The 288358-nt window shown below is 39.7% G+C and overlaps 2 protein-coding genes across 2 annotated transcripts; both read right to left on the reverse strand.

The window, feature by feature from the left end:
* Window positions 1-41364: 41364 nt before the first annotated feature.
* LOC109143860 (protein cordon-bleu-like) lies at window positions 41365-70520 on the reverse strand (the record flags this gene model as incomplete). Its single annotated transcript, XM_019282576.3, has 7 exons — window positions 41365-42675; window positions 47875-48126; window positions 50401-50520; window positions 51137-53154; window positions 54399-54502; window positions 66613-66925; window positions 70424-70520. Coding segments are annotated over 7 exons (2922 nt in total), but the record flags the coding sequence as incomplete, so codon positions are not given.
* A 9291-nt stretch (window positions 70521-79811) lies between these two features.
* On the reverse strand, window positions 79812-201897 carry LOC104685860 (protein cordon-bleu). Its single transcript, XM_039548899.1, has 12 exons — window positions 201096-201897; window positions 198899-198961; window positions 169664-169774; window positions 156410-156616; window positions 147253-147463; window positions 146315-146543; window positions 144149-144193; window positions 141710-141804; window positions 138236-138319; window positions 114141-114335; window positions 93183-93321; window positions 79812-86252 (listed from the first exon to the last, which is right to left on the reverse strand). The coding sequence occupies exons 1-12, from the start codon at window positions 201143-201145 to the stop codon at window positions 86209-86211; spliced, it is 1473 nt and encodes a 490-aa protein (XP_039404833.1). The 5' UTR covers window positions 201146-201897; the 3' UTR covers window positions 79812-86208.
* Between the last annotated feature and the right edge of the window lie 86461 nt (window positions 201898-288358).

A 288358-nucleotide genomic window follows, 5' to 3' on the forward strand; every position in this document is an offset into this window, starting at 1 on the left:
ACCCCTGCTAGGGGCTTCCCTGGGAACACTGTCATCTTTTGAGTAGTCATTTCAGTCTTTTAAAGTCACCTTAAATAACTAACTAGTGTGACCTTAGCATTTGCTCATCACCCAGCAATTTTCTAGGCTTAGACAGGCTGCATGTGTTGCAGAGACATCCAGTTCTTTAGAACAGGGCTGTATCTTACGTAAGTGGTCATATAATTTTAAAACTATAGCACAAATCTGGACATTCATTTAAAAAGTGGATGTGCTAAACATTAAAAATAAATACCCAGCAAGTTTATATTTTATAGTAATGATGCATTTATAAATTTTATAGGGTTAAAAGAATGTTACAGGCTTGACATGATGGTCCTATAAATGTGCGGTATAAGTACTTTATGAGAGAATGCTAAAATTGGTCATGAACTGTGGGAATAAGCAACATACTGACTTGATGAACTTTGTAACAATTGATTAAGTATTAATAAACCTTCACAAATAACAAGTTCAGCCTTATTTGAAAATGCAATTTTACTTAGAAGATTTTTATGAGTAACTGAATACCACAGACTACAATGTAAAATGAAAATCTATGAAAATGAATGTCTCTTCAGGAATTCTGAAAGACCAGTCCTCCTGAATATTTAGTTTAATCATTTGATGTTGACTTGTTCAAGTGCCAAAACCCATTCAGTGAGGTTCAATAGACTGCCTCCCAAACTCCTGTATTTCTAATAGCCACAAACCTCAGATTTTGGAGTCAATTTGATCACATTTCACATTCCATCCAAGCAAGGCCTGTGAACTAACCTGCCTCAGCAATGTTACCCTTTTCTATTAAGTAATAGTGAAAAATATCCATTTCATTCAGATTTTCCATATCCTTCATCACAAATCTAAGCAACCCCCTGACCCCTAAACCCCAAGAATTTATAATAGAGTTCATTTGCAGAGGTCCCAGTTCTGGCCACCCATACCTTACCAGATGAAATTATATTTATGTTTTGTTGTTCCTATGTCATCAGTTCTTTCAGTTACTGAATGAACCAGATCTTCTGTTCTTAGTACGTACAAATAACAAACATAAAGATCTTGTGCGAAATAGGGGACAGAAGCGCAGTAAGAAGGAAGCATACATTGAATATTATGCCCAGCTACTGACTGATCTTGGCGAGAGAAAGATCTGCTGAAGAATGAGGGGAGCTGATCCTTAGAGCTAATACTGCATTTTAGTACACTGTCACTGATCACATCCACATACATTCCCTGTTGGGACAGACTAGCACCTAATGTGTCTCCATTTAAATATTTCTAGCTTGATAAAAACAGAACAAAAGCCTCAAGCAGACAGTCTGAAGTACAGGTACTGACAGAGGTGATGTTTCCTTATTTGCACGTGTGAGTTTGAAAGAGGATTTGTTCTGATGTTCACTTTTCCTGTTCCCACATCCATCATTGCCTTTTTTTCCCAAATGAAGGCTGCATTGTGACCAAGCTCTGTGTGCTCATCAAACTCCTTCTAGCAATTCTAGTAATGGGCTGAGCAGAAATGGCACAGGAACAAAAGACAGAGTCAAAAAGCAGGAGATACTACCCAAAAGCCAGGAGTTGGGCATTTCTCTACTGTTTCTGTGACTCATTATTCTTTCTGTACACTACATTTATTGCCATGGTGTTTAGGAATTTCAGCCTTGGATTCCCATAATGAGCTATTTCTATGAAGTGCTGTATAGAGGCAGAACAAAGAGATGGTACTTCCTTTAAGATCTTACCGTGGACAACAGCAGATGGTGATGAGCAGACAGAGGGGGAGTACAGGAAAACAACAAGACAACTGTGAAACTAATTAGGATTGTAAAACTCTGGACAAGTCTGGTCACAATAGAAATATTAGTGGGTTTGGAGGGTACATTATTTCAGCTTTACTATCAAAGAAGCAGCAACCAGAATAAATCTACAGGCAATATTTTATATGTCCTTGCTTCTGAGAAGGGAAAATCTAGTAGAAAACATCTCGAGTCAGTATGGATGCACGCAAAATATGGATGCAACCTTTGTATAAAATGAGACCTTTTATTTCCCTCTTTTTGTTACCCTTGCATTATTGCAGACAAGCCAAGATACAACCCTGTTTTATTCTACACTTAAGGACAGTTAACTATCCTTTTCATGAGTTCAGATATTCTGCAAGGGACAAAGGAATGCCCCGATTTTTCCTTTTCTGCTATGTGTTAGTTGTGCTCTTTTTGTAGGGACGCTGCTCACATATAACACCAATTTTTACCATTCCCAGGAGAGTATTTTCTTCTTAAAATCTGCAATGTCCCTATGATAATGATTCTTAATTTAAAAAAAAGGAAACAGACACTACTATTTTTCAGTTTAGAAATTACAAACACTGCTTCCCTTCCCAGCACCATTTTATTTCTCCCTGAGACATCCACATACTGTCATTGTCTCCATATTAGTCACGTCTCAGAGATGGCAGAATCAGCTGAGAATTTATAAACTGCCTTTATATCTTTGACTGTTTGGGCTCCAGATTCCTCCCTGGTTCTCCTATGTTGCATATTTTGCTGGTGCTATCTGTCACTCGTGCTCCTTGCTGTTATCTTTGACAGAGAACTTTTCATTAGAAACATCCTTTCCTACAGCTTTCTTTGCATTCCTAACTTGGTTCAGGATATTAGTCTATATAAAGCAATGCAGTGCTTTTCTGTGATTTATCTCAGCAGACCTTGGAACCATGCTAATCGCCAAGTTATGACTGTCTGTGTGTCGGGCAAAGGAATGTGTGGGTAGCATTTGTCTCTGTGAGGAGGGAGTCCAAGAGCCAGCCACTAGGATATTATTAACTTTGTGTCTTAGGTTGAAATATTAACATGTCTCTTCAGTGCACTGAAAAACGTGCCTGAGGATTTTGCCTAATATTCCAGTCTCCAACAGCAAAAATACCCCACAACCCAGATTCCAGCTTGATTCTACAGTGCCCAAAGCAATCACTGACATGACAAAGCCACCATGACGTGAAAATGTTTCTGAGGTAAAATATTCACAGAGCACATCACGACAAGAGTGTTTACTCCCAGATGCTCTTCCCCTTGGAGCTGATGTCCCAGCCATGGTGAGCAGAAGTCTGTGTAACAGAGGTTAAAGTGCCACCTTCCCCACACTGGGGAGTGGGAGACAGTGACTGCCCTGCCTGGGAAACATGCTTAAGGTCTCTGCAGCCCTTGGCAAAGCCAGTTAGCACCAGTTACCCTTTATTTCTTCTTTTAATTCTAGTTACCAGGGAACTTTCTTCAGATCAAAAGAAGAGTCAGGAAAAAAAATGTGGAACGCCATTAAATGTGTGTTAAAAGTTTTGCCAGGTATGTTGTATTTGCAGCAATAAGCTACAGGGAAAATGGCCTGTTATATGGATTTCAGTAAATGCTGAAACATATGTATATAAGATTTATATAATACAAGTTTGTTAATACTTACGTAATATGAGACATATATATATATGTATGTATATATAAATAAAACCACTAGAAATATATATGTATACCCACACACACACATATATATATATTTATACATATATACATATGCATATACCAGCTTTGGCCACCCAAACATTAGGCATCTAATTCAAAATTATTGCCTAAATTGCCTCTATAGTCGATGAGCCTGGGTGACCTCCCCAATAGACTAGACAGGAATAGATTACTTTTAGACAGCATGGTGCATGTTCAAGTAGCACTATTTGATAAGCTCAAACAAAATGTATAAAATAGAAGATTCCAGAGGAATTCATAGGTTAATGTACCTTCTCACATAGGGTCCTAAAATTTTTATACAGGACCAGATCTTTTCAGGTCAGCTGCACTGATCCACATTGTACTGTACATCCTCACCAAAATTAGTGATACGTGTAAATGGATTAAGGTGCTGCCTGGCATTGGTCCACAGTGTTGGCACAGAATAAAGCCCCATACTGAGGGTTTGAGCACTTGCTGTAACTTCTGTAATATATATTGTGATCCTGGCATCCTCCAGTCCTGTTGGGTATCTTTGTACACAGTCAGCGTGAGAAAGTCTGGCAGCACACTCTCCAGGTGTCATATTTACAGCAAGGACTGAAAGAGCTTTCTTAAGCAAAGGAACATGCGAGAAACACTTTGTGTTATCATCTGTTGTAAAAAGTTGTAAAAAGAGAAGATGCTCTGGGCAGAGCCAGATGCCTTTCACTGGACCTGAATATCATCGCTTCAGTGGAATGAATCAGATGGCTGTTCATGAATCCTCACGTTGACCACCTTTGGGTTCTTCAAAATCCAGTCCGCATTTCTGTCAGAAAAGATCAAACCCAAATTAGATAACTGTTCAAAGCTCCACCAGGGAACATTCAGTCTGGACATCAGGAAACATTTCTTTACTGAGAGAGTAGTCAAACACTGGAACAGGCTTCCTAGAGAGGTGGTTGATGTTCAAAGCCTGTCAGTGTTTTAGAATTGTTTGGACAGGGCCCTTAACAATGAGCTTTAACTTGGTCAGCCCTGAATTGGTCAGGCAATTGGACTGGATGGGTGCTGCAGATCCCTTCCGAATAGTCTGTTCTATTCTATTCTATTCTATTCTATTCTATTCTATTCTATTCTATTCTATTCTATTCTATTCTATTCTATAAAATCTTAGCTTAAGAGGGATGCCATTCACCCTGCCATTTCCTCCAGTACTCTCTGTTTCCTGAAGAATGAGTCAGCCTGCTCAGTATTTCTGAAAATGTGCCTCCTGCGTGAGGCTTGGTTGGGAAGGAAATATTTTTTTCATGAGTGAGCATATACTGGGGACTTTTATCCCACCTGCCTGTAGAAATATATTATTTTGTAGTCAAAAACCTGAACAAAAGTTGTCTGCAATGGAACTTACAGGAAACTATTGGGAATTTCATCTTGTAATATCTTTAAAACTACCTTTGGATACACCAGGTGGGGTAGTAAATACAGCCTGGTGTGCAACTGCCTTCCTTTTACATGGATATTTTTCATGTATATTTGCAACAGTCAGTTGCAAATTTTCAATAAACAGTAATGCTGTGGATTACTTCCTGAATATTTTGGTAAATGATTTTCTGGCCTTGAAGAACCTGAAGGGGAAATGTTTTTAGTGGTGACTAAAAGGAAGTACTGTGCTCCCATTTTTTCTTTTCAGGGGAGGGGGATTTCCCCCACTCTTTTTACAAGATACTGTTTTTATGGGTAATTACTTGCCTTAGTGCTGCATATAACACTACTGTATACAAAGCATTACTGTCTGACCTCCTCGTTAATTATGCTAAGCAGTACAGCTGCTTTCCTCTAACTGATGAAATACAACAAAATGGCTTGCCTGCCTGAGGATATTGGCTTTCTGAGTCAAGAAAAAGGCAGAAGCACAGTTTGACCTTTAATCTAAAGTTTAGATGCGTGCTGAGGGTTGCTGAAGACAGGGCTTCCACACATGCTCTGGCACTGCTGTCTCCAGCATCAGTGTGGCTGCACAGCACATCAGTAGCCAGGGCTGAAGTCCTCCTTTCTCCTTCACCAAAATAGAAAGTGCATGTGATGTTAGGAAGTGAAAATATGGCTTGAGCATTAATGACAGCTCCCAATAAGATTGATAAGCTGCTTTATTCTGAACGCTGCTTCCAAGGCACTTGAGGAATTTGCGGAGGGAACATAAATTTATAGGTGATGCCCTATGGAAAAAAATTTCATCGCAGCCCGAAATAAGCATTTTTGAAGAATGGATAAGTAAAGCTAAAAAAGGCAGCTCCTTTGATACCATCTGGTGCTGCCCATTAATCAGACAACTATTCTCTTTTAATTAAGGACTAGCCCTGGTACGCCTTGTTATATCAGTATCACCACAGGCACAGATACAGAGAGCTCTCTATGTTCTTAATTTCCACTTTGTCCTCTGCTACACAATAATTTTAAAAAGAATTAGTTTTCCACCAGAGGTGTTAAGTGATTTCAAACCTTTGTTGTTTTTATCCTTATCCCAGGTAGACTTCAGTAAAATAAAATGCTTCTCTGTAGCAGTAAGCTTGACACTGGACATTATAGCTACAAGGACACATTACAAATGAGTGTGCAGATTTACTTTCTCTGTTTACAAGTGATGGACCTGAGATGCAGAGGAGTTGTGCTCCCTAAATTCATAATGATTGGAAAATGTTGGAAAATGAGTACCTCGAGTTTTGCTTTTTCATCTCTGAAAATGTGTTGTTGGACAACATACCTGACTCTGGTGGGAAATGGGGACAAGTCTTTCTTTCCCTCATAGCTTAAAAAAGAAAAAAATCCATCTAGAACCAAAATCATTGTGGTCCTGATGATTACCTAGGAGTATTCCATCACCTAGAAACAATAACACCTCTCTTATTTTGTGGGCTTTTCTTTGTCGTTGTGGTGTCAGAGAACTTCCAGCAGACTGAGGGAAAGACCCTCTCTGGGTCCATTTTCCAGATGACTCTCAGATGAAGAAGATGATTTTCCTTCTTGGCCCTTTGCCACTCTGTTAGCTGGGCTGCAGTGAGCCATGTTTATAGTTCACATGGCTGAAGATAATCCCAACAATACACACAGTATGAGGAGAGTACAGCTGGACTGCTGGGAAAATAAAACATCGGAGGATGAAAAAGCAGAGGAGGTGGGGGTTTGGGAGCTTCAAGCTTTTTCCCCTGCAGCCAGGGTAATCAACACAGTCATAAATTAAAAATTTATTCCAAGACAACACATAAGTTACTCAGAAGTCATCACCATCACAGGGCTCTTGTTCACAGAGTCCACATAGATTTGGAGAGGAAAAAGATAGTCTGCAAAGGGAATTGTTATTTTTATCAGTAGTTAGTCATTATTTGTGGTCTTTCCAGATAAGAAGGCAGAACATATTACAGTACTTATCACCAACATTATCTGCCATTAGACACAACTGAGCTGTATTATTGCTTCTATTTTTCTATTTGTTTACATTTTTCAGTCTCAGAGCCGTTACACAGAACTCAGCTCCATAGCCTCCCTTTTTTGTCTTTCTAACTATGTATAAATAATTTTCTAAGCAACAGCTTTTTCAGAAATTAAAGTTCATTTTTGACAAGTGTGTGAGGTCTTTGTGGCATTAAATGTAACACTGGTCTTGTATAGAAAGAAAATCCTTTAAAATTTGTTTATTCCAGTATAAAATAGTATTGATACATGCTCTTTATTAATCCAGAATTGAACTTTATGATCTAAAACACTGTTGTATCCATTAATAATATTTTTTAGTGACAGAATATAAATTCGATAGAGGTAAAGAATGTACTTGATGGGTTCTTGTTCTACTTTAAAACCAAGTTCAATAAATAGTGTATAAATAACATACATTGGAAGAAAAGTATCATTGAAGATCACTGAAGCCAGCATTGCATACATTTCTGTGACATTCTGTCTTTTCTCTGGACTGCTCACCAGTCATGAAATCCTTCCTACTTTTGCCTGTAAATATCATTTGTTGAAAAAATTTGCTGGCTGGTTTGGGTAAGTGGTATGTCTGCCTGTAGTTATTTTGCAAGTTGTTTGCTCTGGCTTTTTATCATGCTGTGCTATACTGCATAACTGTAGCACCTGGACTAGATGGCTGAAAATGTTTAACAGAATAACGTTGAAGAGCAGTTAGGAAAAAAAAAAGAGGAAACAAAAGCCAGCAAACCAACCACCTCTTGCAATTTCAGATCAGATAGATATTTTAAAGGAACAAATACCGTGACGCTACAAACAGCTCAGATAACAAAAACTGTTGCACTATAAGCAGCTGTAAGGTTATTTATTCACACTTACATTTGTAAATCTTCTTGTCATCATTCACCTGGCTCCTGGGATAGTCCAAAGCAGTGTTTATCAGGTCCCTATAATTGTAATAATCCCTGAGAGTCTGTCCTGGAACTGAGTCAAACAAGTCCCTGATCAGCTTCAGACACCAAGTCTTGTTAACTTCCCCCTCCAAATCTCTACAAAACTGGTACAAAACTTCCAACAGTGGAAGTCCCTCTTTCCCGTCTATTCCCACAAACTGTCTGGGACCACACCCAGGTATAAATTTAATCAAGGCAAAAATTAGACACTAGACAGGTACATGTTCTTTCTCATATTCCTTCAATTTAAGGATTGTTAGAATGTATGGAAAACCTACTGCAGCTTTTGTCTATTCAGAACTTACCCACCACAATTTTTCTTGGCTGTCTCAAGGCCTGTATGGTAGATGTATGATATGGCAAAGTCTGAATTTATCACAGACTAATTCATTCATGTGACAAATATAACTTATATAAAATATACATTTCTGAATTATTTCTAAAAAGAAGCTCGCTCTTTCCTTCCTTCCTTCCTTCCTTCCTTCCTTCCTTCCTTCCTTCCTTCCTTCCTTCCTTCCTTCCTTCCTTCCTTCCTTCCTTCCTTCCTTCCTTCCTTCCTTCCTTCCTTCCTTCCTTCCCTCCTTCCTTCCTTCCTTTTTTTTTTTCAAAATAACACTCAGAGAATGTGTGGAGGTACTGTATAGCTAAGATTCTATTGCTAATAATTGGCCTAATTCGTAATTTTTTTCTGGCTTATGACCTTACAAATTTTAATCAAAATCTCAGTTTCCCAGCTCCATCTTTACTATGTTCCAGGCCACATCATTTGGATACCACTGGTGAGAACAAAGCACATTAAGGATGATTTAATCTGAAAACTTTGCTTTTGGGAATTTTGGAAAACATGAAGAAACATCAAAAATGAGTCTTCATTGGTTTTCTGCCTTTCATGTCTACAGCACTAGTTACCGATTTGGGTCCCCAAAAGTATAATAAACCATTTATTTGCTTGAGTGTTTTAAATAAATTGCTGTACAAAGGACTAAACCTGGGCAAAAAGGCAGTGGCTGGCTTTTGAGCATGAAGTGGCTGAGTCTCAGAACAGGCCCACGAGCTAGAAAAGCACAGGAGTTGTGATGGGAGTCAAATCTGACCTTTTTACTCGTTCCAGGAAAATCTTATGCATCTGCAACACCGAAAATGTTCCCTGTGCCACTTTTGTTTCAGCAGGGCTGGGAAGCACGAATACAGCAGCGGCAGGACAAAAGCCATTCTTGCAGATTTCCCAGCTCAGCTAAACCTGGGACGAACAGGAATGCCCCCAAGAAAGCCTGGAGACTCCCAGCACAACCCGGAGGCTTCAGGACGCTTGTCCACAGGGAACAGGAATGGGAAGTCAGGCTTGGAAAGCAGCAGGAACAGCCTTTGGTGTGGTATTTCTGTACTGCAGCTTCCTGCCTGGGCTGAAGCGGGGAAGAGTGAAGTACGTGACTTTTTTAAGCAGGGTTCTCAGAGCCCTGGTTTGGTGTACTCTGCCCACAAAGGTCAGGAGCCAGGCAGCAGAGCTAAGGAGATTGTGTGGGATGTAAGTTGCTGGTAAACATGGCAGACTGTCCCTTATATAGCAAGCACCGCTAAGTGGATAAGAGAGGGTGCCAGGGAGCAGCATCAGGGTGCCGGCCCTGTTTCTGCAGTGCGTGTCTTGCAGCTCATGCAACTGGCTCCAGGTGGTTGTACCTGGCTTTCCTCTGCTACAGAAGCACCCTGCAAAGGCCATTTGCAGTCCCAAGCAAAGGCTTTGCTATCTACTGATAACAAAGATACTTCACAAGTGATAAGCATTACCAGTTCTATAGTGCAGCACTGAAGGATGAAGAAGTACTCGGTACTGTTACCTGTGCCAAAAGGATGCTGTGGTGTCTAAATCACATCAATCTGCATTTTTTCATATATTTTTCTTACTTTCTTGCTGTTTGTTGACATCCACAGTACACTTTAATAAGATTTACCCAGAGCATTACTATAATAACACTATTACCGTTCATTTCTATAGTGCTGCTGTTAATATTTAACGGAAAATGAGACAGGTGCCCCATTTTATGAGGCAATAATATGTTTCCTGACTGGATAAACGATGAATGCTGAAGGACTGAATAGTTTTGCCCCTACGTGGGAAGGAGATTATTGCTAAGGGAAATAGAATGTCTACTGTATTCTCCTATTCTCCAGTGTTGTCCCAGTTTAAGAACGGACAACATCTCCCAAGCTGCCTGCCAATCCAGTTTGCTGTGATCAGCTACCATCTTCTGTGTCTCAGAAACTATCTATGGGACTTCAGCTGCTTAGCAAATAAGCAAAGGGTGGCTAGCAGATCTAGAGCGAGAATGAAATAGTGTTATTTACTTTTTCCCACTTCAAAATTTATCTTTCCTAAAAGTACACCAGGGAGAAAAAAAAGGTTGTGTGCAGTTTTGTTCAGTGTGAAGGAGGCTGCTGCACTGCAGGGTCAGAGCATCATCTGCATCTGACACAAGTCAGTAGAGCTCTAGTGCTGGGATATGTTGGGTAAGAGTTTGCCTAATTGCATGGTGCACTCAAAGCCTCCTGAAATGAAGCCAAAAGGAGCATCTGTGCTAGAAATTCAACCCCATGATCAGGGTCTTCTTTGTTCTGCCTCTTGCAGAATATGAGCTTTCATTTTAGGTTTTAACCCAAAGGTTTTTGCCTTTTTTCTAGGATTTTGCAGATGGTCTAAGAGAAAATGAATAATCTTCGGGCATTTTGGAGCTGAACATCTATGACATACAAATGCAGAGAAACTCAATTACCCTTGTTGTCCTGGGTACTCATATCTATATCTGTCAGAGCTATAAAAAAAAAAGCCATCATAGTTTATGGTGATATGATCTTGTGTCACATGTAAACATAAGACTCACAGCATGCCCTCCCTATTGTGTGCATTTCAGCCCAGATGGAACGTCATACACTCACCATGGGACCCTCTTGTTTCTGCCTCCGTGTCAGACAGAGCTGTTCAGCCTGACTTGTTTCCCTCAGGTGCTAAGATGCGTAAGTGAATGAGTCCCTCACGGAGAAACCTCATTACAAGCCCTGTTTGTGAGATCAGCAGGAGAAGCTGTGCATCCTCCAAGCAAACCCAGAGGTACAAGAGGCCAGCCTTTTTTTGTGGTCATCCTTTCTTTCACCAAGTAGGTTTCTATCTTCCTGTTATGATGATGGTCATGATAAGTCTAAGACTCTTAACATTCCAACAAAAACCCAAATGAGTAGCCAGACTTCAGCAAGTTCACTTGGTTCTATCTGAAATGAGGCCTGCAGAAAAAGACAAACTATGGATGTGGAGACTGACTTAGTCACACTAGTACAGGCAACATGGCTGAGCACCAACCAGTCCTTTATCAGGGGATGGTAAAATGACAATGGCTCTGCCAGAACTTTCCTTCTCAGGGTAATTTTCTTATTATTTTGAGGAATCCTTGAGGATGATTGTCTCGGTGGAGAAGGCAGCCAGGTCTCAGCACCCTCTGCTGTTATTTTGAATGGCTCAATTTTTCCTGGTCTAAATTTGATTCCCAAATATATCAGCAAGTCTGAACATTACATCTTAAGTGACACAGGTCTTTGGTACATGGAATACTAGGATGTGTAGCTTCCCACTTGAAAATATTTTAAACTTTACTTCTGCAGTTAAAAGTCATGTTTTAAACGATGGGATCAAATAGATGCAGTGAACTTAAATTCTTCTCTCAGGATCCCCAGTTATGCTTAATTGTTTTTATGCCATTTGAAAATGCAGGTTTGTGTTATCTTCTCAGGAAGTTTTTACTGATTGCTCATTATTCAGGCTAGGTATGGGGGGAAAAAACAACCACATACTCTGTGTGGTTTGATAATGGGCTTGGGAGAAGTCAGACAAAAGGACACATGTGAAAGGGGGCACATCAACAGGCACTGCCTTTAGATTTCAGGAAATTCGTAATCTGACTAATTACGCCTTCGATGTTCTCTATCCAACATTTTGACCATGTCTTTTTTTTTATGAGCAGCAAGTTACTGCCTGTGTCAGCATTTTGAAGTCTGTCCTGTGATTTTCTTTACTTTATAGGGAGATGGAGTTTCCTGTGGTCTTGTCTGTGTAACTCTCCCAGCTCTGAAAGGTGAATGCTGAGTATTGTGGAGCTATTAATTATTTCATGACTGATAGGAAGAGGGAAGTTGCTGTGTGATGTCTTCTCTTAAATATCCTGGCCTCATTTCTTTCCTGTTTCCTCTCAAAACAGAGCTGTCTTCCACCCAAAATGAAAATTAAAAAGAATAGCCACAAACTGCAGCTCCAAAAATCACAGTAGCAATGATAGAAGAATGAGCAGCATCAGTTTATAATTAAACCATTTGTCTTTCACAAAAGGTGTCTAGGCTATTCTTGTAGGATAAAATTTTTTTTATACACTTTATTTTTTTCAGGTTTCTTTTCTGTTGGAGAACCGAGAATTTAAACACAGTCAACAGCATCAAATAATCTCCTTTTACTATCACTTTTAGCTGATGCATTTGGGACTTTGGCAGACTGCACCGTTCTTTCAGCTAATGGTTAAAATCGTCACTGCATGCAAACGCTCCTCATAAATAGCTCCAGGATCTGTCTCTGCAAGGTGCTCAGCAGCCTCACCCCTTACCAGCATAAAATGGGAGTCTGGCAATCATCTCATCTCTTGGGATCAAAGGGCAGAAAAGGCTGAATGCTGAGCTTTGGGCAAGATTTATTTTTCCTGCAGTTGAAGTATTCTTCAAGTTACAAATCAGTTCATAGTTTGAGTGGTGTCAATCTGACATTGCTGTTCATCAGGTCTTAATTTTTCCTAAGATCCAGTGACTCAGCAATCAAAGTTCACCATATTAGAGGTGATGGGACCCTCCAGTGAGGATCTTATCTGGCCCTTTGCCTGGCTTCAGCAGGGTGCCACTCTCCCATTCTTCTCTCGGCTCTCATAAGGACTAAGAAATTATCACACATAAGCTCTCTTTCCACCTGACCCCATGGGTCAGAGCTTCTGAGTGGTGTACTTCAGCATAGTCCCGTCAAAGCCACCCAGAGAAGACACGGGCAATGGCTTTGAGATAAATCAATGCGTCAGTGCTTTCTGCCCTCCAAAGCCATTTCATTCTGTCCACCTCAGACCTTGCCCTGTCTTAGCTTTGTATCTCTTGTCTCTCTGGCTCCTCACAAGTTATGAAAAGCGTTTTGTCATGTTCTCTTACCTTCTATAGCCAGCACTTCCTAATCATCCAAGTGCCTTCCATTTTCCACAGCTGGCCTCTAGGACAGTTGCAGCCTCAGGCGTAGGGCTGGGTATATCGGCTATGGTCATGATTTATTTTTGGGATGCAGGAGTATGCCCACATCTCAGCAGCTGTGAATGCTGGCATGTGCTGGGGACAGGAAAGGTTTACATTGCCTGGATTCCAGGCGACTGATTTAGAGCGACTCATTTTGAGGCAGTTGGCCAGATAAAAGCCATGCCGACGCGCCCTGGAAAGCTACCATCTAAAACCAATATGGTCTTATCTTCAGCTCTTGGGCAGTGCCCTCAAGAAAACCAGGCTTCTTTTTGGTTCTTCTTTCCATTGCACCCCCACTCCCTGGTGGGCAGAGGACAATGGGCATATGCAGGGATTGTGTGTTTATCTTTTGTGTATGTCTAAGTTGTGTATGTCTTTTCTTAGGAATGCCGGGGTGCCAAGTCCACCTCTCCCACCGGCATATGGGGAATCAGAGCTGTACAGTTCAGCAGCCACCTCTGTTGAGGGAAAGGTGATTTGGGGTTTGTTTTCCTTTGAGTCAGCATCCCTGGACCACAATGAGACAGCAGGTGATTAATTTCTGTCACTTTTTGGAACAGTGACCAGCCTGTAAAACATTTTGCCCTAACACAAACAAGATATGATGCAATGACTAAGAGAACAATTAAAACTCTGAAAAACTTCTATTTAACATCCGTAGTAATGACAGTAATGGCAGGACAGTTCACCCTCTTTGAGCAGGCATTCCTTAGCAACGCAATACATTTCAAGCTTTAAAGCACCCCTGTGTGTGTGATAAATGAAATGATTCAATAAATTAAACATGGTTCAGAGAGAGAGAGAGTTGGTGAGTGCTGGATGATACTTGTCATGTAAAAAAAAAGCCAGCAATCCTGAAGCTTTGCTTTGTGCAAAGCTCTGCTTCTGGTTAGGCTTGCTCATGTGCAGTGTGAGGTGCTGTAACCTGTTTAAGCTGCCTTGCAGGAATCAGCTCTGTCTCATCTGCTCCTGATTCACTGCATGACAAATGCTATCTCCCTTGCACAGCTGGGAATAGAGACATGTCCTGAGATCACAGCTCATGAAAAATCTGGGTGGGACAGCATATATTTTAGAAATGCCTGATGCAAGTAAATTGCTAAAGCAACCCCTTTTTATATGATGATTTAATTAACAACCATCATATTACTGCATTTAATGTGATTCACAGTGCTTAACAGAAGACTCCTTTCCCGGGGCAGGGACCAATCCTTCCCTTTATGATTTACCAGGTTTTTCCTCACTGGTGTAAGGAGCAGAGAAAGTCCCTTGTCTTTTACCTGAGCTGGCAAACTCCAGCACTCCAAGGTGTGAGAACTGGAAACAAGTGAAATCACAACCAAAATCACTTTTGTCCAGATCTGGAGCCCATCAGCAACAGGCTGAGGATGCCTGAGGATTCTAGACAGAGTGGAAGGTAACCCCGTGTAACACTGCCAGCCACAACAGAGAGCACTTTGAGCAAAACGTGCACAGTCAGCTTGCTACTATTGAAGGAAATTTCTGGAAAATATTGGGATCCTTCACATTTTGAAAGGATGTTTGTGTCCTGAGTTTTTAAACTGTGAGGGAATTGGACCATGCCTCTCTCTCTAGATTGTAAATAATTTGCAGTGAGAGCTGTTTTTATCACTGTGCTTCAAACAACACTCAGCATATTGCTGGAACCAATTATATAAATAAATTATATAATATGTCTTTGGGTAACTTAAATACCATGCTGAGCAGTCAGTAGTTGAAAACTGAAAGATGCCCAAGCCAAATTTGAAAATAATGAGATAAAACATTAGATAATTCAGTCATATTTAGTACAGTTTTTATTATCTGTAGCAGCCTGGTAATATAGAAAGATATTTGCATTAAAATACCAGTGTTCCTTAGAACAGATGTTTTTATATTACTTTCTTTATTGTGTTTAATAACGTATTATAAGACATGCTGTAGTCATAACACATTGTTAAAAATTTTCTGTAGTTACAACATTTACTTTTGATTAAACAAATGTGCAGGGAGTTTAGGGTATCCCAGTGTAATTTAATGTTATTACTCTGCTATTTTGGTGCCATTCATTGAATTGCAGAATGGGCTACTTCAAGAAAATATGAAGAATATCTTTCTTTGTTTCTAAAACTTCAGGTAAAAAAATTTACTCCTGCATGATTTAGTGATGAATATCTCATACTGTTGGAGTTCAAAATAAGTCATATTTCCCTACTTAACCATAGTTTCTTGATAGTGGCAAAATGCTAGTTCTCAAAATACAGATTACAAAGCAAAGACCCAGATGAGCAAAGTCAGCAGATAGCAGATATATTGTGCTGGACAGACCACGAGTATAAACAGATTAAAATCCATGGAGGTGGAGAAATGGAAGGTCAAGCTTTTTAATCCTTTCTTATTCAAAAATTCTCTCATGAACATAAAAGAGAGGTAAGTTTCTCTGTACTAGAAAACTGTGTGTACAAAAAAAATTAAAAAAAAAAAAAAAGAGTAACAGCAAGATCAACTGGTTTCAAAGAAAATGATGCCAGTGAAGGATGAAAGTGGGAGAGCAGCAAACATGAAATTATCATGGGCAAAGAAGGGAAGGCAATAGCTCTCATGACAAAAGGTCATCAGTGGCTGGGAAATGCACCCCTTCCTTCTTACCTTTGATTTTCGAACATGTTGATGCCTCTGTATAGAAGCGATTACAGAGGTTAGTCTCTGCTGCATTTTGTTGGGACACTGACTTTTTATGCACATTCTGGATACTTTGAATCTTGATATCCAGAAGGCATTTGACTGATAGAGCAGTGGGAAATAACCAAGATCGTGCTGCAGGAGATGAGGGAAAAATAGAAATCTCTGGGCAAAACACTGCTTTAAAGTTATTAGTCACCATCACACAAGCACAGCCCTTTGCATCTGCCCACAGTAAAAGGGAAGCTGTCTCTGTTCAGGTTACCAGGTCAAGGTGTCCTTGACGTAGATAACTGGATCATTAGCTTCTTAGCACGAAGTTTGAGCTTTAATATGTATTACTTAGCTGCATATCATACAACTTCAGTGAGTCTGTGTTGCAGACTATCCTTATCTAAATGATTAACATTAGATCATGAGTGGTGGCTAAAAAAAGGTGCAGGAAAGATCAAAACAGTGTTCTAATTAAGCAGCATCCCCTTAAACACATTTACAGTCTCAAGGTGACTCCTCAGTCTGTGCTCCTCAGCCCAGCAACAGGGTTGTTTGCCAAAGCTTAGAGGAGAGCAGTCGAAAGACAGCAATCTGCTCAGCGCCTGATTCCTGGAGCAGGGAAGAGAGGAAATTCTCACTTGCAAAAACTGGCATGCAGAGGAGCTGAGCCTGAAGTGAAACCAGGGTTCAGTTCACCAGAGAAGGGCTGCTTGAATTATGCACCCCCAAAGCACGCATTTAATTTCAGAGGAGGTCCCACAGCATCTAAAGGGCATCGTGCTCAGCTGGCATGAATGTATGGCCTGCAGATTGAAGTAAGGAGACATTAGTTCATTACACCAAGAAAGAAGTGAAGGGACCTGACTACTTCTTGGAAAAGGTGCCCTTAGGGAGCCGGGAGAGGTCTCAGGAGAGGCGAAATAGGTGACAGCTGGGGTCAGGGAATTGTGAACTGCATCTACAGCTCATTCGAGGAACATAAGGTCACATTTATAGTATTTGCTGATGAATGGCAAGGTTTTACTGTACATCCTGGACAGTCTATCCTGTGCTGTTAGGAATCATAAAGTAATTCAATATGTGATAAAGGAGTAGCTTGATACTCATCAAGTATGAAATCTCAGTTTCTGCAAAGAGTCGCGCCCTTCTGCTTCGATGAACTATTGAATAATAAAAGCCTTTGGACTTGGCATCCAATGAAATGTGAAATCGAGGTTAAATGCCAGTTATTCAGTCCAAACACTTGGGGCTGGTTGAGGTGAGGCAATCAGTCAGTGCAAGGACGTAGTGACGCCTCACAGAACCAGCCATGTCTTCCCTATTTTTTGAACCAACTTTAAGGATTTTCAGGCAGACTAAAAGCTAAATGCTCCCACTTGGGTAGAAATTTCTCTCCCCTATTTTGTTTACCTCACTCAAAAACCTTGAATTGCACTTTAAAATAGTTGACAATGTGTAACCTTAGGAAACCACATTCCCAGTGTTCGAACATATTTTGGGACTTTGTTAATATGATATTAAAGTGTATGAGACACACTGGCTACCATTTGGTCTGAAGGAAACAACAGATGCCAGGTAAAATAAGAATCCAGTGCTGCCAGTTGCAGGGCTTGGAGGAAATACCAGAGATGTCGATGGAGTAGAGGATGGTGATAATTCTAGGCTATGTCTACACAGCTTGTCAAGCACAAATAGGGAAACTCTGGTGCACCCCCTGACCTCATGCTCTGCATTCGTGCCACCAACTCTACACTATTTCTCAGTCAGCCTGTTGGTATGAACATTGCATAAGAATCTCTGAGCTATAAACTGTGTTTGCTTCTAGGTGAAGCAACATCAGGAACCATGTAAGAAGGATTGCTTAGATGTAATTTTTGTCAGATAGGGTATATGGTAGTTGCCAAGGCAGTAAAATTTCATCTGCCCTGTCTGCACAACAAAACATCTTTCTCACATCTGACTTCACCCACCTGCCTGCATATCCCTCCACTCTTCAAGTCTCACCTGAGCACAAGTGTCAGAAGGTTGTTTGTGCCTGCACTGCTTTTGACAGCACTGTGCTTCTGGAGCACTCTACACAGATGGTATTTGTTCTCAAAAGTACTCTTTCCTGTGAGACTTTGCATGGAGAAACTGAGCCTCAGGTCAGACTTCTCCCCTGGCCCTGCTAGGAAGCAATTTCCAGTGATGTCCTCCATCAGCAGAAGAGCACACACTAGAAAGTTTTACATGTTTTCTCCATCTCCAGGATGCATCTCTGCTGCATTTTAGTTTTTGGTCTCTCCTCTTTAGTTTCCTGCTAGTTATTTCTTGCAGAGGAGGGCTTTTATCTCTCCTTCTCCACACTTTCCTCACTGTGCCTTTTGTAAATTCTTAATTTCAAAGGTGTTCTTCAAAAACCTTTTGTTCCCTCCTGTACCTAGGTGAAGCTTAATTGTCCTCAGATAAAGGTCTTTACTGTTTCACCAGAGGAGAATGAAACAGAAGCTTCTGTGGTCTTAAATGCAAGATACACATGAATACAAAACTATGGATGAACCATTTCAGATGCTAGAACAGGAAGGCTGTTCAGAACTCTGGCTTTATGGAAAAAATAGCCAGAACCAGGGTAGCTATAGCAACGTGCATATAGCCACGTTTGAGGGAAATCTAGCCCTCATAATGAGTAATCCAATGAAGCAAACAAAGCAGATACCTAAGTAAATCTAATAAAACTATTAAAATTAATTTAGGATTAATATAACAATATAAAAATCCTTTGCACAGCATGCAACAGTTTTAACTCTTCAGCCTCAGCAAGCAGTCAGGCTTATCACATCCCCAAACTGTGTTAGAAACAAACTGTTTCTTAGAAACCAACTTCAGTTGTCAATCTGATGCGTTATGCACACGTGTGCACGCACATGCACCCACATTACCTTGGCATTCCATCACAGCTGCTACCTGTATGCAGGGTGCTTGTGTACATGTACGTATTCTGCAATTCTTTTTAAGAGCTGTGCTCTTCCTTGATCTCCACGATAATATCAGCAGTGAAATCCTTGCAGGTCATGCTGGTGCAGAATTCGTGCCCTTCTCCTCACGCAGCAAAGGCCCTTGGCCTTGCACTGGAGCCTATCCTTGGCCTGTCAGCAACCTGGGGCCTTGGGCACAACCGTAATTCAGCAATGACAAGGCAGCACATGCTGGGGTTGGAGCTGTTTCTTTATGATATCCATCATCTTCCCATCAAAGTCACAACCTCCCCTTCTCCCAGAGCTGGAGACAAGCTTCTCAATGAGTGGAGGATAAGCGTCTCCCTTTGTCTGAAAAGTAGTGAACAATTCCTAAAAGCACAAATTTACATTTTATGGTTTTGGCCCTTTTTCTGCAGTTTCTCATTCTTGGAACTCCTTCCCTCTTTTATGATCCAAGCAGCCGCCCATTTTCATTTAAATCATTCCTTGAAACACACTTTCTCTGCAAAGCCTCTGGCTACAGATGACTGGATATGGCAGAAATAGCATTTGAATTCAGAACAAGGGTTTTGTTTGAGCAAATTGTTTGGGGGATAGCCACTTTTTATGCCACACCTGATATTCCACAGAATATTAACATGCAAACAAAGATTTTTTTATTCGCTAGTCATTATTTCATTATTCTTCTGTTTAAAAGAGATCCACTCATCTAATCACAGCACCAAGGGAATAGAAACATATCACGTCATTTAGTGTATCAATTACAGGCCTTAAATGAGGATGAGCAAATAGTCATGGTGAGTGGTTTGCCATTTTACCTGGTCTCTAGGGTGAATAATGAGGTTCTGTCTGCAAGCAAACAAACAAGTGAGCATTTTTGGGTAATTGTTTGCAATCAATAGTTGAGGTGAGTCTTTTTTCCAGCAGAACTCCATCATGAAGAAAATCTCATTTTAAAATAGTTCCGGGGGGGGGGGAGGGGGGGAAGTTCTTAACTTTATTATTTTGAATCATCTCCTTTACTTGATTTTTGGAGGGTCTTTTTTATCTATGTGTTCTCCAAGTTAGTTTGCAGTGCCATAGAGGAAGGGCTCCTTTTCACAGTGATTGTCAATGTTAATATTCCTAATAACTTTCAGCCAACAGTGCAAAAGGTTTTCTTGAGCTGTAGTGAAATGCAGTGGCAGAGGAGGAAAGAGTCTCCAGGAAGCATTTGGGACAGAACCCCTCTATTCACTCCTTCTCCCATGCGCCTGTGCACGCTTGCACACACAGGCCTGTGTGCACACCATGGTGCCAAGTGCTTTGCCAGTGCCACCAAAAGCTGAGCACCTCAGAGGAGGAGGAGCAGGCCAGGAAAACGACCACCACAAGCCCTTTTGGTCCTGTGAGTTTTGGTCCTGGGATTCCTTGCACAGAATACCAGCAGCAGATTTATGTGCTACACGCAGCAGGCCAGATACAGTCGTGGGAGGAATGCCCAGTTGTCTGTGTGGGTGCAGAGTCTCATCTCTGAGTACCATAAATTCTTTCTTAGCCAAAATTGTATCGATTCAATCCAAGACATCATTAACCTCAATAATTGTCTTGTCCCTTTGGTCTCAAGGCTCTATGGCTTTTCATCTACTTTCTCTCTATCTGGAGGCCCAGAAAATAAGCTGGATCTTGCTGACTTAACTGCTCCATCAAGGACTCAGTGGATGGGAACAGCCGTCCTTCCCTGAGAAGAACCCAGCTGAATAAAGTTAGCAGAACCATTTGACACTAAATAATCAGGTAAATGATGATAAGTGCCCTGTGGTGAGACAGAAATATGACGTAAAACAAACCAAAGGCTCTTTCTAAACATTTGTGTTCACAGGTAAATATCATGGGGCCACAGGCCGTCCATTCATAAGGTGGCACCAGGAGGTTACTGTGCTGAGTGTGGCCATTCCCCTTGGTGTCCCCTTCCCACTGAGACCACAGGGGCAAGCTGCTGACCTTGGCCAGGGCTGTTTTAGGGGAGTACTGTCCCACACTGGCCCCAATCACAAAAAGTTGTTAAAGAATTAACAAAAATATCCCAATTTTTCCAAACGGTAAATATGTGTGTGTATGTGTGTGTGTGTGTGTGTTTGTGTAGGCGAAATAGGACAGGTGTGAAAAATCCTACGGAAAACCTGAAAATCATGTTCTCAGTACAGAGTTAAGATGTAGGCTGCCTTTAGTGCAAATAACATCTTTTCTAGTTTCCTTGCCCTCCAGCATGTTGTTCCCTTGCTTCCCTCTGAGGAGATGAATGTTGCCACCGCTTTTGCTTGTGCAGTAGGAGTGATGCCTGTGCTCCATTGAGCATTGCCTTATTAGCACATCCTGCAAAGTGATAACCGTGGTGTAAAGTCCTTGCCTAACATTTATAAACACTTCCTCAGAAGAAACGCCAGGCACTCCATTGCATTTAATTTTAGGGAAGCAGCTGGTCCAAAACAGTGGAGACTGTATTATTAGTCTCTCTCTCTGGGGCAGGACTGATCATGCTTTCCCATGGAGAGAAGGGGCAGACGTGGGTTAGGAGCAGCTTTGGTGTCATCCGGGAGTCTAGTTTTCACTGTACCAACAATGGGACTGCCCAGAGAAGGGGAGATGACCAAACTTGGTTTCAGCCAGCCACATCCTGCTGTGGCGGCAAACTGAGCTTGAGAAAAGGGTTAGGGGTACTCAGAAGGGTGAGATGTTGCATTTCAGGGGGTGCTGTGGTGAGGGGCGACAGAAAAGTAATGCAGTTGCCTTTTCTTCAAAAATGAAGGCAATTCAATTTTCCTGAATTGTTACAGGGAAAAAACCCTATTAGAATAAAGGACTCTGTCAGTTGAAAGCCCACAGGGATGCCCAGCAGAGCTGAGTGGTACCAGAATATCCACTGGTCTGTACAGACAGACCTAAGCTACAAAACCTCTTACCCAAGCACAAGTTCCTCATCCCAAGGGCAGTGAGGTGGTGCTGCCTGAGCCCTGCTTAATTACTGAGTAAGGAAAAAACATATGGAAAACCTCAGGATGGGGAAGCAGCACAAAATGTCTTTGTAGAGTGCCTATGCCAGTAACACTGCCCTTCATCCTGCTAGGAAGCAAGCCAGGGAGCAATGCCTCAGTGAGAGGAGCTCTGAAAGCCTTGATTCAATTTGTACCCAGCTCAGCTCCACGACTGTCTCTTAGCTGCTTCAAATTACTTTCTTTTTGGCAGCTCAGAAATTAAATGTTAACTCAGAGAACTGTATTAATCTCTATTAGGAAGGAGCTGGAGTCTAAATAGCTCGAACCTAGGCTTTCTGGTGTGTCAACTGAAGCAACATGCATTTACCCAATCTATAAGTCAGTTTGTCTGGCAGACCAGCCAAAAGTAGGTGCCACAAAAATACAATAGTCTAAGCAAAATGTTTATCCTGAAATTTTTTTATGACCTCCTTAAAAAAGCCCAAAACAAGTCAGCAAACAAAACTATGACAAAACCTAAGAACTAGTCTGGGAAAGCTAAAAATACTAAAATAATTTAAAATTTATTTATTTTAAGCTCTTTTCCCAACAGTGCAGAATACAATGGCATACTGCAGGTTTTCTGCTGCTATTGTACTGTTTACATAAGGGAAACTCCCTTTTAAGTAATTCTTATTTAAGAGAAGAAGTTGAAATTCTTCAGTATAATACGCTATGCAGAGAAAATGTCCGCTTGCCATCTAAACTCATTTCTCTTGTTGAGGCAGTGGCCAGCACCACACGTTCAGAGAAAAAAAAGGGCAAGAAGTGTTAAAATGAGCAATTACCAAGGAACCTGCCCCTAGCAAAAGTTGCCTTCTAATCACTGGGCAATTTATTGTTATTTAAGATCTAAAGCATGGTGATTTATATCCCTTGTAATTTGTTATTCTACTGAGTGCAACGGTTGGTGTTTTTTATTATTCATGGGCCTTTTTAAATCTTATTTCTATGCTGACCTCAATAATAGCAGCTGGGGCAGTAAGTTTCACAAGTTAATTATTGGTTGTGTATAAAGGCCCTTCCTTAAGAGCATTGTATTTTACTTACTTTTGCCTCCTAATTTGCTTGATCCTCTCCTGTTCCTGCACTCTGACTATGAAAACTTCCTCCATAAGGTTCATTTTTCTGCTTTAAATACATCCTCAAAAAATCATTGCTCATTTCTCTTCTTTGTCAGCTCCAAGCCTGTGCATCCCTTTCTGCACTGACAGAACCTTTGTGTGACCATTCGTATGAATACTTTCTCCATCTGTCATCCTCTGGCAGGTTTTGCCAGAGATCTCCAGGCTTCAGAATTGCTTTGTCCTAGCTAGGTGACCACCAGGATGTTGGTAAACAACAGCAAAAATTCAGGAACTCTTCCTAAATTCTCTTCCTAATTAGGAAGTGAGCCCCTGAGCAGAGCTTTGGACCAGCCACACTTGCACCGTCTGCCAGAGCTGTCACAATGGGGAAATATATTGTCCCTGAACAAATCCTGCCTGCCAGTACAGACTGAAAATAGTGCTTTGCTGGGGCTTGCCTCCTTCCATGACCCTCGCTGGAGTCCCTCCCCTTCCACCACCTCTCCTGGCCTTCCCACTGCCCCCTTGGGCCAGGGCTCCTGTCTGCTTCCCCCTAAGACACAGCTGTCAGGGCCAGAGGGCTGGTGTCACACAGACCCAGTGCCAAAACTGCCTGTCCATTTCCTGCCCTCTCCCTGCATTTCCCCAGGGGAGAAAGGGGAGGTCACTCAGGGCTGAGGCACAATCAGTGACTTCCCAGTCTTGCCCTGTCCCAGTATCACTCTGCTCTTCCTCAGTTCACGTGGCAGTTTAATTTGTTGCTTAACTGTCTTAGGAGGTGAAAAACCTTAGCCCCTGTGCCTGAGCCCAAGCCCTCTCCCACACTGCATGCCCAGCCCCTGCCCATGCCTCCAACCTCCTCCCAGTGCAGAAATGCCTCACCTACCCCAGAGCATCTCCCTCCTTTTTGTGGTCTTGAAGAAGGAGCAGTAGAGCAGAGCTGGGATGCCACAGAGCACTGTGTTTCTTGAGCAGTGACTTCTTCCACTGCTGCTTGTAAACTGTATGGTCCTGCCACGAGGAGTAAGTCTGGGCAGATGCTCCATGTAACAGAACTCCAAAGCAACCACAATTTCTTGTCCCAATGCACAAGCAACAGCACCAAGACCCACCCAAACTGCTTTAGCTGCAAAACGTGGTTGTCTGGATACCAAAGATGTGAGAAGTGCTGGTGAAAGATAATGGGAACAAGATGTCCTGACTCTCATTGTGTTTCCTGGTGCTTTCTCTCTTGGAAGTCAACAAAGAGAAGGATTTCCCATCCTCATCCCCATCCCCAGAACAACAGTATCTCCACCTGCTGTTGCTACTGTCTCTACCTGAGTATGTATTTGTGGTGGTATGCAGTAAATCAAATATCCATTTGGGCAAGTCATGTCTGGTCTTCTAATTATCTTGAAGTATTTGATGTTGACAGCTCAGTATCTCATCACAAGTTTTGCATTATGTTAATTTTCTTTTCCTTTTTCTGTTCTCAGCCTGTTGCCTGGATGTAGTGGTATCGTTTGAAGGCTGATAGTCATTTTTGAAACGAAATAGTAGTTCTGAGCCTTCCCAATTGCACTGAAAGGACTCTAAAATGAGAAAAGAGACAGAGAATCCAAAGTACATGTTTTTACAGAGGTTTAAATTAATCTTATTAACTTGGTAGAAAAAAATCCCCATGTACTTTTTATTTACTTGGGCTGGTGAGATGATGTGTACATCTCAATCTCACTGCAGAAGATCAGGTATTTTCCTGATGAGACTGAATCATGCAAGAAATACGAGTATTCATCCAGCACTACTCACTGGAAACCCTGTTCCAGCAGTCCTGGAGGAAGTGAGATACTAGGAGTCAGGGCACATTGGTGGGATGAGAGGTGACTCAGCCACCAGGGCAGCCATGGGCAGAAGATGTGAGTGGACTCAAGGGCAGACTCCTGTGACAGGCCCTGGAGCCGCTCTGGAGAGGGAAGGACAGTGAGCAGAGGATGGCTGTGCAGGGGCACGAGATGTGTGTTTGCATGCGTGTGTGCGTGTGTGTGTGCATGTGTGTGTGGCAGGAACTGTGACCTTGCATGGGAACATGCCCCTGAGTGCAGGACGACACAGGGAGAAGAACTTTTTCTTCAGTATGGGGGGAAGGAAAAATGGCAAAAGCCCCTTTTATTGCAGCTAAGTGCCAGAGACTCCAGGAAAAAGCCAGGAGATTTTGGTGTCCTTCTTTAATCAGGGAGGTTTTGTTACTCCATGGGGCAGGCATCCCTGTTGGTTTGGGTAGCAGGGGAGGACTGGTGCAGGGTTTTACAGAAGGAGTAGATAGGTTGCTGAGGTGGGAAGGGTGGGAGAGTGGGGGACACTGTCTGAAGGAAGTGGCAGAGAGAGTCAATATACCCAAGGCTAAAGACTGACATGGCTGTAAGAAGTGATGGGGCATCTGAGGGCAGCTTGGAAGGACCAGACAAGAGACACAGAGCCATGCAGCTCTTCCCTCATTGGGCCACATCTCCTAAACTGAAAATTTGTGCTGGGCTGGGCAAATCCCTGTTTGGACCATGTGATCTCCCCAGAGCCATAGGATTTATAGGTTGTCCCATGGTGCTGGTTCAGGCTGGAAAGGGCACAGCAGACCATGGCAGTCCTGACAGCCCTGCCCATCTCAGCCTTGTCAGCAGCATCTGCTGGCCTTCAGGCATCTTATAGCTCCCTTGAACAAACACCTGACAGTCACCTGGGGTGCATCTAACCTGCTGTGGAGATGGACATGAGAACACCTGGCTCTAGTTTCTGCCTCTTCCTCAAGCTCTCTTGAGAAACAGCCCTCTCTCTCCACCTTTCTAAACCACAGCTATAGCTGTACTTCCAACAACATATCCCTGTAAGGGGGTCCAGCAAGGCAGCTACGGACACTGGCACTTTGCAGGAGGCCAAGCTCTGTTTGCAGAGCTGCTTCATGGAGCAATGGGCAGTGCTGCACCACCAGGCCCACCTGGGTGAGAGAGAGAGCTGCCAGGGCTTTGCCGACATGGCCCAAGAGCTTGGGGGAAAATCCCATCATGCTCCAAGAAGTCCTGTCCTGTAACCAGCATGGCCATGGATGGGGGCATGCTGAATATATGTTAAAAGGCCTGACTTGGAGATATGAGTTATAAAGTAGTGTAAAGGATACCCAGGGAAAATCCAGGAAAGCTCTGGTCCTATCATGCTGCAGGGAAACAGCGAGTTTGGGGATGTCACAGTTTTCCTTCTCCTGATGCAATTCCTTGTTCGGTGTTAGAAGGAAAGGACCCCACCACTCCCTCCACCTAGCAGGAGCTCTGACTTAAGCTTAGCTGGTGTCACATGTATAACTGAGGAGTATATCAGAGAGAAGCTCAGGCCATTGCATTTGGTCTCAGGACAGGAGAACTCTGATCGCAGACTCACAGGGGCTGCTTTTACTCCAGAAGAAGAGGATTTGCCCACAACCAGCAATTAAGATATCATCTCTATTTGATACAGAAATCACCCCTGCAAATGCTCTACAGAGTAATTTTTCCCTACAAATGCACCTCAGTTCTGTTAATGAAATTGTGAGAAGTTTTTTGCAATATTCAGTGCAAGACAGGACCTGTATAGCATGGAGGGTGACAGCACCCAGACTTTTCCTATCTAAGAAAATACCCAGAAATTCTGTACAATGACAGCAAGCCTGACCTTTTTCCAGACAGCAGCATCAAATTATCAAGCTGAAAAAAAAGAGAAGCAGTCCCTCTAAGAAGGAAAGTGAGCAAAGAGAAGCAGTCCTTCTAAGAAGGAAAGTGAGCTCTGGAAACCAAGTAATTTAATGTCCTTTAATGTCTCCAGCCAAGCTGCATATCACTTAGAGCAGTAAGGAAAAAAAAAGTGGCAAAAAAATCAAACCACCTTTCATTCCCATGAGGAGGTCACAGAGTTTATCATGTCCAAAGGCTTACAGCCTGGCCCAGGGGCTACAAAAACCAGCAGGAAGCATTCCCTCAGAAAATGATACATCTTTACCCCTTCTGTCAGGATCTTGCTTCTCTAATCAGATAAAACCACGTATTATATTCAGTATCCTCAGAAAAGAAAGATATGAGATTGTGCCTTTTATTCAACTCCTTTAAGGCCTTAAAGAGAACCATAACAAAAAGTCCAGTCTACCTGCCTGACCGCTTCTCTCATCTCATAAAAGATAGGAAAGCTGTTTATGTATTTTCTTTAAACTTTAGCTCAGAAATTCAGGTTCTTGCTCTCTTTTTCTTCTTCCAGCTCAGACTTTCAGGCATGCCTCTTGCTATCATACTTGATGTGAGCACTGAGGACTTGGAGAAAGCCATCCACCTGTGCCTTGTAGCAGGAGAGCCTGTGGAGTACCACTACCACTAGCAAAGCAAACGTGCAGGTGAACCCAAATGTTCTCAGCTCTTTGCTTCTACCCATTGAACTCCCAACAGTAGAGAGACAGTTTATCAAAAATCATATGACGGTGTCTCTTCAGCAAATGGTTGAGAAATGTCACAATCCACTTCATTAGTCCTCTCAACAGGCGCGAACAAGGCTATCAGAAAACTACCTTACAGGTCAAAAAAATTAAGCAAACAGTCTAGGACTTCTTCATGCACTTTTAGAGTAATAACAGAGAAAAAAACTTGTCTTAAACAGAAGTTGCTATTGCAGAGACATCAAAGCTTTTAAGCTCGGGCTATTTTAAAGCAAGATGATCCTAAATATTGCCCCAAAACAACAGCTTGTTAAGCAGGCAGGTACTTACCTGTAAGGCTGAGCAGGCTACAGAGCCCATTTCTACCACAATAGCTACCAGCTATTCTGCTGTGCAAATACACTCTTCAGCTACATGGCTGCAAGCAAGCTCATATCTCAGCAGAAGGGAGAAAACACCCCTTTGGTCCTTCTACAGCAGCTGCCTAACACAGGGATGTGGTTTGAACTTGCAGAGGAGAGAGAGGCAGGGCTGTACCTAAGAGCTTGCTGGTTGAGAATGAAGTCAATGAAAGTCAATGTTTATCCCCTTTTCTCAACTCACAAGATGTACAGCATTTCTCCAACATTTCCAAGGGGAGAAGAACTACGAACTGCCCAGGAACACATGTTGACTAGGCTTAAATAAGGGACAGAAGGACTGCAACTGCCTTTCAGCTGCTATTAAGGCTCCCAACCCTAGTGCTGGAAAAGTGATCATCTGTGAAGGGAAAAGTGTAGCCTGCAGCAGCAGAACAAAAAGACCACTTCCAGCTCTATACCCCCATGGGAAATTTTTCTTTAGGAAGTTCACAAGCTAATTACAATCACATAGACATGACCTGGCAAAAGGGAGTTACAGCTCATAACCATCCATAGAGCTGGAGCAAAATTTGAGCTGTGTCACTGACGAACTTTTGATCATGATCTGAGGGCATGATTGGGGGAGCAGGTTTGTGAGACAAACCAGACAAACCACCAAACTCATGGTGGAGTTTTAACTCAATAGCCTGTGGTGGGGTAGGAAAAGGGAGGCCCCAGGACATGGACAGCACTTAGGGTTGTTCCTTCAATAACGCCCAGCTACTGGGACTGTGCTTAAATGAAACCAAGTATGAGCAGGTTCTTGCTGTGCACCTTTGACTGTCTTCAGTCAAATGACCCCATAGGATAATAATTACTCCAGAAATTGGCCCAGATCCTATCTCTAGGACTGCATGTGTTAAAAAAGCTTAAGGCCATCACCAGTGAATTAATTTGCCACACTCCGAGAGGCACATTGCACTGGGCTGCTTTTGAGAGGTGGCTCCCTTCCCCTGCCCTCTTTGTGGCTTCTTCTTCCCTTCATAAGATTTGGTTGAGCATCAGAAAAATCTGTCTAGGTAGCCTGAGCCATCCCACAGCTGGAAAGACCTGTGCCCTGTGGGAGGAAGAAAGCCAAGCTCATTCAGCTGTTTTTCAGAAGGAGCCAGGGTTATCCTAGCAGTTGAGCTGGTTGCTTGCCAGGAGGAGCAAGGGAAGCTAGGAAGGGAGTTTCTAAGGAAAACCTCAGTCTTTGGCTTAAAATGTGTGGCACAGGACCCAGGGATGAAGTTGGGCTGTGAGTCAGGACCTGAAGAAAAAATATTTATTGATGCTTGAGCAGCATTTGCAGAGGAGAGAGGGGAGCTGTGGACTCTTACCAGTTATGCCTGGAAGTGATGAGGCACAGAGATGCAACACACCATGTTTTTTCAGACATCACTAATGTTTCTGCATGAGCCTGGGGTCTCTGTGGGCAGCAGGGTTTCAGTCCACATGGGGCTGGGTGCATGTTCTGGAGATTTTCAGATGAAGTTTTAATAGGTCTGTCATGCTTATCAGCATCTCTAAGAGCTCCAGGTTTAGATAAGCATTGCAGAGGATGCATATTTAAACTGACATAGGGAGAACTCTTATTTTTTCATCCATCACTTCACAGGTTTCTTTCTTAACCTCCTCAGGAGGTAAGACACCTGCTTGTGTGCATATGTGTGTGTGTGTGTGTGTGTGTAAAATCTTTCTCATTCCATCTGTGTTGTGATTAATTTAAGTACAAGGCAGTCAATATAATGCATTGTATATATTTTAATTTCTAGACATGTCATGTACAAAGGGTTGTTCAGGAACATGTGTATCAGCCCCTCTCCTTTCAGCAGCTTAGAGAAGAGAGGAAAATCTTTAGGAAAGAATATGTTTTGAATAGTCAGAATTCTTCATTTTGTCCTGTGTGGACATTTTCTTTCTTAAGCCTGCTGGTTTATCCTGAACGTTGGACTTGGAAAAAAACCCATATAATTAAAGGATTTTTGTTTTTGTTGTTGTTGATGTTGTTCTGTTTTGGTTTTGTTTTTTTTTCTTTCAGCAGTAAAAAGAAAATTGAAGGGGGAAACAATCTATTCCTCTCATGAATAATCTTCAGCTTGGGTCTATGACTGCTCTGTGGTCAGCGGTTTGTTGACCACTATGGTCTGGCTGTGCTGGCTGTGAGGAGACTCTGGATTCTGAAAATCTCTGACCTCTTTGCCAAGCAGTGATGCCATGAGCTCCATGCCAGCTGCCAAGGTCTGCTCTTGCCCCCAGCACCACAGCTGAAAATAGGGCCTGGGAGATGGTGGGAGCAAAGCATGTTATCCCAGAGCTCAGCACTGCAGTGGGAGCCTGGGACAGATGACCTGGTGGGAGAAGCAACCTGCCAAAAGAGCACAATTAGCCCAGACTGGACGATTACTGAATGAGATTACTTGTATTAAAGTTGTCATGTGGTTGCACTTGCTGGACCACTACTGCAGCTTGGTTAAAACTCCCTGTAAAGGTCCTTTGTGATCTCCTTGCTTCTTACTGAAAGGACCTGTAAGGGGCAGCACAGAAGAGGGAGAGCAGCTTTGAGCATCATAGAAGACTTAATTAGCTGGACAAAATTCACCATGGGTATAACTAGGGGCAAGGCATGACACTTCTGCAAGTGTTACTCATTCAACTCTACATTTAATCATGCACTTCTGTAGCTATTCTGTGCCTAAACTGTCACTGCTGAGAGTGATCCTGGTATTGCCCAGGTTATTGTGGTCCAGGATAACACATAAGCATGTGGGCTTTGGAAACCTGTTTTATAAACTAGCTTTGGAGTTCAATCGTCTATCACTATCTGGATTTATAGGTGAAATGGTTATTTAAAGATGACATGAGATGGTTATTTAAAGATGCCAAATTTTTGTCTCGCTCTTTCTTGGATTGTGATTGAGGTCCTACTTCTGCTTGTGCTAAGACTAATCAGAGTTATAGCATTTACTTTAATCCTTCTGCGACCAATGCATTTATGTGAGCACTTGCTGGGACCTGGCAGTAAAGACAACTCAGCACCTTTACTCTAAGCAGTGCTTCACAAACATTACCCACACCACCCTTCTGAGGCAGCAACCCACCATAAACCTTTGCCGTTCGACAGCCAGGGAAGCTAGATGGGTTAAATAATCACATTATTATATTGTTCATATGCCACCCAAGATTTGTACCTCCCCAGTGCTTAACTAATGCACACCAATCCAGCCCCCTCCTCGTCCTCTGGCAGGTTTCCTTTGAAGCAGACAGGACAGGGGAGGCCAGCAGAGAGGATATCCTGTATTAACACAGGCCTGGAAACCAGGACATGCAAGAATAGAGTGACTTGCCCAGGGTCACGGAGGAAGTCTGTGAGGAGGCAAAAATGTAACCCAGGCTTATTGGGTCTCAGGACCACCCTCTGTTCCAAACAGGGAATCATGGCCAGAAACTGCACAGAAACCAGGAAGTTTTAGCTACTGGATACATTCTGATATTGTGAAATTTTGTTTTGTTTGGGTGACTGTTCCAGATTCCCTAAAATTGCCACATGTATTTTGGAAGTCGGACTGCTACCCTTTCAGCAAAACACACTGAAGCCTGGGAAAGGGCTGAGAGAGGAGCTGAGGGCTCATTATGGCAGGACACTGTACCACAGGGAAGGTGCATCTCACCATAGTCTGAAACCACTGATATACAGCTCCCTTACAAATCCCCAGCAAGCCTTTACCCTCTATGGGTCCCCTATTTCCTCTTCACCCTGAATCAGTTTTTTGTTCTGCTGATAAAGTCATTATCTTTCTTTCTTTCTTTGACCACATTGGGCACCCTGACCTTGCAAAAATGAGACAAAATACCACACACGGACCTAATGATTTAAATATGAGACTGCACATTTCATCTTGAAATTCAGACGATCTTATTCAAGTGTGGAGGGAAAACAGACAGAAGTACAGCCTTTTGTGTTTGGTTGGGTACATGTATTATTTATGATGTAGAATGAATGACTGATTACCTTGAATCTTGATATGTGAGGCAAATGAAGAAACGTTACCTCTTTATATGCAATGCTACAGGAAAGTGGTTTCTTCAAGCCTCAGATGTGGGAAAAGCTGGATTATGGCACATTTCATGTGTTTAATCTGCAGCTGAAAGGTAAACAGGCAGAGTTGATTTAACAACAAGGACCTACAGTCATCTGTGGGGCAAATTCCATTGTATTTAACAGTATGGTACCGGAGCTGTATCTGCCCAGTATTTGCTGATTAAAACTTCATGTAATGGCAATGTGATTACTGGCAGAACAGTGACCTTCACCCCTGCAACTCGGCTTCAAGGGCCACAGAGCTCTGCAGCTGAATAAAAGACTCATGTCTGCAGAAGACTTTGGTCATAAAAATCAAGGCACTTCTCTGACTTTGTGATTTTCCCATAATGGCCATCAGGATAGCAGGTGGATTAATCCATTTTTCACCCTGCCAAAACGACCTCTAAATTATTACAGACAGAGAGAGGAAGACTGAATTTGTATTTAGTAGGAAAAGACTTGGGTCACCAACTTGCCTACTCTATCTATAATGCCATAAGTAATCATACTGTCAGCAGGCATTTAAAAATCATTTCCCCCCCATTCTTTAAGTTACTTTTCTTATCACCTAAATGGAGAGGCCGACTCCATTTCTGAGCACAACTAGAGGCTGCGAGAAACAAAGTCCTGCCCTTCCCTTCCCTCCCCTCCCCTCCCACAGGAGTCCCAAGAGCAGGAGCTCGACCGTTTCCCAACCACTGCTATGCACAGTTCCCTCATTTTCCTGTTACATACACTGACCTGTGAGTGTTGCCTATCTTCCTGGTATGTTTACAAAGAGCATAGAAAAAAGGACAGAGCACCCACACAGACTCGCAGAGGCGTATTCCAGTGATATGAGTTTAAATATAACTAGAGCTTGCAAGGCATTCTAAGGTGAAAAGCTTCACATAATTGCTGACTACCCTTAAAAGTTGTATTTCTTCTTTTTTTTTGCTTAACATACACTGTCTGTAAGCGATGACAACTGAATAGGCTATTATCTCACAGGATAATGGCTTTCTGCTTCTACATCGTGCTGAGTTAAATTGGAGATACCCAGGTGTGAGCAAGGGAAAGATGTTCATTTCCAAAGCAGAGAGCCACACAGTGACAGGCTTCTGCTACCAAAGCTTTATTTCTCTCCTGTGAAATGAACTTAAGAAGGCATTGTAAAAGTAACTCTTCTTGTTGCAATGTGTTACAAAAAACTGACTCTCATTTCTGTTGTCTGCTGCCTCTAGATACAGCAAAACCATTGCCAGTCCATGCCAGATACATGGACTATTTTAGCAGACAACCAAAGTAAATGAAAGCAATCCTCCTCCTCCTCCACCAGGTTTTGATATCCTGATCCAGTGAAATAACTAATACCTGAATACTCTCATTGACTTTCTGCAGCTTTTGGCACAGCAAGGCACTGGTCATCATGAGGGCTTTTCTACCCAGAAGGTGTCCTACTGCAAAGGCTTGGCTACACAAAATTGTAACTACTCTGGTGTAGTAAAAATGGTTTAATTTTCATAGGGTAGAAACAGTTATACCAGTACAAAGAAGCTTATTTATGCTTAAATTTCTATTTCCATACAAGCAGGTGAATAAGCTGTACCAGCATAAAGCACCGTTGTGCCAGTACAAGTGTCCCCAACTAGTGGTTCTATTGGTTTATCTACTTCAGTAAAAAATATCACACCTCAAATGGAAATAGCTGTACCAGTACAAAACCTGAGTCAAACAGGCCTGAGCAAAAACTTAAAAGACAGTCTCCTTTTTTTCCCATCAATACTATAAAAACTGTCTTAATAAGTAATCTGGCTGGATGTATTTTGAGCACTGGCTTGAACTACCTTTCAGTACTCGCTGGCAAATGTGGGTCAAATATTCAGTAGTCTGATAGCATGAATGACAGTGCTTGCAGGGAATATTGTATTTTAATCCTTCTTATTCTCATTCTTTTCCTTTTCAAGCAGCAATTAATGCCCTGTGTAGAGATACTGGTGTGGACAAGGGCTGAGTGAGAAGCTGTGCTCATCAGGGCTGCCCAAGCACTGTGCTGACTCAACATCCCTTCTCCTGGAACTGCTCATTGCCTTTAGGGCCAGTTTGTGTTTCCCTGCCTGACCCCGCAGCACAGCTGGGGGGACAAGGCGGGAGAGGACGGTGCTGACAGCTGTATCCACACCCCACAGACAGACAAAGGAGTTTCAGAAATCAGGCAGACCAAACCACACGGCAGAACCTGTTCCCTTAAAAACAGAAAAATGCAACCCTCATCATACTGGATACTAGTCTCATGATTTTGTGGGTCTGACTCATCATTCTTCATCTCTGAAAATTCTGCCTCACAATCTGAAAAATAAAATCTGCTTCTAGGCACAGGTCAGGTAGAGCTGGGTTGTGTTTTTCATAAAACCAGGTTTATGTCTTCCATTTGGTATTTCACTGGCAGACTTCAGTGCTGGACTGATTTGCTGCTATGGAGAATAATGCTACCTGCTCTTGGAAGAAACCTCCCTTGGCAAGTTAAACTTTTTCTAATGCTACCTTTTGGTGACAATTTACTGTCCTAGACATATGTGGCAAAAGGGCATTTTTGCCATTTTTGGTAACAGTGGAAAGCTTTCTTCTGGTTAAAGGTATGCAAAGGGAACTGGTTGAAATTAGTTTTGAAATCTCATTTGCATCACATCTTTAGACATGTAACATGAGATCTGTATTCCAAGGAAAACAAGAAGTCCTCACCTTTTGTTCCCAGTTTTGGGAACATGCAGCACGTTATTGCCCTGGGTTGGGCTCAACACTGTCAGTTAGCACCAGGAAAAACACTCTGGAAATATACTGCATCTTGCCATAGACCACGCAAGCCTAAGAACAGCTCTTCTGAACCAATGGCAAGAAAAAAGGGGGGATGGAGGGAAGTACAGGGTGTCCCCAACCCCTTTTTTTTTGTCTATGCTATTACTGTGCTCACCAAGTTCTGACTTGTTTTAGAATTGGGATTAAAATCCTCAGTCTTTCCACTGTGAAAAGAAGGGCAAGTTGTGAGCCTGTGCTGATGTAAGGCTTTTCCTTGAGAACAGGACTTCTCCTGTGCTGGGTCATTTGTTGTGAATTTTATTAGCTGGGAATAGTCTCCATTGCCTCCGAAGTGCAGTGTGTAACACAAGATCCACTCTTTGCAGATCGTGCCCGGTGATTTAGAACGTGCCAATGATTTAAAACGATCTGTGCTCCCTCCACCCAGAGTTGCCTGCCTGGGCTGCCATCCTGTGTTTATACAGGGGCTAATAGAAAGATCCTTGTTAAAGCTCTCGGGCGCTGCTGAAGCAGTAGTATCAGGAACCTTTTCCTCTTGGACCTTCCCTTGGGGATAGTGGGCAGCACAGCTACAGGTGGGCAGGAAGCTCTAATGGAGATACTGGCTATTTAACTATCAGGGAACTTCTACCACGCAGAAAATCTGTTTTAAATTTAGCAGCTGGATTCCAAATCCCTCTTGTATTATGTGTTTGTTGGAGATGTGTCTCATTATAGACACGAGTACCCAGGAGCACTATCTAATATTTCATATTTAATGCATTTGGGAGAACAGGTAAAAACACAAGGGCATGTTAAGGTGTCTGGTATGAAAGCCAGGGGAACAGCAGTTTTCTTTGCCTCTCTGAAACTTGAACGATACCAAGAGAGGTTGAGTCTGTTTCTTATTTGATCCCTACTTACTGTATTTAGTATATAGACCAGGAAGCTGTATGACTTGGAAAACAGGGCTAAAGAACAGCACAGGGATCCGGGGCTCCAGTTCTGCCTCTGCCACTAACAACTTGGGTGACTTTGCGCAAGTCACACGACTGCTTTGCTCCCATCCCCCTCTTCTGACTTTTCTAGTTTGTAAAGGTCTTTGGGGCAGGGACAGTCACTTATGTGGTGTCTGCACAGTACCAAACACAGCAGGACTCAGGAGCTCAATTAAGGCTTGTATTTACAAATATAAGTAAATAGTAATATAAATAGAAGGCATTCTGCCTGCTCAGCATACTGCTGCTGCAGAGGATTAACCCATTCCAGAAGTCCAATGTCTTCTTGACCGCTTTGATGCCAGGACAAGATGAATAAAACATGCTACTCATTACTTTTAAAAAGCATTTGCATAAAATATATTGCTATATTTTACTACATTTTCCTGTTGTGCAAGCCCACCTTTATGTGGTAAGATTTATTGCATGCTAAGATTTATTGACTTATTTCAGCATGGAAATGACTATTAAGATTGACCTGTCAGCAGTTTTTAATTTAATTGCTCTTTGATCCTTCAGCCTTGAACATATTTGCATTTGCAACTAAGCATCTCTTGGCAACACTTGTAGAATATGGCAGAAGCAGTCACTGAGATGCAGAGTCCTAAGGAAGCCTGCAAGTTTCTCCATTTCTGGATGTGGACCATGTTGAGTTACTGCAGGTTTTCAATCTCACTTTACCCTTACAAGCGTGTTTTTGGGTGGCAAAAATACTCCTTTCTTTCCTTAACCTTTTAATTCTACTCTGAGTATAGAAAAGGCGGAATCTCAAAGGCACAATTTCCAACCTGAAACCAAAACCAGATATATCTACATCTGCCCATATTCCATGTTCCCTGCCCACATTAAGTGCACAGGCTTCATCCACAAGGGTAGGGGGATGAAACCTGTGGCCACTCTGCATGAAAATGCGTCCTAGGTTGCTCTGTGATATAAAGCAAAGGTCTGGAGGATTGATGATTTCCATGGCTTTTATATGGAAATGTATTACATAGCATCCTCCTCTGCGGGGAAAACCAGTGCTACTGCACAACCTAGTGCAAAACTGACTATTTGGAAATAGGTAGGATGATCAGGACTATAAAGGAGAATGAGGATGTGGAACTTCCCTCTCCTGGAATGAAAGACCTGCTCTGCTTCCCAGTTTGAACCTGGAAAAATTATCTATAATGACAGATGCATAGGATAAAACTAGCAAGCTTTAACTTGTATAACTGGGCTTAGAACACTTTGTACGAACATTGGCCCCAGTAGCAGTAAAGCAGTAATTTTACATAACACAGAATTGTTGCTAAATTATTCATCAACACATAAAAATATAACTCTTTGCAGTTCTGAAGCACTGGCTGTCAGCAAATTGCCTCTAACAGTTCCTTCCATAAGTTGGGAAGTTTGGAACATTAGCAGCAAGGCTAATGAATGAGGAAGCATGCACTGTGCAGGCAGCCAAACCACTGCTCTGTGTTTGGTGCTGCTGGTTGGGAACATGCCAGGTACACCCACCTCCTGGGCTGACTGAAGGACTGAGGGCTGGATTTTATCAGCAAAGGGTCTATACTGGGGAGAGGTGGAGTCTGGTCCTGAGCATGTTAACCCACCAAGTAGCTGTATCAGCAGAGATATGTGCAGTCTCAGAATCTTGTTGGTAAAATTCAGATCTATCAGTAGTTTTGGTGGACCTGCTGCTTCCTGAGGCACCTCCTGCACGTCCTTTGCATTCTTAGATGCGGCTGGGGCAGGAAGGGCTGCAGCTCTTTGAAGTACATGTGCCTCACTCCTAGGTTCTGTCAGAGGGCAGATGCATCCATTTCCCTCTCCCTTCAACATTATCATTACCTCTGGCTTAAGAAGATGAGATTACACTGGCTACTGGCATCTGGGTGCTGTAGTTGGCAAACACTGGATCATGGATCATTCTCCACCCCAGCTGCAGTCCACATGTGGAGCCTTTGCTCATCGCCGCAGGACAAGCACTTGGTTTGCAGTCTTGAGTACTGGCTAAATCAAACCACATTTTGGCTTATCACAAGGCAAAAAAAGCCCAAACCAGAGACACAATCCAGCAGTACTGCCACCCCAAATCAGTACCCTCAAGCTGTGACCCACTCACCCGTGCCAAGCACTACTAGGGACAGATGCCAGTGCTTCTGACAGAAACCCCTCTGTTGAATGCATGGAACAAGACAAAGGCAGCCCACGCCTATTTGCACTATGTTTGCTTTGTTCCTGTTACAGTAAACACAGGTTCTGATGTAGAAGACAATGATGTTCCACAGTCTTGCTCTTTCAATAAGGTTTCCTCTTCCAGCTCCTGACTTGCAAACTGGACAGTGGTGTTTGTGTATGAATAAATGTCCTCTTTCAGCCTGGTGTTCAACTGCAACACCACTATGCTTTGTTCAGGGGAAAACCTTTTAGGGTTTCAGGCAAAATAGTGACCCCAGAAAAGAGACATGGCATGTACATGTTTTTATCAGTTCACAGACAAAAAAGCAAAGAAGAAAAAAAAACAAAAACAAAGGAAAAGAAATTGGCTGAAGATAGCATTATTTGGAGCTGGATTTGACATTGCCTCCAGCAGGGACTGCGTATAGCTGCTGTGATTGCGCCAAAACCTAGTCCCTGACTTTCTGGAAGTTCCTATTTTACAGGACAAAAAAAGCTACTGTTAAAAATGGAAAAGGATCCCGTGGTAAAGATACTTTTTTAACTATTCCTGACCTTCTCAAATGACGAAGGAGACTCTGCGTGCGCGCGTGCTCCTGTACATATGGAATGAGTGATGGGAGGGAACAGACTATGGAAGCGAGCTTGTTCCTAAACTCCTTAAGTGTGAAAAACACAATATTCCTGTTAAGTAGTTCTATTTTCTCTCTCTTTTTGAAGTCTTCAATACTGCAATAAATCAGAAACTGTTTAAACAAGAACAAAAAGTTGGTAGACAAACACAGGATAGTGGGATTTTGATACCTGGCGCAGCATCATGTAACCTGCTAGTACTTAAGCAAATTATATTTATTTAACAAATACTTTATAATATTTGGTAACAATAATAAAAAAAAGTACCTTTTTGCTCTCAGAAAGGGTCATCCATCTTACCATACTTTGATGAACAGCCCTGAGAATGCAGCTACACAGAAAAACTTTCTCCAGCCAAAGGAAGACATCAGCTATGAATCAAACTCCATGCCCTACTCAGCAACAAAAAAGAAAAGCAGACCAAAACAGTGATGCACAAAATCCAGGTGAACATTACTAAAACATCAGGAATTTGTTTCATTTTATGCTTAAAAAGAACTTTATTATTGCAAAAGTAATTTTCTGCAAGCAAGGAAATGCAACCATTATGGCAGCTAAAGCTATAGCAGGGGAATGGCGTATTTTATTGTGTGTGCTCAGCAGCAACAAATGGAGTAACAATGGGAATAGTCTAATAAATCTTGACAGAAGTGTCACAGGCAAAGCACGTTGGTACACATAATGCATATGTAACCCAACAGAGAATTAGAGATGAGAAACAATGCACACAAATAAATACTTTAAATATGTAAAAGTTGCTAATTAATGGTTGCAGAAGACAACTATTTTTCATATTGCACCAACAAAGAACCAATTTATAAACATTCCATTCAGACTAACTGATTCAAATCAAGATTTGTGCAAATCTTAGGATTCAAATTAAACCTTGTGCTTAAAGCTAAGCAGCACTCAACAATAGAACTACTTCTTTCTTTTCTGGAGAGGTTAGAGGGAAAACTATCTCGGGGTGTCATTTTCCATTGTTTCATAAATGAATCTCTTGTTCTCTTTCTTTCTCCTTCACACTGATGAAGTGCCAATTTTTGGCTGTGGCAAATGTAGCATAAATAGTGCAAATCACTTGTATGAGCTATGGAAGTTGAACCCTGCCATGTTTGGAACTCCGCAGATTGATGTGCATGTCAAGAAGTCTTTTGGTCCAATACTTTGCATGACTAACAGGCTGTCTCTACCAAAAAAAAAAAAAATCTATAATGAAGTCCTGTAAGTCAAATAGCTCACGCAGACAACCAGTATTATTTAAAATTAAATATCTAATCAGAGAGATTTAATGCTGACTTAATGGTTGAATAATGGTCTGAACTAAAAAAAAAAGTTAATAAAAACTTAAAAAAAGGGGAGAGAAGAAGCAGAAGCAGAAATTTTTATTTCAGACGTGAGATTAGATTTTTCTAAGCCCTAAACATTGAATTATACCTGTACAAAAAATAAAGATACCAAATCCAAACTCTCCATTCAGTTTCCGTGGTGATGCCATTTTTCCACTTAATTTCAATCTCTTACTAAAAAAGAAAATATAAAGGGCTGGATGAATCAGGCATATATCTGAGTCTTTCCTCTGGTTGAACTGAGGCAAGAGCATGTGGGGACAATCTAGGGTGAAGGACACTAAAGAAAAGGGGAGCTCCCTGTCCTTCTTGCAGTCTTTCAAAAAAGACAGGAGCTTGCAGACTGTGCTATGACAGGACATGTCAGGGTGTAACCTGGGCGACATGTACATCTCTAGACACAGGCTGTGTCTGCACTAGCAGTGTGGGACAGCAAGAGCAGCCATAAAGGTGAAAATACTTGGTACTGAGAACACCATGTCTTTACCAGACATGTTTCAGGGTTTCTCTTTTAACTCAGGATGAGCTAACCAATACTACTACTAAAAGCATGAACAGAAAGTTACTATATGGAAGGGTCATACCTGTAACTAGGTTTCACCATAAATGGGTTTACAGTAAAATCTGCATTTATCTGGGGTTTAATTGAGCTCCTACCAAGAGTTCAACAGCACCTGGATGACAGTTTAAGAGTAGACATAACTCCCATTAACATGAGAAAGGAATGAACACCCAGCCTAGGCTTCCTCCTGTAGGTAGCTGAACTCCCCCTCCATTTTTAGTTTGAGGTGTGACTGAGCCATCAGGATTTTTCGTAATATTTTTGCTGTCAAAGTCAAGATGACATCTCATCTTGTAGCTGTTTTTATAGCTTTTGAAAGCTTCCACTCAGAAATTTATCCATGAATAAAACTTAGAAACTTTAGTTCTATATAGTGCCAGCACCCAGAACCAGAACCTTTGCATTGTGAAACCCAGAGGATGTTATTGTCCAAAAATCCAGTTTTGGATCCCTTACATTGAAAAGTAAGTACTTATATAACTTATTACACTAAAAGGCTGTTAGTGTGGAAGGGCTACATACCCAGGGCCTCCAGGCAACACTAAGAACAAGAAGAAGGAGAGATGCACTGAATTTTGTCTTGCAGCAGCCAGCCAAGGAAGCAGTATTTGCTGCTGGTGGGAGTATCTTACAGCATCAAACCTATGAGTGACTGAATCCTTTCCTGTGACAGCATTTTCAACATGCTGTTGTTTCTGATCTTCAGCATACTGAGAAGACTTTGAAGGTAAAAGAAGCATAATCACAATCAAAAAAGGTGATCTTATTTATCCTAGGGTGCGACAGAGCACCTTAATTCAGAATACATAAGCTCCCCTAATGAGGAAATGGAACATTATCAGTACTCCATTATTGTTGAAATGTATATAACTCACATATCGATCCCAGCTGGTGATTTCTACTGCATTTCTAAACTGTTAGCTGTGAGCACTTTCCTGGCTTGAGGTATTTTACGTTAGACTTGAGATACTGAGCACAGAATACTGGTTTGCTTAAGTCTATCTCTAGCTCTAATTTCTCTGAGTAAATAGAAAATATCTGGCAAAAAAAGAGCCTTTAAAGTCATGTCAGGTTTTGATTTTGTTTTTATTCGTGGCACTAACAGACATCAGTATTTTACAATATATAATATATAGTCACATTAAATGCAGATGGCTAAATAGTCTCGTGCTTCAACAGTCCATAGCTATACATTTTAAATTCCAGCTAAAAAAAAAAAAAAAAGAAAAAGGAATCTGCCACCACTCTAGTCTGTGATTATAAAAATGTAAATGTACAAACTTCCTCTTCTTCAGTTTCACTACAATATAGGAAACGTGAAAAAGCATTTTCATTTGTCCTTTTTAAGTTAATCAATTTAACGAAATATTTTCAAAATATGTACAACAACAACTACCAAAGTAGTTAGCATTTGAAAAAGATGCTGCTATAAATACTTGTGAGACAACATACAACAGCCATACGAATTAGAAACCAAGGGCCAACTTATGCATGACCTGAACAACAGACCACAAAAGTCCTGGATACTGATAGAAAGCAGCTTCACTTCATTTTGCAATGCAGAACGAATTCTGCATCTTGGACCTCCATATTCTGACTCTTGTTTATAACCTTCACAGTCTGTTGCAAATAGAGATCCTTTAAGGTGGCTCAATATTTTTGAAGTGCCATGAATGTTACCAGGGTTCAGCATATCTCTGCACATTAGCATTCTATACGTCATATCCCATAAGTAACTTTTCAATAGACACTGTCTCACATTCATTATTGATTGCCTGCTTTCTCAGAGCTCCAGCAGAGACGCAAAGTTCATTTAATTTTAAAAACTGATGACCCCAGCATATGACAACTTAGGTATCATAACTTTTTTCTTGTGATTGTTTTTTATAGACCTTTATTCTGGTTTCACCCAAATCACTTACAGCCCTTTTTGAAATCAAAAAAGAAGCAAGTAAATAGTTTGAAATACTTACATACTTTTAACAGCTTGAAATGAGTATTACTTTTCAGATAGCTAGCAAAGTTTTTAATTTTGCCCATAAACACAATTAAGTATTAACACAGGACTGCACAGTGTTTATATTCTTATTAATCTGCCAACAAGAATAGTTTATTGGCAACCTTAAATATTCAGAGGCAAAACACAATTCCTTGGCACAGAAGCTTTACAGCAGAGCAACATATTTTCCCCTTAGAACCATTATGCAGGAACACACAGAAAATTAACTACAACTTATTTTGGCTTGTAGTCAAGAGAATAAACTAAACTTCTTGATGTTTTTTGCCACTTCAGACTCTGAATGATGATTATGGGTGCATATGGGGTTAGATTTTCCAGTTACCTATTCTTTTTACATTGTTCAAACGAGCAGAGGGACCTGTAACAAAGAAAAGCACATGATCATTCAAGATATTTTTAAACCTCCAACTGCTGACATTGTTAACCAAACATTCTCCCATGGGGCCGACTTCAAGTTTGGTCTGTTCATCTGCTCCTTGAGACTATTTAAGCTTATCTGCTTTTTTTCTAGCTATATCACTTGGTCTAATGAAAAGTGCTGTCCTTCCCTAAAAACCCACCTAAAAGTCCTAAGGAAGTATGGTCGCAATTGTGTTGTTTCTGGAGCATAGGTGATGCATTTTTCTGAGATATTCCTTCATTTTGTGGAATGAACAGAAGCCCAGGCTGGAAGTATGCAACATCTGACAGTCAAAATCTGTTCTGTATTGGTTAGCTGTCACTGGCCATAAAAATCAATCGATGAGTACTTTGCTTCCTGATTGGATGAAGGAAACTCCCAATGGCTTTGATTCAGGAAAACATTTAAGCAAATGCTTATCCTCCTTCCCAGTCCTCAGGTCATCTAAACATATGCTTAATTTTAAATACATATGCTAAGGTGCCCTTCCAAATTCAAAGTTACTGAGCTTTGGTTCTATCAGAGAGATATACATTAAGGTCACTGCAAAAGCTAAACAGGAATAATCCATTTAATCAAGTCTAAATTTTCCATTTTGGCCTTTATTCTTGAGAAAAAAATAGGTCATGGTATTAATTATTAGCAAGGTGAAGAGTTCAAATTAAGTTTTATCTTCCAATTCAAACAGAGTAACAGCATGCAAATGCCTGCCTCTCACTCTGCATGGGAACTGGAATCACTTTATAGGCTCATTATAACCTGTATATCAAGCTTGGCCAACCTTATCATGGGGCCTCCTGCCCTGTTTCCAGCATACCAAAGCCTGCATCAGCTGTGGCTTTGAGTCTGTAATTTCTGTCATTGACCCACAGATACTGATGATAACAAACTGTATTTGCTCATTCACAATTATGCTTCTCTGTTTATGTGAGAAGAATAGTCCACTGCTTGACCTAAAGGTATGGAACTAGGCCATGCTTCCTAGAAGACACTCAACAGGCCATAATTCCGATCGATGCGTTACTTGTTGACAACCAACTCCAAATTATTCCACAGAACACCAGGGACTCATTGCAGTTGGTGCAGTAATTACCTTATCTGGCTCCTTTGATTGACAACAGAATGATACACTGCACATATCAAGAGCTGACGTGACCTAACACGGACGCCAAACATCGCCATGAATGCTTGTGTGAACTGTGATGGAGCCAAATTCATTTTTAAAACCTCAGTGAACAAACAGAAAAGGCTACTTCAGTGCAACTCCAATCTTTATTGGAAAATACACGGAATCTGCAGAATCTCCCTTACACATACCATTTAAAAGTGGTCTAAAACAATGATTTTACTAAGAGCAACAGCCTGTTCTTTAGAGATATAACTTGTTTTCTCCACCATGTGCAGACACCTTCCGCTGCAATATTTCTACCAAATCCCTGGGTACAACTCTACCTAAAGTGAGTGGATGGTGTATAAGCTAAAGCAACTGTTATAGCTTCTCTTTGTTGAGTAAGATTTTTAATCCTGCATGGACTTGTGCTGCAACTATACCTACAGCTAGACATCTAACAGGTTATTTGCATGTGTAGTTACGGTTTTTTTCACAGATAATCATGGTAAATCCCAAGGCAAGTTACACAAACACAAAAATACTCAAGCATTGATATACAGAATTTCAGAAATCTAGCTATGTTATTTTGCATTTTCTGAGATGGCAAATAGGAAGTTAAAAACTGGACATATAGATCTTAACTATATGACACTTTGACACAATTTAAGAAAAACACTAGTTCACTTCTAAAATCAGAACGTCAAATGGTACAGCTCTATGGCCTGAGTCTTGCCCACCAGAATTAGCCAAAATTTGGTCTCAGATGAACTTCCTAAATCAACTGATTCTCCTTTGCCCATGCAGCAGGCCCCATGGCTGGGACGCAGCCTCCTCGCTAGTGAGATATGTTCATTTCTCGAGACAAGAAACCACCAAAGGCACCAGGGCCGCCATCATGGCTGGTGGCTTTACTTGACACCACAGTTGAGCAGGCTCAACTGGGCTTAGCACCTGCAAGGATTTTTCTTCAGGAGTCTGTGAACAGCAACAGTGTGCAATAAAACAGAAGCCATTTCTTCAACACAAAGAGAGATTTATTTCCTAAAACAGGCACAGTACTCGAAAAAATGGATTAAGGAAGAGTCAGGAGAGCTGTGCATATACTATCTTACCTATACTTGGCATTTCCCTGAAGCATCTATTTCTGCTCTGGTTTGTTTTGGCTGACCCAATTAGAGACTGTGCTGTGCAGACCCTGACTCTCAGCTAGGCAAGGTCAGCCTGCAGCAACTTCTCTCCTCACTTCCTGCACAGTGAATCTTTTAACCTTAAAGTTCATGACTTTAGCAAACAGCTGTGTAATCAGCGGAGGAGTGGAGGAGTTGCCTTTTCACAGATATTACTTGAGCTCAAATGTTTGTTGGGATGCTCCTTATCTAGGCAATTGGTTGCTTTTTACATTTGCTTCCCCTGACAGCTCCGTTTGATCTACTTCCATTGCAACTAACCCCACATAAATAAGCATCGAGTCACACATAACTGTGCAACACAGATTCTTCCCAGTTTTCTAAAATATTAGCTAAATAAATGCTCTGTTGTCAGCAACACAGATTTTTCCCAGTTCTCTACAATATCAGCTAAAAAAATGACTTTGCTGTCAGAAGCCCTTGTCCCAGAAGACTTTGAGAAGACAATGGAAGAGAAACAGATGCCATTACTGAACTGAACTACCTACTCCGCTGTCTAGTTTGCTGCAACCAAAATCTTCCAGAAAGCAAAGCCAAAACCAGCCCTGTGCTCACATCTCCAAATCACAACATCATAGAACTTTGACAGAGGAGGCAAAACAAAGAAAAAAGTTTGCATCAGCCTTGGCATAAAGCAACCTGTCAGACACGGCCTACAAAAAACTTAAGTGTTCCTTAGACACGAGTAAAGGAAGAAAACCCTGATATTCAGCTATCATGTACTCTCTCCTCTGTGGATTCAACTTTTGCTGCCACAACTTGTCTAACTGCAGGGAAGAATCAGAATTTGGCTCTCAATATAATGCAGAAAACTAGAAGAGATATTAAAACAGACTGGATAGAAAGTCTTTTCAGAAATCTGACAACATTTTTACTTTAATCAGTTATCAAGGACATGAGATCTCAGATGTCAAAGTGTCATGATGACTTTGGCGTATACAAGACTAGCTTGCATATCCAATATCTGGAAGGACAGCAGAGTAATAAGAAAATCATACTCTGTCTTGGACAAAACACTGCTCTCTTGTATTTTCATAAGAGACCTATATAATGAGATGTACTCTTCTGCTGTTCCAACGTCGAAACTAGCTAAAATTACTCTGTCTTGGAAATGAGACAAGACAGGCATAGTATTTAGCAGAATACATCAGTATATCTGGTGTACTTTCATGACCTGCACTGGTTATCCAAGTGTTTTGAAATAAATCCCCCAAAGATATGATAAAGACTTGTTTTCATGAGTAGTGCTATGGATCCCCTCAGAGCAATGCAGTTGGAAGAATAAGAAATCTGAAGTATCTAGAAAACAACTGCATGAAGTACCCTTGAATGTCCAAGTCCCATTTTTTCTGTCAACTGGTGAAGTGGGGAAATAAAGGCCTGACTTCTTCATAATTTGTAGTCTTAGAATCATAGAATTTCTCAGATTGGAAGGGACCCATAAAGATCACTGAGTCCAATTCCCTGCTCCTCCCAGGACTGCCTAAAACTAAACCATATGACTAAGAGCATTGTCCAGCTGCTCCTTGAACTCTGTCAGGCTTGGTGCTGTGACCACTTCCCTGGGGAGCTGTTCCAGTGCACAACCACCCTCTGGGTGAAGAACTTTTTCCTACTGAACAGGAAAGTCATATGAACTTCCCCTGACACAGCTGCATTCCATTCCCTTGGGATCTATTGCTGGCTGCCACAGAAAGGAAACCATGCCCGTCCCTCAGCTGCCCTCCTCAAGGAAGGCACTGACTGCGATGAGGTTGCTCCTCAGCCTTGTCCAAGCTGAGCAAACCAAGTGTGAACTCATCGTATGCATTACACAGACGTAATTTTTCACATGAAAAATTAACTGCACACCCAGATTCCTCATGTAATCAGAACATGTTGATGTAAATTTCCATGAAACACTGATTTGTATGTGCCATTTGTATGATTCTGTGGAATTTCTGGTTCATCAGAAACCAGATTTTTTTGACAATTTTTGAATGTTAAAATTTGAGTGCATTTTAAAATTTAAAAGAGGACAAGTGAGCAAGGTTAAAGTCTATTTACACACGGTTGGCATCAGCTAAATCATGCGTTAGGAAAACTACATCTGCTTTTCTACATTCCCTTAAGTCCTTGGATCAAAATCTATTCTTGGATACTGCAGTATAATTGGGATGCCTCCACTAAGGACAATTGATCTGCTTCTCTTTACCAAGAAATACAGTGTAACTTGAGATTAGGAACAACAAACTTTGATCAAAGAGATAAGTGAAGTTACTCCAAAAATCACACACAGACAACTGAGCATTTTGCCATCTGGGAGCTGACCGATTCACATCTAACCAGAAAAGTGAAACACACATCATTCAATTAATGAAGTTCAGGCAGACATTAAATTGACCTCACAGTTTTACTGACAGCTCTCAGCACATGTGACCAAGGTTTAAGTGTTGGGAATCAAGGTCTAGGACACAATACTGAAATTAGGAGAGAATATTTATTTATAAATCCGCTTCAGGGTCTCATATCTGATCTTTCTTAGGCTCACCTTGTCTAAAGGACATCTAGTATTATCTTGGGTAACAGAGAACGAAAAGGTCATGAAAATGCTTTCTGAAATTATAGTCATGCTCTTGATGGTCTCTTTAATAAAAAGCATTGTCTGTTCACATGGTTGCATAGTCACACAGGTGTGTTTCATTAGCTGTTCAAAGGTTTCAAATCTATTCCTGATCTTTGATTCAGTTAGAGGAAATAGTGCATGTAGCTTCTTCTGATGGAAGGAAGAAATGTGTGCCTAGAACAGCTTAAAAATGGCTCTGAAAACACAGCAGGCATAAGTCGTGTCATCCCAGTAAAACATAAAAGTACATTTACCTTTCTTAACTTTGCTGCTCCAGCACCAGAGCGAATGGCCTCCATTAGGGCTTGCCTTGCCTCTGCTGGGTTACCTGTAGCTGTGGCAGAGGATTTAGGAGCTGCTGCTGACAGCTGAATGGGAGGTGGTGGTGGTGGCTGGGCAGGGGCAGGTGGGATATACAGCTGCTCTTCCTGAAGGTCTTCTGCCTTCTGCAAGGACAGTTCTGCATCCCTAAAACGCTGAAGCTCTTCAGAGGCCAATGAGGAGATCTGCTCATCATGCAATTGAAAGAAGGTGGTTAATATCAAGCATGGCTAAGCTGTAATTATTTGACATTTGATGCACTTTCAGTATGCCGATTTCACTTTTCTTGGACGATGTAAAACACATAAAACTTTTGGTTGCTCATGGGATTGAACATCTGTTACTACTCACTCACATCACTCAGCTGGGCTGATTACCAGCATCGAGGACTTGGCATTAAGTCTGTCTCAGAAACTCAATCTTTATTTACTGTGAGCTTCAGCATCCTGTAACTCTTCTTGGCATGTAAGGTAAGAGAGAAAGTTGGACTTGGTATTAATTTGGAAACAACCACAAGGGTTTTGGAATCAGGAAGATATATTAAGTCTGCAGTAGCCACCCAGGAATATGATTACATTTTGCAGTCTGGGCTGCACAGAAATAATCTCAGATGACAGGGAAGCTCTTCCAGATCTGAGCTCTCAGACATAGCTTCACTGAAAAAAAAGCCATTAAACCTAAAGTTTCCAGCCATAGGTAAGGGGAAAAAAAAAAAAAAAAGACCAGAGAGAACTATGTGAAAGCATTGAGAACAAAATCAATTGATTATTCTTCCAAGTGTGTTTCTGTGGAATTTCTGAAACTAAAATTTCTGCACCAATTACCAGCTTGGAAACTCATCCTACTTTAAATACATGCAGGAGAAGAAGACAGCCTTTCAGATTAAGCCAGCTTTTCCATCAACTATGTCAAGAGATACTTTTGCCATTAATACCATCACTAGTTATAATCATGATGAATTGTTAGTAATTACAATGATTCAGCAATTATTAGGAAATTCAGTATTATGGGCCAAATAGGAGGTTTCCAAGCAGACACATTATAATTAATTTCTCAGACAAACTGAGGCACAGAGCTTCTGTGGTGAAAAATTAAACTATTCATCTCCCATCAAACAATCCACAGAGAGCTCCTGTATTATATTCTTTCCCTATATATATATATATATATATATATATATACACACAGTATATATGAGCATCATGTCATGATAGATAAAAGGTGAACATTTGAGACAACATGAAAGGGACAGTTCTTTCATCACAGCACATCTGTATTGGGCTCTGTACACACAAACTGATTTAACTAGCACAGGTGACACAGAATGAAAAAGCATATGGTTTCTAGGCAACTTCCTTTAAAATCATGGCATAAACTTCTCTGCCAGAGGAAAGTATTCCAAAAAGTCTCTGTGATGACTTCATTGTTAGAGCCTCTTTTACACAAATTGCTATTTATTCCTAATGAATGCAGAATGCAGTTAAGTACATGTAAAGATTGTTTCTGCTTAGCACATCCTGCTCACAGGCTCAGAGGAAGCTGTGCCCTACCTGCAGCAAGGGCAGTAGGATATTTGAGGGGTGAAGTAATTCCCTAACACAAGAATTTTTCTATCTAATGCCAGCTATCTGGATATGTGCTAATGAACTGAGTCATTGCACGAGGGAAACGGGAACCTCCTTGCCAAGGACACATCTTTGGCTGGATTAGTCAAATGAGTGAAAACTAAGGCTAGAACAATGCAGGTTTTGGCTATTAGGAATAAGAGATACTTTAATGATTAGATAAATCTTTCAGAGAGAAGGAATCATCCTGCAGTGGTGAATGTTGAAGAAACATCAACATTGATTACTCGCATACAACTTGCACCATGTTAGCAGATAACCAGGATGTATGAATAACCCCTAGTGCGTATTCAGGAAGCTGGGATTGGATATGTATGGTAGGTAATGCAAATATATTAATCTAACTGCAAACTCCTAAAGTATAGCTTCTCTGTGCTGAGAAGCTGTGGACGCCCCATCCCTGTTGGTGTTCAAGGCCTGGTTGGATGGGGCTGTGAGCAACCTGGTCTAATGGGAGCTGTCCCTGCCCAAGGCAGAGGGGTTGGAACTAGATAATGCTAAAGTACTTTCCAACCAAAACCATTCTACAGAAAGACCCCACTTAAAAGTGAAAATGATTAACATTTGATATCTTCGATGTAAACTCCCTGTAATTGGTTTGGATTTCTATGTGCTTCTTTCTAAGCTAAAAGTTTAGAAATTTTTATGGCAGAGAATAGGACTGAACCTGCTATGCTCTCTGCCTAAGTCAGATCTGGTCTTCTGTCATATGGTTACTTCCCTCAGCTTCTCTCTTCACAGCACAGCGTTTCGTTTGTGGGATATTTGGGTTTATTCAAAACATCCAGTAGGATCAGACAACTTCAAAGATCACTTACCATCTTGATTTCTTACCTTTTTTAGCTTTGAGGTGCCACTGTGGCCTCTAATTGCTGCTAGTAGGGCTGAACGCTCATTCTCTGGGTCAGCATATGAGGGTTTCCTGTGATTGCCATTTAGTGCACTGTTTGAAACCTAGAATAAAAAGCGAATAAACCTCACGTTGTTATTAGATATTTACTTAGAGATAACTTGGAAACACTTTTTGGCACTTGTACCAGAATGCAAACTATGAAGACTAATCAGTTCGTCTTTTTTGGGGCCTGCTTGTAAAACCTCATTCACACTGAACAGTGAGGGTATGTGCAGATAGTAATGCTGTACTTAGAGATGCAGTCCATATCCCCTGAGCATGAAGTAAGTGGCATACTATTATCCCCTAGTGATACAAAATGCAATTTTCTTTCACTGCCGGTATTTACAAGTTTTCTCCATACTGCGTGTTCCTCTTTTTACACAACACACTGAAATGAAGGTTTGGCTCTTAGACTAACCTCCATTACCTCTCCTTTACCTGTGTCTGTGCACCCTCTGCCTCTTCCAGCTAGTGCAGTAGCCATAATGTTGCATAATATACGGAATGTTCAGAATAAGCAGCAGCTTGGTCTGAATTTTGCCATTATAAATTTTTTCAAATACCTTGTGTTCTCCAGCTCACCAGCAACTGAACAAGTTACCAAACCTCTGGTGTCTGACAGAATGAATACAGGGCTCTACAATTTGAACAGGTTAGAAAAAGTTTCCCCTTTACCTTTCTGAGTTTCTCCTTTCCCCCTCCTGTTTGAATGGCTTCCATTAGGGCACTGTGCAAAGATGTGTCTTTTGGAACTGGCTTTTGGACGACAGGCTTGAACTTCTTCTTTGGTCCGAAGATATTGGTCTGCACGTTAACATCCAGTTCACTGACAGTATTAATATCTGAATCATCAGGTTTCTCCTCCTGCTCTGACTCCGCATTTGCTGCTGCACCATTTAGTTCAGGTGAAGCTTTCAGTGAACTAACTTGTACACCATTAGAAGGACGCCATTTAGTGACTCGCAAAGATGAGCTGGAAGAGGATGGGACTCCTTGGAGATCAGGAGACTTGAGGGATGAGGCTGAATTAGTGTGGGTCAAAGTCTCACATTTCTGGTCAAACACAAGACGTGTCTTTTTCTCTGCTATACTTTGTTTGCTGTTTAAACCATGATCATCTTCTGCACTGTTGTTATCCTTTGAAGAGGATTTAGTAAGTGCGACACTGGCATTCTTTTTATAGAAACTCAAAGGAGTTGCTTGATTTGGTGCCCTGATATTAACTACTTTGTTTTCCATGCCAGAATTATCACCTGGTGTAAATCTGTGGGATGCTTTCTGACTGGAAGCAAAAATACTTGAAAGTGTTTCTCTTGTTTCTGCTGATTCTGTTTCCACAGGGCTATATTTGGCCACAATAATACATCTTTTTGGTGAAACTTCTGCTTCATTCTTAATCTCTCCTGCCCCTTGCTTGTTTTCATCTTTCTCATGATATTCCATAGTGTCAGATTTAAAGGTAGTTGCACTGATATGTCTTGCAATGGCAGAGGCAACATACTGACTTGAAGTTCTCCTGTGTGGCTTTACAAATGGGAGTTCCAGCTTGTCCTTACTAATGGTTGGGGCTGCTAATGGTGTTACCTGAGACTGTGTAACTGAAAGAGCTGGTTTGGTCCTTTCATTCTCAGATTGTCTTTCAGCTACCTGGGCAGTAACAGTTTGTTGTGCTGCAGGTTTTGGAGCTGCAAGACAGACAGGTTTGTGTTCGTGTTTTATAGTAAAGGGCTTAGAGTTTGTGGTGACTGCTGACTTTTTAGGAAAATGCTCAGCGGGGTCATCACTTTGCTTTTCCATAGAACTTGACCTCCAGAATGCCTTCACCTTCCCAATATGAATTTCCTCACTTTCAGCAGAAGAAGAGCCTTGTACTTGCTTACTGACACTGGTATTTGGGCCTATAAGATTGCCTAATTCATCTATCTTAATGGCACCAGTGGAGAGTGAAACTCCTCTATCAAAATGTCTTACTTCAGGTTTGGGAGGGACAACTTTAAAGGTTGTCAAACCCATTTTAGGTTCATAGCTTGATCCTGAATTCTGGGCACGATGACACCATGTGGGTGTTGATGGGACTTCTTCTACTTCCATTTTTTTTGCTGGTGGCCATTTGATTTCTAATTCTGATTTACTTTTTTTCAGAGATCTTTCCCTGCTACTACATTCATTAAATGGATTTAGCTTCTCTTTTGCTGTACTGATTTCAGTCGTGGCCTTAGAGTGAGACGGACTCAGCTTAGATTTACATTCCTCAGACTTCACACCGTGTTTAGGAGAGAGTTCCAGTCTTAAGTTCTTTTCACTTCTTTTTTCAAAGGAGGATGTGAGAGATTCAAACATATCTCTCCTCTGTTCCACAGGCAAGTGACTGAATTCATTTTCAGATGGTTGCTGATATATTAGGTCCTTGCATACAGCTCCACCATCTGTGTGTCCCTTATCAAAGGAACCTGCATTGTTGTTTTTATTTGTGAAGTTTCTTGCATTAACAGAGTCATCTGAGATATTCTGTGAAATCCTAATCTCCACCTCTTGATTTTCATCTGAGTTAGAGGTGCTAACTTCTGGAGCATCATCTATGATTGTTACTGGAACAGAAATGGAAACATCTTGGGTGGCCTCAACTTTTCTTATATGTAGGTTCAAGGCTTCACTGGTGTAGTTGGAGTCAGAGTTACTGACACCATCCACTGCTGCAAAATACACATACAATGTTACATATAGGCAGTATTTAGGCAACATGACTATAAATTACACAAACAGCCAGTACAAGCATAAGCAAACCAGCCATTTTAGTTACACTAAAAGTAACAGGCATTTTTTAATGCCTTTATTACAAAAAAAAGGAGATTTCTCAGTCCTTCTTATTGTCTGGTTGCTGATTAGGATCGGCAAAATATTCCTGCAGTCCTCCTGCTTCAGCCAGTGGGAAACACACAAATGCAGCTGAAAGCAGGATTTCATCTATTGTTCATACCTTATCTTTGACTAACTTATCTCAGTGATAAACATTTCACCACATGACTCCAAAGGAGAAATATTTCTGAGAAACAGCAAGCAGCTCCAAATTATGTTTCCCAGACCTGGTTAGTAATAACAGCCCAGCTGAAGGATTTCCTTGAGCAAGCAAACAAAGAAACAGTACTTTTATTTTTTCTCCATTCTTCTCACCCTTTATTACCAGTGACTCCAGAAGCCTCATTGTGCAACAGGGCTATATATCCTCTCAAATTTGCTGGTATAAATCAAAGGTTACAACACAGAAGCTAAGGAATGGCTGTGTCTGAGAACTCACAAGAAATCAAATCAGACTCAAGTCCACTGCAGAAGTATTAAAATGAAGATGGGAAGTAAAAAAAAAAGTATTCAATGTCACTTGTTGACAAACCAATAATAGAGAAGTATTTTTAATTCACAGTAGGAAAAAGAGGAACACAATATGGCATTTTATCTCTTCCCACTCTTTCATGTTTTCCCATTTTTAACTTTTAAATATGCCTTTTAACACAGAGGAGGCACTGGATACAAAAATGTTCCATCCTTTTCCACTTCATTATGATAAAATAAAACCAGAGAGATTCTTCATTAAACACAGAGCTAAATTCACAACTGATTTAACGTCACTGAAGTCAATGAAATTATACTAAATTTGGCCTATAAAATATGTCCATTGAGTGCTGTTATCTGTTTTTGGTAAAAGACACTGAAATATAATGACAGTCTGATATGCAGTTTGAAAAATATTCAGTGTGAGCCTATAAAGGGTGTCTGCTCCTGAAGCAAAGGAGCCACTTTGGGGGGACCACATTCTACCATGAGCTGTCCCCAGTGATCTTAGTGAGAAACATACAGGTGGTCTCAAGAGTACGGTTTGATTCTGCATCTACTGGCTGTGTCTCTGTCTTTTGTACTTCAGAGGTAACACACGCTTTCCCACCTTCTAAATCTTCATCAAGGTCAGCCAAAGTCTGCTGGAGCTGTGCTGCAATGAATGGATCTTCATTCTCATGCTTAGCCAAAGCCATTGCTTCATCTTGCCTGCTAAAGGAAAGAGGAGAAAATCACTGGGTCTGTCCCCTTTCTTTCACTTTGCACTGCTGCTCTGAAACACACTACAATTTCAGCCCCTTTGCTTCCACTGGGGTTCTGAAACCCATTCTCCAAAGCATGAAAAATGTGTAGCCTTAGAGATACACACCACCACACTGACACATCCACATCTAGGAAGGATCTTGGTGGTGCCTGAGCATACTCAGTGTGCTGGCAATCAAAAGATTAAGATTAATAAAGCCTGCAAAGAAATGGTCTGGCTTCAGTGTGAAGTACACACTTCAGCTGGACTGCAGAAACACAGCATATGCCAGGACAAAGGTTTTGCATATCCATACAATTTTAAGGCAGACCACTAACCATCCTGTGCATGCACTGTAACAATACATATGCACCTTAATTAAATAAAAATTGCATGATAATGAAAAATAAATACAGTCAAAGTACTGTTAGACAATCACTCTGCATCTAGAGGTGTGGGAGGGAATGAGAGCAGTTTCTAATGAAACATATCTAGGGACCTGATTTTGGCAGAAAACTGATGAAGCTGTACAATGACCTAAGACAAGTCTGAAATCAGAATGACTGCCAAGCGTTGCTTTGGCCTATTAAAAGAAGAAAAGAAGAAGAAAATGAAACAAACTAAAATCCTAACAAAAATTACTAAAACTTAAAAAAACTGAAAAACAACCTGTATGGCAACCTTGTACAAAACAGTCCTCCTTTTTCTTAGAGAGAAAAATCTTGATCAAAACATTTTTATCTAAATCATTGAAATGAGAATTTCACATTGGACAATTTATTTCTTTCAGTTACCTCACCCGAATTTAAGATGTTGTGGTCTATGACACTGTATCTAAGTTCCGCCCCTGTGATTAGCCTGTTGAAAAAGTAGCTTTCCATTCTAGCCACACTTACAACTATCACTGGCTGGGTGAAGCAGATTTGCCCTTTTCAAGATCATACCCTTAATCTCATAGATACAATAACAGATGACAGATCTTTTTGTTATTTCACAAAAAATTACCTGGAAAACGCCATTTTTATTCTCCCCTTTAAGATAGCAATCTGAATAAAAATTCAGGGACATCTCCTGACATTGATTTAAATTGTGTCCAGCAATGTAGCTTCATTTTTTGCTATTTTATTGTTTGATTTCCCTCTTGCTCATACCAGGAGCAACTGAAAGCACTTGTTGAAGCATCAGGTATTTTATTTTATTTTAGTGCATTATTTATTTAGCATTCAACTCTCCTTTATGTTTTTCGTAGTAGTTCTGCAGCCTGATCCTTCTACTTTTACCTAAACTGCCTTGCACTTACAAAGCTGAGTTCATGTATGTGGTATCGATGAAAACAAAAAAGTACACCGCCAAGGAAGCCTTCCAAAACTGCCATACACACGTTCTTGTGTATCTGAATACACAGATGGGATTAATTCAAGACAACAAGGCTTGATATATGACTAAGAGGTTTCCTAAACTGGAATCTAAGACAGAAATCAGAACGGGTTGTTTTTAAATACAGAGGAAGAGACAGGGTGCTCTGTGACTGGAATAAAATTTTTTCCAATACCTGCCACTGACCTGAGCTTTGACAGGCCCTGAACACGCCTACAAGCCAATGTGACCTAATGATGCTCAGGCTCAACATCCACACTGCAAGATTCATGGTGAACTGAATTTCCCCCCTGATGGATTATGAGGATGGTGGTGCAAATCAGTTACAGTCTCCAGTGCAGGCACCTGGCGCTGTAGGACTGCAGTCCCTCTGTACCCTGAGGTACACACACACACACACACACACACACACACACACACATCAATGAGATTACTCATCTGAGCCATCTGACAAAAAGATTTACGCTTACTGCAACATTTAAATTGGGAGAGAAGACTGGCAAACAAAACCCTCAATGTGAAGATGTCAGAAAGAATGAACTAATTGAATTTCATATTGTTCTTGCAGTGGAAAGTTTCATAAAATTATTAAAAAACACTCTCCTCTGAGTGCATTTTAAAACAATTTATTTGCAAACTCAGAGAGAGCATTTTGAATAGGAGAATCATTCAAACTGTGCACCAGCTAAGCAACAGGTCTATGCATCATGGAAAGCAAATAGCACTTTCTTCCTTACAAAGCTGGTCCTTCAGAATAGTTGTACACAGATGGAGGCAAGTAAGTGACACTGAGACTCTGACCTATTGTGGATAAGTTGTTTCCAAAGCCTTGAAAGGAAAATTTGTAAACTCACAAGACCTAATTTCATGGAGGCGATGACAGCTCACCACCTTTTTGGTACCTGATTTTATTGTGCTGTCTAGTGCCGGACTGTTCTACAATATAACCAAAATCTGTACTACTAAGGTTGTCTGTGCTGGAATTTCGACAGGAAATAATAGGGTTGAGAATTGTATGGGAAATTTATCTAGAAAAACATATTTGGGATGGGAACAAGCATTCCTGGGCTTCAAACACAGAGTGTAGGTCCACTGCACTGCACTGAACCGTTCTTTTCTCACGTCTATCAGTGGGAATCTTTCAATGACTCCTCATAGCAAAATTATCCTCTCCTTGCTGGGCACAACAGTCAGCAGTGGTCTCTTTCATTATCCCCTGTGCACTTATGCAGCGACTATACATAATTTGCCTCTCAATCTTTGCTTCAATCTCCTTACTTAGACAACTGGGATAATATTATCCAATTCACAAAATTCTTCTGAAGGAAAGAGAACAATGCAGTGCAAATGAAAGGATTCTTATTTGCTGCTACAGAGGGAGCTTCAGAAAAAGCAGATCTTTTCTTTTGCATTTCTAAATCTCTGAAAGAGCTACTGTTCAATGCATCTCCAAACTCACCTACAAAAGCAAGCCAGAAGGTATAGATTAATCATAAAGGCCTTTCTTAAAATTCTTACCACTGGGAATTTAGAACGGGCTATGTGTTTTGTGAGGTGAAGGTCTGGTAGTTTCCAGTAGCTCACATGACTTAAAAATATATCTAAGAAGACTCTTTCTCACAGGAAAAGGAAAACGAAAGGGCCTCAAATTTTTTTTTCCATAGTCTTCTTACCTTCTAAGCCCATACACTTTTCTTTTGTTGACAGCTGTTCTGGCCAGAAGCCAAGAAAAATATGGCTTATTCTGATACCATGTTTTACATTCTGGATAAACATTACCAGTGGTATTTTCTCATACATGCCTTTTTTTTTTTTTTTTTTTTTTTGACTTAGGGAAGAACCTGATAACCTTTACGCTGCCTTCCTGGTTAAAACATGAGGTGCTAAAAATACAGCTCTGGTGAGCATTTAGCCCAAGCCCAAAATGGCAAATGTGCACAGTTCCTGGAAGCCTGCACACATATTACTTATGTAGATTAGCAGAGATTTGTGCAAGAGCACAGAACGAAGCAAAGTGACTACTAAACTACAGCATTTAATGTTCCACTGAGCTCAGGCTACAACGCCTAAATTACTCCTTGGCAGTCATTTGCGCAGTTGGAGACAAAATGAAACTTACAGCAGCATTTTACCAAATTAGTGCCATGGGAGACATACATTTATGAGAAGGTTTACATTCTAAGAAAGAGAGAAATGTCTCTGATAAAACTCGCTGGAAACACTGCATTAAAAGAAACCCAAACTAGTGGTAAGACAAGGGATTTTCAATGAGAGAAGCTGCCATTTTGTTATAGTCAGAGCAGCTTTACCCACGGGTCCATAAATGATAAAACTGACCCAAGTCCCTCTGAGCACTTCTTAGGAGTTCTGGTGCAGAAGGACACGCAGGGATGTAGTGACAACTGTGAGGCACAGTGAGAGCATTCAGCTTCTCTCATGTGCCTTGGGCAGCTAAGAGGGACTGACCAACATGGAAAACTGACATGATTACTCCAGTTCCAAGGACTGGGCTTTGAAGGATTCAGGCTCCCCTCCCAGCTCTAACAGTTGTCCCAGTTGTCCCAGTCTGGTACTGGGGAATTACATTAACCCATCTTTATGTATTCAAATTTGTCCTCTTTAAAATGAATCCATGATATTCACCTCACACACAAATGCTGCAAAGAGAAATGCTTCTACCTTGTGTATATAGCAAGGTGGGTGTTAAAGAAGAGACTGATACTGAAGGATTTTAAGTCGTAGAAAGTATGGCTAAAAAGTTAAATGGCTAAATGCTATGGCTATGGCTAAAAGAAGCTTTTTGAAAACAACTTGCTACTCAATCAGGCCAGAAACACGGCACTAAGTAAACTCAGGGTGTTTATATATTCATTTTTGTGAGCGATGCGGTGAAGTACTCTTCAAAAGTGGAGGTAACTGTTTTCTGGAGTAACCAATGGTTTCTACAATCTTAGAGACCATTTTTCTGTTCTTTCCATTTCTTAGGCTAGGTAACTTTTTTTTCATTTCTTTTCAAGGAAGTAATATAACTGCAGCAGGAGAGCAGCTAGTGTAAATGCTGGACTTTCTAGTCACCTAAGCCATGACCTGACCGGTGATATTTTCCATTTCTACTGCCTCCTGTGAACTTGAGAATGAATTTTTAACCAAAGCCTGTTAAAATTCAAAAGTTGTAGACTGAGCAACCAATATAGTTAGATAGCAAAGTCATCACTTGTATTAGAAGCATGAGTTCTGAAAGTGGCTGGCAACTAGGAAAGGGAAAAAGCACATGGTCGTATTCTGTTGAATACCAGATAACCATCTTTTTTATGTTCTTAGATAGGCAGTAAGAAAAGGCTGCACCTATTTTTGAGAGCAAGGTACAGGCATCATTTCCATTCCATTTTTACTTTGTGTTCTGTTTCTAGGTCTGTGGGACTACATCAAACAAAGGTCTTTATGCTGCATTTATATCTGTGCTGAATAAAAGTCATCAGATATTGAATTTAACGATTTTTCAGTCCTGTAATACACAGGTCCAGTAGTAGCTTCAGATATACTGCCACCCAATTAACAACAAGAACTTGCAAATAGAGGCAAGGAGGAAAACAAAGCAATTTTTCAACAGCAGCTGGGTTTATGGTCCTTTTACAATTTTCCTCCATGGTTACTGGTCAGGAATCTAAACAGAAAGCAAACGAATATGCTTTTGTATAGTATCATTTTGTGTTTTAATGCTAGAAATCTCTAAGCTTGTTACATACCAGGGTGATTTTAGCTTCCAGAGTGCCCCGACATATGTCAGTGCCAGGGTCCTGCTGCATAAGCAGCAGCTTGTAGTTGCTATACAGCTGGATGCATGCCCCCACTCCCCCTCCTCTGGCAACAGCTTCTCAACAGGAAAGCCCGCAGGCAGACAGCACTGCCAGAAATAGGCAGGAAAGTGGACTAGCATGATTTAGACCTTAATACAGCCACATTACCTGTGCAATGTAACATTGCAAGTTAAAAGATAGCACAGTTAAATAACTTCTCTTGATTTACATGGAAAAATAGAAACAGAAAAGGACCAGAGCCTTTCTCTCCTGGAAACCAGTATCAGGCCTTCAGCAACCCAAGCTGCTCTCTAATATTTAAAATACTCTACAGCTCCAAAGCATACAGTATTTTTCCAGTGGGTGAGTTTAACAGAAAGGCTAATCAGTATTCTTGCCCTAAAACGACTGTGAGTATCCATTACTTAACCATAAAATCCACAATATCTTTCCTTCATGAAGATCTGCCAGCAAAAAAGTGCACAAAAGTATCCAAATTTAAAGAGTTTTCTGGAACAAGGGGAAACGGAAAGCCAGAGATAAGGAAGGAAAACTATTTAAGAAGCAGAGGCTTGCAAATCTGTCAGACATCTGGGTCTTAATTAAATAATTTTTCATCCCTGAGGTTCTCCCTGTCACTTTAACCCTTTCTCTACCTTCCTACCCCTTGAAACTGTTTTCAAAAAAGTAAAACATGCCTACCCAGTTAAAATAAAACCTATCCTATAGAGAAATAACAGAACTGAACTTTCTCCTGTTTCTCAGAGACAGTTAAAAGTGATAAGTAATTATACATAACGTGTTTTTTGCACAGAGGTATATATAATATATACACACACTGCTATTTTTCACTGCAGTTTTTCTCTTTCCTTCCTGCCTTCTGCCATTCACTATTTTTATTTCCTCTGACCAGCTCCCATGCTGAATTCTCTCCAGCTGCTGACTTCTCCTTCTGTCCTGTCCTTCCTAAGTGGAATACAAAACCCTGTAACATTTGAATTTGAATGGACTGAAAATTAAGCAGAACAGGTTCACCCACCCCTATCGTTTCAAGCTTTTGTTTTAAACTAACTTCTCAAAACCTGAAGAGTTTAGTAGCAAACAGCAAGTATCTCTCAGGTTGGTAACTAAGAGGACTGTCCTCCCAGTAGCTTCAGCTACCCTGACCAGAGCCAAAGGTAACAAATTCTTCCAAGAGAAAGGGAGGAAATGGGATTATCTCTGGCCAGACCCACAGCATGAACTGATCTCTGGAAGGTTCCCCCACCCCCACCCTACGTCCTCTGCTAGCTGTACGTGAAAAAATATTCCTCTCTCATGGCTACTGAAGCAGACACTCAAGGGAGGGGAAAATCCCTTTCAGACATTTAGAAGGTATTTTGTCTTTTCTCCTCACACAAGCCTGTATTCATTTCTATCTTTATAACTACAAAGTTCCCTTCACATTTTAAGATACTTTTATTTCTTAAACATATCAATAAATTTAAAATCTTTTCAGAATTTAGAAAAAAAGTCCGGTATTTTAAAGTGTTTTTCCTTGTCCGAGACAGGCCAGCAGAACCACTCTTAAGAGTGACCCCCTTTAAAACACTGATTTCAGTTGCTTGTAAATTTGAGAAACTACACACCTCTGTGAGGTGACAGTCCACTTTATAACATGCCCATAATCGTACTATTATTTTATTCCAACCAAAATGTTTAAATTTCTTCCAAGAACAGAGCTTGGAGGAAAAGGAGAGCTGCATTCTGATACATGAAATTCTATTTAATGCTCAGTCCTCTGAAAAAAAGGTGGTCCTTCATGCTCTAACTGTTCACTACTCTGCCTTGACTCTGCCCATCAGCTCTCCTTCCCTAAAACAGGAAAATGCCACCTCTTCATATCACATGAGCACTGTGCAGAGAAATGAACGAAAGTCTGCATGGCACGTGAATACTACTGCAATGAGTAAGATAAAAAGAGCCAAAGGAAATTAAGTCTCCAGATGAGAATTTGAACTGAGTGAACATTGGTATGTCTGTTTTATTAATTGAGCTCTGAAACTTAGAAAGAAAATAAAATTGAGTTCCATCACTTTAACCGAAGACGTTATCATACTGTACAAAAGGGGGGAGCTGAGGTTAAAAGGGGGGAATCTAAGATTACACACAGAGCCTTAATATTGAAGTTACCTAACTTCGAGCACATGACCTAGCATCCCTAATAATATTAACATAATTTTTAATGTGTAATTATTTGTAAAGCTCCAGACAGTAGGTGTGCACAATGTTGTACAGGCGTATAAAACTGTCTGATCCCTGCCCCTAGGAGCTTGCGTGATGACACCACACAAGGGATGGGAAAAGAGGGGGTATGGGAGGACAGGGTTGCAACACTGTGAGATCATGAGATGCACTTACTGCTACATAAGCAACATTTCAGCTTCTCTGTGGTTTTCTTGTTACTCATTTAACACTATATATTAAAATTTGGTGAACAGATACATAATACAAAGACATCAACTGTAAGAAAGGATATGAATAAAGAGAACTATGTAGTACAATGTTCAGACTCAGCAGTTAATATTAAAACATTCACAGCCGAACGTTGCATGTAGTCAATTATTTATATGGGTTTAGCCCCTGGCACCTCCAGCTGAGGTCTGGATTTTGCTCCACCAGGCACTGTACAAATGTATTGTGAGATATGATAGCTGTGTTATGGTTTTTACTGTAAAAAACCAGTCAGTGGCAGAAGGGGATCTCACAGGAGGAGAGACCAAGATGGTTTAACAGGTTAAAGGCAGAGCTAAGAGTAGAACTAGAGTGTTTTGGTATTTGTTTTGATATTCTAATTGCTAAGTAGTATGTGTATTTAGATTATGATTGCTCGAACAAGAATCCCCAAACCAAACCAAACAAAAAAGAGTGCATTTGCAAGTTGCTCCCATGTACAGGAAAACAAAACCATGGAGGAAAGACCTGAGCTTGGAAACCCAGGAATACATGTACCTTCTTTTAGAAATTTCTGTTTCTGTGCTCTGGGAGCTGAAGGAGATTTGAGCTCTGCTGTGCTCTCATATTTGTTTGTGCAAAGCCTGTGGTTGGTGTAATTTCTGACCTGGCCATGCTCTTACCCTGCAATGTGCTGACAAACATATCCCATGTCAGAGACTGTACCCTTAAACGCTCACAAGTTTCCTTGACTTCAGCAGCAGATGAAGACCCTGCTGTGATATTCTAATGCTATCAGGCATTACAGCCACACAGAGACCACCCAGGACATCCAGAAAACAACTCCAGAAATGCTAAGAAAAATTAATTTAAAACTAAACATACAACTAATTAAAGGAAGCAACATGGAAAAATATTCTTGATCTGGAGCACAGGCTAACCCTTTGGAGCAAACCTAGGTAAGAACTGTGGACTTGATTCTGCTCTTCTTCGCAGTTCTCCACAATGAATGGGCAAAATACTGCCTGGACTTTTTTCACAGCCCTTCACACTCCAAATATAATTTGCTTCCACTTTAAGGGTAGTTTTCACAATCCACAGAGTAGAAAATTATTTTAGTACAGTGCATTATTAATTCCTAGGAATTAGTTATTTCACTGGGTGAAAAGCCCAATTTTTAGTCAGTTTTACAATTCAAAATGACAACCTAAATGTTTCCATTATTCTTATTAACCTTTTTTTCCCAAGCCTTAGCCAAATTAGTCACTAAATAAAATTTCTGGCTTCAGTGGAGCTCAGATTCAAGGAGAACTCAGTCTCACTGCTGCTAACCCCTACTACTTTACAGTAGCAGCATGTTCTTCCAATTTCTTTGCTCTTACCTTCCTTTTAGAATTGAGTTTAGATCACTAGTGTACCAAGTAGAAGATAGAAAGGAATGAGTAAACTTTGTGTAAAATTTTCCTTTAAATTTTGTAGCTTATGAAATGTACTTAAAACTCTGTATAGCTTGGTATTGGTTGTTCACATGAAGTGCATTTGGACTTGTCTGGGAATTTAAGAGGCTGGTTTGGTCCTGAAATAGTCCATTCATCAAAGAACTATGTAAAATTTCTGAGTTCCCAACACATTTTACTAGCAGGGTGGCAGTTGTTCTGACAGTGAAAATGAAAATTGAAGTTCTCCAAATTTGCCTGTACTCAAAACTGTACTAAGAATTTATTTATATCTGATTAAAACAAGAATTTCATGCAAATAGTTTTAAAAACCTACTTTTTTTCCCTTTTCTAAACACTTAGGAAGTGGCTTTTAAAAAGTTAGCAGCTTGACCTCAAAAGGATTTAGGGTAGCACAGTTTTCAAAGCTGTTTTGTTTACAAAGATATGTTAGGAGTGGAACTGGATTTACCTTCAAATATTACTGGAACATTCAGAGCATAAAATTTTAAAAGATATTGCTCCCAGCAACACTATAGTGTCAATGTAAGTGGCTGTTGACACAAGATTAAAATACATCACAAATGTTAAGTGTTTTGTATATCCTTAAGCTGATCTGGAGCAATTTTGCTGTCCCAGAACCTAAAAAATAAATAGTATTTATGAAAAGTAACTGCATTCCCCAAACAACAACAACTGTCTCCTATTTCAGTCCCAAACACATTTTTAAAATTATAGATATATTAGCTAAATAGAGAATATTTAGCATGATAAAATCACAGAAAAAAAGCAAGTAGGAAGCCTAGCCCAACCTCCTGCTCCAAGCAGGGCTAATTTCAAAGCCAGAACAGGCTGCCCAACGTTTTGCCTGGCTGAGTTCTGAGAATCTCCAGACATGGAGATTCCTTGACTTCTCTGGGAGGCCTCTTCCACTGCTTAGCCATTCCCATTTTGAGGATTTTCCTCATATTTAATTTTTATTTCCTTTAGAGCAGCTGGTGACAATTGCTTCTTGTCCTTTCACAGTGTATGCCTGAGAAACCTCCTAGTCCTCCTTTTGTTAGGGAAAGACTGCAACCAGGTCCCTCCTTACCAACGTTGCTTTCCCAAGGTGAACAATCCAGCTGCCTCCCATCCCCCTCATACCTTGCATGCTCCAGTGTCCCAGCTCCCTCAGTGGCTCTCCTCTGGACCCTCTCCAGTTTTCCAGTCTCTCTCTTGAACTGGGGGCCCATGACAGGACACTACAGCACTGGCCTCTCAGCACCTCCCTGACTGCAATGGGCAGTGCATCACACTATCCTTCCAGCTTGCACTCCTTTGGCTCAGCAAGACGCCTGGACAGCAGTCCTGCTGGACAGTTTATGACACATCCTGCTGTCTCTTCTCTGTGCACTCTTTTCAACTAAGAAAAATTTTGTGTGTGTGGCAAAGGTAAATCTGAATGCCATGGACATAATATATATCTTTGGCTGAAGTGAAAGATGGAGGGAATACTGCCTTTCAAGAGGAAGTGCATCACAGTGACCTGTGGTCAGTCTTTTATTTGATTTGAAAACCAGAAGAAGTTCCCCCCAAATGGTAGCTGATTAGTATTGTTATTACAGGGCTTTGCTTTGATGTCTTTGGTCAACAAAATGCTAACTTCTTCCTTCCCCACCAAATGTACATGTGTGTTTTTCAAACCACTTTAGATCCCGCATTTTGAGGAAAGTTGGGACAGCCTATTTAACTCAAAAGGACCAATCTAAGCCTACTGAAATTAATGGGTTGCTTTTTTGGATCAGGTCTGGAATGTTAATTGCAGTTACGATAGCAGCCTATCTAATCCTTCCAATAGAAACTGCATCAGGACCTAAGACACTGCAAAAGAAAAAATCACAAGAAAAATGTGTTGTGGAGCAAGTATCTAAGGGAGGCTTGACCTTGTCCCCATTGATACTGATGGATAAAGAAAAACCCCAAGATCATTCCAGTAGGTTAAATACTGACTTTGGTCCAATTTATCCCTAAGTTATCACCCACTGCATGATCCAAGATGAAGTTCACACTCAGAAATGTGTGGATGGAAATAACTAGGTCATGATACACACTTTTATGAAGGGGCTACAGATTAGCAGCTGAATGGAGAGAGACCAGAAAGCACAGACTTCATGTCAACTGAGAATTCAGAGGAATTTCTGGCCCCTGTCCCATGACTCTGCAGCATCACACAGAGCGGATCCCTGTCAGTATTACCAGGCCACCCTCCTTGCTGGAGGCACAGCTTCCTATTTGGCCAGTTTGTATTTGCAAAGTCCTATAAATTTTGGGTTCCCTTTGCAGCCCTGCCACCAACTATGTGAGTTTTGGCAAACAAACAGTGTCAGAGTCATTTGTGCTTGAAGGCAGTTTCTAGGTAAATTCCAGGTTCTCGTATTTTCTTGCAAAAACTGCAGAAAAATGTTTGTTTATGCTAAAAAAAAGAAGGGGGAAAAAAAGGAAATATGCTGAAAAAACCGCCAGCCCAAAGTACAACACCAGTGGAGGTTAGCATTAGGTGAACAGATATATAAACATACATATATATATATATGCATGCAAACATTTCCAAACCAATCTCCAAAGGTCACTGCATACAGTCCTTTTCCACCTGGCTTTTGGTGGCTTGAATTTTCCATTATATGGCCTGCATGTCATTTTTCTGGATCAATAAATAGTAATATTTTAAACACTTCAGGTGCTATCACAAGTACAAAATAAACCAAACTGCAACAAAATTATTTCAGACTCCTTGAAGAAATCAACTCTGGAGGGCAGTGGTATTTTGCAAGAAATGTAACTACAAGTTCAAACAAAAAAGTGACCTTTGCCTGTTGCTACAAGTGTGTCGCTGGAGGGGATTTGACAGTGAGCTTTTCACTGGGAGGAGTCACTTGGCATTGGTACTGCTTTATGAAAGAGCAGAAGAAAGTGTAAGTTGGTTTTCTTAAACGAGTCCCTACCAGGAGGACATGCAAGATGTTTTCCAAGTGCTGGTGGCAAGTAAATACTTACCTCAGAGGAGCACTGTCAGGTCCCACGCTGCCGCAGTAGGCGTTCCGTACAGGGCAAATCTCTGTGCCACACATTGCACCTGCCTCAGCTGGCTCCATGTAGCCATTGACCAGCTTGATGTCTCTCAACTTCATACTGTCATTTTGGGAATCCAGAGATACAATGTCAGACGGGGAGCTCACAACACCCGAGTCCTCTGTGGTGTCCTCTGATGCAAAACAGCTGCTTTCTGACGCCGTTTCTTCCACCTCCGATAGCTCCAGAACCGTGTCATCCACTACATAAACATTATCATGTGCAGACAGCAGGCTCTCTAAATGAAATATAACAAGGAAAGTTAGCTGGAAGTCATCAGTACATAAATCAGAGAGCCGTCCCTTTGTAATTGGAAAAACCCACATGAAATACATTAGAAATGGTGGGAGGCTGCTCAGTATTTGTATATAAGATAAAGATGATTTGAAAAGTGACAAAAATTATGTCCTTTGCTTTTAGGGAAGTGGTTTGCTATGCTGGTCCTGTGGAGCTTGGGTCTTACAAATTTCATAGCAAATCAGTTTCCTAAATTCTCTGAAGAAACAATTTTCCAGGGACAGTTTTTTGAGGAATTAGACTCAAGTTTAAATGACGTGGTTCAAGAAATCACTACTGTTATTCCTTATGGCAACATAGTCTTTTTATTTCTCTTCTATTCTGCCAAACAGATGAAATTTCCAATAAGAAGTCTATAAACAGGTAAAAACAGGCAGCATTTCCCAGTCAGGACACTTAACTGGTAAACTAGATCTACTGCTGGCCCAGTGGGTGTCACTGATTTTATCACCCTTCAATTTCGATTTTGCGTTAAGTGGGAGAATAACAATTTTCTATTCTTCAAAGCATACAAAATCTGCTAATAAGTGTACAGAAAAGTCAACAGTACCATGCTTAAAGCAGAAACTTTTCCGATGTTTAGTTATTTATAAAGGAGATCAAGGGAGATGCCCTTTGCATGTTTAATTCTATTAAAAGCTGCAAATTTTGAGAGGAGAGTAGATGCAGTACAGTTTCTTGTACCCTGTTTTAGTTTGGTTCCTATAAGCTAGCCCCTTTTGTGTTTTTTGATAAAAAATACAATTTTATTTTCCCTTAAGAAATGTACTCAACTTCATCCTGCCAATTATGCCATAAAGGAGAGCTCCCAACCAGGTCAATAATTTCAATGACTGAAATTACTCAGTGACGAAACATAGAATCAAGTCTAAACACACTTCTCCTGATCAAAAGGAATCAATAAAGACTAATCTAAATGTTTAATTTGGAATTACAAGTGTGCTCCATTCTCTTTGTGAACCTCCGTAAGCAACAAGGAAGATTAAACAACAGTTTATGGTCTGATCTTCCAGACACTTGTGGTGGATGTTAATTACATGAGAAGTCCCAGGTCTGCAAGTGCGACTAAGATTAAACATACACTTCACTGTATTTTAGGCTCAGAATCTACAACTTTTTGAAGCATACATGAAATTATAGCTCAATAAAATGATCAACAGAGAGAAATACTTCTGAATTATGTTGTATAGACGAAAGTATTTTCTTTAAGTCAGAGAACTGAAAACAACTTTGTCAAAGAATGTCACTGAAATAATTTTGTCAGGATATAGCTTAGCAGTGAAGCTTTGAGTAAAACTAGAATAAAAATCCAGCCAACATTCTCCTTGACTGAGGTTACAAGATGCCATTAAGTACTGAAATTGATTTCTGACAGCAGAAGCAATAAAATTCAGAGGGTTACAAATCATGATTAAACTTTTAAGTGCTGTCAAGCGTTGATATTAATGATGGAAGATGATCCAAAGACTCTATTGCAACTTTGGAAGCAATGTTATTTGATTTCTTTGACCTTATTTTCTGTAACATTTGTTCTAGATTCTGAATATAGTCTCAGAGATTGTTCCATTTAAAAATGGCAATTACAGGAACTAAGGATGTGCCACTGAATGGATTTGAGTATGCTTATGACAGAACTACAGTTAGGAAAACACCAACATGAAGGATAAATATGAATAATTTGACATTGAACATCAAATAGTAAAACCCCACAAAAACAGACAGTGAACAAACAGGTATGAGTATATGGCTTCTTGGCTTTTAGAGGAACAAAAAAAGCCCAGTAACAAACGTTAATAAAAGCTACAATATGTTAAAACCAGGACAAAGTAGGATAACAAAGAAATCAATTTAAAGAGTGGAAATTGAAGAGTGAAAGCACATGGAAAGATTCTGAAGTAATGCACAATGCAGTATATATACCTCGATGCAAAGAGACCTCTCTGTAACACATGACAAATCTATTGTCACATGGATGCCATAAATGACCTCCACCCTATAGCTGGCATAGCAATTTATCACCGAGTACCTACTCCCACATCCTGACACAAGGGGAGCAGCCTTTTCCTCCCTCGCTGTCTCTTGCATTTCCTCATCCTCTTCTTGCCTGCCTGCAACTATTTCCTGCATCTTTCTGCTCAGGGATTTAGATCCTTTTGGTCACAGAGACCTACTTGCCTACTGCAGTTACAACAACACTCAAGTCTCTCCCTGCTCTGCAGCAGGATCCCCACTCCCAGCCCACTGTCCCCACATGCTGATGAACAAAATGAAAACCAATCTCTTATTATCAGAGTCCACGGGTGAATTGATCCCTGTTACATCTGGATCTTGGCAGATGAATCACCCAGTCCAGAATAAGAACCTCATTTAAAAAGCAGTTTTATCCCAAAGCATGGATATACAAATAGTCATCTTTCTACTCAATGATTAAATTCCCAATGCTCAAGCAAAACCAAAATGTCTCCCTTTCTTCAAGCCTATCAGTTTGAAAAAGTGCTTCCCTATCTTTTATCTTCACCAAGACGATTCATGAATTTTTAACACAGCTAACGCATGGCACTGAACAGAGTTACTGGCTGAGACAAACCATTTTGATTGCTACTACTGCTCGTCTGAATGTGCAAGCACACATATAAAACACGACTGTGATGGTTCTGTGTCATGTTAACAACCTTGTTTCAGCTAAGAGCAGCACTAAAACAACCATTTCAAATTTGAGCCATTCTCGGATGGATTAAGTAAGAACTATTCTTCCTCCTACATGCTTGATTAAGCCTTCACTGGTGCGAACTGAAGATGGGATGGGCATTACCGGGTAATGATACATGACATGAAAAAAACCTGCCTCAACATTACTGAGTGGTCTTGTCTCCAGGAGTCAGAAAATACTTTATAAAACTTTCTCATTCTACATGGAGAACAGGGTAACATTTAGTAGTAGATACACAATTTTTGCTTTTTATTTTCTCTAAGGGATGCACATGCAGAAAACCACCCCACACTAACACAGTGTGACCACAATGATGGTGCTACTGAGGTTTTTTGTTGGTTGAATGAAGAAAAATCTCAACATTTTCTTCTCTTTCCTCTGTCATAACACTAAGACAAATTCAGGCTCTGATCCTCAGGACCTCATGGAGACATACCCAGGTTAAGAAAGAGTATTCAGCAAGTACTTCAGGATTGAACAAATAACAACTGCCACAGACAACATATTACTGAAACATTTCTATACAGAAGACTGAGTTTTCAAATTTATAACAATGCCAAGATCATTTTTTCAGTAACGTGACCCCATTCACTGGCATCAGGTGGGGTATGATATTGAAAAGTATGCAGAAGTAGGTCCATGGTCACGGCTATTCTAAAGTCTCCATGGGACATCTCAACCCCACGTGAAACTGGAGAGAGTCCTTCAAAGCCTTGCATTGCCGCTTACCTATATCCTGCTTCAGGTTGCAGACACTGCTAAGCCCACATGAGTGCTGTACCGGGGATCTCCCCAGATTCGCAGCAGCAGTGCTGTCGCTGCACAATTAGGTCAACCACAAGTTACAAAGGCTTTCTTACAGAGGGGGATGGACTGGGACGTCTGCTTGCAAGAATGTTGCCTGTGATCATCAAGAGGGAAAGAGGAGAGTAGCTCATGAGTAAAGAATGTGAGCTTCTTGTTTAACACAAAAGAGATCTTGTTGCTTTAATCTCAATAGCCTGTAAGTAATTAGGAAAACACTGAACTCCGAGTTTAGAGGAGTCATATCTGCACTTGTGCAGTTTGATATCGCATATATGTACACATTACTCATACAGAATGCCAATGATGAGGAGACAGATAAACCTCACCTGGTTTAAATGCAAATCAGCACTTTCAGAAATGAACATTTCATTCAATGCGTGAAGACTTCCACGGGTAAAATACTTTGATTACTACTATGAAAATAACCACCATCAAATTTGAATGAGATTAGAATTGGACGTAAGTGTTCAAAAGATGCCTATCCCACCTGGGCTTACAAAATCAGTCACCAAAGCCCAAGTCATCACTTCTGAGTCCAATGGGCACAGGTTGTAAATCCTAACTGTTCAGGAAGTGCTGCTAGCTTCTGGTTTTACAGCACTGCTGATGTTTTGTTATTACATTCAATAAGAACAGACAGAAGATGTAACAGTTGATTCAACCCCTACGTGATGAGTAACCTGAAGTTCACAATCGTTTTAGAGATGCAGAGTTTCCCTAAGTCATCTAACTCTTACTAAGAAGTTGGTAATTGTTTTACAATTTCTTTCATCGTTTGTTCCACTGCCAAAGAACTTTCTTTTCATGGACTAAAATTGCTTTGCTGTAGTTCAAGTGGTCTATTATAATGAAGTTGTAAAAAATTACCACAAACCTCGTGATGTTAAAGAATATTAATTCTTATAATGATCCCCAAATTAGAAAATAATTCTTTCACTGACAGTACTTAAAACTTCTAGCAGGATAAGGAAATACTGCTGTAATTATTTGTCCTGGAAGTAAAAAGTTAAGACCATCACAAAAGACCAGTATTAAGAAACTGCACATTTTTATTCATACACTTGGAAAAGAAGGCTGATGGAAGAGATGGGAAAAGAAAACATTTGTTATGGCAATTATTTACAGAGATTATGAAAATGGAGAACACAGGATTAGCTTAAGAGTTTTCACGCAGGTACAATATGTTTTGCTCATGGATCAAAAACCTGTATGTAGAGGTAAGTGTTAAAGACTACTCAGTAAGCAGATAAAGTACTAGACAGAATGGGTGGCCTTCTCCCTATCACAATTAAAATTATTTTAATTCAGTGGGCTTCTTAGCATATTTGAGCCTACATGCATCCTTTCTTCTTTTTTAAAAAATTAAAAGAAACTAAGAGAAAACAAATGACCACTGTTATACCTTAACAATAGTATTAGAGGAGTGGGGGAATGGATCAATTCCAAAGCACTCCTCTCCCAACTCCTGGAACTGCCTTGCAGAAACTGAAAAAGAGGTCAGGAAATACTGAGCTGAGGTCCCATGTTCTGCAGCTCCAGCCCTCCTCCAAAATGAGGATGTAGAGCAGCTTAATGTTGGCCCAGTTTATTTAGGTCACAGAATCACAGAACAGTTTCGTTCGGAAAGAACCTCTGGAGGTCACCTAGTTCAATGTCCTGCTCAAAGCAAGGTTATCTTCCAGCTTTGACAAAGTAGCTCAGGGCCCTGAATAGCTTAGCTTTGAAAATCTCCAAGCATGAAGACTCAACAGCTTCTCTGGAAAAACCCATGAATCACTCCCTGGGCAATGTCTAATGCTTCTCCCACTTAAGAATATTATTTTAATGTCAAACGAAAAAATTTCTAGCTGCAACTTGTCACTGTTGCAGTCTTATCTTTTTGCAATGAATCTCAGAGAAGAGTCTGTCTCAGTCTTTCCTCTTGGTTTAGATGCAAGACAGCGTTCAAATTCTCCTTACCCTTCCCTTCTGCAGGGGAGGGCTGAACAACCCCTGTTGCCTCAGCACCTTCATGTACATCTTTGACACTTCCTGCCAGACTGTTGCCTCTGCTCTGGTGTGTCAGTATCTTGTTACACAGAACTCAAAACTGGACTCACTTCTGGACAATGGACTCACACGTGGCTTCATGGCAGCCAAGTAAAGGGGAATAATCATTTCCTATGATCTGCTGGTTGTGCTCTTGGTAGTGCAACCCAGCCTGTGGTTAGTGCTTCATCACTGCAAGGGCACGTTGCTGACTCACACAGCCCTGCATGCAACTTCCAGCCTCACGTTATGAGATATTTTCAGTCTCCTTCCTAGTCTTATGCCCCATCCTCATGTTTTCCAATAGGCTCTTTAATTGAAGTTATTCTCACTGCAAACTCTGCAAACAGAACTAAATCCATTCCTTTACATGCTCACCAATAACAAAAATTAAAAGACTCACAAAGGACATGTCTCACCAGACACATCATCAGAAAGGTACAAATGGAGTGTTATTAGTTACACCCTGTGAATCTTCAGCATTTCCATAGTCAATCCCAAACTAATGACAGTTACCTTAGCTAGGTATACTCTCCTATGGTTGAAAAATAAATGCAATGTGGACTCATTTAACCTTCCTTATGAATTTGAGGTAGTTAAGCACTTCCCTTGAGGTTAAACTTGACTGTTGTTAGTTGATATCACAACAGAAGAGTATTGTAACTTTCGCAAAAGCTTTTTTGGCAATGGAGTTTCCTACACCAAAGGCAATACAAGATAGGATCAAGCCAGGGAATGAGAACTGAAGAGTGTTCCAGTCCCTCCATTGTTTTTCCCATGTACAAGCAGCTGTGAAGATCTGTGCACTGTTTGCTTTTCCTTTCATACATACACTGCAAACGATTGTGAAGTCTCTCTCTCTCAAAACAACACTACCTAAAATGTCTGCTGGCTCTTGAAAGACTCAGAGAAAACTACCCCTGCAGGTAAAGGTCTGCTACCCTCTCCCATTTCAGACCTTTATTTTTACCACCTGCCAAACAAGCAAAGAAAAATTTCTGAACTAATGCAGCACAGGTTTTCAGACAGGGGAAGATCAGCATATTGGACTTTATTATTCCTATTTCTTTCCCACAATCCTTTCTTCAGTGACTGAAAAAGACTCTCTGACCTCTGCAAAGCCCATTTGACCTAGAATGCTACTGCTATTGCTGAACTGCTTTTCATCCTCTCCTTTTTGGCACCCTCTTGAACCCACGAGCTTCTTGCTTTTATAAAAGCCTTGTTTGGACTCTCTAACAACTCTACATCGTAGCCAGTAACTAGCCTTCCTTATTCAAAGGGATCAGATGTCATAAAGTGACACAAAGAGTAAAATGCTCTTTGACAGAAAAAGGATCATGTGTCAAAGTAGATCCTTCCCTGATTAACTGGAGAACATTGTCACTTGGCTTTGCGAAGGACAGACTTTAGAAAATTGATCAGTAGTGTGCGTTTTTAATTTCCTTTTATACACAATAAAGTATGATGGGGAGAGTTTCACAACAGTTCCTGGTGTTCACTATCTGAGGTTAACAGCAAGCTAGAATGATTCACAAGGGGATTTCAGGGCTCTAGATGGTCCCTTACTTCAGGTGAGGAGAGGGGCAGGGTGCCTAATCTGTGAAGTTCAAAAAGACTGCCAACAAGCAGACAACGTAGGTTAGAGGAGGAAGATAACACAGAAATGTATTTAAGAGCAATTATAGATAGCTTCAAACTTGCACTTCATAAATCACCACGTGTAACACTGGTAACATGCTGTGTTAAATAACAGGGCTCTTTGGGGGTGTTTGCAGGACAGGAAAATCGAGATCTAAACCCAATATAATGAGCCTGGTGAAGAAATAACTCACTCTCCCTGTTTTGCTGGGAATTATTAGTCTTAAGTGATAGATTTGGCCAATCTGCATCCTTTTCAGAGGTGGTCAGCTTCCACCAAGCATGCTGCAGCATCTAAACAAATGGACTGTGAAGGTGATTTTCATGAGCCACCTTAGAGAACACACTCTATAAAATTGCTTGAAAAGTATATGCAGTGTAATGATTAAAACCAGAAATGATTAGTGTACCTATGCAATAAAACAATGTTTTATTAGGTGATTTTTAAGACCACAGAAAAAAGGCCATTTGCTCAACTTTTCTTTTTAAACTTTGCCATCTTTTTCCTCTTGTGCACTCTGTATCAATTCATTCTCTTCCTTAGTTTGTTAACAATTCCATAAAATCTCTACTGCAGTTTCGTATTTATAGCATAATCCCCAGCAGAAAACTATAAAACACTTTTGCATTGTAATTATCCTTTCCTTCCCCAGCAACTGGCTGCCAGCAAGCTCAGCAAAGAAGAGACACAAAAACCCAACCCTAAACCGAGCACACATACACATATGTACAGGCACCCTTGTGGGATTTAAGGGCTCTTTCCATAGTACAGAGATACCACTCTACTCACAGTTGTACATTTATTTCTAATTAAAAGTGATTGGAAGGGTGGAAGAGAATCAGGTCAACCTGTAATAATCTATTAGTGAAACCATTAGGTATTACACACATACAAATAAAAAATTTTGAACAGTTGCCTTCTATTTTTGGGGACAAAGTATACTTGTTTTGGGCACAGAAGCAATTCTACTGAGAACTGCTGCACAAATGAGAAAAAAACCCTTCCTATCAATGCAGACTTACTAGGCAGTAATGGCAACAAATACTGGTTTTGTGTAATACCTAAAGCTAATAGTGAACTACAGGCTGTAGTGATGGTTAACAAAATGGGATTTCATCACTCTTGCAGAACCCTCCAGTTCCCCCATCAGTGCATCCATCGTTTTCCCTTACATCTCTTTCTCTTTTTATAGAATAGTACCTACAGTATAATCTGAAGTCAGACAGAGCCCTGAGAAAATTTTGTGAACAAACCACCTCTCTAACTTACAATTAAATTGGCACAAAACAACTCCATTTAATTGGCCAAAACATACTTCAGCCAAACCACCAATAATGTAAATACCTACACAGAAGATTTTCAGCAGCTAGCTCCAGATTTAGATATGAAAACATTTTCATACACCTCTACAGTATAAAGACACAAAGATTTACTCTGACCTTTTTAGATGTATATTAACTGACTCTTCTTGGACCTCCTGATCAGTGAAATACTTGCTTTCTTCTCCAAGAGGCTTTTTCAATAAACTTGGGCCGGTGGTTTACTTTGGCAATTATATTTCCAGAAATATTTTAACCTAGAAGAGCATGTTTCTTTTCTGAGTTTAGTTATTACACATTTTACTGCACATACACACTGGATTACTCTGCTATCATATTTCTCAGGGCTGTAAGACATCCAATTATGTCAATAAAAGCATATACCTGGTGAGAGACTAATTTGAGTACGTGAACACTTCTTGTCACTAAAACAGTGTGCCTTCTGAACAGTCTGCCCAGTAAAGAAAAAATTATTCTTGCAGGGAAGAAAACTGAGGGCTGGAGTACCTAAATTATCTCCCTGGAGTTCTTGTGTGATACCCTCCGCAAGGGCATTGTACCATTTTTAAAGGATGTTTCCTAGGCCCTTTGAAGACCAGACTCCCGTGCTTGGACGAGGGCAAACCAAGAGCAGTGAGGCCAGGAGAGTGCAAGCCAATCACACTCAGCACCTAAAACACTGCCACGCACCCCTGGGTCTCCACTAGCAGGAAACAGGCACACACATGCTGCAGAGGCCCATAAGGGCAATTGGTTTTACGGAATTATAGCAAGAGATGGACTTCTTCAGTGACACAGACATAGCCAAGCAACCACAGCATGGGACAAGAATCAAATGCAGGGAGGGTATCATGACTGCAGAGGAGGGCCATGAAGATGATCCGAGGGCTGGAGCACCTCTCCAGTGGAGACAGGCTGAAAGAGCTGGGTTTGTTCAGCCTGAAGCGGAGAAGGCTCTGGGGAGACCTCGTAGCACCTTTCAGCTCCTTGAAAAGGGGCCTAAGAAGAGAGCTGGAGAGGGACTTTTTACAAGGGCATGCAGTGATAGGACAAGGTGGAATGACTTTAAGCTGGAAGAGGGTGGGTTTAGATTAGACATTGGGAAGAAATTCTTCATTTTGACACTGCAACAGGTTGTCCAGAGAAGCTATGGATGCCCCATCCCTAGAAGCATTCAACATCAGGTTGGATGGGGCTTTGAGCAACATGGTCTAATGGAATGTATCCCTGCCCAGAGCAGGGGTGTTAGATGATCTTTAAGGTCCCTTCCAATCCAAACCATCGTATGGTTCTTTGATTCTATGAACTCCACACTCCATACATGAAGTTACCTTTTCTGGCAATGCACACTGAAGCTCTCCCTGGGAGCCTAGTAAGAAGAGGAATATCAGACAAGTAGAGAACAAAGTGCTCACAGAAGAGCACTGCTCTCATGCCACCACTCCTCTTTGACAGAAGATGGACTACATCAGATTATTTCAGACATAAGCAGAGATAGAAAAACTTAAGTCAGAGCTGAATTTGGCCTGCTCTTCCACAGTCCTCTTGTGAAGTCAATTATCTCATCAATCATGCTTTGCCCTGGGGCTCTCTTTCCCTATTAACTTCAAAAAATGCAAACATGCAAGAGCAGTAACTGGATGTTACGCTTTGTACTGATTTGTGGATAGTAAAATGTTAATGGCAGTGCCATCTCTGGTGCTCTGGTGAACAATAGCCTGATGCAAGAAATGGGTCATCATCTGAACGCCCACTCGGAAAAAATTTCCCCCTTTCATTTTATGTGCTGTTAGTATCAGATCCTGCTTCCTCTGCAGCAGTTAGGTTTTGCCCCTGACTTCAATGGCAGCAGGATCAGACCGTTCACTGATTAAAATGCAAAGCTGCAGATATCTCCTGCATGGGATGAATCCCCACAGGGAAAATTTGTCTGCATTTTTATTCATGTGAAGCATTTTAAGGCTTTCATTTACACAGTTCATTCAATAATAATGTGCATGCTGTATAATGGGGTACCTGATTAAGCATGCTTAAGTGCTTTGCTGGAGCAGGGCCATTTCTAGAATTTGAAGATTTGCTATGATCACACCCTCAAAACAGGCAAGCTAGTTTGGGGAATTTTTCACCTGAGCTAATGGGCTTAAATAGGAGCAGCATAAAAGGGGGAAATTTGGAATGTCTTTGAGTTTCTTTCTTTTTAGCCTCAGTTCCTCCTCAGTTCAGGCTGAGAAGGTCACCCTGGTTTAGGTTTTAAGTTTGTCTATGAAACCCTCCAGTAACTTTTAAACTGGCCACCAGCTTCTCCTGAATGAGTCAGGAAGAATAACAGTCTGATGTTCAGTTCCAGATGTTTATAATAAAGAGGTAGGACAGAGCACAGAGACTTTCTTCATGTGTTGACATAAAAGCTCATTCTCTATAATTTACCAGGGATACTGAGGGAAGGATGTTATGAACAATAGCAAAACTGCAACTCCAAGCATGGTGGGGTTTAGATATCAGAGAACTCAGTCATTAATGCAGAAGTTCAAAAGAAATGCTTAAGGAATTGATGGGGTCTGGAGGAAGAAAATAAGAAAACAAAGAAGAAAGAAAGAAAGAAAAAAAAGGGAAAAGTTCTCGAATCCTAACATCCATTTTGGTTTTGAAAAGCAAGAACCTCAAGCTCCTGTGATTTTCATCTTCATCTACTTTTTCCATTTTTTATTCATTATTGCCCTCTCTCTTTCCTGTTCTTATCCCTAATTAAAAAACCAAAATGGCAATTAAAAAAAAAAAAGGCACCTTCTCTTTTAAACTCCAAAAACCCAGTTAATTTCTTTTCCTAAAACCACTACACAAGGAGTGTGTTTGGAAAATTTTTTAGCAGGTGTGACTGGCCACTGCTCTACTTTGTACAGTACAGTTTGTACAGTAATGCTCAAACATTACCTTAATTCTCCTGATTGCTCATAATTTCAGCATGGTATTATAAAAGTCTCCACTCACCTTAGAGTGGCCCCTATCAAACCAGCACAGAATCAAGCTGGTGGTTTGTTATTACTCTTCCCATTACAGCATGCAAGTCTAAAGATTTCTGTCTCAATTGCTTTCAGCCTGCTAATTTTCTCACAGGCACTAATTTAAGTCTGTGGAAAAAACCGCAAGGAGTTTCCCTGTGCAAGGACTTTTTTGTGTAAAAGAATGCAATCGATACATTGCCAAAGCCTTGTATTATGAACATGTATTTAATGTACTCTGAAAGTGAAGAAAAGCCTTTTTAGTACAGTCTGTGTCCTTTGTAAGAGCAGGCTGAAGACAAATGATTTTATTTCAGGAACATCTGAATCCCATTGATTAGCATGATGAATACAGAACAGGAAAGCTGCCAGGTACAGAGGAAGCTGGGCATGTCCACAAGGCAGTGGAGCAAACAAGCAAATTACAGTATATGCATGCTTTTTTTTTTTTTTTTTACCCAAATGTTTTCATTTGGAAAACTTGGAGACTTAAACCTCTAAGTTTCTTTAACTGACTGGTCAGTTAATCAGCATATTGCTCTAATTCTCTGAAGGCAAGCAGAGAAGAGTTTTAGAAGTGAAAAAATACCATTTTAAACTGTAAGTAATCAATAAAATAGTCACATACATTACATTTAATTGGGATAAGATCTCTTCTGGGAAAAAAAAAAAAAAAGATGTTGCTTATTTTAGGGGAGAACGGTGGCATAAGTTTTACTTAGCAAAAAATAATTATGTCACTCCTAAGCATTGATTTAACACGTCTGAGACTGGTAGTACCCAAAAAAGGTTTCAGAACAAAACCAAGATACCAATACATTCATGCAGTAGACCCCAAAGTGTCATCTACTTCCAACACCACCAGTAAGTTATATAGGGTGGCCCTTTATAGTCTTTGGCAGTCCACTGTGAGGTTTTCTGGAGAACAAGTCCCGTAACAGTTTGTTTGCCTTCCAAAATGCTCCATCTTTTACAAGTAAAAGTTAAGTAAACAAAGCTCTTATCTTGAACTTGAAGCCAGTAATTATTTTTTTCATACAATCTTTACAATTCTTATATATTTCATCATAATTTTTATGTTTTAAGAAGTATATTCATTCAGGTCTGTTGAATGAAACATGAAACATGACTGTTTCATCCATAGACACACCTTAAAAATAGAGCTGTTGCATGTTTCCATAAGTTTAGAAAAAAAAGTTGAAACTATTTCTGCATGAAGTTTTATGCTTTTACAAACTGTAAAAATATTTCCCTTTTAGTTTTTAACTTTCTGTCAAGTGAAAAAACTGAGAAAAAAAACAAACATGGAGGAGAAAAGAAAAACGCTTACCAACATGTTTTAAAAATCAGAAATCAATAACAATTTTTATTAGATGTTTGAAGTAGAAATATTAGTTGTTTCGTTTGCTCTAACAAGTAAGCAGATAATCCCCTACCAGTCTTTCGCTGTTTACGGGAGGGCACCATATATTTAGAAACTTTATTTTCACCTTTCAATCACAACAGTCTTAGAAGAAAAAAATTGTATTTGTCTGTTATAGTGCTCCTTTCTCGTTCTTTCCTCCATCTTCTTTTGTTTTAGGTCATTGTCCTCCATTACACCCCACCTTTGCTTATGGTTAGAAAGTAATTATTTTATCCATGCCAGGAACCAATTATGGAATCCACAAAACGAGCTGACAAAAGAAACGCTCTCTCTGCTCTCAGCCTTTTGTTCCCTCATGCCCGAAAACCCAGAAGTGAATGTCCATGGCCAGAATTCTCAGTTTCTTAGAAGAAAGTAGGCAGGCATTTTAGTTAGTGTTTACTGACTTAGAAGTGGTAATAGGAAAAACTGAGTATGAGCATCTCTAAGGATGGAAAAGCACTTTGGTATGAGAATCATCACCTACCTGGAACAGAGAAAAATTTTCAACAGTTTGTTTACTGTAACTCCTTGAGCATTGCCTGTGTTTGAATCAGTATGATCTGGCACTACAAATGCCACTTCAAATACCAACCTTCCAGTTTGATTTGGCCCATACCTTATGTGTAAACCTGGCATAACTTCAAATTCACACCCAGGATGAACACTGTCACACACACACACTTGTACCACATGCATGTATTTGGTTGAACACAGATGTTTAGACCTGCTTGTTGCGGATAAAGTGTGAGCTGCTCTATGTGTATGGGCATGATGACTTCCTCACATTCCACCATACAAGGGCAGCAGAGTGTGTCCAAGATGCCACTCAAGTATTAACAGTACAGTTCTGGTAGTTAAAAATGCTCTTATTTTGACTAAGGAAGAAGAAAAAAGGGAATTTTGTTTCACTTGGAAGAAACATTCACAGCTTATCCACAGACCACTTGCATTGCAAAGCTGGTCTGCAAGGGAATTAGAGGAGAAATGCCTTGACATTCAGTCAGGATGGGAAAAGGGAAGACCAGGTTTATTCCACACTACAGGAAATAGGTAAATAGCTAGTTAAAAATCTAAATACCAGGAAATGAGGCTAGAAAGACTATTTCATTTACTGGGGTCCAGTCCCATACTTATGTAACCAGGAAACATTTTCTTTGATTATTCAAAGTGAGTGTGCTCCCTTACAGTCAGACTGACTTCTCTGCCTCAAAGTCTGCAAAATAACAACTTTTATTTCCAATACAGGCAGGCAGCATAGTGTAAGGGAATGTAAGGGGATACAAAATACCCCCACTTTCCAATCAGTGTTTCCTGTACCCAGGACTCAGACTCCTTCCTTAGAACTTTCTCAAGGCATGACAAAATGAAGCAGATCTGGTGACCCAAATTTACAATTTTCTTATTAGAACTGAACAGAAAAAAAAATTTTTTCATGTTCAGGGTACATTTAAGGAATAGAAAGGACTCAGTGGTTGATACCCGTTCTGTATGTTACCAGCTTCTGGAGTCACTTCATTCTTTCTTTTGCCTTGGTGCTTTCAACAGTCATTTACTACTTGGAGCCAGAGCACTACAGAAGAATATGCAATAAGAAAGGAACAAAATAGGGGATTCTTGCAGAGAAATATACAAGATCACCTTTCACCTCATCCACCTCAGCAAAAATCAGCATTTATTACCTGTAAGCTCTTCTGGATAAACAAAGAACTAATTATGTCACTTTTCGTTTTGTCAACTTCTTATGAATTTTAGCAGTGGACTTCTCTACCCATGGAGCTGCTACAGCAGAAGCTTGTGAACAAGAAGTGTGTAAACAGAGACAGCAATTTTGTTTCATTGTCGTTGAGGGGGGAGTCCATAGTTTTGCAATGACATCAGAAAACAACATAGCTGTAATTTTCGAGGGATGGAATAAGTTCCATTCTGTCTTCTAAAATAACATGTATTTTTGTATGGAACGTTAAATGGTGCCTACTGCATGTACTAAATATATATTGAGAGTCATGGTAGTGACTGGAAGCCAAGCTCAGAAGACAGAACTGCTGTCATACATACACACACAGAGCCCAGCTCTCAAAAAAAGGCACTTTTATACTGGAACAGAACAATAGAGAGGGCTTAAACTGGCTGTAAACATAAATGATGAGGGTATGAGAATCACGACCACAGATTTTACTTTAAAAAAGCATAATAAAGGGACAGATGATGGGCATGTGATAGATTGGATGGCAATACATTTAATAAACAAATGCATCATAAGTCTTTGCAATTTATCATACAATTTGAACTGGATGATTTCTCTACCCATCATTCTCCCTTGGCACTTACTGGAGCACTCTACATGCCATGGACAGCTTTAAATAATTCCAGTTGAAAAACAACAAGAAGAGAAATATTTCCTTTTTCCATTCATATATTTAGAATATTTTTTTCCATATTTTACCTGCCCAGAATAATTTTCAGTGCTGGACCAGTAGCACATTTTCTGAAGACAAAAATGGAATGAGTTCAAAGTTTAGTATTATTCTACAGCCTTGTCATTAGAAAAGGGGAAAAAATCCATCTGCCCAGTAAGAAAGATAACATTCATTTCAATCCTCAAAGATTCCAACTGTAAGAAAAAAAATGAAAGCATTATACGTAGAAAAGATATTTAAGGATGTTTTGAGAATCAGGGATTTTAGTCTCTGAGTGACTGGATTGCTGAAAATGAAGTAATTTGTCTGTGAAAGAAGACGGGTACTAAACTGATCTGGTCATGATTTTAAAATTCTAAGACTCAAGCTGATTAAATCCACCAGGCAGAACACAGTCTTTCTACACTGGTACTAAACCTGACCTGCTCCTATGCACTTACGCATAGTTTCAAGCACGTATACCAACCACATGCACTAACTACCATTTGCACAGCTGCCATAGATACAGAGGAAATATCCATGCAATATAATAGGCAACCCAATATGCCACCATCCTCTGAGAAAGCTTGGAGAAGAGATTTGAGCTTGCATCTGGAAGACGCCATTGCAGTGGCATCACCTGAAAATGTAATTTTATCTTAATTTTCTTATTTGTGATGAAACTGATTTTAAAAAAATTTAAAAACAAAACGTATTTTTTCTTTTTAGTTGCAGAAAAAAAACGACTCCAAAAAACTAAAAACTGAAAAACTTTTTGTAAGTGTGAGATCTATCAGGTTAAAATTCACTTTTAGCGTTATTCTTGCTTGCTCTCTACTGTGAATCTGGGACAACACCGGCTCCCTCTGGTGACCAATGTACAAAAGGATTTCAGTAAAATCTTGTGCACTGCGAAGCTTAATCAGTTTCTAGTTCACTGGATTTCGTACGAGTTGAGAAAATTCATCAGAATAGGTTTAATCACAAATTATACCTCTGTCCTTATTCCCGAAGAGCACTGAATGTCACTGACATTGGAGCTGTATGACAGGAATTCGTTTTGATTTATAAGTTACCCCTCCATTTATTTGTCCTCCAGAAATGGCTCAATGGTATTTTCCATTTTTTTGGATTGCTTATTTGATTTTCACCCCAGATATCTTAACTTGAAGGACAGCATTTGAATAAGGCAGTTTGGCAATACAGAAAAATCCTGATTATATTAAATGTGTTGCTTACTAACTCTGGTAATAGCATTCTGGTGAAAAACTGTATTCTAGTAGTCTATTTGTTATCAACTTCTCCATGTCACTCTCACTACCCTTCCAATGTCTCCAAGATTAAAATAAAAGGAGTAAAACCAAGCCAATGTCCTTTCATATCACTGCTAACCTAAGACTCCATCAAACAGATGGAGACCTAAACTGATACTTCTTCCTGTTATTGCACATGACAGAAAAACTCATTCTCTTTCAGAAGCCAGGTTGAGGAGCCCTTACAAATCCTGAGCTGAAGCTTGGAACAAACAGGAATTCCCCAACTGTACCTCAGGGCTGAGCTGTTGCTCATGAACCAACTCCCAGTGAGTTCCCAGTCCTGCAATCGTGCTTTGCTTAAGCCCTTTACCTCCTTGCACACATGGTATTATGAATTAACAGTTCTGAGACTGAGTACTGACTCAGATACACTGAGTATCTGTGCCATTCCACTCCACAGATTTGGATTTCATGAGTGCCACTGAAAGTTTTTTCTGACACCATGTACAGTACTGCGAGGTTTCAAACTATGCTAATGTCACAGTATAATTTCTTACAACTAGGATGATTTCTTGTAAAGATGCAAAAAAATTTTCTTCTATTTTTTTTGTAAGTTCTGTTTAATAGTATATACGTACCTGTAACTTATGAAATCATAATAAACAAAGGATATGAGTGAACATAAGCAATGATTTTTTTTAAAATCCTGAAAGGCAGAGCTGGCTAGCTTAAGCTGGTCTTTAAAATATTTTATCTAGGATTTCACAAAAAGTGTTAATTCCCACAAACATATTTTAGAGGTAAATTTTGCATTTTAATAAAAGAAAAGGTAAATTAAGTATAAATAATGAACTTTTTGAGTTTTCACCTACAGCTTTTAAGAGCTTAAGGAGGCTACCTGAAGAGACTGCTTTTCATAGGAAACATGCCAGCAATGTGGAGAAGAGCCATAGCTGTATCCTTTCAAAGCAAGGAAATTTTTTCTTTAAAAATGTGATTTTCTTGAAAACTTGTGCCACCTTTCAGCGAAAATGGTGTCAATGGAAAGAACTGCTTTGACACTACACAGTATGTTGTACTCAATATAAAACACTTTGTTTCACCACTTCATTACTTTTACCCTAGTCTGAACTCCATGGGCCAGGTAACTCTAGAGTTACAAATAGGATGTAATAGAGTAATGAGAATGGGTAAATTAGGTTCTTAATCTTCACATTGTGAACACCTACTTGTTTTTTTTTTTTTTAAGAGAAGACTTACAATTAAACTATTGTCCTGTCTTAAGAAGGTATTACAAAGTACCTGGCAGTTCAGAGAGTTCAAATCTACTCCACTTTTATTAGAAGACCCTTAGGGTACTAAGTATACTTTCTAAAGCATCACTTAAAACTTATTAACTACATGTCATATTTGTATTAAAAACTGTCAAACCCCATTTTAGTCATATTTCGTATTATTTGTAGTAATGCTTTGCTTTCTTATTCTCCATTTTGCCTACCTGGAAAGGATTCAAGATTAACATGATTATTTGCTTGAGGGTAAAACAATAATTTTTCATCATTTAAATCAGAGTTATGTATTGCAAGTCACTCATTTAAATAACATGAATGTCTTAAAGCACAGTATATGCGAGGTCAGAATAGTTCTGGGTGTGTGCACCATTACATTGCAACTCATAAAGCCTATGTTTGTAGTTCAGGATTATTAAAAATATATGTCTTATGGGCCGTTCTCATGAAGAACTTCCTTCAGTACAAAGAAGATTTTGCTAAGTACAAACTTATATATGATATTTTAATTAAAACTCACTGACTGTTCCTAGTACAAGTGCAAAAAGGAGACTTGTGGAACAAGATTTCTGTTGAGCAAACAGTGTTTGCATTTTTTGTTACAGAAATAGAACACACACCTTGATTTCCACAGGATGTCTCCAGCATCAAGATAAAATTACTCATATTAAGCATCAGGATGAAAGCAGAAGTAAAGAATATGAATCAGTGCATTTGGTATTGGTTCTTGGTATTCCTTTTAAGCCCCTTATAGATGCAACAGATCTTCCTGTTTCTTTTTTTCTTGACAGCTTGATTGATAGCCAAGATATAGAAAGAATCTTGCACTTCAACTTGACTAGGCCATGCCCAGTTCTAGTTTTGTTTCAAAGGAACAAAATAGATGCAATAAGAGGAAGATAGAACAATAGAGAATACAAAATTTTATACTTAGAGTAATAGAAAGAAAAAACAATGTTTTTAGAAACTTTTCATTAAAATTTTTAACAATATGAAAAGTAAGACACCCTGTCCCAAACCTACACTCTTTTGCAACATCCAATCAAATTGAACCATGGCTCAAAATAAAGAGAATCTTTTGGAAAAGAATGACAGATAATTTTTCTGAGGCTGGTATACAGATTTATATAACACACCATTCAGTTCTGGAGCATACATCTCACAAATGAGTATGAACCACAGCCAAAAATAATCAATAGTAATTAAAAGAGAATGTGCGAGTTTAAAAAGAAAAGAAGCCAAAATCTCAGTCAGAAAAAGAGGGGGTTTTTTTCCAGCTGGGGAGGAAGGAAGGCAACAGAAGAATCAGGGTAGCAGAGGCAACAGGAGGTTCAGAAGTATGAAGGTCATAGGAGGAGAGGCAAGGTCTGTCAGACACGCTTGGAGTATGAAGGGAATGATGCACAACAGTAAACTGTTGGGGGAAAAGAGTAAAAGAATAAAATTGTAAGTATTGTGTAGGTCAGTGAGAAGAATGGCTAGCATGCTCAGTAACATTAAAATATCAGATGCCCAAAGGAGGTGTAGGTGCATGGGTACGTGTGTTAAAATTTGGAATCCCACAGATGCTCTGAGACTGACTCCCCGGATTCATGTGTAAGCTAACTCAATCCTAACAGCACAAGACCTACTGATATGCAGTATGTCTATGAATTCTGCTTTACCTGACCTGAATTTTAATTCTCCAGAAGGTGCAAGATAGATGAGACTGGAGATTCAACTTCATTCTTTAGCCTCAGATTGCCTGAATGAGTAAAAATAGTGAGGGCAATGAAAGCCTCCTAAGCCACACCTGCAAGTGTTCTTGCTTTAAAGACCACCTCTAAGGAAGAAAAGGCTGGGTCACTTGACACGTGCCTTATGAAGCAGTGTACCATGACAAGCCAGCAAAACTCCCTGCATAGCAGCCCTCAGCTCTCAACTGATTTAGAGTCACATGTAAGAGAGTGAAGTTTCCTCTGTTCCTCTTGAACCCATTTTTGGTTCAAGCTAACAAAACCCAAGTCTTAGAATCTAGCCCTGTGAAAGACTAGATATATATCTAAGGTGACTGAAGAAATACGACTGAACTTCTTGTGAAACTGTCATTGCCTTTGTCAGCTGGCTTGTATTATCTGTTCACTCATCAGTGATATAATGAAAAAAAAATTAAAAAATAGATATAAGGCTCTTCTCTGTTCTCCTGGTTCCTTAAAATTAACCTGGTTTTATTCAACTGGTAGTATGTATGTCATTTACAGAAAATAACATGCTTGTACCCACTCCTTCACCCCTTAAAAACCATCCAATTAAGTGATGATTGACTATTTTGAACTATAGTTACAAACAAGGACAGGTTCAAATCAAGATTTCATTTCTTCAAAGACAGAGCACTTTCTGAAATTTACAAATCAATCAGTTGTCAAGCCCTTACCCAGTGTGAACCCTGAGAGCACTACTACTTATCCAGTGCCAGAGTAAAAATTTTAACTTCGGGATCTCACTCTACAGGGAGGTGAACTGTGTATTCTTTTTCATAGAGCTTTTCTTACTGCATATCATAATGATAGCTCGTAACTAGCCAAACAAAGAGCTGATCGTGGAGTTTCACAGGAATACTGAATTTACTCTAACGAGCTGGCTGACATTTCAAGGCAGCACGTTTCAGTTGTTTGTCTAGGTGCAGTAGCCTTTCACTATGTGCATTCTTTACCTCAGGTAAGTAGCACAGAGCTCACTGTCAACTCACGTATTGGGAACTCCACAGGCAATGTGACATAACCAAACACCATGCAACAATCTCCATCTCTGCATTCCCAAAGTACACTCAATCTTAGAATCAGGCTGTGAACAATCTGATTAGTAAGATAAGGAAGGAGAAAGGATGCCATAAACACATCGATTTAAACCTGCACACAACATGCAGCTAAGGTTCTACCAGACCAAATGTTAGTGAAACAGTCCGGTAATTAGAATAAAAAGATTTAAGAGCAAAAACTGTGAGGAACTTTTGTACTCTTGTTTATGGAAGAGATTCTTACCATTTGATACAGAAAAGCTGAAGTATCTTATTCATACTCATGAATTACTTACACTCCACATAAGTTTGGGAAACTCAGTGAAGAGTGATGGCCACCACTCTCTATGAAATGAAAATCCCTCAACATGTGTTTCCCAGAGCACAAGGAGACAACTGTGAGGGAGGGAGGGAGGAAGGACGGAAGAACAGAAGGAAGGAAGGAAGGGTGAAGGACAGTCCCTTCACAGATGGTGGCAGATCAAAAGGAGTGAGAATTTCAACTCCACATATCACAGAATTTCTAAATGGGAATTTTTTCTCGTGGAAGACATACTGCTGTTGACAGTCACCCACACAGCAAAGGAAGACCACAATCCTCATCACAGAAAGCTGTTTTGAGAATGACTTCAGAACATCCTCCTCCCCACCTTGTTCGATGAGAAAACACGTTTACTGAGGTTAGAGTTGGGAAGATCAAAAATTTTGTTGTTCTTTGAATCTACCACCCAAATCTTATTTGCACTGCTTGAGGCATTCTCAGGCAATAAAAGACATCATTGCAAAACCTGGTTCTTACACAGCTCAATCGCTACGGTATCTAAGCACCTTTCAGAGTGGCATTAGGCAATGTAATTAGCATCTGTCCTACATGCTGCTGTCTCTCATGGGTACATCTATACACACTTCTCTTGTGTAAATCTACACACTTATCTTTATCTAGCTAGGACATAGCATAATTACAGAGCTAAAACTTGTCGCTCTCCAACACTGATGCTTTAAGTCTAAAATCAGTACCCACTAAGCTCTTGCTCTCAGTAAATTGAGGATAATAAAAATGCATGTTTTGTTTCTATGTACAAGCTTCATTAAATCCTTTTGGCTGAGATACTATGTTTGTTTAAGAGCAAATTATCTCACTGATTAAATCAGGGCTGCATTGATTAAAGGGTATTTGATCAGCAAGGTAGATCAGGAAAGCATTGCAAAATTAACAGTGATAGAAAATCAAATGAAGCAGAAATATTAATGCAAAGAAGGCCACAATAGATTTTTAATAAAGAAAACATTGTAGGCAAGCTGATGGTATCTAGAACAAAAAGAAGATTTTAAGTATGATATGATTTCTGTGCATAAGCTGGTAAAGATGTCTTAGGGTTAATCCTCAGTAAGATTCATGTTTTCTGTTAGTATGATCTCCTTAATTTCCATCACTAGCTCCAATAAAACTTACCAATTGTATTTCCACAGCACAGATTTGAAAAATATTGCTTTAGATTTAGCTGGTAATCAACAGCAAACACACCCACAATAATGTATCAGAGTAGCTGCAACCTGCAGAGTACTTTTGGCAAACATAAGGTCTTGGAAAGAGACCTTCTGTCAGATTAGCAGCTAATGGAGACATTTCTCTATCCCATGGTTAGGAGACACCCTCCTAGTCTTCAAAGGAAGTGCATCCATGAGATGTCATAACGTGCAGAGCTCTGCTGCTTTTATTGGCTCTACATGGGTGTGCAGGGCAATCCCACAGGGAACATAATACATGATCAAAGACTTGGATTGTGTACAAAGATTTAAAGGCAGTCAATGGATAAGCACGAAAAAGTAGCATGAAAACATGCTTTTCACAAGTACATGGGGACGTGGAAAATATTGTACTTCTTTGTCTGATAACTGTTATGCCCCAGGGTGAAGAGCACACAAAGGACTACCAAGAGATGCCAAGAAAGATGTACCCATTAGGACAGGATGGCCTTTAACAATATACAGCTCCTGTAAATGGTTTAATTTTCCTAAGGAGGATACTGTAGTTTTCAACCTAGACTGACAGACCCATTGACTCTCAGTGGGACTTGTCTCTGGAGACAAAAAAATTGTTAGTACAGAAAAACAAACTTGGGGAATTAATACAAGACAACAGATTTTTTTTTTTTTTTCAGTTGAACAAAGCAAAAAAGCTTGATGGTTATTTTTAAATGCTTCTGTACAATGGCCAGGTATCACATGCAAAACTCTCTCGAAACAAGTGTTGATATTAGTTAGTTACAACTTGATATTAGTTAGTTACACTGCATTGGACATTTTGAAAGACAACAGGCTGGAAAAAGGGGGAAAAACAGACACAGATGTCTAGAGAGCAGAGAGGAAAGTCTGGAAAAGCTACCCCTGAGAGTAATCATCAAAAGAGTGGAAATGCAAATACAGATACTTTCAAACATACGTTTAGGTACCAGCTCTGTTGGTGCTGTAACATCTGCTTCTCTGTAACACACTGATGGATCCACAATGTCACTGCCAGGAGGAGGGTAAGGTGGGGGTGGGGGGATCGCTAACTGGGGGGGACCACGAGTGGTGCCCCTAGGAGGCTTTTGTGGCACCTGCCGTCCATCACCTACAGGGGGATCAATTAACTTGTTACTTCATTGCAAGATAATGATTGCTCTGTTTATTGTTATTTTTTTTAAATTACACATTGATTTTCCCTTACCCACATCCAAGGTCTCTCTGGATCTACTTCCGCTCTTATTTACATACAAATAATTAAGGCAGAAGGAAAAGGTGGGTCTTAAACCAACAGCAGTGGGACCAGAATTGAGCCCAGTACACACATGTACATTATAACTAACAGTTAAAATCACCGGTTTTGGCAGACATAAGGAAGGAGAAAAGTAGTTGAGTTAAATAAAAAAATTGAAAAAAAGCAGTGTAAGAAAATGTGAAAAATATGTTTTATTTTTATCTTCTGAAGTGTCAAACTGCCTGAGTTTGCTGACCTCTCAGATACTTTATATGACTATTTTCCTGACTCTTCCTGAGAAAAAGAGGAAGATGCCTTAGGTCAGTATTTTGAAGTAGGTATCTTACAGGTTTTTCTGTTCTTTTTTTTTTGAGTTGGTTTTCATTATTTTGACATTGTAGAGAAGCAGATGATTAAGTTGTTTTATGCAAAACAGTGTTTGAAGCTATCAAAGGAAATGCCCATAACTTTGTCTGGGGGATTATTTCAACACTGTGTGCAATAACTAAACAAATACATGTGTCTTTCACTGTACTCTGTGAACCACTTGCAAAGTTAAAGAGCTGCTGCCAGTTTGTAGGGTACAGAACTTGAGCTACTGCTATTTGGAAAGCCCTTAGAGGCTGAAAGTACACTGAGGAACCACAACTACCTGCTCGTCCTGCTCTCATACCCTGCCTCAAGCATGTGGTCATTGCTGAACATGGATGCTGGCAGGGACAGATCTTTGGTCTGATCCATTCCTACACTCTCGGGCTTGTGCTTTGGGGCTGCTGAGAAGGGAAGCAGCACCAAGGGGGAAGATAAAAGATTAAACCATTATGCTTTTCTACTTAGGAGTCACTAGCTTCCAGGGGAGTATCTTCCAGAGACACATTTTAACGCTGGCAAATGTGCAAGCCCTTTTTTTACTGCTTTGAGGAAATTTGGCACAATACTTTGGTATCACAATAAATGATTCAGTATTGAATACTACAGTGAATTTCCCAGTTTGAGAATATTTTTGATAGGATCTTCTGCTTTGATTCACATGGCTAACTTGAGAGCTACATAGGTACCTTTAATACTTTTTCAATCATGTGGCTGACTATTTCTTGCAGCACGTTTTTCCCCTCACTGGAGTCTTGCTTTTTTCGCAGCTTTTCTCTCATGCTTTCAGAGCCATCTGTGCTTTCTCATTGTTTTCTTGCAAGGGCCCCGAAGAGAGGCTGTTTTACCAACCCTCTCTGGCTGTAACATTTTTTCTTTTTAATGAACACATTCATTCAAGAAAGTAGCAGAAAACGAAAAGCACTGAAGACAGGGCTACTGTGGGACAAGTTCTTTGTCAGTGTAAAATAATAAGTCTCCATTAAAGCAAACGATACTACAGAATCCCACATGAGCAGAGTCTGGCCAGCAGGCACTTACGTACACAGTATTGAACAGACTAGAAGTACCTCTGCTATATCTCATCTGTAACATTTGAGCACCAATACAAAAAAAAAGAACACTTATAAAAAGTTAAAGCAACAAATGTCAGCAAAAAGTGACCAGCAGTAGGGCAAAGCATGAGAAGCGGTAGAGTGTGACATCTTTAGTGGCTAAAAGTAAGCCAATTTGCTGAAAACTTCTGTGTTATATGGCCCAGCAATAACATTGCCCTTAGAGAGTTTAAATAAGAGATGTCAATGGAGTCGAATATGTCACATGATAATGGACTCCTGCTGCTACATACATGCTGAGGCATTAAATGTGAAGCATTTACTGAAAATAAATGTTGGAACAAAGCCAAGAGGTTTCTTTCTAAACTGTAAGGCATCTGTAATGTAAGCAATTATGTATGACAGAATGTCATATCTGTATGTCTTAGGCATTTTGATGAAACATGAGGTCAAAGGCATGAACTGAAGTGCACTGAGTGCATTATGGCACTTGAAGAATGATTCTCTTAATGTACTGAAAAATGAGTTCCAATATGTGGGGTCATTATCTCATATCTTTATCCATTATAAAATCACTTTGCTTGCTAGAAGCATAATCCTGGTGTCCTCACTCAGGCAAGGCTCTCACCAATCTGAACAAGCTACCAGGCAGATAATAACAGAGTTCTGGGAGAATGTTTTTCAGTTTTCCTGTAGGAGTAGACGTGGTGCCACATGCAACTGAAACTACAGTCTCTTTTATTGTCTCTAGGTATGTATGGCATTCCTTTGAGAGCATCAGTTCTTTTCTTCTACTGATTAGCTAAAGACTCAGCAGATATTTATTTATAATGAAAGTGAGGATGAAATTTAAAAAACCAACTTTACTCTGTATGGGCAGTTGATGTCAAATTGTTGGAGGACTATATGAAAATCAAATGCCTTCAGGTTTTAGAAACATGAGGAGACACTGAACCAGCCTGACTGTACTTGGGTTCTAGCAGAACTTCATGGCTTGAGATGCATTCAGTATTGCCTGGCCAATCTCTATTTATTATTTATTAGCATTTCTATTTACTATTTCTGTATTTCCATTTACTAGCAAACCAATCATGACCTTCAAGGTGCAGAATAGGCCCAGGGCTAGTGCTTTTGTATGTAAAGTTGGTGCCAAATATTCAAATGATCTGATGAGTGTTATCTACATTTTTACTACCCTGTGGTACTCTGTATGGTGGCATTAAAAAAACCAAGAGGTAATATACAAACACTTATTTCCAGACTTTCATTCTGCAGAGAAATGTAGGGTTTTTTCCCCAAGTTACAAAAGTTTCCAATCTCACAGCATAACAGAATTAAGGCAACTTCAAACAGTGAGCAGTGAAAGCACATGAATAGGATTATTCAGGAGAAAACGCCTCTCACCCATTGTGCTCTTCCTCTTGTCTTCCCTGTCTTCTGTCCTGTTTGGCATGGCAGGAGTGGGGGGAGCAGATGCAGCTGGTGGAAGAGGGGCACGCCTCTTCTTTTTCCTTAAATCACTGAGGGATGCTCCTTGTGATATCTAGCAAAGTTGAAAAATAAGCACAATAAAGGATGTATTTTGTTGATGTTGCAAATTGTCAACAAGCAAAAGAAAAGTGTTTTCCATATGACCTAATTTCTCAGCACAGTTTATTTATAATGAGCATTTATAGCGACAACAGGTGATTAAAGAAGTACAGTAATATTGCACTCAGAAAAGGAAAGAGACAAGAACTGCAGATGAGTGTCACAGCAGAAATACCAGTCTGGTAGGCATTTGATGGTTTTGGAAAAAGTGAACTAGGGAGCCCAACACTCATCAAAGCAGAGTATGATACGATGTGTGTTGTTAATCTTAAGCCATAACATGATCTTCTTTTTCCATTGGTTTCTTCAAGCCTTAAATTATGGTTAAATACTCCAGTTGGCATGTGTAGTGCATAAACTCTCTCTCATTTCTTTTATTTTTTTCTCAAATTCTTGTCTAAGGACTTCTGAGAGAAGAATCAGAATTTACAGTTTGCTTGCATGATGATATGAGATCATACTGTACTCTATTCATGCCTACTGGACTTCACAGACATACTTTTGAATATCTGTAACACCTTGGCTTCCAATAATTGCAACATGCTGGTTGATATGCCAGGACTTCATTACTGTTTATGCCGCTTTTAAAAATATGAAAAATGTTATTACAAATGACTTGGGTTTCACTGGGTTGCATAATATTTTCCGTAGCTTGTTGGAACTTAGCTCTATTTCCTTTTTCCAGAAAAATAAAAATAATAATAAAAAAACCATGTAGGAAAGTCTGTGGAATTTTTATATTTGAAAGGTACTGACAACAGCAGTCAGTACCAGGCTTTGCTGAGGAAGAGAGTAATGGTGGCTGCCCACATATGACATGCTGCTGGCATTCCTCCAAAGAAGCCTTCACTTCTTTGACCTAACTGCTCTGTCTGTCCCAATACTCCTGTATCTAATATAGAAAACCGCTGGGTGGTTTTCTACTATCTCAAAGACCCAGCTAATAAAAATAAAAATAAACCCAATCATATTCGTAATATTTCCTTTAATCCAGAGGATTAACGGACCCTTAAAAGACAATTGTTGCGGGAGATTTCATTGAACAAATAGTAGCTTCACACTGCTTAAATCTACCATCAGAGTTCAGAGGAAAGGCACTGATTTACAGGTTTCCTTTCCTGCGCTGAGTAAAAAGTCTGAGAATAAATGAATTTTACTAAGATTAGGATATGAATAGTGTCTCATACACTTAGCCTTCCTTTTCAAAAGCACTCAGGAGTGCCTTACATTATAAAAAAGAACCTTTTTGTTCCCACCTTTCAAGGATGATGCTTTAACCACCATGCCACATGGCAATTGGACACTCTCCACCCCTTGGTGAACCTGCATCCTGCATGGGAGAAACTTGGCAGTAACTGCACTGGACATAGAGCACAGCAACCAGGACGAGTTGCAGCTTTGCACCAAACAAGAGTGGAAAAGAAAGGTGTCCTGGTCCTACTTCCTACTATTACGGATTATTTCAGCATTTTATATTAAATTTCCACCAGATGCAATGCATGACTAAAGCCAGTGAGGCCAATCTAGACAAAGTCAGGCATAGTAAATGGGCAATAATGTTAAGAATTTGTAAACTTAAATTTTGATCATCAAATTTCACAGAATTTAAAAAACATTGGACTCACACCCAGAAAAGAACACCACACCAAATGCTCAGGAATGGATACTGCAAAATTATAGAGCTCCACTGAAAAACTTTTGCCCAATGTTATAGTGTTGCTCTGTATTAAGATGGGACACATCCCCTGACAAAGGAACTGCCTGCAGTGATTAGGAACTGAAGTTTAAACAGAATGCCCAATATTGAGCTGAACATGGGAAACCCTGTTCAGTGAAACAGACCCATCAGGCTTTAGTTTAAAGGGGAATTACACAGAGGACAGCTACCTAATGCCTCATTCTTCTCTACTGAAGAAATGGGCAAATACACACTTCGGAAAAAAAAAAAACCAACCCCATTCTTCTGCACTGCATTTTAAATAACTAAAAACATGTAGGCACTTAATACTGCATCTCGATTCTTCAGGATACCACCTTACAGAAAAAAAAAAAGAAAATCATCGAAGTGGAGATTTTGATTACTACAGAGACTGCAAAATTCAGTAGCTATGAAGAACTTGAATCATCTGGGAGACAGGCAGCATCTGAACTTTCCCGATACTTCACAAGTACAAGCTTGACTTTTGCAGTTGTTTAATGGCATTTTGCAGCTTCCATGTTCACTCCTCCCTCTCCAGACAGAAAGGTCATTTTATTTTAGGACAAAAAATGGTTGGACTGCTGATTTAAAGGATAAAGCTAGGAAATCTTGAGAATCAAGGCAGAAAGTAAGGAAAAGTCTTCCCACTTAAAATGATAGAGATTACTGATCACCCTTGCCCAAGGACCAGATGAGTGAAGGATGTTAGCTTGGTGTAGTCAAATTCCTCAAAGACACGTAAGTGCTTTCCTATGAAGAAAGGATCCTTTTTAGAAGTCAGCTTATCTTTTTCAGCTTTATGTATTCTTATTTAGGTCGAATCTCCTGAGGAACATTAGATAGATGTATGGATGGACACACTGCTACAGTTAAAGAATAAGCTAGGAAATAGCTAGTGCACGACTGCAATAATGCAAGTTTGGTGAAGTACACACACAAAAATGCTTTTATTATACTGTCAGCTAAGTGCAGTACTCTTCACAAACACCATAAAGAAGATGAAATGCTTGTTTAAAGCCAGTCATGCTACAATGTATATAAGAAGTGTCTAGTTCAAGAATAGGTCATAAAATTGCAAAAAGTAACTTTCCTTTAATCCCAATTCCGGTAAAACTGTGAGGCTAAACATAAATGGAAAAAGCACAAAGAACATTCTGTTTCTTTCTTCCAATTGCATATACAAAACCAATAGAACTTGAAAATAATTTGTTATGGCTGGCTGCTTCTTTTATAAAGAAATCAAGCCTTAACAACATTATTTAGAGTAATTTCCCATTGAAACTTTGTTACAGGAGCCCCTCTCTGAGTCTAACAGAATATTTCCTTGTCTTAGCACTTGCGCTTCACCTGTATTTATAAACAAGAAATTATTAAATCAGCTCCTGTTACAACAAATACATAATTTTAAAAGATGTTCATTAAGTGTTCTCTGACTATAATTAATGCCATGAACTGAGCTAGAGATGAATAAAAAAGGTCAAAAGGACCTAAGTCTGAAAAATAGTGTAATTTCTCTTCCCATATTGATAAAACCACACACAATTAAAAAAAAAAAAATTCCTTTATATTCAGGGCTCACATGCTTTTTGAAAAATTCTTCCAATACTGTAGACAAAATATCTGAGCAATGTGCTGAACGTGTTCTCCTTCTGTGAAAGCTCAACGTACTTATCAAATTTGGAGGGCTCTAGATAAGATTTTAGAATATATTTAGAGCATAAAAACAACATCATGGGGAGGTTATTTGTCAGAATTGTGTGGAAAAGGATCCTACAAGGCCAATGCTTGATATTTTCAATCAGCAGCATTTCACAGTCACCTTACTTGCAAACAATCTGTGGATACTGTAAGAGTGGATGTGTAAACTGAGTTTAAGTTTCCTCATGTGTAAAAGTCTAGTATTTTCTTTGGGTCAGACTGCACTGAATATGAAGTAATGAAAAATATTAAATGAGGCCCAAGGAAACAAGTCACCACTACTGAAAATTCATCAAGCCTTCAAAAACAAGGAGGTTCTCAGATAAATTTCCAGTGTGAGCTCCACTCCTTTGCCTTGCCTGTCCTCTACATACAGGCCAGACACTGATGTTGCATTTGTCAGCCATTCCCTTTTAAATTTTCTAACAGAAATATTTATCTATAAAAGTACCAAGTCATCTGGCAAATGCCAACTTTCTTTTATCCACAGACCCAACTAGGCCCAAATTCACTGCAGGTTTATGGCTCCCAAAACTGAGCCTCCTTCTGTAAGCCAGAAACTGTACCATTAATTTGCATCGTTTGTGCTTCAAAATCCAAACCAGTCTTTCCAGTATTTTTATAAACATTACAAGAAACATTTGTCTTATGGCAACAAATTTTTCCTTTTACTATCACTCCTATCATTTTGCCACAGAAAAGGAAAAATATTGAAAACCTAAGAATTTTCCAGTCTCGATATTTAACAAAATTCTCCTTAAAGCAATTTTCTTCCTGCTCAAACAACATAGCTACAGATGATACAGATGTATCAGCAATAGAATCATGTCTGGAATAAAAGATTGCTTTTAAGGGATGCCACATGACTGTTGAGCATATGCAAATAAAATATTGAAGCATATGATATAAAATGTGTGAAGAAAGCCCTTATACTCTCTTGCTTCTTTCTCCTTTTTATGCAATGCTATACATCAGGACCTTTAATTGTTTTATAGAGGAATTAGCTAATTTGTCTCATTCGTGAAAACAGTGACTGACTGTAGAAATTATTTTTAGAATTAAAGAAAAAGGACTGGAAAAAGGACACATGGATTCAATCACCTGCATGCCCTCATTACAAACTTGCTCCATCATCCCACACTGACTAGACACACACTCTGATTTAAGCGAGCCAGATTCTGATACACCTGCTGGTGATGATAACGTGTGGGGTCAGAATGCCTACTGAATTATAAAAATGTTTAAATGCAATCGAAAGGAAAAAAAACCCAGAGCTGACCTGTAACTGAACAAACAACAGTATCATCCCAAACTATGTGTGGGACCATCCCAACCCTCTTCCCACAAAGAATTTTAGGAAATCTTGAAATTATTAAGAGCCATTTCACAAGAAGTTCTAAAAGAAAAAAAGACACATGCTTTATTAATAGGCTTTAAACTCTTGATATAACCATAACTGCATTAATCCCTTATAATATTCTATGAAAGACAAGTGGTAGATTGGTATGTAAGTAAGATTTATGGGTTTAGATTTAAAGATATTTTCCTAGGACATAACTTAAAGCAGTTGAGAAGTAAATATTTTGATCCAAGAGGAGTCGTTCTAGGAAAATCAGAGAGATAAATCTTTCAGCTACAGAATGGAGACATAAATCTGTCAGCTAAACTTGATGATATAAAAGCTATTCAGCCCAGCTGATTCTGCATTTTCACAAAGCAACAGATGCTTCAACATGTCTAGCACTAGAAACCACAAGAAGTCCCAACTGACCATTAATGCGCCTTAAACAACATTTACTCATATGTCTAATATTCCCTGGACAGGTCATACGTTATTAGTCTTTTCACTGGCATATACTGACAAAGGAAAATTCAGTGAACACTTAAAACCCTGTGTATGTACAACTCATGAGGTGACTACTGTAAGCTACATGAATAAAATTGTCTATTCAGCACTGAACTTCTCTACCTTCTTTCTTTACTGGGTGGTATCCTGCTTCATTTGATCAAAAAATGAATGTTTAATCCATAAGTACACAAATGCACTAAGACACAAGTATATTAGAATCTGAGTTCAAAAGCAGTAGCCTGATGTCTCCCAGAAATGTGTCCTTACATTGCAGAATGCATTTGTGTGGGTTATTTAAAATACTTACTAGGATCCCATGCAATACAACAACATATTACCAAAAAAAAAAAAAAGAAACAGAGATACTAAAAAATCTAGCACAAGGAGTCACTTGTAAAAAGGGTATTATTTGGAAAACTTGTCATTTTAATAAAATGCATAGAAATAACTACACTTCAGAAATTAGCAAGCAGTTTCTCTGCATTGATCATTTTACTTCTGTACATGTTAATTTTTCAGTCTTGGACCTCACAAGCCTGAAAATAAAATAAATAATAATAGGTTTAGTTTTAAGTAAGCCATATGAGTAAGTATGTTGGGGTAGCAAGACTGATATTCAGACCAACCAGACACGATAGCTTGTGTAACTCTGGACACATCACTCTCCTGGAGAACAAATTTAGATGGGAGTTTAAGTCCACAATAATAGCAAGCAGCTCTTGGAACAGGATAGCCATGTTTCAGCCGTTGACAACACCACTCTCTATTAGGGGGCTTCCTCCTGACTTTGAAACTCAGCCCTGTGCGTCCTTGTACTGTGCAGGTGTCTGTCTCACCTGATGGCTGCATCCCAGCTGTACTCCCTGCCTCAGCTTCCGAGCTGCTTTGCTGCTGGAGGTGCTCAGGCACTGTGGGAAACTAGAGTGCAAACTGCATCCATCTTCTGAAAATCCCCTATCATTATTATTTTAACCAGATATCACAATATTTTGCATCATTTTGCCTAAGATGCCTAATTTCAGAATAATTTTTTCTTATTTTATTGGTGTTAAACAGAATTTTTAAACAAAATTTAGTATTGGGTATCAAAAATCAAGTCCTGACTGCAAAAACACCTTGGTCCCAATAACAGGTAAGAGCTTAGCATTACTGGATTTTAGAGAAATATCTATGTTCTTGTGCTATTTTATTCATAAAATGAAGAAGACAAAATGTCCTTGAATACTTGGCTGATTGGTGACAGAAAGCTAAATCAGTTAACACAAGAAAGCCAGTACAAGGTGAAGGGGCAAGCTCATTTTTCCGTCTGTTTTTATAGAACACACCCTTTGTGAAATGTCACAGTCAAGGGCAGTTAAAAATTAATGTCATTCTAATCTTTAAACACTTTAACTTGTTCAGTTAAATGTGTCAGACAGGAAACTATCCATAAACAAATCTGAGATGTTAAATTACTAAGATAGCTGTGATTTCCTTCTTTGCAAAATCTCATTTCTAGCTGCAGTATTATTTCCACTCAAGGAAATCACTCTACAACACCAAATATTTTCACATGCATTGAAACATGTAGACTACACAAGTCTGCGGATGTTTGCTTTGGCAAAGAATTGAATTTCCTCTCTTTCTCTGAATACAATGTAATCCTCCTTATTTATGTCTTCATGGGGGGGGGGGGGAAGGAGAACCAACAAAAAAACCCTCAATCACTTAAAAATCACATTTTAAAACCACCACAAATTAATTTGTTACCAAGATTCATTTCTCCTCTAGAGAAGTTAAACAAAAAAGGCAAAATCAACCCCCAGATTTTAATCTCATACTTGTGCTCATCTTTTTAGTTAGAACTATACAATTAACAGAACAAATGAACATTAGTAAGAATGTAAGATGCACAGTAGCAGTGCAGTTCATATTTATTCTGACACCTTTGTTAATGAATTTGATATGATGTCATCTTTTTAGAGACTTCCTTTTGGGAAGGCACTAGACTAAGGATTTTATACATTGTCTTTTCTTTCACAGTCTCACACCCTGGATTGTAGGCTGGATGATTGGCTGCTTGTCTGTCCTTAAAAATCTCAGAGATTATCACGAAGATTTGCAGAAATTATTTTGCATCTTTGTCCAATTTTCTGCCAAAAGGATGGGCTGTAGCCTAAAATCTGCTATGGCTAGAAAGTGGAAGGGAATTCACACAAACATGACAAGGATCAAGGAGAACACTATCCTTTTTACTTCCGATAAACTACATACTTCCCTGGAGCTTAGGTTTCCCTCTAGACTTAACATTTTCTTCTGTAGAGATAGCCAAGTTGTATTTCTAGAGCTTAGCACTAAGTCCTAGGCAATCACTTTGGCAGTCTTCTCAATTTAGAGAAAAATATATCTGATTATTTCCAGTGTTCTACCCACTTTGATCAGCCTTCTCCTTCCGCAGGCACACAGAATGTCTGGGAAACGTGGTTTAGGCAGTAAGGCAAGTGATAGATTCTGTTTCCTTTCCAACTTGATAGGACCACAGAACGGTTTGGGTTAGAAGGGACCCTTAACAATCACCTAGTTTGTGCCACACCTTCCCACTGTCCCCTTCAAATTCCCACTCAAGTCTAGTTCTGGCCTGCACTTATGAATGCCAGCCAAAAGCCCCTGTATTTCCACACTCTTCTGAAAGCAAGAAGAGAGGAGAATAGCAGAGTGGTACCACAGTGTCAGTTAGATATATTACTAGGACAGTAGCATAACATGGCTCTACATCAAGCTATCCCCCACAAGTGTAAGATTCTATTATCCAAAATTATAAATACACTCTGCTAGGAAGACTTGTTTGAGGAACCCATCATGGCACACTGCTTGTTATCCACACCTGGAAGTGTCAGCAACATAGAGCTGAGCAGGACTCAGGGGTTGTCTGCTGGTTCTCAGGAGCTGAAAAATTATATTCTCATTAAGACTGGCACATTGAAAATGAAATGAGGTGTCTATTTCTCTGTGACCTATGCCAACTTTAGAGAGGATGGTGCCAGACTCTTTTTTTATTGTGCCCAGCGACAAGATGAGGAGCAATGGACATAAACTAAAACACAAGTTGCACCTCAACATGAGGAAGAATTTCTTTTCCTTGAGAACAGGCTGCCCAGGGAGGTCATGGAGTCTCCCTGTCTGGGACAAAACCCACCTGGATGTGTTCCTGTGTAACTTGCTCTAGGTGACCCTGCCTTCGCAGGGGGGTTCGACTGGATGATCTCCAGAGGTCCCTTCTAACCCTAACAACGAAGTAGCAGAAAACAACTTTTCTTTTTTTATTATACTTGTGATGTTTTCCCTTGGTTTTTTATTTGGCTAAATGTTGACTATGCTATTAAGCCAGAAAATGAAACCTGATTTACACAGCACATATTTACTTTGTTAATTTATCTATTCTGTAATTTTTTACCTTTTTAATTTAGGAACTGTGTCAGGTGGAGTTAGAAGCAAAGTCTGAAAAGTGATGCAAACCCAGTTTCTAAATTAAGCACAGTGTTAGAGTCATTTTTCATCGCTCACTGAATGCCAGCTCTTCAGAAGTCTTGCTGCTCAAAATGATCTTTGTCTATTAACTTCCCCTAAATACTGTGCCCAACAAAGCCTCATAATTACTTGACACATACTTTCTTCTTTAATGAGAGTTAAAGCTTACGATGACATCAGCCTGTTCTATTTGTCTGAGACTCGCAAGCCAGATGAAGTTTACTTACTGAGCGTTGCAACCCTGCCAAAATTCAGGCTGCATAGAACAGTATGTTCCGGCCCTAATGTCTTGCCAGTTTTCAATGAAGTGCTTGACAGAGACCACATGTGGAGGTCAAGTGATACTATCATGATCTCACCAGATGGTAAGTTGTGGTATCATTCCCAAGGCAGGTAGTATAGTCTGTTCAGAAACAGTTGGCAGGTGAACCATGAACTCACAGCCAGAAGCAACTGGATTATTGCAAAAGATCAAGAACGCTATTGATGCTGGAAAAAAGACTGTTCCAAGAATTTTTCTTGCACATAATTCAAGGATTCAACTCTCAAGACATATGTTTTCTTGCAAAAAAATAGAAGTCCTCCTGCCAAACAAATCTTGCATTTTCGCATGGTTATTATGTTATGCACGTTAAATTGTAATATAAAGACACTGTAAGCTCACCTTGCTTGTGTTCTTGCATATATGTTAACCATCACCAGGTCACTCCAACTTTGATGTCAATTCAGAGATTATATCTACACAGGTTAGAGTGCAGGACTGGACTATTTTCCAGAAAACAATAGGAAAGTAGACCATGGAGGAATCTTACAAAATTTTGTAATTACATTCTCCACCCCTCTAAAGTAACAGCCTATCCAAGTCAAACAGTGAAATACTCAGCATTTCACAAATTCCAGCCTTCAGTTAAAGCAGGTAAGCAATTTAAACCACCACTGAACTGACACTGCTACTATTTCCTGGGCAAAGATTCAGAAACCGTATTTCTAAAACTGCAAGAAAGCCACACAATGGATTCCTCTTACATTGTAAAAAGACAGTTTTACAGCAGACCTCAAAATTTTAAATTCTTCTGGTGCAAAACCTATTGACTGTGAACATTATCTGAGTAAAGACAGACTCTCAAAGGGATGCTCCAAAATGAGTCTTACCTCCAACTGCACTTCTGAGAGGCTGTACCTTGCTAACATGAAAACCTCCACTGAAAATCTGAACTAACATCCTAGTTCATACTGGCCAAGCTTCAGGAAAAAATATGACCAACTGTAGTTAATGACTTCTTGACTGAGAAAGCTTAGATTCCTTTTAAATAATTCATCACACTGCGACACCTTACTCTATTTAAAATTACAGGAAAAAACAGTTGGAAGATAAGGAGGGACAAAAAAGCTGCTGGAAAATAAGTTGGCTGCTTAAAAAACGTGTTGCCTAAAGTTATTAAAATGCTTTCTGCCTTTTTTTTTTTAATGAGACATATGCTGTTAGTAAATAAAAGTGCAGCAAAATGAAGTTGAGCATTAGGAGCAGTAAGGAGGATGGGTGGCAATTTGGACTGAAACAACAGTTTCTTTAGTGGTGTGGAGAAGAAAATTCTGTAATACAGTACTAAAATATAACATACCCTTAACTGATACTCTTTGGAGATGTTGAGAAAGTAGTCACTACACTGCATGCATCATTTAGCTGTAGTTTTTAATAACTACTTTAAAAGAATTAATGTGTTTAAGTGCGCATACACCAGAATTAATTTTTGGAGCTGTTTCTATCATAAAAAGAAGTACAAATTACTCCCTTTCTCTAGCAGCTTTTTTTAGCCTTCCTAAATTTCATGCTTTACATGACAGCAAGATAAGCCTTCAGCCATCATTGCACTTTACTCTTTTAATTTGGGCCTGCATCATTTATCCAAACCAAAGTGCAGCTGTTAGTTAAATTAAGCATCCAAACTGCACAGCAAACATTATCTGATGTGCTGTCAGCTGGCTTCATGTTTGCCATCTCATTATTGTTTTGTAAGACATGAACAAGTCTGGATATTTCTCATTCAGATAACTGAATATCATGTTTAAAAGCTCTTTAAAAGCTCTTTAAAAAATGAACAAACCACCTTCAAATTGGAAATTAATTGTTGAGTTTTAATTTCTTAGTCATTTACCATGGTATAGGGCATTTTAAAGACCAGAGATTTCTTTTACTACTCACTCTTGTTTCTACTAATTGGTTCTGGTACACCTTGATAATGGTCTTTACAATCGGATAGCACTAGCCAGGTTCAGCTCCAGTAGAAGTATGAAATATATAAAAATTTCCAGGTTTATGACTGATTACAGGGACTATCGTTTCTATAAAACTTAATGTATGTCATCACAGAATTTTATGTCTGTGAACGGCAACAGTTTGTACATGGCTTTTTCAACAAAGCAATTAAATGAAAGTCATTAAGAAAAGCTCCACACTTACACACTCTTAAAAAAATATTGTCTGGTCCTTCAAGCAAAAGTGGATAGAGGGAGGAAACACCCAAAAAGATTGACTTTCTTTCTCCTGGAAGGTAGAAATATCACCATATTCCAAGTAAAACAATAGCCCTGTCACCGCACAAGACAGAAGTGTCCCAACAGTTCCTTCCTCAGAGGACCTGCAACCCAGAGAATATATCTGGCATGCAACTGGAGCCGATACTGATTTCAAATGCAAAGGGACCACATCTTTCACGCTGCTTTTTATGTTGTCAGTGAAAGGCACATGTCCTGTAGAGTACACTGAACATCACCCAGACAGCTCCCAGCCACCTGTAGTATGAGCTACATAAGTACATCTCAGTATTTTGAGATGCAGCTCAAGGGACCTGCAAATATGACCCTTAGAGCTCTGCGGGGCTCTTTGATACTGCAGTTACACCATCAAGTTGTAAAATGTATACCAGGCAAGTTGCTTTAGGGTTCATGGTGCAAAATTCTTATTGGTCCTATGATTTATTGGCAAAACTTCCAGTTTCATTCTGCAAATGCAGTTTTGCACTTAGGAGTACAAAACAAAGAGATTGATGACTGGGAATAGTAATCAAAGGCAGCTCTTTCTGTATTTAATGAGAAACATGTTTTTCTGGTCATCAAATTACCACAGATAAGAAGACCTAGTGAAGTCATTGTGAATGCTGCCTGTGACTTTTCTGGAGTGATATCAGATCATATTAGACAATTATTTGAGTACAACTCTCTTCAGTATTCTCCAAAAATAGACGCATGGGTTAGATCAAGGATTCTGCTCAGGCTTCTTTATTAGACTGTAGCAGGTACCTACAAGATAGCAGCAGAAGAGGAAAGGTACATTCAGTACTACCTTCTCCCAAATACTTTTGCAGCCACCAGCCGCCTTCATTTCAGGGACTTCCTGGTGTGATTTATCTTTCAAAATTCGTAACGGATTTGTCATCCATGCAGCATTTGTTCAATCTCCTCTTAAGCCCATGTAAACTTTTAGTGTCATACTCAGCCTTGGTCCTTGCTATCCAGATAACTCAAGCAGGAGCAACAAACTTCTTCACTTTACTGTTTCTTTTTCGCCTCACTTCTTAATATGATCAACATGGATGCTCAAATACTCCAAGGCTGCTGCAACATTTCACCACAGATGAGGAGATCATTTAGTCCTAACCTGCAACTTTTCTTTACTGTCTGTTATTTAAGAGTAAGATGATCTTCCTTATTATGGAACTGAGACTTGGTTTCCTTATGAAATCCTTGATGAGGGAACTTGGAAGCTTTGTGGAAACCCAGACAGACTGTATCAACCAGATCACACCCATCTGTTTGCTGAATGCAAAAGCACTGTAAAGGAGTTGTAAAGCAGGGCTTCTTTTTTACTAAAGCTACATTTACCCTATTCATTATCTTCACAAAGATGCCAACTGGTTAAATTCTCTATTATATTTCTAGTAATTTTTCCAGTATATAAGCCAGATAAGGAGGCTTGGGGTTTTTTTTTATATCTCTTATGCTTTCCAAACACCAACTCTACCTTTCACCTATCTTCTCTGAATTTCTTCATGACAACCTAGAATGTGGCATTGGCAGTATTTAACAGTATTATTGAGTAATTTTTTTCTCTATTTCTTTGCTCCACATAGTAGAAAGAGACTTAATACAGACGCAGTTATTTTATACAATCTTTCCTGCTTCAGATAGCACTGCAGTCTCTGGTGCACCATCTTGAGAATACTTCACACATTTGCTGTTCAGACAAAGGAACTACAGCGCGCTCCTTAGACAAAGAACTGAAGTGCACTCCTTATCTCTGTTATTGGACAAGCTTGATGTTCATCATCTGTCTGTGCCAGTAACCTTAATCTGTGAAAAATGTTAAGCCAAGTTCAACTGCTTTACCATCCCAGAATAACAGGCAACTCTCTGGCCAAAGAGTAAGACAAAATAAATTATTTCTATATGGTTCCATGAACAAAGGAAAAAGACTCCATGATACCAATAAACTCTCAACATCTACAGAAATGCACAAATGAAATAAATTAGCTTCTAAATAAAACGTCAGGTAAAACGACTGGAAGAAAAGCACAAAAAAACCCCATAGACACTAAAAGCCTAATGGAAAATTTTTGTAATTACCATGCAGTATTTACAGTCTGGAACATCCAAAATAAGCCAATTGCTACATGAATTTGATGTGAAACACAGAAACAAATAAAACAAATATAATCTCCATTCTTAATTGGTTTATCAATAATTATCTGTATCAACAGAGAGAGAGAGAGAAAGAGAGAGAGAGAGAGAGAGACACACAGCCCCTTTGACCTTATCAAAATACTGCCCCATACCAATTGTCTAACAAGTCCTCAGCCTCTTAATTTGGCATCCTACAGCAGTAAAATGTGCACTCCAGCACCCAATATCCAAACTCTAATACAAAAAACTAGCTTCCTTCTTTAAGGCTTACATAACTTGGGGATTTGAACAGCGTTCCAGACAAAGAGCTTCTTTAATAAAGATTCAATATCCCTGCCCTCATCACAAAAATGCTGTTGAGAGATAACACATATTGCTTGAGAATTCTAACAAGTCTGCCACAAAGATTGGAGAAAATCACAGCTACCACTTATGACATCCTCAGTTAATGAACAAAGGCAAAGACACTTCTAAAAATAACATGCAGCATTCACATTTCAGGCCTCTGTGCACAAAAAGAAAATCTAAATCAGAACAATTAAAAAAGGCATATAAACCCAGTCATTAATTAACTTTAAATCAACATTTTAAACAAATTTAAAAGTCAGTCAAGTGTTCTCCCTCCTCCTTCTGAATTAATCCTGCTTTCATATCCTCAGGGAACTTATAAAAACTTGAGAAGTAACTTAGAAGGTGCAGTAGGTTGTAGAAATAAAAGACACATTTTGAAAAACAGCTTTTTCCTACAGCAAAAACTGATTCATTGCATCCTTCCTCAGAATGTGAAAAAATGTATCTGTTATTCTCAAAGGAGACTTCTGGATGATCCACAGAAAAAAACCCACAAAGCAAAATGAAAATACATTCACAGAACACTTAAAGGAGAAAGGAAATGTGTCATAAGAAAAAGGTTGAGAAGACCTCACCCAGAAGACCTTTGAGTCAAGAGAAACCTCCCTTCCTCTCTAAAAGATGATAAAAAAAGCACACATTCATATCTTGTTGACTTCTAGTAGACATTTCTGGTTTAGGTGTAACCTATGATAGAGAGATAAGGAATCTGAATCCATCCACCCTTTTGTTGAATTCTGGGCTTTTTATTAAAACAGAATACATTTGTCACACGTCCCCCATGAACTGCTCATTACCTTGCACCTTATACAGAAGTAGGGAAATAAAGTACAAGGTAGAATGGAAGAAAATACCTATAGCATAAATGGATCCTGTTGGAGAACAAGAAACATACCCCTCCTTCAAGCAGGACCACTATATTTTCTACAAAAAGTAGGTTCAACCAACCAGGTAAATCTAAATTAATTTGAAAGTTTTCCTCTTGGGACACAGGACTCTGATCAGAGTGAACTTTAGACAAAAATAAATTATAGCAGATGCACAAAGGAAGAATTAGAAGAAAATAAGCTGGTAAGAGTACTGTGCTTCTAGAGGTGGTGTTAATTAAGTGGGTTTTAGACAGCTGCCTACAATAACTCTCAGTTCAGTAAGAGCCATGGCAGGTGTTCTCATTCAGCTGTGATTCTTCTGTCCCTCAACTTCCTACAACTGCAGTGCCTGCTGGTATCATGATCCTCTTATAAAATGACGATTCTCATAGTCCAAGAAAATTTGTGAGGAAAAAAGGCTGTCATCCACACAAACACAGGTTCTTCCTGAAGACTTGGCTGTTTCTCAGAGGGAAAGCCAACTGCAGGAGTATTACTATTTGAAATATCAGATTTATTAGCAATACCCAGGGACAAAGCAGATTTAGGACTCACAGGGCACACAGACAGAGAGATCTACTGGTGGCATCCATACTGACAGAGATGTACGCAGCAAAAACTTACTCTACATTGTTCTACAGGATGTGTGTTCATGGCTTTAAGGCTTAATTTGCAGCCACAGGGAAGCACGTCATTTTGGAATCCTGAGGAGAACAACAGCAACAGTGTGATTTTATATCAATCAAGATTATCCTTGCAGGCAGCAAACCAGAAATCTGTGGCATTAGAGTATAAAGAAGTAAGATGGTATCACTTCATGCAAACATGCATGAAAGACAACTGTGCAAAAAATCCTGCTGTGCTGGGGGGACATTATTGGAAGAAATGCTTGCTTTGCTCCGAGTTTTGTATTAACAACCTCAATTTAAACTCCTTTGGCGACAGAAGGTGGTACACTGAAAAATAATATGATATTAAAATCAGAGTGGCCAGATACTGAGTTGCTGAGCAACCAGACGTAGCTTCTGACATCTTAAAAGTTCAGAAAACATCAAGCTCCAAAATCAGCTTCCTAATTATGGACAGCTGAGCTAACAATTTCTAAAAATCTTGGCCACTGTTTTAAAATAGATCTTACTTCTAAAGAAGATAATGAGTCACAGTTCCAAGTAGGTTCCAAGTCCATGCCTGTAGCATACACACATACACATGAGAAATTTAAGAACTGCAAATTCAGGGACTGATTCTAAAAATTTGGATGAGTCTACAGTTTAATAACACTTTGAAAAAAATTAATATGTTAATTGTGATTTCAATATTAAATTAATCATACATTTCCTTTACTGCCTCTCCTTTATTTTTACTGCTTGAAGATTATTCTGTGGCTCTTGCAGGCAGAATGAATTCCAGGTATGTTTTCACTATATGCTGTGCTCATTTGCAGTGTCATTTCAAGTATTTCAGGGAGGGGAAGGGAGGGGAGGACCACCCTAGGTGGCAGTCAGTATAAGAGATCATCCCCTAAGATTACAAAAGCATAGCTGAAAATATCTTTTATATAAGCAAGACTTTTGGCAGATTTTTAGTGTATCTTATTTCTCCAGAAAATATATGAAAGTCTCATTAACATTTGTTCACATTATGATGATTCTCTTAAAGCCAAACTTCTTATTTAGGTATAAAATTGTTTTATTTTAACTGTGGACAGTGGGAAAGAAAATTGCCAGAAATGATGAGAATAAACCTGTGGCTCTCTTTTCACTCTCTTGCTTTTTTATTCAGATGAGTAAGACTCTTCAATGAATAAGTTATAACTAGTGAGAAAATATCAGCCTTGATCAAACACTGGGCGCAATTATTCTGCTCTAAAATACGGCCTTGACTAATAATTCAGAGTCAACAATTGTCCCCAGCAACCCAAGTTTGAGATCTAAATGGAGAAGAGAGGAATGTAAGAAGCAGAGCAAAACCCCACAGAGTATGCTATATACATTAGTTCATCTGTAGCAACATACAGGAGACTACATAAAAACAGAAATAAACCTGAAAATTGTGTTGGTCATTAATGTAACCTTCTAAAAGCGTGATTCCAGTTCTTCACCTGCACTAAAAACATCAACACATTTTTTATTTAAGCCCACTGTCTTGCCAGATAACAACTAAAATTAAAGTCTGTGAAACAAATTTTAGACTACTGTATCTGATATACTGTTCCATTCTTCTATTAGTACAGGAATTTGACTGGCTAGTAAAAAATCCCTGATGCCTCCTGTTACATTTCCCTATTATATTACATTATATATATTACATTCCCTATTATATTTCTGTTCTGAAAATGATAGCAGCTGAAGTAACACACAGCTCCTTTATCACAGTCTACAAGTTGCATTTCTGACTTTTGAAGTTATCAGAGCTTTTATACTCACGAAGGCACTTCTAACTCTATGCTGTCTCTAAAAAAACCCATTAACTTTTTCTGAATAAACCACTGCATTTCATAGACAAAGCCCTTGAAGATAAGCTTGAGGCCAACTTTATCTCCCCCACTCCAATTTCTGTATATTCCCCATACATGTTAAAAAACAAAAAAAGTAATTATTCCCATAAACTAATTTGCCAGTGCACAATACACTTGACTTCCTAAAGACTCAAATACTCAATTTCACAGTTCTTTCAGGTTCTTCCAAAAGGGTATTTTTTCCAAGAAAAACACATTTCTTTTACATGTTTCTTTTAAAGAGAGATGACTGAATAAGCCTCTAACGAGATGCCTGTAATTCTGTCAGATTTCACGTGTGGCTTTTCTCTGTGTACTCTGTCTACAATGTCATACTCATACAGACCTTCTCTTATATTTTGTTTATATGGTGCATGCTTTTTTGGGGGCGTGGCGGGGGCCAGAATCAGTTTACACTATGCTTACCTGAAGGTGGCCCCAAATTCTGCTAGCACATCTTCTGGAGTGCTGTGACAGACAACAAAGACTGCACAGGGTGTTCAGTTTTAACTCATCCCTACCTTGTTCTGCTCTACTCTTTGGACAGTGTGGGCTCCGTGTTGCAACTTAAGAAAGGAGAGGACCTCCTTGCTTTGTAAGCATCAAACCTACTGGATTTTGTCCTGGAATTATTGTTATATACCCTGACCGTTTGAAGATTATTTTTTCAAGTGACTTCTCACTCTATAATAGCATCATTTGGAAGACGTTTAAAAAAAAACCAGGGGTGAATTCTCCAGGGCAGAAATCTGCAGACTCCTTTGACTCTGCATTCCATTGCATACTACTTAGTGCATGTTCAGCACACTCTGAACAGACATGAATATTTTCTAGGGGAGATTTAAAACAGTTACAGAGGGAACACTACCTTTAAATAGACATGGAAAACTTATGCTGCTATACTAAAAAGTAAATAAAGTTACTGCCGGGGCCTTATCCACAAGGAGATAAATTATTCTAAGCCCTACAGGAACAAAAGCTGCAAGATGGTAAAATGATATTGCATTAAGTCACCTATCCAGAAAAGGGAGTGGAGAAAATCTAAATGTACAGCATAAACTAAAACACCCCAGCCTTCAGACACATAGAAATTTCTTTTTGGAACCACTAGGCAGGGAGATGAGATATCTATAACCCTAAAGAATCATGTCTGCCTGGAGCATAACAATGGGTTAAAAATAACAGGCTTATTGGGTTGGAAAGTTACAGGTGTTCATAACAGCTACAGTATTTTATTTCCTGCACAATTTTATGGAAACAGGCAGCTAAAAAAGAAAAAAAACCTTCTGGAAGTTCAGAATACCACCTTTTTCATTTTCTATTAGTGTGCTAGCTTCACTGGAAATAAAAATGTTCCCGTTTTGCAGGATCTTCCTGTTAGTAACAGTTGCACATAAATAAAGTTTTCTAAACAAACATCTTATCTTTTTCTGGAAGGAAGTCCATTAATAAGGAATTGACGTCCTTCCCTGAAAAAAAAAGATCAGCGCTAATTCTTTCCCATAAACTAAAGAAATAAACGTACACCCTGAGATTTTTTACTCTATTTTCACAGCAAACTGGCTTGTCTGCACGTAGATAAAATGGAACTGTTTGGGTTTTCTTATAAACAATATCTCTGTTGCTACCTTGCCCCATAATACTGAATAATTAATTTCTTCCCTCAGTTTTTGATTGCTTCATGGAACTTGTGCTTTATTTCAATTCTACTCATTCCTGTTAAAATTACATGGCAGCCTTTGAACAACTTTCAGCCTGGGAGCTTCAGAAACACACCATAACTCTCTAACATTTTTACCTATGCCATCATTCCCAGAAAGATGTCCTTTACTCAACAAATGCAGCCAACTATACTCCAGCACCTCAACCGTGGTCTTCACTGGCTTTGTCAGCTACACAGGACATTTCTTTTACCCAAAATGAACTTTGCTATGGAAAATCCTCTGACAAAACCTTTATCTGTTTCCCTTCTTCAATGTAGTTTGTCCTTCAGACTAAGAGAATTTGAAATTGATACTGTACTGTGTACTACTTGTGATAAATAAAATATATACTTTTCTCCCAATGGCTTCAGAAAACCAACACTTTAGCCTATTTGCAACAATGTTGAAAATAGAAATGTTAGTATGTTTAAAGAGAGTTTATATTTGCAGTGTTATTGTGCATCAAAATTTAAAATCTCCATGCCATACTGCAGGGAGATCAGACAAAGAGAATGGCAGAATAATGTAGTCTGCGATTACCACACTTGTATAAACTTAGGAGATATAATACCATAGTATTTTTGTGTGAGAAGATCTATTTATCTTAAACACATTAGATCTTTAACTATGGGGGACGTAAGAAACCTCATAAAAATATTTACATAGGAATTTCAAGAGGGAATTTTAAGAAAAAAAGTGCACAAATGTTGCAAGAGAAACATTGTTAATTCTCTTCAGCTGTGTCTATAAATGAGTTTTATTTCAAAGGCATATATTCCAATTTTGAAAGATGAAACACTGCTAAGTTCCAGCAATCACAGATATCCTAAGAATGGGAAAATAAAAATCCACAATCCTTTACCAAGAGTGTGGATCGAGTTCTATTACACAATACTTCACTTAAGAAGGCATTTAACATATGTCTTAATGCAGATAAATAAGAGAGTGACAGGGAGTGGGACTCAGCATCATGCTGCTCCTCCTCTCCCTCTATAGAGAACTCAGATTCCTTTCTGACTCCGTTTTGCACTTGGACACCTTGCTTTCCAAAGATCAGTCTGCTGTAGAGGTGACAAGCCCTAAGCAGATAAGAGTCAGTCCACATTACACAGCTTTGATGATATTGACTCCTTACATTCTTCTTTGGCACCCGTATTTAGCTTTACACACTGATTTCTACAGTTTACATTTAGACAGCATTACTGTTAGCTGCTGGTGGAACCAGAAGACTTCATGTGTTTGTGCAGGTTTAGTAACACACACCTGAGTGTCACTATAAAAGCAAGAGCGATTTCCTCGTCCCTTAGCTCTATTCTTTTTAAAGGCTTAGGTCCTCAAAAAGGTTTCCCCCCATTTCTGTTTAATCCTCGATAATGTACTGCGGAACGGTGACCTTTTATAAAAGCACTACCAGAGCACTGCTTTAAAAGGTCACATAGCACAACTCAGAAAACAGAGCAGATATTCTGGTATCCCATGGCAGCACTGGAAACAGGGATACAGGCGACAGCTAAGACAAGTGTCTAGACAAAACAATATGCTGAAGGTTTTCATCTCTCGTTAGAACTTTCCCCTGTTCTCCAGGACTGCCCAGGCCAGTAAGGATACCTAGTCACCTTATACAATTTCCAGCTTTTCTGCCTTGCTTTTTCTTTACCCTCCTTCTCTTAGCATAACGCCTCACAAAACTTTTCTGATTTAGAATGACTCTTGACAGGGGAGAAAGCTCGGGGCAGTCTCAAGAGAGCTCAGTAAATATGTACAAAACACTAAGGCTTTTAATAATTTTCTCTTGCAAGATGGAGTTTTGGTCAGCTGTAGCTAATCAAAATACCTGTGAATGGCTTTAGGACTGCTGAAAGAACTGATGGTACCCAGCACACCAGACAAAGGAGCCCACTCAGTGGTGTAGCTGTTACCTGTGCTGCTGTCCCTTCTTGTCCCCTCACCTCCGCGTTCGGCAATACTGGTGTCGCAGCTGGTGGAGGAGGTGCTCTGCGCTTTTTCACTTCTGGGTTTGCTGTCATTCCAGAGATGCTACCAAGGGACAGTGATGAACCCAGGCTACTGGAACGAGAATTCACCGAAGGGGAATTTGGTGCTGTGGAAAACCCCTGTAAATGGATTAACATCTTGGATTAACATCACTCTTTAAAGACAATGGGAAAGAAAGAAGAAAAACAAGACACATCTGGTTACCGTTTAAACAATGATATGAATAATCATGTATGTTCCCCTGCCAAACCTGGTGAATTGCGAACTCCAATTTTTGGAAACTTCCAAAGGTCGACTGGAACAAAACTTACAGGCGGTATTAATAAGACAGGAGGCGCGATAAGCACCTACTGCGGTTTAACAGTAGTATTGATGGGAACACTGCTGCTGCTTGCTATTTAAAATATAAAGTTCACATCAAGACACATAATTACAGTTATCCAAATGCATTTGCAGTCACATTTAAATTACAAGTGTTAAACATTTCTGGAAGCAAGATTTACTTTTAAATGAGAACACTGTATTAATAAAATGCTGTCAGTGTCTCAGGCTTGTCTACTTTATTATCAATCTGCCTGATTTACCTGAGTCTTCTCTGCAGATTTATATAAGAGAAATTCTGCAACCATTAAACTATTCCCAATTTACATGCACAATCAAGCATAATCACTTACAACCTACTGAAAACAGCCATTTAACTTGGTGAAAAGAAGTCCTACTGACAGGCACCACTCTGGATTCTAACAAACCCAGATGAAAGGAGAAACAGAAAACTATTTCAGTAATTCCTTACTGTTAAAAATTAATTTAGCTCTCACTGAAAACTTAATAAAATCAATGGAAAAAATTTAATGGATTACAGAACCTTAATACATTTTTATATCTATATACAAATAGAAACATATCCAGTTAGATAGCAGCAACTCTACAAATACGAAAGATTAGAAGTAGGATTGCTTGAGGATGTCCATTTTAATTTTAGCTTTTACTCTTAAATTCAATACATATTTTATTCTGCTAATAAAAACCATGCAAAAACTTTTCCCTCAAAATCTGAGTCACCTTGTCCATTTTTTAATTAAGAGAACTTTCCATATTAAATTGAAGATTTTACTTTTTAATTAAGTTATTTGACTGTAACTTCTTCCCAGAAATATCTCCTGTGGAATCACCACTGATACCACACTTCACCATGACCTGGAGCTGAATAGCAGTTCTGGAAACATAGGCTGATGAGCATGGTTGATAATGCTGTTCTTATCACAACAGAACATGCTACCACACTTACAAAACTCTCCCATGTAGGACATAAAGCTCTCTGGTGGAATTTTGTCCAAAACCACAGAATACATACTGGCAGGAAACCAAAGGCCACCCCAAATGCCATTACTTTAAAAAAAAAAAAGATAATTTTTTTCCAGAAGTGCCAAGTTCAAGCTTAGGTAAAAATTAAAAACACAGGGCAGCAAGCTTAAAAACACAATTCATTTAGTTTTAGGACCATTGAGGAAGCATGTATAAAGCATAAGGAGCTAAAAAATAGAGCAATGCAGAAATATATATAATATAGGCTCCTTTACTGCCTGGTAAAGTTCCATGTTCTGTAGATTCCCATGAAAGCAACTGAAATGCAAACAGATTCGTGCCTTGTCCTGCATTTACTGTGCATATGATACCAATTACTGACTTAGATGCTTTTGTTAACTTTTATGTTTCACACTGCACAGCACACTTCATCTTGGAATAATGTATTTAGCACAAGCGGGGCATGGAACCAGTCTTTTCTGACTAAAAGCTGTGTTTGCCACACCTTTTTCATCATCAATTTCTCTGAATTGAATGGCATCAAGAACATCTTTACCCTTCTAGTAAATAAAGAAAAAAGTTTGAAGTAGAAGGTGGAGTTTAAAAGTTTAGGTATAATCTAATAAAGAAATAGTCTTGTCTTGGCCCTGTATCTTGGGCAGTGGAAAAAATAATGATCTCATCTGTAAGCTACCAGTTTTAAGTATTATCAGTGCATATTGTACAAGGTACTATCAAATAAAGTTTGTTTACTCCTACAGAAATGACAGCGTTCACAGAGTGAAATACGAAGTAGTTTCCTCTTTTCACACATTTATAAAACAACTGAACAAAACAATTTCAAAGTGGATTCTGCAGGTATGCTTTAGTGACTGTATTAGTTCTTTAGCCTTCTGGATATAGCGGTTGAGAAATTGCAGACAAAGATGTATGAAAATAATAAAAAAGTCCTAAGACTTCCCTCCTAGCACTACAAATACAGGATGCTGGTAAGACTATAGGCCATAACCACTTTTAAATGAATATTCAATTCTATCACAAGATCTTGTGGGTGAAGATCTATCAGAATCCTGTTCAAAGCTACAGGCCATTGTGAAGGAATACAGTGATGAACAACTAAACAGTTTAAAGCTGGTTTGTTCTGTTTTTAAGCTTGGATTTCCTAACAGAACATACAGGGGGGAAAAAGGGTAATACTTCCATGATACTATAAGTAGTTTATAATAAAAAGACTTTAATGATAGAAAAAAAACCAACCAACCTTGCAAATTCATCTATGTTTTCTTTTCCAAGTCCAACCTTTATATCAAGCCCATTATTCCCTTACTGAGCATTTCAAGAATGCTCATGTAAAGACACTTGCCCTAAAATAAAAACTCGCCACAGCTTCCAGGGGAATGGAATGAGGACAATTGCAAACTAGTTTTGAAAGCCCTCTCATGTAGCAACAAGAGCTTTGCCTAACTGGAGGCAGACCTTCAACCTCTCCCATGTGTGTAGTCATTTTCATTAGCTTTAAGAGAAAAAAAAACAACCCTGGACACAAAACACTGACAGGTGGTTGTGGCATGACTTGTCTTTTGTCGTAAAACTAATACAGAGAGACAACACCTAATCCAGCTTTTATATTTTATGTTGAGTTAGATGTGATGCAGTTTCTTTCCAAATCACGGGATTTTGGAGGATTGTTTTTCAGGCAGTTTAGCAAGGCAACTATTAAGAGCATACAACATTAATCAAGCAAAACTGCAGGGACATGATATGTACATGCCAAATACTCCAACCATCTCTCATTTCTTGTTTTTCTAATTTCTTATCAAAGAACCAATTGAATTACTCAAATTACAGCAGTGTAAGTGAGGAAAGCCAAGCTCAGGAACTGCAGCCAATGTTGCTGGCTTAAAAAAGTCAGCCCTTATCCTCCATTTCATTTGAGAAACAGGTTAGCATGAATACTCTGCTCAGAATCCAAATCAGTTCACAGAATCCCTATGTTTCACAAGAAAAGTGAACAAAAAAAAAGGAAAAAAGAAAAATCAATTCATAAAAAGAAAATTCATGGAAACTAATTTATATAAAGAGCTTTCAAAAATGTCTCCCAACTTGTAAAAATCACAGTCTTTGTTAAACCACCAGTGTTCGAGCACTTTGCTACCAGTTCAAACAGCAATTAATTAATGCAAACTAGCAAGAAAAAGAAACAGTTTGGTTTGGGGTATTTTTTTCCCCCTGAATTAAAGCAAACCCAACACAAAACCAGATAGACAAGCGTAGGTCAGCAGACAGGTTAGACACTTGCTGAGCAAGGGTTTGGAATATGTACTGAAGCAAAACCATGGATTAGAGTCCACTTCAATTCCATGAAGTAGACATTGGAAGGAAGCAAGAAACAACTGCCATACCTACCTATGGTGCCATCAGGTTCCATCACTGTTTCATGTTAAACTTGTCAGATAGTTTTTTTCCCTCTCACTAAACTTTTGAAATTCAAGGAACTTCCTTCTTCTTCCCTAATGTACCAGGTGTTTTCTTTTGGGTTCAGCAATTTAATTTTGAGACTTTTTCCTACCATTTCTTCTAAGTGAAATTTCAAAAAAGATATTTTTGAAGGGAAAATAGGGACTGCTAAAAACACAGAAGTATGAAGGCTAAGAGTAACCTGGTGAGGTAGGCATACCACTCCCATTTTCAAAAGACACTGAGCAGTCAGCTTTCCACAAGACTTCTAAAGTCCCATAGCGTGCTGAACTCAACACAAGATAATTTAAGAGCCTAGAGCTGATGTCAGTCTCTGTTCCAAGGTCATCAACCTAGAATGCAATTGTAAAATATCTTTTTCATACTACCTCCTTTTCAATAATAAATGGAAGTTCTGGTACCTTATGGACACTTTGAAAATTTTAAAGTCATATATAAATAAAAGTAAGATTAATCTATTAAAAACATAACTGTACTACTGTGAGAATTCCATTTTACAAAACCCGATGTGCACAGAAATGGAAATCAGCTTATGATTGTTTTCAAAAGATGTCCCCTATATATAACTTTCTTACCCAAAGCCCTGTTACTAGCATTTCCTTAACTTTCTGATGACACTAAGTGGCATTTAAAGGTCAGCAAGGAAAAGACTGCAGATTGCCTGTGAGAGTGATTTGACTTCCCGTTCCCTGTTCGCACCAGTCAATAAAAATTTTTCAAAATGTCAAGTTCTTCTCTTGTGAGGTTGCTACAGACAAGCCTTTCTTCCGCAGCTCTCTGCCAAAACTCACATATTTGAGCTCCCAGCCTTGTTATGTAACTTCCTTCTCAGAAGTTTCTAAATCAGAAGTAATCAATTGAGCTGTTTTTAAGCACTCAAAGTACCAGATGTATCAGCAAAAAGTAAGGGTTTTATTTTTTCCAAAATAGAGACAAAAATTAAAAGTATCATAAAGGATATAATTTTTTTTACAAGTGTACCATGGGTAAATACCAAAGGTAAGATTTAGAGCAGGCAAAAATCCATCTACTCAGTGACAGCAAGAATATTTATGCCTGTTGGACATTTAATCTCCATTAATGCAAACTTTTATTGATTAGCTGAATGACACCACAAGTGATTACAACTGGCCATATGAGATGTCAGACAGGGTATGTCAGACCTACTGCACAAACTGAACTTAGAGGCTGCTTTCCCTGCCATGATACTCTATTACTTATACTAGCACTAAAATCTACAACACTGAAACTGAATTAATCCAAGCTCCTGCTTAAAAACTAAACTATTATACTGCAGTCATGAGATTGCTGGGAGACACAGTTAAAAAACCCAACAAAACAAAACAAAAAAATTGTGACTACTCAGATTTTCCTTTCTAACCAGCCACACTGAATACAGTTTGTTTTTTTGTACTCCCTGAAGCACTTGTGCTGACAGTCTGCAGTCAGAAGGAAAAAAAAGTTAAACCTTTTCCTGTTCTGAACAGGGGGAAAAAAATAAAAAGGATTTTAATGCAATTTACTTTTTGCTGCTTTATTATCTCATTGCATTTTGCTACTGGCAGGCAATTGTCTGGTCACACATCACAATAATAAAAGCAAAGCAGCTATTTCATTCCCACAACAGTTATTTACACAGGCTGTACTGTGTTGATTTTATATGCCTGGCAAGTAGCCTCTCAAGTTCTTACTGTAAAAGGTTTGAGTTGTAGTTTGAAGTCTGTACAACCAGAGCTACCTTACACTTGTATGAGCCTATCAGAGCATTTAGATAGCAGTTCCAGATCTCGTGGTCAGGGTCCATTGGTAGACAGCAGAACTTACACAGCCAGAACCAGAAATGTCTGAGAACATTCTGTCTCCTGTGCCCCTGCCAGCTCTCCCTCAGTGTGGCTGACCACATTCCTCTTGTTTTAGTACAGAGTTTTTTGATCAGAAATCCTAGCAGTGCCAGGTGCAAGGCGGTCACCTCCCATACAAAATCATCCATTTTATCTCCCAATGCTAGAGACCAGTCTGTCACTGTAGAGGTTATTAAAATTTTCCTATGACACAGGTCCACACCATCTGCAATTATGCTGTTTTTCTTCTTAACTATCTTCATCATTAATTTTTCTTCCTTATACCTTAACTATAATTTCCCTTCCTAGAAGCTTATATGATTCCTTCTTCCCTTCACTTAGGTAAGCTCATGTGATGGAAAGTGTCTTTACAGATAAGAGTACAACCTTGGTTTCCAGCTCCAACTGATTTATGTTCACTTTGAAACTCCTACTGCTTCCAAGCTGAAAGAACAACCACCCAAGGAAAGGATCTAGAAAAATGGAAGCCTCCAGGAAAAAGGTTTTCCAAAACACACCAAGAGGCTTAGATTCACCGTGAATTTCTCAGCAGGGAACAAGTGTGGGTATTAACTCTGGCCCCTTGCACTACACTGAGGACAAGGTTGCACGACCACAGAGAGCTTCCAAGAACCTTCTTTAGTTTTTGTTATACTTCTTGCACATAGTATATATAAAAGAAGTGAAGCAATATTCAAAATTCATTTTCCATTTGAAAAATCACATGAATACTGAATGAATATGGCAGAAACCACAAGTAAGCTGCTTAATTTTTTTGTGGACTGTCAAATATTTTATTTTGACGTTTAGGAATATAAACATTTTGCTCAAATCATTAGGAGGTTAGAAAACATGGGCTGGGAATACATGAATTCCAGCTAAATATAAACATGCCTGTAAACTCTTGCAAATATAAAGAAACAGATGCAGTAAGACCAACCGTAGCTGCTATTATCAGTTATCACCCACTACTACCACCTCCCTCAGTATTCTGCCAGTCTGAGATCACAAATTTAATCTGAGTTCTCCCAGACTGAAGAAAGTACCACGGCACATATAAAGCAGTGGAATACAAGTCTAGGAATTCAACAATGTGTATTAATCAAGCAACTCAGAGACTGTCAAATCAGTTATATTTTTTCAAGTTTTTATGACAGATCAATGCTTTGAGAATTGAAGCTTTTAAATCACTTCTTGTGATTTAAAATGCAATGTATTTCCTCCAAATAGATTCTCGTTTCCTGTTTCACTCTCCAGATTTTCTCAAGTCAGAATACACTTCATGCTTAATAAAACCTTTGTCTATTACTGCTACTCAAATTCCTTCATGTCAATCTGAAGAAGTCAATCAGTATCAAGAGAAATGGATGCAATAATTCTTTTCTGTTGCAGCAATACATGCAGAAAGGGGAAGACAAGCTAGCTTGATTTACATTTGTGTCTTTATATCACCTCTTCTGTAAGTGACAGTGTGTTTCAAACAAACTCATGTTTTTAAAAAAAGTAGCATTCGAACAGATTTAGCAAAAAATCACCTTTCTTGACAGAAGAGGGTCACCATGTTTCAATAACCCAGAAGGTGGGTACAGGCAGAATGCTGCCTGGTACTAATGGCAAGACCCAAGTGTATAAATGGGTGTTTGGAAGGCACACACTTATAAATCATTTGTGTCCTCTCCTATCAGTCTGGACACTGAACTGATTGCAGTAACCAGCAAGCTTGTATCCTGTGGGCCTTGTGAATCACAGCCGTGGAACTTGTTAAAAAGAAAAACATAATTTCTTTGATTCAGAGCTGTTAGCGTTGACAAGTCACTCTCAACTCAGTGCAGTGAAAATACACTTGCTACAGATCTTTCTAATGCATAATTGATTTAATTTCTGTCACTGTGTGTTCTGTGAAGAAATAAAAAGTTGTTCTGCTAAAATCTAAAGATATTTAGCCACAAATGAAAGTAACTTAGGTTGCTAAATAATCTTTTCTGAACAAATGTGATCAGCAAAGCAAGGAAGGGTATGTTCAAAAAAGCAAACCTCAGCTCGAACCACACAAACTGACATATTTTACACTTAGTATTCCATTTTTCTCCAGATTCTCAATTTACAAAAATGCAGCTAAAGATGATGAGACACAAAATTCGTGGGAGATACTTCAACATTAGTATAAATCCAATGACATCCATGAAATAGCTACAGGCTTCAGCATGTGTCCATTACAGGTATCTTTGTAAAAAGATATACGAAACCCAGCACATTTTTAAAAAAAGAGACATGCATGTCCAGTCCCTTAAAATGCCACTTTACAGTGCCAGACACGTCATAGAGAAAACATGGACATATATGCACAAGCTTCCAAAACATGCCAACCTCCTTTGTGCCCTTATTGTGTTCCACAACTGAGACCATCAGGCTTAGTGACAGCACACAAAGCATGTGGGCCCTTTTTTATCTTTCTGGATGTGAGATCCATTTTAAATACCCATAAAATGCAAATACTTTTGCTCTTGTTTTGTATATGTAAACCCTAGTGAGAAAAAACCATCATTAATATAGCACAGAAAACATTTTGGGATCAAATGCTCCAGTGCTCCCTGGCAGTTTAAAGGAAACATTGCTACCCATCAGTCAGGTGGGAGGTAGGGAGTGCAGGCTGCAGGCACAATCTGAAGTGAATTCTGAAATCAAGCTGAACTGCGGGTGACAGTCTGGGATGCCACCAGATGCTTAGGGTAAGGTTTGTTTGCCTTCCATACAACTGTAAAATTATTTATCTTGACTTTCAGAAGTGTGTGGACAACTTCGTGTCTCATTTGATAGAATGTTCTCTTTTTTTCTTTTCCTTCTTTCTTTTAATATCGTATTGGGAAAATACTAGAATCAATTTACATCTAAAATGCACACTCGGGGCTGATTTACATCTTTCTGGCTAGACTGCTCAAAATTTATCTTCCACAAGTCCAACACTTTTTGTCACAATGCACTGTCAAAATATGTCAGCCTATAAAAAACTACTGTATTTTGAAAATATATTTTTTATAACTGTCAAAAATACCAGTATGTAAAGGCACTATGGGAAGAAATATTAATTTCAAGAGATTCCCAGAAAGGAATATCTAATAAAAGACAGAGAGTGAGCATATTCAGCTACTCACATAACTTTTTTTTTCTTTTGATAGCTATGTGCTTGTAATGAGAGATGTGCAGGGAATCATAAAAGAATTGGTGAATCATAAAAGGAAATATGAAAAAAACATGGAAAACATTACAAATCTCTTTTTGGGTATTTGTCCAAGTGGAACAAAAGCAGACACGAAAGAAGTAGGAAAGAACACATGAAGTGAGGATGGAAACAAGAACACAGTAACTGTGGCAAAAAACAAAGTGAACATGTTCATGAGATTTGACTAGAAAGTAAGTCCTTGAAGAAATTCAAAGATGAAAGTCTGGAAAAGGAGAGGAGCATAGCAAAAAGCAGAAGAGTTCAGTGAATGTGATGATAAGAGTACTGCCTTATATCCTGCGGAAGGAACAATGAACTAAGGAGACTGTGCAGGACAGAAATCATACTTTGTAAGAAAACTCCGTGACTGACCGTACAGAAAGATGGTGATGTTCATGTTCACTTGTCATGAAGGCAGTTGAGAAAAAGTCACATGAACAGAACTCAAACCAGGAAAGATTTAGCACTGAAAGAAAGGGGGATTGATATATATAGATTTGTAAAATTGTAATAAATATTTCTGTGGTAGGGCTTTAATGCATACTAAGACATGGAATGAGGGAGAATGGAAGAAAATAACAAAAGAAACATTTTGAAACCTACAAAGAGAGGTCCAAAAGCCAATGACAGACCCCAACAGAAAAACACATTTTAAAGGAACCTGAAGAAAGAATTACAGAGGAAAATTCACATGGACTCCAAAATTCCAATCAATCCCAGTATAGAAGAAAGACAGAAAAATATTAAGCCAGAAGGAAAACATGGAAAGAACATTAGAAAAGAGGCTATTTACACTTTGTCTTGGAAGGCCATTAGTATATATAGTGAGAGCAATCTTGGAAGACTGGGGATGGAAAAAGGCACATTTTTGTAGGCTTGAAAAAGTTGGTTTCTCCTTTCACTTATACTTTTGCACTACATGAAAATAGGTTAGCTCAATCCAATAGTGTTGGACAACGAAGCCAAAAATCAAAATCTGTCTTTACTAATGGTCTGGCAACAGACTTCAGGAAACAGGGAGTTCAAAAGGTCAAAGACTGACAATAGAAAAAGAAAAAGACATTTTTCCACTGGTGTTAAGCATTCATCAATCATAAATAACCACAAAAAGGATCAGAAGTCCTGTGCAAAATTAATTCATCATTGACATACGAATTTATTTCTCTAGAATTACTAATTCTTTTAAATCAATCAGCCAGTGTTTTTGGTTCATGGAAGATAGGCATTATTACATCTGCAATATATGTCCTTCTGAAATTCAAAATATTTTAAAAACTATTATAGAAAAGTTCTTCTCAGCAAATTCTTTTAACATATAGAAACTATTAAACCACTAGAGTTGATCATCTTCAATATATTTTCATTGTAGATATGCCAGTTTATACTGGAGGAGGAGATGGAAACTTTACATAAAACATACAATTTTAAAAATATCTGCTTTAATGTCTGCATAGCCAATTTTTATGGCGACCAGAATTATGAATGGAATAGCTCCTGGCATGAGGTTTTTGGGTGTGTATTTGTTTGGTTTTGGAGAAATAATTTCTGGGTTTCACTGAAAGTATTTTTTGTTCCAGTTGAATTAAAAAGTGTTTTCTTCACATTTTAATGTAGGTGTTGTCCTTAGTCAAGTTTTCCAGAGACAAGAAACACGAATGATCAATCCTCACTAACTTTCAGTGTCTGGTGAAATTCTGACACGACTATTGGCCTCTGAAAATCTCTACTTATTTAGCTGTTGATGAATGAAGAAAATCTACTGAGATTCAAAGGCAAATTTTCACCAAGATCTGCAGAATTTCTCTGAAGTCAAAGGAGTTGCTCTGATTTACTCAAGCTCAGGGATCTGGCTTCTAGCTCCAGTCCTTATAATCCAATTCTGACACAAATACTTTATTAACTTAGAATGCAGTCCTGCAACAACTTTTCCCTTTGAAGTATGCGGTGATTATAGGTGGTTAGCTAGAGGGAGACAAATACAATCATCCAACTGTCAGACTAAATTTTCAAAAAGGGAGCTTTACACTTTGTAATGATAAAACACTGCCAAAGATATTACTGAAAAACAATACAACCTCTGAAGGCTTTAAAACTTAAATTAGAAGAACAAATCAGCTTTTGAACTCTGAAATTAGTGGAAATCTTAAAACAAATCCTAATTACTGAGTCACTAAGAGGATTCTAGCAACATGAATCAGGAGACTGCAGCCAGGAATTTTACTGTTTCAATTAGCTCTTTCAGATGTCTGGATGTGCAGGTGTGCGTGTACATAACCTCTGTGCATACATAGATGTATCTACATACAAACACAGGGATGTATATGCACAGAGTTCATCCTTCAGTTAGCTCTTCCTGATATCTGCATGCATGTTTGTGCCTGAATGCACACATACTTACTACACACTGAGTACAATATGCTGAGTCTGAAGTCCTAAGGGCTGGCCTACGCAAGCTCCCTAAGTCTCTGTGTCTTTCATGCTTTCAAGAGTTTCATGAGAACTTGTGACTGCAAACTACTGCACTGGAGGAAACCAACCCCTTAACAAGATATGACAGCCTTCTGCAGAAGATAAAATCAAAAGACAAACTCACATCGTGCTTACAACTTGATGTTCGAGTACTGATGCCAACAAACCACTTTGAATTCTAAGAGCTGAATATTTAGTCCCAGATCAGCATCAGTGGCCAGGAGTGACGAGGAGTCAGAAGGACATCATGTGAAAGTACAGGGGTGAAGAGAAAGTTTAAAGACAACACTTTCCTGCTGGACAATGGATAGAGCACATCCAGGTGTGGTACACAGCCACTTTCTGTTTCATAATACCTACAGATCGATACCTGCAGAAATTAAGCTTGTCTTATTAAAGGAGTTGATCAGTTTGGATAGAAAAATACATATGCTTATACTTTGAAGAAGTCAAGTGAATTAATTTCAGGATCTGAATCTTCCAAGACAATGAAATTCAAATCCAAGCTTCCTCTCCATCCTGAAGGATGCTCCAAAGACTATCCTCTTTGGAGAATAATCAATACTCTGATCATGCTGGCAAAAATCACGCAAGTTCATTAACTGGGTTCACAGGAACAGGCTAAGAACGAAGAAGTAGACCCTCCCTTGGAATTTTCTTTGAAGTAATGCTTGAACATTATTCCAGTATCCCTGGCCTTTAATTATTTTCCTATTGTGAGCATTCATTGCTATTCTTTTAACTCTAACTCTGTCTAGACCACTTCATCTTCTAAATAAACATGAAGTGATAATATAGGATACCGCAAAGGGGCTGGAAGCACAGCTGTGCTGGAGACCAGGCTACTTCAGCCTTTTCTCACTTTGTATATACATATATATAAATGCATAATTTTATCTTCCTTTGCAGTATACTGTAGCCTACAAAGTTTCTCCAAGTCAAAAAATTAAGTGGTATATCCTTGGGAAACCAGAGCTTGACTTGTGAATGTTTATTATTCCCATGAAACAAATTTTCCTATTGTGTACAGCCTTGTTTCTTTGTGAATTTAGTGTGAAATACTAAGAAATCACATCTCTCCAATCTATTTAGTTCCACAGACTGGCATACTCCAATTCACTGGAGTGAACTCCCCACTGCTAAGTTTTGGCAGAAACTTTTAAAGCACAGTCCCAAATTTAACTGACACAGAAGTTAAAAACCTGTGGAAATAGATACAAAATATACCTACACTTGGACTTCAACTGGCACAATTACAGCTTAAATAGGGCAACCAGTGCTGGGAATTCTGCTCACTTGTGGGTACGCACTGCTTCAGATAACAAGAAAACCTGCTTTTGCAACAAATTATTGGTTGGTGAAAGCCACTCCCTTACTTTGCCACTGTTTGCAATTCATCTTCAACAAGACTTAACATGTTTACTTTGGGGTTTTCTCCTTCCCCAGTGAGAAAACGCTCTATAAATTAAGCAACTTCAAGGGGTTTATCTGCGTCAACTGCCCATCAAAAAGGAATTAAGTCTTGTGTTTTTAGAGATGACAGTGAAAGCGCCAGAAGATTTTTGAGAACCTGAAGTAGCACAAGAAGGAATGATTTTAAAATGGACTGGTGTAGGTAAAGGCTAGCAACTCATAAAGGACATGGTCCAAAGCCAGTTAAAACCAGCAGGAATTTTTCCATTGGCTCTAGTGAGTTCTGCATGAACTCTCCAATGGTCAATCTAACTGTAAGATGTCGAAAGACAATAACACTCTAAACTATGCTGCTGCTGTCATTTCTCCAGAAAAATCTTTTCTTCAGTATACTTTCAAGCTCAGTGAAAATCATGACAATGACAGCCGAGAAAGCATAGCTCTGATTTTTTAAACATAAAATTTGGTTCCAGATATCCATACTTTAATCTCTTCTGTTAAAGAAATGAAGAAAGTAAAGGACCTCCAACAAAACACATGTGAACTGGATCCCAACAAATAGGCAAGGAGATGTTTTAAAAGCACAATCAAAACAGATTAAAACCAAAATCCAAAGAACCCAATGCATGATCAGATACCCTACACTGATATATAGACTAGTTGTGTAACTAATTGGCAAGGGTTCAAAAAACCAAAACACATGATGTTAAACAGCATATGAAGATGTCTACAAAGCTAACAGACCCTACACTACTTTCACCCTTGGAATGATGCTTTCTTTTGATGTAACATGCAGCCACAGGATATTAAAAGTAGAACGATATATTAAGTTCACAATCAAAACCAAAAACATTAAGAAATCCCAAAGAGTTTCCTTTCCATAGATGGAGGATAAATTGTTTTTTTCCCTAACTCAAACAGGTTACATAAAATATATTTTCCCAGCTCCCTTGTTTTCCCCCCTTTTCGGGCAAGGAGGTAAGAAGGTGTCACAACTTGGGATAGGCAAATTGCTTTTAATTAAATACTAGTTAATAATTTTGTCTGACGTGTACAATTGCCAGTATTTTTAGTTGATATTGTCTTTCTGACCTGTAACCCTTAAACTAGAACAAGGACCTTGTTTAACATTTGTTAAATTTAGACAGCACCACTATCCACTATTACCCCCCCTCCCACTGCTGCTGCACTAATCTCCCATGCCAGCTGCTCAAATGTTTACATCTGAAGGGCTTTCTCTGTTTGCGCAGAAACAGTCTCTGCACAGTATCTCTCATCTGTACATTTGCCAGAATCAAGGCAAGAAAAGCCTCCCTGCTGGAATTCTTGATTAATAAATAGTCTTAAATGTTTCTTCTTCCCTTCCCCCATCTGTCAAACCCACTGCCATTAGGTTTTTACAAGGCAAATCTCCACAGTGCACTTTACTGGCCTGACTCTTGTCCTGTGCAAACAACTGTAAATCAGAACAAGCTCCATTTAGAGTCAATGAAATCACACCATCTCTGTGCTGAAACTTCGAGAGACTGCAATCAAGATGCATACCTGAGCATTTGCTGGGATGGAAAGAAGAAAATGTTACAATCAGAGAAGGGGGGTGCGGGGAATCTAGCACTAACAACATAAACCTACTGGTAATCTCTCCATCTCGCTATGTCAGTGCACTTCAGAGACTGCCTACACAGCTCATGACCTACACACCGGTCACGCCTGGCTCACACCAGGTCACCGAGGGACTGAACCAGCAAAACACCTAAACAGGTGCTTGGTATGGCACTGAACAAGTCAGTGAGGCCAATGCCTACAGCTACTCACCTATTTAAGAGTTCTGTATGGCTACGTGCTTGTTATTTGCCTTGATCTGCTTTCTCTTCTGCCCTTTCAGCTGACCACTTACAAAACCAGAAATATTTCCTTAGTTGCCCAAATGTTTTGAGATCTGCTTAAAGATGCAAATGGCACTGAAAAAAACAATTCAAGAAAGTCTAACTGACTGATAGTATTACCACTTCATACCCTTGTAAAAGCCTTTAAAAAGACTGACTACTATTTGCCACACTCTTTCCCGGCTTCAGTTTGCATCTCAAAATGTTTCTTAGAATTCAAATGAAGTATTAAACAGTATTAATTACTTTATACAGAGTAAGAGCAAAAGCAATGGCTGAAATTATTTGTAGTCCTTTCTGCTAAGCTCAGAGGGGAAGATCAGTATTGCAGCTGCACGTAAAAGACTTCTAAAACCCAACTCAACAGTTGTCTGTTAAAAAAAGGAAGAAAGAATATGAAGCATCTACACAGACTACAGGCTTTAGAAGGTCTCTTTTTGTAGTGATGAACAACTGAGAAGTACACACTGAGAAGCACACACTGAGAAGCACACTCTTTGCTTCATACAGACAACTCTTTGAATTAAAGGAAGACCTGCAAGGGCCACTAAGCCTCCTGTAGGTTTGACTTTGCATGAGAAAAATAAGCCATAAAGTTCACTTAGGAAAACTTCCGCATCAAAGTAAAATGCATTGTGTCCTGTCAGCAAGTGTTTTGCAAATCCTCCCTCACCTGCCATAAGATGTTCCTGAGACATATGGTTTCAAACGCTACCAAGCAGCTCAGTTTTGCCAACGAAGAACAATAATGCACAGAACAAATATGTGTGGAAATCATGAGATCATCTAATTAAAAGAAATGTTATTGTATGCCACTACTTTTAATGAAATCGAGTCTTCACTGTCCACAGAAGAGGCTGGAAAGCAACCAAATCCTATTAGCGCTAATGCCTCAGAAATTGTTTGCAAAAGAAAAGAAATTATATGTTAACCGGTGTTGAAGATTTTTGCTGTATCTAAAATCTACATATGCTAATAGGATATTTTAGACTAATATAATGAATCTATGGTTACATGGGATTCAGATTATGCCACTACAAAAACAGGTTTTACTCTCTAAAAAAACTTCCATTGTATATCAGAAATATGGAATCGATGACATACTATTAGCCATTTCTGATTTCATCTAGTAAAGGGCCCTGGCATAAATACACACTAATCCTTTCACTACAGTAGTTACCACAGGAAAGCTTGACAAGAAATATTTTGGATACCTATCATGAAATCAAAAAGAAATGTACTTTTCAGTGGAGTAAATAGTTCCCCGACTAATTCCCACACCATCCCAAACTTAAACAAAAAAGTATTTTATCTACACAGAAATATGTGAGAGACTTTTTTAAGGAACTGCATCTCTGCTTATCCAATTGTGAAAAGCCTGATCCTGGTATAAACTTTTGTTTAAAGGTGGTATTTTCCACACCACTGCATGTTTGACATAAGAACAACATGCTGAATGTGTTATGACCAAATGTGAATTACAAGGCTATTATAGACTATTAAGGGGTTCTGGTAATATTAATTACCAAGAAAGAAAAGCCTGAGTGGTTGACATGTCACTAGAAAAATCTCAAATGGAATTTGAGTTTGTCTTTGGGTATTTTTTAATGTACTTTTATTAATGCAAATTAAAAGCCATTGGTCTTATTAGCTGCTGCTTTATTCTATTTTTTTTTTTCAGTGAGTTAACTTCAGAACTTTTCAGTGAAATCAGTTACAAAAGATGAATCAGACATAAAAGGATTTGGGTGGTTAAGGGTGTGTCACCAGGCCTTAATTAAACATCCGAGGGAGATATCTGAGCCAATTTACACCAGACTGACTGGGTACATCACCATGTAGAGAATGATGCCATACAGACCAGGTCTGCAATTGCCACACGCAAGCCTAACTTAGCGTGCTCCTGTCAGGTTATGCCTCCCTAAATCCCTAAAAGTTTGTGCTTTCCCATCAATAATCCCAACACATATCCCTCTGATGTGCTTACTTCCATTTTGGTGCCTGAATTCTGCTTCTGGGCATGCTGAGCACAAAAACTGCGGAGAAACTATGCTTCTAACCTCCTGCCTAAATTCCAACAGGATCCATAAAATGTGCAAATCTCCTTCTTTGTCAGCCAAGGGGCCTGATCCAATAGGTGTGTTTAAAGCACAACCAAGCAACTGGGCTTCACAAAAATGCAACTGCCTGAAAAGGCAGCTATGGCATTTACCTCTTGTCCTGTCCAAACCCCTACCCCAAATTTGGGGATTCAGTAAAAGCATGGTAAAACCAGGTCCAAAACTGTTGTGTAGTTGAGAAGAAACAAACTTTCCCCTCTTGTGAGGAGGGCAAGACTATTCTCTGTTCAAGGACATGAACATGAGTTTAGCTAAAAAGAGACAGAGATTAGGGCATTCATCTGGGCAGGAAGCCATTTGGCTCCATCAGTTCTAGCTTTAGTGACTACTTACTTGCTGGATGTAACATCTGCTTAGCATAAAACACAGAAAAACATCTCTGCCGCTGGCACTGGAACCCAGAGCTGCCACCACACTTAAGTTATTTCATTACTGGTCTGAATAGTTAAGCTTGCTCTTGCTCTCTGAGTCACTGAATATTTGGGTATTTTTACAAAAGGGTGCTTCCCACATCAAGAATACCTCACAGCTTTGTTCCAGGCAGTCTCCAGCCCAGTAAGTATTTTGGGTTTTTTTTGAAAGGGAGGAAATAATTCTCTGATGCTGATATCTCTAAAAGCAAAAAAGAGAACTTAGTTCACTTACATTTTGGATAACAGTGGTAGGTGGTAATATTCTAGAGTAAAAGCTTCAAATACCTGAATCTAACAGCTGATTCAAGGTTTGAATCTTGAGCAGAGACAGGTAACAGACAGAGATGGGCAGAGTTTAACAAACAACTCTGCTGTGAAGATTTCAGTGGATTCAAAACTTGGGAAATCTGACTCTCGGCTGCTTAGATGCAGAGTCCAGACGCCCACACTGTCAGGTATTTAAAACAGGCACTGCCAGGCATATTTGTACCCAGTTCCTTTTGTAGATATGACCCTACTCAAGCCCTTTTGATTTGACTTAATTCATTTCTCTGTGTTCATCTCAGAAAGTTTCTTGACAGTATTTCCTTCAAAATGTCCTGTTAAAACCACTGCAGGAGCTGAAGATTATGAGTTATCTTTTTAAAAGCAACAACTTGAATACCATGAGTTGTAATGATTTAACTCTGAACCACGCAAATCTAAATAAAGATGCAGGTTCTGGTAACCACTTACTACCTGATAATATTTTTTTTTTAAACAAAACCTTTATTTATGGTCACAAAACAGAAGCTTAAATGTGACTTCTACAAACCTAACACTCAGAAGTCAAATGGAGGGAAGTCCCCCCTAATGACTTCTTTTCAAATCTCATGATCTTAAGCCACTTTTGTGTGGTGAGGGCAAGAGCTGACAAGTGATTTTTGAATGCATGAAGTTGGCAAGTACAAGCTAAGCAGCACAGACAGAACAGGGGTCAGCCGACATGTCTCTTCACCAGATACTGTTTTTAATAGCTTGTAACTTCACCGTGCTTTAACCATGGATGCTGAGACTTTCCATTCCAGGTGTCTGCCTCAGGCTATTTTTTTTTTTTTTTTTTGAGCCAGAGTAGTTCAGCTGGTTCTAAGACGATTTTTTTTGCACTAACTCCAAGGACCTTTTCTTTGAAGAGGTCTAGTAACACCATATTTTGGAGCAAAAACTTGAAGTCTGATGGTGGAAGGCAGCCACTGTTTCAAGCACTTGCCGTCTGCTATCACATACTGTAAGAAAAATCTAAAGACACTATAATATGCAAAACCATCTATGATTCACATGAGTGAAGACAGTTAATATCCTGTAAGTGCACACCACAAAAGGAGGTAGGTACAGCTGCACCTCTCCAGCAGCCATAGTCTGGCTGAAAGGCACCTCCATGGTCTGCTTAATCTATAACTCTGCTCTGAGACAGAATAAAGTACGTGTAGCTCATCCTCTAGACATTTCTGGAGGTTTTACAGATTAGGTAATGATAAGGATTTCACAGTCATTTTAATAGCATGCTCCCCTGTGAAATTTCCATGCAAATTTTCTCCTTCTCGTATCCAAGTTAAATTTCTATTGCTATATGTAAGGCACATTGCTTCCTGTCCTGCCCTCAGTAGACAAGGACAAATAAAGTTGATCATTGGCATCATTACTACCTACTGAAATTCTCTCAATGCCAGCTCAAGCCTTGGGCAAACCTTTCATCTTACCAAGGCAAGTTAACAGTAATGATTTTTTTTTCCATGGCGTATCACAGGCTATCAAAATAAAACTAACTTTACTGTGATGGTGAGCCTTATGCTGAGATATATGATATTTATTAGATCTCTTTTTCTTCTGATCATGTGAACAGATGCACAAATGAAAACGTTTATATCTTCCCTAGTGTCATCCTCTGACATCTAACTACTGGCTTACAAACACCCTTTAATGAAAGACTGGGGGGAACAGATCTGTCCACTGCAAGATATTGACAACTTTCCATACTCAGTTTGTTGAGTTTAGTATTTTGCAAACAAAATCACACTAAGCAGAATTGTTTCAAGGCCAGATCACAATCTACATGTTGGACAGTGCATATAGCTCTAACTCTACAAAATGCCAGGATTTGTCCCTGCTAATAACAAATAAACACATCCTGAGCATTGTCAGGAGACCAAGAATGGAGAACGTGAGACCAGGAATTGAAAGCAAATGTGGTTGTCAAACACAAGGAAATATTAAAAATGGATGACTGTTAGCTTCCATTTAGATGACATGGGCAGTATTCTCATTCCTATTACCCTAAACAGCACCTGCCTATGTGACATGAAATCCTTGACAGGAAAGGATATTGCCTGATCACCTGGAACCTGACATGGTTGAAGAGAAACAACATTCATCTAACTGCACCTGATCCTTCTTTCCAATCATTCTGAACCGAGAAAGTGCATCATGAATGGCGTAACTCCTGCCTTCAACAAAGGCATACAAGTTACAGTTAGAGTACAAGGCACTGAAAAGGTAAATCATACATGTTTTAAAAGCCTTTATATGGAGAAAAAAGTTGTTGCCATCACTTAAGAAGCGATTGCCAAGATTACTAATGCACCTAAATTCTTGATGACTTTTATCAAATATTAGCACGGTACTTTTCTTCTGGAGCACAATCTTGCAATTACACAGGTACTACAAAATAAAAATAAAAACAAAATCCCCCCCTCCCCACATCCTAAACATATCTGATAACTGTTTAGTATTTTAAATGACATGTTTCTTTTCCTCTTGTAGTTTTGCATATGAACATATATAATCATAGCAGGACAGACTCATCAAGCAGAGAACTGCGGGACTATGTGCTTCATTTAATGAGTTGATTCTGGGCAAAACCTACATTCTGACATACACTGAAGACTCAGTATTTTAAAAATGGTGCTGATGAAGTGCTGATGAAAATCCTCCAACATCACACTGCTGAAGTTCTGTTTGAACTAGAGAAACCTTGTGTGATAAGACTTTGTGCTGAAGTTTCAAAACCTCTGATAAGCACTCCTGGCTGTACTTCTAAATATTTTTTCCCAAGCTGATATATTACATAAACAAAGTCCACATCAGAGCTACACATCGTTCAGCACTTGGGATGTGCTTTTTTGCTCTTGATTTATGAAAACACAAATGTCCCAAAAATAAAACCAGCTAATTTTAGTACTGTGTTCCAAATACTGTGTTTTAGCTTGATCAACTTATATGAGGACAGTGACACCAAGCGGCAGAGAGGACTCAAGTTCCCTTTTTTTTCCAGCTGTTCTAAACTCCACCTCTGACAGTCTGCCTTCGGCACAGAAAAAGCTGAATACAGATAACAGCACTGTAACTTCCAACTGCTTTATCTGTATGTTGTGTATTTCAATAGCATTTGATTTGTGAAAACTTAACCTGGATATAAAACTCATCTTCTTAGCACAAAACTGATTTTTTTCTCTTCCCAGATTAAGGGAAAGGTATTTCTGCATCATTTACAATACACGGTTGGATTTCGTGTCCTTTACTGGTGTGTGGTGTAATGAACTGGGCACTTCGAGGATTTTCACAGAGAAGTCTTTTCTTGCATTTCTACACCTTCTCTCTAAGCTGTTAACAAATTCTTTTCACCTTTATTTTTGCTGATACTGTGAAAAAATGTCCTTTCACCTCAAGCATAAGTGTTGACTTTGCCATCTTGACTTTGAAAATCTGCTTCTTCATCAATAACTCAAAGTATTTTTAGAGGCATTAATAATTCCAATAATAATTAGATAAATATGGCACGGATAATGTTTTGGTGGTTAAAAAGTGAATATAACTTGTGCTTGAATAAACACTTAAGGGTCTCTTATTTCTTACACTTTTATTCCATTACCTCATATTGCTCAGTTTAAACAAAGAAACAAACCAACTCCAAATCAATACTCAGAATAGAGTCTTTACTTTTTTTCCCCTACAATTCAGTGCACATCACCACCATGTAATAGTGAGAAAAGGACTTAAACTAAACATGTGAAAGTTCATGCCTTTACCTTGGTGATGCCTTAGAATTTAGCTTTTATATTTTTCAGATCCTGTACTGCTTTAGTCCGTAACTCTAAAACTCCATAGCCTGTTAGCTACTGTTCTCCCATTCTGGTTAGACATAACAAACCCTCTCTGGGCCTGAACTCAAAGACACCTTGCTGTCCCAGGCCCTGAAATATGTAAACTAAGCCTCTGGACAGGGGGAGAAAACTTGGGGTAATGACATCTTTACTTGAAATTATAATTGGAGAATTAACCCTGATACGCGAGTGAACCAAACTTATGGAAGTGTGAAAAACCCGTGACCCAGGGTCCATCTTGGGTGGAGCCCTCGGGCTCTGTACTTGTAGTGTACATTTATTGAAGGCCCCTCAATAAATACCTGCTTTTATTCTCCTAATCTTGTCTAGCCTCAGTTTTCAGGTAGCCACTCCAAGGCATCATTGGTAGTACTTCAAAAGTTAACTGTTACTTTATGGGCAAAAAAAATTTTCTTGATCCAGTCAGTGTAACTCCTGGTACCGTACCAAAAGCAATGTCAAGATATTTTTCTTTCAGAAATAAAACTGAAACTGCCTTTGGTTCCCATACAGCAAAAGCAAAATACTTTCAAATCACCCAAAACAGTACTAGAAAGCAGACCTGAGGTAAATGCAAAAGAGGAAGCCTCTACGGGATGACATTTTGCCAACAATCCTATCTCAGCAATAAAACTTCTATATAATAATCTCTAAATACATATTTCCCATATTTGGTCATGTAAGATACCACCTAGTTGGAGTAAGGATACTTATGAAGTAAATGAGATCTCTTTTGAACAAGCAGAATAACAAATTACTCAGAATTTGAGGGTCTCAAATCTAGTCCATAAGGAACTGCTAAGCTGAACTTTTAAAATTATGATGTGCTTTTTGCTGGTGTTTCCATTTGAATTTTATCTTAATACAAGTTATCTATGCCAACTATCTATAGCAAGTTTGCAACATTTTAGAATTTTTCACCTAAGGCATCACAATTGTTGAACTTTTTCTTGAATCCCATCTAGCATCTTGAAAGGAGGAACCTTCTGTGTTGCTGAGTGAATCTGTTAGACTTATTTAATACACCTTCTACAAGCTTGAACAGAATAGTACCAAATTCAATGCAACAAAGTTAACACATTCATTTAACTATGTGCTCATGCCTTAGCAGGATTGGTGCTCATACAAATACAGGTGTCAAACCAGAAGTGAAAGACATAAACACTGAACAAGGGCTACATTGTTCTTCAAGATTAATCCCTCTTAAGAAGAAAATGGGTAAAAGCTAAATCCATGACATGGTCATTTAACTGAATAAAAAGAAAACATTTCTACCTCTTCAAGAGTCTTTTCCTCCCTATAACCTGCACCTTTAGAAGAGAGTTACATGTTCAAAACAGTTTCGAAAACTTTTTTCATCAATGTCAGAGGAAAAAAAATAGTAATTTACAGTTTGCCCTATAATATTCCCTAGAAAAATAAGGTGATGTCTGTCTTCTGGGGAAAGCACCACACACCTTTATCATCATAATGTTGCTTGTAATTCCTACCCTTCCTTCTTTTCTAGTACTTGGGTATCAAGATATTGAGATTAATTTATAATGGCAGTGAATACAAACCACAAAATTATTTTATTTTGGCAGAGCTTGTGATGCTTTTTCTATACTTTTACTTAGTCTATTTCAATTACACAGTCACCCTCTTCTAGGACTTTCTTTTAGTAAGAGAGATCTATTAACCTTTATAGCGTTGCCCAAATTTTTAGTATCATAAGCAGCTTTCCCATTTCAGTAATCTTTCATTATGAAATCTTCAGAGATTTGCAGAGTATGGTGTTTTTACACTTCACAGCCAATCAATTTTCTATCTATTTCTCCTTTTGGACTCCTTTTATATAACTCTTTTCATCTGGGATTTTTTCTCTTACTCTTCCATTTTTTCCATAATTTCCTGTCACCCTTCTCTGTGGCTACTGGGTTCTATATTTTGCATATCTGCACTCCTTTTCCAAAGATCTGTTTATGAAAGGGGGATTCAGAGCTGAACCTGACATTTCAGACTTCTATCACACAATCAGAGTCTTCTCCAGGTTTTGAAAATATGACAACAAAAAGCCAAGTAATTTTAAAAAGTAATAAAAAGATGTGCCATTTATTATGATTACTATACCACCAGAACCACCTTATATTTAGGATTCCCACTTCCTAATTTGATACCTTCCTATTTAGACCCTCATAAATTGGTAGGCTGTCAGTCACTTAAAAATGTTTCTAAATGTGATTCACAGGATTTTAGTACCCCAAATGCTACTGAGGTACTTCACAAAAATCCTGTTTTTTCCAGTGTTTACTCTTCACCCCCAAGCTCCTTATGAAACAAATAGAATGCTGCCATGCTGCAGAAGTCAGATAAAGGGATGAAAAGGAAAGGTGTGGTTTTATAAGAAAAGCTCCCTTTAAATATTGTTGGTAAGGCAAACATTCTCTTGCATCATGCAGTACTGTCACTGCATGTCACAACACCTATGTTCCTCTTTCTCACAACTGCTTAGACTCTAACATTGAAAGAAACTTTATTTATAGTGAAGCTAGCAAGTTTTATTTGAAGACAAGGCATTACATTTTAACTTCATGAAGATATGCGAACTGTGCACTCACATAATGAAGCCTGCTAAAGCACAAGCTATTTCTACTTCTACTTGGCTAAGCATTAGGAAAAGCAGTGGTTTCTGGTTAATTCAAACTGCAGGATCTAATAAGAATGCAATAGCATCGACAAGCTGTGTTAGTACTTACATCCAAGCTGCCTTCACTTGTAGATGCAGAACTAAAAACATCCTCCTCACCACAATCTCTGTTCATCCTCAAGTATTCTTCTGTCTGCAACACAAACAAGTGTCCTACACAGCAGCAGCAAAGGAAACAAAACTGCAAAAACATGCCAGAACAAAATACCAAACCCCATCACAGAACTGTCTCAGTAGTGCTGGATTTGACTGCTGAGAAACTCTGAAGTAGTCTGCAAAATACTCTGATTCAGGCAAGTAGCTAAGAAAGCCATCAGCAAAGATGTAAGAACAAGAATACAAAGAAAAAATTCTTGGGCCAGGATAAAAATAGGGAGTAACTAATTCCTGTAATATCAGGGACCAGACTGCTAGTCTCTGCTGTACCCACAGACACAAGGAAACAAGCAGGGAGCTCCTTCCTTGCCACTTCTCCATGAAGGAACTGTTTCTGTGCACTAGCACATACCTTACTTAAGCCTAGATCCCATGACTGTCTGCACAGCACCTCTGCTCCACTGGATTGCTTAGCAGTGCCAATTTGATCTGGATTTAGCCTCGGGCAAACGACTACACTTAACATCAAAAAGAAATGGAGTTCATGCCACCTTTATGGTTTTTATGCCAGCTGCAGGAGAACAGAGGGTAACTGATCCAGCATAAAATTAGAATGGAGAGAACAAGATGATACCTGATCTGGAATTAAGCCTGCCAGTACAAAGTTAACCAAAGAAATACTTTTAACAAATTTGTACCAGCCACGAGAATAGGACTTTGCTTTCATTCTGTGTCACAGTGTTTTCAATATAACGGAAAGTTTTTTTTAGAAAAGTTAGATCTGGTGTATTGTCATACCACAATTACTGCTCTCAGTGAGCCAGCTAAGAAAAAAGGCATGTGCGTGGGCATGGAAATCTGAGCGTAGGCCTGTAGTGTGCACTGACACCTGATACAGAACAGTTTGCAACCCAGGCTAACACTCTTCTTCCTTCCCTTGCAAAAGAAATTGCCTTCCCCTTGCAAATGCCTGCAAGTCTGCAGTCCTACTACTGTGCAGGACGTTGAACAATTATTCCTATCAAATAGTTCTAAAATAGAGACTATGTATGACCACATACACTCTCCTCACCGCTGCAAATTATAATGCAAACAAACAAACAAAAATGAATAAATACGCAGAACCATGGGGTATTTGTGGTTATTTACTCCCCCATAAGCCTTGTGGGGGAGTAAAAATATAAAAATAGCCGTAAAGAGAAGAGTTTAGGCACCCTGGGGTTTTGATTCCAGTTCCCTGAAATCATAAGGCATCCTATCATCTAATCCCTTCATAAACCTACCACATCCTTTATTAAAAGACCTTTATTAATGTGCCCTCATCCTGCTAAGTCTGTTCAGCAGTTTCACTGCTGTTTTGGTTAGAAATCTTTCGCAATAGCAAGTCAGATATATTACGCTTTGTTAACACCTGCTTGCTCCTGTGTGCTGTTCTGTTCTTCAGTTTTCAGTAATTCTTCTACCTATTGTGCTTCAAATTCCCACAGGTTTGTATTAAAAAGGCAACAGTGACTTCCTTGCTCGACTAAACAAAGTGACTGATTTGTTTCATTCCCTACAGAGTAACTGCCATTTGAAAGTAAGTGTCCAATAAAAAAATGACCAAGAAAAATCAATTAACTTGTCAGAACTAGAGGCAAGAAAGACATAGACCTTTTCCTCAGATTTAGAAGCTGTTTTTCATACTTGTTTGTACAGTTCCTACTTTTTCCCGGGTCAAATACTATTTTGAATTTAATTAATCCTCAATATCCTTAGCATCCATTAAAATTAGTGTTTTAAAAACCTCAGAGTATCACCTCCTTTGATTAACAACCAAGAGAAAGAGAACAAAAAAAAAATAGAGGAGCTTACAATCTTTGAACACATTTTCAACTCTGCTGTGAGAAACTCACTGCAGTAACCCCTGAATTAGGATGCTTCACAGCAACTTTTTCTAAGGTTGTAAGCATTAATACTTTAAAAGTTAAAACTGATCTGCTTCAGGAGTTAGAACTGCAAGAACACAGACTTCACACCCAAGTTCAGTAAAATGGAATGAGAGGACAAAGTATGATGCATAAACTGCATGCTGTAATGTGTTTGGTTCTTCCAGAGGAATTACAGCTCTAGAGGCTCAGGCTGAGCTCCCTTGTTTACTTGATTCTTCTGAGCAGATACAGCATTATCGCTCCAGTTACACTTTTGTTCCCTTCTAAATAGGAAGTATTTTCTTGCAGTGCAAAACCACTCTGAAAGTGTGTTTAGGGTTCTTATCTCATAAAATACAGCTTCCGTGTGTCCCTTGTAAGATATTAAGAATAGTTCAGCATCTATGACAAACAAGTGTCCAAGTGTCCTATGACAAAAATAGGTTTTCCAACACAGTAATTCACAATGTCCGTAAAGGAATCTATTCCCTGGCAAAAGCACTACAAATTTGATCATGAACAAAAAGGCAGAGAACTATGAGAGATTTATGAAGCTTTCATAGTTTTGAGAATGTGACTGAGAAGACTAGGTAAGTAAAACACCTGTCCATTTACAAGCAAATGTTTCTTACTGCCAGTTAATCAGATACACATTTTATAAGTCCACTCCAAAAGCCTTGGAGGGTTCTTTAAACTAGATAAAAGAAAATTCTGTTTTTCCTCTGACATGCCAGAGTATTAAATACTTTACAACCAAAATCAGTTAACACTAATATTTTTAACAAAGGATGCAAAAAGTATGAAGTTAAAAGCCCACTATTTTCCCTATGTTCCTGATTCAGAAAGTTCTTCTGTATTTTATTCCTGAGATAAATGAAAACATTCCTCATAAATGCATGTCAACAGAATTATTTTATACAGTATTTCTTCCCTAAATTTTCCAGTTCAAGAATACAAAGTTAAAAATGGCTAACATGTCCCCCAGCAGACACTGATCCTTCAGTTCAGTATTGCAAGTTATTTCTTCTACACCTGATTTATCGGCTTTACAGACTTGGAGATGGCAATAGTGTGACTGCACAGAGCTTCCAAGAGGTATAAATGCTTTAAAAGAGATTATCACCCACGCACAGAAGAGGTCATAAGACACATCTACTTGATAATTAAATTGTTCTGTACTACATCAGTCCTTTCATAAATGCATTTTACAATATGAGCACTACTAATAAGCAGACACAGGTTGCTTGAAGCTACTGCCCTTTTTTAACACCTACTGAACTCACAGCATTAAAAAAAAATAAAGAAAAAAGTAAATGGTCAACGTGCTTGACTCCTTCAATAAGCAGGTGATATCTCCATCACACTGCGCTGATCACACAGAGCTCATGCACCTGTTAACAGATTACTTTCTGCAAGGAAAGGGAAGGCTGGCCAAACAAATGCTGCCATCCACAGACATAACAGATCTGGAAAGAAATAAATTCTCTTTAGTGAGCAGTACACTGCTGAACACTTACCTTGCTGCTTCTTCTATCAGCATTGAACAATCCCAAAAGTCTTGTCTTTTCTTTCTCTATTGCATCACTGCTTACTGAAGCCTTTCGATTTGGTTCTGAAACAATTTTAATGGAATAGTTGTTACACTTTTGAAATAAAGATTCAGAACATGAGTATTTTAAAACACCCTGGTTTAATTCTGGATTTTTATGAGCTGGAGATGTTATGGACTGGATTATCTAAGTAACTGCCAGATCCTGCACTTACTTTGTCATTAAACTTTCATTTGTTCTGAGTATGCTCCAAAATCTAATGGAGACAAATGGAATAATTCAACAAACTTCACTAAATTTTCAATCAAAATTAAATAACCCTTATTAAAGGCAAAACATGAGAAAATTGTTTATGACTTCACATATGCTTGTTAGATGTATCACTTAAATCTCATAGAGTACTGTAATACTAAAAACCCTAAACACTTAATAAAAGATATAATGGTGAGTATCTTCAACAATTCACAGGTGTGACAATACTGTGAAGTTAAATGACAGATTCTCAGTGTGTAATTTGGATAAAGCTCTGTAAAAAGAGGAAAAAAGACCTTCCCCTTGGAAATAGGGCCCTCCTTGGAACTTGAACTAGCTGGTTGTGGTCACCTTTCTTATCTTGGTGCTTTTACTTCAGGTGGGAAAAGAGGGGAGTTTATAGGTATTTCAGGCTGTAAGAGCTCAAATGTGTCTTCCTTGAACCTGCTTAAGAAATTGTATGAGTTCTCATATCATTTTGTAGCCCTTCAACTTCCCCCTTCAGTTTCTCATCCACAAACTGGATGAGCAAAATGACACACTCATGCATTACAGCAAACAACATTACCCATTTAATAAACAGATGATAAAGCGCTCTCGCTTTTTAAAATGGACTCTGCATAATGCTATAAATATTTCCTCCTGATTCCAAGCACATCAGAGTATTCCACTAGCATTCAAAAAGTTTAATTCACAGGAAAAAAAAACCAACTTTCTCTTGTAAATATTTATTTAATAACAATTTAAAACTCAAATTCAAAATTACTTGCTTGTTCACACAAAATAAAGGCTTACTTCACCAAAAAAACCTCATCCCAGAACTCTTGTGAACTCATTTGCATAACATACGAAGTGATTTTCACACACATCACTTTTGCATATAAACAATCTCACGTGTCAGAAGGTGGGTGTTAAACACATACAACGAACAAAAAGGAAAACAGGGAGAAACTATCCTTAAGAAAGGTTGCAACTGCACTGCAAACAAATACAATAATGAATTCATGCTTTTCTTAAATCCTAAGCACTACCTATGCTTGTATGCTGGTTTCTTGCTTGGGGCTGGGCTGTGACTAGATTGTGATTCCTTTACTTGCACAATCTTCAACCATAAACAATGCTGCAGAAAGGCTAATGTAGCAGCTGCTCATCCACATTGAACATTATGTAATACCAATGAACTGGGAATTAAGTAAAGCATATAACATCAAAATAATGAGTCTTTATTAATCTGTATAGTTTTTTCTTAAACAAATACAATAGCTATTCCATCTACTATTGATCGCCATGTAAGAGGAAGCCACAGCAAGTAATGACAGAGGATTAGGGGGAATAGAGCTGGCATTAGTGAAGCTAAGAGGCCATGAACTAAGATTTGCTCAATGGCTGTCACCTACTGGAGGTGGGCTTCCATCATACAAATTTAAATAAGTTATCCAGCTTTTCTTCAGTTATGTTGTGTCTGCTAGTAATGCAAAGAAGTAAACCTGGTTAGAAATCAACCATACCTTTCTTGAGGATAATTACTTTAAGCAATGTTAAAACAGACTCAATAGGGAAAGGATATACTAAATACACACATTTTCTATTTGACGGGAAGCAGAAGCACCAATATAATCCAACCCCAACTACTGTAACAATTCAGAAGTCAGCATCTTTTCAGTTACCCAATGTGAATGTATACATTTGATATTAAAATGCTTTGCTGCATGTAAATTGAAATCAGTGGAAGATCTCACAGACATCAAAATATTCTGCCTTTGCTACTAAATAATTTTTTTTCCCAAGAGACCTCTGAAATGTTAGTAACTGTGAAATTTAACTAATCATGATTTAGGTAAACTGAACGGGCTTAGGATCTGTATAGACATACCACACCACAAAAGAGTTAAATGGCAGAATTTGTTACTTGCTGGCATTTTAATGGCTATTACTGAAGAGACAGTATGCACAGAATGTGTTTGTTCTTAGCAGAAGCACAAGACATACAAGCAACACTTTGGAAAGACAACACTGATCAAAAATAGCTTGTTTTTCTATAGCATTTTACTTGACATTCTTAAAGATCTATCTACCAAACCCACATTAAACATAGAGTGAAGTGAAAGAGTTAAACACAGAGTGAAGTTTTCTCTCAGCAGCATTGTACAGTACCTCTATAGTTCAGAGAAGGTTCAGACTGAGTTTTTGATGGAGGAACTGGAAGAGGCAAGCAATGAAAGGATAAGAGAAAACACATTAAAGTTCTAATACAGCCTTGTAAGGCACAATAGTCAGTAATTAGTCCTAGCACCTTTTTTCCTAAGCATTACAGAAAAAAAATGTTGACCGACAACAGAGATGCGGAGCTCTACTGAAGCAGTTTAGCTGCATTTGTATTAATTCCTGGTTCACTCAGGAAGCTGCTTCAACTGCTAAATCAAATTAAGTAAGCAGGTGGCAGCAGAGCTTCCCTTTTAATAATCTTTCAGCTCTTGGTGTTTTCTGTTTCAGGCAAGGAAAGAGTGAGGAGTTTTTCTAGAATCTGCTCTTACAAGAACAGCCTATGGCTTTCAGCATCTCTGATGCCTTACTTGTTAGTGGGAATGTGTTTAAAAAATCTATTTTCTGTTAACTAAACAGGCTAGATACCCACTCAATGCACAAGTCACAGACCAACTGCTACTGAAAACAGTGGGTTTATTCCTCTTGGAGATTACAAATTAGAACACTGAAGAAGAAATTTCCTGAAACAAAGGAAAAATTCTTGTAAATTTACATTTGCTGTGCATTTACTGGTTTTCTAAGACACCATGGTGCAGAGTAAGAGGAAAGCATAAAAAATTGAATTATACTCAGGATCAGGGGGATTTTATCACAATGACAGGAAAGGAATACTGAAAGGTTAAAAAAGAACAGAATTCAAAAAAAAAAGTTGATGTAGAGAGCAGCACACTATGATGTGTAGATCTTTGTGGGTCCCTTCCAGCTCAACATATTCTCTGATTCCGTGATAATTTGCTGCTATAATCCCAGCCCTGTAGTGAAGTCTTGGTTTTGACTGTATAGGCACAACCAAACTTTGAGGACCAACACTGCACCAGCATACACACTGCCACTTCCATTTGAAAGGAAAGACTTTCATGAAGGCTTATGATAATTACTCTATAGGCTGTCCCCGAAGCACGTTGAATGAATCCTGTTGAATACACTCCACGTTCGATATGTTGCTCCAAAATGGTTAGCTTAATTACAGTAAACATGTATGGAAAAAAACAAACATGCAACTGAGTTATGACATGCTGTCAGCCTCTTCTTGGAACATCCTACCAATTCAAAAGAAAAGGAGATATCTAGTTTACTTAGAAGTCCAAACTCACTGAAATTTGACTCACACAGAGGTAGAACTGTCACTTACCAAAGAGTTGGAAAGAAGAGACAGAATGTCAACATAAATAAATAATTTTATAAATAAAAAATAAGCCTACAGCTCAGCACCTACAAGAATGACGTTATCTAAACAATAAATAAGGACATTTACTGTGCTGGAAGTGATAGCAATTGAGAACAAACTGAAGGAGACAATTTTAATGAATATCACTTTCTGACCTCAAAGGAAGTAGTGCTTGTCAATGTGTATTTTGAAAGCAGCTATATTTTAAAGCACATCATAGAATTATGTTATTTGAATACATAATCAGGCTGATAAAACTCAACTCCAAGAAGCTGCTACTACAATTCTGTCTATGAGAACAGAAAGCGAGGATAGGTAAACATGAGAACAAAATTTTAAATACAAATACCTCTTAGCTCTTCTTCACTAAACCGTCAATAACTTTGCTCTTTGGAGGAACCGTCTCTGATCCTATCCAGTCTGTTTCTCATAAGCCCTGCTCTGTCGCCTCTGCCTCTCGGCTTTCACAGCTGCCATGACTATGGCATGTCTCTTCTTTCCTTCTCTCCAACCCACAGCACAGGTAGGTGACAGACTCTGTCTGGAAGAGGCCCCTTGTATTACGCACACCTCTACTGACAGCAGCTCTGGGACATAGCAAAGCTCCTCCCTTTGCCCTGCCCCAGGCCAACCTGCACCCTGCCAGAGTCCAGCCCAGCCTGGCGCAAGGCCCAAGAGCAACCAAGGACGGCTGGGCACGTTGCTGACCTGGCTGCTGCTCTGGGCACAGCTCACTGAACAAACCCGTGCTGCTCTCTGGACTGAGATCTCACTCTGCTGTTTCAGCTGGACCCCAAAAGAATGGCAGCACAAATGCTTTCAAGTTGCCCATAATGTTGTTGTCACATCATATAACCCTGCAGTGACTGCTTTCAGTCTTGGCTCACCTTTTTTTCTGTCCCAGGCATACAGCTCCTTTATCCCTAGCTCCTCCAAGGACTTGGTAAGCTCTAGCTCTTCCCCAGTTATGCCATCTCGCAGAAGAACAATGTGCTCTTGACTGACTTCACACTTCTCACAAATAGCTGGGATGATGTTGTGGAGAGGCACCTCTGGACTAACTCGAACCACAGCCTTCTGTGTCTTCAGGTAGTTCACTACCAGCCTCACAGATTTCTGCAGAAACAAACACAAAGTCTCAGTCTCCCTTCTGTGATGGATAGGTCCTCTTACAATGAAAAAGGCACTGGGGATTTCCGTATTGTCTTGACTATTCCCAGGCAAACTTACCCCACACTGCAGAAAATACTATTTAAAAAATTAACATCTCAGACCTCTCGTTCCACTAAGGAGACATTCACAAGAACAAGCGAAGAAGGAAAAGGAATCAGAGGCAAATGTAATGTAAATGTTAACAAGCCCCACCTGAAAGATGGGAGGGTATAAACAGATATAGCTATTACGAATAATAAAAAATTTCAGCAAACATTTGGAAAACGACTACTTCTCAATCATCACTATACTGTGAAATATATTTATTAATGATCAGTCTTCTCCCATATCTTCAGTGAAGATGGTACAAAAAATATCACCAAAACACTATCTCCACACAAGCCCACAACACTCATTTCAGCCATTACTGCAATTTTCAATCACCCCAATCTTCAGATTTCCATCTATCCAACCACATGCAACATAATATTTTGTATAAATGTCTAGACTAGCATCTGTCAATCTACATGCAAAACAGTTAAACTAATAAAGCAGGTTATAATCAATCACAAGTAATTCCCACCTGGTTTAAAGATAAAAAGATTGCAAGAACTGAAATCATAGGAATGAAATGGTGTTTCATGGCACCATTTTAGCCCTACAGAGTACTGACCTCAGGGACCCTTGGCAGAGGTCGCTTTGCCTTCTCTTCGGGAATCTTCTCTTTCAGAAGTACTGTCTGTACATCCAGTGCTCCTATCAAAGTGTTTGGCTTGTAACTCAGAACTTGTTGAGTTCCCGAAGACTTTAGTTCAAGACTATGTTGGGATGGATTTAAGCGATACTGGCTGCATAAATCAACCAGTACATCCATCACAGCTTTACTGCAAGGAAGAAGACATTCACTATTAGCATGAGAAAAAACAGTTGCTACAAAATTTACCTCAGTTTTAAGATGGGGGGTAAAAGACAACACAAGCTGTAGATGTGTCACTAGTTAACCATCTCTGGGATGGAACAGTGCTAGTGCTTTGAAATGTTAAACAGATCAGATAAAATGATAGGAATTAAAATTGACACTTCAGTGTCTGTTTATGAGCTCACAACTAACACTCACAATGAGGCAAACAGCGCCAATCATAGTACTAACAAACATAAGTCAAGAGAAGACAAAGTTCATTTTATTTATTTTCAGACCACAGATCTCAGAATATTCTGAGTTGGAAGGGACCCACAAGGATCAAGTCCAACTCGTAAGTAAATGGCCCATGTGGGGATTGAACCCACAACGTTGGTGTCATTAGCACCATGCTCTGACCAACTGAGCTGACCTGGGGGTCATAATGTACTAAATCCATACATTAAACTCTCCAGTTCAAATTCTGTTCTTTAACATGAAGACAAGATAGGAATAAATTATGAACTCACAGTGCAGTGAACTCTACCTAGATTTGAACAATCACATAACTCAAAATGGAGCACTTAAATCTGGAGCAAATGGTAGATGGGGTTTATTTTTCCAGTTTACAACTTTGAGTTCTCCAAATCCATTTGACACCAGCAATACTTTCCAGTACAAGAGATCCTGTTCATACTTATTTTGGTGAAGATATTAACCCTGAAAAAACCACCTGGTTTTGAGTGTCTGCATTATCAGTAACTCTTACTGTAGTATGATTCCTAAACCATGAGGTTTCAAAAGAGTCAGCAACTGTCCCTCTCATTTCGTGCCTCTGCACAGAGTAGTCCATTTTGCGTCAAGAGCTCAGTATTCACTGGAGCTTGATACTGCCTAATACAGCAGATATGAACTGTGCTCCCCCACACTCTAAAAATCCTCTTCTACCACAGTACTGAAGGGTTCTTTTATTTTCCCAGCCTTCCCCTCAAAAATTCCACACAGGATCAGGGAAAATAGGTTTATTTAAACTGGTCACTTTTCCAAAAAGTTTTGGTTTCATAAACCAGTGTCTGTCACCAACAAAATAATGTAAGCTGAAAAAAAATTACCAGTTGTAGCTGAAACCTGTAATATACAGTGGGTATTTGTCTTCTAGCAGAAGTGAAAACAAAGGCATAGACAACAAATTTACCAAAAGAACTGGCACGTCTTCTAATGTTTAAACTGGAAAAAACTGTATACAGATTCAAAATGCAAGCAAATTCAAAAGAAAATAAAATCCTCCACGGATTATTAGCCAGCAACATTACACCCGTAGCTCAAGAACTACCCTTCAAACTGCAAGCTGTTGGCATCTGGGAAACTACTCTGTGGAGGGCCACCCATTTTCTTTCTGTAGGTATGTTGTTGGCCAACAACTGCTCAAGAAGTTGATGAAGAACCCTGGAGAGCTAATGGGAAAGACAACAAAAATGGAAAACGAGAGCAATTCCTTATTAACAGGTGACAGCTCTTCCCATGCAAGAGAAGAGGAAGAACCCTCTTTACAGCAACCTTTTTCAAGTTTAACTGAGTTACACAGTGTGAGCTGGAAAAGTGGCAAGTGTGGAAAATTTGAAATATATTTTCTCACTGAAAAGGGAAGAACACAGTGAGAAGATGATGACTGAACATCAAATAAGGAACAGATGTCATTAATATGTATAGGACACTTCGGAAAAACAGAGCAGTGTGGCAACTGCTAACATAGCACAAATACAAATGTGTAGCACCCAAATCAAAACTGCATCAGTCCATTTCATGATGACTCATTCTGACGCTGTCCCCAAGTTAAAAACATCTGTGTTTCACAATCATGTTCAATTCATATGCTACACACCACATACCAACAGACATTTACTAATGCCTACCAAGGCCAGACTATAGGAGAATCCCACCTACATCAGTATTTATATGAATATTCATTAAACTGTGCAGCAGTGAACACTTTTTAAAAATGCTTATCAGTTCTCCTGATACAGATCTCAACTTGTCTGTTTACAGACATATTTCTTCTAAACTAAAATTTGCATGCATTTGTTTTCCCTCAACCTTATTACTATTGTTTCAGAGAAAAGTAAATAACCTGGCAGAATCACAGTACATGGTGTCCTATGTGCTAGACATTTATATTTAAAGTGGAACACTAATATATTTCTGTAGTGCATAATACTGTGATAATTCATTCAACTTTGGACACTTATCCTGCCTCTTGAAAAAGGACTTTAGAAGGGAATATAGTTCATCAAAATAACAGTTTATGACTCCAAAATGTACCCCTGAAATTATAAAATATATTCAGCAGCAACAGCACCACAACTACAAATCAGATCAGAATCCACATCTGCCATCTGAAAAAATAAGTTACAGACAATCATGCAAGTTGAACAAATTTGTCTGGCCAATGGACAATTAAAAAATCCAGCTGAATCTGAGGTTTCATCTTATTGCTGATTATGAGCAGACATGAATTAAACATAACACTTAAGGAAGTCTGCAACATCCCAACCTGTGCCATGCTGCTCAGACTATGTAACTGTTCCATGAAAAGCATCCCCAGCCTACATCTGTTCCATTTGAAAGTACAGTTGAAGCTTTTGAAAAAACTTTAAAGCAAATAGTATGCTCTTAAAAAAATGTAAATTTGGGGAACATTTTTCAGAAAACTTCTGAAGTGTAAAGAAAGAAAAAGAAAAGAGGGGAGAGTGGAAAGGAGGAAAGGAGGAGAGGAGGAAAAGAGGAAAGGAGGAAAGGAGGAAAGAAGGAAAGAAGGAAAGAAGGAACGGAGGAACGGAGGAACAGAGGAGAGGTTAGGAATTCCACAAACAAAATTCAAAATCCTTGTGTTTCAAGTGAAGTAAGAGAGCTGGGAAATCTTTGCCATGAAGTTATTCTTATATCAGATTTCAATGGCACCAACTTGAAAAATTTTCTTTCTAAAGAGTTCAGCTTGTTTTTAAATGGGACTTTTATTTCAAGTGACTCCATGTATATGCTGCACACAAAAGAGAGTCCCTAAACACAGCAAGAGAATGGTAATCTACTAATCTATACCAACTTTTCTTTCTAACCTTGGGTTGAATCTGGCTCTTGGAAGATGCAAAGAGTCAATCCTTTGCTTCTATCTTGTTCCACAAAGATCTGCACTTCATTTTAACCTGCTTTGATGTGTGGTACAGAGCATACTCTCTTTTGAAATTCAGGCAGGTCTTAAATCTGAATCTTAAAGCTGAAATGAAGCTAAATGCCTCCTGTCTTTCCAACTACTCAGCTAAGAAACACCTTACTTTTTCATTTTAGTAAGATGTTGCTGAAATTTTTGGTGGAGTGACCAAACTCTATGTAACAGACACCAAAGGTTAATGACTGACAAGCAAATACTAGAGCACAAAAATGAATTTGGAGAGCAAACCCAATTTAAGACTCAGACAAGGTCCAGATGACTATTCTTAGCAAAGGAGAGTACTTTGGCTCTGTTTTGATATTCTATTACTAAGCTGTTTGACATTTAACGCCAATTCTGGACAGTAAAGAATAACTACTTTATCAGCAGTATTTATCACACCGAAGATCTGATCAAGTTTGAGCAGACTGCTTGTTTCCTGCTGTTCTCCAGTAAAATGGAGGAAAGGCCTATGATTTTTAGGAAGCATAAAACAACTGAGTTGTTGTTTTGGGTGTAGCTGGGTTTCATCTCCTTGGATCACAGAGAGAAATCCATTTTAAAATACAGCCTTGTACATCTAAAAATAAATTTGTAGGGTAAAGTTGTATTCTATCAAATGAAACCAACTTTCTATCTTCTACTTTCATGCTACAAATGCCTTCCAGTCCCTAAAAGGGCCTACAAGAAAGCTGGAGAGGGGCTTTTCACAAGAGCAGGTGGTGATAGAACAAGGGGTAATGGTGTCAAACTGACAGCAGGTTTCGATAGGATATTAGAAAGAAATTCTTCACTGTAAGGGTGGTGAAGCACAGGAACTGGTCCAGAGAAGTTGTGGATGGCCCATCCCTGGAAGCATTCAAGGCCAGGTTGGATGGGGCTCTGAGCAAGTCCCTGGTGCATGGCAGGGGAATTGGAACTAGAAGGTCTTTAAGGTCCTTTCCAACCCAAACCATTCTGTGATTCTATGATTTAAAAAAAAAAATTAAAAAAAATCTCAAAACTAGAAGAAAGAATCCTTTTTTTTAGGTCAATATCAAATGTGCATTAAGAATCTACAGTGGGAATTGACTGGAAAAGAAACATGATTGTGTAAAGGGGGTGGATGACCAGAAGTCTCTAATTCTTTCACTGTTTTCATTTAAACCAGAAAATAGCATTAGTCATTATTTTCTCATGCTCCAAAGTAGAGCAGGTACTTCATGAAAAGATTACAACTTTTTCTACACAACCGAAAATGTATACACTAAGAAGCAAGCTGTATCCAAAAAAGTTCAGGAAGTGTGATAAATAAGACACTCATAAATGTTTTCCGTTTCTTTTCTTAGCTTGCTCACGTACATTTGACTCTTACTTTCCGTAAGTCCACAGGAGGAACATCAAGATGACACACAAGAAGAGGCAGAGGCCTTAGGGCAAGAAAGGTGAGGAGAGACCTTGCTACTGGCTGTAAGTATGAACTGCAGGGTTACAGAGCCAGACTCTTCTTGCCAGTGAACAGCAAGACAGCAAGTGGCAAGAGACAAGTGCTGTATAGGAAATTCCATTTAGGCACAAGTAAACATATTGTCTCCACAAACATGGTTCCAACCCTGGAAAAGAGATACAGAGAAATCCAGAAACCTCCTCCCTGAATGTATTCAAACTTGCCTAGAGACTGTGTGTTCCAGCAGCCCCTTCCAATGCAAATTATCCTAGTTCAACTTTTTTTTTCTCCCCTTAAGCTACATTGAACTACTGTAGTTTTGACCCAACTCTTATTCAGTATTTAGTTAAACTAATTTTTAATCCTTTTTCCATGTGCCCTGTTTATCTTCTTCAAACAACACCTATAATGTTTTACCAACCTGGGCTGATTTCACACCTTTACTCTTTCCTAGAGACACTGTTCTGCATGTTGAGCTATAAGCCCACAATAAAGAGTCTGTTACTGAGAATTATGTGAGAATATTCTTTCTGTGATGACTTTAGCTTTATGCTCCATATAATGCATACTCTGCACTGAACTCTGTCCTCCAGTATTTGCAGAATGGGACTACAGCTTCAGCTAGTTTATTTCTTCTAGTGTCCTGCTCTCTGTGCTTCATATGTATGAGAGAATTTGTGTAACATGTAAGATAACAGCAGGAGCAACAATTGTCCAGTTTACTTTTATGCATATTGGGCATCCATGAGTTGACAACTCCAAACCAAACCTCATTTAGCTTCAAACACCCCCATTCTTCTGCAATGCATTTCAAATACTACTGAGGTCTCAAGCTTGCTGACACTTAAATGTCGGTATGTGTGTTAATCAGGAAGGCCTCCTTAGCCCCACTCAGTGTGAACAGAGACAGATGCATGATCCCTTTATTTACAGTTTACCAATTGAAAGTATTACCTGTGAGAATCACAAACAGAAAACTGATAACTTGGGAGCTTTTCCACTTGTTTTTTGTCTAAACATCTGCCCATCACCTCTCTCAGACCTGTTAACAGTTTGTGTGGATGTGCTACAAATCTATATGCATAAAACGTGTAAGTGGCCAACAGTTTACCTATCCTTTCAGCACACCAGTTAGTGTTCATACATGAGTACAAACACAGAATAGTCGTGGGAATATTTTATAATCCTTTCCAGGGGGAAATAGGCTAACAGTTTTTCATGAATACTTCTATATGTTTTACAGTAGAGTTCCCAGGGATCAATTATTTCAAAAAGAAAACTGTTTTTTAATACTATTCTATTGCTGCACACTCCCTAAGGATGCAGCTTTGTACCAAAATCTGCACTACATATTTCCAATATCTCAAAGAAATTGTGTGTTACAAGATGGCAATAAACTCTTAAGGAGAGACTGTCAGCTTGAGTTAACTTTCATAAATAAAACAATTTCAAGGTTCCAGATTCCACTAAATTATCTTTAAATAGCACACTTTTTTTCTTAAACTATCTTTCAAGAAAATTTAATGAGAATTTTCTGCCCTCTTGCTGATATTTACAGGAACTTTTTACATAGAGAACAAAGTTAAATTAACAACATGTTGCTTTGCTTACGTATAATGAACAAATTGAAAGACATAATTTTTACTTTTAGTTCATTTAAAATAACCTTAAGTGATACTAATTAACTACAGTATTTATATTTTCAAATATAATCTAGTCTACTTCATTGTTCTGTGAACTGCTTTCCTGAAATTACAGAATCATTTTTCATTATGAATATGCCCAGGGCAAGGATTTGCAAATTTTTTTGAAAGAGAAAAGCTATTTCCCCAGGGTAGCCAAAAGGAGATTTTGCAGACTACAGTTTTAATGACGGCAAAAAAAATACTGAAGGTTTATAGCAGTATAAGCAACAGCATATTTTTTCTGAAATGTCCACCCATGATATCACCACAGATAAAAGGAGTGAACACAGAAAATAATTCATTACCTGCACTGGCTCTTATACTTGCCTCAAACTTAAAAAAAACAAAAAAAAACCCCACATTTTTTTAAATCAAGCATTTTCATCATTTAATGTTTACCCCTGAGTATCATTGTATTTCATAGCTATTTAGTTCACTATATTAGAACAACGAAAAAAAGTTGTAAAAGCCTGGGCTTTCACCCAAATCTGGAGATTTAGGGCAGTTCAACCCCTAAAAATTTCAGATAATCTTGACACTATTGTTTTTTACTATTCCACATACCTAAAAACAGAACCAGTGCTAACGTACAGAAAATTGCATCTTCCAGTGATTAGAAAGACCAGCAGCATGCATGAGGTCTGTTCATAGACTGATGCCACTGTAACACAGGGCTTAGTACAGAATATCCTTTTCTTATTTCATAGCTTGTTAGGACGATTAATTCCCCTTCCTCAGTGTCTGTCATCTTCCACTTCCCACAGGTGTGGCTATCACTTCTCTACTCCAAGTCTTCAAGACAGCATTGAGGCAGAACAGCCACTGCCTAGGTTAGGCACCAGTGATGTGCAGATTAGCACATTAACAGAAGAAGAAATTTAATTGCCACCTAAATCAGAGGCCTAGACCTGTCATGCAGACACTGTAGAGAAGTGAGCACCTTCACAGACAACAAAGAGAACATTCTGGTTGCTCAGAATGCTTAATGCAGATGATATAAATAACCCCACAGAAATATGTGACATTTAATTTTTGCCATTTCTTTCAGGTTTTAGTCCACAGACTAAAGACTCTAACAAACAAAACACTCAGTCTCAATGTATGTGATACATAGTGATAAACACCTGCGTGAGATACAGAACATTTACTGTACAGGGACTTTCTACTTGTTCTTTGCTCCTGTAGCATTTACATTCTTGAAAAAATCATATTAAAAGACCACTTTTATAGTGCTCTTGGACTGCTTGTTTTGGGACTATACTTTTTTGAGAGAAAAGAAGTTTCTAACCATAAGGCCATTATCTATGTCTCAATGCAACATGCTGCATGAATATTAACCTCTTGTCAGCTCCCAGGTGGCTTGCATGTGCCAATGAAATATCACCTTTCTTTGGGATCCAATGGCCAGTGAGTTTCATGTCCTGTTCCACTTAGCAGGCCTGTTCTCTTCTTTCTCTCATTAAGGTCCAAATCTCGCCATAAAAACGCTTATCACTACGCATCTACTCTGAGAGCTCTGATAAGCACTGCTTTCCTTTCAAATCTTTAACATCACTCTGACTTTGGGGTGGACACACACAAGTTGCACTAGTCTCCCGAGAGTGGATAAGTGAATGCTAGTTTCTACGAGAAAAGTGGGAGGAAGAAGGAAGTCCCAGACATCAAACATTGCTTTACACATCCTCCTCGGCCATCAAAATGTGCTATGAGGGAAACAGTCAAAACAGACTAATAAATCTAACCAGAAAGTAGTTCTTCTGGAATGCAGACTAACTACTGAAAACACCAAATGTAAAATAAACACAGAATCTGATTTATCTGCAGGCACCTACATACCCTCTGCTTGTGGTATTACACTTTCTACAGTTTCTTGACTACTCCTGACCACAACATTGCTTGCTACGGTTTCATCATAGTATTGATTATATCTTTGAAACTTCTGCATATTATTTCCTAAAGTAATGCATCCCTCCTTCAAAACAATTTACACAGAAAGAATGAGGATAAAGAAGAGCTCCCATAGTGAAGAGAATTGTCTCAAAATTGCCTTTCCAATTGCCCTTGATTGTACCCAGTAAGTAGCAAGGAGAATCCCTCTCTCTTTCCATGGGAAAAAAAATATACGCTTTTATATATAAAACACTTCCTAAATATGAGCAGATGCTTTTCTGTCTACACAACTGCAACGTATTTGTGAAGGCGGGATCTCTGAATGCGATGAATCATCCATCTTCCGAGCCTGCTTCTTGGCATGGCTCCAGGCACTCATACTGTCAGGACTGTTTGCCAGCAGCACCTTCTTCCACTGCACCAAGCCCACTCTAGCTTATGAGAGGTGATACAACCTAAGCCCAGTGACACTACATGAAAGGGATAGATCTGTACATGTGCTGATCCATGGGGAAACAGTGACACAATAGCTGCTAAATCCTTCCTGCCCCAGAAGAGAGAGTCCTTTATACATGGCTCTCAGGACTCTCTGGCGCAACAGCTGCTTAAAATGCAGACAAAAGCGTGACAGAGAAGCCCCATAAACTCAGAAAGACCGACAGCATCAGTAAGCATCCCCATAGGGAACAAAGGGCTTTAAAAAGTGGGAGCTAATCAAAGCCTTACCTTCCTTGCACTGTACACTTCTGCTCCAACCCACAGGGTAAAATGACTGTGAAGTCCACCAGTCTGTTTATCATGTTCTCCTTCATGCTCACAAGGTTCTGATCAGAAATTACAGCTGTCTCTGCAGGTGACTTGTGCTCACCGTGAATTCTACTTGCTGCAGAAGGTTGATTTGGTGGAGGGGGAGCACGAGCTTTCATTCTTTTCCTTGAGAAAGAAAGGCAAGAAGAAAATTAATTTCTCGCAAGAAAATACAAACACGTTACTAAGAAATATATGTTCTTTTGGCCATAATCTCACATTGTTTTAAGAAGTTTCTCTAATGCAAGTAATTTTTTCTTGATCATTAAACTTTTCAGTGGAGTTGCACTTTTATTTTTTACCTCCTCTCTAAAAACATGCTAATTTTTTAATGATGCGCTCACTCCTACTGTTTGCTTTCCATGCCCCAGGGAATGAATCAGTTCCATAATTAGGATATGATATAATCGTTTTTCTGTCGAGTGTGAAGCATACTCCTATGAAGTGAGAAACAGAAATGCTGGGTCCAGTCCAGACCTGACTCAAGAAAGAGTTGTATTTACGTACATGAATGTTTCCTCCAAGTCAGAATGGCAGGAGTGGAGGCAGGGTGAGGTTTCATTCAGCTATATTTGGGTTCCACAGTATTACTCTACTTGAAATATTGTCTCTTCCTCTGCTCTGAGTTAGTAGTATTAAATATGGCTCATCATACTTCATAGGGAAGCACCATGAAAAGGTCAACTGTGAATGATATCACTTCTTACCATACAACACCAATACTACCGCTCTTTGAAAGCACCCTGAAAGGAACTCATTCTTCAGTAGCAGGCTATGCACCATGTGTGATATACAGAAAAGCTGCATCAGCTTGCACCAAACAAGCAGTGTACTTTACAGAGATATAAACCCACCACAGACTTGAAGTTTACTTCACTGGCAAGCTGCCAGACAGATAAGCAACATATGTGTGCTGTTAAACTTCTGAATAGCTGGCCTCGTACCAAACACATGTCTAAGAGGATTAATTCTGATGATTAATACTCCAGTGACCTCTTCTGACTAGATTTACGCTTAGTTTAAGTCAGATTTTAGTGTAACAGATGGAAAAAGCAGTAAAATATTTACTCAGAAATTATTATGGAGGCCTACTGCCTGCATTTTTTAATCTGCCTGTTTTTAGGGTGCAGGATGAGATTATGATTCTTCACACGATTTTTGCCCTGCAAACAACATAAACTGAGGTCCAGAAAGGAAGAGCACAGAAAATGCACTCTAACTCTTAAAAGCCGGAAAAGCTTAGTGGTCAAATCAGCCAAGGGCAAAACTGTGTTTAGGGGAAAAAAAATTAAAACCTGACCTGAAATACCAAATCAAACTCTTCTTTAATAAGAGATAACCTCTATTCTCACAGATAAAAAGACTAAACATAGAGTTTGGATTACCACTGTAAGCTCCTGGCAGAGGAAAAAAGTAATAGTTATTTCACATTAACAAAAAACCCCAAACCAAACCAACAAAAAAAAGTGTTCAGAAGCAATCCAAACCCTCCATACTTTTCAATCAGTATTTGCATTTGACCAACAATCTCTGTGACACGTCTCAACTTGCAAAAAATTTACACTTCCTTGAAAATGCACATTTCAGTGAAACCTCAGCAAGGCAGTGTAAAATCAGCAGTGATGAAGATACTGCCTTTCCTGTGTGCCTAACAAATAGCATTTTCTACAGATATACAGGGAGAGGTACTGCCTTCTTTACTAGCACACAGAAATTTCTCTTTCATCAGCAATTTCCTTGAACATTCAGTTTTTATCCTGTATACAATGCGTGAGGCATGAAGTCATCAGTCACTAACTTGCAGCTCCTACGCTTCACTCCAAGGTGATGATAAGTTCAGGCCTTTGAGAAGTAATTAACTACCTTGACTCTCCCTGAACCAGACTCTTAACTTACTTGTCTATTGAAGAAAAGAAAAGAAAAAAAAGAGAAATTGGGATTCATCTTCTCAGATCCCTTTACATTTAGCCACAGTTGTTATTTGTAAGCAGGTGGTGAGAGACAAGGGAATTTTGCATACATCCAGATTCATGCCAACACAGCCTTACAGTCGTGCTGTTTAAGAGCTTCATATCAATTTACAAATCATGTAATTCTTGCCCTTAATAATATCAACTGCATCAATATAAGTAGCTACAGAGTTTAACTTGTTTCTTAAAACAAGCTTTTATTTTTTGTTTTTAAAGCTTGTTCTGTAATGTGGGAGATAATTCCAACACAGTGCTCCTGACAAAGTACCAAAGGGGGTAGGAAGAAAAGAAGCAGGCAAGTGTTCTGAGCCTGGAAGAACTAGCTGTAATTAATGATTTACCTTGTAAATTCCAGATCTCACAGTGAACAAAGGTAGAAGAAATAAAGCAATAGTAATAAAATAATCACGAAACTGAAATCAACTGAAGCTGTAGACACTTGAAACTTTAGGGAAGAAGTGAAGAAAGACTGAGTTTTGAAGCTAGAGAAAGAGCTGGAAGTAAATTGGGAGCATGCTACACAAGGTATCTGTCTGTTCCCTGGTGTAACATAAACTTGCCTGTGGTTTTCTACGGGAAGAGACAAAAAAGGTCAGACACCTTAATGAGAGTGTGATTTTAATTTTTTTAATATTTTTTAAAACTTTTAAAGTACTCCACAGCCAATTCTGCAGTTACAGACCTTGTATAAAACTGCTTGGGGCCGGGGGTGAGAGGGGGCAGTGTGTCAGCAAATCAGGCATCACACCAACAAAAGCATCAGCTATACATTGACCAGCGATGTTCACTTTAACTCTATGTAACAGTGCATATTCTTTTTGGCATTTTGCAGACAGGGCCGTTTAGATACTACAATCCCCCTTTTCTTTTGTGCAGAAAGGACAGGGCAGGTCTGTTTCCTTCAGAGACATCAGAGAAAGGAAAAGGGAAAACATTCCTACTGCAGTCTCTCTAACCTAGCAACAGTTCAGGTGACCTCATACGAACTTTTCCACAATAGTGACTTACATATTCTCACTGAGACTGCCTGAAATGTCTTGTTTTCAACATTTTCCAAATGACAGATCTCAAACTATTTCAGTGGAAGCAGATGCCTCTGCAGTTCACATTTGTGGAGTGATATGTGGCACAGATTTGCATTTCCTAGCCAGCTTTCTGAAACATCGCAGTAGTAGAATGTAGCTCCATGAATCACAGACTGAAATCCACAGATCTAGCTACCTTGGATTTGACATGAGCAGCTGCTTTTTCTGACAGGCTCCAGCAACTGCATTCAGAAGATGCCTAGAAGCCTGTTAATACTATTGAAAGTGAGTGAGAAAAAGAATTCATCTTTCTCTGTCAGAGCAACAATGGTTTTAAAGGACAATACAAAAGCACTCTGTAATAAAAGCCTTATTGTTACCCCACTAAAATAATGCACAAAGAAAGTGAGCAATTTAAAAGCCTGTTTTAAGCATGGGAAGCAAGGGTACTTTCCATGCTATAAACACAACATACTAATAAGAAGTTGCATACCATTCTTCAGTGTGAGATAAATTCAACCTAAATTTAGTTCAACAGCCATCTTCTCTCCACAAACATCTTTCACTGCGCTCACTACTGAAATACCTGTTAAGACCCTGTACCTGCTTCTAGTCTGCAGGAGGAGTTACAAGTGGGAACACATCAGATCCATGCTCAGGTTTAACTCATGGTTACACAAATGCTTCCATTCAGTCCTCGAGACGGAGACAGTGAAAACAAGCAGCTGGTTCTAATACACAAATGTACAGTGGCTGTTGCTGAGGCTTGAACTAGTTCTTCTCACTTAACTGTAAGTTGGAAAAAATGCATATAATCATGAAACAATTAGGCAGAATATATGAATAACCTACCAGCACTGTTCTCAGTTAAAGCAGCAGGTTTTCAAAATGGAAAAACAAGGAAACTGACCAACAAGACCAATGTTTCTGTAGTTCAGCACAGAAGAAATGCAAGAGAAATTAAAAAAGTTTCATCAGATTATGAACTTCAGGACAAGGTTACACAAGCCCTTTGGACCTACTATTTATTAATATATAACTGCTAAGAAACAGGATGTAACCTGGACTTTACAATCCCATCGTAGAAAAACGTGATCTCTGTTTTGAACAGCACTGGTCCTGAGACTTCCACGCCCATGGCAAAGATATGCAGATTGCCTTTGTCAGATAAGGTCTAACAGGCAAACACACACACACACACACACACAAAAAGAAAAAACTGAAAGTGAAACAGTGAAGTCCTACCCATTCCCACCATTCCAAATAAATAATCCTCTCTGCCCTGTAAAACAAAGGTAACTTAACAGGTACAGGACAGACTTCATTCCATGCACATCAGCAGGACTTTGGGAAGTGCTCCATAATTCACCAGTTTGTAGCATCTGTTCCTTTTTATGCCAAGTCTCTCTCTAACCATTCATTTTAAAGAAGCAAGAACAACAACAAAAGCACAAACACACACGTGCACACACACCCACCCTCCAAAACAGCAGGGATGAAAAAAAAAAAAAGGAGGAAAAAAAAGCCCACCAAGAAACCCAAAAAACCCCATCCAACAACAAAAACAAGAAAAATCCAACCCAAAACAAAACAAAAAATCAACCAACTCTGCACATAGCAGAATTATGGAAAACATTCATTTTTGATATAATGGACAACTAGCACAGTCTGGTCAAGTCAATTTGCAGTCTGGTCAAGAGGCTTGAACAGGTGCAAAGGGTTTTTCTGTGGCAGTTGTGTACATCCCATCTCATAATTAGGAGAAATAAACCAACATGTGAGTGCTCAGTGATGAGTGAATAGAGACACAGCATCCTTTGGGTGAAAAACAGGAAACATGGGAATAAACATTCTTGATTTTCAGGTGATTGCACTCCTACCATCTTTTGAGGGGAAATCTGTGCACATAGGCAAGAAAAAAAAATGCAGATGAGTATGTTCACTCAACTTTCCCCCTTCACCCTGGCAACTTGTGCAGCAAAGCCAGAAGTCCAGCCCTGAGGCACACACCTGATATTCCAAACCACCAAGTCACAGCAGAGCAGAAGTCACTCCTGCTCAGTGATCTAACTTGTGAAGGAGATATCTTTCAGAGAACATTTCCTTTTCATTCCTTGTTTGTTGCTTATGGCAAAGCAAAGAAAAGCCAGATCACGGGCTAGGAAAGAGACAACCACGATACCAGAATTAAGAGCACACCAAGTTCCCTCTTTGTAAGAACAATCTTTTCAGCTTCTAGATGCAGCAGCTCAGAAAAACTATAACACAACACAAATGTAAAGGAAATACAGACAGATCAGCAGCAAGATAAAGGCACCTCATGAATTCTGAAAATGGAAACCAAAAGTCAAACAAATCCTGGAGAGATTGAGAACAGACACCAGAAGAGCATGATAATGTCCATAACTACTAAAGAGGCCCGAATTCACCCAGACAGCCTTACATCATAACTAGAACTTTATTCCACTTTGCTATCTATAACATTTAAATTAACCGATTCAACAAACTAAAAACAAAACAAAAATATCAAAGAACATTCTCAAGTTTACTTTGCCTATCACAGGCTAAATATACGAGTTCATTACAATTATGTGCATCACAGGTAACCTTTAAATGTCTCATACAGTAAGTAAGTTACAGGTCTAAAATGCATTACACTATTGTAGTAACTTGTTTCCAGTATTATTTTACAACATTCTGGTAACATTAGCAATATTACACAAATATTACGCTTTCTAAAGAGCTGAAATCTTCAGCAGACACTAAGAAGTAATGAACTAGATTACTAGCAGATATGGCTCAGGCAACAACTGGGGTTCTCTACATTATTTTTAAATAAGTTGCTGCTTTGTTTTTAGCAGAATTCCATGGCTGTTATAGTATGCAGTTATTCTATGCTTTTCTCTTTTCAAACATTTACTTGAATTTCATATTACTTCTAAAAGATCATCCTATTTTTAAGGCAGGATCACACTGACAGACACAATGAAAATTATTTCCTTGCGGGCATGATAAAGTCACCCAAAATAGACAAGAAAAAATAATTTGTTTCTGGCAAAGAAATGAAAGTTATTTAATTATATTTTTGATCTTCCATTTGATTCTACTCATGAGAAACCCTACAGCTTTACATATTTAAAAAATAAAGTTTCTTTGCCAGAAGAAAAGGAAAAAAAAAGACCAGCAGGAAATAGAATGAGTGCATCTGTAGAAGAGGAAGCAGGGATGGAAGTATACAATCATGGTTGCCCAAGGGTGAAGTTAAAGAAAAATAAACAAAAGTCAATGTGAGATGATACAGTCTAATGGAAGTAGTTCCTAACATTATCTAATTTCAAACTTTTCACAAACTTAACCAACCACTAAACCAACCACTTAACCAATCACTTTTCACAAACTTAACCAATCATTAAAAAGTGTTGGGCTGCAGTTTCCCAGTCTCAGACATGCCAGTGAATAAGCTGTTATAAAATTTGCTACCAGGGGCATCTCCCCACATATAACCCATTTCATGAGAGGCTGAAATGTGTCCCAATACAGAGCAGAGACCTGTCCACTCTGGTCCCTGTGAAACATTGCATAGCTGCCAAACAAGAGAAAACAGATTTCTGCCCAGTCAGGACTCAGACTCCTGCACTGACACAATGTAGATGAGCTACTGAGCGCTCACCCTCCAACAGGAAGGCCAAAGGATTTGTTAGCCTAAGGCTGGTATCCTCAAATAATCTTGTTTTTATACATCATCCACACTTTTGATTAAGAATCATAGTGTACTATCCTCCAACAAAAGCCTAATTCTCCTTCCAGTCACTAAGGCATTCCCTCAAGATCTGGAACAGAGCAGTTGACATACCAGTTTCATAACAGAGTCATTTTTAGGGCCAGAAGAAGCCAGAAGCACTCTAACCTGACCTCCTGTAGGGCATGTGCCATGCAGTGCTCCCCACTGCTACTTTAGAAAGCCCCCTCTAAGAGTGAAAGCAGGGATGGACCTGTACATGGGGTGGGGGGCTTTAACTGATCAAAGGATAACACTGGAGCCTGCAAATGCCTTTACACGTGGTAACCACTGCCACACTAGGGAGCCTAATAGATCTACCTGTATAAGTTCCCAAAACAAAGCAGAAGACAAGCCCTAAAGAAAAATCTTTTAAAAAGCAGCCAAATCCCAAGATTTGGGTACATGCCCACTGCAACTAATGAAAACACTGCATGAATAAGCACTGCAAGGTCTGTATCACTAATAGCTGTATCACAGGACTTTTGAGATACCACCCACACATTCAGTGTGTGGCAAAGACCACACTGTGAGCTGGTGTCATGCTGTACAACTCCACCGGGTTGCATATCAGTAAAGATGAATGAAATGGGAGAGCAGTTAACATTATTTAGTTATTGGCCTCATCTGCTGAATCACATGCTGAAGAAAAACAGAAGTCTTTGGAGGTTAAAGGCAAGAAAGCGCAGATAAATTCTGTTTTGGGAAGGTAAAAACCTGCAATCTAAAATGCAGCGATATCACATCTCTCAGTAAGAGATACACAAATAGTTTTAACTCTTTAGCTTGGGAGATGTGATCAAAACAAAATGCCACCAACAATTCATGCTGGAGGATGGGTAAGAACTTTAATCTTAAAAAAAATGTGGTCTAGAAAAGCAAAGTAGAGTAACAGCACTCTAGGTAGGGATAGTGAAGCCTCGCTCTTTTCACAATGACATCTGCCAGAAGAGAAGCTGCAGATGAACCAAAATATGAACAAAGGCGATAAACATTTAGGCTTTAGGACTCAAATATGTTTAACCACCAGCACCACAGCTGAAATTGCCTGCCAGTTTCATGCTGACCAAAATCAAAAGATTGCTCTTGACTTTCAGGGAAAAAAGTAATGCAGCAGTGAAAAGCATTCAGTGAACAGCCATCCAATCCTACCCCTACCAGTATTTTTAACTTCTTCCTTCTTTATCCACAAACTCACAGTGTTTTCCCCCCTTTTATCAAGTACTGAGCTATTAGTCTCATTCCATTCCAAGCAACAATAATATTAAAATAAAGAAAACACTAAGGAAAACATCACATTGCTCGTGTTCATCTGAAATCTCATCCAGTTCCTTCATCTGTGACTAAATCGGGCTGCTTTGCATGGTATGCTTCAATGGGAAAAGAGAACTATACTATTTTTATGTTATTGATGTTTAAGCATAATGGCACTGGTTAGTTAAAAAACCAAACCAAACAAACAAAATGCCAAAGCCATCCATGCTAACATCCCAAATGTACTTAAGAGAGAAAACCAAAATGTTGATGATTATACTGTAAAATGCCCAAGCCCTGTTGCCAGGGCACTCTGTTCTGTTCTCTGTGCTCTCAAATCTTCACTGAGCTGTTAAGGATGCTCAGTTAAGCAGATAGCAGGCTACAACCATGCAGGCGAACCACTTGCACACTGAATTCTCTGCAGAGGGCAAATACTACAGCTGAACTGCGAAAAACACAAAGTTAAGATCACTTAAGGCAAAGCAACTAACGAGATTTCTCAGCATTATTCAGGAAGGTATAGTCAGGTTCATGTTGGCTAACTGGACTCTTACTAACCATGCTCAGCTGTGGAAAACACTGTCATGAAACAAGGCAAGAGTATTTCCAAGCAGGCTGGAAGCACTGCTGGCCTTCTGCATGTTGTGAGCAAACAGGTATCCTTCAGATACACTCACCCTACTAGCCATCAGCTGTGGTTTTGTGAGGATGCCACAACTCCCTGATGAGCTCTCTAGCTCTGGAAAGGTACTTTGCCAGTTCGAATAGGCTTTATTATGTCACGATAACAACAGCAGTCTTTATCATGTTTATTAACAGTGAATTATGACGGTAATGAGCAGATGATTTGTTTCTAGAGGGGTCAATGGCTAAAGGTATGGTTTCTCAAGCCTGAGGCTGTCCCAGAAACACTTGCACTGAACATTGTGTCCCCTGAAATTATAGGTGCTGTTCAGATTTCAGTGTGGTTGTCCTTTCTTAATCTCTTCTCAACAACCACCTTCAATAAGGCTACTTAAATAAACAAATATAAAAGTTTATTGCTTAGCAACACTGATTTATAAACTCTCCTGCAGTGACTTGCACTGTCAACTAAGATGCAATTTCAAGGTGCATTTGCACTGTATTGCTGAGCAAAGGTATCCCAGATTGTGCACTATTTTTGTGTCCACAGGCTTTTAACCTCACTACCATTTACTGAGAATCGCTCTCTAGTGGCTTGAAGACTGTAGGTTAGTGCTCCTTGCAGTGAAGTGCTTGCCTTATTCTCACAGAAGATGGAATAGTTTTGAAAGAATCAAGAGAGAAACAACATACATTGCTAATGAAATTCTGATGTGATTTACTGGGCTGGGTAATTCCTAAGTTTTATAATATGCTTAGAAGCCAGTGGGCAATTCAGTGGAATACCACTAACATTAATATAGAATATTAGTCCTACCAATACCTGTTTCAACTAGAAACAGCCTTAAAACACTGTCCATCTGAGGTGCAGATGGGGAAGAATTGTTTAGCATGATTACCTGTTTAAGTAAGTACACACATGGTGAACCATAACACCTGTAACTGTAAGCTGACAGATCATCATTCCTCATTCAGTGACAACGCTCTAGGAGTACACCACTGAAGCTCATTTCACCTATTAACCCTGATGCAAACAGATTCCACAAAAACAGGCAGGCAATGGCCATTAAGGGAGAATTTGCAGAATTACACCCATGTTATTCCACCTACCTCCACTCATCTGTCTGCAAACGGTGGCAAGATCACAGATATTTCAGAAAACCTTAACGTACCAAAGAAAAGGACACAGACAAAAAGTTAAAGGCTCTGACCAGAGTAAAGAGGCATCTTGGCCCAGTTCCAAAGAACCCCTTAGACCCAAAACGCTTCTCAAAACATTACAAACGTATTTCTAGGCAGAAATTAAAATAATCAATGGCAACTACCCCAATGTCTTTAGAGGTTGCAGGCTAGAAGGCATTTGTGCTTCTGAAACCCAGTTAACTTCTTCAGCCACAAGGACCCAGGCAGGAGAGACACAAAGCACAGCAGGCAGGACTACAAAAGCCATTTATTTTCCAGCTGCACTGAGCTCTCCTAAAAGGGGAAGCGCCTCTGTGCTTCCTCTCAAGTTCACTTGCCCTCGGAGAAACACTCGCGATCTTATCGTGGCTGACCTTACATCAAATTTCCTCAAATTATATTTTCATCAAATATATTCAAAAGCCCACATCTGGTGACGTATTGGAAGATAAACAAGAAGACAATTAACTTTGGATTGCCTGATCTAGAAGACAAAAGCATCAATCTACCCTTGTTTTTAAATCTACAGTTATTCTGTAAATTTTAACTGTAGAAAACTGCATGTCATAGAAGAAACCAGCACCTGAACTACAGGGCTGATAAGCTTCCCTTTAGAGCTAGGAAAAAATCCCCTAAAAGATCTAACAATGCACTTTTGTGAGATACAGTTTACATTCACTCACAAAGAAACAGAATCAGGGATGCCAGAACATTCCTTACCTTCCCTAATCATCTTAATTAGCATTTATAATTTGGTCTTGATACATACTCCATCACACAGCAAGAAATCATGTACAGCAGTACATTAAATGAAGCTTAAAGAAGCAAAAATGCAGTGTCAATGAAATAAAGAGATAACCAACTTCAACACAACAGTCTAAACTGTTGTCAGACCCTGTACCTCTGGGATGCCACACGTGTTTTTATCACAAAATCTCACAGCTTCAGCTGACTTTCTTTGTATTTTTCTGGTGCTGATTTGCTCAATTGAACTTCTTATGATCATCACAAGTATTTTGCTTTCACTTTTATGATATTCTCTTCTTTCAAAATGACACAGGAATCAAGTACTTCTTGGTTTAAACTAAAATTCAAGTATTTTGGTTTATTAAATGCAAATAATAAATTTAAGTGATAAACTCTACTCCAATTCTGCTGTGGAGGTGAAAGACCTACATTAATGTAGAAACCAGAAAGTCTGACCAAAAACAATACTGCAGATGTTAGCACAGATAAAAACACAACCTCAAACAGCTGACTAGGAGGACTCTGAAGTGTGATCCTGATTTATCAGGTAAGAACAGAAGTGTTGTAATGATTTTTGTATGCCAGAAAACCCCATTTGTTTAGTTAGTTTCCATTTAAGATTCTGTTTACTGTATCCTGTAGGCATATGTGATATTTAAAGGATTTTATATCTCTCAAAACCAAAAAGGATATAGGCCTTGCACAGTGCAAACTAGAGCACATTATGAAGAAAATCTTGATAAATCAGGCATGTCAACACACCCAGACAGTATCAGACGAGAGAGGAAGCAGCCAAATACCCTCCCTCTTTATCACACACATTGAAATTAGAGATGATTATTGTGGGCATTTTACTGATGTGTGGCACTGGCTCAGGACACAGGAAACAGGAAAGAGTCAGGACCATTACGGACTTTACAGAGTAAAACCAAGACCTTCCTGTCAGCAGACTGGAAGCCATGGGGATGGTGTTACATGTTATCCATGAGAAAACATCACCAAGAGAATGAAGGCATCTGCTGTTGGGAGCTTTAAATGCTACTCAGAGATAACTCAATGCAAACATGCTTGAGGCTGCTCTCTAAGTACTGATGGGGCATCACAACAGTGATTGCAAGATTTTGTAGACATGCCTGAGCCAGCTGCACACTCAGCAGAGCCTACAAAACCCACACAGGAAGAAACAGGATATATTAAACTACCTTATAAAATGAACTGCCATAGTTATACTAGAAGCGGAAAGAGGCACAAATACCTCAAATGCAAGCAACAAAAGCACGGTAATTTAAGCTGGTCTTTTAACCAAGACAAAAAAACTTCCATCTCCTTTTCAAAAACAAAGAAACAGCAGCATTAATGACATCCAATTTCCTCCAAATTCCTTGTCTTGTCTGAACTGCTTTTCATATCAAAAAGGATGGCAAGTCTCACAAGCTCTTTTCAGTGCTGGGGCACTTAATAACTGTCTTCAACTCTGGACCTTATCCTGCAGCTGTCACCTGACTGATTACAAGGTGTTTACAAGGCCTCTTCTCCCTACCAGCCACCAACTTTCTAGACACTTATGAAAAGCTAGTACATTAGGCTTTTCTTTCTCTCTTGTCAATTAAACTTAAATCAAACTAACTGGTGAAGAAACAAATAAATATTTTTCAAGAAAATACAGAGATACAGGCAAAGAGCATCATGAAATAAACGTCGTCTTATATCTAGCATTGCATGGTCACATGAGGTGTTGGCAGGCTCTGCTGAAGTAAGGGTGTCTGTCCCATCTGAAAGCCCCCACCTGGCAACAATTAATGAAAAGAAGAGTTTGGAAGTGATTGACTACAGAGGTTTCCTCCTCACAACTGATGAAAACCAGAACAAAGGTATCCTGGACTCAGTGAAGTTATTAGGACTTCTGCCACTGATGTTGCAGAAAGCCAAGTTTTCAGTCTGGCAGAACCTCAGCAGAGCTCAGTTTCACCTCTGTGTTGGCAGCCCCACTTGCCAGCTCCCCCAGTAAGAATGCAACTTCCAAGTACCAGGAGAACGTGGAGCATCACCAGCATGGCACCTAGAGAAGCTTTGGGATGTGGAGGAGAGCGACTGCATGGTACTGCCCTGGGCATCCAACCAGCTGCCTTTTAGCCATGCAAAGGCACAGTTCTCTTACATGTTCTTACTACATCTTATGGAAAACCAGAAGTATCAAATACAACTAATGTGTTGAAAAAAAGGGTGGGGGAGGAGGGACAGAAAAAAAAACAATTACAAAAGCAAGCAAGGCTATCTTCATGTATTACCACCCTGACTTTTTATCATTTCCGATTCTAAAATGAGTCAGAGAGGTCAAGGAAATCTGAGGACACCAGATAAAGTCAGACCTGCCACACCACAACTCCTTTGGTCACCTCCTCTGAAATAGGAAGGCCAGTGGCATAGTGATAATTGGTGACATTACCAGCATACAGAGAGCACTCCCTCAGCCAGGGCCTAACAGTTGCTCACTTGACACATGCTGGCACCGTGTTTCCCAAAGAGAGATGAGAACACTCAACTGCTAGCAAGCAGACCCAGCATCCCCTCTCTTGTTTATTTGACTTACCAGACAGGAAAATCCTGCATGCAGCTTACAGAGCCAAGTTCCTCCAAATCTCTTCTGCTGAGCCCAACATAAACTGCAACGCAACAAGGCAGGGGAAGCACAGAGTTACACCTACAAAAACAAAGTGGAAGGGACTTGTCTCCCTTGTGTTCTAATTCTAGCCCTGAAGAAACAACAGCAGTGCAATCCAAGTTACTCCTGCAAGCTCACCTGACCTCGGAACTTCAGGATAAATGCTGCTGAATTAAGCATGGGCTACTCATAACAGCATGGGAAGGAAGGGTGCACTCTTCTGCCACAAACACAGAAGCATTTCCACAGCCACAGCTGCTGCACATCATAATTGACACAAGCACAGGCCAGCTTCACACCTTCACATGACATACAGCATGTAAAGGCTGCTCTCCCCTTAACCAAATGGCATCATGCACATATATCTGATGTGGTAAGAACGCTATCAGGCTATAAGCCATCATTTCTCCTTCTGAGTCAGTAATATATGAGAAATAGGACTACATAGTACAGAAATTATATTCACTGTTTAGATTCAGCTACTTCTGTACAGCATTGCTTTACCTTCTATCAACTTCCTCTGCAACGCCATGAATAAAGAAATTCTTAGGGACATCTACTGACACAGGCACAAGCAGATCTGGTTGATCACTCCTTGTTGCTTTATGGAAAGATGTCACCAAATGCTGACTTCAAAGCATGGACATTTCCAACTCTGACTGCAGTCACCCCAGGCCTCCTAGCAAGCTAAGTTCAATCTCAGCATCTGGGAACAGGATCAGCCAGCAGAAGATGAATGTGTTTAGGAAGCTGCTTGACCAAACATTTTCTTCCCCACCCCGAGTAGGGGATGACAAAATTATATGACAAAAATATTACCATGCTATAATGGAAGACGTAAGAGAACTGTAACCATCTGTGTAGCATCACTGCCCATGTTCAGAGCCAGAGAAACAGACATGGAGGTATTTGTGCACCATGGTCCTAAGCTGCACCAGGGGAAGCTCAGGCTAGACATTAGAAAAAGTGAAGAGTGTCACAGAAAGAGTGATTGGGCATTGGAATGGGCTGCCCAGGGAGGTGGTGGAGTCACCGTCCCCGGAGGTGTTTAAAAAAAGACTGGACGTGGCACAGGTCTAGTTGATAAGGTGGTGTCAGGTCATAGGCTGGACTTGATGACCTCCAAGGTCTTTTCCAACCTAGCTCATTCTGTGATTCTGATGGTGTCATTTGTTGGCTATAATGTAAATATTGCTTCCTCCCAAGAGGATGCACTATTTTGACAGAGCAGTTGTCTGCTAGGTCCAGAAGCACAGTAACAGAGTACACTGAAGGTTTTACCTGTGAGTGTCAAAAACCATGCTCCCTGATATGAAAAATCATATATTCTTTGTGCTTCTCATGAAGCAGCAAATATATACGCACAAGCAGATGCCTCCTGACATATGCCTGACATAAGCAGCAACAAAAAAAGTCCACCTCAAGTGAATCAAACACTTCCATGTACTCATGCCGTGCATATGGGCACTACCAAAAGTACTATTTGCACACAGTCCCACTTCCCTGTTAATATCCAAAGACTTATTAATGCATCAACCTTATTCCAATTATCCTGACCATGCTGCTGCTAAAGCAAGCTATGCTTTATCACAAATGTCCTTGGCCACAGGATTAGGTCCAGAGAGACAGGGTAGGAAGAAGAAGAGTTTCATTTCACCACCTCTTCTCTAAAGCAAGTAATAACTTAAAAGTTTACTCTTTGACTGAATACCTGGCATGTTGATAGTCTTGGCAAATGACAGCTAAATTAAACATATATGAATAGTGTCACATAACAAGTCTAACAGCTTATTTTTAAACTTGGAAGAGTTTGAACAATTGAAAATATCTGGGTTGGGCTTACAAATTCCACACACCCTTTTCGGGCACTCAGTCTGCATAGCTGGTAGAAGTAGGTGGCACTGAAAAGACAAAGAGAAATCTGAAGATTCAGAAGAAATTTGCAGAAAGAAAAAAAAAAACAAAGAAAAAAAGGAAAAGCTTCCTACACTCAGGATACCAATGAGAAAATAGAATGTAGCATAATATTGCTTTTCATTTCTGCTGCAGAGCAGGATGGAACAGGCTTAGGATGGAAAAAAACCTCTATGTATAATATTAATACTGAAGAATCAGTGCTAGCATGTATAGAAAAAACACATCATAACAATTAAATAGCCTAACTCTAACTTCACTTAGCAGTTTCTCCCTTGAATCAGCAAACTTCAATCACCCACAAAGAACTGCTGTCAAGTAGACAAGCAATGTGTTTTTGCATTTTCATTATGTGTATATACAAAAGGAAATTTCTGAAACATCTTCACTGTTGAAAAAAGAAGTAATGTTAAAGGAAATCTTATTTTGACTTCATTGGTATTAACAAGTAACTTTTACAGGTAATTATCTTTATCACTTTGTGGTCTCTTCTTCAGCTAGTCTGAAGAAAAGCCACAGACATACAAAGCCCAAACACAGCTACATATCTCCAAGTATTTTCCTAGATAGTCTCTTGATATAAACTGGGGAAGGGGGGAGGGAGATGAGGCAACGGAAAGACTCTTTAAAGGACAGGTATACAGGTTTGCAGCACATCTAACAAGAAAGGTGGATGTTCCTCGCAGTGCCTGACTGGCAGCAGCCAGCTAGGTTCATCCAGTCCTGCAGAGGGGCTCAGTCATGTCCTGCTGTGGAGCCAGCTGGAAAGGCTGTGTCACTCCTCACTGGGGCTGCCCCACCACCCTGACAGTGATGCACAATACTGTTAAAAATCAACAACACTGGCAAAAGTGACGATGCAGAGAAGAAATGTAACTTCCCATTTGACTTCTCCAGTTCAGAAACACTGCCTGGGAATCCGCAGCTGAGGCACAAGCAGAGGCTGCAGGACAATAAGGTTCCATTCATTCCTCTGCTGCAGGCAGATCTCTCCACAACCCAGACAGATCCCTCCACCTCTTCAAGCTCATCCAGTTTGTCCTTCTTTGGAAACATGTGTACTACAGCAAAGTGCTCAGACACTGTGGAAGAGGAGAAGTGTTTTGACAACATGCCCAGTGACCTGGGCTGTCCAAGACGCAAAAGTGACTTAAGCACCAGGCTGAGTGCAAGAAGCCTTGTGTGAGAAAATACAGCCTCCGGCTATAGAAGAACACCAACCAACAAGGTGTGGAAGCCAACACCAGCAGATCTCACTGAACTCCAGGTTCAAGCCAGACCTAAAAAGGCTGTGCAGAAAAACAATGCAAAACTCTCAGGCCAGTACATCTCTCCCCACCCTGAGCCACCAGGTCACCTCCGCTCCATGTCAAACATGGGACGGGCCTTATGCAACTATACAAGACAACTATGAAGGCCAATGAGAAGCTTCACCTGCAGCACAGAGATGGCAGAATTCCTTGTCGTAAGGCCAGCAACACGGGATCATGTGCTGCCTCAGGTTTTGGCAAGAGGGCTTCAGTCTTACCTTTGTCCTGCAGCTTTGGCTGGCAGTACACCAGGAGAAACTTCAATCAAATTCTGAAAGTCTATCATTCAAACAAGCTAGATCTCTCCTTTAATTAAAATGAACTCACAAAAATTTCATGAATATAAAGATAAAATAAATCACACAAGCATCCATTAAAATCAAATATTCAAAGAAGTAAACAGCAGTTTCTGAAATCCAGCTCAGGGAATGCTCCTTCCGTGTCAAATGCTGAAGCAAAGTAACAGCAGCGTCCTCTTACAAACTCTTATCACAGCACAGGGATGCAGCAACACATATGGATGGTGGCAGACAAGCTGTGTGTACTGTCTGAAACACAAAACCCCATCTCTGCATTTTTACTTCAGGTTTTCAATCGCCTTGTTACTCAATACACGCCAGTAAGCCAAGAATTACAATCATTAAAACATTAACTTCTCACACAGACTACACTAGCAGCAGTGGTCTTAAAAACAAAAAGCCAAATTAACCAAATTCTAACAGTCCTAGTAAACATAGAATTTTCAAAAACATAACGGTTTCGAAAAAAAGCCAAAAAAGCAACTCATGTCATAGAGATACCTGTCACTGTTAGTAAGGCATCTGCACTGTTGCTGACTTTCTTCTGCTCACACCTTCACACCCATTTTTTTTGAGTCCCAAGAGAGCTACAGTGGTGCAAACACAACTTTGAGTTCAAGAGTTTCCTGATCATTCGCTGTGGCCACCTGTTGGTAAAACGGGTGTGTAAAATGTCATCAAGGAATATGTATCTATTTAAATTACTCACTTCTAGAATCTCAGAATGGCTTAGGGTTGGAAGGGACCTTAAAGATTGTCTTCTTTTCTTCTGCCATGACTACAGGGAGAGGACAAGAGGAAATGGCCTTAAAATGAGACAGGAGAGATTAAAATTAAATATTCACTGTTAGGGGGGTCAGGCATTGGAATAGGTTGCCCAGGGAGGTGGTGGAGTCACCTTTCCTGCAGGTGTTCAACAGGTGTCTGGATCTGGTACTGGGTGATGTGGTTTAGGGGTGACAGTGACAGGGCTCGGTGGACAGTTGGATTGGCTGAGCTTGACATTCTCTTCCAAACCTGATGATTCTACGATTCTTCCAACCCTCCTGCTATGGGCAGGGACACCTTCCACTAAATCAGGTTGCACAGAGCTCCATCCAGCCTTGCCTTGATCCTTTCAGGGATGGGACATCCACAGCTTCTTTGGGCAACCTGTTTCAGTGCCTCACCACCCTCAGAGCTAAGAATTTTTCCTAATATCCAATCTAAACCTACTCTCTTTCCGTTCAAAGCCATTCTTCCTTGTACTATGGCTACATGCCCTTGTAAAAATTCCCTCTCCAGAGCTCTTGTAAATCCTCTTTAGGCACTGAGGGTGCTGTAAGGTCTCCCTGGAGCCATCTCTTCCCTAGGCTGAACAACCCAAGCTGTCTCTGCCAGGTCTCCACAGGGGAGGAGGCACTCCAGCCCTCTTTAATGCTCAGTTTATAGCATCGCTTCTGTTTTCAGATCTTTAAAACCTGTTACGTTTCTCTTGGGAGGGAGGAAAAGGAGAGCGGGAGGGGGAAAAAAAAGGTCCTTTTTCATATGGATACCAAACATCTGTTTGGCGATGCCGGTATTTTTAGGGAATGAGCAGGGCCGGGTGTTTCCGCGCAGCGCTCATTGAGCGCACCCAGGGCGGCAGAGGGGCCCAGGCGCCGCCCGGGGGAGCGCTGCTGCCCGCGGCTGCCGGAGCCTTCCTCGCTGCTCCTCTGCCTCTGCTGCCCGCGGCTGCCGGAGCCTTCCTCGCTGCTCCGCTGCCTCTGCTGCCCGCGGCTGCCGGAGCCTTCCTCGCTGCTCCGCTGCCTCCTCCCTGCCCTCAGCCTGAGCCCAGCCCGAGATGCAGCAGCCTGGCAGCTGCTGCCCGCGCCCCGCGCTATTCCGGCGTGTCAGAGGGGACGCTCCGACTACTTTTTTAAATGGTGCTTTTAAACACTATTTTTAGCGCTTGCCTTCTTATTGTTCACGATGGAAAACAAATACAGGAGCCAAAAGAGAAATCCCCTTGCCTCTGGCAAAACTGCGCTAATTACGCCATCGTTAGAGAACGAACTTAATCGAATCACAAAAGGCATCTGGGCTGACTCTGTGGGCCGAGGGGAACAACTGTCTGGCTGATTTTGTAACAATCCCTAGAGACATAAAACTGATAAATGTTTAATTCCCTTGGTGTGTGAATCAGCATTGTCCATTACATTAACGGGATAACCCGTCCTTAACCAGTGAAATAACCTGCTCTCGAGACATCTTTAACATACATATCCTATTACCAAAGTTTATTTCTGAGCACAACATCTGTGTGGCAAACTATCAGTGAAATTGAGAGCTTTTATATTTTTCTATTAAAAAAAATATTTAAAGAAAATTTATGAAGGAAAACAATGCACAAGGCATGGAGATTTTAAGTGTTTCCACTTACCATTACACCAACAGAACTAAAATTGTCTACAATTAAAGAACGTAAGCAAATATGTATTACGAGTATTTATAGCATTCTATTTTAACTTAGAAAATGGGAAACAAGTAGATGATTTCTCATGATCATTTCCTGATTATACAGTAAATCCAGGACACAACAGCAGCAATGTTACCCTTTAAAATCTACTAGCCTGGGACAGAATAATAGCACATGAATCGCATCTTCATGGTGGAAGGCATCAGGAGAAAAGGAAAGAATATGAAAGCCATATCTGTACAAACTGGAAAAAAAAGAAAAAAATTAACTTGCAGAAACAAAGAAAATAAAAATTAAAGAAAGAAACAAACAAAAGGAGAAGGAAGATACAGACACGTGGCCTGCCAGATCGATCGTATCTTGGCAACTGCTGGTAAGAAGGTATGCTTAAAAATTAGAGTACTACAAAGCTAAAACACTGATAAAAGATGAAAAAGCCTAAATCCAGCAGGGAAACAAGGAAGAGGATATACACCCCTTCCTCTGCAGAAGTTTGTTATCTTCTCACTCACTATTTGTTATCTATCTCACTATCCATTGCCAGTGAACCACTCACTCTCATCACACTTTACTTCTATCAATTACCTGTGTCCTAATAAGAAGTAACATTTAACATTTTCAGCAAAATTCATAACCATTAAGAACAGGTAGGCAAGTTGTTTAGCAATTGAGAAGAGCAAGGAGCAAATACATCCTCCCTCCAAAAAGCAAGAGCAGGGCTGCTGGAAGAATTCGATGTATGAACTACTAGCTTTTGCTGCTTTGTGCATGCAGAGGGATTAAGAGTTGAGGTTTTCTGAACCTAACTTACAGATATTGTCATTAGTTAATACTGAGAAATCTGTCATTGTGCAACTCAGCACTCAGTTTAAAACAACTCACTAATGTTTTTAATTATTTTTTAAGAATGGCAGTGGCACTCTACCCAGACTCATCCAAAGGTTGTCTAAAGGGCTGAAAAGGGTCTGCAGAGAAATCTAGCACTGCCAGAAACCCAGTGTATCTTTTTTTTTTAATAATCTGTTGAAAGCTAATCTTCAGTATCACAAGTAAGCCATTGTCTGAAAAAAAAAAAAAAAGACCACTCTCTCTACTCTTGTTGCATATACAATAAATATTCTACAGTACCCCATTTTGGAACAAGAAAGAAAAGTGGAAGCAGTTTTTTTATAGTCACTATAGCGGGATTATGCACCATGTTCCAGAAAATGATAAATTGATGAATTAAAACCAGATGCCTTAGGCATATTCAACTTCCTGACAGAAAAATGCTTACTATTGCATCAATCATACTTATTCTACAGTTTCATGCAGAGATCCCGAAGCAGTGGCTGTACATTTGTGCTCACATCAATTTACTCATCTCTGTTTAATTCTTGACTAGATACTGTGAACTCCTTTTCTGTTCTGTTCTAGATAAGCAGAACATCCTGGCAGTGCCAGTGGTTGACTACGACAGCTGGTGAGGGGTCAGTGGCTCTGACCCAGGAAGAGGTGACCGGTCTGGGGAGATGGTCCCAAAAGGAATGGCCTTCCCAAGGCCCAGTGTCTTCCCTCAGCTGCTGGCCAGGAGGGCCCTTGCAGAGGCTGTCAGCTCTTTAGGGATTGTCAGCTCGTAATTCCAGCTCAGCTCTGCAGGGCAGCCTCCAGGCCAGACCAGACTAGAGAGAGATATGAGAGGCTCGTGTGGCTGGTTCCGCACGAAGTAGCTTTATTGCTGGTCCATACTCCAGCGAAGGGGAAGCTAAGGACGAGCACTCTCCCCTCGCAGGGGCAGAGGGCTAGCTTTTATAGGGATACAGGGGGTGGGTGTCAGAGGGTAAAGGCCAATGGGTTACAAAGGATCTGCATGGGGTCTCCCAGAGGATTCTGGGTCGATCTTCTTCTCGACGTAACTGCAGAGTAGCTGCCTTCCCAGGAGGAGTCCTGCTGGGAGATTTAGCAATCTCCTTATCTCAGCAGACATCCCTCCAGGGCAGTGGCTGGGCATACCCTACAGTTGACCTGAAGTCAGTCAGTATCATATTCCATCATTTATCATAATCTATCTGATGCCAGCTACTGTGACAAAAAACTAAGAGAATACTCAAGTTTGAATATGAGCTTCAAAGAAGAGGCAAAAAAGCATCCACATTAGTACTTTCTGTGCTCAGGGATATCCTAAAACAAACTGCTCTTTCCCATTCTACTGTTAGATCTTGCATTTAAGAAAACTTAGACATTGCACTAGCAGAGGAGCTGAAAGATTGTCTAATAGAAGGGAAGAGATCTGACATCTGTCCAGGACGAGACAATGTTCTTGAAAGAACCTTGTTGGCATGTTGCAGTATTCATTAAAAAAAAAAAAAGGCAGCAACAGCTTTTTCATAGTAACAGCTATTGGACTGCAAATTCACAAAGAAAACACATAGCAAGTGAAGCACATGCAAGCCCCCAAGGACACCATATGCTAAAAGTAGGACTCCCAGATCATCATGAATGAGCTATTGCTGAGAGCCAAAAAGGAATCCCACTGAAGTATGTTAATATACATGATATCATTTTAGATTTACTACAGAATAGACACTGATATTCTGCTGCGGGCAAAGTAACCTTTCTCCTATTAGTCTGATTTAATCCCCGGAAATGAGCTCTACATTCCATCCCATTACCAGTTTGGTCTCAAGACTAAATAGAAAAAACTGCCACTTTAGAAATGCTCCCAAAGTTTGTGTTTCTATATAAAGTTTATAGTCCTCAACTGTCATAATCTCAAAGATAATCTGTACTTCTATATTTCATTATGAAAATTTGGCATTAAGGACAGACAACTCAATATCATACATTACTAAACACACAAAATACGTACTTGGTTTTTTTGAAGTGAAAACAACTCATATCTGAAAAAGTTAAGGAAGTGGTATTTGTCTCGTAAAAAGATTCAACATCAAAAAATAAAATCCCTAGCTTTTCATAGCAGTGTCACCAAGAGACACTGGACAAAAATTTCCTCTGTGTTTTGTGGTAGTGTCCCATCTCTAGTGCTAACTATCCATCTGCTTTCACTTCTCATCAAATCAAGACTGTCAAGTGACACCACCTGTAAAGTCTCTGCTTTTAACTATTCTTTCCAGTCAAATCAAAATTCCACATACTTCAAGGATCTAAGATGTACGAGGCACACGCATTGTTACAAGCAGCAGCCTGCTTTTGAACCCCTCTCTCCATGCCTTCACCACTTTATTTCAACACAAACCTACAAGTCAGCATCTGTACCCACCTATCTGCTACAGAAACTGGCACAAAAAAAAAGGTAGGAATCTGAAAGCTGAAAATCACAACTGAACTGTGAATGAGAAAGTAGAAAGACAGATTTCCTTCTCTTGTTACCTTGGGTGTATCACTACTTGTTTCTTCGAATATAAATCCAGACAGTTATGCCACCTTTCTTTTCTAAAACAACCTATATGAAGCTGTATATTTATGACACTCACTCTATAATAGTATTTCCATTTTCAGATTTAGTACACCAAGTGATCTACCTAGGGAGGGTTTTGTGTGAAATCACTCCAAACAGTAGCCTAATTAAAACTGTTAAGTGTCTCGCCTCCTTCATTTATCCTCCTAGGGCAATGAAGGAGAAACAATTTCCATAGAGGGACCAGAGCCCTGTTTTGCTTTTCTTCATCTTGGATTTATATTTGCAGCTGATCATCAAGTGAGTCTTGGTAGCTAAATTACAACAGCTCCTCTGTATGCAGTCAGCAAGGAAAATGCCCCTACTGCTATCTAACCCCCCTCCAGAAGAAGAAAAAGAAGGAAAAAAGAAAAAAGGAATTCTCTCTCAGAGCCAAACTTCAGCTTGAATCAATGCTTCTCTTTTGGTCAGGTTTCATGGGATCCCAATGCCACAGAAATGCACAGGATTTGCCTTGCTTGTGCCCTGTTTCTTTTAAACCTGCCCATACCCTCCCCTCTGAAGTGGGTTTATATGTGGGAACACCTGTGTTATCTTTGAAACGCTTTGGCCAAGAATAATCCAGCACACAGAATCAGACTCTTTTTACACCTGCCTGCCAAGCACAGACACACGTGTAACCTGCCCAAGTGGTCTGGAGCCAGCAGCAATGGGCTTTCCTATAAGGCAGCCGAGTCAAAGCAGTGACTTGGCAGGGTGCAGCCGGACAGACACTCAGCTCGGCACAAGCCGGACACAGGCTTGAGAGGCAGGTGTAGCCAGCAGGAGAAACACAGTGGAAAAGGCAGACTTGAAAGCATATGAAAGGCATTGACAGGAGTGGGGGAGGAGGAGAAAGGCTCCATCGAAGTTGATCTGTGTTAAAACACGCAGTGAAACACCGTGAGGGAGGGACTGTCTGCAGGGGCTCCCTTACAGACCAAACACTTACAACACCTTTTAACAAGCATTTCGTTATATCCTTCCTCCTCACCAAGGCTCTTTGTCCTATGCCACGAAAACCCGAACAGAACTCAAACTCACAGATAGCTCAATTTTTTTACTTCAGTCTTCAATTCCTCCAATCACGAGTTAAAAAACCACAAGGATTTTGTATGAATGTTTAAACCATATTTCCCAACAGCTGGATCTGTTGGAAAAATCCACTGTCAGTGTCAAAAAACATCAGCTTTGCTCATCTGTTACCAATGTCTACTGTGTGGTCAGGGTCCAGGGCGAGACTATAATTAAAGGAATATATAAACCAAAAGACATGCAGGAGCAACTGTTTCTCCTTTTTTTTTGTAGGAGGGGTGGACTGGACTGAATTTTGCTAGGTAGTGTTGTATTTTATTTTAGCCTTGCAGTTACAGAACTGTGTGCATCACCCATGCCCTACCCACAACCAGCAAGATGCAACACAGAAACAGGAAGGTGTTCTCTGTGCAGGACCTGACCTCACACAGTTGGGACAACTGCAGTTACATCTGCACTTGCAGAATTTACCTGTCACAGGGACATGAACTGACTGCACTTCTGAGTCTAGTAATTCTGACCTGCAAAGAAGTTTTATATAGATATGTTAGGCCATACACTAAGGGAAGATATTTCTCACTGCAAATCCAACACAAACGGTTTGCTGAAAAAAATAACAAAAGAAGATTGATATATATATATAAAGTTTGGATGTACAAATAAAGTTTTTCAAGGGGCTTCTCTAACTTGTACCTGAGGTATTTTAGCTTCTGCAGCAGTGAACTAGAACAAGGACATAGGAGGCATCAATCAAACCACACATTTGCAATGATTTCTGTGCTGCTTCTCTCCCAGAAGATGCTGCACCAAAGCAGCTTCCAGGTCTTTACAAAGAAATCCATGGAGATACTTTACTTCAATCAGCCACTTCCAAGAAAGAGTCTCTTTTAACCACAGTTTCAAAGGACATAAAATTTGACAGAATATGCATACTCCTGAGTAAACAGTTTAATCCCAAATGCTGTTTAAGGTCATGCCTACATGATCGTAAAAGGCCTGTTCTGCAGACTACTTAACTGACCTCACTGGCTCTTGTACACAATGCGAGCTCAGGGTTGGAGACCAAAGCCTCAGACACATTAGCCCTTCCAGGCTAGCTCCCACAATCCCCACAGATAGTCAGTTATCATAAATTATAAACATTTTCTCTGCATTAATCAACTTTTTAAAAATTACTATACAATTTATATTAAAATGCTGTATTAAAGGTTCACATCTCATAAAAAAACTACTACTTGTGGCTACTTGTCTCAAAAACCACCAATTTAGACTGAAATACTCCTGATTTACAATTACATAAATTAGCAAAGAATGAAGTTTATGGTTGGTTTCTTCCCTATACACGCTATGAACAGGACTCTACCACAAAATTACATGAGAGTGATCTGAAGCTTTGCAGATCATTCATGTTGTCATTCCCATACACTATCCACGATATCAGGAAGCACTAGAAAATGAGGCATACTGGTACAAACAATAAGTTGAGGAGAACTAGACCAAATAGGTCCCAAATATCTAAGTCCTGTTTATAAAGAGAACGTAATTGTTAGACAAGCTAGTGACTTTGCTAGTGACAAAGGCTCACAGTAAACTGCTGTAAAGGGGAGACACTCATTTCTTCAAAAAATGTGTTACATGGCTTAACAGATTTTTTAAAAATTAAAAAATAACCCAAACACCAAACCTGTAGCTGCTCTTTGCTTGCTGATCACAAAGAATTGCCTAACTCTCCTCTTTTTCCATCCCAGCTGCTTCACAACAGCAGTCTCAACCAACACATCAGCTATGCAGCAGAACATTTTTAAATCCCTACTAGAATGGGATGTATTGTCTGGAGGAGTTACACCAAACTGCTCTGTTTTTCCATTAATGCTAAATTACCATTGTGTACAAAGATGGAAAAGCAATTCCTTGCCAAAAGGCAACTAAAGAGTCACACTCCTTAATTGCCCTGAAAAAACCTACCAGAGAGTAACCTCTGTTTCTTCTCTTCCCAAAATAAACCCACCCCCATGCTTGTACTTGGAACTGGGTAACATTATATGGTCTTCACACATATGCACTATTCTACCAAGGCATTAAGATGTTAATTAAAACTTGATAATATAATGTCTGTATAGACATACACATGCAAATACAAGCAATATATCTGTCTTTTTCTGACAAGTTACATGAAATCAACATTCTTCCATATTTAGATAACAGCCACTCCACAATCCAAGACTGGCTATGCTTTTTTGGGGGGGTGGAGGAAGGCACTTCTATACTCACCCAAAAACCCACTGACTGTAACTTGTTCCCTGTCTTTCACATGGATGCTTAACACTTCAGAAAAAAAAAAAAAGGAGGAAAGATCTGGTCTATTTGCTGGGTTGTTGAGCAGAAAAGGAGTCTCAAATGAAAACAGTTGTTTGAATGTTTCTTTTTCATCCTTTTCCAAAATAAGAAAGTCAGAGCTGTAGACCTGTCTTGTGCATCCCTCTGTGAAACAAACAGCCAAGAAGTTTGTGTCTAGTGGGGTGCTTCTGCTTGTCTTTCCAACCCTTCCCAACACCTAACTGAAAACCTCACTGCCAGCCCCAAAGCCTTAACTTTTGACTGACCTTTAGTCAGACCTGGTACTGGAGTGGAATTACCAGAGGAGAATAGCTGAGTAGGATACAGCACCTTAGTACGTTAAATCACTGCTGCATGGGCGTCCGGACATGAGTCTGGAAGGGGGCCATCTGAGGATTTTTTTTGTTTGGTTTTTTTGGGTAGGGTTAGATCATAGTCACCGCCTCAAAACACCACAAACTCACTTTGTGCCCATAATAAGGCTGTCACTGGTAAGCAGAGTCAGCTAGAAGGCTTGTTTCCCTTCCATAATAGGGAAGGGGAAAAAGAAGCCCAATTGGGCTTTTCTCCCCCCCGATCAACAACAACAACCAAAAAAAAAACCAAAAAAAAAACCACAAAACCTGTTGGTGACATTAGGGCCATGGTGTGCATATACCATGTTTCTATCTGTCTGTATCATTTTTGTATCTGTTTATACTACAAAATTCAATTATCTTCACCAAATTGATAAGCTTAAAAAAACCCAACCCTAACATGCTCCTCAATATGGAGAAATGGTGACCTGCAAAGCACATATTTATATAACCACTAGCTTAAGATATAAAGAAATACATTGATTTTCAATATGACGTAAAGCCAGACTCCTCAGCACTTTTCTTACAGCTCTCTTACTTACCTTGTTTCCTCATGATCTTTTATTTGGATTTTCCTGCTTGGCTACCACTTAAACCCAATCATCTGGTAGCTCCTCATCACAATTTAGAGTGCCATCCAGTTGTAATCTCAACTACTTCTGACTACAGTCAATGGTTGATATCTATTTATATTAAAGGTGAAGATGGAATGAACCTTGGGATTACTAATGATGCCCTTATAATGTTATTTGGATTTTCCACAGATCTTTTGTGGCTTCCACTTAACTCTGTAACTAAATACTGCCAGCAATCTCCTTGCCCTTCCAATCATTTTCCAATTGCATGTCCTAATAAAAAATGCTGCACAATAATGATAATTTATCCATGCAGCCTGTACTTTCAATAAAAACAAGTTGCCAGTTGCTTCACAAATAAAAATCCTCATGCCTCCGTGACTTTCCTTTGAGTCACGGGTAAAGAGCAACTAGATGCTAGAAACTCTGAATAACCCACACACCCACGCTACATGCGCTCAAAGAAGATCATTTCCCAGCAGACATTTGTGGACTCGTTACTAACGATCCAGCTGCTAATTTAGCATCTGCTCTTGCTCTCAGGTTACCATCAGGTCCCTCCCTACCCTACAACCCTGCTCTGAATGGGTCATACTCACGCACAGCTTTGCTTCTTTAAAATACACGGGTATATTTAGCAACAGTAAGCGACTTTACATGATAAGGAAGAAGCATGGTTCAGATTAAGTAGGTAAATAAAACCCAATCAACTTAATCAAAAGCAGGTTTCATAAAACAAGTCTTTTTGATTTGGTCATTTCCAGGAAAATATGGAAGAGGGAAAAAAACTTTAAAACGTTATCTGTAAGAAAAAAAAAAAAGAATATAACCTCCTCTTTCCCTAAAAGACAACTTGCCGCAGTTTATTTAAACTAGAATTTTTTCACGAAGAAACCAAAACTTGAAAGATATGACATGTATGTGTGTTGTATGAAGTGAAAAATCCCATATTTTCACAAGGGTACTTTTTTCGATTCAGTCATTAAAACATTAATTTTCCGGCAAAGCTGAAAGTAAACTGCCAGCAGTAAAATTCTGAACTTTCACTCAAGACTAGGTCAGTTTTGTAGATAAAAAGGTCCCTCCCTGCTGTTTGTATATCATATTTAATTTCATTATTAAAACTGAACTTCCTGACTTATATAACCACATCATAAAAGTTACACAACATTCACTTGTTTTTATTATGAAGAAGTTTTAAGATGGGGTGAAAAAGGTAATATACTGAAGTACTAAACCAATAGAGCTCCGTCTACTCAATCTGTCAAATCATACAAATTTTGTCACAGTTTGACTATGTACATGCAAATTTCACTTTGTGATAAAAATAATTTAATGGAATGAAGTATTAAATGCTATTGAAAAAGGAAAACATTTTCACTGTAAAAAATAAGTGCATTATCACATACTCAGTTCTCTCATTTAAGTGTTCATTGACATACTGTTCTATTACATTTCTTTATGTAAAAAGTAATTATGAATTAGAGACTGATTCTAAGCACGGAGAACTATTCAGACATAATAAATGAATTGATGGCAATATTTAGATCTGTCATACAGAGGTCATACAGCTTGTTATCCGTTTTATGTAATTACAAAGGTGTATAGCAGAATACACTGGTATTGTCTGAGCTTGAAATTAGCTGGAATTAGATTAAGTTAGAAAAAATAGCAATTCTATTCCTGCCTAAATCCTACCTATAATAATAAATCAATGGGGTTTAGCTGTTTCTTATAAAACACTGGTTATAAAATTTATATCTAAACATGTAAAAATTTATGATTATTACTATGCCTATATACATAGTAATAATGAATAACATTTTTCCCTTTTTTTTTGGCAGCGCAGTAATGCTCGGTGAAAGAAGACAACAGAGAGAACTGAAAGGTGTCAGGGCAAAAAAAACACAAGTGGCTTGAGGAAAGGAATTTATGTAGCTGTGGACTTCTAAAACTTTCCTTTACCATACGCCCTGCTGTGTCTTTACACATACTCCCCGGGTCTGCTCAGTTTGTGACTTTCTGGCCCACTGTCGTTGTAAGAACAATATTAGAAAACCAAAGTGCTTCTTGAAGCCTACCTGGGGAGTCTCAGCTCTGCTGAGAGATGCAGGCTTGCAGACAAGACCTGAAAGGACCAAGGAGCACAAGACCAAGCAGAACGCGGCTGTCAAATGACAAGCCATGGCAAAGACAGCTCCTTCTAGGGCTTGTATAACGTAGCCCCCAAGCAACGATAACTTTACTCCAGATACAAATTCAAGGACGCAGTTCTCCTCTTCTGTCATGCCACAAAATTAGAAACTTGCTACAGAGAATTAATGAAAAAGGCCAGGAGGAATAGACTCCACTATCAAGGGACAGTTTCATTTTTTCCAAGTGTTTTTCCAAGTGAGATCTATTTACTCTGAGCTCCCAGGAACATACATGTACTTTCCGACAATTTAAAAAGAAACCCATGAAGATCCGAACTCCACCGCTTGTGAAACCTGCAGGCAACATTGCCAAACCACAGAAACAGGCTGACTGTGCTACACAAGCCAATAGAGAATTTTGGACAATTTTGAGTCTGCATCAGGGGTCAACACGCCTGCACCCTACTGTGCAGCTGTAAAAATTATATTCCTCACCTCTCATCTTCTGCATGTATTTTGAGGAACACAACAATACCACTCCTCTATATAAAGAGAGTTTACTTGGTGAACACTTGGTTTCCCTGTGTACAGGAAATTTTATAATCTATAAGCTTGCATGGTCTGTCAGATCATTATCCCCATAAATTCATCCATGACTGCAGCATTTGTTCGAAGTAAATAGATTGCAGAACAATTCTGGAAGGAAAGGCACAGCTGTACGACCCAGTGGACATGCTGGCTCCAGAAGCAAGGTCCCATAGGGTAGCATTTATTTCCAGTATTAATCAACGTATGTTGCCCAAACTACAGTTTTGAATCTTCCATCTGCAACTCAGTGAGAAATACAAACACATTAATTCAGAGATATGCTGCCATTTTCAAAGATTCCTAAAATAATCACACGTTTCCTTTTAAATGCTGAGAGAGCCTAACAAACCAGCAGGATAGAAGAAAAATCTGTTTCCTTCTGCAAGCAGTAAGCCACGTGCTTGCTCTCCCTTGTGCTACCCATTGGTAAGAAGGCTTGCTACCCAGACCACCTGCATGCAAGGACTAGAGCTGTGCAAGAGCATCTGCAGCCCAGTCCTTCCTCACATCCCTCCCAAGCACTTGTACATGTACTAATCACAAACCTCATGCAAAGAAGCCTCCAAAACAGCTTCCTCTGTGGACCTCTCTACAGCCACATAACTTAATTCTGAAAAACTGAGGTCTTTCCTGATAAGCACTATGGAATAAATCACAGGTACCTCAGTAGTCACAAAAGGAACACGAAGTCTCCAATTCCCTTAATTCCCTGAATTTTGTAAGAAAAACTATCTCATTGCTGGAAGATAAAGCAATAATATTTTTAGTCTCTTAACTGCATCACTATAGTACAGCTGAATGCCACTGAACTTATTTTTTTTCCTACACACAACAATGGTATCCTTTAAAAGAGAAGCAGAAGAATTCAACTGTTTGGCTCATTCACTTGAAGGGTTGATCTGTACTGCAGGCTTAGTGGGAATTTACATTTAAAAAAATGACTTGAAACTCTCCACAGATACACCACTTTTATTAAAAGATAAACTCATCCCCTTAAAAAAAAAAAAATCTATATGGTCAGTTTCTTTCCAGGTAAATTTAAGCTAAACTGTAAAGTATGAAGTAGTTTCAGATATTTTTTCCTCTCTATCACTTCAAACTGAATTTAAAAATCTGACATTATTCTCAGGTAGCAAATTAGTATACAAATAATTGGCAACTCACCACAAGCAATATTTCTTTTCAAGTAACTCCTTATGAAAATGAAGCAGCACGGGGAATTTACGGTGCTTTTTATGGCAAGAAATCCACGGTATCTGTATAAACAGGTTTTATACTTCAGGCAGTTTTATATGTGTAAAATATTTTCCAGTAGACCTGGATCTCATGTTTAATAGGAGAAAGTGTGGTATTTAACCACTTGAATGCAAAGAGATTTCATTCCAAAATAACTATGGCTAATTTGAGGATACACAATAATAAACAACAAACAACTATATACTTGAGCAGTACTCTTAAATAAGACTAGTGCAATGGCAAGACAAGCTATAGGCTTTATAAAAAAATATAAGCAATATCTGGTCTTGCAAAAAGAACAAATGAGAACAGAAACAAGTGACCTCCGTATGCTTAACCAGCAGGAACAATATATTGTTACTGTCCAAGAGGCCTTTAGCTGTAGAATACTGGTGGAAAGATGGCTCTTTAAAGTTTACCATCACGTAACGAAAATCAGCCAGAGAAGGATCACATAGGGGAATGTACAGACTGCACTCACCCATCTTTACCTAAACACCCCCTGTCCTTTTATAATGAGATACCAAATTTTTGTTCCTTTAATACAAAACATAAACCTGAACCCCTGTACAGCAACAAGATCAGTGTGTATCCACAAGTATTTCCCTGATCTGCCCCTGATCTGCCCAGCTGAAGACCATGTTGGTCTCTCTCACACTTGTATGATGCAGGAGCAGACCCAGAGATTTCAATCAAGCTGCTTGAGATTTGCACACCTCAGCCTGGCAAATGAAGCAGAGCAAGACCAAACCCAAAGGGCTCTTCAGCTCAAAACCTGAATATTAAGGCAATGGGAGCGTAGCCATGCCCCGTCTCCTCCATGGTGAACAGGCCAAATAAATTCATGCTGCTTCAGAGCAGCTGGTCAAAGCCCCATTTCCAATACTGCATTAAACAATTAGCCAGTGCTTTTGCTGATCTTCATTCTCGGGCAAGCACAAGCAGACTCTCCAACTCTGTCCCAACAGAGTCCAACAGACCATGGGGACAGACAGACACTGAGTCTGCCCAGTCCCTAGCAGTCATTTTGTACAGTACTACACTAACAGCCTTAACAAAATAAAATAAAATTTTTTAAAAAGTAAAAAAAATTTTAAAAAGGTGTTTCTAAGAAAAAAAATAAATTCCTGGTTTCTTTTATATGGGGCTGGAGGATAGTAAACATTACAAAAAATAGGAAGAAATAGTACCTCTGAGCCAGGAGAGGGAAGACCCTGGATTTTCATCCTGGCATCAAGTGATAAAATCACCTGAGACATTATTATTTGTGAAACAGAACTACTAAAAAACAAAGAAATCAAAGAACAGCTGCACCACTGATACTCAAATAGTTCCAAAAGTCACAATTTGTCTTCTTCAGAAAGAATTCTACACCACAACTATAATCAATGTTCTGTACAACATTAGTATTTCCTGATACCTGTAAAGTTGAAAGCTGGGTAAATACTTGTTGCAGAATAACTAATTGCTCTTTCAGGAAGGTATTCTCTTGTTTCTTACAAATCCATGTAGAAGTTGGAAGAGGAGTTCAAGTCACAGTATTTGCTTAGAAGTTCGGAAGAAAAGCAATTTTACTGTCATCATGACAGGCTTTAATCATTGACATGCAGTTTTAGGGCTCTGCTTAGGTAGTCTTTTTTGAACTGTTTTATCAAGTTGGTACAATCTTAAGATAAGACTTGGGGTGAAGGGAAAAAATTAGCCAATTAAATTTATTATTTAAAACTGCAGTGTAAATTTTTATCCTTCTCCTACCTGCACAGTAATTTGGAAAATCCACAAATCTCTGAATTCAAGATAAAATTTTGTTAGGTAATGACTCATGTAAAAGGTGACTTCTTTTTATTTTAAGTTTGATCCTGGACCCTCTATCCATCACACATGGATACGTCTGTGTTTGTCTCACAACAGAAAAGGTAGGTTTAATAAAAAGAAGCAATTCCGCAGTAACACATTTTATTTAGGAATAACAGACTTGCTCAGAAGATAGCAGTCCTTGACTTGCTAGTGTAAAAGCAGGAATAAAAATGTCTTCTGGTTTATAAAAGATATGATGGATTTGGAGAATGATTTCCTGCCACACTCTGGTTGGTCCTTATCATCCGTGTGTCAGCCCTGGGCTCAGGCAAACCTACTCTGACACATAGCCCAGTGCTGGACAATTTGCAGCTTCCCTGGGTAAATGAAGGGTTGGGGACTCACTGAGCAGACAATGGTCCCAGTTTGTCCCCTGCAGAACAAGTCACTACCCAAAGAATTAAGCTGCAAACCAGACCTTAAGGAGCCATGAAACAAGACAGCAAAAAGACTACATGTCTCAGAAAGCACAAGGTTATGCACATCTGACAATGTAACATCATTTTAGCGTGTGATGCTGCTCTGTGCTGCTGTGACATGACCCTCCAGTTCAGCTGAGGAAAAGCAACAGGTATTTAAAAGCAACCAAAATAAATAACTTTGTTAATTCCAACTCCCGTCAGTTTAGCAATGTGATCTGACCTAACTGTAGCTGTTATTTAATGAATTGGGAGAGTCAATCTTAGGAGCACCTGGAGGTGTCACAGTACTAAGATTTTAATCACAGCAGAAGCCAAAGGCTGACCTCCTTCCCAAGAAAAAAGCCCTGTACTAGCAGCAAGCGTTCCTCAGAACGACCACAAGAAACATGACCAGCCCCCTTAGAGCAGAGAAAGCTGTGTTGACACTGAAACGTGAGCTGTACCCCCAGGGAACCCAGCAGTAATTTATTTATTTTCCATAAAACTGTAGGCTTGGTTCCAAAAGTACCATGAGAAGCTATTCAAAAGAAAAAACCAGAAAAATAAAACCAAACTCCCAACCACAAAAAGAAACAGAAGGAATCTGGATTCGCTCCAAGATATTGCCTCCTCAACATCCTGAACCATTGCTGAGACGTTTAGAAATAAAGCACTGCCACAGGAGCAGATATTGAAGAAAAGCACAGAAAACGTTTTTTCTTTCAATTTGTCTGAAACTGTTTATTGATTCTGGAGACTCCCCTCCTGGCAAACTCAGACAAAAACAGGAGGGGAAATACACGTCCTGTGCACAGTAAGATCAGACATGCCATGCTTGATGTATTTACCTAGGCAGTATTTTTGCTGCCTATGCAAGATGCTGACCTCAAACATAAAAAGAAGAATGCAGAAAGGAAAGTCATCTAAGCACATAACTAAGAAAAAAATTAAATAATATTTTTTTTGTAAAGTAACTTTGAGTTTTTATTTATCTTTTGGAACCTACTAATGCAGGGAAAAAGTAGTTTTTATCAAACACAAAATAACTCTACACAACAAAAGTAAAAGATGAGTGCTTTAAAGGGTTTGAGCAGAATTCACTAGTTTATTTTCTCTTACATCAGAAAACTGCTGCACCCAACAAATCTCCAGGGTGAGCACTGGAGAATGCCAACTGTGGGATGCATGGGGCAAGAAGGAAGAAATGAGCTTTTAAAACAAAAGTCATCTAGATAATCTAAAACAAAGCTTTCCTCTTGTGTCCCTGGAGATGTCAGCCTTGATCGAGATGATTCTGTAACTGGCAGATTTACATATACTACAGCAGGGAGATCTCCACACAGCCTCAAAGGACAAACTCCTGCTCACACCACCACCACCACACCATATCCTGGCATCACATAACACAAATAACCAAGAAGAAACATTGCCCCACTGCCCCCACCCCCTCCCCCCCAAAAAAGAACCCTGCCTTTTCAGAGAAAAGGGGACCAGCAGACTAACAGGAATGACTGTCAGACTTCGGAGATGGCAACATCTGATCATCAAGAGTGCGTTTGTACTCAGGCCCTTGAATTTTATTGCTCTTTAGTCTAACCCACTGAAATATTTACCAAAAAGGACTAATGTAAAGAGGTTTTATATCATCTGACTGTGAAGGGTAACAAATATGTTTATTGGAACAATGCTTGAAAATTCAGAAAGCATCTCATCAACCATTAATGTTACCCATTTTAAATCTCTATTTGTATGGTCTTCAAAAAAAATCCAAAGTCATTAATCTTTGATTACTGAAAACCAACAGTTTTGGCGCTACTTCACTGTAACACCTCAGTAACAGTCAATGAGATCAGCAGGCATTTTATTTAAATAAAGCCCAACACACAGGAAAGGAAAGCAGGCATGGCAAAAAGAGAAACACACTGCTTGTTAGTCACTCTTGGTGAAAACGTTAAATAACACTTATCTGATTAAGTACTTTTGGATTGGTACTTGCTGTTGGAACCTTACAGTATGGCTATATTTAGAACACTGATAATATAAAATGTAATTCTCTTGCTCAAGCTCCATGTTAGAGGGATGATTTTGCATGTTACCTGTTTATTTTTTTGAACAAAGGAAGTTTTCACTGTTAGCACCACAACACCAGCATGGCTGAGGAAGATCCTATTTTCTCTAGCCTTTGAGTCACTATTAAGAGCTGGCTACAGAAACACCAACAGGAAAACAGCAGCTTCAGGAATACTGAGGCTTGCATCTGTCTGGCTTCCCACATAAAGGAAAAAGGAGGACTCCAGGCTGTGGGGTGGTCCCGGCAATACAGTGTAGTAAAAGCTACTGCAGGTTAAATCCTCAGCCCTTCCTTTGCCAAGTAACACAAGTTCTCTGTAGGAGAGTTCCCTAATTACATGGCTGATGATTACTTAGGTGAGGGACTCTCCATCACACCTTACTGAGCTGTTCACAAACAACACAGCAACACTGAGAGAGAAAGAGACAGGACAGCTCACAGACCAGCCTTAAATACTTACGCACAGGTCAACCACCTTTAATAAAACAAGACATTGGAGAACACAGAACCAAACCTGAAAATGCAGTCTGTCTACTGTACATCTGCAAGTACCTTAGGCCAGACTACACCACTTCATTTCCACCTTTCCTACCTGCTTTAAGGATGCTCACCGTGTCAAAAAAAAATGTGTACCCCAGTTGCATTTTTTGACTACTAGGGAAAGTTTTGTAACTCACATTTCATTTCTGAAACTATAAAGGAGACTGACAACTCTCTTCCACACAACACATCCCAAGAAACACACAAAACACAGCTTAACATCCAAATATCAGGTTGAATTTACAGGAATAAGAAATTACATTTTTGGTCCCATAGACACTCTGAATCTGGAAGCTATAGTAAGAACAAAAGAACATAAGACAGACAACCCATTCTCAATCCATTTTCTTTCCCATTTCTCTGGTTATGACAACTCCTCTGCACAAATGCACAGCACCTGAGGCAGCCTGTTATCTGAGGGATTAATGAAACTGAAAATACATCATTTCTGGTATGAGAGGACTAAAGTGGGTATGAGATGCTGTGCATCAGTGCCATCAGAGCACAGCCCTGCCACACAGCTTTGTGACTTGCTCCTTAGCATGGGTTAAGTCCCTGCCTCATCACTGACACTCTCACGCTGGAGCTATGACAACAATACACTATTCCCAGCATCATTTATTTAATGATAAGCAGCTTGGCTCACTGGACAACTAACAGCTCCAGAAAGACTCTCTATATTAAGAGGATTAATAAGGGTTGTAATTTCCATTACCTGTAAATGCAGCCATTTTTAAAAGACCTTTAAATCATAATTTTAGCTGGAAATGCGGATTATAAGTCTTTTTCAATTCCCAGTTTCTTATGCAGGAACTGGCTTAACCCACTATGGAAAAAACGATTTCTAAAGGCCTGTCAGTCTCTTAGAAGCAGCATTAAAGTGTGAAAACTGTCAATTTTCATGGAAATCACAATGCCAGAGCAACACAAAAAGCTGCAGTATACAGAACACAGTCCTTGCCAGAAAATCAAGTGTTTGCTGATGCTAACAGAGTAGCTGAAGCCCAGACACAGGGGAATATTTGTTAAGGCACCGAATTGCGATTCAGGAGAAGTGAGGTACTTCCCTAACTCTGTCACAGGCCTCCTGGCTGCTTTTGGAGCTGGTCATATAAATGTGTTCACAGTTTTGGCTATTGTGGGGTTTTCTACATGTATTTCTTTAAGCCAAATGAATATTGTTAGGAAGTCTTCATAAATGCTTGTAATATAATTCAAGTCTGTGACAATAGAAGTCTACACAAGGACAGATGATTAAGAATAAATACACATATTCAAGAGAACTCTCATTCCTTTGAAGGGAAAACAAATTCCTTTCATTCTGGCCATAAGCATGCATTGGGATCTGAATTACTTGCCAAAAAGAAATATACCACTTCTCCAGCAAGATTAACTACACACAAAGCAGCCATGTATTTACTGAACTGACTTCAATATAAATATTTAGGAAGTTGTTTTTCTTTAAGGGTCAACATCATCTAAAAGTGTACCCATGAGAACACTTGAAACTGTAATTAACACCCCCTTCTCTAGTGCAGTCTCCTGAAATTGACTGTTACTGGTGTAGCCAGCCCAGATGGCCTGGGAAGTAAAATCTGTCCTATCAAAATGTAGTGCTACCTCCTGTAGAGCAGTGAAGTGATTCCATGAAGACTAGCAATTTGACCAAGATGTAAATTTACAGGAGCAAAACCTGAAGAAAAATGAACCTGAAATTACAAGGGAAAGAACATGAACAACAACTGAGACAGGTGACAGTAAAAAAGAGAAGGTTCAATTTCATGTAATGGTGGCAGGAGTGGCATAAAATAGCAAGATGAAAAAATATAAAAGATTCCATAGGAAGAATACAATGAGAGACAGCTGGGAGATGGGGAAAGTCAAAACAAATCCTGAATATTCTACACAGTCCAGAAATGAAAGAGATTTTATAACACCTTCATTCTCTACTCTGGCAGATTTCTGAAAGAAAGGAAAAGGTGAAAAGAAAAGGAAAAGTAAGATACGAGAAATCAGAACCTGGACTTCATAAAGAACAGCTGTCAGGGCTGGATTGCATTGCATTTATCTCGCCATTTGGCTTACTCTTACAATTAGTATCCTTATCTTCAGCAATCCTGAGATACTAGTCATGACTGAAAATACAAATGTTACAGTATATTAGCTCAACAGTTACATTCATATGGAGGTGCAAAACACAGAAAAAATTGCCCTGTTTCATTCTATGCAATAGCAAGTGCAATTCTTCTGTCATTACTACCAGGGTTTTATTTAATGTGATGTACCTCCACTGACACAGAAAGAAATACTTTGGACCCAGACTGGGAGGAAGGTAGGGTTAATGTTGACTGTGGTGCCAGAAAAATGCATCACAGGGAAGCTCCCTGTCTCAGGTAGACACATAAGAAGTGTCGATGGAACTGTGCAGGAGTGGTGCAGATACAAATAGGGACACAATGTGAAGGCCAAACCCAAAAGCAAAAGTGTCAGTCTTGCAACTGGTCAAGGCAGCAATCTTGAAAGTTGCTACCATGCAGGGATAGAACACGGGGGAATGGCTTTAAGCTTAACGAGGGTAGGTTTAGATGAGGTATTAGGAAGAAACTTTTTACCATGAGGGTGATGAGACAGTGGAACAAGTTGCCCAGAGAAGCTGGGCATACCCCATCCCTGCCAGTGTTCAAGATCAGACTGGATGGGCAACCTGGTCTAGTGGAAGGTGTCCCTGCCTACGGCAGAAGAGCTATCTTTAAGGGCCCTTTCAGTCCAAACCACTCTGTGATTTTACCACACTGCTACTCTACATTTCTACTTGCAGTCATTGCCCTTTGCCATCCAGTACTCTGCACATTACATAGAAATCTCATATAAATACAAAACAAGAAAACATACAAATTTCTCAGTTCTACAATCAAAAACTAATTACTCTGTTGTTTCTTTTTACCCTAAATCTTGCAACACCTGGAGGTGAGCTAGAATATGATCTAACTAGTATTACACAGACTAATAGGTGTTCTGTACACAACAGTGCTCTCCAGGCTTTTCTAGACAAGAAACTAAAACCCTAAACACAATAATAATATCTTTCTTAAAGCTGTTTATGCAGTTTCACAAAGTAACCTGCTTAACTATGTGTAGTAGTCATAGAATAGTAAGAAAGGGTTTCAACAAGCTGAGATGTGCAACTTTCTCTGTAGCTGGGGGTTTGCTCTCCCAGGTTCTGCATGTAAGCATTACAGATGTTTCACATCCTTTATCTGAAGGGACACTTCAATCCAGCAGGCAAGTCACTCCAAAGCAGGTGTGCTAAGATATGCCTGTATTTGTTAGTACTGTAAGTCCCTGTGAGATAGGGAAGGAGGCTGAAGCACAGAAAATAAAGGTCCTACTAAAAGAAAGCACTCATACGTCCAGTTTAACATAGAGGCTTTCCCCACATTTGCCAAGCTCCAGAGGCAGCTTTTCTGTGCTCAGACACAGGCACGGAGATAGACCCATAAACTGCGGGCTTGTGTGGGAGATGGAGATGCCTTCAGCGGCCAGGGAAGATGCGCTGCTCTTTGCAAGGTTCCTAACAGAGAAGACAGAACTGATCCTGCAAGTTCTCACTTTAGGCTTGAGCCCAGCCTGCAGTGCCGCTTATGACCAGTGTATGTCTGTTATGCCATATTGTGGTCAAAAAAGAAACCAACCGGACACCCAGAGAAGCTTCTCTCTGCTCTCACTAATGAAATAAGAGCAGATACAGACAAAAAGATACTTGATACTTAACAAGTGTATTTCTGCCTTTTAGTATCCATTGCATAATCAGAGAGTAAATCCTAGTTTCTGCTGCTACTGATTGTCTTAAGTTCACTTCTGTACAACTAAAACGAATGTTCATTAAATAAAGGATTATGAACTTGGTAAAGCTTTTAAAAAACTCATACCTAACAATCAGTAATAATAAAATTATTGGTTCTGAAGTCTACGATTATTTTTTAAACTGAAAAATGGGAAAACCCTTGCAACACCAGCACAAACTGCAGTTTTTCCTTTGCCATTTAAAACAAAAAAACCCACAGCAGTATCCTACTTTTAAATGCGTAATTTTCAAGGAACTGTGCCATGGAACACATATAGTCAATTTATCTGTGTAAGCACACAGCAGAGCTGCTCTACCCTGCATCAAGTGACACATTAAATTTGTTCACTGTTTAACAAGGGAAGGTCATAATGTTCCTGTTAATGATTTACATAGAGACAAAGCAGCTCTGCCTAAATTTTGTTTAAAATTGTGAAGTTATGGTCATTTTAACCTCCCTTTCATAACTTCAAGATAAGCCAATCAGTAAGCTGGAAACGTGTATAGCACATCTTCTGCCATGAAAGGAAGGTTTTCTGTCACAACTGCCTTAACAGCCAGAGGTCCCCAGTCACGCTCCATAGATGCAGCTCATGTCTGGATTCACATGGAAACCAAAAGGACAAACAAAGCTGTGCTCTTGCTGCACTTTCCTGACTCTAGCAGATTTCATCACTGAGTGAGTAAAATCTGATTAGGGACCAAACATCCACCGGTGTCTAATATGGATGATAGCAACTCAGGGAATTATGAACCATCCAGCGAAGTCCCCTGCTAATGGCACAGACACACCCAGGCTGGGAAGGTCTGACTTGCAAAAAAAGGCAACATGAAGTAATTCACAGCTGAAATGAGCTCAGATGAAACAGCCAGTCACCCCTTGGTGCACACGACAGTGTGGCCATCAGCTTCCACATGAGCAGATTAGCACCCACACACTTTGTTCTACAATATCACCAGTGCATCTGCACCCTATGATTGGACTCATCTCCTTGAGCTGTGTCCGCAGCAATATGACTGAAGTTAATGCAGTTACTGTAACTTCTGTTCATATATGTGATATCCGAGTCTGGCTGTGGACAAGTTTACTCAGATGAAACTGGTTACAAAAGATTCAGAAGTTTTGTTCAGAAATGCCCCCAGACCCCACTGGTCATCTCTGAGATGCACCAATGATATGAGTTCCCATTACAAATTAATTTTTTTTAATGAATGCTTGGAAACCTAGCACTCGAGACAAATTTTTAATCAGCACTGCATCTGAATTACTCTTCAAAGCACACATGTAAATTGGCACCATAAATCTCCCCTTCATCAGAATTTTAGAAAGCAGCTGTGCTGTTACATCAACTAAATACAGAGAGGGGAGGCACCTTACATCTACCACTTTTCCTGGAAGGTTAGCCTAAAAGGTCACGATCAAACAGCCTCATTTTCAGCTGGAATTAAGCATTTTATTTACAAAAAGAGCACCAAGCTATATCATACTCTGCAAGTTAAAAAAAACATGGCACACACTGTTTCATCATGACAGCACTAGCAGTGGCATCTTTTCTTCACTCATTGCTCCCTGTACTACTTTCTGTGTTAGGCACTACAACGTTCCCTATTAATCACAAACTAAGGAAACGAAACTGAACAGAACTACTATAGCCCACTAGCATGTACTTTAGAGCTGTTTCCTACTTTGTTGAAAATAAATTTAGGACATAAACATTAGAACTAAAAATAAAAAAGCTGCTGAAGCAATCACAGTCTCTTTCAGTCTGTCCAGACAGTGTGAAATAGAGCAGTAAATTGCAGCGAGCAGACAGCACAGCTCTTAAAACTTGCCCAGCTTTTGCTCTGACAAAAGAGATCACTTAGGACCTCATCGTGGTGCTGTTCTCGTCGTTTAATTAATGGACTAATAAATTCCACTGTTGGCATATCTTCTACTCGTCTCTTCCCGTGAAAAACCCCAAACCCTCCCGCGGTTTGCACTCGGGCTGACCGCTACTTAGCAATAGTGCTGCGAGAGCGGTGCCTGTCACCAAAGGCAGGAGGCACTGGGAGTAGTCACCGCGGTCTCCCACCAACCTCGGACAATTTTGGGCACTTTTAATTCGCGGTTGGCAGCGCTCTTCCTTCCTCTGCCGCGGCAGTGCGCTGGGGCTGAGACGGCTGAATAAACCTTTCAACGGCTTTTGGCAGCTGCGTCCTGGCGCTCGGGCAGACGGGCGTACGGGCGAGAACCTCTGCGGCCGCGGGGGCTCCCCGGACCCTCGGCCGGACGGGTCCGCCCCGAGCCCCGCCGCGGCCCCGGCTCCCTCTCCGCCAGCGTCCCTTCCAGACCCGGTGGCCCGGGTCGGCAGCTGCAAGCAGCGGCTGCCCTTCGTCCTGCAGGGCCGCCCCGAATCACCCCCCGAAGGGAACAAGCCCCGAACCGGCTCTCCGGCCTCGCAGCCGGAGGGGCAGCGCCGGCAGACGGGCCGAGGCGCCCCTCCCGCAGGGCAAAGGCGAAACAGGCACTTTCTCCCGCTCCTGACCTTTCTGCACCCGAGCTCACCGCCCAGCCGCCCCCTGCTCCCCGCCGTGCCCCCTCCGTCCCCGGGCTGTGCTCCGAGCGGGCCGGGCGCCGACACCTGCGCGCCGCTCCGAGCTCGGCGCCCCGGAGGGAAGCGAGACAGGCGGGACGGAGGGAAGGCAACCGCGGCCCGCCGACCAGCACGGCCGCGGTCGCCGTCCGGAGCCACTCCCGCCCGTGGAGGGGAGCGGCGGCCGGTCCGGCCCGGGTCCCGGCGGGAGCTTACCCGGTGGGGGGCTTGCTGGCCCCGGGGCGCACGAGGGTCTCCATGGCCGGGCCCCCCTCGGCACTTCTCAGAGGACGGGCCAGTGCAAGACGCGATCCCAGCAGCGGCGAAGGTCGGAGGCGGGGGTACCGAGAGGGAGGGAAGAGAGAAGAGTACAGGAGTGAGAGCCGCCCTCGCCCCCACCTCCCCCGCTCCCCGCCCCGCCACCGGGCGGCACTGCCCGGGCCGCCACCGCCCCCGGCTGCCCGGCCCGGCCGCGGGCGGGGATGTGTTGCCGAGGCGGCCCCCACCCGCCTTACCGGGCCGGCAGGGAAGCCACGCCGCGCCGCGGGCTCCGACACCCGCGCCTCCCGGGCAGACCGCAGCCGGGCACGGCGGGGCGGGCGTCAGGCGGCGGAGCTCCCGGCGCGGCGGGGCTCGGCTGGCCGCTGCCCGGGCGGCGCGGGAGTGCGGGGGCGCTGCGGGCCGGTTTCCATGTGACTGCCCGGCACAAACGCGAACACGGCGGCTGCCCCCGCGGGCACTGCCGGGGGGCTGCCCACGCCGCCTACGCCACGGCGTGGGAGGGAGAGGAGGGGATGGGGTAACAGGCGGGAGAGAGGAGCGATAAACATCCCCGCCAGCGCCAGCTCCCAGGACCCTCCTCCGTCTCTTTTGCCACCGCCTTGGCAAACCCAGTGCTTGTGAGGCAACTGTGCCCGAGACTGAGCCCCGCGGGAAGCGGAGGCTTTTCCTCAGCCTCACACCCTGCCTAACCCTGGCTCTGCCAGCTACGGCCTGTTTCTCGTCACCTCTGTTCATACAGATAATTTTTCTTCTCTTGGAGGCAGCACGAACAGCTCTTAAAATTGCGAGCGGCTTTGCTCAGGGAGAGGGGCTGGAGGGCACGGCAAGGCAGGCTTCCCCGGGGTTTTCCTGCTGCGGAACGAGCCCAGCACGGGGAGGGCAGTCCCACTGTTCCGGCGGTGCGAGACGCCCAACGGTGCGGTCTTCATGGAAACGTGGGCATCGCGTTAAAATCTGTGTGTGCTGTTTCAGGAATATCCCCCCTCACGCCTTTTCCCCAGAATATCGACTGCTACACCTGTGTGTGAAAGCAGAACAAGCCTGGAGGCGGGCGAGTCTGGCTGTCACTATTGCTGTGTGTGTCCGCAGCCCGGCGCGCCTGGCATTGGGCAGCCTGGCTTCCGCAAGTATTTCAGGAGTTTCTCTGCTCCTCTCCGTTTGTGCCACCTTGCTTTGAGGACGGCAGAGACAACAAACAGGTCAGGACAGCAGCCAACACAGGGACCAGGAGACAGGAGCACGCAGGCTGAGTGAAGTTACAGGACGAAACTCGAGTGAGGAACTGAGCTGCTGCCTAGCTTGGCTTTTTACCTGGCTGACTTGGTGATAGTCACACAGGTTCTGCTTTATGGTCTCCCCTTTCTCCAAACCCTTCCGTCTCTTTAGTCTTGAGGTCGTATTTCTGCATATTCTGCCCATCAGAAAGTGTCTTGCCCAGCTCAGTAACCACACTGAGTAAATGCAAGCAGCTTCTCTGGCTCCAAAAGTGAGTTTCTTCCTCAGCAAGTAAGACTTGGCAAATCTGGGTCAGAAGCTGCATGTGGCTGATGGCATTGCCATGTGCAAAAAAACCCCATCCCAGGCAGATTGAAAATACTTTGAAACATTCAGACATTGGATTAATTTGCAAGTAACAGAAAAGATATGCTTATCTTTCTGTACTACATGAGTGGAAGATCACTGTAAATGCCCAGCTTTGTCTACCAAGGCTTTTGCATTATGATCAAAATACCAGTTTCTATGTATTTACCCCAGTGTATAACAGAATACTTCTTGTGCTATAGTCATCCTTATCTTCTCTCACTTTGACACCCTGTAGTCTCCCCTTAATTCCCAACTCCTCAGCAGGGATTCGAGAATGCTGGCTTCTGTTTCCTTTTCTCCAACCCCCCATGTACAGCCAGCCTTCAGGAGGCAGCTGCCTGCCCTAGCTGTATGTAGAGAAACAAAAATACTAATTTGCAGAAGCAAAACATTGATCTCTAATTTCCCTGTTACCGTGGGTCGAAGTTGACTGAGTCACCACAGTTCAGTAATTACCCCGGTCATCTGAGCCACATGCCACGGTAATGAGCCACATGCACGATCTTAATTTGTGCCTTTATGAAAATAAATAGGCTAGGTTACATACCTTATTTTGCATGTGGATTGGTTCAGTCGCTGCACGCTGTCAGTTTCCATAGCTCCAGGAATGAATGGTCATCTATTAAATCATGGGAACTTGATTTCACAGCTCTGCTCATCAAGTATTCAGCCATTTTTCATCTCTCCTTTTTAAGACTCCTGTCTTAATGAACTCTTCCCTATTCTAGAACAGTTGCTAAAGCTGCACAGGCACAAAAACCTCTGCAGAAACACCAAAACCTTTCCCCATCTGCATCATTAGTAAACTACACCAAAAGAACTTCTCTTGCCTCAGCTGTAAAATACAAAATATCAAACTAGTATTTGCTTATTATGTTCCCTTCTTTTTGTATAGCACATCAAAAGAGTGAAAACCTATTAATTACCAAACTCATGATCTTGCATCCCCAGAGCACCAGCAGGGCCAAGTGCCCATGTCCCCCATTCTTTAGTCGCATATATCTGATGGAAAAGCTGAGTGAAATGTGAGGAGCACACTGTGTGATACAACTTGGGAATCTGTTTTTCTCTAGGCTGCTTGGCACTGCGTGTCCCTCTTAAAAAGGGCAAAGGGGCTATTTCTAGTGTGTATTGTAATCCCCACAATCGGGGTGCTATGCTCCTTTGTTTGGGCAAAGGGCATTGGTTTGGAGAGGGGCTATATGAGTATTTGCCAGTCTCATAAAATGTCTGTGAGATTGGCATGTTCTGCTTTAACCCTTTCCTGTTTGTAGAGCTTCATCTCTGTTCCAATGGGCCTCTTCAATATATTTTCTAAGAAAATCAAGTCATTTGGATGACAAAATCCTTGCTGTAAAATAGTTCAGGCCTTTACAAATAAAAAATAAAGATCAATTATTCAGCAGTGCAATTTCACATTTATGCCTTTGTATTGTTTTCAGAACCCTATTCCTATTTTTCTTCACCTTTACTGCTAGTAGTATTACTGAATCAAACCTATAAGGCTACATTTTTCTTCTGCTAAAACTGGCCTGCAATATTTCAGGAATTTGAGTTTATAGTGTAAACGTAACTGAACACGTAAGGAATCTAGTAAGACAAGTCTAATACCAAAGAATTTGTTTATAAGGTAGCAAAAAGAGCTTAAAATTAGCTCAGCACTAGCTAACATGCACCAGTTAACCAAGCCTTTTCTCTAGTCTAACACATAATCTCTTTTTAATGATTTAGCTGTTTGAGGACCATCCTAAAATCAGAAACCAGGTTTGAGCCTAAAAACCAAAGCAAAAAAACCAACCCCAAATTTATAGCGGGAAAAAATTGTGAATAGAAGTTAGTTATTGTGGTTAGGTTCAGCTAATAGCAAACATTTTTTAACCACAAAAGGCTTTTTCCCATTTTAAGCAATCTAGAAGTTGCAATTTAAGCATTAGTCCCTGTAAGAGAGTTGACTTACTGTACAATTGTAAAATTCCTTGCTATGTTGTTATAGCAATTGGAGTTGTGTAGCCTCAAGCTCACAAAACTCTTTTACTTTGCTACTCATAGTGAAAAGGAAAAAAAGAGATAGTAAGTTAGATTTTCAGGGCTTGCTAAGCCTTTTCATTAAGTCCCAGAGCACCCATTCTTCAGAAATTTGTTTTGGGAGCTATTTGTTTAGGCCCTACATGTCCTATTGTTTTTGTTAGGAACCTGAAATAGCTGAGAGCAAAGGATATGCATTTTAGAGGAACATGTCGAAATAACAGATAAAAACATTCAGTAGTTTTGAACAAATATCGTGTCATTGCTGGTCTATAACATTATCAGATACCACTGAAGAGGCTGAATTTGCTTCAGAAAGGCACTGTGGCTTGATGAGTGGGGCACTCAAGGGAGAACAAGGAGCAAGGGTGCTTGGATCTGCCCTTAGTCATGCAGCAAATTGCCCATGAGTTTCTGCTTCATCTTTTGTTCTTCTTACTTGTTTTGTGTGGTGCCGAGAAACCTCCTTTGAGACTCAGTGCCAAACTGCACTTGCACGGCATCTGCAAGAGAGCAAAGACAGTTCCTGCCCTGGACAACCTGGGGGTTTTGGAACAGTGATTTTGGTTTTCTTCATCATTTTAGAGACATGTGTGTAAAACATCTCTGATGTGAATTGAGGATTACAAAGAAAGAACCAAAAGAGATACTAAAACGTGACAATCCATCTGAAAGAGCATGTGGATATGGATATGGATACAGATTTATGTATTTTTTGCTGAGGTAGTTCATGCTATTTCTGAATTATTGGGTAATTGTCTTCTGTATATGTAGAAATACTGAAGCTTTTCCTTTGTCTTGCTATCCCTCAACCCAGTCTGTTTTGGAAGAAAGATCCCTTCAGAGATTTTTTCCTTTTGTCTCCCAAAATTTACTGAAGTCAGGGAAGAGTTTAGTGGGTTTTTGGCCTTAAGACCTAGAACTAAGCATCGTGAGTGTGGTGAAGAAAACTAGACACTCTTGCCCACCCCCTGCATGGAAAAGGCTGCTGAAGAAACCCCTGCTTGACCGTTCACTTCTGCCTTAAAACTGTGGCATGCTCTGGAAAGTGGTGGAGAGAGGGATGGAGCAGCACTGCAGACGAGTGGGTGCGTGATGCAGTCCTGGCCCAGCGCCGACAATCAGGAGCCACAGGGCAGATCGAGCACCGTCATGCCATGTAAAAATACTCTGGAAAGGGAGGCTCCTTTTGCCTAAGAGTGTATTTCAGAGCACGTGTGCAGGGTGAGGAATGTGATGTACATTAAAAGAGGCAGGGAAATGGTTTAAACCCATAATGTGAATAGAGCAAGAGGAATTTCTGTGAACAGCACAGCCATCAGGACATTAAAACTGGGTTATTTTAAATGTGGCTAAAAGTGGACACAGCAGACAGCCACATAACCCAGACTGAAGCTGATCTCTATAATACACTGACACAGCCTTGAGTGTAAGAACTGTAGAATTTTGGGGATTTTGTTTTAAAGATTGGGTATTGATTACATGCTTATTCTTCCATGCTTTCTCTTTTTTTCCCCAACATTTGTTTTCCCTACCATTTTGTTCTATGTGTTTTGGGCAAATAGCCTTCAATTTCCTTTCTTTTCTACTATTCCTCTTACGTGAACTTTTTCATGTAAGTGTAGTCTACAATTGAACTGACATTAATGAAAATACATTTACTGGGACAGACACAGTGGGCCAAAGTTCGTGTTCCTGGGCCCAGCTGTGGTGAGAACCTTCCTAGGCAACATGATAATAGAAGATGCTTCTCAAAATTAGTAGTTACATGACTCATACTCATCTGAACAGTGAGAGCATGCTTCTCTGAACAGTGTCAGAGAAGGCAATAGTACTATCCAGAGGAAAAAAAAAATCAATTTTCATGACCATGTCATAATTTGTGACTGAAAAAAGCCTTTCGGAAATCTTGGCTACCTAACAAAACAAATTTGAATCAAAACACTAGCTAATTTATGTAAAATTATCTTCATTGTAATGAGCTGGGTAATCCTGCTTGGCCTGCTGGTCAGAGTGACCCAGCTACAGCCATTCCTCTCTGGGAGGTTTTTGCTCTTTGTTTGCCATGCCAAAGAGAGTCTGAGGTTATGAAAGCAGCATTTCAGAGATGCGACTCAACACCTCACAGGTGCTCATGCCACTAAAATTCCCTTTATCCTTACCTCTTTCTGTAATGCAAGTAAGTTGTATTCTGTTTCAGATATTTTGTGAAACAGAAGTAAAGGTCTCAGGCTACCTAGCCCAGCAGAACTATCAGAAAGGGAAACTTAACGAGCCTTCTGTGTAAATAACTTTCCATGGATCCGAAACAGCTCATTTAGAGGTGGTGTGAAGCTGTAGCACATCACTTCACTGATGCTTTTCCAATTAGTGGGGTACAGACAGGCCAAGGTTTTGTAGAGTCGGGCAGGACTGATAAGAAGACTGCAGAAGGGACGTTGCCTGTGTGGTCGAGTGACACAATAAAGCAGAAAGCTGCTCTCTGTAAGCCATGGATGTGGCACATTCCCAGTGGTTCTTGTGCGGTATACTGCATGCACAACATCACGTGTTCACCACTGCAACCAGACTGCACCCCTCCCATGTATCACAACCAGCTCTCCAGCCAGCAGCACGGCTGGAGCTGGGAGTGATGGCAATGAGGAGCACCTGCTGCCTTTGCTGACTCTCAGGCAGGGCTTCAGCTACTGACTCCTGGAGTTGTTCTTGGAGTAAGTTAGTCCCAAATGCTCTTAGGAAACAATTCTCATGAGCCATGTCTATAGTGAATACTCAATACCAGGGTTTCTATTTCAAGAAGGCCATTTCTATTTTGATATACAAATATAGTCATGCTGTAATCAGAAGAACTATATACACTCACAGTCCTCTATGTAAATATTTAACACTGTATGGGAGAAGAAGAACATTGTCCACAGCTATTGTTTAGGTCACAGACTGGGTTAAACTTCTACTACATTTAAATATTTTTTTTTCAGGACAGTAATTCACTGAAATTTAGAAATTTTCCATGGTTAGGAGGTAGTTTCATTTCCAAGTTTCAGAATGGATAAATTACAACATGGATTTTATAGAATTTCAAAGTTACAAATGTAATTCTTGTTTCACTCTTGCATCCTCTGATGCATCTTTCTGTTAATCCTGATTGATAGCAACATACATGAAAACAGGTTTTGGTTCTGTGTTTGAGTCAAAGCTAATACACTACAGATAAAGACAAATACACTTACTTATGCAAAGATACAAAAGTAGCAGGCTTGGTGCTGCTCCCTTTTCTATTGAGTTACCTAATTGGTGATTGCCTTAGTTCAACAACAACTCAAAGCACACAAAGCTTTAAAAAGAAATCTCACCAATATTATATCATCATATTCCTTAATTCTTTAGGAAAAAGAGACCCTTTGGCATGTCATATAATCTCTACAATTCTCTGTGAACTGAACAGAACTTGAATAGCTGCATGCTGTTAAATTACTACATGCACTCCCAAATGCCTACCTTTTACTCATTCCTACCCCAAATACAGACATCATGAACATGCTGAAAACACCAAATTATATTAATACAAGACTCATAGCCCTGAAAGAATGAGCCTTAACTGATGCTATTGTCAGAAAAGCATCTGAAGAAGGCAGATGAAGTCTGACATACATAAAGCCTTATATAAAATTCATATTTAGGTTACAAGTCTGAGAAATGAGAAAATAACTTACCTCCTTACCTTGAGGAATTCTCTGTGATCTTATTAAATTGACATCATGTACAATAAAATTTTTCTAGTTACCATCATGTCATGATATGATCAGTGGTGCAAAGGGTGGCTTTCCCATCACCTGAGCCTCTGAGGCCAGCAAAGGCTTCTTAACTCTCCCATTGTAACTTTCATAAACTTTACACCTTAATATCAATAAGTGACAAAATAATATTTTTCTTTTTGCTAACATACCTTGAGACCAATCCTGCTGATTATGTCTTTTTCCAGAAGATTTGGGTTAGCTAAAGAACTATGCTTTTGGATATGGCTAAAGAAGAGGAAGGGATGTCTTCCAAAGATGTCTGGTGGTACAAATCCAGGAGATCTTGGTCTGAGATTAAGTACACAGCTGTTTCACCACAGTATCATTGAACTGATGTGGTCACGCAGCGACAAGACAGGGTAGAGCTTCTCTTTTTAGAAAGGGTTGTGGTCACCTTCCTCACCCTGCTCCTGTGAGCAATACGTATAATTAGAAACCAGAAAAACTGTCCTTGAATCATCAAAGAAGGGATTGGAGAATGAAAGAGGGGTGGAGGAATTATTAATTATCTGGACAATATCACTGTAATGATCCAAAGCCTACTAATATTGAGAGGTTTTCTACTGATTCCAACTGCATTTACCAAGTCTTTCATATCACTTGCAAACACAGGCCGTAATGACTGTCTGTTCTACACAACTTTTCTTCTCTCATTTGTTTCCTTCTTTCTTTTGAATGTGAAGTTGATCATGTCTTAATCCTACCTCTGGCCAGTTGTACTGGTGCTATGTGAATCTTCCCAAGGGTCTGCTGTGTACTGTCCCCTAAAAGACAACATGAAGGTAAAAAGTCTGCCACGTCCTTTAAACACCCTTTAAACACCTTGTACCTGACATGGTGTAGTGTGGTTGATGGAGCTTTGGAACCCTTTTATTTCTCTGTCTTCTCCTGGCTTGCCGCTCTCCTCAACCTGCAATCTCAGCTTAGGGCAGGGGTATAAATTATTACATAATTAAAATGAAACAACACTCCCTTTCTTCAAGCGAGTCATCTGCAGGTATCCAGAAAATTTACAGCATGAGAATTACCTCAGGTTCAGGGCATTAAGAATATAAAAGTAGCTCGTTAGATGTCCTTAGGAAAAATAAATATGGAGCACCAACTTAGAGAGGATACTTTCTTGCTCTTCTCAGTTGCAAACTAGGAGAATTTCCATACTTCCTGTGAATTTGCTACACAGGGTGGTGCACTACTGTGTGGCTTCAGGAACCGCCCAGAAAACAAACTGTGATGACAAGATCTGTGCTTGGTTCCTCCTCTGCCCCTATGGCAAGAGCTCTGCTGGCAGCAGCTGGTGTCTGGATCAGCACTTGGTTGCTGCCCAGCCAGCTGGCACAGTTTACCTTTCCAGCAGTGGGCGGCAAGCCAGAGCCCCACCTTTTCTCCACATTCTACTCTCTCAGCAGAGATGGATGACAAGGGAGGAAAACAATAATCCCATTGTTTTCCCATCTTTTCTCTATCACAGAAAAGCCTTAGTGGCCATGAAGGGTCTAAGATAAAGACCACAAACTCTTCAGTGAATAGGCATGTGTCCATAGAGATTTGAAGGAATAGGTTGGTTTTATACTTGTTCATAATTTGATACAATATTAAAGGAACCCACAGATTTATATGTGATTTTTTTCTTTTACTAGAAGATGACAAATGAGGGTTTAAATCCTCTTAAAATGCATTAGACTAACACCTGAAATAACTATGGAGGTGCTTTCACAGCACTGGCCTGTGTTTTAAGTCTGTCGCAAAAGCCACATTAACATTATTGATCAGTACTGAACCAAAATGCACATGGCAATATTTGCAAACTTTCACTGATAATGTATTTTGTAACCTGTCTATAGCTTACATGGGAAAACTAAAAGTCAGAGAGTGACATACTAATTGTTGGAATGTTCTTTGCATTTGATGTGCCTTACCACCCCAGTGGTTCCTAGAATCACAGAATATACTGAGTTGGAAGGGACACACAAGGACCATCAAGTCAAACTTCTGGCTCTGCAATGGACATGCAGAATCACATTGTGTCTGAGAGCATTGTCTAAACACTTCTTGAGCTTGAAGGAAGTGTCTGCTTGAGTCAGATCATGTGTGCACACAAGAGTGACCAGCTGTGAGCCTTGCAGCAACCTCTGCAGCCTAAGTCACTGCTTACATAAAAGTTTCTCAGGGTGCTTGGTGTGAGCAGCCCCTGCTTGTTCTCATCCCTGCATGTGCAGGAGATAACCTTGTGTCCTGCCCTGATGTGGGAACAGGATGGGCTCCCACCTGCAGACACTGGGGCACACCACAGACAGAAGGCTTCCGTGCCCTCTCCCACTGCTGCCTCAGCTCATGGCTACTGAAACCACCTCTGTCAGGTTGCCCAGTCCCAGCTGAACTATTGTCAAGCTCACAGCACATCTTAAACAGCAGGTACAGCTCCAGTGCTCAGTCACCCTGTGCAGGTATAACCTTCCCCTTCTCGAAGATTTCAATGTCATAACATAGGAGAATATTTGTGCAACTTGAGGAGTGGCATTTTTAACCCTTTGGAAAAGAATGGTGTGGGCAAGAGTGACACTGAAAATCTACAGTACTTTGCTACCATGTTTTCACTTTTAAGGTGATTCCTTATAACATTACAAAATATAGTTTGTTTATACGTTACGATTGCACTTCCAAAGTGCTGTCTAATACAGATCTTGAAAACTACATTTGTTACCCTGCTGGTTTATGAATTCCTCATTCCTTCCTGATGGATGAGCACTAAGAATGGCTAAACCTGGGATTTTCAGATGGGTGTAATATAGACTGTAAAATATATGTATTTATCCGTACGTATATGATTGTATCATTCTAGAGTTTTGTTTTCTTTGTGGTAGGGTTTTACGTTTTGGTGGTTTTTTTCTGCATACTGACTTACTTGGAAGGTCAAGATGCCTCTGGCTTCTTCTGAGACCCCACCTGAGGAATGACATCCAACTCTGGGGCCACAAGAAAGCCATGGAACTGTTGGAGTGGGTTCAGGGGAGAGCCACAAAAAATCATCAGATGGCTGCATCACCTCGCTTATGAAGAAAGGATGAAAGAATTTATGTTGTTCAGCCTGGCGAAGTGAAAGCTCCTGCAGTCTTTCAATAATTAAAGGGGGCATATAAGAAAGATGTGGACAGACTTTTTACTAGGGCCATGTAGTGATAAAAGACAGGGGTAACACTTTAAACTACAAGGGAGTAGATTTAGATCAGACATAAGGAAGAAATTCTTCACAATGAGAGTGGTGAGAGGCTGGAACAGGTTGCCCAGAGAAGTTGTGGATGCCTCATCATTGGGAATGTTCAAGGTTAGATTGGATGGGGAAAGTAACCTGGTTTAGTGAAATATGTCCTTGCCAATGCCATGGGGGTTGGACTATAGATAATCTTTAAAGGCCCTTCCCAACCCAAACTGCTCTTTGATTCTTGAGTGCCCAAGTGAGGATTCGGGTATCTGTGTTAGTGGACTCAAGTCAGAATATAGGATTCATTGTTGGCCAACTAAGGATATTTGAAGTCAACTGATAACAAAACTCCAGGATTCAGAACCTTTGTTCCTAAATGGAGTTTCTTTGAAGGGAAACAGAATCCAGTAGCTAAGCCAACAAAATAGGTAGGAACACAGCCCTAGTTTAATTTTTACTGTAGAAGCTCAAAATTAAATCAGTGGTTCCACAGTGGCCTAACAGTATGATCAGAAAACATGCTCTGGAAAGCTCAGGGAAGGAAATTTTAATGAGCATGACTTTTTCAACAGTCTTGTGATGGTCTGTTACAAGAAAATGACCAATGAAGGTCTTAATAACGTTTCAATTATTAGATTAAGTCTTGGAAAAGACTAATGGTTAAGATAGGGAAAAGAGCAATCAGCAGGAAAACAAACCCAAAACAAACCAACAAGAATTCCCCATGGTCTTATTGCAAAATTAGGCTTTTAAATGTTTGCATCCAACACCTCTCCACTGGGAGGCCTCTGTCACCGCCCCCTGGGGACTTAAGGCTGATAGTTCCAGTATGAATCTGTGGGAGGAGGGGTCAACTCCTTTCCTGAGGTGACGAAATAGGGTGTTACTACCTCCTGGGAAAGAGAACAGGCTGGCTTTATTTTAATAATGATATCTGCTTTTGTAATCCTTCTATGCTCTAAGCAAAGCCAAACAGCTTTTACTTTTTTCTTAAAGTGGGAGTGAAATGCGTGGGCATAAAGGGGATGCTCTGAGGAGGTGGATGATGAAAGATCCTGCTAACATCATCATAAAAGTGAAGCTGCAGCAGGAAGCTGAAAGGACATCCTGGGTAGATTTTTTATCAGAGCTTCCAGTTCTGATGAGAGAGAGGTACAAAAATAAGACAAAGGATTTTGAGTTTCTGAGCTCATGGCTGCTCTGAAGAACTGAAGAGGTCAGGTTGAACCCACCATCAGTGGGACAATGATTTCAGCCACTTGTGAAGGATTTTTATTTTTGTCTCTTGTATTCCCAGGTATTCTATGTTTAAAACAAACAAAAAAAAAAAGAAATGAAAGACACTTAGGCAGCAGAATGATCTTTAACTCAGTCCCTGTGAGTCCTGAACCTGATGTCTTGCTTCAAAAATTTAAGAACAGCCTTCCCCCTAGATGCCTCTGTACCCCACCAGAGTAGACTCTTTTTCTCTCCAGAGGGGTGGGGCAGATGTAAACAGAACACCCCAATAGTTGTGCCCTAAATATTTCTTTTGTACATTGTGTTACTACGCTTGAGAGTCATTGCTGAGAAATGGAGTTTAAAAACTGGAGAAAAGTTTGCAGCTGTAACAATGATACTTACAGTCTTTGAATTTATTTGAAGCTTTGTGAAAATGTATCTGGGCAAATGGCTGTGCCAGCCTAAGGCAGCAGCTGATGTTGTGCTTTGAGTGGAAGGTTAGTGGTCACGTTTAGACAGCTTGGGCAGGGGGTTCACAAGATTTTGTGCTGCAGACTGTATATACATAGGAGGGAGAAAAAAACTATTTCTCTGCCTCCTTGAAGATCCATGTCCAGCTCCTCATTTGGTTCAGTTCAGGCAGGCGGCTGTGGGTAGTTCTGAGCATTAAAGCACTGGAAGTCCAGCAGCCACTGGAGTCATACAGGTGGCTGTGCCAGGTTGAGAGCAGCCACCCAAGAGCAAAGGGCTCTTGGCAGAGCTGCCAGGGCCCACGAATGAACATGGAGCAGCCAGAGGCACAGCCCTTAGGGAGCCAAGCAGCTACCAGAGCATTGCTTCACATGGCAGTTTATCGCCCAACAGATCTTCACTTTCACTTATTGCAGGTGGTGGGAAAAAGTCTACCCTGGAAATTACTTCCTTAGAGAAAAAAGACTATGAACTGTTAAAGAGTAACTGTCACAGTCAGTTACTATCACTGTTTATCTACCTGGTCAGGTTTTTGTTCTCTCTTACCAAAAAAAAAAAAAACCAACAAAAAAACCCAAATCTTTTTGAACTGTTTGATTAACATTTGCCTCTTACTTATGCCTCTGCTTTTGAAATAATGGAATTCAGTATAATTTTTCCAGTTGTCCAGGTGTGGCCTCAAGTCACTACATTTGGAGCAACTCCCTTCAATTTGAACCCAGACCTTGTTGCTGCCAGTCACGTCCTGGCAGGAGGGTTCCTTTGGAACAACAGCAGCAGTGTTTCAATGAAATGACTAAATCTCTCTTTTTCCAGAGGATCCCTGCTACCACTGGTATGTAGGATGGAGGATATGAAGTCTGAGGATATACTAAGGCAGTGTAGTCTATCTCATTAGTTTGAAAATGAAGTGAAGAAAGAGATTCTAGCAAAAAAAAGGGACAGTGTATTAAAATAACTAAATACCATCCCAGACTCAACAGGCTCCTTGTCTCTGAGCAATTATGAATAATGCTGGGTACATGGGATGAAACTTAATTTAGACTGCAGTTTCATAGTCACTTCAAGCTAATCTAAATTGGCACAGATTATGAAAGGAGGAATCTCGCCTGCCTGTCTGTCCCCAGCAAAGCTATTCCCTCTCTTTTCCCCTCGTCCCACCCCTTCACACACAGAGCAGCTTTATTTGTTTCTGTGTGGCATGGAGTGGGGCAGGCAGCTTGCCCAGAGGGACAACCCTGCTGCGCCCAAACACACTTTCAGCCTGCCCATGCCCCCATCCATGTTACAGCCATCCTGACTACAACAGGGAAAGCTTTTGCTAAGCCAGATAGGTTTCCTGGTTTGGGGTGGGCCGGGAGGGTGGGCAGTGATGTCTTCAAGCTGTGATGACAGTACAGTGACATACCTTGAGTACTGTGAAACAGGGCAGCAGTCAAGATACGTGGACTTGAAATGCCCTAGAGCAGGCACAAATTCCAGCACTTGCTACCTTAACACTGTTTTATATTATTGCTGTGTAACATATTAACTTCTAGACGTCACAGCACATCAGCCCTGATCCACTGGTGACTTGTCCGAGTAAATATAGCCAAGCAAAATGCTATTTATTCTAGCCATGGAGGAAAAAAGGGCTTTTTTCCGCTATGTATTTTTTTAAAAATTGTTTGTCCCATTAAGATATCAACACTCTTCTATTCCTGTTTGAATATTATAATGAGACATTTGCATCAATTAATAATTTGGAGTCATTAATCCTATGTCAGTGAGCCCAAGCTGAACTCAGCAAACATAGCCACAGTAGGTGCCTGCATGTGTACACCTAATTCTACTTTTCCTGAAGTGCAACCTCAATGCCACAGCTGAATATCTATGCTTGTTTAAAGGTAATTGCACAAGACAAAATACGACTCAAATGCAGCAGCCTCATTTAGAACTCTTAAAAACAAATTACAAATAGGAGAGCAGTGAACAAAAGGTCCCCTGGGATAATTTCTGAGGTCATGTGCTCATTTTGCAGGAAGCTGGCTTTCTCCTTCATTAGAGGAGTTGAACAACTGTAAGTCAGTCACTCAGGTGCAAGTCTTTTTGAGGTCTGCTCTTCACCACCAGAGAAATGCCAAGGGTTCTCATATAAACAAGCACTGTTTATAGATACCTTCTCAGCAGTGGCACTCTATTGTTAAACATTAATTCTTATGTATATGTTGTGCAACATTTACACATGCTATTTGGTTCTGTTAGCAATTTGAAAGGACACTTTCAGTAATTTAGGAGCAAAGCACAGGTTTCGGAGAGTTTCCTGCAAAAAATATAGGAACAAATATCTTAAGGAGTAAGCAATTTTTATTTGTTTTATTTATTTATTTAGTAAAGGTGCTCTGAAGTTTTTTTTACAGACAGTGAACATTTAGAAGCAGAGCCAAAAAGACCTTGACTGTTGGTCCCACCTGGTGCATTTGCATTCTGCCAGTGGAGGAGAACAGGCACACAAGTGGTAGAAGTGAGTTGGCAAAAAAGGCTAGGGAAATAATGTCAAGATTTGGGATCATTTCTAGGGAGACAAACAAGCAAGCTCACTATTTTTACTGCAAGGCTCCTGTGAAGAGAGGCAGAGGTTAAACATCTCTGCTCCACCTGTTGGTGAAGAAGAAAAAGGAAAATTCTGTGGAGAGAACAGAGAGAGAACACCCCTGTTTGCTAGGGATTCTGCAGCAATAGTCACAGTTTCAGACTTTTCTGTGTGTCTTAGAGGATAAGGAAGTGAATCAGAAACTCCAAAAGAGACTCAAGGAGGAAAAAAAGAGGATTTACCTGCTTGTCAGCAGGCAATTCTGCCTGGCCTACAGTGACAGTTTGGGAGAGATGCTTGAACAAATGCACCTCACTGTACACACCATACAGAGAGTTTTTGGGTGGAGGCTTTTGGGGTGGGGATGATTTTGCAGTGTGATCAAGCTATGTTACTTTGGAGTGTTTTCATAGAATCATGAAATAGTTTGGGTTTAAATTGACCTTTAAAAGTCATCTGATCCAACCTACCTGCAATAAGCAGGGACACCTTAACTAGACCAGGTTGCACAGAGCCCTCTCCAGCCTGGCTTTGAATTTTTCCAGGGATGGGGCATCTATCACTTCTCTGGGCATCCTGTCCCAGTGTCTCACTACTGTCATTATAAAGCCCATTAACTGTGAAGTCAGCCCACCAGACTGTCAGCAGGGCACAACATCCTCTAGCAGCTGTGAGGACTTACTCCTTGCTATTTTATGGTATGTTCTGCTTTTTGCTTACCTAAGGTTGTAACCACTAAGAAAAACTTCCAATTTGCTGACTGTGGCTATTTGCCAGTGCAATTCTGGGTTGCTCTGTTCAGTATCTAGAGGCTTCCAGGAAAAGTAGAGTTATCTGTCAGGAAGTATTACATCTAGTATCATTACTTCTTGGTGAAAGGTTTAGTTTGTTATTTCCCGGGACAATGGGGATACACTTAGACCTTGTCTGTGGGAAAACAAGTCAGTGACCATGAGCAAGCACACACACAGAGTGCAGAAATGACAACATGTGTTAAAACACTCATGTAAGGAGATTCAAACTGACCCTAGTTGGCAGAGGTATCTAGAATATGCACTTAGAGTATCTCATTCAGTGAAGGACAGCACACAGAGCAGAGAGTTCAGCATGTGTCCTGGAGTCAGAGTCTGTATTTTTAGACTCTAAATCAGAGTGTGCCTGTACAATGGTGCCATTTCAGTATCTCTTTAAGAGCCTGATTTCTCATTGGGGACATTTTTAAAAAGGCCCATGGTGGAGATAAATCACCTACCTACATCTAAAGTCAGGAAAAATTCCTCTGGGAGTCGCAGTGACTCAGGAACAGCTGAGATCTGCCAAACTGGAACAAGTTCAAAGGGAGCACTGCCTATGATCAATTCATTTCAAAAACCTCAGATAAGGGAGTGGCAAGAAACTTTCCTGCCACCAACCATGAAAACAGTTAAGGGGAAACAAGCCATCCACCACATGGGTTTTTAACAATCTACTCAATCTTGATAGTGTAAGGGCCCCAGTGAGTCTGGTAGTAAACACAGAAGAAATCAAAACCAGAGTAAGCTGCTGTTCTGAGCTATAAGGTCATTTTTTCTAATATCTCCAGGCACAGAGAGCAGCTGCAGTTAAGTAGATAGCCTTAGGAAATAGCTTCTTAATACAAGAAAGCAGGAGAAAAGTCATTTTATTTCCTCACATTCTTTTTGCAGGCTCTGTTGCTCAAGTTACAAAATTCGTATGAAATGTAACAATAAAAACCAGCCCTGTGTAGCAAGGGCCTAAAGAAGTTAAAAAAACCCTAAAAGTGGATCTTCAAGGAAGTCCTACATAGTCTTCCATGAATCAATGAGTTTCTTTGGGCACCAAACTACTGGGCACACATGGAGAACCTTGCTACCTCAGGGCTGGTAAGGCTTCTGAGCACAGGTCTCAGCAGAAACCAAGTGAAAAACAAACTTTGAAGCTGTGTCTCATATTAAATCTGTTATAATTCAGAACTTGGTTATTTGTACATGGTGATGTAAATGACTGGGACTCTCACACAGTAACTCTGCATGCTGTGCAAGAAAATAGCTAAAATCCGTGGGAGAGAAGAAAAGAGTTTATAGTCATGGTTTAGGCACAACTCTTGTAACACTTCTACATGTCCTGGAGAATGCCTGGTTGGAGCAATTAGCAGGAAGCATTTATTGGTTCAAATAAGTTCACATTTGGCAAGATTCAAGAGACCACATACCAAAAGGTTCTGAAAAATTTTTCAACAGCCACAAACAAAAGAAAAAAGTAAGGTAACACTAGCCCTGGTCAATGTGTGAAGAGAATATAAAGAGAAAAAAAATCATAAAAATGCATAAGGAGATGTCGTCATAAAACACTTATGCCTCTGCTCTTGAAATACTAGAGAACAGAACTTCCTGAGGATTTAGTGGGAACTTCAGGGATTCATCCAGAATTAAGCTATGGAAAGCTAACGAAAGGCAATTTGACAACACCCCCAAAGTCTTAAACTTCCCAGGGAGAAACTTTAGCCTCTTTTAGGAATTCATAAACCAGGTTGGACAGGAGCCATTTCTGCCTCCAAGATTGTCATTTTTCATGGCAAGAACAATTAAGTACATTTTGCTCCATTTTCTCTAGGGACTGGGTTGTTGCAGAAAGCAACACACCCAGCTCTGGGCAGGAGAGCTCTCCAGGACAAAGGCTGTGCCCAGCAGCTTCCCAAGAGCCCAAGGCGGCACCACATGAAATCCAGGGCTGTCCTGTTTAGCAGCTCAGTAAAAGGAAAATGAGAACTTTTATAACTTTTTGAGTAAAACTTAAATCTTACAGGTATCTTTTCTCTGATAGGAAAATACCTTTTATTACTTGAATTCAAGTCCTTTTTTCATGTGTCTCACGAGATGCATGTTTTGCTGAACTGCATAAGAAATCCCACCCTAAGGCAGATCCACTTGCACAGAGAACATCCAGTTCCATTCAGTGTCTGCACCAGGAAAAATATACTGACCTCATCCAGAGGGAGAAGAAAGTTTGTGTGCAAACAGAACCTGAATAGGATCTTCCTAAAGAGGTTGGGTGAGAAATCTGAATAACCAGCAAAATGTTTCCTCATGGACAAAATGTGTTCTGTGTGTGGGAAATGACCCAACAATTTCCCGTACTACCATGGTACTTTTTCATCATCCATGTTAACATGTCTTTGCAATTCCTTATCACCATCACATCATGGGTCAGAAGTGGCACTTTATTGCAAAACATATTAAATCTTTCTCATGAATCTCAGTTAGGTACAAAATATGTTAAAAACCAAAACCATGGTACCTCTCTGCAGTATAAGTTAGACTAGAAGATTGTAAGAGTATCACATGCCATAGAAATAGTTAACCTGGCAACATCTTTATTCTGTCTTTGCAATTCCTTAACAGCCAGGTTCAGGCCAGGACAACAGACAGGGCTTAGCCTGACATAGAAGAATTCGCCATTTAAATGCTCTAAGTCAGATCAACGACAACCTAAAGACCCAAGCAAGCAAAAAGCCTCCAAACATACTAAAAAACAACCAACAAACCAAACAAAACCCTCAAGCCCCACAATTTTGTCAGAACAGCCAGATTAGCTCCAACTAAAAATCCACCTACAGTGAGCATCTGGGAAAATAAGATCGGAATGAAAGTTAAAAAGATAACTTCAGGTGCCTTAATAAGTTTTCAGCTAGATAATGTTTCATTTGTTTTTAATTGAAGTTTACAGTCTTTATAGCTGCATGATTTTTCTTAAAGTGAAGAAATAAGTAGAGAGGAGGAAATTTAGCAACACCATAATTAACTACTTAGGGCAAATCCTCCCATCAGATTCATGAGACAGATTTCAGATAAGCAGCTCAAATGAAGGATTATCTTGCTAGCAATGCGGAAATGTTGATCAGCTTGATATTTCCATTCTGCAGACAAGAGTTCATGCTGCTGCTCACTATTTTCTGCAAGGAGGTAAATCTCCACAAAGGTGGAAAGTCTGATCCAAAGGGGATTTTGTTTTTAAAACCCCTGCACATGACCATCTTGTACTTGTGTGTTTTCAGGCAGAAATGAGATCTGAATTTAAATGCTGCTCAGCTGCCCCCTTTGAGAAGGGTTACCAGGCAGATGGATGCCCTGATGGTATGATGGATGGGTTGGAGCACATTGCATATGTGCTAATACGGTGTCTTTACACAAACATTAGCACTTGAGGGCATCACAGAATACTCAAGCATTCTTAAAATATTAAGTTCAATTAAAAATATAATCTCTTATGACTGATAACATTCTCAGCATATGTTTCACGGCATTTAAAGATAAATGGAACCCATCTAGCCAGGAGATTTAAATTTTGAGGAAAAATCTCCTGTCCATCACCAGGAATACTCTGAAAAAAAACCTGTATAAAATTTAAACTGGAGCCTTGTCATAACAGTCTTGCATATGCCAGTCCTGTCTGGTGTCTGGGCAACCAATGCAACTGAAAAACTGAGATGCTTGCCTTTTACCATGCACTTTTCAGTCCTTTTGCCTCATTCAAAAGCTGCAGAGATGGCTAGAACAAATTCCTTATTTCTATTTCAGGATCTAAAAGCTGTTTGCTGGATGAGGCTCAAGGGTCTCTATCTCTTCATTCTCTACATAGTAGAAAAACACATACCGATATTTCAGTAAATTATGCTTTGAACAAGAAAGAGAGGACCAGAAGCAAATGGGGGGAAAAACCAAACATAGCACAAAATATTTATTATTGCTGTATTCACAGAAGTAGTACCAGTCTCTTAGGTTTAGTCACTTGAATATGGACTGTGAATTTGACCACAGTGTATATATAAGGTATTTTATATGTCCAGTGGATATACTTCCATTTTGACTTGTGCAAACAGGTTACATGTTTCGCCCCCTATCAAAAAAAAACCATTGTCCACTATGAGAAAAGAAAAGGTTCTATGGCCATGCCACATGACTTCCCCATGTCTTAGGTGTCCACAAGATAAGTAGCCTTCTTTTGTAGTTGGCATCAGAATTCTTCAGAGAGGCAGCTGTTCATTTAAAGTACATTAAAATGCATTTCTTTGCATTTTCTAATAAGTAGAGTGAATCTGTTGGAACATTTAAAAAAAAATCTGTTTGAAACTTGGAACCTAGCCCTCTCCCATCCTTATTCAGATAAAATCCCACCCCAAAACCCCCCAAACAAAAATAATTTTTGCTGAATGCATGCCTAAACAGATAAGCTTCACAGTAAGATTTCCAACAAATACTCACAAGACTTAGGTATCAAATTCCCATCAACTGAAAAAATTCCCCCATTTTTTCCAAGAGCATTGAGATAAGATCATATGCAGACATCACATCACACTCTGCTCATGTCTGTGTTTATTTCTGAAGTACTCATATTGTTCCTGAAATTATTCATCCTTGGGTTCCCAGTCATGTTAGCTGAGCCCAAGAGTTATGGTCTCTTGGCAAGCGCCATTTCTCCTTCAATTTTTCTCTACACAGGCAAACCCTTAAGATACCACGTCTGAACTCAAGAACATCAGTAGGGCACTGCCCTAGTAAGTAAGAAGGGTGCCCATAGTGTCAGGACAGAATCACTTCAAGCTCTACAACTCAAACCCAGCTCTATCATCTCTATACAGGCAGCTGCTCCCTGTCAAGGAGAAGCAGCTTCTTGTGCTCTCAGACAATAAGACAGCTATCTTTTTTCTTCCAGTGGGGAAACCCATACTGGGGAAAAGAGTCAAAAAGCAAAACAATCCAGTAAGCTCTCTGTCACATGCTCACAGAAACAATGATCACTTGTATGCCTCTAGGCATATGACCACTTACTGAACACCGAAATCTGTGTACACATAAACTGTTGATCAGCTCTCAGACACCAGGGTGGGATCATTTGCATTATCACCCTAAACCTCATTTTCAGGGATGAGGTTGCAGAATGGTTTGGGTTGGAAAGGGCCTGAAAGATCATCTATAGTCCAACCACTCTGCCATGGGCAGGGACACTTTCCATTAGACCAGGTTACTCAAAGTCCCATACAATCTGGCTTTGCACACTTACAGGAATGGGATATCCACAGCTTCTCTGAACAACCTGTTCCAGTGCCTTATCACCCTCACAGTAAAGAATTTCTTCCTAATATCAAATCTAAACCTACCCTCTTTCAGTTTGAAGCCATTCCACCTTGTCCTATCACTACATGCTCTTGTGAAAAGTTCCTCTTCATCTCTCTTGTAACCTAAATGCTGTAACCCAAAAAAGCAATAGCCGAGAAGGATTTTTAACAAGCATCCAGTAACAGAATGAAGCTCAACATGTCACTTTTAGGCAAGAGGTTTTTTTATTTTTAAAAATGTTTTGCTCACAGGAATATTTTTTATAACAGCTTAAAATACTGTTTTCATTTTCCTTTGCTTGCTGTTACTCTTTCAGGCAGCCTGCAAGGCTTAACTTTGCATATAATCCCATTTTACTCCTGTTCCTCCTATGAACAGAAAAAATCTTTAGAAAGTGAAGTGTAAGGTAAAATTTATGGTGGACATTAAGAACAGTTTTAAACACTACAGTCTGGTCTGTAGCCCATTAAAAGCCCAATAGACTGTATAATATCCTTGCAAAAAGTCTTTCCACAGTTACTGCATTAGAGAGAGAAGGAGGAAACAGAGAGAAGCAATGCCCTCAGTGACCTTGCCCTGTAATCATACTTACGGCTTGGCAGTGACTGCAGAGCTGATACTTGCCTTGGCATTTGCATTAAATCTAGCTCATGTTGTTCTTGTGAAATAAGTTGTGCTTCCTACAGGAAAAAGAATGTATCTGTAAAGCACAAGTGCTCTGAAAGTGAGTCTTGTTTACTTTGGTAGGGTAGTTGCTGGTTATCTTGGTTATTCAGTAGCAGATGGAGCTCTCAAAGACCTGAACGCTTCTTTGGCACTAATTAATACTCAACTGAGATGGTTACCTTCAGGCATTTAACTTGTGTATCTAAGTTCATCTGCTTTTACTTTAGACATTGCCTCCAGGAGAACTGAGTTCAGAGCACTCCGGTTTCTTGATTTGCAGAGAAATATGAATCCATCTTTCCTTCTCCCTTAAGTATAAAGGGAGGTATTATTCTGATAGCTGAGAAAGTATATGTCAGACAGGGTGGAAACTGTATCAAGACCTCTTTGTAGCTGACAAATAAAATTTGGTCCACGTAGTATTGATGTAGACTGTGAAGAGCAGAGAAAAGTTCTTGGCAAGTCACTTGCCAAAAGCAGCAGTTCCTAATGTCCTTGGAATTTCAGTCATATCAAATGGGAAGGAAGACAACCCAAATAGTGCAAGATAAATGAAAGGCAAAATTTTTTTTTAGGCCATTAGAAAGAGAAGCAAATTCCTTCAAGCCTACAACCTGAATGTTGCAGTCTTTTACCTCAACTTCTCATCTTTCAATTCATTCCCTTCCTTGCTGTTAGACTGTGGGTTTTCTTGACAAAAGACACTCTTTGTCAGCTTGCCTAATTTGCAAATAAATCACACTTACAAGTATGAGAATCATGTTTTAAAAGACTTGAAAAGAACTGAATTATTAACCAAATCTGCTGTTTAGCAAACATCAACGTTCCCTAATGAATTCAACAAATGCTAATTCAAGGATGACTATCAGAAGTTCTGCCATAAAAACAGGGAATACCAAAATATAAATTTGTACCTCTCCACAAAGTTAATAGGTTATTGTTGAGTATTAGGATCCACAAAACACCAGACCTATCCCATTGGGTACCTATTCAAATAATACAAAAGAAAAAATGTCTCTACAGCAATTGCTGAACATACTCAAGCAGGGAAAAAAAAAAAGAAAAACCAAAGAGAGTTTTCTGATGCAAATTCACACAGGCAGAGCTTCTATACACCATGTCACAGAATCACAGAATTATTTAGGTTGGAAAAGACTTCTGAAATCAAGTCCAACCTTTGACTAATCACCACCTTGTCAACTAGACCATGGCACTAGGTGCCAAGTCCAATTGTTTCTAGAACACCTCCGAGGACGGGGACTCCACCACCTTCCTGGACAGTGCATTCCAGTGTTTAACTGTCAAGAAGTTTAACCAGTCAAGAAATTCCTCCTGATGTCCAGCCTGAACCTCCCCTGGTGCTACTTGAGGCCATTCTTTCTTGTCCTGTCACTATTTGCCTGGGAGAAAAGTCCAACCCCTACTTTGCTACACCCTCTTTTCGGGCAGCTGTAGAGAGTGATAAGGTCTCCCCTGAGCCTCCTTTTCTTCAGGCTAAACAGCTCCAGCTCCCTCACCTTCTCCTCATAGGACTTATCCTCTGGACCCTTCACCAGCTCCATTGCCCTTCTTCAGACATGCTCCAGCACCTCAGTGTATTTCTTGAACTGAGGGGCCCAAAACTGAACACAGGATTTGAGGTGTGGCCTCACCCTTGCTGAGAACAGGGGGACGATCACTTCCTTGGCCACACTATTGCTGACTCAAGCCAGGATGCCCTTGGCTTTCTTGGCCACCTGGGCACATGCTGACTCATGTTCAGCTGCTGTCAACCAGCACCCACAGGTCCTTTTCTGCCAGGCAGTTTTCCAGCCACTCTGCCCCCAGCCTGTAGCGCTGCATGGGGTTGTTGTGTCTGAAATGTAGGACATGGCAATTGGACTTTGCTAATATTCACTAACAACATCACAGATGCCCATTTCAGGAAATGGGTCCAAACCCCAAAACTTTCCACTACTCTCAAGCCAATCTTTACAAAGTTAATGTATTAAATGCATACATAGGTGTTATTGTTATTCATACAATGGAATTAGATTAATTTCCAGCCTGCTGTCATAACACATTATATAGGAGATAGATATTTGTCTTATATATCTGGGATCCTTGGTTCTGTGGACAAGTAATGTACATGCGACATCTTAATGCTCTTGTGTGGATGAGATGAGATGAGATGAGATGGATGCTTCCAGTTACATGTCTTTCTGGTAAACTGTGACACTTCAGATCAAAAGCTAAAGGGTATTTAAAAACTGATGATATTTGAGCAGAATTTTCACTCAAGTCCTGCTCAGAATGAAAATAGACTTAATTTCAATGCACAAAGCTTCAGATTGATTGGACATTTGCAAGAGCATAGCATACAATTCTTTGGTCCTCAATGTAGTGTTAGAGATTAAATACTTCTATCTTATTCATATTCACTTATCAAAGGTGTTCGTGTTCTACATTAGCTAGAAACTTAATCCTTTTCAACTTTGGAGGAAAAACTTCACAGAGGGACATATTCCACCATACAATTCACCAGCTCTTTGCTTAAGAAAGTGGAGTAACATAGGAAACCTTGATTGTAAGCTCCAATCTACCCGAATCAAGTGTACTTGTTCACTCCCAAATAACTAGATTTGGGGTTTTTTTACATTCTTTCTGGCACTGGCTTTGTCAGCCTTTCACGGCAAGTTTTGTTTATACAGTTCATTCTACAGTCAAGATTCTATTTCATTTTCATATATCAAAACCAGCACAAAATTTCTTTCCCAGTTAACATTTTCCAGCAGCAGCTAATTTCCTAACGGTTCAAGAATAAATGTTGTGGATAATATCACTCTTCACTGCAATGCTGTTAACAGATTCCATAGGTAATGTAATTTATGTAATAGATGAAATCAGCATGGTGCATCTTTCATTAGTTATTTTCCACTAAACATTGTGCGAACAAAAACATTTGAATTCAGACACAGGGCAGAATTTACTAATATCTTTATATCATCCAGATTTTCCTGAAAATTGTCAATCTTTCTGTTGTTCTCTTAGCATTATTAAAGCACACTACTATCCCTATTGATATTTTCATGTCACGTACTGAAAGAGTTTTCTTTGAGAAACGTCCCCTAAATGTTAGAGATAATATGTAATTTGTGTGAACTTTATTTATCACTACTGTTAAGCAAGAAGGAGTTTACATATGCCTTAGGAAGTTTCTCCTCATTCATATCCCTTTTGTTGGTACCTTAGGCTTCAAATACATCTTTTAGTTGCTGAACTAGTCCAGTATTTGTTTGCATGTGTGGTTGTGTGGCCACTTTGTTCTGTTTCCACAACAAATACCCTGTTTCCATCAGCTGTAGTTTTCTTTAGCAGGAGCTCAGTGATTAAGGATGTTAGTGGGCTAGATGCCAATCTCTCTTTACCACATTTGATATGAAAAAGATGGGGTTACACATTCAAAGTATCACCCTACTCAATGAATAACCACAGTGTCCTCAAGAACCTCACTGAGCAGGCTTCTATTCAGAATAAATGGAATTTATGTGTTGAATGAACAGAAAATAAGTCCTAGTCAAAAACCTACAAACCCAGGTTTCCTGATTATCTTCAGAGTCCGAATAAAAACTTGATATGGATTGCTGTCAATGCAAAAAGTTTCTATTTAAATATGTCTATGGTGAGCTAAGGTATTTAAAATTCTGGCACAGGATGTAATGAAGCTCTTGATTAGCTACAATGTAGACTGTCACATTCCAGTGCATTCAGATTCATCTTTTAAATAGTCATGTGCATCACTGTCTCTGTTACATTTGCTTGCTGCAGTCTGTAGGAGCTTTTGTACTTCCTTTAGTTCCATAACAGAGAATAAAGCTGAAGGAATCCACTACTCAGAAGAAGTTACGCTGCCTGTTTACTAATTACAACATGAACACACTCTCTTTCTCATAGCCAGAGAACAATTCACAAGCAAGAGGCAGGGAAGAATTGTGCCCACTTCTGTAGCAAATCAATTCATCAGCAATGAAGGCTTCATTTTCTACCAATGTTGTCATTAAAAGAGTCACAGTAATTCATTTCCCATTGCTGTTGGTACAGGACACTGGCATGAGGCATTCACACAGGTAACCTCAGATGTTATGTTGTATTAAACTTCGCAAAAGCAGAGATGTATGATGCAATTTCTCTTTGGTTTCACTGAAGAGCAATAAACTAGATTTCCAAAAGCCAGGTTCTTTACATTGATTTTGTGCTTTTCAGCCTCTCCGTGACAACAGTGCAAATTAAAGTATGCATAGCAGGACAAACCATCCTCTTGCATGACAAGATTTTGGTTTCCAATATAGGAACAGAACTTGCAAGTCAAAGCTATTCAGAACAGGCTGCAGTAGATTGAGACTTCAAAGAGAAAAGGTCTGATACTACCATAGGTGAAAGTGAGATCACTTCTTCATCAGTTTAGGATTCACTGTGAATTCTCTGCAGGACATTAGAGAATCTGAGAAAGCAAATGCCAGAAATTCAGCAACACTAAGTCAGTGAAGTGTTTTCACACAGTTCAGAGAACACCATATTCAAACCTCAAGATCTACTAAAATTAGCCTGAAATTAATCAAAGGGTGAAACTAAGAGGCCTTTTTTCTTCAGGAGAAGAAATACTGCTGCTGCTTGATTTACCTGAAATAACTCCCAGTTTTGAGGCTGCGAGCCAACTATATGAGTACATCGATAAAAAGGATGCACCTTAGTCAAAAAGGCAATATGCGTTGTTTGAGACCACGGAAGAAGCAAAACCAAACAGCAGCACTTGCAAAGCAGTCTCTAAAGTTATCCCTCCCCATCCAGCATAGCATAATTAAAAGTGTCTTTAGACAATCTGGTATGATAATCATAAGTAAAAATGACATTTGATGAGAACTATTTTTACAGAATAAGTGGAGACACTGAGTGGAAAAAACATTAATTTGTCTTTTAAAAGAAAATGACTGAATTGTTTGCGTGAAACAGAAAAAACAGGCTTATAAGAAACTCCAAATTATACTAATCCAAGTTCAGCTCTGCAACAGTGTAAGATTCAGTTTAGAGATCATATTGCCATAAATTTGTCTGTTTATTTCCCACACTAGTTGTCACTGTTAAATAATTTCTTTGTGGTTCTGTAACATGTTTTGATTTACCTAGATTTTATTCCCAGGGATGGTTCCATGTCAATTCATGACATCAAGTAATCAGGTGTATGAAACACATAGCATATGTGCAAACATTTGGCAGTCATCCAAGCAAGTGATGAAGGTGAGGGTTTGCTTTGCTATTCCTGATACAGAAATTGCTGCTTCACATCCAGGCTTAGTGGAAGGCCAGAAGTGTGGGACCAAGGAAACAGGCTTGTTCATTATCAGCTATGCAGGCCATGGCTGTGCACAAGTATTTTCCTTGACCTTGCAGTAAGTAAATCATTACCTGGATGCATGTCCTCCTCTGCTGCTTCCATTCAGCAATCAAATTGATTAAGGAGATTATATTATTGAGGACTAGAAACATGGGGCTTTATTTCTTTTGCTAGGGGGAGAAGGAACATGCAGGTGAGTATCAAAAAGACAGGTGGAAAAGAGAAACTTTCCTACTGCCTTCAGTAGGTGCTGCACCATATTGTCACGTGTAACAAGATCATGATTTACCTGATTTAAGACATTCATTTTTGCACCCATAGAAGAAAAAGAACTTGCTGCTGTTAAAAGCTGAAACATCTTTCTTTTCTTTTAATTCACTTTGAGTCAGTCCCCGAGTGGCATGTCGGGACAAAGAAGGGGAAAATTAAGGTAGCACACAGCCATGTACGTACCTCGCAGGCTGCCAGCCAGCTCACAAAACCCCTTTTGTCCGCATGGGCTGTCTAAAGATGACAAATGCTATGTCCCAAAAGATTCCTGCAGCAATGCAACTTACAGGCCAGGGCCAGGTTCTGGCTCTTACCACCAAATCAGACTGAGGTTGTGTTGGGCTTTGCATTCCTGTGCCAGGTCCTCAACTGCAAATTTACTAAGGTTAAAAAGGTATTATGGACCTTACCCAGCTGAAGATGTGGGGTTTTATTATGTGGAATGTGTGCATCATATTAGATTGTGAGCAAGATGCCACAGCCGTTAGAAAGCTGTCTGGGGCATTGAGTGCCTAACAGCATGAAGATGACTCACTGAAATTCTGTTAAAACACAAGACATCTGCTTAAATATGTTTCCTGCCTGTCCTTTTGCATGGCTGGAAATAATGGGTTAGAGATTCTCTCCTACTCCACCAGTCCTGGCATCAAATGAGTGGAAAACTGCTGTAAGCCAGAATCTGGGACTCCCCTTTGAGTGATGTGAGCTGCCACTTGTCTCTGGGCAGTAAAATGACCCCCCTCTCTCACAAGCCTGGGTGAGCAGAACAGGGAGCATCTCTGTGCTACCCTGGCAGCCCCAATGGTTCATTCCCCCAGTGCTCCAGCCATGCTGAGGCCCACACTGACTCCCCAGGGGCTATAAACTACAGCAAAGCCTTTGCTACTGCCTCCTTCTGTCTCCCGGAAGCTCAGAGCTCATATTATGCCTCATACCTACCACTTTGACATCAGTCTTATGCACAGAAATAGCAGCAATGATTCCAATGTGATGTCACACAAAAATTAAGGAGACAATTTCCTATTAAAAACAACACATTGTCTTCAATAAGGAGACTGTAAGCTAGAATAAGAAATACATTCAAACCCCCCAAAAACAGTTTGCCAAAGCTTTTGATAAGATTTGGTTCTGAAGATGCAGTTCTATGACACAACCTGACTTCAAAGGAAATTTTAGCATATAAGATATATAGATCTGCACAAACGTGATGAATAACAAAGCAAAGTCACTTGCAGACTTGCCTGCAGCATCTCTACTTTAAAACCAAATATCATCATACCTTTTTCCCTTGTGCTGAAGGGTCAGACCTAATTGCATTGCTTTGAGAAGACAGCATTTCAGCTACAAATGAAAGCTCACAAGTATTTCATGTTAAAAATAAACTTTAAAGTGAAGCAGCAGATGCTGCCATGGAACATTCCTTAGAGCTTTCATGCACTGGTTCACATCTGTTCAGCTGGAAGAGTGACTGTTTCAAACCAACAAATGGTTTTTAAGTGGTGACAAAAAAGAGAGCAAAAAGACAAAATACTGTAGAAGGCTCTGGAAAAAAATCCTAACTTGCAGTTTTGTATTGCAATAATAGCACTCAGGTAAAGTTCTGGATGGAAACTTGCGTCACAAACAGAAACAACTTAAAACTGCCAGAAATGCAAGCAATTATTTCCTGGTAAAGCAGCAAGAAGGGAACTACTATTCACCCACATAGAAATGCAGTTTTAGAAGCAAAGATCCATCTCATCTTATGATAACTTAATTCTTCCTGCAACCTTTGAAAATGTCACAGTTTTGCAGAAAAGTTACCCTGATAGAAGCTGTAAGTAGATGTTGATATCTAGTGAAACGCTAGGGAATGATAAATCCTGTTTTATCTAAGTGTTTTCTTTAGTTGTTCTATTCCTTCCTACTAATTTATACAAACACATGTCAATGGGACCTCTGTTCCTAGTTTTTAATCTTCAACTCACTGGCTTGTTATCTTTGTAAGCACAGGTAGTCTTCAAAATGTTAGCATGAATATAGTACTTCTCACTGGTAAATCTTTAAATATGCTTTACAAGTTTAACAAAATTAACACTTTACCCAAGTTTTAAAACATCCTTATGGAATAATATAGGTATTGAGAATTCTGCCTGCTTTACAGAAGTGGAGAGTGACCCAGCAAAAATAGGTTAATCACCCCAGGCCACAAGAAGTACCAGCAAAAATGGGATCAAGCAACATGAATTCTTATCTGTTTCTGTTAGGAGAGGCAATTAGTACATTTCCCAAACACAAGTGGCAGAAAAATGGAAAAAATTGCAATTTAAGGAGTGTGGTACTGGAAGTAAAAATCTTGTTTCCTGAAATTGAAATAGAACTGTGGAAGGAGAGTGGACTTTAAGCAATACAAAGACAGAAAGAAAAAATCCCAAGCATGCTGCTGTTCTGCCCTTTCTATAAGCAATCCTGTGACTCCAGTTATGCTTCTCTTATGTATTGGCCAGAGATGTCTCACACCGAACCAATTCTGACTGCCTACAACATCCATACTTAACCTCTGAAAAGCAGTCTCTGGTTAGGATTTTCTGAGCGAGCAGCTTTCAGTGAAGGTGAATGATCTTAAATGAGGGTTTAATTGAGTCTGGCATCTAAACCACTGAGAGGTTTGTAAGCTTTCAAGTATTGATACAAAAGATTTGTGCCTGGAAACATCTGATTAAGTGTTCCATGGTCTTCCCTCAGCATCAGCATCTGAAAACAATAACTTACTTTTTTGTGCTGCTTTAATTGTTACAGTTACCAATGCTGCCAGCAGAGAACTCAGGTTCTCAAGCCAGTAGAAAAAAATATTTCAGAAAGGTTTTTTAGGGGTGCAGTGGTTTTGGTTTGGGATTTTGTTTTAGGTTTTGGGGTTTTGTGTGTGTGTGTGTGTGGGGAGGGAGGTGTCCCCCTGTATGCACATATTAAATATTTAACTTTTTTTTCTTCAGGTATGAAGAAAACATTGGCTACTGAAGGTGATGATTTTTTTTAAGTCCATTATTTTATGGGTTCCTGTTAGCTACTCTGAAAGCAAGGAGAAAACTACTAAAAGTATTAAGTGTCTTGTGCCTCCACCAAATAAAAAAGTTGCATCCCCTCAAACAGTTTACCATTGCTATTTCACCCTTTAAAATAAAAGCTCTTCACCTCAGCTGCAAATAAGAAATGCCAAAAAGAAACTAGTATAGCTCTGGGTCTTAAGAAACATTTTTGGGTGTATTTGTAACCAATCACAAGTGCCAAGAAAAAACATTCTTGTTTCTTCAACACACTCTTACATAATTTGGCACAAGGCGTAAGTAAATCAGCTGGTAAGCAGTGCCCGAACAAGACACTGAAACAGTAGCTTCAGTCTTTATATAATATCTTCCAGCCTTCTCTTTATAATTTAAAACCTAGTCACAACAAGAGATAAATTTTTAATGGCACTATACAATTTGGGTAAGGTAGAGGAGTTTATTTCTTCAAAAGACTGTCATGTCTGGAAATTGAAGCAGCTTTTCATACTGAGCTTTTATTCCCACTACTCTGTTATTCATTGGCAGGATTTATTAAAGTAGTGTTCCATTAACCCAATCACATACCTTGAGCAAAATCTCACTATAGTAGATGTTCAAACTTCTTTTCCAACTTTCTCTTCAGGGTTGGATTTATTATAAAAGTTAAAGTAAAAATAAATATACAGGTCAAATGCATGTTTCTGAGCTCTTAGTCTCAAGGTGACTGATGAACCAGGAATTGAGAGATAATAGTCATGCTTCCCAACACAACTTTGGAGTATTTCAACAATACCTCTTTTCACTTATTTTACCAACTTCTTCATTCTTTTAACCACCAGTAATTGCTAAGAAATTTTGGTCGACAATATTTGCACTTCCATGCACATTATGATTTACTGTTGTCATGAGACAATTTGATCTTTTCCAGTCCTGTCACAATTTTCACCCTAAACATTTCTGATAGTTTTGCTAGAAAAAGATCACCTCATTGATAATGGTCCTGCCTAGAAGGTGGCCGTTTACTGGAAAATTTGGTCAGACTACATGCACAGAGCCTGTCCACTGGATTACTGCAGCATTTGTTTTCAACAGATGCTTTAAAACACTGGCAGGAGCTCTAGGTACTAGAAGACTATTTCATCTCAAGGCAGGGGTAAATTCACATGCTATGCTGGCATCTGGTCCAGTCAGAAGGTTTTTTGGCTTTTGGAAGTTTTTTTTTTTTTTTTTTTTTTACTCTCTCTATTGAAGTAATAACCAGAAGTCTTTGAAAAGTTTGCAGAGAAATAAATGTACATATTCCTGTTTTCCCAATATAACAGCTCTTTTGACAGATGTTTTCGTTTCTTCTAGATCCATCATTGTAGATTACAAAGAGACAGCGTAATTTGGACTAGAAACAACCTTTCTCCTTGTAATCTATATGTGCCCTTAATAAACCCAGCCCCTGAGTAAGAACATTTCCTCCTTTTGCCAAGAAGTGGTCTCTACCTGAGAGGTGGCAGAAGTTTTAAAGCGATTTGTTACTGTACTCTGTGTTTACTCAGAGTTAGAACACCTAACAGGAGCTCTATCAAGACTGCTAAGGCACAGCTCATTCTTTCCATCTCATTTTTATCACCAGATTTAAATACTAATCAACTAATAGGAAACAGCTAAGTTCAGATAAGAGTAGACTGCTTTTGAGATGGAAATTTCATTTGGAGATATTTTTTTTTTCCACTCAGCACCATTGTGCTAATATACAATACATGTTGTTTTCACTGAGTCAGTATCAGGAACCTAGTTAGTGAACACAGAGCTGGAATAATTGTAAAACCTTCCATTCAATTTAAAAAGTGTTCTCCCCAGTCTTTTTTTTTCCCCCAAGGCATACTGATTCAGTGCTAGTTGGGTAGATGCTGAAATATGGTGCTTAGTGAAGAGAACTCCTGCACCCTTTTAGGAACAAACTGGGAGCTACTGTAAAGCTAAGGTTGGAGGTGGATCACAATTTGCCACTGAGATCTCAGCCCTCAAAGCTCTGGATGTTTCTCAGAGGTGTTTTTATCATGATGTTCACAGCTGCTTTTTTACTTTGTTTATTCAGTGGACAATGAATCACTGTCTGGGTTGAAGAGTATTTGACAATTCCAGGGGATTTCTTGTTGAAAGACAAAACATCTCTACATTTAACCTGCCCAACTGGTTTAAAAAAACTGTGTTTGGCTCTTGTAAATCCCACAAAGAGTCTTTGTTTCCCAATGATTCCCCTAATCCTCCCCCACCCCTTTTTATTTCTTACAGTTAGCAATTACTTCTTTTGCTGCATGTAAATCATTCAATTACTAGGATTTGTAAATTGATACAATTTCACAAAGCTCACCAGTTGTTACACCACTGCCTCCCCCATCTCATTGACCAAGGTGATAGGGATTCTGACAAAAAATTCCAGCCTCTTTTTCCAAGAACGAAAAAAAGCCATCACTGTGGTTTTTTCCCCCCAATATATTCTAGAGACAAGGTTCAATTAAGCTACACCTTTTTTAAATGCAAAGAACTCAGAAAAATTTTCTTTTTAATATGGGAAGGCCTGTAGTTTTAACTGCTATTTTTCAAAAGGCCTTATGACTAGATTAAGCAAAATCAAATCTAATCCAAAAAAACAACCAAATTGTTTTCATTAAGAGAAAGCTTAGTTAGATTCTTTCTGGAGCCAGGATCCTCATCTACAGATTTACAGAAAAAGGAAAAAAGTGTGAAAACCTGTAAGGTACTGGAAATTCAAGAATTCTTTTAAGATCTGAGGCTACTTTCTGGCAGTTTTTGTTCAGAATAATTCAACCAAATGACGTGCAGATAGACAATAAGACTAACTTCTGAAATCTTTGAAAAGAATACATCCTTTCAGCAAGTGCAGTGATTTGGAATCCAACAATTAAAAAAAAAAAGAAAAAGTAAGAGGTCTAAAGCAGTGTTTAAGGCAGAAAATTAGCTGAAATCTGGACCAATCTGGAGGGCGAAGCTACCTTTAATTATGCATTCATTTTTTTGCCAAGGCTGCTCCCATGCTGGGTGTCTGAATAGAATACACTGTTCATTTGAACTCATTTTACTAATTTTCCACTTGAAAATTAAAGCATAATTGAATCTTTTTCCAATTAGACATTTTTGTCAGTAGTTTCAGCAGTTGCTACTGGAACTGTAAATGGCTCTGAAGTGTAGGTGGGCAGTCTGAAAAACTACTCTTTTTAGGAGCATTGCTAATGGAGAAGGAGTTTAATCTCATCCCAAAGGATGAGATTAAAAGGATCCCAAAGAAATATGCACTGCCCTGTAGTTTTTGGAACGGAGACTGATTAGGGGAATCATCCAAACCCCAGCTCCCTGTGCAAGCTATGCAAAAGTATTGCCCTCTCATGACTTTTGTTGCATTGTTGTCTTGGAATCATAATTAAAACTATATCAAATTGCTACTAACAACTGCGAACAGGTATTTAGCTTATGCAGAGGTAGCTTTTCTCACATGGGGAAAATGGCATTGATATTTCAAGTTATCCACTGATTAAACTGTGGATTTAATAACTATATGGATAATTTAAGAACACTATCTTCTTGTCAATTTCTTCTTTGTAGATTTTTTACATGTTAAACATTTTTTAAACTAAAATAATGTATAATAATTGTCCACCCATTGCTTCAGGAACCATACTTAAAATGCCAAGTATTTTGAAAATACACACAAGCACAAGTTGATCACCCAACCTTTCTTTTTTTTTACTTTATAAATGTTGCATTTCTGAGCTCAAGTCTTGTTTTCTGTGAACTCTTTCCAATCACTGCTTTAATGCCAAAACTTCCCAAGTAATCCTGCTAGCTTGATTGCTTGCTGGAAGGAAAGACAAACAGAACTCGAGTACAAAGCTCACAAGTATCCAGAAAAGTATTTGTTGAACGATTTGTTTGTCAGGCTATGCGTCCTTCGATCAGTAAATGTTCAGGTCACATCGTAAGGCTTAAGGAAGATGTTGTTTTGCATCAACACAATGAAGTTCAGGTGTCCAAAGGCAGCACCTTCCTTCTGTCTGGATACTCAGAACTTTGTGTCTGCCTTCAAATGTTAAACTGCAGACATTATGGGGCATCATCTCTGCTGGAAGGGAAGAAAGAAAGAAAAAAAACCCCAATACAAAAAAAAAACACAGGGGAAAAAAAACCCCAAAAACCAGCAGCCCCTAAACCAGAGAACTTTTCTTGGCCCTAGGAGGGAAGGTCCATAGGGAAAACAGAGTCAATGACAAAGGGATGGAGGAGTCAGCATTTCTCCTCGCTGTCTGCAGCACACTGGCTTGTTCAGGCCACTGAGCACTGGCAGCTGTGGAGAAACTTCTAAGTTGTAGGGTAGGTTCTCAAAAATGTGAAATGTGCTAGGCTGCGTAGCTTTTTGCTTTGATAGAATCATTAAGGTTGGAAAAGACCTCCAAGGTCATTGATTCCAACCTTTGACTAAACACCACCACTCCCACTAGACCATATTTCAAAGTGCCATGTCTACTTGGTGTTTTGAACAGTTCCAGGGCTGGCAACTCCCTGGGAAACACATTCCAATGCCTGGCCACCCTCTCAGTGAAGAAATTCCTCCTGAAGAAGATTTAATTGGAACATTACTAATTTGGCTGAAAGCATAAGACTTGGAGAGCTGTCAAAGGTATTCTGCATTTTCAATCCAAGAGGCAAGCTTAAGTTACTGTTAGTGCCTCACCTATGTACATTATTATATTTCTTCTGAAGACTTTGTGCCAAGAAAAAAACAAACAAATTCAAGGCAAGAGAGTATAATCCACAGAGAAGCATAAAATGTCTCCATTTCCCTGACTCCCTATGTATGACTACTGGTTTATACCCCAGCACTTTAAACCAGAAGTTAAAAAAAAAAAAAAAAATCTGTATTTGTGAAATATAAATTCCCACTGTATTGTACCATTTAAGTCCCTTCAGAAGTACTGACTGATATCCATAGGATCATGCTGTGATTTTCACATGTCCTGTGAAGACAAGCTGTGACAATCCCTTACAGGTACAAAAGCAACACCCAAGATGGGTTATTTGGTGGTATCTTGCATAAATGAGCCTATGTTAGCCCAACTAATTCACCATTGCATAACTCTGAGCTATAAGTAAACAAGATATTTTGTTTAATTTGCATGGTATTTTGATCTCATCATGTCTAACAATTTCATGCATGTCTCAGTTTTGCTTTTTATTCTGGTCTGGATCACTTCTTCCCTACTACTGTGCAAACAATCAACTCTCCAGGTTATTCCAAATCCTGTCCATGTCTTACATGCATAGACATTTCAAGAACAACTAGTGATTCAGTGAATTTTCACATTCCCTTAAACATTTGGATGCAGATGGTTTAACATTCCTCATAGTACGGTTTTCCTAAGACTGTCTCAATCAGGGATCAAAAACAAGGTTCTTCAAATAGAAAGTTACCCTTTAAAATTTTGACAGCTTTGTCCATTTCATTTGTTATCTTCTACTTCCTAAAAGTCACCTTCATGAAAGTTACCCATACTAGTACAACCTCAAAGTCAGGTTTTGTTGTTTTTCTTTTAAGTGTGTAAATTTTAATGAAATAAGATATTACCTTGTTATATCAGTGGTTATGTATCTTTAGGCTGTAGACATAGTTGTTCTAAATAAAAAGACTTGTTGAAATGTATTTATGATTCAATAGTTGGTTATTTAAGCATTGTCAGAACAGAAATTGGTTAAATAGTGAGGAAAAAGCAAAGGACACCAGAGTAAAAGATGAAATTCCCTTTAGGTAGCAAACTGGGAGTTTGCCCAGACAATTAACTCTTGGTGTCATTGCTTCGAGGCTCCGGAGCTGTGAATGCAGACCTTTTTGACAGCTCGTACAGGTACATGCTGGTCTTTCCTAAATTTCAATGGTGATATTATCTAATTTGTTGACAAGAACTGTCCATTCACTTTTTCAGTGTTGGCCCTGGCAGATGAGTACCAGTCTGCCAACACTGCTGTTCAGCACTGCTGGCAGGCTACAGGAGCAGGCAGCGGCCCAAGGGGGACACTGCCTTTGCAGTGGGATACTCTTCCTGACTGAAAAAATGTGGAGTCCATTCTTATCACAGCTCTGAAGATCTAAAACATATATCAAGATAACTAGACCATAGTGATACTCCAAAGCAGCACTTTTTGTTGTCATTTGCTTGTTTTTAAAGAATATTTGTCTATTACAGGTAATTTTCTGTCTTGAAAACATTTTTCCACAACTTGTTTCTGAATCTTTTCCTTGTTTCCTTTTACACTTTGCAGCCAATATGAAGTGGTATATGAGCTCACATAATCTTTTGTCTTTTCTGCTTATACCAGGTACCTGAAGATGAACTGGCAGCCAGCATGCTTCAGCAGAGACATTGAAAACAAATCTCTGGTCTCTTCTGAGGATGGAAGATAACTGAAGTCTTGCTTTCAAAGGAAATAAAGTATCTAGCACAAATGCTTAGGGAGTAAAGGACTTGTTTAAACATCTGTGGAGCAAGGGTGACAGAGAACAGGCCCAAGACTTTCACATGTTTTATTCTCTATACTTTTCCTGTATCTGTTGGCAGGAGAGAAACAATGAAGACCCTGCCACTCTCTCTCTTTCTACCCAGAGGACTCTCTGCCTGTATGTTTGAACACATCACCTGACCAGAACCTGTCCTTCAAGCCAAGATTGATTAAACACTGTAGGTTAATCAAATGACAGACATCAGCAAGGACATAAAGCAGTATTTGTCTTAGACACAATACCTTGCCCCAAGGCTTATAAAGATACAACAGCCACAAATTACAGCACAGAGCAACTTATGACTTATGTGGAAACTCATGACTGCTAATAAAGTCTGTTGTCAAACATCTGCCCAATATATTATTTATCTATTTCTGGGCCAGCACTCTTGTAAGATTACAATGTTTTTCTGGGCTAAGGAGGAAAACGCTGCTTGATTTTCCATAGCATATTTAATTAATTAGATTAAAAAGCCCAGAAAATATTAAGAAACAGTAATTCAAAACTAGGTCTGTTTGATAGCCTGGCAGGCTATCTACATAAAAGAGCTGTTTCATAGAAAAAGAGTAGTAAGAAACCAGAGATACTCTCAGGATGTTTTTCATGCTGTGTCTTCTGTACACTTGCGTGTATAGAAATGGTAAAATAACTTAATTCCTAACTAGCACAGGTATATAGGTACCTGAAGCCGTGATACTGTGCTCACAGCATAGGACAACTGTAAGAGATGCAGATCTAGTCAGCCAAGATGAAACACCAGGCTGCTGTCAGGCCTCAAGTTACCATGTTTGCTGTGCTGTATACAAGCAAGCACAAGATTCTGATGGAAAGTGCACCCCAAGAAGGCTGGCCTGAGAAGCTTAAAAAAACCCCCAAAAACAGAAACATAAGCCCCCCTAAAACTCACACAAAGGCTATTTGGACTTTTCATAAGACTCGGTGTAGTTTTTGTTTCTATTTCCCTGACTTCAATAATCATGTCTTCCTAACTGCAGAGACTTTTCAAACTATCATGCTTATCAAATATATTTCCTACCAAAAAGACTTCAAAAGAAAGAAAATGAAACTATATGTTTTTATAGGTTTGAACCAATGAACTTAAGAGTTGGAGACCAGCACAAACAGTGCTTCTCACTTTGTGTTGTCATCACCCTTACTATTATTTATACCAGCTTAAGAAGGACATGGACCTGCTGGAGCTAGTGTGGAGGAGAGCCACGAAAACGGTCAGAGGGCTGGAGCACCTCTGATCTATATAAATAGGCTGAGAAATTTGGGGCTGTTCAGCCTAGAAAAAAGCAGGCTCCAGGGAGACCTTATCAGAACATGTTCTAGTACTTAAAGAGAGTACAAGAAAGCTGGAAAGGGACTTCACAAAGGCATGTAGTGGTAGGACAAAGGGGAATGGCTTTAAATGGAAAGAGGGCAGATTTAGATTAGATATCAGGAAACAGTTCTTTAAGGAGAGTACTGTGAGGGTGGTGAAGCACTGGAACAGATTGCCCAGGGAAATTGTGGGTACCCCATCCCTGCAAATATTCAAGGTCAAGTTGGCCTTTGAGCAACCTGTTCTAATGGGAGGTCTCCCTGCCCATGACATGGGGGGTGTTAGGAGATGATCTGTAGAGTTGCTTCCAACCCAAACCATTGTATGATTGTGTTTTTAAGTGCTAACTAAAAGCCCTTGGCTTACTGCTGCCCTGAATAATTATCTGTTATTTGGACACTCCAGAAAATGCACTAAATGCCTTCTGGTCTCAGAGTGCTTTGTACTCTCTTGCTCTCATTAAGAGAAAGTGAGACTATGAACTTTGCTAGAGATTCAGTTTTCAAAACTGGTTCAAGCACGCAAGGATTTGGTTCAGGTACAGATTGACAATAGCATCTGGACTTGCTGAATAATGAATTTCCAGACAGATTCAATTCAGCTAAACTTTTCACAGTTAGACTTTTGGGAGCGATATGACAGCTGAGGCCTATAAATATAATACACAAACGTTTTTTGGACTATATGCACAACCTCACTTTTCCTTAGAAAGGGGCCAACCTGATCAATAAACACCATTTCACAGTTTCTTTCCAATGTGGGCAGCTGCTTCAATGCAGGTAAGCTGCTCATAATATACAATTTCACAAGGTAAAGAGAAATATTAAAATATAAAACCACTACCTCTTCCAAACTGTCCTTTTAATTACAATTTTTCATTGAATTCCAGCTCTAGGCTTAATACAAAGGGGCTGCATAACTAGCTAATGGAGTACTACTCTATTTGCTAATAGTGCTCTGAATCTCACCATTTACTTTGGCTCTGAAAATCAGAATTTGGATAAGGAGGCATAGTCCCACATAACCTAGTACACCATTTTCAGAAAATGCTGTATAAAAAGTTCAGAGCAGCTGTTGGTGGATGCAGTTGGCAAGGGTCCTGTTTCTGTGATAGACCTTTCCCTAAATGCATTTTGAACATTCTCGAAGAGCTTTTATTTCATGACAGAAAGCCATATGGGCAGAAAATTAGAGTGCCTTCATTACAGGGTTACCCCATGGACTACTTCCAGAAATAATAGATCAGTTAGGGTTGGAAGGGGCCTTAAACATCATCTAGTCAAATACTCTAAAGTGTTTTCAAAGGATGGGGCACATTTATTATTTTGGTCCAAGGCTGAGACTCTACAACAATACAAATAAAGATGAGCTCAATACAAGAACAGTTACTAAAAAATGCTATGATGGAAAGTTTCACCTTCAAATTTCACTTGCTATTACCTAAGATAAAGATTGGCCTTGAAGACATGCACAGTACAGGGAGCTTATCCAAATTCAAATATTAGCTGAGTTCTAAATTTAAATCTTAGATTTCTAATTACCTGCAGATCATTTATCTAGGCACACATACAGTGTCTTCTAGAAAGTCTGAGTGTGACACTGAAGCCCAAAGATAGCAGAAATCAAGTGATGGTGACCACCTCCTATCATTATGTCTTCCTTTCAGTTAAGCAGCAATTTCTAGCACATTTAAGTGGCACAGGTGCCATTCCAATCAGAAACCAAAAAAGAAAAGAAAAAAAAGGCAGCTTGATCTAATAAACAAGGTAATGCACAAAGAACTTCAGAGACCCAGGACTCACACTGTACTCTGGGCACATTTACCAGGAAGTGGGATAACATGTAATAGTTGCTAAAAAGAATCTTTCTTTCTCTCTCATACTTCTCCTACCAATCATTTATCTCATGGCTTTTCTCACATTTTCCCAAGTTGAGCTCATCCTGTATTGCAAGGGCTTCTGACAAAACGCCTGGACCTGGTTGATCTCCTGGGTAAGATTCAGCCTGAGAAAAAGCAAAGGAAGTATTCAGCCTTTAACCTTTGGCTTCCAGAGTGCTATGAAGGACAAAGACATCTTTTCATAGGACAACGAAGTGATCAGCATTACATCATCATGCTTTGGATTTCTAGAGCGAGATGAATTTACAAGTTTCATTTTATAAAAGGATCTCATTTTCACAGCTTTCTTTCTTGCTGTTATGTGCCATCATAAATGAATGCATGTGTAAACTGGGGGAAGGGGGGTTGCAGGGGGAAGGAAGGGGGCAATATCCTTGCCAGGGCTTCAGATACCAAAGCTGGAACAGCAGATTTTTGATTCTTCCCTTTCAGAGAAGTCCACAGAACTGAAGCAGGCAAAGCAAGTCCTTCCCCAGTACAAGGTCTCCTGCTGAGACATTTCCACACTTTCTCCTCTTCGGTTTGTGTTACCCTTTGTCTAAGGATCACTTTAAACCAAAGCCTATCACACGGGAAAAGACAGAGCACACATGGGTAGAGCAGAGTCTAATTTGACCCAGTCCCTCCCATAAGGCAATCTTATCATGAAGAAAGAAACTAAAGTATCTTAAACGTTTAGATGCAGCAGGCATCTCAGAAGAGATAGTCTTTTTGTTCTAAAGTGAATTACACTAATATGATTGTTTCCCTTTGTTATTTTTGGTCTAATGATGCAAAACTCCTGTATCGCCAACCTTCAGTAACCAAGCCAATAAAGGTGATGGCAGAGCATATTTTGGCCAGTCACCTCCTCTTGAGAGGTGGTAATTAGAACATTGATCCTGAGGTTTTCTGATGATGTGATTTGGTGGTGCTCCAAACCCTCTTAGTTCTGTCATTCTTGTGAAGGTTGCAGTTTAAAGAGAGAAACAAAATATACACCAACCCAAAACCACAAGAAAGCAGCAGTTGCTGTTAAAAAAAAATACAAGAAAGCACCTTTCACTGAGGTGTCCAAGTATATTCTGTAAAAGAAATTATATGAAGTTTGGTCAAAATGAGCCTGCTCTCATAAGTAGTAAACGTCTGAAGTGACAAGCTTGAATGACAGAAAAGTATTAACTGCCTTTTTATTTCCTCCTACAGATTGGCAAAACTTGTTATGTCTTAGCTTTAAATTGAAAGAAATTAAAGCACATTGAAACAAAAACCTTCATCTGCCTCATGCACATAAGACTACTCCCTGCCTTTGGAGAGTGCAGCTGCAAAATGAACCACACGCAGAGCAGGTGGCATTTCTCAAGGCATGGCTAATTTCACTCTTTGTAGTTGTGATGAGCAACTCGACTTTTCCCGTGCCAGCTGACAGACAGGTCTTGTGACACTTACCTGTCCCAATTTTTAGAGCTTCACAAAAAAGAATGGATGATAAAAGAAGGCAGCAGGCACAGTCAGGCCACCCTATTTTAAGATTATCACAGGTCACTTCCACTGGCAGTAGAAAATGTGCTAGTTGCACTAATGACATTAAAAAGAGATTAAAAATAATTAAGGAATTGCAGTGTGTTGTGCCAAAAGAGGTCAGTAAGGTAACGTGCTGTCATAAGGCATCATGAAAATGCCAACTACTCAAAGTACACAAGAAATAAAAGTATTTCTTAAAACATGTACTACTAATCTGAAATCCTGACAAAGACACCAATAAATACTTCCCAAGTGTTGCTCTTTGTTCATGTACCAGAGCAGAAAAAAAAAATGGATAGGGATTGTTTAATTTTACTGTAAATTTGATATCTTAATGATCCTAATACTGGAATCAAAAAATATCAAAATACATTGAAACTCATGGAAGAAAGTAGGTGCTTCAACTTACAGTGCTCACAAGGACATCTGGTAAATTAATTTTTTTTTTCCTTAGGTGAGATAATTTTTTTTAATGAGGAAATTTTTTGGTAAGGATCTGTAATTCTATCCATGGATGTGACACTCTTTCTTAGTAGGTTTCAATTCAGAGCAAAGCAATCCCAAAGATACCTGTGTGGGGAAATGCAGAGACAGGTTTGACACTTAACTATGTCAATTATAGTAGAACTTAAAACCATTCCTTCTGCATTTCTGCAAGTACCCTAATGATCAGAAGAAATAGCTATTTTTGGGTAAGAAAACTGAAACTGAAGAGCAGAAGCAGGCACACTATTGGAGCAAAAAGACTGACCTGACCTACACTGTAGAAGCTGACGTTTTTAATCGTGGAATGCCACTGTTTCAGTTGTAATGTTTTAGCCACTGTGATGTGGGTTTGTTATGATGTTTACAGACTAGTGACAATTATAACATTATAGAGGGTATTGGGGAAAGTCACTTTCCCCAAATTTTATTTGGTAGCAAAAGAGGACTTACTTGAAGGGAAACCAGTTCGAATCAAATATAGTTGAATGAGATCTGAGGCCTAGGACTTAAAAGCCTCTGTTTGAGATAAAATCTTAAGTAGACAAAAATTGTTATACTGAGGGTAACAAATATCAACCAATAACCAACCCAGCTAAAATTTCATTAACAAGATCACCAAGATCCTCAAGCATTTGAGGAAAAATTTAAGTAATGAAGATCAGTAATTTTCAAAACCCCTAATCTTAAGCAAAGACTTTCTGCCAGTTTCAGCTGTACAAATCAGAGATTTGCCTCAATAGTTATTCCTTAACCTCAGTTTATTTCTCCCAAATGTGAATATCACCACAAGCTGTGGAAGTAGGCAGCACATACCACTCTACCCCAAATCCAAGCTCAGGGGAAAATGTAATTAGCTATGTCATGCATGCACTCCTGATGGGGGAAAAAAGGTATATGAGAAGACAGGTCTTGAACCTTAGCAAATACGAGTTCCTAGAACAGGATGCTCAAAGACAAGTACCAAAACCCTGCACACCATGAGCAGCTTCTACTTTTTCTCCTCCTTGATTAAGTTTCCCCAGTTATTCAGAGACTACACTATTAGATGATAATCTCCTCAGAATTCACACTGGAAAAGCAAAAAAAGGTAACTCTGTTTTCTGAGGCGGTTTTTCAAAGACAAATCTTAGTAAAACACCAAAATCCTGTTTTTCTCCCTTTAAGCCATGAGGGTACAAGAAGATTTGCTATGTGGAACCTGTCAAAGCTATTCTTGCTACCAAACATGAATTCACTTCATCTGCAACCTCTTCATGGTGTACTTACTTCTTTGCATCAGATCAGGTTTAAATTGGAACTTCTTGCAGACCAGCTTCTAAAAGAAAACTACCATAAGAAAAGCCGTCTTGCTATCTTACAGCAAACAGCAAATGTTAAATAGCACTGGAAACAAGTACATGGTGCTATGACAACTGCTCTGATTCAAGGTCATCACCTGACTGCTTTGCATACCACAGACCTCATGGAAACAGGATACAACAATCGCTGTAAAGCAGGAACTCCATATTGAGGTTGAAGAGGAGAAAGTAAGCAAACATCTTCTGGCATTTATTGTTCTTTACGTGGACATCTCACAGCTTGTGTGTGGGTACACAACAGGCATACAGAATGTTAGGCCCTCGGAAGGGGGAAGAACCAGGGCCCCCCCAAAAAGGAGCTCTGTTTATTTTGTATTAGAACTAATTAACTTAAAAGCATTTATCTGTAGAGGAACAGCTTTCTCTCATCTTGAACATGCCTGTCAGGGGGACCAGGCAGAAGTAACTGGTGAGCAGGGACATGATCTGTGATATGTCTTGACATGGCTGTGCTTCACAGTGGAATAATTGTGCATGAAGTTCACTGGATAAATGCTCATTTCATGTATATACCCAAAGGTAACATATCTCTTCTGATTATACTGGGAGTGGTATTTTCCCAAACATGGCTCTCCAGCCAAGCTGAGCCTTTGGAAAAGAACATATCCAAAAAGAGAAGAGCTGGAGAAAAATCCAGTATTTTATCTCTAACACCCGACAGTGATGGTGCACCCCAGAGTGACCCGGTGTAAGGCAGGGTACCAAGATCTGAGCTTTGGGAATCCCACTGCACGAATCAGCATGAAGTCACCAAATCTCTCGGCTGGTGACGCAGCATGGCACCTTAGGGAGAATATACCAGCAAACCCACTATCCAACCTCATCTCTCTCTGGTAACAGCTGTGAGCTTGTCACTGCTGTTTTCCTGATTTAGAAGGTTTCACAATGACTCTTAACACAGACATCAAAATAAACTTCCTTGAAAAGTCCTAAAGATCAGAAAGGAACAGATTCTCCATTCCATTTGGGGGAACTGGAGGGTAAAAAAGGTATATCTTCTCAAGTGAGCATTGGGCAGGCCTATCCCTTCAGTTCCTTGGTTAGGATAATGGGCAACACAAGAAATAAAACCCTTGCCTGACTTCCTGATGGTTCCTGTGATAACAACATACTCTTAATTCTCAAATGCTGGCAAAAGCCCTGAGATAGTTTGGTATGGTTTCCAACTCAGATACCTCCCTAACTTCTGAGCAGTTTAACCTAAAAATGAAAAACAGGCTGTAGCTGTGGAAACCTGAGTGCCATCACTTCTACCCTTGTAGTATGGCAATTGTTTCCCAAAATAAAACTAATTGGAGACAAGTGATAAATCTTACTAGAAGCCAAGTTCATCCCAGGCACAGGAAATGACATTAAATTTCCTGTAAATGGCTTATCAGGATCTCCTATCTTGTCCAGCCCAGCTCCTTTCACAGCTGGCTTGTGTGTCCTTGTAACGTGGTGCTGCACAGGCCATGTTCCTGCTGCTGCTGAGGTCTGCTTGAAAGAGCAAATGTTCACTTTAAATGGTGACAGAAAAAGACTAAAACAATGCTGGGGTGTGGGTGTTTTTCTAGCTGCATGCTTGTTTTGCTTCACAGCACTGTACCTCAGATTATTGTGTAGCTTTTGCTGTAAAGTGTCAGTAGGTGTTCATAGCAATTAAGTAACAATAGATACATGTGCAGATCATTACAATTAGCATGAGCTGTTCCTTTGGCCACCCATTGCACATTACCAGATAGGTTAGACAAGTGCAAAAGTTATTTACTGAGTTCATTGGAAGAAAGTATGAAGCTATGTAATTAAAAAAAACAACCCATTCATGTTTCAATGACTTAAAGAAAAAGTAATTGGAAAAAAAGAACCATGAATGTCTTGAGAAAAAAAAAAGACAAAACCAGAGGTGCCACAAGCAAAGAAGTTTTAAGCAAAGCTCAATAAGAAAAGTGCTCATAAAAACGACACAGCATCTCCAGTTAAACTCCAGGCAGAGATCTCCTAGCCATTTCCCAAAGTTTTATATTTTCTTATCAGGGTTATCATACATATCTAACGACTAATCAGAAAGTTCAGAAGCACAGCAGCAGCAAGTTGTGTTGGATCAACTGCAACCCGCAGGGCTACCTATCGGTTCCTTTGGAGGGACAAAAATTCCTAAAACTCTGGATGTGTATCGCCCTCTAGTGACAGTCACCTGCCGCCACAAATGGCTCGATCAAGGCTTGGCGCTGCGGTGGGGGCAAAGCCTTAGGGCCAGGAAAGCCTGTTAAAAACACAAACGTGAAGGGCAAAGAGCCAGTCATTGCTCAGTCACCAGCTTCACCAAGAGACCAGAGACACCTGAGACTTGCAAAAGGGTGAAAAAGTCCAGCTCATCCGTCTACCCATCAGAAGTTTTTCTATAATGTGTACTGAAAAAATAAGTTGGAACTCAGTGCATTTACTCTGCTTAGTCTCTCTCAACTTTTCCTGAAAAATTAGGTTTAAGAACTCCTAGAAAACAAAGTTCTTATTAATCAGGCCATGTGGCTTTCTTGAAGTCTGAGATTTTTAGTTTCAATTCAGTTCAATTCAAATTTTCACTGTATTCAATCCAATGACTTAGGAAAATATGAATATTATGCTTAAAATGTAAATTATAAAACTTATTTTTATTTGTTCCTCCAGAAAAGGTTTTCACAGAAATCATTATGTCTTCATTTCCACATTTTTGACAGAGTAACTTTCCCTGTGGGAATACCAAGAGTAAATGTTCCTGATACTAACTCATGTACTATGCATTCCCAGATTGATGCCCTGGGAGTAAAAAACAAAACAAAACACAATAAAAAACCCATAAATTCACTCCAATTTAGCATGGAAAAAATTAGACATAAAAGATCAACACTAGACTGAAAAAAGCTGGAAACTATACTGGTCTTAGGATGTTCTTGTAGCACACGCACACAGTTTGCCAGGTACTCTTACCTAAGTCTCATGGTACCATGACAAGACACACCTTCAATTAATTAATAAAAGCAAGCTGCTTCCAAAAGTAATTTCTTTTAATCTCAAATACTTGAATACACTTCAGACTGAAGAGGTAAGTGAAAAGCTTCCCATAAGGTTAGTGCTTCCCTGACTATTTCTGACTGTCTCTCCTGCAGATGCCCAGAGGGTTACAGCAGTCACCAGTGCCTCTGCCCTTCATTTAGAGCCTAGTAAGCCACTATAACATATACCAGCAAGGAATAAGATTATCCAATAAGTTAAATACTTGTGGTACTCCTATAGGGATGTTCCCCTAAAAGTGTAAGTAAAATAAGAAAAAAAGTGTTTTCAGCTGAGTTCTCCAGAGCTGGATAGAGAATCTTATTCTGCTGACTTGCTCGTGGAGCTGCACTGCTTTGAAGAGAACTTTGGTGAGATTTCACAATAGTCAGCAATATTAAGAGATGCACATCTACATGAGCACAGAGAATGTTTAAACATTTGGGATGTAGCAATTTAAATAAGTTGATCACTATAGAAATGCCATAAACAGCTCTGTGGTTATACACTGTTACTCAAATCTCATGACCCTTTCCATTGCATTTTGAAGCTACCATTAGCTTCTGTGGCCAAAACCAACAGAAACAAAAATTATTATTTCCATTTCTCAGATAAGAGCTACAATACTATCTATTTTTATATAAGTTTTCTGAAAAAGGTATTCATACATTACCATAAATCAGTGAACTGGAGAACTTAGGAGAACTTTAGCACTTGGTTTGTAACTTGGACTGCTCTTCTTTTGTGTTCCCCAGTAGCACATAATTTGTGTCAATGACCCAGTAGGATTTAGAATCTTCCCAGCTTTAGCGTGCTGCTTTGACTTTCTGACCTTCAGTTTTCAAATGCAAAGTCACCGGCAAGATATCTCAACTACGCTCACTCCAAAGCTTATGGGGATTACCTTCAGTCAATGCTGTAGCGCTCTGCAGGAGTGATCAAGGTTTAATCTGTTTCTAATTAAAAGCTGATCGGCTTGACCCTGTGCTTTAAAAATATCAAGCTGTTTATATAAACTGGTTTTTCTGCTTTTTTTTTTTTAATCCCCAAGATTTCATAACGCAGCCAATAAAAGAACACAAGGCATTAGAAAGAGTTGGTTTTAACCTGGTATAGGAGGTTATGCTTCAGAATAATGAACAAAAGAAATTTCAAGAATAATTAGAAGTGCTAGAAGTGAAAAGAATGAAGAGGCAAATAAGTAAGTGAACTCATGTTAGATAAACATGACCATTTTTTTGCTACAGAGAGCAAAGGCCATTACAAAACAGCAATAGAGACACTACAAAAGATCACTGCCTGTGTGATGTAGTTAATCTAAGATAGTTTAGAGTTAGATTAAGCAAAAATGAAGACAAAAAAAGAAGTCTACATGCTACCCACAAGGGAGACCATGCAAGTAAATAACACTGTTGTTAGGTTTTATTATGTTGCATTTTCTAGCTAATATGAGGAAACAGCCACCTGAAATTCTGACCTACAAAGTACTTGAGAACAAAGATTCAGCACTTATCTCTAAGATGGTTTCTCCAAAATACCCTTCTATCTTATTTTTTTCCAATTAGACTTTTTTCTCCTCTTTTCTATTCAGACGGAGCAAGCCGGCCTTCTAGATTATTTTATATATTTTTCAACTAAAAAAATTTTTAAAAAAGAAAGACAAGAACAACTTATTTTTTTAAGTAACATTTTGTTTTACGTAAAAGATTGAGATTTTCTTACCTCTAAATGATGGCCTCTTAAATCACTGTGATACAGAACCAAAAAAGAAGTTTCTCCAGAATACCCCATTTCTAAGGCCTTTCTCAAATGCAACTCATCATTTTCCAGATAATTCGTGGAGCTTCCACTGTGTACTGTGATATACAAACTCCAGAAATCCATATACTGAGATTAGAAGGTCTCACTGTCAGGGGCTGAGCACCCTATAAGACTCAGTATTTTCCATTTTAATCTACTTACAGTTGCATGGTCTTTTTTCAACCTCTGCATTCAGTATCAGAAGTTCTGTGACAATGAAGCTTCTCTTGACCCACATTCAGCACAGCACGGAGGACGACAGACATATTTGAGAGACTTGTTATAGGAAGAATGAGGGTTTGCATCTGAAAGCTCTTTATAACCAGAGGCAACAGTGTTCCTGTGTGTAAGCATTTTTATATCTTTTTCGCACAAATTGGATGAAGTAAAGCCATTAATTAATTTAACAAGGATGTGCACAACACACAGCTGAAAACGTGTAGCAGCACTGTTCTTGGGACACCCAGGTGACACAAAGACATGACTTAAATGTAGCAATTCCAGTTTAGGCTTGAAGGTGTGTCTTGGGGTGACTTTATGATGTGTATCCCATATCTACGGAAGTGGAAAGCAGCTGTATGGAGTCCCACACGACGGGTTGCAGAAGCTACTGAAGGAGAAGGTGGATCAAGCCAACTCACTGAACTCAAAGCTGTTCAACTAGCCCTGAACATTGCTGAAAGGGAGAAGTGGCCAAAGCTCTATCTCTACACTGATTCATGGATGGTAGCCAATGCTCTGTGGGGATGGCTGGGAAAGTGGGAAAAAGCTAATTGGCAGCGTAGGGGAAAACCAGTCTGGGCTGCTGAAGAGTGGAAAGACCCCGCTGCCCGAGTAAGAAAGCTGGTTGTGAAAGTCCGCCACATAGATGCCCATGTCCCCAAGAGCAGGGCTAATGAGGAACACCAAAACAACGAGCAGGTAGATCAGGCTGCAAAGATAGAAGTGTCACAGGTAGACTTGGACTGGAAACACAAGGGAGAGTTGTTCCTAGCTCGATGGGCCCATGATGCCTCTGGTCATCAGGGGAGAGATGCCACCTATAAGTGGGCACGAGACCGAGGGGTGGATCTAACCATGGACAGTATCTCCCAGGTTATCCATGACTGTGAGACATGCGCTGCGATCAAGCAGGCCAAGCGGGTGAAGCCCCTGTGGTACGGTGGGCGATGGTCCAAATACAAGTACGGGGAGGCCTGGCAGATTGATTACATCACACTGCCTCAAACCCGCCAAGGCAAGCGCTATGTGCTCACAATGGTAGAAGCCACCACTGGATGGCTGGAGACCTACCCTGTGCCTCACGCTACGGCCCGGAACACCATCCTGGGCCTTGAAAAGCAAGTCCTTTGGAGGCATGGCACCCCTGAGAGAATTGAGTCTGACAATGGGACTCATTTTAAGAATAGCCTTATTAATACCTGGGCTAGAGAACATGGCATTGAGTGGGTGTACCACATCCCTTACCATGCACCAGCTGCAGGCAAAGTGGAACGGTGCAATGGATTGTTGTAAACCACTTTGAAGGCACTGGGTGGGGGAACTTTCAAAAATTGGGAACAGCATCTAGCAAAGGCCACCTCGTTAGTTAACACCTGAGGTTCCACCAATAGAGCTGGTCCAGCCCAATCCGAACCCCTGCATACAGTAGATGAGGTCCCAGTAGTGCATGTCAGAGGTCTGTTAGGAAAGACTGTGTGGATAAATTCTGCCTCGAGTACAGACAAACCCATCCGTGGGGTTGTCTTTGCTCAGGGATCTGGTTGCACATGGTGGGTAATGCAGAAATATGGAACAACACGTTGTGTACCGCAGGGAGATTTGATTGTTGGGAGAAAACCATCTGTAATGTGAAATGCCTGTGTACCTCTGCTTGCTGAGTGTCACTGTCACTGTTTGTACATAGCTGTACATATATATGTATGTATTGATGTGTGTGTGTAGAGTTAGAATATATTAGTTTGGGCATTGAGACGATAGGGGATAAGGGGTGGAATGTCTTGGGGTGACTTTATGATGTATATCCCATATTCTTGCCCTATGCTCAGAAATTAACTTTGTGCCTTTCTATGCCTTTAAACTGAGCCCGAGAGGGGGAAGAAAAAACTGAGCAAAACTTTTTCAAAGCAGTTTGCAGCTTGTTCAAGGTCACACAGAGATAGCGACTTTTTTTCCAGCTGCAGCAGGGGAGGGAGGAGGCACCTGGCTTGCTGCTGCCCTGTCAGTTTTTGGCCAGTTGTTCATTTTCCTTTTCTCCAAAGAGAGACTGAGAGTTGAACTTTTTTCTTCCCTGGAATTTCAGATTTTCTCTCTTTTCTGCTGGACTGCTCCAATATCAGAGCACATCGGGAGGACTTTCCACTGGGCGCAGAGGGCCTGGCCCTGGCCCAAGCCCCAGCTCCGAGGAGACCAAAGGGAGGACTCTAACACTTTCCCAGGTTTTTTCTCCACAGTGAAAGATTTTATTATTTAGCATTATTTTCCTTTCCCGTGTGTTTGTTAAATAAATAGTTTTTATCTCCTTCACTTTCCTTCCAGGAAAATTTATTTTTCCTGAACTTGGTGTGGGAGGGGTGGTTGTGCCTTCTCTCAGAGGATATATATCTAAATTTGGCCAAACTGGCACAAGGTGGAGTTTACATTATATTAACAAAACATAACTTGCTTTGTCAGAGACAAGGGTACCATTTGCCTGGAGAAACCGGAAAAGATTTCATATATAATTTCCTTTACCTACCTCTTTGTTTTTCCATCAATGTAGATTCCTTCTATTAGACTTTGAGGAGATAATTGTGAGCACCCTGAATGTCCAGTGAAACTTCCTCTTCTCAGTTGTAGCATTTTCTTTTCTTACACTTGGCCACATCTCTGTGTTTTCAGCTGCTGTAGTGCACTGTATTTGAGGCTGTGACTTATTATGACGAAGAAAACATGATTTTAAATGCATAAGCTATTGACTCATTTGTTAAACAATCTACCAGCAAACAAACTTGCATCAGTGCTTCATAATTCATATTGACTGGTGCTTGCTGCTCAGAAAGAGCTTAGGATCTTGGTCATCTCAGCCATAGCCAGTTGTCCTAATTAATAGCATTCACTTTAGGGGCGTGTTTAAACCAAGATTGATTGCTGCCTGCTCCAGCCATCTGAGAATGCCCACGGATTTGAAGCAATATAATTTTAACTGCCAAAAATTCCCTTCTTCATGTTGTAGATGTAACTCGGTAAACCATATACTGCTGTGCAGACTTCCCATTTTGCAGGAAACAAAACCTTACTGTTTGAGGAGGGAACATGACCTTAAAAAAATATTTTCCTCATTACCAAATACCAAGTTAATATAATGTAAACAAGTCATATGTAAGGTATTTATATTTATACGTTAAAGCTGGGGGTTTTTTTTAATATATACTATGTTGCTAGAAGAGATTGTTCAGGTGAGGGTTGGTGTGTGTTTGCACACAGACCCTAAAATTCCTGAAGTCTTTTGCTGCCCACAGGAACGTGGGGTTTGTAGGATTTACATTTGCAATGGAAAGGAAGTGAAGTTAAAAAGAAGTGATGGTGAATTGCCTGAAAATAATGGGGTTTGTCTCTTTTCAGAACATGCACTTATATTCTGTTTTGAGCCATTTTCTTGTAAGCATACCATAAGGTAAGAATTGAATGTCAGTGCAGTTGTCTTACAGGAGAAAAGTGCATGAATAATGAATGCTAACTTGAAAGCAGATACTGCTGGTGATCATCCTGACTATATATGTGTTATATTCTAAAATGATACAGCAATTCTCAAATATTCACGTTTGAAGGAAGGAGAAACTATATTGCAGAAAATATGGAGAATATTTTATTAGTCATGAATCATAGAATGGTCTGGAAAGGATCTTAAAGATCATCTCATTCCAACCCCCTGCCCCTGGACAGGGACACCTTCCGCTAGACCAGGTTGTTCAGAGCTCCATCCAACCTGGCTTTGAACACTTTCAGGGCCGGGGCGTCCAAAACTTCTGTAGGCAACCTGTTTCAGTGCCTCACCACCCTCACAGTGAAGAATTTCTTCAATATCTAAACCTACTCTCAGTTTAAATCCATTCCCTCTTGTCCTGTCCCTACATGCTCTTGTAAACAGTCCCTCTCTGTCTTTCCTGTAGACTCCCTTCAGGCAGTGGAAGACTGCAATTAGGTCGTACCTAAGGTTTCTCATGAAACCTCAGAGAAATGGTCCTAACTGTATCTTTAGCTAGTTGAGTCTTTTCAGTGACAGCATTTCATGTTGTAACCTGAGGAGAAAAGACATCAAATGAAATCTGTTGAGTGCAGCCTGGGTTTAAGCAGGAGAAATTCCAGTGATACTTGGTTTTGTACTTTGCTAATTCCATGGCTTGCTGTCTATTTACAGTCTTTGTCACGGCAGTATTTCCAAGTCATTTCAATTAGAGAGCTGTGCAGATCAGGATCATTTGTTTACCCTACATTTGTGCCCAGGTGTTATAAAAAAATGTGCACCAACAATATTGACTTCTTAATTATTAGTGTCTGCTATGCTGGTATTTCCCTGGTTTCATCCCTAGAGAAAATACATTCTCTCCATTTGAAAGCAAAGTTTTTTGATGGGGAAATAGAAAAAGCAAGTCTCTTGGGAAACTCATGAAATACCATGAACTGTCTGACAGGAACAAGTTTGAAAGCCAAAAATGCTGCAAAAGCTGTCTTTTCTAGAAGAGCTGCATACATATAAAGACGTTTTGAACTCCCACAAAAGAGACACAGTTATGACCTTTGGTTTGGGGAGATTTCTACCTACCTCTAGATAAGGACCTGGCTTTTGTGGTACCTACTCACGGAGTGACCAGACTGTGAATAGACATTTGAGGGTTCCAGGTACTTAACAGCTGCTGTGGATCATACTAGTAGAGATATTGTGAAGGGGCCCAAGCTCTTGCTGTTAGATAACTGAGCTCATACCCAAAAATGGTTGTGTTAGATAAATGATATTGGGGCAGGGGGTGGGTTAGCAATGAGAGATGGGACCATCTAAATGTTTCTGTGAAGTCTTTTTCCAATATGCTTGTTCATGAAGATTTAGGCAGTGGGCACTGATGCTTTGCTTGCAAGGTTACAAGTTCTGTCTTACTACTCTGGTAGAAGAGCACTCCTGAACACAGGGAAAAACTTTCACTTCTGCTAAGCCAAACTGATTTTCCCTAAAAGCAGTGTTTGCACAATCCCCACCTTTGTAGAATCAATACAGCTGAAAATGTAGATACAATTATGGAAATACCTACTTCCCTCTTTGCTCCGTTCTCTGTTTGGTCATCACTTGTAGTTCTCCCATATGGCTTATTACTCCAAATAGCCAGTCACTACAGGTAATGGTAACAGCGGTCTAGTTTATTAAAAAGAGGGAAAACTTTAACAGGAAGAGCTGCCCACTTGGAACACTTAACACTGTAAGAAAGACACTATAATAAGTCTCTTGCCAGCAGGTTTGGCATTGTTTTTGGAACATAAGGGATAGCTGGCACCTCAGTATAAAACAAGCCATAGCAGCATCTGGTGTCCACAACAAATACTTCACTGTATATTTTAAAGAAGAAAAATAAGAAAAGGGAGTAAAATATCCGGGGAAAAACCTCAACAATGTCTCTTTTATTCAGACCTCCATCTTGGTAGTTGTTATGAATTTCCAAGCAGATGTTACTACTCCCTCCCATTGTTATCAGGGTGCCACCGAAGTTCCTTCTGGGCTCAGCTTTGGCCAGAGGTGGGTCTGTCTTGGAGCCAGTTCGTCCTGGCTCTGTCCAATATGGGGGCAGCTTTTGGTGGATTCTCACCTGTAGCTCCCCAGATGCCAAAACCTTGCTACAATCCAGTCTCCTCTGCAATTTCACAGAATCACAAAATGGGTAAGATTGGAGGGACCACTGAAGATCAACTAGTGCAACATCCCTTCTCAAGCAAGGTTCCTTAGAGCATGTCATGCAGGATTGTGTCCAAAGACCTTTTGAACACCTCCAGAGACAGAGACTTCACAACCTTCCTTGGCAATCTATTCCAGTGCTCAGTCACCTGCACAGTAAAGAAGTTCTTCCTCATGTTCAGGTGGAACTTCCTGTGCATCAGTTTCTGCCCATTGACTTTCATCCTACTGCTTGTCACCACCAAGCAGAGCCTGGCTCCATCCTCCTGACACCCTCCCTTCAGATACTTAGATACACTGATAAGGTTCTCCCTCCGTCCTCTCCATCCTAAACAGGCCCAGCTCCCTTGGCCTTTAGCTATGAGAAGAGAAAAGGAGAAAGAAGAAGAGCGTAGTCAGCAAACAGTTTCTCTAGCCTGAAACGTCTCTGACCTTGGAGCTGTTATCTAACAGGCCCCTGAGCACTTCTACTGTTTTCACTTGTTTTATTGTATTTGAAATTGTTTATTGTCCAATTTTGGAAAGAATTCCTAATGAAGCAGTTATAGAGGGCAACCTTGGTGCTGAAGGCCAGATCTTCCTGGCAGAACTGCAGTGTCTTCCTTTTCCAGAGGAACAGCTCTCTCTGACTTCCATTCCTCATCTGTTGCTGTTTCTCATGCCACGTAACGTCTGGCTGGATCTTCAGCGACACCTTGGCTTGGGAGTTGTTATGAATTTCTAAGTAGATGTGATGCCATGAAGATTTTTTGCCTTCTCTTTTATACCCCTGTTATACCTTTTTACAACTTCTGTATTGTTTTGCCTACATTCTTGGACTTGTTTGTTCAGCTAGGAGACTAAACAGTTTAGAAGCTTTGTAGCTAGGGATCAGTGTGCCCCAGACCCCAAGGTCCTCTCAAGGACACATTCTGTAAACTAAGGTAGAACCATCCAGGGGAAGGCTCCTAGGGGAGGGGGGCTCATTCAAGCCTCTCATTGGGGAATCTTTGATAGATATGCTAATTAGTAAAACCTATAAGGTTATACCCGATCTTTTGGGGGGGATTGTGGTGTGCATTTCGATGCATTTGACCTGGACGTGTGCACCTAAGGATCCTTAAAATAAATACCAAGGTAAAATCACTATTTCCCTTCTAACCATGCTTGACTCTTGATCTTAAGACCAGGAAAAGGCATCAGATGCCCCTACACATTCCCACTGCTGTGGGAGTACAGACTATCGATCACAACTGCTGTTTACAGAATTTCCACTGAAATAGACATCCATCGATGTTTTCAGGAATGGTGTGGTGCATGCTTGTCTTGCATCATCTCCTGCAGTGGGCAGTCAACAACCTGACAGAACGCTGAGATGTGTGAGAGTGATGGACATGGACTTCTGTATCTTCTTCCTGGGCTCATTTAATAAAACTTGTGTTAAATCATAGAGCCTTTATTCTGAAATAGCTATAATGCAGTTCCACACTCTCTTTATTCCCAGACGTGCAACTGGTTACACTGGACTGGTAGAGAAGCAAAACAAGGAATTCTGCTAGGATTCTTCTGCAGGGTCTGCAAGATTGGTAGAGACATACCCTGAGAACGGTTCTTGGAACGTTTTAAAAGGCTGGGTGATCTGATTTGTTTTTATGGTCATCTGTACTATGTGACTAAGATGTTTTGCTTGTTTTGATAAAGCAAAGCTATTAATTTAAAACTCAAAGTATCATATTTGTTTATCTTTGAGACAGCAGTAAAAAAAAGAGACTTCTTGCATTCACTCCTTATGGTGGCAGACAATTTCTTGTCAAGACATGCCTCTGATGAAATTGTAGTTCAGTTATGTTTGATAGGAAAAGTTGTTTTGGCAGAATTTTGGTTTACTTTGCAGTTTAAATTTCAGGTGACTTTGAGAATGTCAAGTTGTCATCCCAATGCCAGTACTAACATCACCCCTTATTTATTTTTACTAATATAATAAATATTAATAGATTTTTTAAATAGAAAATTGTTTTCCATTCATGAGTCTCAAAGGCTTTAAAAATGGTTAAAAATGCTGTTTCTTTCTGACAGTTAAATGATTTTAAGCACAGAATTTTGTACCCTTGATTGTTCAAAGGCTTACTTCATAGCTTATTTGCATAGTTTATGCATTTCTTGAGTAACTCCCTGAATACACGGAACTGACTAATATCCATACTGGTGGTAGTTAAATCATTTCATATAGAGTACCCTAGTGAGGTGGAGAAGTCTGGATTACCATGAATAACTACTGGATTCTGATTACCTCTTCAACAGAAAATTTTTTACTCATTTTGAGTAACACTGGATTTGAAAATGAGATAAACAAAAGACTTCTCTGCAATAGAGACTGAAGACAGAATTCTGAAACCACTGGGTGTCAGTGCTTGACTGCCTTTTGGTGTTATAAATATTTACAGAGGTCTGCGAGGACTAAAAATAGCCTGCAACAGCTCTGAGTAGTTGCAGTATTTTCACTGGGAAAATACTTAATTGCTGTTCAAGAAACAGCATTTGTTATTAGTATCACAAGTTCCAAGAAAATCTTTCTAGTTTACTTGCAAAATGGTATCTTTGAAATATCTAATTTGTTTAGACTAGTTTATTTTTCTGGCAGCTTATAAAATATAAAATGCTATGTTGTAGTAAATCATCAGGAGAGTTTTTGAATACAATGACACTGAGGCAGGAGGAAAAGAAAAGGATGTTTGTATTAACTGAATAATTTGCCCTTTCTTGATATTTTTAACTCTCTTGAGATTATCAGCTTACTAGGGCACAAATATTTTGAAAAAAGGATAGAAATTCTGAACAAAAACAAAAATATAAAAATCTTAAAGATATGTAGTATTGTTGTTTCCATTTATGGACTCAGTTTTTTCTTAGTCATGATTCAAACACTTGCCAGAGAATGGGGGCTGATCCTGCAACCTGAAAGCAAAATCTTCAATTACAGTGGTAATTTGAATTTAGCCCAACTGTAGTTATAGTTTCACCCAGTCAATGCCTTTATTGACATAATATACATGACAGAAAATATATGCTAAGAAAAATGTTAATTGTCAATTTAAAGTGCTATGCATCAATGCATTATAAAGGCATTGCTTCATGATCTTAGGGTATTTAAAGTCCCTGATGATGCCAAAAGTATAACTAAGGAAAAAATCAGTAACACTCCTCCCCCCCCCACCCCGATTTCTCATACCTTCTTTTAATTTTTTTTTAAGTTTCAGAATTTAAAGTTTAATTGGAATGAAATTAATTTGATAACCTTGAAATCCTTCTCAAAAGAAAGAAATCTCTTCTCTTATTGATAGTCTTTCTAAAATTCCAGTTAACACACAAGCAACAGCCTGTGCCTCATTATTGAGGATTTGGCACTGGCAGTATTGTATCTAGATCCAGGTCCTTCCTTGCAGTCTGCATCCGTGGCAAAGAAGCCCATTCATTTTCTGGAACACCACAGTGTAGCACTATTACTCATTTTTAAAACTGGGCAATGAGTTTTCTACCCTTTTTTTGTCCTGTGTTGCATAATGTCCTGATTCACAGCTAAAGACAGCATATTACTCCATATTCTAACAGTAGGATCAATTGCTCCAGAAAAGTCAGCTGTGGTTTCTCTGAGCCGCTTTCATTTAATTTTATTTTCCTCTTGTACACATCACTTATTTCAGTATTCAACACTGCTGCTTTGCTGAGAAAGTTGCAGCCCCTATCTAACTCACAAAGCCTAAAGAACCTCCATAGCTGTGAGTGTTCAAATCAAAACTCCCATAAAGCTAAGACAGTATTTCTGTACCTCTCAGAGAGGATACAGATCTCTCTTCCAGAAGACTTCTCTACCAGCTCATTCACAGCCTCTCAAACAGAAGAGGAATAATCTTCTACTTGGATAGCAAGTAATTGACAGGGAACAGCTATTGTGTCCCTTCTGTTAGATTCTGCCCTAAACAGGCAAACCCATGGATATTTTCACCTGAATTACTGGAAAGGAAGCAGCCAGAAAATCAGTGTAGAATACAACAAGACTCAAATATTATTGAGAATATAAATTGCTTTTATAAACTGAACTTGAAACCCAAGTATAACCAAGCTCAACTCTACAGGACCTAACATAAATTTTCTCCAAAGAGCAGCTGGATCTGGGAATCTGATAAAAATCAAGAGTTCAGCTGAATCTGGACTGGTGTTACTGTGGGTGTGTACCTTGCAGTGGAGGAAAGAAACTATTTCCACAAGAAGCAGCACAGACTGGTAAGATGTGGTGATTGTATGGACAAAAAATATGGAGTAAGCCTCCGAACTCCAGCACATAAACTAGGGAGCAGATAAAGGGTTGAGGTTAGCAGGAAACATATGATCAACTAAGTTTTTAGAAAATCACAGAATCTGATGACATGATAGAAATATCTCTAAAATAAGCAAAAGGGAAAGTGCCAAGGTTTGTGTGGTGAAATAAGAGAGAGCCCCCAAGACAGGAAATTCCCCACAATAACTATGGGCTGAGGTCATGTATTCAGTAGGAAAATATTTGTATGTATTGGGGACTGAAAATCCTAATCCTTCAAATTGGCTTCCCTCCATTAATCCTAGAAAATACAATAAATATGGCCAAGGTTATATCAGAATGAATTAGAAGAATATCTCTTAAGACTAACAGATCCAGCATCATAAGGCTGTCGGTATAGTGCAAACATACTTGAAATTACTCTTGCAACTGTTAGAGCACCAATAAATGCAGCAAACACAAGTAAAGAGAAGATGCATTCTTTGAATATGTAATGGATGACTGCTTCAATTTGGTTCTGAAAATCTATGTTTTTTGAAATGTCTTCAGTATACAGCTTTTAATGGATATTTTCTTCAAAGGGCTTATCAAAAACAGGGAAACCAACACTCTATTTTCACAGGAAGTTTAAAATTTTCAGCAATTTTTCTTTAAATACAAAGAATTCAAGTCAAGAAAACATAGATTTCTTGAAAAACATTTACTAAAAACCAATTCACCTTAAATACTTCCAGTTCAGGCTTTTTGACACTAACATATATTTAAGGAACACTATTCTATAAAACAGATATGACAAAGAGTCAGAGGACACTGCATGAAGCAGAAGTTATAGTAAACACTTACAGTCTTGGTGGAAAAAACTGCTAGTCATAGAATTCACTACAATCTCAGTAATATTTAATTTAAGAGTAATTATTACAATCTGCATGTTCATCTAGTTTCACTACATATGGTCTTGCTTCTCTATATTGTTAAGTTCATAAAAAGAACCCCTTGAGGTACCACTTTTATATTGCCCTTTTGGACTTTGTTTGTTTTGCTTCCTAAGTTTTCCCACATGCATCTGATATTTGACCACTTGAATTTGTTAGTATGGATCAATTTACCAACTCATACAATATTTTCATGTGTGTTTATTATTTTTTCTCAAAATCCTTTCTTCAGCTATGGACTCCAAACCAGATAAAGATTTCTGCCACGGCCAAAATGAAATCTTTTATAGTTTCTAGTGTTACGTTTTCCTCTCATTTCTGTGCTCCTATGATCTTTCAAGCAATACACTCCCTTCTTTTCCCGTTTATCACATTCATCCTCACTGACTACTTAAAGGTTTGGATGTATCAGATTTGAAGAGTCCCCCAGGCATTTCAATGTCGACAACATTGTTTTTCTCAAAGGAAAAATGCTTTGGCATAACCCCGTAAAATACTTGACTAGCTTTTAAAGTAATTAAAAAAAAATAATGGTCACTGATTAATTACAAATATTTGCCTATGTTTACAAAATTTATGTAATTGCTTGAGATGTTCAAACAGCATGCCACCCCATATCAATAAAACAATTAATTTCAGAAATACAGGTTCACAAAAAGAACCCATTCAAAGACAGAACCATTTGACTTTGTTTTTTCCTTTTAATGAATGAATAAAGGAAAAAAAAGGAAGTTAGACTGGCCAATTCAAAATAGGAATGAAGCACACATAAATAGCAAGAAAGTAGAGCCATTGGAACAAAATGCTGGAAGAACTGAAGACTAGAAGATATACTGTAGCCCAACTCAAAGCACAGTGCTCTCCAGTCCCTCCTTCCTAATTCTTCATTGAGAGCATTACCTCACACCAGGTGAAGATGTCTCAACATCAGTGGGAACATAATGAAGTGGGAATTACTGGAGCAACAGCTATTTTTCCAGCTGTGTTTTGAAGAAGAAGGTATTTTTAAAGCTTATTTGGGATTAGAACCATTTCTTTTAAAAATTCTTAATTTACTTCATGTTTTGAAACAAAGTAGAAACATCTCCCTCTCTTTTTTTATTTTTTTAAAGCTTGATAAGACTCTCCCTTGTCTATTTAACTTTTCCTACTTGAAACAGAGCAAAAAAATCAAAGTCTTCCTATTTATAGGGGTTAGTATCAGCACAGCTGTGGTGGTGCCTGAAACCAGGAGGAGCTGTCATTGAAACACAGGATTTGGTGTTTTGTCTCAGCACCCCTTCATTTTCCTTACTGAGTTGGAGACTCTTTCAAACAGGCATGTTCTTACTCTATTATTAAATTTAGAAAAATCAGCCAGTGATACTACATTTTGTACAACAACATATATAAAATATTGGTGCTGCAGTGTATGTGCCTTCACATAATCTGTCCCTTCAGCTGGGGTCTGTTTTTAAAAGCACCTAAACCAATACCATCTTACTGCGTGCATTTTTTTTTACTCTATAAAAATGTTTTTGTTCTACATATAAAATTACAAATTTTTTTTTTCCTGCCTCCAGTTCTATCTGGCTCCTAAAAATAAAACAGAATGTTTTTTTAATTTTCCAGAGACTCCTGCAATTTCACAGTTTGCTTTATATTAAACAAAACTTCACTTAGACCTTCCCAAATGCATTGTCTTTGCAATTTGTGCTAAATGATAAGTTGTAGTTCTTTCCCAGTTTTTCCCCAAAGTAACAGACTAGATTCAGTGTGTTTTGGACCATGTTTTGGCATTATTCCAGCAATTTGAAGAGTGGTAGGTCTGATGTGGTACAACAGCTGGCATGAATTTAGGTATGGTTAGATGAAGACGATGGTTCTTAGCTTCTAGGCCAAAATTTTATTTATTTATTTTAATAACCTGCACATATGCAGTGGCAATTCTGTTTCAGGCAACATACAGGTACGTACAACACCCATTTCTATGCCTTCTTCTGCAGGAACTTCATCTCTGGCCATGGAGGAGGCAGCCAGCAATAGTCACGCAGGGCTCATACAGGAGTAGGTGTCAGCTCTCCTTCTTGCTTTTTCTAGTGATATCGCTACCACTTTGTGTCCTTGGTTACAGGCCTTCCTGCACAGGTTTACATCCTGTCCCACCATGTTCATGGAAGCTGAGGTGCTCAGTAAAGCACATTTTCCTTGAAAATCAATTTCGAAGCCAGCACATGACCTCACATTTGAATGGGGGGAAGAAAAAGGCTTTGAAAATGCATGCTCAGCTAATCATAGTGGAGGTAAGTAAAACCAGTTGAATTATTTGGGGAAGAAAGATTTATGAGGGGAATTTCAGCTTCAGCCTTAATTGGATAAGGGAAAAAAGTATGGGATGCCAGTGCCAACAGAGCAAGTATGATGGTTTACAAAGTAGCAAACATGAACAGTAGGTGCCTTCCTTATAACATGAAAAGCACCATCCCTGTCTGAATTTAAAATTGGTTGGTTTGTCAGCTCAGACTACTGAATCTTTATTAGCCCATTTTCCCTTTTAAGTTCCATTTCTGTAAGAAATTTAAATGCATGCCTACTTTTAAGTTTAGGAGGGCTGCTGGTGAAGGCAATCTGAATTCCAAATTAGCAATATATATTTTAATACTCTGCCAAACAGGAGCTTTGAATAACAGCATCAAAGAATTGGGTATTTTATTTCCTTTACATTGATTAACCTGCGATGACTGTATGTCTCAAAGCTGCAGCAGTGGACGGTCCATTTGTCATACCAGCTGTTGGCTATCTTGTGTTCTTTAGGGATGGCAGCTTGCAATAATATGACATCAGGAAGATTGATTTATTTTATCATTTTTCTGATTTGTGGAAGCCTCAGTCTCTTACATTCAGGGGCAGGATTTGATAAAAGCTCTACTGTAGTGGTTCCTAGTATTTATGGTGCAATATATCCAGAAGGGTTACTGTTGCCATCATGTTACTTAATGCGTTTTTCCTTTTGACTTTGAAATATATTATCCTGCTTGATATGGATGGAAAGGCCTGACTAGGTGAAGTCTATTGTATGATGCCATAGCTAATGGCATGTTGCTAATTAATTATAAAACTCATGGAGGGAAATGAAGTGCTCAGGAAAAGGGAATGCTTGAAGTCCCTGCACATGGAAGTCCTTCAGCCTTCTCCTTGGGACAGTTATTTCTGTAGATATGGGGTAAGGATAAGTGAACTTTCTCCCACTGCCTCTCTACCATCCTTTTGCCCATATATAGCCATGGCACCTTTGCAGCAAGAAGGTTAGTTCTGTTTTTTCCACCTTTAATCCTTGACCTTTTATTGAGGCTGCAACCAACCAAAGCAGTTTTATGTTGGTTTCCTTCCTTCTGAAAGCTGTCTACAAAGCTGGAGACTGAAACCAGCAACTCTTCATATATAACAGAGGACACTACAAAGGGCTTGTTAGCAGGAAAGTTTCCAAAGATTGATTGTCAACATATTTTTTTAACTCCCTGGATACCAAGCAACTTTAGGATAACTGGCCCTTTCTCACATTCTATTTCAGCCCAGGATAGTAGATAATCTTTTGACCAGTTGAAGTAGCACTGCAAAAAACAGCATTCTTCCTATGTCTGTGGACAGGAGGAACTCACAGACCCCAAGGAGAAGCCTCTAAATGATTTGCAAAAATCTCTTTTGAATGGCACCTCTGTAAAACATCAACCTGTGCCTGTGGTGCAGCCTGTACTGTCTCAATAACATTGACATGATTACTTTCATAGTGGATACAAATTTTCAGTGGTGGTTGCTTTTAAATTTACTAATATAGAAATTACATGACATTAAGGGATATGAAATGCAGTAAAATCTGGTTAGTTTTCTCATTCAGTAAAGAAACAAACTTGGGCAACTTGGGAGGTTCTGTGTCTTGGAGGTCACAGAGAGATTAAGAATGGCACCACTGATTCTGCAATTATGTGGAGTCACTGTACTCCTGCCAAAAATCTTGTGGTTGCTGAGAGCAGCTTTGGTGATCTGCAGTGTGGTTATTCCTGCTGGGACAAGGGACTCAACCTTCACAGAAAATTATTCTTTGGTTTTCAGTGGGGTTTATTTACAATTTACAACTGTTGGACAGGAATCTAACTTTTGACCTTCATGGAGAAGGTGGAAAAGGAAGGTGGCTGTAATTAACATAGCAAAAGCAGGGTGCACAGCCAGTGAGACCAATCAATAGCACACTTTTCTTTATGTTCTGTTACAAATACGACCTATGTACCTTTTCCCCAAGAGATAACAAACATGTTAAGGGCAATATTGGATTACTACATACTGCACTTCTGCATGCTGAAAAGTACCAAATAACTTTTATGGACTTCTACCCACCATACTCACACATTTGCAAAAGTCAGGTTTCCTTCCTTTAGAGTCTGTAATGCAGTTAACTAATACTTTGTTTATTTCATTAATCTAGCATATTTTTCATAGGTTTTGTTTAAGGATTTTTTTCTCCTCTTACACATAATTTTCCTGAGTTCCAAATAAGTTTTTCTACTCATTGCAACAAAGATATAAGGATCAGTCCTCATGTTTTATTTTAATGAGCCTTCAGATGATACTCCCTGTGTCTTCTGCAGAAAGCAGAACACCTCCAGACTTTCCTTCTGAAAAGGGGTGGTTTGAATTTGAATCCTGTACACTACCTGCTGTGCTTAGTGCATCTACAAAGTTAATGACTGCTATTTTTGCCCAATTGCTTTCTGCTTGTGTAATATGTGAAAAGAGCTGCAAAACGATTTTAAATATTTAAAGAAGTGGGAAGACAGAATATTATTTAATAAAATTGCTATGCCTACTAGAATATCTGCGTTTTCATTACATCTGAAGTCTTGTTACACTTTGTTCTTAAATAAAACAAGCTAATAGCAGATAAACTTTTATCTGCAAGTAAAAATCAGTAAGTTTTGGGTAACCCTTTCCCATGTTAAGGTTAAGGTAAATGCCTTGGATAGAAAGAGCTCTGAGTACTATGGAGGAAAGTAGAGGAGAAAACAATAAAAATAATACAATGAAGAGAAAACATTAAAAATAATGTGTGAGACAGAAGGAAATGAGAGGGAATAGGAAATGAGATTTATAAGTTGGGGATTGGTTATCACAGACTCATAGAATGATATGGGTTGGAAGGGACCTTACAGTTCATCTTCTTCCAACCCTCCAGGGTAGGGACACCTTCCACTGGACCAGGGCCTTATCCAGACTGACCTTGAACACTTCCAGAGATGGGGCATCCACAACTTCCCTGGGCAACCTGTTCCTGTGTCTCATCATCCTCACAGTAAGAACATCTTTCTAGTACCTAATCTGAACCCATTCTCTTCCAGTTTAAAGCCATTCTCCCTTGTCCTGTCACTACAGGCCCTTGCAGTGCTCTCCAGCTCTCATGTAGGCCCCCTTTAGTTAGTGTAAGGCTGCAGTAAGGACTCCCTAGAGCCTGCCTTTCTCCAGGCTGAACAGCCCCAATTCTCTCAGCCTGTCTTTATTGGAACTTAGTGAAGCCACTCTCGGCTGTCACAAATGTCCTTATTTTCCATACGCCTTAGAGTGTTTTCAGTGGCTTTTGCTCATGACCTGGATGGGCACTGAGGTGAGATGGCCTATAGTTTCCTGGTTCTTTCTTTTTTTCCCTTGCTGGGGAAAAAGAGGTTGTGTTTCCCCTTTTCCAGTCAGTGTGAACTTCACTAGATTGCCACAACTTCTCAAATATAATGGATGGTACCTTAGCCACTTCATCCACCATTTCCCTCAGGACTCATGGATGCATCTCATCAGGTCCCATGGACTTGTGCACCTTCGGGTTCCCTAAATAGACTTGGAACTGGTCTTTTCCTACAGCAGGCAGCTCTTCATTCTCCCAGTCCCTGTCTTTGCCTTCTGCAACTTGGGTGGTATGGCTGGGACATTTCTCAGAGAAGAAAGACAAAAATGTCATTGAGTACCTCAGCCTTCTCTATATTCTGGGTTACCAGGTTTCCTGTTCCCTTCCAGAGAGGACCCCCATTTTCCCTAGCCTTCCTTTTATCAGCAATGCACCTATGGAATCATTTCTTGTTGCCCTTGACATGACTGGCCATATTCAATTCCATCTGGGCTTTAGCTTTCCTAACCTCATCACTGGCTTCTTGGACAATTTCTCTGTATTCCTACCTTTCCTTGCTTCTGCCCTCTGTGGGATCCTTTTTCATGTTTGAGTTTGTCCAGGACCTCCTTGTTCATTCACACAGGTCTTCTGGCATTTTTGTTTGACTTCCTCTTTGTTGTCATAGCTTCTGGTCTTGGAGATGATCCTTGAATATTAACCCATTTTCTTGGGCCTCTCTTCCCTCTGTAGGAATGGAGGCTGTATTCCACAGTAGTCTACCAGGCAGATCGCTGAAGAGTCTGCTCTTCTGAAGTCCAGGGCAGAGGGCTTGCTGAGTGCCATCCTCACTTCTCTTAGGATCCTGAACTCCACCATGTCATGGCCACTGCAGTCCAGGCTGCCCTTGTGCTTCACATTCCCCATCAGACCCTCCCTGTTTGTGAGAACAAGGTCCAGCACAGCACCTCTTCTCATTGGCTCCTCTCACTTGCAAAAGAAAGTTAACACCAGTGAATTTTAGGAACCTCTTGGACTGTTCTTCCAACAGATATTGGGATGATTGAAGTCTCCCATGAGGATCAGGACTTATGAATGTGACGGTGCTCGTGTCTGTCTATATCTGTCATCTGCTAAGTTTTCCTGTCGGGGTGACCTGTAGCAGAGCCCCAGTATAATGTCACTTGTTCCTGACACATAAATTCTCAGTCAGATCCTCATCTATCCCTATGCACTCCAGTTGGTCATTGACACCCTCTCCTTTTCTGCGCAGCCGGTCCTTCCTAAAGAGCCTGCATCCTTCCATTCCAGCACTTCAGTCACAGCAGCCCTCCCACCACATCTTCTCGATGTCAATGCGATGATAGCCCTGCAGGCGTGTGCAGGTCTCTAGACTCCTTTTGTTTACTCCCCATGCTGCCTGTGTTTGCATAGAGGCATTTGAGTTGGGCCCCCCAAGAGGCTGACCTAGTAGCTGGAATTCCTCTGTGCTGCTCTTCAGGTGCTCTCCCCCTGACATGTGATGCCTCTCCAAGCTCTGGGCATCTCTTTCTGAAAATGACATCAAACTGGTAAGAGTAGGATGGAATGAGGTTCCCCTCCTCCAGCAACTTTAGTTTAAACCCCTCTTTCTCTATGTACAGAAAGGATTACTTTGCACTGGAGAGAAGGCTGAGATCAGAAAGCAAAATAAAAATGTAAGATCAAAGAGAAAGATGCTGAGTCAACAGGAGAGTGTGAAAAAACTAGGCAGTGAAACAGAAGGTGGCAAAAAAAGGAAAATTCAGCAAACAGCTAAAAATGGAGAATGAAAAGCAAAGTTAGAAGTAAAATAACAAACCCAGAGAAAGAAATTGTCAAGCAGGAGAGAGTAGATCTGAAGGAGAAAGTCTCTTCATTCCTAGGAAAAAGGACAACTTTTGCCATGCTCTACTGGTGGTAGCAGTGAGGTGTGTTTCCTGCTGATAGGAAAGATAAGTTATGCTGGTTTGGGCTGGTTGGGCTGCTGGCGGGGAAGTGAGAGAGTGACTGCGTGGTAGCTGCCAGCTGGGGTTAAATCATGACATGAGTGCAAGGATCACTTTTTCCTCTTTTACCTTAATATGATATATGCCTGCCATGACATAATGAAAAACATTTCTATCAGGTGATGACCTTTGTTTTACTCTCTTCCATATTTCTAATCCCCTGTATTTTAGGTTAATATTATTCTCTTCCCAAGAAGCTCCAGATGTTATGCTTCTATTTAATAATTCTCCTTAGATTAAGTAATTGTGATTGCTTTCTGCAGCAACCTGGGTATGATCTAGCCCATACCAATAGCCATTCTAATTAAAAGTTTCGCTAATTGACTTGATTTCATAGAGAAAGAATAGTCACACAATCTAGACTGTTGAAATAAGGATGCTGCCACTTTTCCTTACACTGAATGGGAGTCACTTTCAGGTATTTTAATTTCTAGAGAAAGGTGTTCTCTGCACCCAGGAAAGCCCTTTTAAGTTCAGCTACTCTTGACAGTTTTCATCAGCAAGAACCTCACTCTGAACTTATGGCTTTATAACCAGCTCTAAGGAGTTGCATACAATCTTTAGCTCTTTCTCTATTCTGCAGGTCTTGTATTCAGCAGGACCATTTATTTACTTATAATGTCCTTAAAAAGATACTATGCCACTTACATTCTTGTTCTCGTCACATTGGGAAACAAAATTTACCCTCCAGACTACACTACGAGGATATTAATCTGCGATATCGAGACCATGTCAAAGTTGGCCAACGCGGTGAAGATTTTGGTACCAGCAGCTAAGATTTCCACTCACCGTTCCTGGCATGGACATCAGAATGTGCCATCTGAAGGACACAAATGAGTTACTGGCAGCCACCTTACACAGGCCACATAGTTTTCGTATGTCCAAGAAGTTTTTGTGCTGATCTACACTGAAATGAATCCCAGAATGGGCATCTGGACTCAGCTGTTTCCATTTTTCTGCACCAGGCTTTAGAGTAAAGCAGGTGGAAGAAACAGCTGGAAACCTTCTGGAGGGCCTTCAATAAACATTTCCACCAGTCTCAGCTGCACAGATCCTTTCTGGCTGCTAAATTCCTTTCACTTGAAATTTATATAAAGGATTAGCAGCTGCCAAATAAGCACAAGACAACTGCAACAGGTGATGAGTCTTTCATTTTTAGCAAGAAAATCCTAATCAGCCTGTTCCTGAGATAAAGATTCACCACAATTCACTTCTAATACTAGAACAAGACGTGTGGATTATGTCCGAGATCTGCAATTACTTTCTGAGTGCTATTTAGCATTTGCAGAACATAAGTATGCTGAAACCTCTCCTTTCTAATGTTGGTTTGCATTTTTCAGTCTCTGCTCTGTTAACAATCTGTTGGAATATGCTAATACCTTGATTAACAAGCTTCAAGATTCTGGGGCTGATAGTCTGCAGTTTGTTTGAAATCTCACAGGTATGAAAGGCCAAGATGAAGCTGAACTATGCCTCTGTGTAAGACTTTAAATTGAGTGCCAGTAAAATTCTTCACTGACTACATAATTATATGAAGGATTTAGTTAAATGTGTTTTGTACCTACAGTAAGTTTTCCTCATAGAGGTTTTAAAATTACTTTTACTTGATATTTATATTCCAGTTGAATTCAATGCCTCAATGAGATTCAGGTCCTATAAAGAGCTAGTCTTAGCTTTCAAAAGCCAGGAAAAGATATACAGCAAGAGGGGTAGAGGGCAATACAGCTATGCTTTTAAGTTGTTACTACCCTCGAGCAATCAATATGATTTTAAGCTGTCAGCAAAGGCTGCGGGGCTGTGCAGCTCCCCGTTTGCATCACTGCTGCTGCTCTGTGCTCATGGCTGTTACTGGGCTTTGGCATAGCATGGTGTAGTACAGGAACCTGTCAGAGAGAAAGAAGCTCTCATTTCTCCGACAGGTACATCACTGTCAGCCTGAAGCAGCTATCATGGAAATGTTTGATAGTCTTGGCATAACAGAAGGGTTGGGCCCATGGTTTGTAATAATGACTTTGCAATCATAATAAAATAGTAGTTGAAGTGGTCATTTCATAGTTTAGCCTTGTTGAAATTGCTCCATAAATACATCATGTGTTGCCATAAGTACACTGACAGGACAGTTATTTCATCCTACTTTGTATGTATTGACATCTGTATGTGTATGCACAATGTACAAGTATTTAATCTGAAAAATGGACTTACATGAGCAAGGTTACTAACTAATAGATATTTCATTGCTGCAAATATAGTACTTTTCCCTCTAATTGTCACTGAAGCAAAAATGATTGCCCCCTTTTAGTTACTGGGATGCTGACTGCATGTATTATTGATTGATCTGCAAAGCAGTTTATAAAGGACAGCAGAGCTGCTCCTCTTAACCAGTAGGTAAAACAAGTATTAGCAAATATTTTCTTATTGGAAGCCAGAAGGAAGAAAAAAGTAGAAGAAGAAAAGTAGCCTTGGCACGCATACATTGAAACATGGGGAACAAGTGAAATACTCTGTGTAGGTTACGGGCGGTTGATGACGGACGGTGACGAGAGATCTCTATAGGCAGATCTTGGGACACATGGGGTTTATTGTAAAGGGCGTGGGTATAGGGGCACTGCTCAGAGCTGCCAGACTCAGCTCTGAGCAGGCCCAAGAGAGCAAGAGAATAAGCGGGTGAGAGAGAGAGAGAGAGAGTGTAAGAGCAAGAGTAAGAGTGGAATAGAATGGAAAAGTCCTGGTTACAATACAATAAATCATCTTCTGTACTGAATATTCTAATTGTCACTAACCAATCTAATACAAGATACAAATTCTATAGCATTTACATACAGCCTATAAGAGTTCTTATATTACCACAGAGTGTTACATCTTAACTTCTAAAAACTACTCTTTGGACCCCTTCTGCTGAGCTAGTAGGGTCTGCTCTGACCCTTGGACCTGCTTGCAAGCAGAGGGTATTGTTCAATCAAGAGGGGATTACCTTCAGTCGGCCATACCATTGTTTTCCAGTTGTTCAGTAACTAAGACTTGGTATTTCAAAAGTGGCTTTCATTTCGATGTTGCCTGTAGTTTTCATATTCCCAAAATCTTTTGTCAGGCAATCATATTTATAAGGCTTTCCTGTTTCATCTTCCCCAACAACTCTGAAAACCAGTGTAGTAATTTGTTCTGCTGAACCCCTGCATTCTCTTTCTCTGTCTTGATGCTGCTGTTCTTAATGCTAGCATTTAAATGTGCACTGGAGCACACTTCTCTCTGGTTACTCAGAAATGCTTGCTCTTATAACAAAGTTTAATTGCTTATCCTAATCATATGCTTCTGTGATGGATTTTAAGGCCTTGTTGGAAAAATGTAACAAGTTTCATAGAATAAGTCTGAGCTGAGCCTTGGCAATGCTGCCATTTGTTTCTGTTTGCATCCCTTTCTGTTCCTCCCCCATTGAACACAATCATCAAGGTTTTCTGAAGTTTTCACACATTTCCTCCTCAGTCAATTTTCGATGATGGAATATCTTTTTTGAGCAGAAAATATTCAATAAATACAATGTAAATTCAAAATACATGTAGAACAACTGAGCTATATTTTCCAGAGAATTTATTATTTTTATTTGTTAGCCTCAGTATACTAAAATGTAATAATCAAAGAATAATGCACATTACTACTCACATTAATACTTTAAGAATAAATATACTCCTAGTAGATATATAGGTCATAGACATGTATTTGAAAACAAAGCTGAAACTTTTAGAGAAACTTTGGATATACAGGCTCTATTCATTTCAATGATATGAAAATCTCTTCAGCTTGTAGGCTCTCTATGGTATTTAAGCATTTTCAACTTAGTGAAACAAGACATCTATTTACAACATCACCGCACGTAAGATGTTTGTGTTATCATTAATGTGTTGTGGTTGCCAGCAGATGAGGATGTGCCCTGAGCAAAGGGGAAACGGAGCATCCATAGCACCACATCTGCACTACAATGTATTTTACACTTGTTCACATTCCTCTGTGGTTATTCTATAAGCTCTTATTAAAGTGGCTAGGAGAGTGTTTTAGGAAAACTGCTGCTTTTGGGTTTCTACACACTATGATTGAGCATACACATCATCACATGCTTGCAATCATGTAACATCCTGATAGCCTCTACAGCCATTATTTTATAGTGTCATAGGTTAGCAAGCATAGTCCCGGAAGGGATGTCCTTGCTAAGGGGTGCTTACAGTTTCCTCTGGGACCTGATAGAACCTATCAGCTGGCCAGTTTGAATATGGACAATTCTCTAAGCCACTTAAAGTTGTGACTGCCTCTGTGATACACATGTAAGAATAGACAAATCCCCCACAGCTCTCTCTCTCTCTCTCTCTCTCGTTTCCAGCGCTGGGACAGGTGGCTGCGGGGCCCGTGTGGGGGCCAGTGGGCACGGCCAGGCCCTGCTTGGGCCAGGCCGAGCCGGGCCACGGCCATCCTGGAGTCGATGGACCTGTTCCAGCCATGGAACCCCCCCCCACTGCCTTGCCATGGGCAGCCGGAGCGGCTCGGCTCTCCCCCCTCTCCACTGCGATAAGAAAATTCAACATTCCAGCTGCAAAGCTGCAAGGCCGAGGTGAGATTAACCCTTTTATTGCTGTGAAGAGCTGAAAACCTGAGGGAAGAGAAAGAGGAGATGCTTAAAGCTGAAATTCTGTTGTGAAGCTATGATATATCAGAGTATCCCGTTGTAATTCCATGAAGATATGGGGGGTGGAGTGTTCAACTCGTAAGCAAAAGCACCTGCGCTGAGATAGGCAGATGCTGATGCAGCTGTAATTTCATGAGAAGTTTGGACAGGGAGAGATGAACCAGATGAGGACTTTTGCTCCAAATGGGAAAGGAGAAACCTCAGTTCCTAGAGATGCTCCCGGAGATAGTCCTAATGATGAAGATGATGAAGACCCTTTGCTCCCAGGGAAGGAGAAGGGCCTCTGTTTTTGTTTCTGAACGGCTCAACCTTAAAATTGTACCCCAAAATCTTCAAGAGTGGACCCTCGAAAGCAGTTGCGGGAAAAGCTGCAAGTCGGGGGGGGAAGGGACTCACATGTGAGCAGAGAGACTCCTCTTCCTAAATGGACTGAACAAAGTTATTTGGAAGTGGGCGGCTGTCTCCTTGTGATAATATTCTCATAGCATGGGCAAGAAAAGACTTCTCTTTCTAAATGGACTGAACAAGGTTATTATGGAAGTGGTAAACAGACTGAACATCTCAAGGGTTGTCTTTTTACATTGTCAGTGGGAGAAGGGAGGAAGGTGGGGGGAGGAGGAGAGTTCTGAAGGTGGTATAATTTTTTTTCCTTCTTTTAGGTCTGTTAATAAACTTCTTCATATTCTTTCAAGTTTGGTGACTGCTTTGCATTTCTCCTAATTCTTATCTCACAGAAGACAAACAGTAATGAGTATTTTGGACCAAACCACTACACTAAATTGGTGTTTCCGCCCGGTTACAAACCCAACCCGCGACATATAGGTAAGTTCATGCTTGGCAGACACACATATGAACTCTACAGATTTTCTTTTTTGCCTCTTCTATGTCACCTGTTGTGCTTTGGTATTGTGTAGCTGTTTGGCTGAACTTGAACTGTTATCAGTGCAATCTTAAGTGTATTTGGCAGTAGACCAAAAGTACAGAAAATGAACAAAGGCTTTTTGAAATAATGGACTAGGTCCTCAGTTCAGATGCTTTGGTTCATTCTAGCTGAAGTCCTGTTCCAGTATCATCAGTGTCTTCAATCAATCTTAATTGCTACAACTTTTGTCACAGGAACTAAATAAAAGTCCTATCCCTACAGTCACTGAAAAATCACTGCACGTATGTGACCCTCTGAATGCATGTGTTGTCCTGTTAATGGTCTGCAGATAACCATCCAAAATTCAAATTCTGTGCTTATTCGTGAAAAAAAAAAAAAAGAGAGAAACAGAGAGAGAGAGAGAAAGAGAAAGAAAGAAAAAAAGAAAGAGAAAGAAATAAAATACAATACCTGTGATATAGACACTGAAAACAATTTCTTGGTATCATTACCATTTTGACATCAGGATGAATATTTTAGAAGTGAACTTATGAACTCAGTCAAGTTTCAAAAACATTTGGATCTATCATTTATTTAGGGGTTGGTTTTTCTTTAAGTGGCTAATTAGTGAAGATGGGTGATTGCAAATGGATGCTCTTTCTTTGTGCATACCTAAATCTAGGTTTTATTAATGTGATGACCCTAACCCTTTGTGAAAACTTTCCCTTTGTGAGGGTACTTATGATGCCACCAACAAAAAATTACATTTATGGGAGGTTCAGGTATGAGGTAAAAGAAAATTCCTCTTGATACACAGATATTTGAAAGAACAGAACCATGCAAAACAGAAGGGAGGCTAATGCAATGAGGCTATTGCACTGAATAGAGAGTTCTCTACCATTACTGATGAGTGTAAATGAAAATGGCAAGCAGTTCCTGCTTAAATAGTAAAAGAAGTGGTTAGCAGCTTTCACGGGGAGAATAAATAGCTGAAATTAATCTAGCTCATTGTTAGAAAAACAAAGCTCTGTTTGATGTAGAAAATAAATAAGCAAGCACCTTTTCACCCTCTTTGATCACTCAAGAGACTCAATCCTCTCATTTCAGGTTGCATAATTCAAGAGTAATAATAACCAGAGGAACAGAATAAAACATATATATGCATATTTTTATATTATACTACGTGAAGTATTATAAAGGATGGGATTTTATTTTAAAGTATGGTACTTAAAACTATAGTACATACATAATTTTAATACCCTCTCTCTCTCACACACAGATAGATATGCACATATGCATGCATATATAAGTATTAATTGATGAAAGTCAGGTTTGTAATATAAGCACACAGCTTTGCTGCATGACTTTTTTTTCTGTGACAATTTCTAGGTTGTAATCTGTTGCTGTCTGTTCTGAGCTCCCCTTCCCCCACCCCAAGACAAGCCAGGATTTGCCTCTGCCATGTGTTCTGAACTCCTTTGTTCCAAGCGTGGGCAAAACCAAATGTAACTCAGACTCTTTAGCAGTATCTGATTGGCCGGTCACCCCGGGTCCGCCCCCAGTCCTCCCCTTTCCCCTTCTCCGAATAGAAGAAGGGCCCAAGAGGAGCCCCCCCTCTTTGGCTTACCTCCCTTCTGTGAACATCTTGTCTCTGTCTCTATTTGAAAGCTTCTAATTGCAGGAATTGGCAACTGAAGACTATATTTCTCCCTCTTTGCTTCCACTGGTGGTATCAGCTTTGCAGCTACCATTTTGCCGCTTTTAGAGCTACTGAAATGCTGGATTGCCCGTGCTACCTCTCTAGGCTGCCCGAGGCTTTCTAAGGCATTAAACTATGAGCCTAGCCGGTAAAAGCTGTAAGTATTTCCACAATAATCTCTGAAGTTGTTGTGTGTGAAGCAACTAAGATGATGGCAGGTTCAAAATAAGGAAATAAAAAAAATCATACTTTCAATCTGTACTTAACAGTGGGGATGGGTCCCAAGGGTTTCCTACATCATATGCCTTTCTGCAGTAAAGGGAGCTATGTCTCATAGTGCTTCTTGACCGATGTTTCAGCCCATTTGTGCACAGCACAGTCCTTACCTACCAACCTCTGTCTTAATCCATTTGCTTATAGGCAGCTGCTGAAGATTTGTCTCTATAGTTTAGACTTTCATAAGTGGTGGGTAATAATGGGTATATAGTTCTAAAATACCTGGATTAATAGTAATCTAAAAGGAGAGGAGTTCAAGGAGAAATTGTCCAGCACACTGTTAAAACACTTTCTGAAAGGACATCTAGCTCTAAAATGGTAGTACTTAGAAGTATTATCACTGTTAAAAATCTTCTACTGCCAGTGAAATGAACTCACCAGGGTAGCTGGGTTTCAAGGACACTTGGACCACTGTCCTATTGCTAATTCTGTGTTCATCAGGCTGACTCCAGAAGTGCCACAGTTCACTTCTACCGCATAAAACTCCATGTTTATTATCTCCCTGATCTACCAGCTACATGGAGGAGCTGCCTGTTGGATCTGTTGGAGTGCTCTACAGCACTGCCATCCTGTCCAGTGTCCTGATACGAGGGTCACTGACCTGCCAGAATGAACACTGTCATATTGCTGGGACCTTGAAATCATTTGCAGCACAAGCTGGATTAAGGTAAGTAGACAATAAAAGTTGGCTACAAATTCCAAATATGGACATTATAGTTACAAAATACTTAGATGGAACATGCAGAGGAGTAATGTTACATCTAGTTGTGTCAAGATCTAAACCAGCAGGTCTCTCTTCCCTTTTCTTAAGAGGGTTTGTTCCTCAAGATCTGCAGAAAGTAATAAGATATTCCTGTTTTCTGGCTATCATACATTATCTCTTTCTGTAATTACTAAAGACCCTTTTGAATGTCTCCATGATTGATTCAATTATCAAGTCATTTGCCTGTAGAGGGATAAGTCTTAATTGGCAAAATGTTTGTCACATACACTCTTTTGAGTTCACATTCCATGGATATTGGTGCCTCACATCTTACCCACACCCCTTGTCATGATAAATAAACACAGCTCATTGCTGACTCTTGACTCAGGCCAGCTTGACAGCAATCAGTCACTTTGATGTGATAATGGATTTGTGGAGACTGACCTTCAGCCACGCCTTAAAAAACACCTTGACAAATCACACACAGACACTGCAGCTGAAAAAACTCATGATTTTTAAGCAGTGACAAAGAGATGAGTGCAGATCTGTCGAGTCTTGTGGATTTGGCAAATGATTCTGTGGTTACATGACTGGCATTTCTGTTCTACTATCACCTAAGAAAAATTGCTTCCCTATCGTTCTGCCCAGGAGCTGGCATATCTGTGCACTGTCTTGTACTTGCCTACCAGTATTATATATCCTTGCTCCTCAGAGTGTGGTCAGACCATACATGAGATATAACAAAATGTGACTGTTGTGGATATTTTTTGTTTTGTGTCATGCTTCCCTGAATCAATGTTCAGCACTGAGAAACTTTGGTATGCCTTTCAACATATTTTTTCATGCCAATTTGAGTTATTTTTGATCAAATCTCTACGAAAAAGTGACTTTGTTATTCTACAATTAATTTAAAATACTAGGTATTAAAACATTAAATTAATTTTAAATATTTTTAAAATTTAGTTAACCTTACACAGAAAGGAATGTAGCAAAGGACGATCTGTGAGAACAGAGTGAGTTAAGAAAGATATCTCTCCTTAGCCTGGAGGTTTGAGATAATTCACTGGCTATCACCTTGAGAAAATATTTAATTTTTTTATATTGATATTTAAGACAGCATCAGCAAAACAATACAGAGCATATCTCTGACCTCTAGCCCCACTTGTCAACCCAGCATGCTGGAAAAATGACTCTCACAAGAAATGACAATTCAAAGAGCAAAGGATTTACTAGGAGGTAGAGACATCTTTCCAATTGTGTTAGATATGTCCCATGATGTCTTATTACCTGCTCAGCTTTGTAGCTGAAACCAGTCCTGGGTTTCAAGAACTTTTCAGTAGAGGGAGGGATTTTCCCAGCATTGCAGTGTCTTCCATAATTTAGGCTTTTGAGGCAATTGGAATAAAGGGATTTCTTTCCTCACTTTGTCCAATCAGACTTCAAACTATATTCTATCAAGTGTGTAAATGGAAGAGCTTGGAATCAAACTGGAATTTTGGTGACTAAAGTATTTACAAGGGTAAAAAATCAGGTCTGTTATGAACTGACACCTTGATAAAATTTGTTGTCGTTAGTGCCAACAGAAGGAAAGGGTAAAAGAAAAATGTACATGCCAACTGTACAGTTTTTAAGTAGTATCCACAAAATCAAATATATTGGATAAAACACTTCCTCCAGTGTGTAAATCTATATAACTTGTCAGAGGTGTTACTTGGTCTCCAGATGACCAGCCTAAAAGAAAATCCTGAACTAAATTTTTGCCATCTGCTGATCCCACTGATTATTTTGACAGGTCTACAGAATGTTTAATTCAGTCCAACAAAGAAAAAAATGTGGCTTAATTGGAAAGGTAAATTGGTAGTATTATGCAGACCCCAGCAGTGGAATTCAGTCCAGTTTAATCAGCTGGCATAAAAAAAATCTATAATTCAAAGTGGAATTAAATTAAGAGTAAACACCTGCCTTTTTCTCCAGACTTCATAACAGCTAGGCTACAAATTTTGCTGGTAGCTGTGAATTCAAAAGAAAGTTTTACTAATTTGAAGCTCAGGAAAATCCAGTCCCCTGCTTCACTATATCCAAAGTTACAAATTATTTATTTATCTTAGATACAACTTTCTAAAACACTTAACAATATACAGTTAACAAATAACAATTTCTAACAAACCCTACATAGGTCAGAATCTTCACATGAAAGAGTAAGCTTGCATGTTATTAAAATTAATCCGAAATTAGCAAGTCTATCTAATTGGCTGTTCTTCTCTCTCATCCACATTCCATGTAACCAAGGAGACATAGTTACCTCAGATTCATATCTTCTTCTCATCTCTCTAACTCATGTTAATGTGCCCTAGACATTGCTTTTCATTTACTTACCTCTGATCAAGTACATCCCATTTAATTTAAACAGGAGCCACTCCTTGTAAGCAGAGTGACACTTCATTTATTAATATGCCACTGCATTTATTAATACCTGCTCTGTATGTACAGCATCAGAGATACTTAGGAGCTTAATTTCTTTTTTTTAGGTGGCTGAATGGTGTGTGGATGCATGCCCAAGTGTCCAATTAAGAAACACATGAGCTTCTCAAAATCCAAATAACCACTGTATTTACCTCAGATATTTTGAGATATTCCTGCCCTCAGGTGGGGCTACCTTGTCACATTCATTCAAGCTTCAAGGCCTATTGTAAGACTTTGAAATCCATCTGAGCAGCAGACCAGAGAACCTACGTTTACTCATTGTCCCTGACTCTTGATTTACAGGGACAACTGATGATTTTATACAGTCTTTTTCCCCAAAGTATCTTACTCCCTACCATACACAGAGCCATCAGGGAGTAAGGACTGTTGCTGAAATTTTATCCCATATAGCTGTCTTTTAGCTGACTTTTACTCCCCTTTATATCCACGGGAGCAAAGGCAGGTCTGTGCCCTTCTTTCACAAAACCAGTCGAGCTGCCCACTGGAAGCTGAAGACAGATTTTCTTTTTCTGTATTTAGCTGTTATTCTTCTCTATATTAAAATCTTGGGAAAAAAGAGAATTCTTTCCTGTAAGTACTGATTTTGAAAGGTTCTGAAAAACTGTATTTTGGAACACCTTCTCATGACAGTTATTATTGACACAGTACTGAAAATACTCTGACAATAACAAACCAAATGAAACAGTTTTCTGAAAATCCAGTCATGAGATGTTTGAGTGCACATGTGCTTATTCTGTTTGTTTTTCCTGACATTTCCTGGCATTTCATGTTTAAGGCAGTTGTGACTACATTTGCCATAGATTGCCTCTGTATGAATCGTCCCTACACAATAATTTCACAGTTCTGTGATTGTATTGAATTATGGACACACATCTCTGGAGCATTCAAGAAGAACCTCTTCTAGTATGATCTTCTTTAACTACAAGGGTAACTAAAGGCTTTTCACACTGACTATGTAGTTGGCAAGTAGGAAATTTTCTTTTCTGCAGTTTAGCTGAGCTGTGAAATGAAACCACAGTGCAATAAACACCTCATTTTTAAATGTGTGTGTATATGCATATATAGGTATATATGCAAAAATCTCTCTTTCTCACTTACAAATATTGACAGAAGATGGGACAAATATATGCACAGGTACTGTTTTTCATTACAGTGGTTAAATTTCTTTTTCTATTGGTCCAAGTTAAGTAGGAACTCTTTAATATCTGAGGAAAAAAGATAAAGTCACGTTTTATAATGCTGTTTAGATTGCCTGGTGTTCTGTGTAATTATGATATCTCTATGTAAAACTGATATTGAATTTACTGGGAAATTTTTGGGGAAGACTTTTGATCGGCCTGTATTCGGAACCCAATTGCCTCACACATACATGCTAAAAACTAGCCTAGTGTAACTAAAAGAGTTCATAACTGTACTTTATAAAATGAGATATACATAAATTACTTCTGACCTCATAAGGTCTTAAATTTTGAGAACTGCTGATTTGCAGAACTAGTCATGTGAGTAATACTGTAGTCTCTCATGGGGAACAAAAATAATAAAACAATTATTTGATATAATTGAATCACCTTGAGTATCACATCAAAATAAAATTCTTGAGTACAGACCAAAGGTGTACAGTGAGAAAGAGGTGAACCTTAGGTTGGATAAAGATGGACCAAGGAAGACAGAAAAAACAGAGTAAAATGATCACTGATGTCATCAAGCCTAATGTAGGTAATTAATGAAATAGGCATTTACTAATTTTTTGTTGTACAAAATGAAGAAAGTGATTTTAAAAGGGAAAAAAGTTGACAGCTACAGGTAGCTTTAAAATTGTTTCTCAACAATCTGGTTGAGATATGCTTTCAGTTCTTTGAAATGCATCCTGTCAACTTCAGAGGGACTAACGAGCTCAATTTCTCATCTGTAGAGCATGCTATGAAAATATAGTATTGAGATTACTGGGTAGAGAGCCTTCATGTCCCATTCAGCAGGCTCTGTCAAAAATGCACAAGAGTAGTGATGGAAAGGGATTAGCACCATTCATGTTTTATGGCATGCTAGGGATTCAAATATTGGTCTATTTAGGCTTTCAATGGACAATATCTTCTTTTTCAGCTTTTACAGAAGGACAAAACCTTGACTAGAAAAAGAGACCTAAGTCTTTTAGAGAGGCTTTTTTTGTCCAAACTCTGAAATCTGACACAGCCTTAATGGCTGAACAAATTCCGTTGACTTCTGTGAATCTAGAGAAAACTTGCAGAACATGAAGATCCTGCATTTGTCAGTTGGCAAAACACCAGGAACAAAGTCAAAATATTTTTTAAAAGCAGATACTGAACTTTGAAAAAGCTTGAGATGGAGCTGAATATGTGAATACATCTATATGTTATATAGATGTAATATAAATATGTGTGATATATATATGTGATATACATATACAGATGTGAATATATCTGAAAAGAACCACCTCACTTTCTCAGTAGATAAACAAATGAAACCTGACTTCTATTGATTTGCCTCCTACTTGGTCTTTGAAATGGATCTGAAAAGCAGAGATAATATTTTATTCAACAGAAACACTCCAAATGATGGTCCTAATGGGTTAAAAATTAAAAAGAACTGACTTAGTGAAAAATGTTTTCCAGTGCTAACCAATTCCTTATGCTAGAGAATTAATATGTCCATATTGATAGTAAATTATCTGAAAAGGGAGGCTGGTACTTTAAAAGTACAGAAAAATAGAATGTGTCACCTTACAAGGCACCTGATAAACGTTTTTAACCTATAGGCATAACGTAGTATATGAGCTAGAGATAATTCTTATTTTGCAAAATTTTCAGAGGGCTTTGATATCTGTCAGCCAAAAATTACTATTAAAATGAAAAAAAAAGGAAAGAATTTAATGTAATCAGGATTTATCTAGTTCAGTAGGCCTGAGGATTACAATGAATCATACTTTTTCTCTGTAATCTAATTTGCAATTAGGTTTACAAAGACATCAAATTCTACAGTGCAGCTACATATAAAATTATAACTGATTTGGAGAGTGTTAATACAGTGGAGTTTTTTTTAAGGAGTGTGTTTCCTTTTTGTCTATTGTCTTTTTTATTTTTTAAAGTCTTAAAGGAAAATCTTTCAAGGTTTCTACCAGGTGATTCTGGAGATAAGGTAGGCGCTTGAAAATTTAAGTAATTATTTTCCTTTCCCATTGATATTTTCATGGATTTTGGTGCGCCTACAGATGCCTAGGAAGGAACCTGCCATGGATGACTGCTTTAGGGCAACAGGTGGTCATTTCTTGGATCCAACTACAGAACATTTTTTTGGTGGCAGAAATGGAGAAAATGGAGAATCTCTGCAAAATAACAACAGCATCTATGGTGTATTAGTGAAACAGTTCATACCAGGCTCTTGGTGTGCAAGTGGCCCACGACTATGTAAACTAGTGGAGCTACTCAGGAGCTTTAAGCTATGTGCTTTGTATTAGATTGCTTTGTCCAGCTCAGTAAAGAATTTTAGACTTTTAAATGTCTGACAAAATATATTCTAACACTTTGCAATATATATAAATCTTCAAAACATAGAATCTGAAGAGGTTCTCGAGGAGTCAACTCTTTCATTTAATTTACAGAAGCTGAGAAAACTACAGCAAAATTATGACATAATTAATACAGATATAGTTAAATGAATAAGATAGTACCTTTTTTCTACTAGAAGAGCAACACAGAAAACAAATGTTCTCAGCTGGATGGAGTATTTCTGGGTAACAATATTATACGATTTTTAATTTACAGATTGTGTTTTGGGTGACTAATATTGTCAAAAAGATAAATTATCTGTTCCGATATAAATATAGATTTAGAAAACAGTAACTTAAGGGTTTTACCCAGTAGTTGTATATCATTGTCAAGCGTAGAAAAAAACCTCAGTGACTAAAAGCACAAAGTTCTGCTATAGAGAAGCACAGTGCTGATTAATGTACACTTTACTTGCAGACACATTATTATTTTTTATTTGCAAATTAAGCTTCCCCATCTTCTGTGTTGCTGCATTCCATGGTCTCAAAGATAGAAATATACTCTCTCCTCTTTCCCTTCCACTGCTTCAACTTTCAGCTTCTCTGCTTTCAAATGATTGCCACGTGTATTAATTCCAGATGGGAGTAGTCTGGGACTGTGTGGTATTGATTACTTATCTCCTCATTTGAGTCACTTCATCTTGGTATTGCCTTTCATTTTTCTCAGGAGTCTGAGGAAGGTAATGAAAGCTGCTCCTCCTAATTTGTACCAGAGGCTATGATTTAGTAAAGTACTTGGACATGTTCTTTAAGAGTTTTGGTGGAAGGGTGAGTTAGGCAGGGGAGGGACTGAGGCCAGGGAAGTTTCCTCTGCTGCAGAGAAGCAGCTAACTAGCTCTGCACTGTTCTGCCTCATAATGCAATGCTGGGAAGGGGAGGCTACAGTGGGAACTCAATTCTCTTTATTCCATTTCACAAATGAAGATGTGAGGTATAGAGAAGCTAAATCCCAGAACCACAAAGCAGTGAAAGACTACTCCTGCTGAAATTCTTGGGAATTGGATACTTATGAACGCTTTAAAGTACCAAGGCTCAGTCACTTGCTGAGATTAGTTTGAAAATCTGGGATAGAGCAGGGAACACAAATGTAGTACTATTGGGGTACTATTAATTTTTATTGTTTGGGGGGGAACTTTGGATTTTTCTACTAGCAGCTGGACAAAAGCACAGCCCTTAGTGTGGGATACTTTCCTCCATTCACCTTATCTGTGACAGAGCAAACAGCCCATAGTTTCTCTGCTTAGATGATTCTGGAGTATTAAAAAAAAAAAAAAAAGTAATAACATCCCACAGAAAGCTCTGGGAAAATGGCAATGCTAGTAAGAAAGAAAATTAGTTTGAAAGCAGTCCTAACATGGAACTGCTGACTCATTTATACTCCTTGAAATCTACCTGACTACCAACTTCACTGCTTAGTAACAGCAGAGGAAAAAAGGTAACTTGAATCTGATTAAAGTAATCCTCTCTCTGACCCTCTTGGCTCAGACTGTCAGCATTGCAGGTTGAGTCTGCAAGTAACTTCTTTTTATGCTGTCATCAGCTGTGAATTATGTGCAGTCTCAACCTTCTCTGACAACATGCTTAAATGCTTTGTTAGCTTCAGACCTCTACACAGGCTACACGTACAGCCAGTGATTAGAGGCACTGGGGAGAGAGCAGACTATTTCAAACCCTACAAAAAAGAAGCAGTAATTCTGTTCTGACTTGCCCTCTGTCTGCAGCCTTCAAGCTTAGTAGTTCTCATCAGTCCCAAGCTATTTCTACTTATGGTCCAGAATATCTGCAGCCCAAAAAACCTCCTAGTCAGCCCCTGGAGAAATTTAGCAAAGCCTTGACATGTGTGACTCATGAGTTTAAGTCCAGGTAAGACTTTGAACCAGACAGTATTACTGTGTTCCATGTGAAGCAAATGGTAAACGTTTCCTTTTTTGTTCAATCTAAAATATAGCACTCTTAAAATACTTAACTATTTATAGAAAGTCACCTTGCAGGAAAGGTGAGTTAGCAGCACTATGATTTAAAAAAAGAATTTTTAAACAGTGTGATTGACAGTAGAATATGTTCAGGTTTCAAGTGAGTATCTGCCAGTTTAAGGGACACAATTTCAACATTACCTGCTGTGTTCCTTTAGTGAGTGGCATTCTGACAGCTGGGGACTGCAGAAAAAGAGACTTCCTTGCTTAGACTGCCATCATGAAAGTTCATCTTCCCCATTTTTTTGAACATGGAATTGACTGCCAGGATTCTAGCATCAGGCCTCAACACAGTGCACATCATTGATCCTACTCTTTTGGAAGGGAGTTAATCTAAAACAGGTGACAAACATACCAGTGGGTATTCACTGAGATGATGTCCAATTTGAAGTGTAATTTAATATAAGGAAATATGAGATCATAAAGGGTCAGCCTATTTTCCCAGGCAAGTAGCGATAGGACAAGGGTAAATGGACTTAAGTTGCACCAGGGTCAAAAAAATTTCATCACTGAAAGAGAGGTAGAGGATTGGAATGAGCTCCCCAGGGAAAGGGTGGATTCACCATCCATGGAAGTGAATGAAGTTCAAAAAAAGAATAGATGTGACACTCTGTGGTATGTTCTAGTGGGCATGGTGGTATTTGGTCAAAGGGCAGACTTGATGATCTTGGAGATTTTTCCATACCTAACGATTCTATGATTCAATGACCAAGACCACCAAATTTGAGCAACCAGACTTAAAATGGGTGTCTCCCAGAGGCAATTCAGTGAAGAAAATAGATTTTGGTACTCATTTGTTGCTAGGAAAAGTGTTTGTCTCTCCTTTGAGTAATAGATTTTGGGGAGATGACCTGGCCAAGCTCAATGTTGTCAGCTGAACAGCTTAATTTGTTCGTCTTTCCACTGCAGAAATATAGGCTAGGCCTGAAAGAAGTAGGAAATACACCAATTATTTGTTTTTGCAAACTGCATGACCAATGATTACATAATACTGTTTCCTACAGTAAACAATATTGCATATCATTCAGCTCTTCGCTTGCTTGGTTAGGAAGCTGAAAAAGTCCCTCTTCTAGATTCACCATAAATGGGATAAGCTGATACACTTGTATTGCTTGCTTTCTGTTATATGCAGGAGCTGTGATGTGAGATGTTGCTCATCTGGTCTTGTCCATGAAAGGACATCAGAGCCCACAAAATTGGTGTCAATGACCCCTGATATTCTTGCAGCTAGACAGGACCATACCACACAGACAGTGTTAGATCCTCTTGTGATTCAAAGTCATTCTGCTGGATTGCTCCCTGCCCTAAGGTGTGCTGCTGAGGCCCCTGGGGCCATGTGCTGACACAGTCAGGCTCTCACAGGCTCACTGCTGCTGAGTTTAAGGTGGCTATTAGCTCCAGGCAGGGTGATATTTTCAGGGAAGGCAATATCAATGGATTTTCTCTATGACATATCTTCCCACAAGGTCTTAACATTTTAGGGACCAGCAGAAGAGATGTTAAGCCTACACTTCTTGGAAGGGTCAATACAGTGGAAACAGCTTGTCTCTGTGAGCAGCCATGGTGCATGTGTCTGTGGTGCTAATATGTGACCTGGTTTGGGCTGGGGTAGAGTTAAATGTCTTCACAGTGGCTGGTATGGGGCTGTGTTTTGGATTTATGCTGAACACAGGATTGATAATAGAGATGTTTTTGTTATTGCTGAGCAGGGCTTACTCAGAGCCAAGGCCTTTTCTGCTTTTTGTACTGCCATGCTGGGGAGGAGGCTGGGGGTGCTTGGGAGGTTGGGAGGAGACACAGCCAAAACAGCTGACCCCAACTGACCAAAGGGATGTTCCAGACTGTATGACATCATGTTCACTATATGAAGTGGGGAGAAGGAGGAGGTAGAAGGTTGGAGTGAATGGTGTTTGTGTTCCCAAGTCACCATTATGTGTGATGGGGCCCTGCTCTCCCAGATACGGCTGAACAGCTGCCTGCCCATGGCAAGGAGTGAATTAATTCCTTGTTTTGATTTGATTGCATGTTTGGCTTTTGCTTTCCCTATTAAACTGTCGTTAATTCCACACATGAGTTTTTTATCTTTTATCCTTCTGATTCTCTCCCTGACCCTGCTGGTGGGAGAGTGAGAAAATGGCTGTGTGGGGCTTGGCTGCTGGCTGGGATTAAAGCACGACAATGAGTTAGATTCTCTTCTCTAGTGCAAGTGAACTCAGCCTTCTACTCATCAATGTATCTGAGGCCTGCATGCTCTTAAAGCTGTTAAAGTTCACACCCCACCATGCATTATTCCTGCCAATACAAACCTTTACCATCTTTTATTTATCTAATATAGCTAATTTTCAGAGGTCAATTTTATAACTGAAAGCATATTTGTAACCATCTAAATCTTCTTTGTGAATTAAACTGCACACGTTTGTAAATTCAAATAGCCTTTTGAAGAGCCAGGTACCTAAAAATACCTGTTATTTTCATGAACATGAAATGCAAGGAGCTTGAAAACTGGGTGAAAGGTAAGAGTTTAATGGTACTCATCTGGCTGTGAGACTGAGGCTCAGGCTGTTTACTGGCAACAGCTGTGCCTGTAGTACAGCTCAGGAGTGTAACAACCCACAACAAAGCACCGAGGCATAAAAACCCACTTCCTTCATATGGATAGGAAAAAACCAAACAAACCATGTTTTCAGATCTGCGTCTGAGGAATTTTGCCTGTGTAGTACTCACTTTTCCAGTGTGAACCCAAACAGACAATTTTGCTTTATTTCTTACTTGCCTTAGGGAACTTCTTCACTCTACAAGGAGAGCCAAACCCAGAAAATTAATTAGACTTTCTGAGATAGGTTCATTTAATCTGTATCTTTCTTCCTAAATGAGAAGGATAAGCTGTGGGGAAACACAAAAGGTGGAAAGGATTTTAGGTGTGAGAAATAAAAGCAGGCTTCAGAAAATAAAGCAAAAGGATTTAGGATTCAGCTTTGCCTGTGAAAACTAGAAGAAGATAGAGTTATGCAGTATCAAGGACATTAAAACAAAGGGTTTCTAGGTTTGGCCTAGATAGATTTTGGAGTTGCAAAAAAATATGCTTAGCGAGATAGATAAGTTTGAGCCTTTTAATGGGATATTGTGTATTGTTATGTCAAGGCATAACAAGCCAGAATTGTGTTCAACAGTTGTACATGCGCTATTACGAATTGGTTAAGACAGCTGTCTGTAACTTTTAGAAGCATGCTGATTGGCTAAGGAGCTTTTTAAAATGCTTTGCAATCAGGAAGTTGTTGGATGTCCTTGGCAGCTTGAGCTTTGTACCAACTCTGTCTCCACTTGGTATGTGAGACTGATAATGGAATAAAATAATAAAAGGCTCCTGGAGTGCCAGGCTCCCCATCCTGTTTGTCGACAAAGACACCGACAATAAGCCACTGTCTCTTAAAATTGCTTGAAATTTCTGAATTACAGGATGGGTTAGTAAATACTTCATTCTAGAATAACAGGATGGATATTCTTCCATATTGATCTCTAGAGAAAAGAGTTGCCACGGAGTGGTTATAAGGAAGTTTCTTGCCCAGTTATCTATCCCAATAACTGTATCTATCACCTGTCTGAAGAGAGCTTAGTTACTCCATTGAGTCCTATTGTTAAGCTGTTAAGTTTACTCAATTTTTATCTGAAGAAAGCATATAAGTCCATGCCCAGGTAAGCTGCAGGTCATCTAGACCATCTTTGGTTTGTAGTGCTTTTCAGTTAGCAAACTCAGGGAATTAAAAAAATCATCATGCCAATTGTATGTTTCATTATAGGACTTGGTTGACATCATTCCCAAGCAGGCATCACAAAACTCAGTGCTGACACTTGGGTCTCTTATTTTTTAACCTCTTTGCACTTTTTTCTAAATATTCTCTACTGGGCCTCCAGATGCTTTTCCAGATGTCACAGAAGCTAGAGAGCTATTAAGAGCCCTTCTTCCCTTATTCTCTTTCTTCCTATCTCCTGCAAGCATCTTCTTTCTGCTACTGTTAGAACACGAATACTTGGCTATCTTTGCTAGATGGCTACACATTCCTGGGTTTATCAGCCCTTAGACCGTCCATCATAAACAAATCCACAGTCTTGTACATAGGATCCTTGTCCAAGTATGTCCAAGTATTCTGCTGCTCTGTATGCCAGTTTCCTACTCCCTAGCTCCTGCAAACACCACACAACATCATTGGCTCCACCGTATTTATTTCTCTGGGTACATTCTCACTGCCATTTTTTTTTTTTTTAAGTAAAGAAGGGATTGACTGCATAAGTGAGAAGCTCTGACATTTCTCTCTCATTTCTACTTCTATTTTCAGTACTGCTTAAAGAAAAGGGTGAATATGACCTTAGGTTCCACAATTTCCCTTTTAGATTTTTAGATTTGCTTTTTAGACTTTTTAGATTTGCTCTTATGTATACATGTCCTTGCATTATACTATCCTGGTTCCGATGGAGTTCTTGCTACGTGATGTAAAGATTCAAATTACTTGAGTGGTTTAAATCTCTTCTTAAAAAGCCTTTATCTGTAAGAAAGGATCATCACATTTTTAGTATTTTAAGTGTTCTAATAAATTAACATCATCCTGTTTTACATAGTTCCACTGTGGATGCCTTCCTGCATCAGGGGAAGATGTAGAGTTTTAAGCATTATCAGTAGTTTCACATTCCTCAGAGTAGGCTGCAAAATATCAAGCTGCTGTTGTCAACTTGCCAAAAAGAGAGTCTGGTTTGTTTTCCCTTTCATTTTAGGGACTGGGAGAAGTTTTATTTGCTTTTTGAGAGGTCCCTAGTCAATGTTTTTAAAGAGCTTGAAGTGAACCTATAAGCCACGAAATGCCTGGCTAGGAAGAAATGTATTTATCAGGACCTAACAGCTGGATATCTTGCAAGATGCTAAGATCTCTTCCCAATTTATCATCTGTGCTTAAGCATGACTTAAAGCTGAGCTGCTTTTAATTGGTTTTGGATCAGGCACTATTATTTATTCATTGCATCACAGGGATGTTCAGGATCTCCAGTTATGGAAATTTACCCTGCTGTGGAAGAAGCCACAACACAAACCAGAAAGTCTCTTTGTGATTGAAATTATATATCACAGCATGATTTATTTTTCTAAGAGTTATCTGAAAATCTTAGCTATTATTTCCAAAGTCCCATGCAAAGTAATTTCAAGTTAAAATATATGACTGGTAGGAACTAAAAGGAAATCTGCCAATGTTCTAAAAGAAACAAATAATATTCTTATCTGCATGACTACCTACAAAATTCCATGAAATTAAACATAATTTGGGGATCTACCTTACTGTGTTTGCAGCAATAGAGAGGTGTTTCCTTGCAAACTCTGTGGATATCTGCTGACTAAAGTGCTCTGCAAGAGCTTGAGGAAGTTATTATTTTATTGTCAATACTTCACAACAGGGTAAGGGAAAAAATATCCCTGTCCACTAAGACATATGTGAACTACAGGATCTTCTAGGTCACTATACCTTTTATGCGGTTAATAGATGGAAGGCCTTAATATGCAGAGCTCCTTAACTAAATTAGCACAGAGACATGATCCTCAAATTGTGCACTGATGCTAATGCTATGATAGCACCCTTGCCGTGGAAAAAATAAACACCACATTGTGGTGTTTCCTTTGGCTGTACATGTACTACAGACTACAATTTCATTCAGAAATTCTTACTAAGATTTATTGGTACAAGTTGCTGTTCTTGTTTACATATGTAACTTCCTTACTTGGCTTATCAGGTTTGAAAACCTCTTGCCTACAGCTCAAAAATGCCCCATAATATCATTTTAGATGTGTCCAGGGAAACCTTTAATGAACTAGAAGTGTCAAGTATCACCCTATTTCATATAACAGTTTAATATTCAGAATGAATATTACAGGCAAATGGATTAGTTTTCCTTGATGTTTATGAAGTTGCTGTAAAAGCAGATGGATAATCACTATAGCAACTTAACACATAAGGAGAGAGACATTGAAAAGCATTCCATAATCAGCACTGTGACCTTGACAGCTCTCACTTCCAATTGCCTAAGCAATATATTTCATCTGTTCTAGTCAGGCCAATTTCTTGCAT

Source organism: Corvus cornix, chromosome 2, assembly GCF_000738735.6.
Source record: "Corvus cornix cornix isolate S_Up_H32 chromosome 2, ASM73873v5, whole genome shotgun sequence".
Taxonomy (NCBI): domain Eukaryota; kingdom Metazoa; phylum Chordata; class Aves; order Passeriformes; family Corvidae; genus Corvus; species Corvus cornix.

Bases quoted from the DNA above. Each gene is read 5' to 3' on its own strand.
- LOC104685860 (XM_039548899.1), bottom strand. From the start codon at position 201,145: ATGGAAACTGACAGCGTGCAGCGACTGAACCAATCCACATGCAAAATA. The intron at 138,320-141,709 runs GTAAGTGTTCAG...TTTGTGTTGCAG, and splicing joins CTGATAGAAGAAGCAGCAAG to ACAGAAGAATACTTGAGGAT. The intron at 114,336-138,235 runs GTAAGTACTAAC...ATCCATTTACAG, and splicing joins CAAGTGAAGGCAGCTTGGAT to GGGTTTTCCACAGCACCAAA.